Source organism: Denticeps clupeoides, chromosome 1, assembly GCF_900700375.1.
Source record: "Denticeps clupeoides chromosome 1, fDenClu1.1, whole genome shotgun sequence".
In the NCBI taxonomy this organism is placed as follows: Eukaryota; Metazoa; Chordata; class Actinopteri; order Clupeiformes; family Denticipitidae; genus Denticeps; species Denticeps clupeoides.
This window is the reverse complement of record NC_041707.1, coordinates 15,006,090-15,286,367: the sequence shown is the minus strand read 5'-3', so window position 1 is coordinate 15,286,367 and position 280,278 is coordinate 15,006,090. Positions and strand designations below refer to the sequence as shown.

At 41.7% G+C, this 280,278-nt stretch overlaps 16 protein-coding genes, 1 long non-coding RNA gene, 57 other non-coding genes and 1 pseudogene across 84 annotated transcripts; 6 read left to right on the top strand and 69 right to left on the bottom strand.

Annotated features, from left to right (window-relative positions):
* Nucleotides 1-3,588: 3,588 nt before the first annotated feature.
* Nucleotides 3,589-8,630, bottom strand: LOC114788388 (uncharacterized). The gene is made up of 4 exons (XR_003749539.1): nt 8,426-8,630; nt 7,964-8,067; nt 7,415-7,578; nt 3,589-3,647 (listed from the first exon to the last, which is right to left on the bottom strand). It is a non-coding gene; the product is annotated as an uncharacterized LOC114788388 (long non-coding RNA).
* LOC114788381 (sodium-dependent lysophosphatidylcholine symporter 1-B-like) lies at nt 8,607-25,082 on the top strand. The gene is made up of 14 exons (XM_028976916.1): nt 8,607-8,794; nt 10,958-11,083; nt 16,257-16,381; nt 18,353-18,476; nt 18,569-18,647; nt 18,722-18,879; nt 19,636-19,726; nt 20,033-20,154; nt 20,236-20,319; nt 21,562-21,645; nt 21,837-21,949; nt 22,251-22,394; nt 22,702-22,878; nt 23,312-25,082. Exons 1-14 carry the CDS (start codon nt 8,705-8,707, stop codon nt 23,364-23,366), a joined length of 1,572 nt encoding a protein of 523 aa, XP_028832749.1. The 5' UTR covers nt 8,607-8,704; the 3' UTR covers nt 23,367-25,082.
* A 4,735-nt stretch (nt 25,083-29,817) lies between these two features.
* LOC114795523 (CD276 antigen-like) lies at nt 29,818-34,498 on the bottom strand. The gene is made up of 4 exons (XM_028988912.1): nt 34,303-34,498; nt 31,746-32,093; nt 31,363-31,625; nt 29,818-30,897 (listed from the first exon to the last, which is right to left on the bottom strand). Exons 1-4 carry the CDS (start codon nt 34,370-34,372, stop codon nt 30,826-30,828), a joined length of 753 nt encoding a protein of 250 aa, XP_028844745.1. The 5' UTR covers nt 34,373-34,498; the 3' UTR covers nt 29,818-30,825.
* trnas-gcu (transfer RNA serine (anticodon GCU)) lies at nt 34,179-34,260 on the bottom strand. The gene has a single exon. It is a non-coding gene; the product is annotated as a tRNA-Ser (tRNA).
* Nucleotides 34,499-37,079: 2,581 nt separating the features above from the next.
* Nucleotides 37,080-51,471, bottom strand: LOC114794805 (CD276 antigen-like). 2 transcript variants are annotated; one of them, XM_028987617.1, is made up of 6 exons: nt 51,391-51,471; nt 51,011-51,266; nt 45,781-46,128; nt 45,368-45,658; nt 38,436-38,628; nt 37,080-37,971 (listed from the first exon to the last, which is right to left on the bottom strand). In XM_028987617.1, exons 2-6 carry the CDS (start codon nt 51,078-51,080, stop codon nt 37,950-37,952), a joined length of 924 nt encoding a protein of 307 aa, XP_028843450.1. In that variant the 5' UTR covers nt 51,081-51,266; nt 51,391-51,471; the 3' UTR covers nt 37,080-37,949. The 2 variants fall into 2 exon arrangements, with proteins under 2 accessions (XP_028843450.1, XP_028843441.1); XM_028987608.1 differs by having other exon boundaries at nt 37,080-37,688; nt 37,909-37,971; nt 51,011-51,456.
* An 8,392-nt stretch (nt 51,472-59,863) lies between these two features.
* trnas-gcu (transfer RNA serine (anticodon GCU)) lies at nt 59,864-59,945 on the bottom strand. The gene has a single exon. It is a non-coding gene; the product is annotated as a tRNA-Ser (tRNA).
* Nucleotides 59,946-61,507: 1,562 nt separating this feature from the next.
* LOC114785388 (NACHT, LRR and PYD domains-containing protein 3-like) lies at nt 61,508-73,882 on the bottom strand. Its single transcript, XM_028971605.1, is given in 17 exon segments — nt 61,508-62,588; nt 62,733-62,909; nt 64,365-64,535; nt 64,819-64,989; nt 66,929-67,099; nt 67,182-67,355; nt 67,450-67,626; nt 68,029-68,202; nt 68,270-68,289; nt 68,291-68,444; nt 68,637-70,461; nt 70,938-71,020; nt 71,409-71,507; nt 72,386-72,484; nt 73,231-73,377; nt 73,632-73,726; nt 73,865-73,882. Coding segments are annotated over 15 exon segments (3,669 nt in total). The 5' UTR covers nt 73,374-73,377; nt 73,632-73,726; nt 73,865-73,882; the 3' UTR covers nt 61,508-62,557.
* Nucleotides 73,883-79,196: 5,314 nt separating this feature from the next.
* Nucleotides 79,197-100,890, bottom strand: LOC114801869 (uncharacterized protein KIAA1522 homolog). Of its 2 annotated transcripts, none has more exons than XM_029000302.1 (8): nt 100,570-100,890; nt 91,614-91,890; nt 84,973-85,110; nt 84,355-84,398; nt 84,078-84,231; nt 83,761-83,871; nt 79,942-83,675; nt 79,197-79,799 (listed from the first exon to the last, which is right to left on the bottom strand). In XM_029000302.1, the coding sequence occupies exons 2-7, from the start codon at nt 91,864-91,866 to the stop codon at nt 79,945-79,947; spliced, it is 4,431 nt and encodes a 1,476-aa protein (XP_028856135.1). In that variant the 5' UTR covers nt 91,867-91,890; nt 100,570-100,890; the 3' UTR covers nt 79,197-79,799; nt 79,942-79,944. The 2 variants fall into 2 exon arrangements, with proteins under 2 accessions (XP_028856135.1, XP_028856146.1); XM_029000313.1 differs by having other exon boundaries at nt 100,845-100,859.
* A 3,411-nt stretch (nt 100,891-104,301) lies between these two features.
* LOC114788184 (histone-binding protein RBBP4-like) lies at nt 104,302-108,937 on the bottom strand. Its single transcript, XM_028976481.1, has 12 exons — nt 108,817-108,937; nt 108,002-108,149; nt 107,761-107,906; nt 106,890-107,063; nt 106,680-106,795; nt 106,385-106,545; nt 106,146-106,272; nt 105,807-105,884; nt 105,604-105,680; nt 105,452-105,509; nt 105,098-105,208; nt 104,302-104,834 (listed from the first exon to the last, which is right to left on the bottom strand). The coding sequence occupies exons 1-12, from the start codon at nt 108,830-108,832 to the stop codon at nt 104,772-104,774; spliced, it is 1,275 nt and encodes a 424-aa protein (XP_028832314.1). The 5' UTR covers nt 108,833-108,937; the 3' UTR covers nt 104,302-104,771.
* Nucleotides 108,938-109,822: 885 nt separating this feature from the next.
* On the top strand, nt 109,823-115,437 carry zbtb8os (zinc finger and BTB domain containing 8 opposite strand). Of its 2 annotated transcripts, XM_028991394.1 has the most exons (7): nt 109,823-110,111; nt 112,188-112,212; nt 112,345-112,466; nt 112,969-113,051; nt 113,443-113,495; nt 114,768-114,804; nt 115,067-115,437. In XM_028991394.1, exons 1-7 carry the CDS (start codon nt 110,030-110,032, stop codon nt 115,151-115,153), a joined length of 489 nt encoding a protein of 162 aa, XP_028847227.1. In that variant the 5' UTR covers nt 109,823-110,029; the 3' UTR covers nt 115,154-115,437. The 2 variants fall into 2 exon arrangements, with proteins under 2 accessions (XP_028847227.1, XP_028847234.1); XM_028991401.1 differs by lacking the exon at nt 112,188-112,212.
* Nucleotides 115,438-115,669: 232 nt separating this feature from the next.
* Nucleotides 115,670-119,801, bottom strand: LOC114796869 (CD276 antigen-like). Its single transcript, XM_028991383.1, has 5 exons — nt 119,690-119,801; nt 117,618-117,989; nt 116,586-116,733; nt 116,378-116,502; nt 115,670-115,941 (listed from the first exon to the last, which is right to left on the bottom strand). The coding sequence occupies exons 1-5, from the start codon at nt 119,730-119,732 to the stop codon at nt 115,865-115,867; spliced, it is 765 nt and encodes a 254-aa protein (XP_028847216.1). The 5' UTR covers nt 119,733-119,801; the 3' UTR covers nt 115,670-115,864.
* Nucleotides 119,802-122,657: 2,856 nt separating this feature from the next.
* Nucleotides 122,658-131,508, bottom strand: khdrbs1a (KH domain containing, RNA binding, signal transduction associated 1a). 2 transcript variants are annotated; one of them, XM_028998663.1, is made up of 10 exons: nt 131,176-131,508; nt 129,242-129,363; nt 129,051-129,167; nt 128,619-128,765; nt 128,365-128,507; nt 127,481-127,724; nt 127,241-127,314; nt 127,091-127,149; nt 126,203-126,334; nt 122,658-126,066 (listed from the first exon to the last, which is right to left on the bottom strand). In XM_028998663.1, the coding sequence occupies exons 1-9, from the start codon at nt 131,318-131,320 to the stop codon at nt 126,228-126,230; spliced, it is 1,158 nt and encodes a 385-aa protein (XP_028854496.1). In that variant the 5' UTR covers nt 131,321-131,508; the 3' UTR covers nt 122,658-126,066; nt 126,203-126,227. The 2 variants fall into 2 exon arrangements, 1 of the variants encoding a protein (XP_028854496.1); XR_003751443.1 differs by having other exon boundaries at nt 122,844-123,657; nt 126,178-126,334.
* A 1,188-nt stretch (nt 131,509-132,696) lies between these two features.
* Nucleotides 132,697-139,169, top strand: tmem39b (transmembrane protein 39B). Its single transcript, XM_028983855.1, has 9 exons — nt 132,697-132,904; nt 133,520-133,739; nt 134,628-134,847; nt 135,042-135,125; nt 135,474-135,628; nt 136,280-136,613; nt 136,808-136,995; nt 137,293-137,413; nt 138,793-139,169. The coding sequence occupies exons 2-9, from the start codon at nt 133,609-133,611 to the stop codon at nt 139,021-139,023; spliced, it is 1,464 nt and encodes a 487-aa protein (XP_028839688.1). The 5' UTR covers nt 132,697-132,904; nt 133,520-133,608; the 3' UTR covers nt 139,024-139,169.
* On the bottom strand, nt 137,775-137,938 carry LOC114802733 (U1 spliceosomal RNA). The gene has a single exon (XR_003751773.1). It is a non-coding gene; the product is annotated as a U1 spliceosomal RNA (small nuclear RNA).
* Nucleotides 139,170-140,385: 1,216 nt separating the features above from the next.
* Nucleotides 140,386-145,884, top strand: ccdc28b (coiled-coil domain containing 28B). 4 transcript variants are annotated; one of them, XM_028989398.1, is made up of 7 exons: nt 140,386-140,504; nt 141,390-141,675; nt 141,746-141,915; nt 142,025-142,188; nt 142,461-142,493; nt 143,165-143,187; nt 145,030-145,884. In XM_028989398.1, exons 2-7 carry the CDS (start codon nt 141,440-141,442, stop codon nt 145,076-145,078), a joined length of 675 nt encoding a protein of 224 aa, XP_028845231.1. In that variant the 5' UTR covers nt 140,386-140,504; nt 141,390-141,439; the 3' UTR covers nt 145,079-145,884. The 4 variants fall into 4 exon arrangements, with proteins under 4 accessions (XP_028845231.1, XP_028845214.1, XP_028845240.1 ...); XM_028989381.1 differs by having other exon boundaries at nt 143,165-143,245; XM_028989407.1 differs by lacking the exon at nt 142,461-142,493.
* An 11,802-nt stretch (nt 145,885-157,686) lies between these two features.
* trnas-gcu (transfer RNA serine (anticodon GCU)) lies at nt 157,687-157,768 on the bottom strand. The gene has a single exon. It is a non-coding gene; the product is annotated as a tRNA-Ser (tRNA).
* Nucleotides 157,769-157,886: 118 nt separating this feature from the next.
* Nucleotides 157,887-157,958, bottom strand: trnap-agg (transfer RNA proline (anticodon AGG)). The gene has a single exon. It is a non-coding gene; the product is annotated as a tRNA-Pro (tRNA).
* Nucleotides 157,959-158,567: 609 nt separating this feature from the next.
* On the bottom strand, nt 158,568-158,649 carry trnas-gcu (transfer RNA serine (anticodon GCU)). Its single transcript has one exon. It is a non-coding gene; the product is annotated as a tRNA-Ser (tRNA).
* A 118-nt stretch (nt 158,650-158,767) lies between these two features.
* trnap-agg (transfer RNA proline (anticodon AGG)) lies at nt 158,768-158,839 on the bottom strand. The gene has a single exon. It is a non-coding gene; the product is annotated as a tRNA-Pro (tRNA).
* A 607-nt stretch (nt 158,840-159,446) lies between these two features.
* Nucleotides 159,447-159,528, bottom strand: trnas-gcu (transfer RNA serine (anticodon GCU)). Its single transcript has one exon. It is a non-coding gene; the product is annotated as a tRNA-Ser (tRNA).
* Nucleotides 159,529-159,646: 118 nt separating this feature from the next.
* On the bottom strand, nt 159,647-159,718 carry trnap-agg (transfer RNA proline (anticodon AGG)). The gene has a single exon. It is a non-coding gene; the product is annotated as a tRNA-Pro (tRNA).
* A 608-nt stretch (nt 159,719-160,326) lies between these two features.
* Nucleotides 160,327-160,408, bottom strand: trnas-gcu (transfer RNA serine (anticodon GCU)). Its single transcript has one exon. It is a non-coding gene; the product is annotated as a tRNA-Ser (tRNA).
* A 118-nt stretch (nt 160,409-160,526) lies between these two features.
* On the bottom strand, nt 160,527-160,598 carry trnap-agg (transfer RNA proline (anticodon AGG)). The gene has a single exon. It is a non-coding gene; the product is annotated as a tRNA-Pro (tRNA).
* Nucleotides 160,599-161,205: 607 nt separating this feature from the next.
* trnas-gcu (transfer RNA serine (anticodon GCU)) lies at nt 161,206-161,287 on the bottom strand. The gene has a single exon. It is a non-coding gene; the product is annotated as a tRNA-Ser (tRNA).
* Nucleotides 161,288-161,405: 118 nt separating this feature from the next.
* Nucleotides 161,406-161,477, bottom strand: trnap-agg (transfer RNA proline (anticodon AGG)). The gene has a single exon. It is a non-coding gene; the product is annotated as a tRNA-Pro (tRNA).
* Nucleotides 161,478-162,084: 607 nt separating this feature from the next.
* On the bottom strand, nt 162,085-162,166 carry trnas-gcu (transfer RNA serine (anticodon GCU)). Its single transcript has one exon. It is a non-coding gene; the product is annotated as a tRNA-Ser (tRNA).
* A 118-nt stretch (nt 162,167-162,284) lies between these two features.
* Nucleotides 162,285-162,356, bottom strand: trnap-agg (transfer RNA proline (anticodon AGG)). The gene has a single exon. It is a non-coding gene; the product is annotated as a tRNA-Pro (tRNA).
* Nucleotides 162,357-162,963: 607 nt separating this feature from the next.
* trnas-gcu (transfer RNA serine (anticodon GCU)) lies at nt 162,964-163,045 on the bottom strand. The gene has a single exon. It is a non-coding gene; the product is annotated as a tRNA-Ser (tRNA).
* Nucleotides 163,046-163,163: 118 nt separating this feature from the next.
* On the bottom strand, nt 163,164-163,235 carry trnap-agg (transfer RNA proline (anticodon AGG)). The gene has a single exon. It is a non-coding gene; the product is annotated as a tRNA-Pro (tRNA).
* A 607-nt stretch (nt 163,236-163,842) lies between these two features.
* On the bottom strand, nt 163,843-163,924 carry trnas-gcu (transfer RNA serine (anticodon GCU)). The gene has a single exon. It is a non-coding gene; the product is annotated as a tRNA-Ser (tRNA).
* A 118-nt stretch (nt 163,925-164,042) lies between these two features.
* trnap-agg (transfer RNA proline (anticodon AGG)) lies at nt 164,043-164,114 on the bottom strand. Its single transcript has one exon. It is a non-coding gene; the product is annotated as a tRNA-Pro (tRNA).
* Nucleotides 164,115-164,721: 607 nt separating this feature from the next.
* On the bottom strand, nt 164,722-164,803 carry trnas-gcu (transfer RNA serine (anticodon GCU)). The gene has a single exon. It is a non-coding gene; the product is annotated as a tRNA-Ser (tRNA).
* A 118-nt stretch (nt 164,804-164,921) lies between these two features.
* Nucleotides 164,922-164,993, bottom strand: trnap-agg (transfer RNA proline (anticodon AGG)). The gene has a single exon. It is a non-coding gene; the product is annotated as a tRNA-Pro (tRNA).
* A 607-nt stretch (nt 164,994-165,600) lies between these two features.
* trnas-gcu (transfer RNA serine (anticodon GCU)) lies at nt 165,601-165,682 on the bottom strand. Its single transcript has one exon. It is a non-coding gene; the product is annotated as a tRNA-Ser (tRNA).
* Nucleotides 165,683-165,800: 118 nt separating this feature from the next.
* Nucleotides 165,801-165,872, bottom strand: trnap-agg (transfer RNA proline (anticodon AGG)). Its single transcript has one exon. It is a non-coding gene; the product is annotated as a tRNA-Pro (tRNA).
* Nucleotides 165,873-166,480: 608 nt separating this feature from the next.
* Nucleotides 166,481-166,562, bottom strand: trnas-gcu (transfer RNA serine (anticodon GCU)). Its single transcript has one exon. It is a non-coding gene; the product is annotated as a tRNA-Ser (tRNA).
* A 118-nt stretch (nt 166,563-166,680) lies between these two features.
* Nucleotides 166,681-166,752, bottom strand: trnap-agg (transfer RNA proline (anticodon AGG)). The gene has a single exon. It is a non-coding gene; the product is annotated as a tRNA-Pro (tRNA).
* Nucleotides 166,753-167,756: 1,004 nt separating this feature from the next.
* trnas-gcu (transfer RNA serine (anticodon GCU)) lies at nt 167,757-167,838 on the bottom strand. Its single transcript has one exon. It is a non-coding gene; the product is annotated as a tRNA-Ser (tRNA).
* A 118-nt stretch (nt 167,839-167,956) lies between these two features.
* On the bottom strand, nt 167,957-168,028 carry trnap-agg (transfer RNA proline (anticodon AGG)). Its single transcript has one exon. It is a non-coding gene; the product is annotated as a tRNA-Pro (tRNA).
* Nucleotides 168,029-168,635: 607 nt separating this feature from the next.
* On the bottom strand, nt 168,636-168,717 carry trnas-gcu (transfer RNA serine (anticodon GCU)). The gene has a single exon. It is a non-coding gene; the product is annotated as a tRNA-Ser (tRNA).
* A 118-nt stretch (nt 168,718-168,835) lies between these two features.
* On the bottom strand, nt 168,836-168,907 carry trnap-agg (transfer RNA proline (anticodon AGG)). The gene has a single exon. It is a non-coding gene; the product is annotated as a tRNA-Pro (tRNA).
* Nucleotides 168,908-169,515: 608 nt separating this feature from the next.
* Nucleotides 169,516-169,597, bottom strand: trnas-gcu (transfer RNA serine (anticodon GCU)). The gene has a single exon. It is a non-coding gene; the product is annotated as a tRNA-Ser (tRNA).
* A 118-nt stretch (nt 169,598-169,715) lies between these two features.
* On the bottom strand, nt 169,716-169,787 carry trnap-agg (transfer RNA proline (anticodon AGG)). The gene has a single exon. It is a non-coding gene; the product is annotated as a tRNA-Pro (tRNA).
* Nucleotides 169,788-170,395: 608 nt separating this feature from the next.
* trnas-gcu (transfer RNA serine (anticodon GCU)) lies at nt 170,396-170,477 on the bottom strand. Its single transcript has one exon. It is a non-coding gene; the product is annotated as a tRNA-Ser (tRNA).
* Nucleotides 170,478-170,595: 118 nt separating this feature from the next.
* trnap-agg (transfer RNA proline (anticodon AGG)) lies at nt 170,596-170,667 on the bottom strand. The gene has a single exon. It is a non-coding gene; the product is annotated as a tRNA-Pro (tRNA).
* A 608-nt stretch (nt 170,668-171,275) lies between these two features.
* Nucleotides 171,276-171,357, bottom strand: trnas-gcu (transfer RNA serine (anticodon GCU)). Its single transcript has one exon. It is a non-coding gene; the product is annotated as a tRNA-Ser (tRNA).
* Nucleotides 171,358-171,475: 118 nt separating this feature from the next.
* trnap-agg (transfer RNA proline (anticodon AGG)) lies at nt 171,476-171,547 on the bottom strand. The gene has a single exon. It is a non-coding gene; the product is annotated as a tRNA-Pro (tRNA).
* A 608-nt stretch (nt 171,548-172,155) lies between these two features.
* Nucleotides 172,156-172,237, bottom strand: trnas-gcu (transfer RNA serine (anticodon GCU)). Its single transcript has one exon. It is a non-coding gene; the product is annotated as a tRNA-Ser (tRNA).
* A 118-nt stretch (nt 172,238-172,355) lies between these two features.
* Nucleotides 172,356-172,427, bottom strand: trnap-agg (transfer RNA proline (anticodon AGG)). Its single transcript has one exon. It is a non-coding gene; the product is annotated as a tRNA-Pro (tRNA).
* A 607-nt stretch (nt 172,428-173,034) lies between these two features.
* On the bottom strand, nt 173,035-173,116 carry trnas-gcu (transfer RNA serine (anticodon GCU)). Its single transcript has one exon. It is a non-coding gene; the product is annotated as a tRNA-Ser (tRNA).
* Nucleotides 173,117-173,234: 118 nt separating this feature from the next.
* Nucleotides 173,235-173,306, bottom strand: trnap-agg (transfer RNA proline (anticodon AGG)). The gene has a single exon. It is a non-coding gene; the product is annotated as a tRNA-Pro (tRNA).
* A 609-nt stretch (nt 173,307-173,915) lies between these two features.
* On the bottom strand, nt 173,916-173,997 carry trnas-gcu (transfer RNA serine (anticodon GCU)). The gene has a single exon. It is a non-coding gene; the product is annotated as a tRNA-Ser (tRNA).
* A 118-nt stretch (nt 173,998-174,115) lies between these two features.
* Nucleotides 174,116-174,187, bottom strand: trnap-agg (transfer RNA proline (anticodon AGG)). The gene has a single exon. It is a non-coding gene; the product is annotated as a tRNA-Pro (tRNA).
* A 607-nt stretch (nt 174,188-174,794) lies between these two features.
* On the bottom strand, nt 174,795-174,876 carry trnas-gcu (transfer RNA serine (anticodon GCU)). The gene has a single exon. It is a non-coding gene; the product is annotated as a tRNA-Ser (tRNA).
* A 118-nt stretch (nt 174,877-174,994) lies between these two features.
* Nucleotides 174,995-175,066, bottom strand: trnap-agg (transfer RNA proline (anticodon AGG)). The gene has a single exon. It is a non-coding gene; the product is annotated as a tRNA-Pro (tRNA).
* A 607-nt stretch (nt 175,067-175,673) lies between these two features.
* Nucleotides 175,674-175,755, bottom strand: trnas-gcu (transfer RNA serine (anticodon GCU)). The gene has a single exon. It is a non-coding gene; the product is annotated as a tRNA-Ser (tRNA).
* A 118-nt stretch (nt 175,756-175,873) lies between these two features.
* Nucleotides 175,874-175,945, bottom strand: trnap-agg (transfer RNA proline (anticodon AGG)). Its single transcript has one exon. It is a non-coding gene; the product is annotated as a tRNA-Pro (tRNA).
* A 607-nt stretch (nt 175,946-176,552) lies between these two features.
* trnas-gcu (transfer RNA serine (anticodon GCU)) lies at nt 176,553-176,634 on the bottom strand. Its single transcript has one exon. It is a non-coding gene; the product is annotated as a tRNA-Ser (tRNA).
* Nucleotides 176,635-176,752: 118 nt separating this feature from the next.
* Nucleotides 176,753-176,824, bottom strand: trnap-agg (transfer RNA proline (anticodon AGG)). Its single transcript has one exon. It is a non-coding gene; the product is annotated as a tRNA-Pro (tRNA).
* Nucleotides 176,825-177,432: 608 nt separating this feature from the next.
* On the bottom strand, nt 177,433-177,514 carry trnas-gcu (transfer RNA serine (anticodon GCU)). The gene has a single exon. It is a non-coding gene; the product is annotated as a tRNA-Ser (tRNA).
* Nucleotides 177,515-177,632: 118 nt separating this feature from the next.
* On the bottom strand, nt 177,633-177,704 carry trnap-agg (transfer RNA proline (anticodon AGG)). The gene has a single exon. It is a non-coding gene; the product is annotated as a tRNA-Pro (tRNA).
* Nucleotides 177,705-178,311: 607 nt separating this feature from the next.
* Nucleotides 178,312-178,393, bottom strand: trnas-gcu (transfer RNA serine (anticodon GCU)). Its single transcript has one exon. It is a non-coding gene; the product is annotated as a tRNA-Ser (tRNA).
* Nucleotides 178,394-178,511: 118 nt separating this feature from the next.
* trnap-agg (transfer RNA proline (anticodon AGG)) lies at nt 178,512-178,583 on the bottom strand. Its single transcript has one exon. It is a non-coding gene; the product is annotated as a tRNA-Pro (tRNA).
* A 607-nt stretch (nt 178,584-179,190) lies between these two features.
* On the bottom strand, nt 179,191-179,272 carry trnas-gcu (transfer RNA serine (anticodon GCU)). Its single transcript has one exon. It is a non-coding gene; the product is annotated as a tRNA-Ser (tRNA).
* A 118-nt stretch (nt 179,273-179,390) lies between these two features.
* On the bottom strand, nt 179,391-179,462 carry trnap-agg (transfer RNA proline (anticodon AGG)). The gene has a single exon. It is a non-coding gene; the product is annotated as a tRNA-Pro (tRNA).
* A 607-nt stretch (nt 179,463-180,069) lies between these two features.
* Nucleotides 180,070-180,151, bottom strand: trnas-gcu (transfer RNA serine (anticodon GCU)). Its single transcript has one exon. It is a non-coding gene; the product is annotated as a tRNA-Ser (tRNA).
* A 118-nt stretch (nt 180,152-180,269) lies between these two features.
* Nucleotides 180,270-180,341, bottom strand: trnap-agg (transfer RNA proline (anticodon AGG)). The gene has a single exon. It is a non-coding gene; the product is annotated as a tRNA-Pro (tRNA).
* A 608-nt stretch (nt 180,342-180,949) lies between these two features.
* Nucleotides 180,950-181,031, bottom strand: trnas-gcu (transfer RNA serine (anticodon GCU)). The gene has a single exon. It is a non-coding gene; the product is annotated as a tRNA-Ser (tRNA).
* A 118-nt stretch (nt 181,032-181,149) lies between these two features.
* trnap-agg (transfer RNA proline (anticodon AGG)) lies at nt 181,150-181,221 on the bottom strand. The gene has a single exon. It is a non-coding gene; the product is annotated as a tRNA-Pro (tRNA).
* Nucleotides 181,222-185,120: 3,899 nt separating this feature from the next.
* hs1bp3 (HCLS1 binding protein 3) lies at nt 185,121-193,499 on the top strand. Its single transcript, XM_028982335.1, has 7 exons — nt 185,121-185,408; nt 185,637-185,802; nt 186,742-186,949; nt 187,040-187,241; nt 189,248-189,384; nt 189,810-189,948; nt 191,925-193,499. Exons 1-7 carry the CDS (start codon nt 185,383-185,385, stop codon nt 192,151-192,153), a joined length of 1,107 nt encoding a protein of 368 aa, XP_028838168.1. The 5' UTR covers nt 185,121-185,382; the 3' UTR covers nt 192,154-193,499.
* An 18,582-nt stretch (nt 193,500-212,081) lies between these two features.
* Nucleotides 212,082-214,127, bottom strand: LOC114797811 (rho-related GTP-binding protein RhoB). Its single transcript, XM_028993006.1, has one exon. The coding sequence runs from the start codon at nt 214,005-214,007 to the stop codon at nt 213,417-213,419; it is 591 nt and encodes a 196-aa protein (XP_028848839.1). The 5' UTR covers nt 214,008-214,127; the 3' UTR covers nt 212,082-213,416.
* Nucleotides 214,128-215,091: 964 nt separating this feature from the next.
* Nucleotides 215,092-241,827, bottom strand: LOC114797212 (b(0,+)-type amino acid transporter 1-like). Of its 4 annotated transcripts, none has more exons than XM_028992152.1 (6): nt 241,086-241,827; nt 218,217-218,350; nt 216,905-217,034; nt 216,682-216,806; nt 216,427-216,514; nt 215,092-216,107 (listed from the first exon to the last, which is right to left on the bottom strand). In XM_028992152.1, the coding sequence occupies exons 1-6, from the start codon at nt 241,782-241,784 to the stop codon at nt 215,877-215,879; spliced, it is 1,407 nt and encodes a 468-aa protein (XP_028847985.1). In that variant the 5' UTR covers nt 241,785-241,827; the 3' UTR covers nt 215,092-215,876. The 4 variants fall into 4 exon arrangements, with proteins under 4 accessions (XP_028847985.1, XP_028848074.1, XP_028847899.1 ...); XM_028992241.1 differs by lacking the exon at nt 241,086-241,827 and adding an exon at nt 232,017-232,454; XM_028992066.1 differs by lacking the exon at nt 241,086-241,827 and adding an exon at nt 227,311-228,085.
* LOC114797638 (b(0,+)-type amino acid transporter 1 pseudogene) lies at nt 218,340-221,457 on the bottom strand (annotated as a pseudogene).
* LOC114797699 (b(0,+)-type amino acid transporter 1-like) lies at nt 224,629-227,300 on the bottom strand. The gene is made up of 2 exons (XM_028992741.1): nt 225,339-227,300; nt 224,629-224,996 (listed from the first exon to the last, which is right to left on the bottom strand). The coding sequence occupies exons 1-2, from the start codon at nt 226,080-226,082 to the stop codon at nt 224,979-224,981; spliced, it is 762 nt and encodes a 253-aa protein (XP_028848574.1). The 5' UTR covers nt 226,083-227,300; the 3' UTR covers nt 224,629-224,978.
* A 3,605-nt stretch (nt 241,828-245,432) lies between the features above and the next one.
* LOC114797389 (syndecan-2-like) lies at nt 245,433-253,747 on the top strand. The gene is made up of 5 exons (XM_028992368.1): nt 245,433-245,649; nt 251,057-251,132; nt 251,237-251,847; nt 251,946-252,036; nt 252,176-253,747. Exons 1-5 carry the CDS (start codon nt 245,587-245,589, stop codon nt 252,340-252,342), a joined length of 1,008 nt encoding a protein of 335 aa, XP_028848201.1. The 5' UTR covers nt 245,433-245,586; the 3' UTR covers nt 252,343-253,747.
* The last annotated feature ends 26,531 nt before the right edge of the window (nt 253,748-280,278 follow it).

Here is a 280,278-nt window from a genome sequence, read left to right as displayed (position 1 = left end):
TTGTCTGCTGCTTCAGTACTCAGCACACACAATGTCCTCAAAGAAGCTCCTACACCCAGAGGGCAGCAGATCCAGAACAATGGAGCATCGTTCACAGTTTGTGCTTCCAGTGGGGGTGGGGCTAATTATCTTCAAAAAAAACTTTTAAATGGTGCAGACAAGAGAGGAATGCAATTAAAGTGATTGTATGAAACGTTTACTTCCACCAGCTGGGTGGTTCGTTTTTTTTTAATGGGAACTGGATCTATTCTAGGAAATGAACACCAGGGCAAGACAGTGTGGAAAATGAAGATGAAAATGAAGATGATGGGCTTTTCTGCGTTTCTGTGGAATGATAGTGTGCACGTTTTTCTTCTTTGTCTAAAAGGCTGTGAGGAGCCCAGAAACCCAATCTGCCTCTCGTCCTGCTTTTTGCCCCAAATGTCTCACCCCAAGCCCTTAACCCTTCACCCACCCCATCCCCCCACCATAAAGGGCAGCTCTTATGCTCTTACGGAGACTTAAACGCAGGGGACCCTGTGGACCTATGGAGACACAGTATGGGGGAGTCTGACAAAGAAACCCCTTCATCAAACAACTGCTCCTCCCATGGAGGGGAAGTAGCATGAAAATACCGTTACCCCAACCAGCCAGACTCTGAGGACATAACCCACTTGACCGTCAGCATCCAGGGATCAGAGGGCATTTAAATGTACACACGCACACAACCACTCAAACACGCTCACTCCTGGAGGCACAGTGCAGTATGTTTTTGGTTAAATGTTACTTTATGTAGCCCAGTTTGTCAGAATGTAACTTTGTTACATGTATCACCAGGTTCCCGGTGCTGTGCTGTCTAACATGTGTGTAGCTGAAATGTTCAACAATAAAGCTCAACTTCAACAGGAGATGATGAATTATGGGTTGACGGTGTTGCCAGAAGATGGCATTATAATACTCTGATATCGTGTGAATGTGAACACAAGTTAGTGGTAAAATGTCATGGTTTCAAGGTGTCAATGATGGATTTCAAAGCAATTATGTAAGTTGTTCTTAATAAGAGCATCTTCTGAAATACTGTAAATGTAAATGTCATGGACAGTTCAGTAACAGTAGCTAAGTGATTTGAATGTGAAGATTTTAATTGTCAGTTTTAGGCACGCACTCAGTAAGAATAAAAAAAGCAACTGGCCCTTCACTAATCTTTTAACTTTAAACATTGTAAAAAGAGCTTTTGTATTTACATTTGTTCCAGAGAGTCTCTAACAAATGTGAGTGCACTTTTTTGTACATATTTTATTGTATCTTTCCTTGGAACATAAACTTACAATGTAAATTTGTCAATGCACAGTTTTTATAACTGTACACTGTTTTTTGTAATTTGCTGTCTTCTCAAATAGCTAAACATACAACCATTAATGTCTAATCAAGTGAGTACACCACAAAGTGAAAATGTCAAAACATTTCATGCCCAACATTTCAATATTTTGTGTGGCCATAATTATTTTTCAGAACTGCTTCAACAGCGGTCATCTTGGGGTGGTTATCATGGTGGTACACTGCCTCGCAGCCCTGTTTCCAAGGGGAGGGGCTCATGTATGTTATGCTCAGCACTCATGAAGCCCTAAACCATGACATTCCCACCATCAGCCTTGACTGTAGGCAAGACACTCTTGTCTTTGTCCTCTTCAACTGGTTTCTGTCACACATGCTGGACATCTGAATAAGTTTATTTGGTCTCATCACACCACAGGACATGGTTCCAGTATCCATGTCCTTAGTCTTCTTGTCTTCAGTAAATTGGACTTTCTTGGGCATCATCTTTAGAAGAGGTTTCTTTTTGAGGTGACAGCCATGCAGCCCAGTTTCGTGCACAAAACGAAATGTGTCCTCTGCTTTTAACCCATCAGCCTTAGTGAGCAGTGGGCAGCCATGACAGGCGTACAGCAGTCTGACTACGCTGTATCAGAGTGTCATATCTGATGTGTTATCCAAAGGGAAGATTTAACAATGCATTTAGAAAATGTGAGATACTGCACTCCTCTCGCCCTTTACACCAATCGTGTAGACTGTTGGACTTTTTTTTTTTTTTTTTTACATTTTACAAATTTGAACCCTGATCACAATGTTGTTTGGTCTTAACCTCTGGAAAAGAGGTGTGAGCAACTTTATGGGCCGCAAGTAGCCTGCACTGCTAAATTAGCAAATGGAAAGCACTTTGGAGCACTTTTTTTTCCATTACCTCACATAGAATAGTCCCTGAAACATTTGCTCTGCTTATCTTCTATACTCCACATTAATGTACAGCTGTCTAGCCAATTGATTGCAAAGTTTTTGATCATTTACAGCAAGCAGCAATAATAAAACAAGTGAAGCCTAATAAACCATAAAAAACTATTTTATTCAGCCACCTAGTATACTCACTCCCAGTCACTTCAATTCTATTAAATTGCAGTTCTAGTATGACTGATCACATTATACTTTGCAAGACACAAAATAATGCATTAAAAAAGTGAAGTGAAAGTGCTACACAGCACAGTACCCGTCCTGTAATACACAGATCCTCCAGATGGTGGCGGCAGAAATACACTACAGTCTACAGGCTTAATGAAAAAGTCAATGCAAAAAAAAGAGACTGCTTTTCCACGTATTCCATGATATTCTCTCAAGACTTTTTGCTACCTTTTTGGAAAATCTCAGGAAATTCAGTACACATAAACTTTTCGTTGAAACATGTCAAATATCATGTATACTACTTATTTTTTATTATTTCACTATGTCGTTATTTTTTATTACATATATATATATATGTGTGTGTGTGTGTAAACTAATATATATATATTAGTTACCTAATATATATATTGTATTATTTTGTGCAGTGTGTACGCATGTAGCGTGTAAGTGTTAGATTTGTCTGAAATACATTTTGAATAAGTGGGTTTTCACCTGATTCTTAGAAGTGGTGATAGTCTCGGCTAGTCGTGTGGTTGTTCCACCAGCCAGGGACAACAACGGAGAACATAGTTGATTGGAATCGGAGACCCCGTGAAGAAGGAATGTTTAGTCTCCTTTCATTTGCCGATCTGAGAGAGTGTGCAGGAGTGTAGCTAGGTAGTATTGTATTGATGTAAGAGGTTGCACTTCCATTTACAGCCCTGTAGGCAGCATCAAGGGTTTAAACTCAATGCGAGCAGCTACCGGGAGCCAGTGGAGAGATGTGAGAAGAGGTGTAACATGGGTGTATTTTGGCTGATTGAAGATGAGGTGGGCTGCCATATTTTAGATAATCTGGAGTGGTTTTATGGTGACTGCAGAGGCTCCAGCCAGGAGAGAGTTACAATAGTCGAGTTTTGCCTGGACGAGGAGCTGTGTAGCCTGTTGTGAAAGAAAAGACCAAATCTTGCGAATGTTGTAGAGAGTGAACCTGCAGGATCTGGAGATCGCAGCAACGTGATGGTTCAGACTCAGTTTGTCATCTATCCAAACTCCAAGGCTTTTTGCAGACGCCGTGAGTGTTAACAGTAGCGAGCCAATTTGAATTGAGAGGTTTTGCTGAGGGGAGTTGTTGCCCGGAAAGATCAGAATCTCGGTTTTGGATAGGTTGAGTTGGAGGTGTCGCTCAGACATCCATGCCGATATGTCCGAGAGACAGGCCGAAGTGGCATCTTCTGGTGGGAAAGACAAATAGAGCTGGGTGTCATCAGCGTAAGAGTGATAGCCATGTGATTGGAGCACATCACACATCAAAATACACCAAAAGACTTAAATGATTTATGATATAAATCTAGATTGTGCCTGGTTATTCTGTCAATGTGCACTTACTGTACAATTAGCATTTCAGACATATTTATTATGAAATGACTGTAAATGTCGAATTATTTGAGGTGTATTTTCTGTTCTGTACATGGTACATGCATTTGTAATGTCAAGAATAGACTACTGTAACGCTCTACTTATTGGAAGTCCGGCATCAACTCTCAGTGAACTGGAAAGAGCTGCTAGAATAAAACAGAGTCGTAATCAGAAGGTTTCCGGGCTGCCGAGGTGCCACTGAGCAAAGCAATGTCCCCATACACTGCTCCCCGGGTGCCTGTTATGGCTACCCACTGCTCACCCAGCATAAAATGCACCAGAGGGACACCACAGTCACCAACACTGTAATGGCTACAGCTTCAAGGATCTTCACATGGACCACTAGCATTATAATGCACATCACCAGTTGCAGGCTTACTCTACTCTGCAAGGGAGTCTCTCTCTCTCTGTGATTTCGGGCTGTATAAGAAATAAATGTTGTTATTTCTGTTTAACACCCTGTTGTGATTTGCATGGCACTGAAAGGAACCAGAGTTCGTACAGCATCCTGGTTTGAACCCCATACATACCCGCTCACAGGTGTAGTTATCATTTAACTTTTACAGCATTTAGCAAACGCCCCTTATCCAGACCTCCCCTTTCACTAATTATAGCGAACCCATAGTAGGAAGTAATATGTTACCCACTAGGCTACCATTAATGGTGATAAAAATGGGAGTGCCATGTTTATTTGTGGTGTGCAGAGACATAATCCACTTAGTCCACATAGTCTGCTTGAAATAATGTTTCTCTGGGAGTTAACCTCTCTTAACACACAGACAATATGGATTATTTGGGCTCCCAATTCTAAGCAATTTGGCAGTGAGAGTTGAGTGACCATGTGGATTATCCATTACTTAACACACACTTTGAAGTGATTTATCCCCTACATACTGCTAGCACAGAAGCTGAAAAGAGAAAACCCTGGAGAGTATCTCCCTGTGCTTCAGACCACCCTTGGGACCAGTATATAACCAGTATTTAACCAGTATTTGACTTTGCCCATCTAAATGTTCTATTGTGTGTCATGTCTTTTATTTTGCCACTATGTGATCAGTGCTGCACATAGAATTTCACTCATAAGTGATGTCACTGAAAGTCATTTGATTTGCTGTGTAGGAGATGTGTGTACTTAGACATGGAATAATGATTTGATGTTCAATGTCGCATATGATTTTCTCTGTAGGATTCCTCAGTTCAGGGGAAAGGGAGAATGAAAATTTAAAATAATCATTAGGGTTAGGTTCAGCTCCAGGAATGGACATTGCTGTGCTCTGCTTCTAACAAGAAAATGTTCCTTAAACTACAGGATGGTTATCATGCTTCATTCCATACGCAACAAAAATATATTTCTCAATATATTATGTGACAATATACTGTATTTTGTGTGTATTATAATATTGTGAATTGTACATAGTAATATGTTTTGATATTGTCACATGACCCCTGGTGGAAATTTACCTGCCTCTGCGCTCATCCGCAACGTGGTTCTCGTTCCCACCAACACACATTCTTTTTCATAGTTATACTATTTAATATATTATTATATATACAGAAAAATGTCCTACATTAAATGAGATTATATATTGAAAAAGGCAGTGCATATATATGGGGATGTTTCTCATAAATTGAAATATATTTACCAATGTATTCTAGTATATAGCAATATACATTTGTTTTGTAAGGGATGGTATCACGCACTTTTGGCACATTTTTCCAGCGATATAACAAACATGGCACATCTACTACCTCTTATGGATTCACATTAACAGATACAAACAGAAAATGACTATTTGTATCTTACAGAGAAGGAATCCAGCCCTTTTTTTTCTGACACCCAGAAGATAGAGCTGATCATCATACTTTCTCATTCTGGACGATTGAAACTCTCTTCCCCTGCTTCCCTCTACACCTGTAATACGAATTGTACACAGATATGTCAAATATGCTCTGTGCTGCATTTACCTTTGGCTCATGGCTAAAATTTGAATTTGAATTCGAGATGTAGCATTTGCAGAGTCTCCAGCAAGATGTAAAATGTCTTCAAGTTATAAAATAAACAAAATAGAATAAAAAGGGAACACGGCCAGTAAACCAAAGTAAGCAAAGTAAAAATGTTCAAAGAGAACGTAATACATAATACAATAACTGGGTAGCAGCTATACTGCACTGACACAGTTTGTAAAATAATGAGGTACAGTGTAGATATTCCTGCAAAAGTGCAAAAGGTTAGTGATGAGATGAATGTGGCAGTGGTGGCCTAGTGGTTAAGAAAGCGGCCCCGTAATCAGAAGGTTGCCGGTTCGAATCCCAATCCGCCAAGGTACCACTGAGGTGCCAATGAGCAAAGCACCGTCCCCACACACTGCTCCAGGGCACTTGTCATGGCTGCCCACTGCTCACTAAGGGTGATGGGTTAAACACAGAGGACAAATTTCTCTGTGTGCACCGTTTGCTGTGCTTTGCTGACAATCAATTCACTTTATTTACAGATGGTTTGGGTGTGAGGTGTGGTGGCATGACTTATGGCCTGAGAACACTCAAACCAAACAGGTCCTGAAAGTGGCTCTGGACATGACTGTCATTGCATCGCCAATAGGAAGCTGCTTTACTATTCTGACCTCACCCCAAGTCACATCATTGGTCAGGGTTGGCGTTTTGGCAGACGAGTGGACTTTCTCATTCTCTCGGTTCATCTAGGCAGCTGTCCTAATTTATTTTAGGCCCGAAAGGATCTGGTTACAAGAGGAAAATAAAAGGCACACAAGTAGATGTGCCTGTTGAAAGGTGAACTTAAAGGGGAAATTGAACTATTTGTCTGTCAATAAAGCTGTTGGTAATATATTTGTTGGTAATAAATACTATAAAAAGTATTTTTAAAGCTTTTGATGTGAAAAATTTGGTGTATATTAGGGGCAGTGGTGGCCTAGCGGTTAAGGAAGCCGCCTCAGCCACAGCACAGCACAAGGTGACACCACGAAATGTGTCCTCTGCTTTTATAACCATCACCCTTGGTGAGCAGTGGGCTGCCACGAAAGAACTGGCAACCCTCTGATTACAAGGCCGCTTACTACCCCATAATTTTTGCAGCCTTCTGCTTACATGTCCATCGTGTGAACCGTTTGGCTACAACACAAGAAGGTTGCCGGTACGAATCCATGACAGGCACCCGGAAAATAGTGTGTGGGGACAGTGCTTTGCTCAGTGGCACCTCAACTGGCAATCCTTCTGATTACAGGGCCATTTCTTTAACAAATATGTACACTATAGGCCACTGACAACACTGTCCTTCGGCCTGCTGCTACATTTCTGCATTTTATATTTGAGGCTACATCGTTTCAATTGTTTGAGAGATTGAGAAGAGAAAAAAAATTCAGGTTGAACATCCTTCAAATCTGCCCCCTGATCCTGCAATGATCGCCCATGTTAGGCTGTGACAGGAGCATGGAAATATTGTGCGGCAGAGCTGTGTGCTCCTCCCTTTGCAAACTTTGTTCATTAAAAGCCAACGGAAGGTGCCAGTCAATACAGACAAGCAGCGAGAAGTTCTTACTTGTTTTACTTTTTAAAAGCTTAAACCTACTAGAATAGCCGCCATCAGATATCTGCATCAGAGACACCACGTTTCATCTGCCACGTGCGTAAACCAGCAGGAAGTAACGAGTCGGATGTCGCCGAAGGGGGTTGCAACGCCTTGGAACCTGGAGACATCGACCTATTCCGGCCAAAAATGTGACATTTCATGGCCTGGGAATGATAACAGCAGTGTTAGGAAGGTTACTTTTAAAATGTATTCTGTTGCAGATTACAGAATACATGCCCCAAAATTTAGTTTGTAACGTATTCCGTTAAGTTACTCAAAGTGAGTAACGTATTCTGAATACTTTGGATTGCTTAATATATTGTCATGCTTTTTACAACTACATGAATGTAGCAATCACAGATAATTAAAAAAAACCCTATTTTTCCTTAACCATTTCTTTATTTATAAAGCTGAAAAGTGGAAGAAAACAGAAAATATGCCATTGAAAAGTATTTACTGTTATGGTCACCAACATATTCCATCACTTAGTTAAAATAAAAAGTAGCCTTGCACAAGGAAAAATGACCCTCTTTTTGATTAGGACCGCACCTTCCTCGCTGCGGGAAGCGGCCCATTCCAGCCGTCTCCGTTCCGCGCGACGAGGTTAAACCGGGTGATGGCGTGTCCCCTTGCACACACCCAGTCCATGTGTACTGTAAGATTATAAAGATCATGGTGTAATGGTGTATTAAATCATATTTATTTACAATTTCAGGGGTAGCGTGGATTTATGGAAACAGAACGCAAACTAGAGGGACTGCGCATGCGCAGATCCGCTAGGTAGCACAACTCGATAGGCAGCATGTTTCGACAGAACACCTGTGTTATGCGTAGTCCGCGCAGCGTGGAATTACCAAAATTAGAGAGGGGTTAGCCTAACATATGAAACAGGAAAAGACCGCCGTGTAATCCATTTATTTAAAAAATAGTAACTGTATTCTGATTATCACTCATTTAAACGGCAACTGTAACGAAATACACTCAGTCATATTTTGTAATCTAAATACGTACATGTATTCCGTTCCTCCCCAACACTGGACAGCAGTGTATCTGACGATAACTGAGCGAAAGGAACCTTGGAGAGAGAGAGAGCGAGAGACAGAGGGAGTTTGTGTGTGTGTGTAAGAGAGAGAGAGAGAGAGAGAGAGAGAGGGGGGCGGGTCCTGCTTCTTTCCACATGATAATGAATGAGTGAACAGCGGCTCTCCGGCGAGATCATCAGACACGACTTCGTATCATACACGTGCGCGTAATACATGAGCGGAAATACAAGGCGACCCAGAAGACAGCATGGCCAGAGGGGAGGGTGCCGAGCCGTATTCCGCGGCGACCTTATTACCAGTCAAACCGATCAGTCCAGATGGGATCAAGGTGGAAAAGGTAAGACCGGTCTCCTCCCTTCCAACGTTTGGTTGGCGGCGAAACCGGCGCACGTTAGAACCGGAGAGGATGTGACCGTCGCCGGAATTTACACTACAAATACGCTCAAGTCGCGTTCCATCATGGCGCACAATTCAAGCGCCGCGCCGCTGGCCGAACGCTAATTCCGTCAGCGGTTCGTGTCGAGGCTTCGTCTGGACCGTCCCTGCGCCCTCGGACGGCGCGTTGGGCATCTCCACGTCCACCGAACGCGCGCGCCGCACGCCGGCCTCCGGTTCGAATCGTCACCCGCGGCTTTGAGGACGCCGGTGGACACGGAGCCACGTGGACCTGAAGAGACGTGGACGCGAACCTGGCGCTGTCTGTGGGTTAGGCGATGCCGATGCCTGCTGCTGATTGGTCCGAGGGTCTCGCACCATGAGTTTGAGGGGGGTGGGGATGAATTATCGGTCCTAAAAGACACTTACGATGTACTTGATGGTTTTGACTGAAATCAAGCCTGCAGAGGGGACAGACAGAGAATGTGGCTTTCTTGGAAAAAGAGAGCATTGTAACAGATATTGTGAGGTGGGTCACAACTTAGAAGTGAAACAAGCACCTTTTTTTTTATATTTGTCATGATTTCACCTGACTGAATGTGCACGGTTTGCTGTCTCCGCTTCTTGTAGGAGGGAAGTTGTCTAATGTGTAGACTTTGTGAGCCCTTGTCTAAAGATGCGTGAAGCTACGGAACTGGCGGAATAAAATGAGCATGTTCATTCAGCGATTGTTCGCTTCAAAGGTGGCTGGCCTGCTAAGTTCCTCCTGGGTTTTCATTTCAGCCCAGTTCCTTCGAGCAGGTCTGAAACCAGGAACTGCACTGTCCTACATCTGTTTCTTCACAGCCAGTAGAAAGCTCTGAATGCTGCCTGGATTTAACAACCAATTACTGGAGGTACAACGGACCTCCAGTTAGGCCGGACCTGAGCATTATGAGCATTAGACTTCGAAGAAAAGGAAATGTGCCGGTTTAAAACATGAGTCTAGTCTCTTTCACCTTCTCATAGTCATACTTTCACATCTCTTTGGTGGAAAGAAAAAAGAATCACCTGACAACGGTGGACGAAAATTTGCAAATCAAATGAACATTTCATTAAAGAAATATAACATTCAATAAAACACGCTTAACACTTTTACAAATCACCAAGCGATTAACAAAGCGATTAAACAAAGGATAGGTACTTCAGACCGTAGGTTTGTCTTTGCTGAATGCTTTGTACACTCTTGGCATTCTCTCAATGAGCTTCAAGAGGTCATCACCTGAAATGGTTCTCCAACAGTCTTGAAGGAGTTCCCAGAGGTGTTTAGGACTTGTTGGCCCCTTTGCCTTCACTCTGCGGTCCAGCTCACCCCAAACCATCTCGATTGGGTTCAGGTCCGGTGACTGTGGATGCCAGGTCTCCATTTTTTGTCAAGTACATAACTCCACATGTGTTCATTCATAGTTTTGATGCCTTCAGTGAGAATGTAAATGGTCATGAAAATAAAGAAACATTGAATGGGGAGGTGTGTCCAAACATTTGGCCTGTACAGTATATTAATTTTTAACAATATTTGATTTGGTTTAATTTAGAACCTCAGGTTCAAAGAACCTAACTTAAAACTTACCTCACCTGACCCCAACTCATACCACCTTAAAGCTGTTTGATCTGGGCAACGTTCCACAATTCCTTTTGGCTAGTGAGGAGATCTGGTAACAGCAGACCCTTAGTGTCACAGCTGAACAAAGGCTGTAGAATTTAAAACTTCTTCCCACCGGACTCAGGAATTTCATTTGTTTTTTTTTTTCTTTCCCATTTTGGTTGAATAGCTGACCTTTCTGAAAACACATTCCTGGCAAATGCTGCAGCATTGGTCACATAGAAAGAGGTGTTGAACTTTTTTTATTATTATTATTTTTAAATTAAAGATGGGGAAAGATTTGCCAGAGGATCGCAAGCATTTTCCTGATGATCAGTCATATTCCCCACTTCTTTTCAGGCCAAGTTTAGGTGTAGTTTAGTGAGCCTGTTTGGGTTGTCCATTTTCCCTCTCTGAAAAAAGGTCAGATTGCAATGGTAGTACTTCATCTTGGAAAGACCAGGGTTCAAAAATCATTTGGTTTCACTTTTTTTTCTGTTTCAGAATGTCAAGAGAGATCGCTTGTCCGTATTGAGTAAAATCTGTTTCGCCGTGGGAGGGGCACCATACCAGATCACGGGCAGTGCCCTCGGCTTCTTCCTGCAGATTTACCTGCTGGATGTTGTGCAGGTGAGTTCTGACCAACGCTGCAGCAAAGACTCCAGAAGGTGTCCCACCTACAGTTAACGCCTGGCTCCCAGTCATTTCTCAAAAGAGCCAGAGCTGGACCATAATATTCTGAGATGCTTCTGCAAAGCAGTATTTCAAGGTCACTGTATTCTCAAATGAACCTAAAGCAAACACTCATGGTCGAGGTGAGCAGTTATGCATCAGAGACTTGCGTCCATGGAACTGGGCCACAAATATAACAAGTACTGTGGGGCAAACAAATATTTGGCAGCCACTGGCCTGGTGGTGCCGATTACACATTTACATTTACAGCATTTATCAGACGCCTGTATCCAGAGCAACTTACAATCAGTAGTTACAGGGACAGTCCCCCTGGAGCAACTCAGGGTTAAGTGTCTTGCTCAGGGACACAATGGTAGTAAGTGAGATTTGAACCTGGGTCTTCTGGTTCATAGGCGACTGTGTTACCCACTAGGCTCCTACCACCCTACACATCATTACCACAACTCCATTGTTCATCTCTAGTTTCCACACAAATACGCATTTACGTTTTCACCTTGGTATGTGTATAGATTTGCATATTGAGCTCTAGGTTCACCCTGATCGACCACCTGCATTTCCCCCTTCCGTATTGAGCTCACCCAATTATGAGATGATGGTGGGGTGTATTTAGGGGGACAGAGTAGTAAGGAGAGGGGCTTTGTGTCTCAGGGTTGACTCTGTGTATACCATGGTTGAAGCAGCTTGGTGATGAGGCTGTGTGAATTATTTAGAAATATGTATATTCCATTTTTTTAGCACCTTCCTGCACTGTAAATAAACCTGCACTTTTTTCATCACTACATCGGGTATTTGTTTGGCCTCTTTGGTGTAAGCACAAGTAAAGACAGGATGTGTACCCCCTGCTTCACATTTGGTGGCAGCGGTAAGTTCCTCGCAAGCTCTGGAAGGCTGAGCAGAAGGGCTCAGGGACGCAAACCACTGAAGGAGGCCATGGCGTCTCGACCCCTACTCAGAGGCGCTACCATGGACCCAGCAGTAGACCAGGCTGAGGGGGGATTCACATGGAGCCAGTGGTGAGAGAGTGTAAAGGCATTGCCACCAGACCTGCATGCCCTCTATCATCTCATCCAGAAGTCTCTGCAGACCCAGGAGCGGGAGGCATATAAGCAGAAGCAGAGGTGGCGCAGTGTGCAGATCCAGATGAACCAGTTTTGTGAGGAACTGAAATACTGGGTGGTTAGAACGGAGGTCAGCGTCCGGCTGAAAGTCATTAGTCTGTGCCGTGGGAGCAGCAGCAGCTGGCCGCCTCACTCACCCCAGCAACGGATCCACCAAGCCCATGCCCAGCAGCCTGGACATGGACTGTGGTGCCCAAGTAGGGGCAGCGGTGGCCTAGTGGTTAAGGAAGTGGCCCCGTAATCAGGAGTCATGGCTGCCCACTAGCTCACTCAGGGTGATGGGTTAAATGCAGAGGACAAATTTCACCCTGTGCACCATCTGCTGTGCTGCCGCCGAATTTGCGTGTGTGGGAACAGAACCTGGCTTCAGGTCAGCAAGCTGCTGAGTGGGTGGAAGCATTCCTGTCAGCCTGGCAGGTTCCAGAAGATCAGAAACGGGAAGCTGGGGTAAAGGCAAAACCCATAGTTACGCCTCCTTACAAAGTTTGTAATTTTGGCTGCCAGACCGGACTTATAGCTTGCAATTGTCCTGTTAGACCACACATGCCTTTGCTTCCCCTATCTACCTGTGGTCAACATCAACCCCTGTGATAGTAAATGGCCAACCAACAATAGCACTCCTTGACACGGGTAGCACACAGACTTTGGTACAGCCTCATCTAGTGGAACCCCATTAGAAATTGGGCAGACGGCAGCTAAGGGTTTGCTGTGTGAATGGGGATGAACATGTTTATCCTGTAGCGGAGATGTTGGGCCGGTGGTGTTATGCCAGGATGTGTTTATACTTCCAGAGTTGGTGCAGGTCTCTTTGCCCATTAACATGGTGGTGACCCGAGCCCAAGCAACCAAAAGTGTTGCAGGCAGAGGGAGAAGTTGTTGGGCACAATGCTGAAAATGTCAGAACCTGAGGCCTAGAGTAACTGGAGGCTGGATTGTGGGAGCTTCCCAGTAATTTTAGCAGCTTGAAAAGGGCGGACAACACCTTGAGAGGGGCATTTAATAAGGTGGTAGAGCTTGAGGGGCAGGCAATGTGAGCAGCTATTTTATTAGGGAAGGTCTACTTTATAATCAACCAGAAGGGGGAGTGCAGAGCAGCTGGTGGTCCTGAAAGGAGGAAGAAGCGTGAGTTGCAGTTTCTAGGCCAGCCAGGCCACACAGCACTTGTGGAGCATGGTGTCCTCTTTAAAGACACTTGCCCAGTGGACCTAGGATGTATCGTAGTCCTGAGTGCTTGTTGCTTACACTCCAGGAGGATGCAGCACCTTGGGGTCATCAAGCAATCCAACAGCATTGGAGCAGCCCGGTGGTCCAGGTTCCCAAAGGAGCGAGACCATATACTTCTATACTGCAGTTTATAGTGATGCAGTTTGGCCTGCAAGTGGCACCCGCCTCCTTTCAGGGGCTATGGACCAGGTATTGGATGGTACTGGTGCCTTGGCAGCAGCCTACCTGGACGACATAGTTATATAGAGCACAACATGGGAGCAGCACAGGGCACACTGGGGTGAGGTGCTGCAGCATCTCACAGTCTCACAGTCCAGCCTAAAAAGTGTGCCCTGGCTCAGTGGGATATAGGTTACTTGGGGCATGTTTTGGGGAGTGTCTTCCTGGGAGAACGGTGTCTTTTATAGGCCAGCTTGGGACTGGGGAAAAGGGGTTTTGTTTTGTTATTTGTAAGTGTTCTTTGTATAATTTGAGTTATGTCTTGTGGGATATGGAAGAGTGAACTGTGAAATATGTTTATGTGTATTTATTTATATATTGGTTGCTAGAGTCCCCCTGATTCCCCCCAATTATGGGACGATGGTAGGGTGTATTTAGGGGGACAGAGTAGTAAAGAGAGGGGCTTCACATGTGAATGTCAGGTTGGTGTTTGGTGGACACGATTTACAGCATAGTTTCAGCAGCTTGCTGTGTATATTATCTTATGGAAATATTTTTTAATTTATTGATTCCTCTGATGGCTGGTTTTGTTTTTGTGAGTTTTTATTGGTTACATTTCATTTTTTGAGTGTACTGTGGTCAGAAGAGACCAAACCTCTTTGGTATAATGTTTTGGAGGGAGATGAATACTGAGTTGCATCCCAGGAACACCATGCCCACTGTTTTCTACAAAGGGGACGGGACAACCGATCCATACTAAGGAAAGGGGATGAACAGGGCAAAAAGCTCCCTCCATCAGTGAGCACACTGTAGCATGACTATGATCCCAAACACACCGCCTAGGCAACAAAGGAGTGGCTATGCAAAAAGCATTACACGATTCTGGAGTGGCCTAGCCAACAGAGAATCTGTGCCCAGTTACAGCCCCAAAACACCACAGCTCTTGAGAAGACCTGTATGGAACAATGAACCAAAATACCAGCCACAGTGTGTGCATAACCTACAGGAAATGTTTGGCCCCGGTCATTGTCAACCAAGGTTACTTTACAAAGTATTGAAATGAACTTTTGCCATTGACCAAATACATATTTTATGCACCATTATATAATGTGATTTCAATGTGAGTGTTTAACAGTTAACAGTTGAGTATCTATGATGAAGATTAGACATCTCTCCTATTTTTAAGTGGGACAACTTGCACAATCAGTTTTGCCCAACTGTACATGAAATATAGACAAAAAGAAAGCAGGGCTTTTATAATACACTACTCACAATAAGTTAGAAACATTGTGAGAAACTTTGTGTCATACATATGTTGTTTGTTTCACTTTGGTATTTTTGGGATAGGGAGGCAACTGTATTGGCACACCTCAATACACCTCATTTTGTGTTTTTATTTATTTATGTTTTTTATATGTAATTGTCTCATTGTGTATATTGGGGCCAATACCAAGAGACAACCTTTCTCAATGTGGCATCAATTTCAACATTCTGTGGCTATAAACAGCTGGTATGGTCAGTAAGTCATTCCAAATTCACCATTCAAACAGCCGTGAACACACAACGTCACTTAACAGACGAGCAGCTTCACCTGGCCATTCTGCCAGCACACCCCCAAATTTCTGTTCATGGATGAAAATGCTCCACCACATCGTGGCAGAATTGTCGCAGCTCGACTTCATGAAGTTGGAGTGCCTCATATGGTCTGGCCATCAATGTTCCATGACCTGAACCCCATAGAGCACGTCTGGGACCAGTTGAAGCAGAGACTGAATGATTGTACACCATCCCCACTTGCTCAGGGACACAATGGTAGTAAATAGGATTTGAACCTGGGTCTTCTGGTTCATAAGCGAGTGTGTTACCCACTAGGCTACTACCACCCCCACTCGCTACTTACGTTATCAATTTTTTTATTTGGGGATATCCCTGTTGTTGTCTGTTACGGTTTTCTTCTCATACATTATTAGTAATATCAAAGGGAACTTTTACTTATTTCATTAAAATTCAGAGCAAATAGGAAAAGGTCTCACATAAATAACAATATCCCTAACTTATTGTTAGTAGTGTATAAGGAATTATGTATTATTCCTAAAGCATTTTTCTGTGTGTTTTCAGCTGCACAGCTCAAGTACAGACTTTGTGACGTATCACCAGGCCCAGTGCCTCAGTCCTCGGTCCTGCTGTGGGTTCCATTGTGCTGTATTGTTTCTAAATTAGTGCGAGAGCCTAAAGAGCAGCATGACTTCCACATGGGGTGTAACTGCCAGAGGGGAGAATAAAGCTACAGTGCAGCGCAGTAATTGGTCTGATTAAAGCAGTCCAGCTTAAGTGTTGCATTTAATACATTTTTTTCCCTCTGAAGTATATTATACATTTCCCAGCCATCCCACCACCTCCTCCCACATGTGTCTGGTGTGTTGAAAATGGGCCTGGAGTAGATCATTACGCAAAAATCTCAATGGTTGAATGTTGTAATGGGGTTCAGCCTTAACTGCAGTTTTGGAATAACTGCAGTTTTGGGTGTGACAAACAATATTTATTCCTAGTGTAGCATTTGTGTTAATGCAAAGCGCATCAGGTCTCACTCACTTCCTTTCCTTCCACAGATGAACCCATTCTATGCCTCCATCATCCTGTTTGTGGGGCGGGCATGGGACGCAGTAACAGACCCAACCGTCGGCTTCCTGGTGAGCCGCAGCAGATGGACCTGGATGGGTCGCATGATGCCCTGGTATGTGCTAGCTTTAGCTCCATGGATCTGAATGATCTCTTTCATGTGCAACAGGAAATTAGGCGTAAAGTAGAAACTAGCCAAAGGGCAAAAAAAATAAAGAAAAATGTTAACACAGTGATTTCTATCACCAAAATGGAAAGGAGAGCATATGGACTTTTCCACAGACATGGCCCTTTGAAAATGGTACTGGTACACCGATATCCATGGTAACAGACTGAGCTACATGACCGATTTATTAATAAATTTGTTCAGCTGAAGCCCATGTGGGTGTGGTCATGCCTCGCTGTGCATTTTCTCTGAGTTGCTGGAGGCCAGGTCGTTTCTCCAGGGTTTCACTTGGTTAGTGTGACATTTTTGTGTTTCTTACTGGGTGTTGGCTGCTCACCCACCCTCTGCCAGCCTGCTTTCATTCCCTGGTGTGTGGTCTCCCTCATTCACTATGGCAACTGCTGCTTTTCAGAATGCTCGAAACTAGTGATTTACAGAGATTTAGTACCTTCTTCCAGTATCCTGCAGGAAGCATTCATGCTTTTTTTTGGGCTGGATGAGAATGGAACAGGGCTTTGGCAAGCAAATTGCCACCAACAGTAGAACAGGCAGTGATGCACATAAAATTCCATATTAAACCGAAAAAAAGTCATTTTATGAATGATGAACACAAGCATGAGTTTTTGTGTTGAGTTTTATGGCATGCCACACGGTGCCTTAATACACATGGCCAAGTTTCTGAAAGTGAAAGTGAAGTGATTGTCATTGTGAAACACTGCAGCACAACGAAATGTGTCCTCTGCTTTTAACCATCACCCTTGGTGAGGCAGCCCGGGGAGCAGTGTGTGGGGACGGTGCTTTGCTCAGTGGCTTCTTGGCGGATCGGGATTCGGCAACCTTCTGATTACGGGGCCGCTTCCTTATCTGCTAGGCCACCACTGATCCTTAGTGTCTGTACCTGATCTGTACTGAGTCAGTTGTGCTCAGGCCTGCGCCCTCGAAAAATGTCTGAAACAGATCAGTCTTTGAGGCAAAATAAAAATCTATTTTGAGCATGCACCGATATTTGGACATTTTTCTAACAGATGCATCATCCAAAGTCAGTTTATTAAAATATTTCAGCATGGACTGAAACAAACAGCAGCCTATTTATATAAGTTCATTTTCATTTATGTGAACTGAACCTTGATTTCTAAAGTGTGAGAATATGAAGTGTTTGTGTTGACCCCTGAAAGTCATTTGAGTACCTTTTTATAAAGCCTTTGACTTTGAAACCGATCTGAGCAGATTTATACGAAACGAGAACGACAACACTCCAAGGAGGGAAGAACAAAAGTCCCGTCATGTGGTCTCATAGAGGGGTCTACACTGAGCACGTGCAGAGGCAGCTGGGGAGGGGGAGGTTTCCGCTTCCTCGCGATTGGTCCAGCCCACACCACACCACCAGAAAGAGCCAATCAGCTGTGGGAGGGAGCTTTTTGAATCGCATGTTTACTCTTGTGATAAAGATCAGTTCCAGACTATGCGTAAGTGACTTCCTTGTCACCATCTAATAGCTTTTGTCTAAACGCTAAACACTTCCTGACATTGTGCAGCCATAAATAGGCCATACATTCATAAAATATAATATTTTATTTTCAATGAAAACCGAGTGTTTCCAGTTGCTATGGCAACGAACGTTCTCCTCTGCATCACTCAGAGCTCTTTGATATGGGTTGCTGTGGTTGATGAGTGTTTTTCTCATCTCCTATATAACCCAATGCTTGAATGCTGTGTGTTTAATGTGCCTTTATGGATTTGTGTTGTGGTTGACTCATGGCGTCGGAAGTTATCACCAGTGTTTTGACTTCTAAATTTGATATTTGTGGGGATAGACTGGCGTGACCACCTCACTCAGCACCCCTTTATAACACGTCTTCTGACCATGGAGGCTGAAAGTTGATTAACAATTCACTGAAAGAGTCATTCTCCTTTTTCCAGGGTTTTGTTCTCCACTCCCTTTGCAGTCATGAGCTATTTCTTGATATGGTGTGTTCCACCTCTGGAGGATGGGAGGTTTCTTTGGTACCTGCTGTTCTACTGTCTGTTCCAGTCGATGCAGACGGTAAGCTCCAGCTCCATGACAGGGTGAGGGGATGCTGTCTGTGAAAATGTGGGTTTGTGATTCTTGTAATGCGTGTTTGGTTCCCTGTGCAGTGTTTTCACGTGCCGTATTCCGCACTTACCATGTTCATCAGCTCTGATCAGAAAGAACGCGACTCTGCTACAGCATATCGTAAGTCTAGAGCTCAGACATACAGACTGTTGTGAAATGAAAAGGATTCACCGTAAACTAACTTTCTGTCTCAGGAATGACAGTTGAGGTGCTGGGCACAGTCATTGGGACAGCCATCCAGGGGCAGATTGTGGGGGGCGCTGTTCCTGACTGCATCTCGTCCACACCGGATCTGAACATGACTAACCTGACATCTAATGTCAGCATTTCTGAAGATTCTCTGGATGAAACAGTAAGTAACAAGTTGATCTTTAACAGGTCAACCAGCTTAAGATGCTTCACGATGATGTGTTTCAGAAGAAACAAATCTCCAGTGTAGCCACTGGTGTTTTGAACCTAATGAATCCATTCTGTTTGGAATGCTATATACTGTAACTAATTTAATAAAAGTGAAGTGATTGTCATTGTGATACACTGCAGTTCAGCACACAGTGACTCAACGAAATGTGTCCTCTGCTTTTAACCATCACCCTTGGTGAGCAGTGGGCAGCCATGACAGGCGCCCTGGGAGCAGTGTGTGGGGACGGTGCTTTGCTCAGTGGCACCTTGGCGGCTCGGGATTTGAACCGGCAACCTTCCTTAAGCGCTAGGCCACCGCTGCCCCTCTACGATAGCAGCAGTCAGGAGGCCAAACATAATAAATGTTTGCATAAAGGAATGTATTTGAGAATGAATATAACATTTCATAAACATTGAAATGTTTTTATGTTCTGAATTTTCATGCAATTCTGTCCTGAGGATGAGAAGGAGCCTCATCCTTGAACGAAAGCTCAGCTGAAGGCCTAGTAGTGTCCACAAAATCAAAATACATTTTAAATATTCTCAGCGTTCTGGCTTGCACATTTATTATTCTTTGAAATCTTATAACCAGCTGTGCTGGATCTGTGGGGACGGAGGAATATTTCCTGTTGGGTGGAAGATAAGCCTAGTGGGGGAGTGTTTTATTGCTCCTTTCATTCTTTTGCCCTTTTTTCTTGACCTTGTGCAGAAACGAGCATACATGGTAGCATCAGGAGTTATCAGTGGCATCTATGTTACCTGTGCTGCCGTGCTATTTCTGGGGGTGAAAGAGAAGAAGGGTGAGTTCAGTTGCTTTGTGTGTCCCTTTAAATAAAAGTACTTCATATATAATATTTAGACAGATATGTACAGTGCACCCAGAAAGTATTCACAGCTAATCACTTTTTTCCTCATTTTGTTATGTTACAGCCGTATTCCAAAATGGATTATACCATTCTTAACTATTCTTCTGTAAGATTCTTAACCGTTAGTAATTTGGTGTAATGTTTTGGAATGGCTTGGCATTTTAATACCCGTCAGAATGGGTGTCTGAACTGTCCAGCTCAGGGCCGCATGGCTTCACAGGTTGTTAATCACTGTTCCAGAGATCAGCTGTACAAAGTCGGAGAGGCCAATTTCGTTTGTGGAGGGCCTGCGATTGGTTACAAGGCACGGCCCGTACGTGCGACTGGTCATGGGTGTGCTTTTCACGTCGCTTGCTTTCATGGTAGGACATCCAATGAGGCACGTAAGACACAAACTACACACATGTAGACACCAATGATGAACACCTCGATGCTCCTTACAGCTTCTGGAAGGGAACTTTGCCATGTTCTGCACATACACGCTGGGCTTCAGAGAAGACTTCCACAATGTTCTGCTGGCCATCATGGTGAGAGCTCTGCTGATGAAATCTTAAAATGCATTACTGTAAGGAATCAAGTGTAATATACCTGGCTCTTTAGATTGGCAATTAAACAATCCTGATCAATGATCATGAAAAAGATCCAGCTCGATCTCAGTGATCAGCCATGGGCATTTTAATGGAATATTTTTTTGTGCGTGTCTTTACGTTTCTTTTAAACAGGGACACGTGGCTGCCAGATATCCCAAGTCTCTCAGAAGTTCCCGGGAATCTCACAAAATTTCTCAAAATATCCAGAAAACAAGAGCAACCAAACAAGAGCATATATGCAAAACATTAATGTTTGCATCACATGCTCACATGGTGGAATGAGGGCAGGAGACTGTGTGTATGTGTGGGTCCATATGCGATTCCATATACAAACAGTATCTCGATTGGCTTATTTTGTGAAGTAAACCAATCAGATTTCAGTGTGGGTGGTCTTTCATTTAACTTCTCAAAGAGGTTATGATTACTCATATTGGTACAATGGAGCATCATCAGTCTGAGCCTGAATTGAAGCTGAGTTGTAATTGAGCAAGCAAATTTTTTTTTTTTTACTGTGAATTAATTGGCATTTGAAATTATCCACTGAAATTATTTACCGCAGAGTTTTTTTAAACTGTTTTAATACAAAAAAAAATAAAAAATCTAAATCTGATTGAAACAGGGGCTTGGGGGAGTGTGACAATGTTCCTATCTGGAAATCGGCGGCCCTGCAGAAAAAAGTTTGGGAACCGCTGGCATAAAAGCTAGCAAAGAACAAAATGGCTGAGAATTGAGCCTAGGAGGGCAGTGAAAGTCATGGTTTCATATCATAATAAACTGTTTATTATCTCTGGTGTCTTCGGTTTCAGTCTGCCAATATAAGGAAAAGATTAATCAAAAAAATCAAACTATTTCATATGGGAAATTGCCCACCCTGGGTGAGTCCCGTGTCCCAGATGGCTCCGTATTCATATTTCTTATTTTCTTATTTACTTGATCTTTACACATGCACTCTTATATTTCACATGACCTCCTGTTACGGTAGATTGGACTTAAAAATATAAACAAATAAATCCAAGTTGTTTTGCTTTTAGTCAGTCATATGGGTCAGTTGCATAAAGAGAGATTATGTGATAAACCAGCTTTACCAGAAACACAGGTCTTTAGTCCCAACATGAGATGTGACCTGTGAAAGAGTGTAGTAATGATGTCTTTTTTTTTTTTTTTTCCTTCCATCTGTAGATTTCTGCAACTCTGTCCATTCCACTATGGCAGTGGTTCCTCACACGGTTTGGAAAAAAGACTGCAGTCTATGTGGGAATCTCGGTAAATGTGTGCCTGGTTGATCACCATGCCTCGCCCCAATTTTTCTAAATCTGTGATTCACAGTTCATACAGAAAACAAAACACACTACCAAACCAAATATATGCTATGGCTCATAGTAATGCCACAACATACAAAATTGGTTTGTGTCTGTTAAGGTACCAATACCAGCATTCCTTCTCTGATGTTCTAGCTTGCTGTTCCATTCATGATAATCACTGTGACCGTGCCGTCCAATCTCCCCATGCTGTACATTGTTGCCCTGACGTCAGGGTCCAGTGTGGCTGTTGCCTTCCTCCTGCCCTGGTGAGTAGAAGACCCTCAAGATGTGTTTCTATAGCAAAACGCGCTCATGCTCAAACACATGTGACTGGATGTGCACCATGGCTGCCCACCCCCACACAGGATTATGCATTTTCCTTTCTCCACGCACAATGGTAGAATATTTCTTTTCAGTACACTAGAGTTGTTGAGACTCCTGCGGCACAGTGGAAAAGAGGCTATGGTCTTTTGTGCCACTTTTAATCACCGTGCAGATACCTCTGCTGCCTGTCTCAAGCACCTTTACTTAACATGTTATGCCACTTTCGCCGCCTCTCCTCTCCAGGTCCATGCTCCCAGATGCAGTGGATGACTTTAAACTGAAGAACCCTGACTGTCATGGTCACGAGGCTATTTTTTACTCTTTTTATGTTTTCTTCATCAAGTTTGCATCTGGGGTATCTCTGGGAATCTCTACTCTCAGCCTTGAGTAAGTGTCTGTCACACACACACACACGCACACCTAATAGTCATGAGGACTATTAATAAGTCTATTAATAAAAGCGCTGGCAACAAATTTCATAATAGATTTGATTATTATTAGGGTGGTAGTAGCTTAGCGGGTAACAAACTCACCTGTGAACCAGAAGACCCAGGTTCAAATCCCACTTACTACCATTGTGTCCCTGAGCAAGACACTTAACCCCAAGTTGCTCCAGGGGGACTGTCCCTGTAATTCTGATTGTATGAAATGTGTGAATTCTCATGTCTGTGTCTCTCTTGCTTTTTCTCTCTAGCATTGCTGGCTACGTGACTAGAGTGTGCACCCAGACAGAATCTGTGAACTGGACCCTTAAGGTGCTGGTTGGTTGGGCTCCAGTGGTGCTTATAGTCTTGGGCCTCCTCATCTTCAGGACGTACCCCATTAATGAGAAGACCCGTGAGGCCAACCGCAAGCTAATGCAGGAGCTGTGGTAAGACTCCGGTGCATGCACTTCTACCATCAGCTCCTCAAACACTAAAAGCCACCTACTCTGTGGCAGTTATCAGGAGAAAGAGAAGTATATTTAAATCAATTTCGCCTCTTTTTTACCTTTTTTGACTGTTTTGTTCACTATTGTCATCATTAAAAGCCGCTCATTAACTTGAGTGAATGAAATGAAAGTGTTCAGCATAAATCCTCAGGACAGTTTGGAAACAATCCCTGTGGTCGAGAGAAGCCTTGTTTCCACACAGCACACACCAGCTAACAAAGTTTAGCAAAGATTTTTTTAATATGTTTTCTGAGGAGGCTTTATTCTTTTCTAGTTGGTACTTGTCTCACATGAACTATTTGTGTGTGTGTGTGTGTGTGTGAAATATTATATAATTTTTTTTTTATTATTTTATTTTATTAAATGCCTACAGGGACTCAAACACCGAGTGTGAAACCCCCAACCTGGAGAGGACGACAGACGTTTAACACACAAGTGCGAATGGGCGAACAAACACACTAGCTCACACTCAGAGCATGCTGCAAGGTGGCACCATTGTGAGCACTGAGTGTTCTTCAGGAGGGGACTTGGAGCGAGAGGACTCCATCTCTGGTTTAAAACCTTCAGTCATGCAGATGGAGTATAATTCTGTTGTGTGTGTTTACATCTGCATCTCTGTGTGTGTGTGTCCCTCTACTTGACCATTGTCAGTCAAACTGTTTTTTTTTTTTTTTATGATCAATCCTTTAATTGACACCTGTGTCATTAAATTATTCAAGTTAATTCCTTTTTTGCCCTTAAATTTAAATGCACTTAAATTTTCGAAGTGGGATTTGTTACAATTTGTAGTTTTCATACTCATGTTGTGTATGAGTATCCACCCTTATCCAGAGTGACCTACAATCAGTAGTGACACGGACAGTCCCCCTGGAGACACTCGGGTTTAAGTGTCTTGCTCAAGGACACAATTGTAGTAATTGGGATTTGAACCTGCAACTCTGTGGTCTTCTGCTTTATGGGTAAGTGTGTTACACACTAGGCTACTACCACCCTGTAATGAGAGAGAAATCCTGTGTGTCTGTCCATAAAGTTCAGACCTTTCACCTACTTCATCTACGTCAAGGTTAGGTGTGTGCATCAGCACAGAGTTGGTGCATAAATATTGTCCCGGCACTTTGTATTACTAAATAAGCACAGTGCCACATCAGGGCAGCTTCATTCAGATACCAGCTGGTAAAGAGAATCACATTTTGTGTGTGTGTGTGTCCTGAATGGCCGCATTGTGCTGAAAATATACCGAGTGGCATATTTCATACACCAATGACTCTAGTTGTCTACACTCATATTTAGTCATGCACTCAGTGTGTGAAAAGTGCTACTGTTTGGGGTTTGACTTGAAGTAACTACAGCACAATGACAAGTGACTAATGTAGTCAGAACAGCCAACGGAACGTTATTTAATTATTTATTTAAGTTGCTCAAGTAACATTATTTGTATGATATTTATGGAGATTTCTACCATTTTTGTACATCAAATCATCATAACGGCACAATGCCCTCTGAATGTGTGTATTTATGGATAGTACACATATCTGCACTCTGGCCTGCTTATTGCCAGTTTAAGGCCTAATGGCAAACGAGTATTTAAACGGGAGCACTGGAATAGCCAGGCTTTGACTGGGGTCAAATAACAGAAGTTTGCTGGCGTCCTTTTATTTCACACAACTAAGCAGTTTGTCTGTTTACAAAAGAAAATGTTTTTCAAAAGTTCCTCTTGGTGTGGTGTCTTATTTTAAGATGTAGCCAGTCATTTTCATTTACTCACTTTGTTCAGTTTGGGGTTTCTTGCCACTATTTCCAAACCTCTGTCTTCTGAAATGACCGTTACATTTTCTGTTACAGCTTTTCCCACCAATTTCAGTTCATTCTTGTACTACCAAAGATGCTAAATGAGACTGACGTGATCACATCGATGAACTGACCACCGATGTCTGTGGGTTTTCCTGTGTGGTGTGGGAATGAGCTTTCATTTCTGTCATGAACATGATTGTAGTCTACTGTGAGTAACAAGAAGCCTTTTAAATTTTGTGGTTGGTAAACGTATCACGGGACTTTTTATATGAAGGAAGAATTACCCATGTACAGTGTAACTGTCATGTCATCCAGCAGGCTCTTTGTGTTAAAAAAAAAAAAAAAAAAAAAAAGTGTATGTGATGTGAATGCAATTTGTCAGTAAAAAAAAAAATGTCACTAGTTAATGAGACTAATAATGTGCTTTGCAAACTAGAATAATTAAAAACGTCGCATAACACAGAACTCCCAAGATGGTCCAGCACAATTACTAATCCAACACATCTTATTCAAATATCAAGAACTGCTGAGAATTTTATAAATTTGCAATAGGAATTTTTAACTATACAAATTATGCAAAATCAATAGCTCACATGCAGATGTAGTGAAGTTTTGTCCTTGATGGGCTTGTCAGGCTTTATGTCAGTATTAACAAGCCTGGGTTGGCCACAGAATGCAATGGAAATTGGGACTGGTCCTACACACCAGGATATTTTTCAGGTGGAGTTCACAGGAAACAAGCGGTCGTGACCTCCGCATAAAACGTGACCTGCAGCTAACGAGAAAGTAAGACAGCCTTGTAAGAGATTTTGTACGCCCTCTGCTGGTCAGGAGACAAGATAACGATACATTACAAAGTGAAAGCCATTGTCATTGTGAAACACTGCAGCACAGCTCACGGTGCCACAACTAAATGTGTCCGCTTTTAACCATCACCCTTGGTGAGCAGTGGGCAGCCATGACAGGCCCCCGGCGAGCAGTGTGTGGGGACTGTGCTTTGTCAGCATCTCGTTGGCTCGGGATTCAAACTGGAAACCTTCTGATTATGGGTCCACCTCCTTAACCGCTAGGCCACCACTGCCCCAGACAGGGATTAAGTTCATACTCATGTTTGCTGCTTCAGTGTTTTAGATCTTTTCGTCAGTTGTTTCTGTGCTGTATTTAGTTATAATTACAAGCATTTTATACGTTTCAAAGGCTTTTATGTGCAGTGGTGGCTTAGCGGTTAAGGAAACGGCCCCGTCCCCACGAATGCAGAGGACTGTGTGGAAATGTGTTTTTGGGGATTAAGTTAATTTTCATGGCAAAGAGGAACTTTGCAATTCATCTGATCACACATCATAACATTCGGTAATATATGCGAAAAAAGTATTTGTGTCATTCTCAAAACTTTTGGCCACGACTGTACATACCTTGCAACATGATAACCTGAAAATACAGTGCCTTGAAAAATAATAATTTCATACGTGTTCACCTTACAATGACAAACAAACATAAATGTTTTTTGTTTTATGTGATAGACCAACACATATTAGCACATAATTGTGAATTGGAATAAAAATTATACATATTTTCAAATTTCTAAGCAAATAAAAATACGAAAGGTGTGCCCTGCTTTTGTATGCATCAATACTTTGTGCAGCCATCTTCAAACGTTTCTGACTAGCCTGATCCTGCAGGTCTAGACACTGAGTGAGTATAATGATAGGTTTCAGAAGTAAATAAGACTTTGATTTAGAAAGAAAAAATGCCCCCAAACTATTATCATGAAATTGCAGTCAACAATAACATGTAAATACAATTTTTTATCACTTTCGGTCAGTTTCTCATTTAAGGATTAAGCCTATGCCTACATTATAAATGGACCAGCCTTCATCAACTGATCCATTAAGTTTATGTTGTATTGTTTTTACTCATTTTATTGGGAGTAAAGTGCACGGGGTGGGTCTGGTTTCAGCCCTATATTTGCAGGTGTACACAGTTCAGTTAGATATAGGTGGAAAGTGGACATTAATTTGGACATTAATTTTGAGCAACGCCTTGAGTGTGCTATCCACCCAGGAGCTCATAGGATCATCTTCACAATTATATATAATGTTATCATTAGAATGTACTGCAAGATTTTTTCGCAGTCATTTTCACACCAACTCCTTCTACTCTGTTATGTCTTCTAGGCCCAGCACTGCATGTTACATTTACATTTACATTTATGGCATTTGGCAGACGCCCTTATCCAGAGCGACTTACAACGTTCTTTCAAGTTACCATCGATGAAGAGATCAATTCCGGTTCACTAGGACCCCAACTATGAATACATCTATTTAATTCACTCTGTTGTAGATTCTGTACACAAAGTTCGACAACAAAGTTCGACAACACAATTTAATCTAAATATTCTTTAAAGAGGAAGGTCTTGAGCTGTCGTTTGAAGGTGCTCAGTGACTGAGCTGTTCTGACCTCGAGGGGAAGTTCATTCCACCACCGAGGGGCCAAGACGGAGAAGAGTCTAGATGAATGTTTTCCTTTTACCTTCAGAGATGGAGGGACCAGGCGAGCAGTACTGGAGGCTCGGAGTATACGAGGTGCAGTGCGAGGTGTAATAAGGGCTGTGAGGTAGGATGGTGCTGCTCCATGTTTGGCTTTGTAGGCCAGCATCAGTATTATGAAACTGATGCGTGCAGCTACTGGGAGCCAGTGGAGGGAACGTAGCAGAGGGGTGGTGTGGGAGAATTTGGGAAGGTTGAAGATCAGTCGTGCTGCTGCATTTTGTATTAGTTGTAGAGGTCGGATGGTACATAGTGGTAGACCAGCTAGAAGGGAGTTGCAGTAATCCAGTCGTGAGATTACTAAGGACTGAACCAGTAGTTGGGTGGCCTGGGTTGACAGATAAGGGCGGATTCGTCTGATATTGTAGAGAAGGAATCTACATGAGCAGGAAAGATTGCTGATGTGAGTTGAGAAAGAGAGTTGGTTGTCTATTGTTACACCAAGGTTGTGGGCTGTTGTAGAAGGAGAGAGCTGTGAGTTGTCTAGGTAAATAGCAAGATCCTGATGTGGTGAAGAATCTGCTGGAATGAATATTAGTTCAGTTTTGGTGGGATTGAGTTGGAGGTGCCATCCAAGACGAGATGTCTGTTAGACATGCAGAGATTTTGGAAGCAGCATGAAGATCAGAGGGAGGAAAGGAGAAGAGGAGTTGTGTGTCGTCATCATAGCAGTGGTAGGATAAACCATGTGAGGAAATTACCTCACCAAGTGGTGGGTGGCTGTCTGGAACTTTAAGTACTGTTGTTGACTGGGTGCTGTTTACTCCTGTGTCCTTGATATTGTAGGCAAGGAAAATGCTACATAGAAAAAGTAGACAGATCAAAATAATAAAAACATTAATATGATTCCCAGAAAACCCAGTAAGAGCAATCCTCCCCTTGTCTGTTTTTGTTCCTTTAAAATCCTAAGAGTTATGGTTTCATATGCTAACTGGGCTCCTGACTAGTTACATTACACTCATTTTGTCTGATGCTGACTAATTTTCACTGTTTGATCCAGTCAGCCTGTCTCATGAGATCTGATGTGATTCAGGGTTTTCTCATGACCCATTCATTATGTTTATATCCTGGGGATACTTTATTTATCCCAAAGGGAATTTAGGAGTTAATCTGTAGCTGCTGTCTTGAACTGTGCCATCTTTTCAATTCCTCAGTCTGTTTTCTATTGCCAGGATAACCTATAATGATCTAGCACAGGGATTAAAGGTAATTTTCAGATCCAAGGGATTAGCTAGATTAGGTTAAATCTTGGTGCACATCTTCATGTTAAAAGCATAGTGTGAGAAAAAATAGGTTTCACGTTGGTTGGTTCCTGCGGCTCTGAAGTTTGCTTAGAGATGTTCAGATTACCCACTTTATAAAGACTTGATTATTCACGTGAAACATAATAGTGATGGAAAGCACATCCTGTTATGTCCAGTCATCTCCCGTGAGATGTTGGATGTCTCAGGTTTCCCAGCCTCAAGTCATTCACTTTTATTTTTGTAATTATAGACACTTGCCGTCTGAAAATCGAAATACTTTTTGGTGTTTTCCACACTCAAGAAAATATGTATATTCACTTTGGATTTGTACTACAAAGTAAATCCAGTGCACACAAAAAAAGTAAAAAAGTTCAACATATAATTTGTATAATTTGAATTTAATCCTTTGTGTCCATCATTTGGTCAAGTGCGTGGAAACTGACTGCCTGAATTTAAACTACCCTTGGAGACCCTTGAACATTTTTAAAACTTTCGAACAGATTTTTTTAACAAAGTGAAAATAAAAGATATTAAATAATTATATTTGTTGTTATTATTGCTAGCTGTGATATATTTCATTACAATACATCTTTAATAATGAATAACATACCCATATATTGGATTTGTAGGCTGTGACGCTCAATCTTGGCTGCTTGTTACTATTTGGTTGTCACGTCCAGGTGTTTCGGTTTGGTGTTGCTTGGGAATATCTGGGGTATACCATCACTGGGGGTATTTGGAGGCTTTGGTTGTAGGTGTTTTTGGTACTTTTTTGTGATCAACATATGCTTGTAACTGTTTTGGCATGTGTGTTTTTGTTTTCTCTGTTTTTTTTTATATTTAAAGTGTAATTTATATATTGTTTTTGTGGAGTGTTGGTTTGATCCAGGAGGAAAGGCTACAGGTCGGGTATAAGGTTGTTTTCTGTGATTTTCATTCTATTAGTTTTTGACAAATATTTGTATCACACCTGTACATATTTGCATTTTGGGGGGTGGGGGTGGCACATAGGCATATTGTCCATGAACCTCAAGTTAATGGAAGTGTTGCATGTCAGAACAGGCTTGTGTTAAAATGTCAGACTAGTTAAACGGGCTTCTTCAGGGTCAGACAAGCTTATCAAATTCATGACTGATTGAATATCTGCAGTATGACTACATGAAAAACCATCTATTTCCTGCAACAGTTTCCCAATCATTCTTCCTTTTCATAAGCATGATTTCCTGGTGAGACATTCACATGCAACCAATGGAAAATGTGATCTCAGGTATATATACTGGAATGTTTGGTGAATTAAGGTGAATAAAACGTGTTCAGAGAGGTGAAAAAAGGAAAATTCAGTAATGTTCAGCCTATGGTGTAGTTTGAAAGATGTGGATTTTAAAACACTGGCAAAGTTCTTACATTCACCAAACATAAACTTAACTTATGACCATTCTGTCAAATGTACTTCTGCCACAAATGTACTTGTGTGTCCTGTTTTGAAAATATTCTCAAATTTAGTTTTGAGTTTTTATGACACATACCATTGGAAAAAGATGAACTTGGAAAATGAAAGGATGTCTATACCAGCAAACAGGAAATTTATAAATAAAATTCTACACATTCATATAGTTCTCACAAATTCACACACTCACAGAGTCTCATATATCTTCCCTCATGGAACAATTGCGCCCAGATAAGGGCGTTAGCCTGGAGGTAGATTGTCCTGACTGATGCTGAACCCCATGCTCAGTTCATCATAACTGGGCAAAAAAATGACACCAGCAATGGTCAGTTCAAATGTACCATTCACAGTCAAAAATGTTCTCAACCAGGACACAGAAACCTGGCAACTGCCAATTGTGACTATGAAACTTAAACTATTGCAAAAATTACTGGATTAATAAAATACTGAGATGTTGAGGTCTACAAGAGTAAGTACAAGTAAAAAGTAGTTTCAAGTAAAAATGAGTGGAAAGCTGAGGCCCGAACTACAGATTGCTCAGGGCTGGTGTATAAATGCCTTGCCATTTAATACAGTAGAATTTTGAGGGTGGGAAAGAGGACACTGTGGCATGATATGGGCTGGGTTAACATTCAGATTACGTGTCTGTTATCTGTGCAGTCAAACGTGATTGTACAAGTGCATTTATTTCACAATGTAAAAAGTGTTTGTACAAAACCATGTAAAAAATAAATATAATTTAAAAAAACTACAAGTCATGATGTGCTGATTAATTCTAGACAATTTTGTCTGTGAAGCTCACAGTTTAAAGTTTTCTGTCTTCTGTGAAATAACAGCCATAATCCCAGTGTTAACAATGTCACAGACACACACAGAATGGGCCACAGAACGAAATTTCTGTTTCTTGAGCTACAAACCTCGTCTCCAAAATCTGTAGGGGAAAAAAAATGAATTATGCATTTGTTTTTTTATATAATAAATCATAATATTACACACACACACACACACACACACACACACCATTTCAGTTACAAGTTGATCATAATCAGTCTTGTGTGGTTTTATAAAGTTTTTTTTCACTGAAACAGGTTGAAAGAAACACTTTGTTCCAATTGTTTGACTAAAGAAAAAAATGTTACTGGGGCACCGTTGTCCCATATTTGACATGAGCACAAAGCTGCATTGTGAGCTAAATGCACCTTTCATGCCCTGCAATGAATGCTTTAAAGAACTAACCTACACAACCAACGTCTGTCTTTTTTGTTTTGCAGGGTGTTGGACCATAAATTGCACCACAAAGATTACCACAAATCACATTTTTCAGAAGCTAAATCATATTGGGTATTCCTTGTTTACCATTCTGCCTACCTGAGAGCAAGCGGATGCTTCTTCTGACCTCCTGCTGAAGCTCCTGGTTCCTTAGTATGAAGATCAATGTTGAGTTGCTCGGCCAATGCAGCTGCAGACTGCTGGTCACCTGGTAAAGTCCAGAGTCTTTGTCCTGTGTGATGTTGGTGACAGTCTTGTTGGTAACATCCTCGACACTGCTGCTATTGAACCACTGGAGGGTTGGAGAGGGGAACCCGCCTTCTGTGGTCAGGAGCACAACTGCACTTCCAGCTGATGTGGAGATCTGGAGTTCTGGCTCAGGGTACCATGCTGGGGGAAAAACAGATTAAATTCATATTATACATTAATACCAAGAAACCCTATAAAGTGTTTTTGTGTTATGGTGGTAGTATGGTACTGACAATTTGAGTTAAATGAAAACCACAATACCTGCAACCTTCAGGGGGAAACTCTTCTTTTGGCTGCCCACGTTTGTGCTGACAGAACAGGCGTACTGTCCTATGTCCCCTAACGTGGCATTGTCCAGTCTAAGCGATGCGTTCCCCTTTGCTATTTCAGAGAGGTAGAGGCTGGTTCGGTTTGTATAATGTGAACTCTGCTGGCTGAGCTGGTTCCTCATGTGGTAGAAGCTGTGCACGACCTCCTGACCCCTCTGCCAAGTGATCACCGTGCTGTCCAGAGTCCAGGTGGGTCCAACAGGAAAAGTGCATGGCAAGACTACTGGCTGCCCAAAGAATGCCGTCTGGGTCGTACTGGGCACGATGATCTCAAAATTACCTTCAACGGAACAGCAGAGACAATCAAACTGTTACTTTAGGAGTCAAACAGGCTGGGTCACCCAAATCAGAGAATAATACACTAGTAAATTTCATAACATATTTGTGATTGGTGTTGTGTAATGACCATCAAAAAACATTCCTGGTCGGATGCTACAGGAGTGTGCTGACCACCTTGTAGACATCTTGACAGATATCTTCAACACATCGCTGAGTTCAGCCGTACCTGCCTCAAAACTACCAAGATCATCCCAGTGCCAAAGAAGTCAACTGTGTCCTGCCTCAATGACTACCGGCCCATAGCACTCACACCCATCATTATGAAGTGCTTTGAGAGGCTGGTTCTAAGGCACATGAAGACCCAGCTTACTGGCCAAACTGCTCCACAGATGATGCAAAACCCTCTCCCACTTCGATGGATATGCTGTTGATATAGTCAGTGTGAAGTTCCTAGGTGTGCACATGATGGAAGACCTCTCCTGGAACCTCAACAGCACCTGCACCAACAAGGCCAACGTCCCTCCTCCCATTGAGAGTGTTCTCTGCTGCTACATCACTGTCTGGTACGGGAACTGCACTGTCGCTGAGCAGAAGGCCCTGCAGCGGATAGTGAAGACTGCAGAGTGCATCATCAGGGTTCGACTTCCACCCATCTCCAAGCTCTACGAGGAACACCTCATCCGATGAGCTCGGAAGAGAATAAAGGACTCTCACCACCCCTCACATACCCTGTTCTCCCTCCTACCATCTGGCAGACAGCTCTGCAGCATCAGAACTGTAACTGCCAGACACTGCAAGAGCTTCTTCCCACGAGCAGTCAGAGCTCTCAATGCACCGCCATCACCAGAACACTGTTAAACTCAACAACAATACACTTCCAGCATTATGCACCTGATTTTTGCAAATCTCAACTCATTTAGCACATGTTTGTCTGGTCTTGTGTGTCCTGTTTTGAAATACCCAACATATCCAGTTACAAGCGTCCTACACAACGTTGTCCAGCCCTGACATGTCCTGTTTGACCTGTTCATTGTACAGAAAAGTTCTACTTTTCTCTCGTAGAGAAACTTGTACAGTATTTAAGCTTTAGTTAGTATAGTTTAGTGTGTATTTTTTTGTGAATGCACTATGGGGGGGTTTGTGTGAAACATTATTTCAGTACAAGGTATTCTGTGTATACTGTTGTACTGACAATAAACCAATCTTGAATCTTGAATAAATCATCATGCAGCCCAGTTTGTCTGTGTTGCACACATGCACTTTGTCAGTATGTAACTTTGTTCAATATGTTACATGTAGCTCCAGGTAATTATTATAAGGTTACCAGGTAATTATTATAAACTTTATTTCATTTCACTATGTACTGTCTAACATGTATATGTTAGGGACAGTGGAAGCGACCCTGCCAAGGTGCCACTGAGCAAAGCACCGTCCCCACACACTGCTCCCCGGGCGCCTGTCATGGCTGCCCACTGCTCACCAAGGGTGATGGTTAAATGCAGAGGACGCATTTTGTTGTGGCACCATGTGCTGTGTTTCACAATGACTATCACTTCACTTTTATATGGATAAAATGACAATAAAGTAAACTCCAAACTGACAGCGGGGTTAAAGGTGAAAGTTTATTTCTTAATGCCGGTCCCAAGACCGAGTAAATAGGAAGAGTATCAGCTGTTCGAACAGCAAAGATGTTCAAACGCAGGCTAAAAACCTGCTTTTAAATGAAATACTAATTGTTTACATTTACAGCATTTATCAGACACGCTTATCCAGAGCGACTTATCAGAAGTTACAGGGACAGTCCCCCCCTGGAGCGACTTAGGGTTAAGTGTCTTGCTCAGGGACACAATGGTAGTAAGCGGGGTTTGAACCTGGGTCTTCTGGTTCATAGGTGAGTGTGTTGCCTTCTTGGCTACTACCAGCCTAATAAGGACAGAAAATTTAACCTTAAAGCATTTTTTACAACCTAAGTCATCAGTTCTTCAAATACAATTGACGCACAAAGAGGACAGGATTCAAACCCACTCGGCCACGTCATCACAGTTTAGAAATATTGGTACAAAAGTATCTGCGTTCAACATTTACACGACGAGGATGGGATTCGAACCCACGCGTGCAGAGCACAATGGATTAGCAGTCCATCGCCTTAACCACTCGGCCACCTCGTCACAGCTTCGTGAAATAAGAGACAAAAGGATCAAAAGACTCACTGTAGCTGAGCACTCCGAGCAGAGAAGAACACAGCAGGAACACGCGGCTGGTGAAGGACGACAGAATCATGTCACTGTGGATGGATCCGCCGAAACACGAAGAAAACACTAATGTGGCTAAACGATCTGAAAGCCACAGGTTCGATCCTGACGGTGCTGACTGTAACTCGCTCTGGGTCGGAAATCGCTGCCTGTGGTGTGGCGTCCTGTGTAGAGGGAGTAGCCTCGGATTTCATTATTCAAATCGACTAGGACACGCCCCTGTCCTCTCTGTCTCTCTCTCTCTCTGTATCGGTGTGAAGGTAATTATTTATTTGGGAGATTTTTCTTTTTTGGGGGGTAAAAACCTTAAAAAGTTAAGAGACCTCCCGCTGCACCCCTGCTTGCCTTCACTTTCACTAAGTAATGAAGTTGCTGCTGGAGTCGCCCCAAAATCACCACAGACGCCAACATCAGCTAATCAGAGTTAAATACTGTAAATACTGTAAATACTGTCAATGTCACACAGACGTGTAGACAGATCAATAAAACAACCTGGAATGACCATTTATGTGTTAAAGCAGGGAAACAACGTTGCCTTATTTTAGCAAGGATAGTGTAATATTAGAGAATATTTCATTGTTAACATCGCGCACAACTATAATATTATATAAATATTAGTATATATTAGTGTGTTGTAAAGTGGAGCCTAAAAGGCTTTTTTGTCATAGCAGGGGAATCTACTTTCTGTGTTTTTAAAAAGGCATGTTTCTCTGTGTGCCCTGTTAATAGTGTATTGCTGGATGTGGCACTGTAAAAATAACCCAGATGCAGACAAATCAGTGCAGCCAATCAACACCTTTTTCTGATCGAATTTTTATTAAGTATCAGCATATGAAAACACTGGAATACGGCACACCCCCATGCCACACCCCAACTCTCTTCAAACAAAAAAATATAAATACAAATGGTATAAATGTAAAATCACTTGAACCAAAACTCGCTGACATAACTAGCATTCAATAAGAATGACCTGCTATCTACTGTTCACGCCGAAACGCGGTGACGCCTGGTGACGCATGACGCATGACGCATGACGTCACGACGCTCTGACTGTTTCCAAAATAGATACCACGTTCTTTGTGGCTATTGCTGAGCGCCGAACCAATTGATAATTCCACGTCGTATTTTTAAATCTGAGTTTAGTAACGTGTAGGCCAGGTTATGATCACCTTTCTTCGCCAGGATGGTAATGTTTGCGTCCTAAATTGCCCGTTGCAACCTTTTCTCTGAACGCATGTATCAAATTCTAACTTTTTTATACAAAGGGGCTTCCCACGGATGTATTTAGTATGTGTAAGGATACCTTCCTAATTAAGTGATTAGTGTGCATCAATATTGATTTTGGATTGATGGTGTGTCCAACGTCTTCTCTGTTAGAAGTCCTCGCCCTGCCTGGTAAACTAGTCAGGATGAGGAGCGAGAACCAAAACTAAACTGGATTGTTGTGTCTGACTCAGGGCGCTTGTTTATGCAGATGCAGTGCAGTCAATGTTGTAAATGTGATCAGTAGCGTGTGTGTCATTTTGTATATGGCAATACAATACAGCACACAGGAAGATCTGGACATGGTCGTGAATACTGAATGTGAGGATGGCCCCTCATCCAAGGACTCTGAGACTGATACAGACAATTAAATGCATCGTTTGACTGGGGTCAAATAACAGAAGTTTGCTGGTGTCCTTTTATTTCACACAACTAAGCAGTTTGTCTGTTTTCACAAAAATGTTTTTCAAAGGTTCCTCTTGCAGTTATAATTACAAGCATTTATATTATAATTACATCAAGTTTATGCAAAGAGTCAATATTTACAATATTGTATATTGTACAATATACAATATTTACACTATTGACCACAAGTTCTCAATTGGATTTAAAACCTGGCCATGGACCCAATATTTCTGTGTTTTGTTTTCTGAGCCACTTGGCTATCACTTTGGTTTTATGGCACGGTGCTCCATCATGCTGGAAGAGGAAACTGTCATGATGCTTGCTGGACTTTCTTGGGCACCTGAAAACTTGAACCTCTCTCTCCTTGAAGTTTTTGATGATCCTATAATGTTTGATTTAGGTGCAATCTTAGTAGCAGCAATATCCTTGCCTGTGAAGCCCTTTTTATGCAAAACAATGATGATTGCATGTGTTTCTGTACATTCTGTACCGACTGTACATACCTGATAACCTGAAAATGCAGTGCCTTGAAAAATAATGATTTCACACTTGGTCACCTTACAATGACAAACATAAATGTTTTTATCTTATGTGATAGACCAACACACATTAGGACATAATTGTGAATTGGAATAAAAATGATACATATTTTCACATTTCTAAGCTATTAAGTGTGCCCTGCATTTGTATGCATCAATACTTTGTGCAGTCATCTTCAAACGTTTCTGACTAGCCTGGTCCTGCAGGTTTAGTCTAGACACTGAGTGAGTGTATTACATTACATCCTGCTAAATTCCAGTGTTATGAAGTTATCTTGACTCATGAGCTTTGATTTGGCCCAAACCACTGAGCTCACTTGGAGTATGATGATAGGTTTCAGAAGTAAATAAGACTTTGATTTAGAAAGAAAAAATGCCCCCAAACTATTATCATAAAATAACAGTCAACAATAACATGTAAATACACATTTTCGGTCAGTTTCTCATTTAAGGATTAAGCCTATGACTACATTATAAATGGACCAATTTCAAATTTTATTTTGTCACGTACACAGTCAAACACGGTATGATATGCAGTGAAATGCTTTTGTGACTGCAATAGACATATATATTACAAATATTGCAAGTATTCAAGTGAACCAATATCCAAATATTGCAAACATAACCAAATATTACAATTTTATGTTTTTTAACTGACCCATTGAGTTTCTGTTGGATTGTTTTTACTTGTTGTATTGGGAGTAAAGTACACTGGGTGGGTCAGGTTTCAGCCCTATATTTACAAGTGTTCACAGTTCAGTTAGACAGAAAGTGCACGAAACATTACAATGGCATTACAATTACAAGAAGTCTGACATAAACGCAACAGTCAACCAAAAGTAATTATTTTATTTAAGCCACGCCTTGAGTGTGCTTTACTATCCACCCTGGAGCTCATAGAATCATTTCCACAATTATATATAATGTTATCATTACAATGTACACTTTTTGTGTGTGTTTTTTCCCTGGCATTTTCTCACCAACTCCTTCTACTCTGTTATGTATTCTAGGCCCAGCACTGCATGTTCATGTCCTGTTAAAATAGTGGGTGGCTGTCTGGAACTTTAAGTATTGTTGACTGGGTGCTGTTTACTCCTGTGTCCTCAATATTGTAGGCAAGGAAAATGCTTGTAAATGCTACAAAGAAAAAGTAGACATATCAGAATAATAAAAAAAAACATAAATATGATTCCCCTTATGTCAAGGGCTACATAGATCGTGTATAGAGATGTGACATCACAACAACCGGCCATGTGAAACTAAATGGTGTCTGTGTGGTATGTGTGGCCTGAATTTGCAGTCCCGCAACCAGCCTTGAGTCAGCTCACCCAGAAAACCTATTAAGAGCGATCCTCACCTTGTCGTCTCATCCTGTCCAGCCCTGTTCTTTCCTCTTGTCTATTTTTGTGAACGCCAACATCTGTGGATGTTTCAAAAATGACTGACTTGCGTTCACAGATCCAACCATTTATTTATTTATTTTTGCTTGGTTACAATTTTAATTTTACAAATTACACTATGGTCATGATGTACAGGTTTCAGAATGACAAATACTGGTTTTCACAAAGGTTTGCTGCTTTTGTGTTTTTAGATCTTTTTGTCAGTTGTTTCTGTGGTGTATTGAAGTATAATTACAAGCATTTACAAGCTTGGAGTTTAACAGAATTTGTAGGTTTTTGTTTGTCCACACACCTCTTGAGGTTTGCCCACAAGCAAAATTGAGCCAACTCAGCCCCACACATGAATGGTCTCAGGATGCTTTACTGTTGGCACGAGACAAGACTGATGGTAGCTCTCACCTTTTCTTCTCCGTACATTCATTTTTCAAGATGCCCCAAAAAATCAGAAAGGGCCTTCATCGAATGACTTTACCCTGGTCCTCACCTGTAGTTTTTGCAGTGGCTTCTTTGCTGCGTGAATTTTAAAAAGCTACAAGTCATCATGTGCTGATTAAAAGTTTTCTGTCTTCTGTGAAATAACAGCCATAATACCAGCGTTAACAATGCCACAGACACACACAGAATGGGCCAGAGTACAAAATATCTATTTCTTGAGCAGTAAACCTCGTCTCCAAAATCTGTAGGGAAAAAAAAAGAATTACTAATTTGTTTTATATATAATAAATCATAATATTACACACACACACACACATAATCAGTCTTGTTGTGAAAAAAAAGAAACACTTTGTTCCATTTTTTTTTTTACTTTTAGTGACTACAGTCAATGTAAATACAAACAATAACCACAGTCCTGAGCTCTCAAATAAAGATATATATGGTTACAATAAGAATATGAGGAAGGAGAAATAAATAAAAATAAATAGACAAACTTCAAGCAAAATATAAACATAAGTGGCCTATCCCACAAGGCTTTGCACTGGTCTCCATCTTCTTTCAAGTTGTGCTGTCAACTGTTCCATTAACTATAACTGTCTGATTTTTTGTATCCACTGTGAGACCGTGGGTGGTTCAGGTTTCAATCAATAAGTTTTCATTTTTCTTGCAGCCATTAGTAGGAGCAAAGTTTTCTGATCATAGGACAGATAGTACGGGAATTTGTCCAGTAAACACGTTAAAGGGGAAAAATTCACTTTAAGGAGCTTTCCTATCTTGACTCAGTCCAAAAGTGTTGAACAATGGGACAGTCCCAAAATATTTCCATTTGATCATCCACAGTTTCTCCAGCACTTATTGCTACCCCAACCCCCAGAGCGGAGAGACTTTAGTGGTGTCCTGAAAAATTTTAGACTTCAAGTCAAACTAATTTGACTCCCCACCCCCTTATGACAACCACAACAACACAGAAGTATCATCATCCAATGTCACATTGAGTTCCATTTCCCATTGTTGTTTTATATGTTGGGTATTATCTGACATATCCGTCATCAGTTTGCAGTTAATTAAAGACACTTGTTTTTCAATCAGATTAATCAAATATTTTTCTATGTTTGTTGGTTCTCTTCTGAGCTGATTCCAGTCCTTATGTTTTGTTAAATAATCACTCATTTGTAAATAATGGTCCCCTAAGGCTAGCCAAAAGTTGTTTCTTACTTGGGCGAAGGTTTTTATTACATTTCCCTCGAAGAGTTCGTTTACAGTGATAAGCTTTTTCTCTGCCCACTCATTAAAGTAATTAACAATTACAGACCAGTTTCCCTCCTCTCATTTCTATCCAAAATCCTTGAGCGCTGTGTCTACAACCAGCTATCACTCCATTTATTACAGAACAACCTCCTGGATCCTAACCAGTCTGGCTTCAGAACAGCTCATTCCACCGAGACTGCCCTTTTGGCGGTTACCGAGCAGCTACATGCAGCCAGATTGGCAAAACTGTCACCAGTTCTTATTCTCCTCGACCTATCTGCTGCATTTGACACCGTTAACCACAAGACTCTCTTGTCAATCCTGAAGAGGCTTGGAATTCGGGGCTCAGCATGGCAGTGGTTTGCTTCCTACCTTGATGAGCGATCTTACCAAGTGACTTGGAAAGGATCCACCTCTACCTCACGTAGACTCTCCACTGGTGTACCTCAAGGCACTTTCTCCCTCTACACGAGATCACTTGGTGAGGTCATTTCCTCACATGGATTATCCAGCCACTGCTATGCTGACGACACACAACTCCTCTTCTCCTTTCCTCCCTCTGATCTACATGCTGCTTCCAAAATCTCTGCATGTCTAACCGACATCTCGTCTTGGATGGCAGCCCATCACCTCCAACTCAATCCCACCAAAACGGAACTAATATTCATTCCAGCAGACTCTTCACCACATCAGGATCTTGCTGTTTACCTAGACAACTTGCAGCTCTCTCCTTCTGCAACAGCCCACAACCTTGGCGTAACAATAGACAACCAACTCTCCTTCTCAACTCACATCAGCAATCTCTACCGCTCATGTAGATTCTTTCTCTACAATATCAGATTCCGCCCTTATCTGTCAACCCAGGCCACCCAACTACTGGTTCAGTCCTTAGTAATCTCACGACTGGATTACTGCAACTCCCTTCTAGCTGGTCTACCACTATGTACCATCCGACCTCTACAACTCATACAAAATGCAGCAGCACGACTAATCTTCAACCTTCCCAAATTCTCCCACACCACCCCTCTGCTACGCTCCCTCCACTGGCTCCCAGTAGCTGCACGCATCAGATTCAAAATACTGATGCTGCCCTACAAAGCCAAACATGGAGTAGCACCATCCTACATCACAGCCCTTATTACACCTCGCACTGCACCTCGTTTACTCCGAGCCTCCAGTACTGCTCGCCTGGTCCCTCCATCTCTGAAGGTAAAAGGAGACATTCATCTAGACTCTTCTCCGTCTTGGCCCCTCGGTGGTGGAATAAACTTACCCTCGAGGTCAGAACAGCTCAGTCACTGAGCACCTTCAAACGACAGCTCAAGACCTTCCTCTTTAAAGAATATTTAGATTAAATTGTAATTTTCTTGTTGTCGAACTTTGCGTACAGAATCTACAACAGAGTGAATAAAATAGATGTATTCATAGTTGGGGTCCTAGTGAACCGGAATTGATCTCTTCATCGATGGTAACTTGAAAGCACGTTGTAAGTCGCTCTGGATAAGGGCGTCTGCCAAATGCCGTAAATGTAAATGTAAATTAAAGCCCCTGTCCGTTAGAGATGGAAGAAATTCAATATTCCTACTTATGGACATGGCTCGCGCGAAAGGCCCACTGATCCTCATAATTGTTTTTGTACCTGTTTCCAGATTTTTAGAGTATTTTTAACCCAAACATTTTCAATCTTCTTTTCTTCTGTGTCTCTAGACCAATAAATGGGAGCCATGATAGAGATATTCCAGGCATTGACTCCTCCTCCATGGAGACCCATATTGCATCTGGATCATGAATGATACAGGCCATGATTGCTCTTACTTGGGCAGTGTAGCTGGCGCTATAATGGACCATAGTAGGAAGTCGGTAAGCTATACGATTTCTTTTGTTAATTTGGATTAATTATTGCTCAATGATTTACTGCAATGAGTAACATGGCATCGTAATTAAAAGTGTTTGTTTGTAAAATTACCTGTGCTTTAGATAATGTTATACCTGTATGAGTTACGTGATAGCGCGACACGGAAGTGTATGGGAGTAGCGGGAGAGAAAAGTTACGAGAGAAAATACGAAAGAAGAACGATAAAGAAACAAACGTTCAATTGCACATCATTCTACTACTGGTCAAACAGGCGCATGCGGTAAATATTATTTTGTGCAGCTATTATTGCCTTGTTACATCTGGAATGTGCAATTTGTGTTTATTATTGTGATGAATGTGAATTTGAAATATTGAATTTGTTTTAGTTTTCACAGTGTTCCATCAGCGTTTCATGACCTGTATGAAAGAAATAAACGTCAGTGGATATCAGTACGAAGCGTGAAGACCGGAGTAGTTACAGGCAGCCCAATAATACATTTTTATGTTAGGCAACATCATGCCTGGTTTAATCTCTTATTCCGTCTATGAGAGGACTGGATCCAATCAGTTCAGCCAGCAGATCTTTGCTAAGTGCAAATAAAGAGGGGTAAAGGACTTCACCCTGTCTAGTGCCGCATCCCAGTGCGAAAAAATCAGAGCAGTGGCCATTAACCCTTACTCGTGACCTGGGGTCTTTATAAAATATTTGGATCCATTTAATAAAGGTGTCATTAAAACCCATATGTCTGAGAGTCTGCTGTAGAAAGGCCCAATCCACTCTGTCGAACAGATGATAAGAAGCATTGATGGGGTGTTCCTTCTTTGTGCTATTATTTGGAGATATAAGGCTCTTCTGACATTATCTGTTCCTTGTCTCTGTACAATGAAACCAGTCCGTTCAGGTTTTACAAGTATTCTTATGTGGTTTTGAATTCTGTTTGCAATGGTGGCCGTAAGTATTTGCAGATCAACACATAGAAGGCTGATGGGACGATAAGAGGTGCAGAGTGTTGGATCTTTGTCCTCTTTATGGATGACACTAATAATGGCTTCAGACCATGACTCTCACCTTCTGAGAGTGGGAAATTGTAGACCTTATGCAGAATTGGAGTCAGCTTTTTTTCAAACACATAATATGTAATATTGTGCAGGGAGTCCATAATGCTTTTTAAAATGTCTTCTTTTGTAATTGGGCTTGTTATTTGGTCAGCTTCCTCCTCAGTTTACGAAGATTAATTTATTTGAGCAGATCTTCAATCTTTTCCATCTTATTTGGGCAGTCCTCTTCCCTCCTGATAACTCCTGATTTTGGGCAGCATTTTATTTTATGCACCACTCTGCTTGATTGCAGTTTGCGCAGCTGAAATGCGAACAGGCGACTAGCCCTATTACCAAATTCAAAATATTTTTAGTTTGTAAATCTCAGCTGCTCCTCTGCTTTGTAGGTTAACAAGTTGTTCAGTTGTTGTCTATTCTCTTTGAGTTTGTCCAGAAAGTTTTGTTTCAGACTTGTCTGAAATTCTCTTTCCAATGCTCTGATTTTGTTTTCTAATTCTAATTGTTCTGCAATTGTCTGTTTTTAATCTAGAACAAATTGCAATAATATTGCCCCTTAGGATACATTTGGCTCCCTCCCATAACACTGTTGGAGACACCCCATCCTTATCATTAAGTTCAAAATAGTCAATAATGCTTTTTTGTAACTCTTGTTGAAGTATTTCTTTATTTAATATAGATATATTGGCTCTACAATATTTAAAATTGTTATATGGAGCTCTTTAATTTCAAACATACTGGAGCATGGTCTAAGATAGGGCTGCAACAACGAATCGATTGAATTGATAAAAATCGATTACTAAAAGAGTTAGCAACGAATTTCCTCCAACTCAATCCCACCAAAACTGAACTAATATTCATTCCATACATGGTACATGGTATTCCATACATGATACATGGCGGAGGCAGAGAAATCTGTGCAAAAATATGCAAAAGCGACATGGCACGGCACAGGAGCACCACGGCAATGATCCAGCACCTGAAACGCGTGTTTGATGAGGAGGAAGGGAGTTCAGCAGCAGGGTAAGTCGCTACAGAATCCTACTTTGTTCCGTTTTGAAGTGAGGAACGTAATGTCCCTGGTGCTGGTGTTTAACTCGCTGCGGAGGAGAACTAGACGGGGACTTACAGCGCCCCCTACAGGTGTGGAGGGGGGATGAAACAGCGTTCGGACTGTTCTCTGCGTCTCCGCGTGGACGACTCGCCTATTGTGTCCCTGAGTAAGACACTTAACCCTAAGTTGCTCCAGGGGGACTGTCCCTGTAACTACTGATTGTCGCTCTGGATAAAGGCGTCTGATAAATGCTGTAAATGTAAATGTTTACCCGTCATCCAGCTTGACAGGAATGACAAGTTAGCGTTAGCGCGTTAATAACAGTAGTAAAGCAGGGGTGCTATAGTTACTTTGCATTAAAAGACTAAAGACATTTTTTTTCACTAATCTTTTTTGGACCATTAATTTTTCAATCTGTTGTCATGTATAGCTACACTGCAAAAAAAGCTTTTCTTACCTAGTAATTTTGTCTCGTTTCCAGTTCAAATATCTAAAAAATCTTAAATCAAGATTACTAGACAAGAAAAATGGCATGAGAAAATTAAGTGATGCTTAAAACTTCTGTTTGAGATTACATCTCATTAAGATTAGTTTTCTTACCCCATTGGCAGATAATTTTGCTTGTTTTAAACAAACAATCACTTAATTTTGAGATGTTTTATCAGAAAACAAGACATTATTTCTTATGCTATTTCATGTGTCTAGTAAATGTATCTTGCTTTAAGATTTTTTAGAGATTTGGACTGAAATCAGGACAAAACTACTAAGTTAGAAAAGTGTGTGTGTGTGTGTCAGTGTGAGAGTTTGTGAGTGTGTGCATCTGCAGTGTAGTGTAGAGAACAAGTTCTGACATTCAAACAAATCCTGTAAAATTTTCTGATTTGTATTGTTCTTTATTTTTTTTATAAATTATTTATCGTTCTTGCAGCTCAGGTGGCACTTTATTTTAAAAAAAGTCTATATTTGGCAGATGTAAAGCATACATGTGTATGTTTTTTGTGTTAGTCAATTTTTATTTTATTTTATTATTATTATTATAACAGCTCAAGGAGCAACATGTTTGTGCACTTTCTAAAGATTTTGTTCTGTTTTTGAATAAAGGGATGGAAATGAATGCTTTTCTTGTTTTTTTTTATCCAATTCTACGATTAATCAAAAAAATAATAGACAGATTGATCGATTATTAAAATAATCATTAGTTGCAGCCCTAGTCTGAGATGGTGATGATGCCATCTTCTTGAAAATTGTATTGTCCTCATTTGGAACATATAAATTAAGCAAATTTATTTTAATGCCTCCCATACTTCCAATTACCATCACATACCTCCCCTATTTATCACAGAGGTTTTCTGATGAGAAAAATAAATAGATTCATTGAAAAGAATTGTGAACCCCTTTTCCTCCCATTGTGATATGAGGAGCTATATTGTAATAATATATATAATAATATTTATTATAATTCTCCTAAGTGGTAACAATCTCAAACATCAGATGAACTCGGCGAAAAAACAAAGAAGAAAAAGAAACAGCTTACTCCTTTGTGGTGAAGATGTCCCATAGTTGACATGAGCAAAAAATCTGCATTGTGGGTTAAATGCAACTTTCATGCACCTGTAGTGCATTTTTTTACCTAAACAACCAACTTCTGTCTTTTTCGTTGTGCAGGGAGTTGGACCATAAATTGCAAAGATACCACAAAGATTACCACAAATCACATTTTTCAGAGGCTAAATCATATTGGGTATTCATTGTTTACCATTCTGCCTACCTGAGAGCAAGCGGATGCTTCTTCTGACCTCCTGGTGAAGCTCCTGGTTCCTTAGTATGAAGATCAATGTTGAGTTGCTCGGCCAGTGCAGCTGCAGACTGCTGGTCACCTGGTAAAGTCCAGAGTCTTTGTCCTGTGTGATGTTGGTGACAGTCTTGTTGGTAACATCCTCGACACTGCTGCTATTGAACCACTGGAGGGTTGGAGAGGGGAACCCGCCTTCTGTGGTCAGGAGCACAACTGCACTTCCAGCTGATGTGGAGATCTGGAGATCTGGCTCAGGGTACCATGCTGGGGGAAAAAAACAGATTAAATTCATATTATACATTAATACCAAGAAACCCTATAAAGTGTTTTTTTGTGTTATGGTGGTAGTTATACTGACAATTTGAGTTAAATGAAAACCACAATACCTGCAACCTTCAGGGGGAAACTTTTCTTTTGGCTGCCCACGTTTGTGCTGACAGAACAGGCGTACTGTCCTATGTCCCCTAACGTGGCATTGTCCAGTCTAAGCGATGCGTTCCCCTTTGCTATTTCAGAGAGGTAGAGGCTGGTTCGGTTTGTATAATGTGAACTCTGCTGGCTGAGCTGGTTCCTCATGTGGTAGAAGATGTGCACGACCTCCTGGTCCCTCTGCCAGGTGATCACCGTGCTGTCCGGAGTCCAGGTGGGTCCAACAGGAAAAGTGCATGGCAAGACTACTGGCTGCCCAAAGAATGCCGTCTGGGTCGCACTGGGCACGATGATCTCAAAATTACCTTCAACGGAACAGCAGAGACAATCAAACTGTTACTTTAGGAGTCAAACAGGCTGGGTCACCCATATTAGAGCATAATACACTAGTAGATTTCATAACATTGGTGTGATTGGTGTTGTGTTTTGACCAACAGAACCACGGACAAACTCCTCTACAAAGTCCTAAAGGGGCAGTGGTGGCCTAGCCGTTAAGGAAGTGGCCCCAAAATCAGAAGGATGCCAGTTCGAATCCCGATCAGCCAAGGTGCCGCTGAGCAGAGCACTGTCCCCACACACTGTTCCCCTGGCACCTGCCACTGCTCACTAAAGGTGATGGTTAAAAGCAGAGAACATTTCGTTGTGAGCACCATGTACTGTATCACAATGACAATCACTTCACTTTCACTTTTCAATAGTCTACAACTTCTCAACCTTGGAAATCACCATCTAACCAAGCCTGATGAAGACATGTTGGAGAGACGTGCATCCTCCAGGCTCCAAGCAATGGACCGCAGCAACACCAAGTCCCCGCGGCTGCCAGGAAGTTTGCCGAAAGTGGTGCATGAGGAGGTCAAAAGCACAGCAAGCGAGTCGGGATCCATGCTAGGCTAAAGCCACGGGTCTGTCGCTGCTCCTCTCCAATGTGCGCTCTTTGGACAATAAACGTGACTAACTGAGGAATGCTGCGATCATCTCTGTGCACTGTTCGGAGCTCGTAGAGCTGAGTCAGATGGAGACTGTTCTACATCCCGAGAGAGTTCACTTCTGTGATCAGCATTGCAGTATACAGCACTAACAATAATGCTAAAGCTAGTGGTGCACTTGGTGAACTCTACAACATCATCAGCAACCTGCAGACAGTCAACTCGGATGCTTCTGCAATGCAATGCACACATCAAATCTGTACTGGCAAAATTCCATCATTAATTCCAACATTATCTTTGCAACAGGATGTTAGACCTTGTTTATGCAAACATCCAGTGTGCATACAAGGCTACACCCATCCCCCACCTCAGACAATCAGACCACATCTCCATACTCCAACTCCAAAGAGGCAGTTCAGACCAGCCACCAGAGAGGTGAGGACTTGGCCCCAGGGGACCATCTCTGCCCTCCACAGACTTGGAGATTTAGAGGTGTGACCACTCTGAGGAGTTTTGATCCAGCAGGTCCACTACATTCAATCCAAGGTCCTTTACTTACTTTTAGTCAGCATTGGATCAACCTCTCACAATCCTTTTGCACTTCAAAACTTCAGAAAGGTGTTCAACAATTAAAATTAAATAACACAATAACACAATTTGTATACCAGCATAAGAAAGAATCACACTTTCTACACGACCTGTTATTTCAAATGTTTAATTAGTAATACAATACTACAGGGTATACTTATTCACAATATATTATTTACGTACATTTAACCTCTCTGCCTATGGATTACACTTAATATTGTGGTGCTGGTTTCCCTAAAGTTGAATACCATAAAATCATTTTTTAAATAATTGCTGATGGAACAACTAGTACTCTTGCTGGAAAACTTCAGCTGAGAAGTAGAATACGAGAGGAGAGGGGATTGCTTTTAAACAGTCAGTAATTGGAGAGTGCTCTGGTGCTGTGTGTTATGGTGGGCATGGCTAGTGATGAGCGCTAAATCAGTATTTAGGTACAAGAGGATGGGTTGCATGTGAGGGGTGAGCAGCTACGGGTTTTTACCAATATGTAAGAACAACTTCTGATAGAACTTAATGACCCATTGTGAAAAGGTCATTATAGCTGCCAGATATTTGACTACACATTTAAGATAAATTAACTTAAATTTAAAAGTAAATTAAGTCTTAATTTAATTAATGCTTCAGGGTTGGGTCATATCTTATTTTGACTTTGTGTTAGTTTGGACTAGGGCTGCAACTAACGATTATTATAATAATGATTAATCGCTGAATCTGATAAAAAAAAGAAAATAATTCATTTCCAACCCTTTATTCAAAAACAGAACCAAAATCTTTAGAAAGTGCACAAACATGTTGCTCCTTGAGCTGTTATAATAATAATAAAATATCATAAAAATTGACTAACACAAAAAAATACACATGTATGCTTTACATCTGCCAAATATAGACTTTTTTTAAAAAAATAAAGTGCCACCTGAGCTGCCAGAACGATAAATAATTTATAAAAAAATAAAGAACAATACAAATCAGAAAATTTAACAGGATTTGTTTGAATGTCAGAACTTGTTCTCTACACTACACTGCAGATGCACACACTCGCAGACGCACACACTCACAAACTCTCACACTGACGCACACACACTGCAAAAAATGCTTTTCTAACTTAGTAGTTTTGTACTGATTTCAGTCCAAATCTCTAAAAAATCTTAAATCAAGATACATTTACTAGACACATGAAATAGCATAAGAAATTATGTCTTGTTTTCTGATAAAACATCTCAAAAAAAGTGATTGTTTGTTTAAAACAAGCAAAATTATCTGCCAATGGGGTAAGAAAACTAATCTTAATGAGATGTAATCTCAAACAGAAGTTTTAAGCATCACTTAATTTTCTCATGCCGTTTTTCTTGTCTAGTAATCTTGATTTAAGATTTTTTAGATATTTGGACTGGAAACGAGACAAAATTACTAGGTAAGAAAAGCTTTTTTTTGCAGTGTAGCTATACATGACAACATATTGAAAAATGAATGGTCCAAAAAAGACTAGTGAATAAAAACATGTCTTTAGTCTTTTAATGCAAAGTAACTATTCCACCCCTGCTGTACTTCTGTTATTAACGCGCTAACGCTAACTTGTCATTCCTGTCAAGCTGGATGACGGGTAAACATTTACATTTACAGCATTTATCAGACGCCCTTATCCAGAGCGACTTACAATCAGTAGTTACAGGGACAGTCTCCCTGGAGCAACTTAGGGTTAAGTGTCTTACTCAGGGACACAATAGGCGAGTCGTCCACGCAGAGAACAGTCCGAACGCTGTTTCATCCCCCCTCCACACCTGTAGGTGGCGCTGTAAGTCCCCGTCTAGTTCTCCTCCGCGGCGAGTTAAACACCAGCACCAGGGACATTACGTTCCTCACTTCAAAACGAAACAAAAGTAGGATTCTGTAGCGACTTACCCTGCTGCTGAACTCCCTTCCTCCACATCAAACACGCGTTTCAGGTGCTGGATCATTGCCGTGGTGCTCCCGTGCCGTGCCATGTCGCTTTTGCATATTTTCGTGCAGATTTCTCTGCCTCCGCCACGTATCTGTCCTCTACCTCTGCTCGTTTTTTTTTATTTTTGCTCCGCGCTGTCTATGAGGCGCCAAACTCTGCTAGTATCTGTGTGCGAGAGAGACCGAGTGTGTTCACTCCGCTCCGCGCTCAAATAAAGTTTTTTTTTAATAATCAAACGTCTCCGCGTCGCGCGACATAACGAATCGATTAGGAAATTTGTTGCCAACTCTTTTAGTAATCGATTTTAATCAATTTGAATCGATTCAATCGATTCGTTGTTGAAGCCCTAGTTTGGACTTTTACAGCCAGTTTCATGACTGCAATAGTCGGCCTCATCAGTGATGGGGACAACAGGGAGTACACAGAACTGACACGGGACTTTGTGGACTAGTGCCAGCAGAACTACCTCCAGATCAACAGCGGAAAAACCAAGGAGCTGGTGGTAGACATCCGCAGGCACAAACATCCTCCACTGCAACCACTGAACATCCAGGGTATGGACAATGAGGCTGTGGAGAGCTACCAGTGGAGGTGATGAGTGACTGGAGAATGGTGGCTGTCATCCCTGTTGAACAACATCTCCCACCCCATGCAGGAAATTCTGACAGTACTGAGCAGCTCTTTCAGTGGCAGGCTACAGCACCCACGATGTGGGAAGGAGAGGTTCAGAAGGTCTTTTCTTCCAACCGCTGTCAGACTATATATGCATTAATGCAGATAATTGACTGTGCAGTTATTTTGGGGCAGTGGTGGCCTAGCGGTTAAGGAAGTGGCCCCGTAATCAGAAGGCTTCTGGTTCAAATCCCAATCCGCCAAGGTGCCACTGAGCAAAGCACCGTCCCCACACACTGCTCCCCGGGCACCTGTCATGGCTGCTCACTCAGGGTGATGGGTTAAATGCAGAGGACAAATTTCACTGTGTGCACCGTGTGCTGTGCTGCTGGGCATCACAAGTGACAATCACTTTTTAAACCCATTTGTCCAAATCTGGATAAGATGCCAGCTGTATCTACACGATGCACTGAGGCTCGGACTTTGAAATACTGGACGTGGTGTCCCTGCGAAAGCAAAGTTGCCTTTACCAAGTGATATCCAGCATGTGGCATGACTTCTTTTATACTGGAAAAAAGAGTGTCTAAGTCTTCATCAGAAAGTTGACAGTACAGCATTTTTACAGTTTCCATGCGTCTGTTACAGGCGCCACCTGCTGGTGAAGCGAGTAAATTTACCCACGTGGGGATTTCTTTCTGTCGTGTTACGAAATGGACAAAAATGCACAGGAAATGATGCACAAATGTTTAAAGCGCTTTTCACGTGTACAAAACGCTGTGCATATGATTTTTGTGGTTATGATTTTACGAAACGCAATTCTAAAAATACATATTTGTGGATACATTTTCATTACATTTACGGCATTTATCAGACGCCCTTATCCAGAGCGAGTTACAATCAGTAGTTACAGGGACAGTCTCCCTGGAGCAATTTAGGGTTAAGTGTCTTGCTCAGGGACTCAATGGTAGTAAATGGGATTTGAACCTGGGTCTTCTGGTTCATAGACGAGTGTGTTAACCACTAGGCTACTACATGATTGATATAAGTTGCACTGGATAAGCGCGTCTGGCAAAGGCTGCAAACGTATATCGTAAAAAGAGACAAAAGTATCAAAAGACTCACTGTAGCCGCGCACTCCGAGCAGAGAAGAACACAGCAGGAACACGCGGCTGGCGAAGGACGACAGAATCATGTCACTGTCGATGGATCCGCCGAAACACGAAGAAAACACTAATGTGGCTAAACGATCTGAAAGCCACAGGTTCGATCCTGACGGTGCTGACTGTAACTCGCTCTGGGTCGGAAATCGCTGCCTGTGGTGTGGCGTCCTGTGTAGGGAGTAGCCTCGGATTTCGACCAGGACACGCCCCTGTCCTCTCTTTAGCAAGGAGAGTGGAATATTAGAGAATATTTCATTGTTAATATCGCGCACAACTATAATATATATATATATATTAGTGTGTACGGCACACCCCAAATCTCTTCAAACAAAAAAAACTCACTTAAACCAAAACTCGCTTACTGGCATTCAAAAAGAATGACCTGCTATCTACTGTTCACGCCGAAACGCGGTGACGCCCGGTGCGTGGCGCATGACCCAATGACGTCACGACGTCACGACGCTGTGACTGTTTCCAAAATAGATACCACGTTCTTTGTGGCTATATAATTCCACGTCGTATTTTTTATCTGAGTTTAGTAACGTGTAGCCCAGGTAAGCGTCACCTTTCTTCGCCAGGACGGTAATGTTTGCGTCCTAACTTGCCTGTTGCGTCTTCCACAAATGCACGAAGCTTGCAGTCGCAGTTAACTTGTAGGAACGCATGACTTCTGTCTTAAATTAACTCGGCTGTAACGTGGAACATGTATTTGTTGGTTTACGCAGGATGAAAAGGCATGTTGGGGCGAGGTCCGAACGTGATTTCGTGGCTTAACCCTTTTGTGTTTCTAGGGACATTTTCTGCTTTTTTTTTTCATCTTTACGCCATTTTGGCGGTGTTGAATGAACATTGATCAAATTTCGCAGAGGATATTCATTTTTTAAAAATTATTATTGTGGCATAAAGCTACAAGAGACCATCCTAATGTGTTGCTAGACGCAGGAAATATCCCATGGGTAAACACACTTTTTTGATCCTATATTACTAATGAACAGTGTTGGGGCTAGTTACTCCAAAAAGTAATATATTACATATTACTCTCAAAAACAGTAATGCCTTACTTTACTTTATTACTCCCTGGAGAAAGTATCTAGTTATATTACTAGTTAAATTTTTTTTCTTAATTACTCTATAATTGCCTGAGATGCATCAGATGGAGGGAGAACATACAAAGGAGGAGTGTCCTTTAGGGTCTTTATTACACCAACAAAAGACTGGCACTGTCTAGCACAAATAACTACAAACAACTGTACTTGTGCAATCGGTCCCTGCTATCGGTATTTTGCAGATTATCTTTCGAAAAGACAGCGATTCGACGGTAGAAAGAGGTAACATTTCTTCTAGTTAGTACGAGGCAACATGCTTAATGATGACTGAATCTCCTCCCGTCGAAACTAGCTTTCTGTTGCTGGGAACCTTCCTCTGAAAAAGAGCTTGCCGTTGTTGACGCTTCCATTTTTCCCATCTGTCTTTGCAGGTGCCGCGCTGCTGCCGGGTGTCGACCAATCGGTGATGGTAAATGATCCCTCGTGCCAAACCCAGACCAATCACTGTTCCGTTCACGCCCCCTCCCCTTCCCTTCTGTTCTCTGTGTTGTGTGCCTTGTGTGTGATGAAGGTGCTACTGGCAAATGTAACGCAAGTAACTAGCTTGGGAAAACTGTAATAATATTACAATTTTCAGATGAGTAATGCCTTACACTACTAGTTACTGAAATCAGTAAAAAAGTAATAATATTACCCAACACTGCTAATGAACGCAATCCTTATTTTTAAGACTTAATTTCATCCCTAAGGCTCCTAACTTAATTTCACATTGGTGTCCACCACGTGGCGCAACCCTTTCTTTCTCAACGCATGCAGCAAATTCTTAACTTTTTTATACAAAATGTATTTAGTATGTGTAAGGATACCTTCCTAATGAAATGATTAATGTGCATCAGTATTGATTTTGGATTGATGGTGTGTCCAACGTCTTCTCTGTTAGAAGTCCTCGCCCTGCCTGGTAAACTAGTCAGGATGAGGAGCGAGAACCAAAACTAAACTGGATTGTTGTGTCTGACTCAGGGCGCTTGTTTATGCAGATGCAGTGCAGTCAATGTTATAAATGTGATCAGTAGCGTGTGTGTCATTTTGTATATGGCAATACAATACAGCACACAGGAAGATCTGGACATGGTCGTGAATTCTGAATGTGAGGATGGCCCCTCATCCAAGGACTCTGAGGGTGTAATCACACTAGGCACGGTTGCCGTGAACCGGGCCCGAGTACAATTGTCCCCCCTCCCCACTCCCCCTCTGGCCTGCACTCACATATGCTTTCACCATTCGTGCCGGAGCACACTTACATCATTATGGTGGGCGGGGTTTCAGGATAAACAGAAAGAGCGGCGCTCTCGCTGATCGCAATGGAATCCCGGATTTTGCGAAATATATCAGAGTTTTTATGAGTTTTGTCCAGCTGTTGTTGTATGCTCTCATCTGCCCAAATTTCCAACAAACATTGCACCTCTGCAGCCAAAAGCGACCCTTTCCCCCCCATGTTGGTTTTGGAACGTTGCAAAAAACGTGACATCAGGCGTACTGTTCTGTGCTTCAGCACGGTTAGTGTCCGAGTCCTAGTGAACCGCGCCCGGGCGCACCTCTTCCAACCGGGCCAGGGCCGGCTAAACGAACCACGCCCGGGCACGGCTCGGCGCACTCGGGCGCACGGTTCAAATTGCCTAGTGTGAGTACACCCTTAGACTGATACAGACAATAGAGAAGGACTCAGCGGTGGAAACAGACCAGTTGACCGACTTTACTGAAGACTCGTCTGATTATGAGAGCGCAGAGGAGATGGATGAAGCATCTGAGCGGGCATGGACTTCCAAAAATGGAAAAATAGTTCCACAAGTTCTGAGACACTCCGCTATGTCCCAGCTGCTACAGGTTTGATCCCAGGACCTACACACTATGTCCACTGCCCGACTCTTTGACACAATGTCCAGTTTTAAACTGCGGTTGACAGATGAAATCCTGCAGCATATTGTGACCATGACAAACCTGTAAGGGTAACGCTCAACATCAGACTCTTTTTATGTTTTTTCATGTGTCAGGGGTATCTCTGGGAATCTCTACCTTCAGCCTTGAGTATTGTCTGTCTCTCCTCTCTCGAGCTCGTGCGCTTCTCTCTAAGAGATCGAGCTCTAGTCTAGATGACTCTAGATCTATACTAGCTTCTCCGACTCTCTCTACTATCTCTTCTCTATCGCTCTTCGTCTCCTCTCTCTCTCTCTCTCTCTCTCTCTCTCTCTCTCTCTCTCTCTCTCTCTCTCTCTCTCTCTCTCTCTCTCTCTCTCTCTCTCTCTCTCTCTCTCTCTCTCTCTCTCTCACACACACACACACACACACCTAATAGTCATGACTACTAATGAAGGATGCCAGTTCGAATCCCGATCAGCCAAGGCGCCGCTGAGCAGAGCACCGTCCCCACACACTGTTCCCCTGGCACCTGCCACTGCTCACTAAGGGTGATGCTTAAAAGCAGAGAACATTTCGTTGTGAGCACCATGTACTGTGCTGTGTATCACAATGACAATCACTTCACTTTCACTTTTCAATAGTCTACAACTTCTCAACCTTGGAAATCACCATCTAACCAAGCCTGATGAAGACATGTTGGAGAGACGTGCATCCTCCAGGCTCCAAGCAATGGACCACGCAACACCAAGACCCCGCGGCTGCCAGGAAGTTTTCCGAAAGTGGTGCATGAGGAGGTCAAAAGCACAGCAAGCGAGTCGGGATCCATGCCGACCCGCGGGTCTGTCGCTGCTCCTCTCCAATGTGCGCTCTTTGGACAATAAACGTGACTAACTGAGGAATGCTGTGATCATCTCTGTGCACTGTTCGGAGCTCGTAGAGCTGAGTCAGATGGAGACTGTTCTACATCCCGAGAGAGTTCACTTCTGTGATCAGCATTGCAGTATGCAGTATAATTCCAACATTATCTTTGCAACAGGATGTTAGAGCTTGTTTATGCAAACATCCAGCGTGCATACAAGGCTACACCCATCCCCCACCTCGGACAATCAGACCACATCTCCATACTCCGACTCCATACAGGCAGTTCAGACCAGCCATCAGAGAGGTGAGAACTTGGCCCCAGGGGACCATCTCTGCCCTCCACAGACTGGGAGATGTTTAGAGGTGTGACCACTCTGAGGAGTACACAACCTCAGTCACCAGCTACATCAGAAAGTGTGTTGAGGATGTCACCATCTCCAAGGCCGTCATCACCCGTCCAAACCACAGACCCTGGTTCTCTGCTAAGCTGCGCAACCTGGTAAAAATCAGCGACTCTGCCTTCCAGTCCAAAGACAAAGAGGCTTATTCTACAGCCAGAGCCAACCTGTCATGGGCATTAAGAAGGCACAGCGAGCTTATGCAGAAAAAATCAACAGCCACTTCACATCTTGAAAGGACACACGGCGCATGTGGCAGGGAATCCAAACCATCTCGGACTACAAGCCAACAGATCAGGCCTGCAGCAGTGACCTCTCCCTGCCATATGAGCTGAACGACTTCTTTGCACGGTTTGAGGCAGAGATCAGGGAGCCACGAGGAAAACGACTCCCTCTCCCAATGATGAGGGCCTTTCTTTCCACGGGAGATGTCAGGATGACCCACCAGAGTCAACCTGCAGAAAGCAGCAGGACAAGATAACATTCCTGGTTGGATGCTACATTAGTGTGCTGACCAGATTGCAGACATCTTCACAGATATCTTCAACACATCGCTGAGTTCAGCCGTGGTACCTAAGTGCCTCAAAACCACCAAGATCATCCCAGTGCCAAAGACGTCAACTGTGTCCTGCCTCAATGACTACTGGCCCATAGCACTCACACCCATCATTATGAAGTGCTTTGAGAGGCTGGTTCTGAGGCACATGAAGACCCAGCTTCAGTTAGCCTACCGGTCAATCTGCTCCACATCTTGGACTTCCTAACAGACAGGCCTCAGTCGGTGGTTCCCCACAGGGATGCTGCTCAGCCCACTGCTGCTCACTCTGCTGACACACGACTGTGCTGCAAAGTACAGCTCGAACCACATGATCAAGTACGCAGATGAAACAACAGTAGTGGAGCTCATCACCAACAACAATGAGTCTGCTTACAGAGAGGAGATAAAACATCTGGTAGATTGGTGCCAGAGCAACAACCTGACTCTCAAGGTCACCAAGACCAAAGAGGTGATTGTCAACTTCAGGAAGAAACCAACTGTCATGGGTGTGCACATGACAGACAACCTCTCCTGGAACCTCAACACCACCTCCACCACAGAGAAAGCCCAGCAACGTCTGTACTTTCTCAGGAATCTGAAGAAGGCCACCATCCCTCCTCCCATCGTACAGAAACTGCACTGCTGCTGAGCAGAAGGCCCTGCAGCGGATAGTGAAGACTGCAGAGCGCATCATCAGGGTTCGACTTCCACCCATCTCCAAGCTCTACGAGGAACACCTCATCCGATGAGCTCGGAAGAGAATAAAGGACTCTCACCACCCCTCACATACCCTGTTCTCCCTCCTACCATCTGGCAGACAGTTCGCAGCATCAGAACTGTAACTGCCAGACACTGCAAGAGCTTCTTCCCACGAGCAGTCAGAGCTCTCAATGCACCGCCATCACCAGAACACTGTTAAACTCAACAACAATACACTTCCAGCATTATGCACCTGATTTTTGCACATCTAAACTCATTTAGCACATGTTTGTCTGGTCTTGTGTGTCCTGTTTTGAAATACCCAACATATCCAGTCACAAACGTCCTACACAACGTTGTCATCCCTGACATGTCCTGTTTGACCTGTTCATTGTACAGAAAAGTTCTACTTTTCTCTCGTAGACAAACTTTTACAGTATTTAAGCTTTAGTTAGTATAGTTTAGTGTGTATTTTTTTATGAATGCACTATGGGGGGGTTTGTGTGAAACATTATTTCAGTACAAGGTATTCTGTGTATACTGTTGTACTGACAGTGTCTTGAAAATTTAATAAAATCATCATGCAGGCCAGTTTGTCTGTGTTGCACACATGCACTTTGTCAGTATGTAACTTAGTACATTGTTACAAATGCTATTTAGTTTCACTGTCTAACATTAGGGGCAGTGGAAGCAACCCTGCCACTGAGCAAAAGCACCGTCCCCACACACTGCTCCCCGGGCACCTGTCATGGCTGCCCACTGCTCACCAAGGGTGGTGGTTTGATGGTTAATTGCAGAGAACTCATTTCATTTCAGTTTCACAATGACAATAACTTCACTTTCATATATCTGAAATGATAATAAGGTGAAAAGGGAAAGTTTATTTCTTAATGCCAGTCCTAAGACTGAATAAATACGTCAGGAAGAGTATCAGCTGTTTGAACAGCAAGGATGTTCAAACACAGGCTGAAAACCTGCCTTTAAATGAAATACTAATTGTTTACATTTACAGTATTTATTAGACACCCTTATCCAGACTGACTTACAATCAGTAGTTACAGGGACAGTGTCCCCCTGGAGCAACAGGGTTAGGCATCTTGCTCAGGGACACAATGGTAGTAAGCAGGGTTTGAACCTGGGTCTTCTGGTTCATAGGCGAGTGTGTTACCCACTAGGCTACTACCATCCTATTAAGGACAGAATATTGAACCTGAAAGTTCTTCAAATACAATTGATGCACAAGAAGGATGGGATTCAAACCCAAACGGCCACCTCGTCACAGTTTAGAAAAATTGGTGCAAGGAAGCTTTATGGAAGCTTTTATTGGACTTAATTATTTGCAACTCACAGAAAACAATTCATAAATAAATGTTGATATTTACAAATATTTCAGTATCCACATATGTTTTTTTAGATTTGCGTTTCGTAAAAACATATCCACAAATATGCACAGCGTGTTGTACACGTGAAAAGCGCTTTAAACATTTGTACACCTTTTCCTGTGCATTTGTGGATCGCGTCATATTTGTGTCTTCGCCTCTGTGCATTTGTGGATTTTTATCCATGTTGTTCCGTGCGTGATCTGTAGGGAAAAAAATCCATAAATGCATCAGTGTGCATGTTATTTAAAAAAAAAAAGTGAAGTGATTGTCACATGTGATACACAGCAGCAGAGCACACAGTGCACACAGTGAAATTTGTCCTCTGCATTTATCCCATCACTCTGAGTGAGCAGTGGGCAGCCATGACAGGTGCCCGGGGAGCAGTGTGTGGGGACAGTACTTTGATCAGTGGCACCTTGGCGGATTTGAACCGGCAACCTTCTGATTACGGAGCCACTTCCTTAACCGAAAGGCCACCACTGCCCCGTGCCGCGTAAAATCATATACAGAAAAAAAAAATCCACACGTGGGTGAATTTACTCGCTTCACCAGCAGGTGGCGCCTGGTGCAGGCGCATGGAAACGAAGACTCGGTAACGTTAATATTCTCAACCCAACAAAAGTGTGCAATAATGGAAAAAAGGGCACACAAACAAGACGGTTCTAAGACTTTGTAAATGTCCACAATCTGGATGGCCCTGAGTCCACTGAAAGTGAAATATAGCTTGAATTGGCAAATATTGTGTATCTGTTCAGCACATTTGTGAATATAAAACAAGGTTCAAAATAAACATGTTTTAGATGTTAAAGATGAAATCCTTTCCATCATAGAAAAAATGGTCACCATGCAGATATTTCAAATAAATGTTCAAATTCATCCGAGTTACAAAAATGCGTTCACAAAATAAATTTCTACAGCACACACACACTCACAATTTGTTTATTTTAAAACAGTGTTTTAACAAGTACAACAACTGATCATAAAAGATATTCAGTCCAGTGGATACCCAATCAGACGATGCATAAAATATGGTTTTAGTACTTCAAAGTCCTATATGAATCATAAGCCTAACATAAAAAGGTCAAATGTAACTGTTCACGTCCCCCTTAAAGGCGGTGTGAGTTGCAAAGACAAAAGGACGTGGCAGAACATCCCATGTAACAATTCCAGCACAAGTAGACTCAAAAGTTTTGATCCAGCAGGTCCACTACATTCAATCCAAGGCTTGGGATCGAATCCCGATCCGCCAAGGTGCCACTGAGCAAAGCACCGTCCCCACACACTGCTCCCCAGGCGCCTGCAATGGCTGCTCACTCAGGGTGATGGGTTAAATGCAGAGGACAAATTTCACTGTGTGCACCGTGTGCTGTGCTGCAGGATATCACAAGTGACAATCACTTTTTAAACCCATTTGTCCAAGTCTGGATAAGCTGCCAGCTGTATCTACTCGATGCATTGAGGCTCGTACTTTGAAATACTGGAAATACTGAAATACTGAAGTTGCTTTACCAAGCGATATCCAGCATGTGGCATGGCTTCCTTTATACTGGAAAAAAGAATGTCTAAGTCTTCATCAGAAAGTTGACTGTACAGAATTCTTACAGTTTCAATGCGTCTGTTTCAGGCGCCACCTTCTGGTGAAGCGAATAAATTCACCCACGTGGGGATTTTTTTCTGTCGCGGTACGAATTGGACAAAAATCCACAAATGCACAGAGGCGGAATCACAAATGTGACGAGATACACAAAAGCACAGGAAATTAAAGCGCTTTTCACGTGTACAAAACGCTGTGCATATGATTTTTGTGGATATGATTTTATGAAATGCAATTCTAAAAATACATATTTGTGGATACTGAAATATTTCTGGATATCAAAATTTATTTGTGAGTTGCAAATAATTAAGTCCAATAAAAGCTTCCATACAAGGTCCAAAAGTAACTGCACAGTCTATTATCTGCCTTCAATAGACTCACGACGAGGATGGGATTCGAATCCACGCGTGCAGAGCACAATGGATTAGCAGTCCATCACCTTAACCACTCGGCCACCTTGTCACAGTTTACCGGTTGGGTGATCTGGAGAGATGGGTCATTCATCGAATGTTATTTACAGACTGATTCCTAGTGAACTCTATGAAATATTGATGATAATTGATTGATACATGATTGATATTAGTTGCTCTGGATAAGCGCGTCTGGCAAAGGAGGAAAATGGCCCTGGTTGGGACAATTAGAAGCAGCAGACCTAAGCTTCCCCCCCATTTGCTCCAGTCAAGAGCGAGAACGGTCTTCTCTTCACTTTTGCATTTACAAAGACCACCACACTGGTCTCTTACATCCCTCAACGGGGCAAGAATGTGCTGCTCCTAAGCACCAAACACAGCAGTCCAGGGACAAGTGATGAGAGGTAGGTGCCATTATGCATTGGTTATGCATTTTTAAAATATTTTTATCTAAAAGAAGTGTAGAATTTTTTTAGCATAATAAGACTATATCATGTGCATATTTATATCATGAGAATAAATAATTGGATAATTTATGTATGTTCTCATGTTTTTTTTTTAGGTTGTTGCCACCTACTCCTACAGGAGGAAAACCAATCGGTGGCCACTGGCCTTCTTCCACAGTGTAGTTGACATTTCTCTCTACAATGCATATGTCCTGTGAACTTCCATCAAGCTATCTTGGCAGCAGAAGAAAGCATGTAGGAGGAGGCTCTTCATTGCAGATGTGGGAGAAAAGCTGGTTACTCCACAAATTCAAAAAAGAGAGCGCCTTCTCCGCTCATCTGCCGCTGCAGGAATGGTTGTTAATCTGCAGAGTGCTGCTGCAGGCCCCTCTTACACCAGTAAGCACAGGTTGCAGTGTGACTTTGTAGTGAGAGAAAACACAAAGCAGGAAGAACGTGCATCAAATGCAGGAAATTCATGTGCAAGGTGCACAGTCTGTCCATTTGCAGCCTCTGCTCTCCATGACGTGTGTACCCTACTGCTGGACTCTAACTACCAGACACATATGCTCTTGCTGTCTCTTTCAGTTTTCAATATTCATATTCATTGATGTTCATCTTTATAATTTTTTTCTTGTTTTTCTTATCAAATCTTGTGTTTTTAATGTATTTAGTGGTATATAAAACATATTGTTCTAGTAGCAATCACCATATATAACTATAAGATATTAAACTTTAATCTGACACAGCAAAAAAATAAACAATGTGTCAAAAGGGGGCAGTGGTGGCCTAGTGGTTAAGGAAGCGTCCCCGTAATCAGAAGGTTGCTGGTTCGAATCCCGATCTGCTAAGGTACCACTGAGGTGCACTGAGCAAAGCACCGTCCCCACGCACTGCTCCCCGGGTGCCTGTCATGGCTGCCCACTGCTCACTCGGGGTGATGGGTTAAATGCAGAGGACAAATTTCACTGTGTGCACTGTGTGCTGTGCTGCTATGTATCACGTGTGACAATCACTTCACTTTAATCATTGATCCTGCACATTTTTGACCCCTATCAGGGTCTAAGAACAGTTAGAAAAAGTTAAAAAAACACAAAAATGATTCATATATGATATCTATGTTTCAGGCTGAAGTAGTCCTAGAAGACTGAAAAAAGTGGAAAAAATATTAATGTATACATTTTATTTGACAGACACTTTTTGATGATTTCTAAAGAAACATATGAGGTTTAAATATTGTAACAGAAAATTCTGATTCCAGGCGGCCACTGCCACCACCTGAAAAACAGTCATTACACGCCACAAGTAGCACCATAATTCACTATGGCAAGCGGTTTAACATATAAAGAATCCACACTCCTATCTGTAATTAATTGTAGATAGTTATAATAGTTTGTATAGTGGTCAACTACATTCTCAGTCAAAATGCTAATTAAAGATAAAGATTCTGTTTATACAGAAACAGAAAATAAGAAAAAAACGAGAACCATTCATCATTATTACCACTACAAATTGTATTTCCAGATATCTGGAAAATCTATTCTTCCTAGTCGGAAATAATTTTTAGATATCTTTAAACACTTTAAGATAACAAGTGGCTGTTGTAACGTTTAAATGCTGAAAGGGATAGGTATATGCAGATATTCCTATCCACAATTTCCCTTTCAGACATCCACTACATTATTTGTCCTAGGACAAATAACATCACATTTCCCATTCATGTCTTTTGGGCTGTCTATTTCAGATATCCATAAGTATTTTACCTATCTGCAGCAACATTCTTACTAGAAGAAATGCACACGTGAGATATTTACAATCAAGATCTTACTATTCACAATATTCATACAAAATTCAGATGTATATAGTTACCTGTGAAATGAAATGCCAAATTATACAGATGAATATGGACATTTCAAAATCGGGAAGACTTCCCCGTGGGGGGAATCTACCAATACATCAGTCTTCTGCTCAGGTGAAACCTTGACCAGCCTCCAACCCCTCACACCACATTCCACTACAATATTACAAGATATGAAATTTCCAACATGATGCTCTTTAAAATTCTTAACTAAACACACAATTTACTGAGGAGTTGTGGAGTAGGTTGTGAGTGAAAATGAAAGTGAACATTCAGAATCATGTTTGTGTGGTTAAGGTGAAGATGGTCCTCAACGTCTGTGCTTGCTTCAGTACAGAGAAGACACCATCCAGCTCAGGCTTAGAATTTGACTAAATCCCCATAGCTGGTTCTGTAGGACAGGAGAATAAAGATCACTTCCCTGCCCATACGTACTACTTTTAACTGTCAATTTTTTTTTACACCTACCATACAGTCCTGGCATGAATTTTACATGTTCAGAGTATTACCAATTATAACTGGTTCCAGTACTTACAGAAGTTTTTCCAGTTTACACTGTGGATCCTCCAATGCGGTCAGGAGAAGTTTCACTGCTGAAAGCTGAAGATCCTTATTGTAACTCAGGTCCAGTTCTCTCAAACTAAAGGTGTTTGATCTGAGAGCAGAGGACAGAACTTCACAGTTCCTAACTGTGAGGACACAACTCTGCAGTCTGGAAGAAACATAGTAATACATCAGATTATTTCAAGGATTTGAGGATCTCTAAAGTTGCAGCATGCACTGATCAGCCTGACAACATGACTCTAATCACGGACAGCGCCTGCTGATTAGGTGTCCGTGATTAGAGCCATGTAAAAGAGAACAGACTGATTAATGTAGCATTACCTTACTTTGTGAATTCTCAGTCTTGGGTCATTTTTGACACACATGCCTTAGGGTCTGTTTAAGTTCGGTGGTAGTAGCCTAGTGGGTAACACACTCGCCTATGAACCAGAAGACCTGGGTTCGAATCCCACTTACTGCCATTGTGTCCCTGAGCAAGACACTTAACCCTAAGTTGCTCCAGGGGGACTGTCCCTGTAACTACTAATTGTAAGTCGCTCTGGATAAGGGCGTCTGATAAATGCTGTAAATGTAAATGTAAGTTCCTCTTATGTTTCCTTTTGTCGGCCATCATGCCAGGTTTTAGTTTTGGTACTTTTCTAACTGTTCTCCATGAATTCCCTTTTGTTCCTGAAAATTACTAGCACCTGCACTTCCTTCCCCGAGTCGTGACACCTCCTAAGGTCCAATTCAAAAAGTTGTATAATAAACCTTTTACAGATGCTTCAACATATAGCATAATTGTATACTAGATAAAACAATATCTGGGCAATTCAACTGAAAGTGGACTTTGTCACACCGTAAGGCCAGTGAAATACCAGGTATTTCATACAGGGCACCACACAGGCTCTGACCCCTGGGGTCTCATTCATAACTGATGTTCAATAGGGAGTAGTTCTCTTTGCAAGTCAACAATCCAGTAGCCTTTCAATGAGTCATTTGAGTCGGCCATGGTTAAACACAGCACCTGAGCACTGGGAGGAGGACTGGATTTCCTTGCAGTCTTGTTGTTCTGTGTGTCGAATTGTGCATAGATGTCATTCAGCGCATCTGGTAGGGAGGTGTCACTGTCACAGGGAGATGTTTTAGTATTGTAGTTTGTGACTGCCTGGATGCCTGGATGTGTCATGTGTCTTTGCTGTCCTGGAAGTGGCTGTGGATTTTTGGCACGTGTGCACGCATTGCTGCTCTAATGTGATAAAGATGGCCTGGAATCACTTTATATTTGACATCATGTGGTCAGCTGGACGTGTAAAATGATGGAGGGGCAGTATGATGGTCTGGACCTCCTGTATTCATATATCCCATTCCCATACAGCCCTTAATGGCAGTGGACCCACGATAATGGATCACTGCAAACTGGAAATGAATGGATTGTAGACAATCACGTTGACTTTCTTGCGACTTCTCCAGATCTCAATATTATGTGTGGTGTGTGCTAAAAGAACGAGACTGATACTATGAAGGCTCCATCTCACAAGTATTTGATACCTATTCCTTTCTGTAACTAACACCACACAAACATTTACAGAAATGATAGTTCTTCAGTTCAGATTGCACTCACTGCAGTTTCCTCAGTTTACATTGCGGGTCTTCCAGTGCTCCACAGAGAACTGCCAATCCTGTATCCTTTAGCTCATTGTTACTCACATCCAGCTCTTGCAGACTTGAATTTGATCTGAAAGCTGAGGACAGAGCTGAGCAGCCCTTATCAGTGATCTTACAGTGCTGGAGCCTGGGAGAAACATAACAATCCATGTTAATGTAAAATCTGCATTCCTGAAGATGTACAAAGCGTTGGGAATGCTTGAATGATGCTCATGTTTTGTTTGTGTCATGGTTGTATCTAGTCTGCGTTAGGTTATTTTATGTTGCACCACACCACGTAATGACAGTTTGTCTACTCTCACTCATTGTCGTGTAGTACCAGTGTAACTAATGTAACTTCTCTGAACTGCTACATCTCAATCCCTCTAAAATACACACAGATATGATTAAGGCCTGATATCAACACTCACCATAGTTTCTTCAGTTGACACCGCCGCTCATTCATTGCTGTAGCGAGGAAATTCACACCTGAATCCTTTAGATTGTTGTAACTCAGGTCCAGCTCCTTCAGAACCAGGATTGATGTAAGTGCTGAAGCTAGGTGTTCACAGCTCTTATCAGTGAGGTTACAGCACTGAAGCCTGAGAGAAGAATGAATATGTCTGAGGATTCCATAAGCACAGAGAAAACAGCCTCCGCCTTTGTTATGAATTACAGTTAGGTCCATAAATATTGGGACATTGACACAATGTCAACATTTTTGGCTCTATACACCACTACAATGGATATCAAATGAAATGAACAAGATGTGCTTTAACTGCAGACTGTCAGCTTTTATTTGAGGGTATTTACATCCAAATCAGGTGAACGGTGTAGGAATTACAACAGTTTGCATATATGCCTCCCACTTGTTAAGGGACCAAAAAAGTAATGGGACAGCATAAGAACCATACATCAAACTTATACATTTCAATACTTGGTTGCAAATCCTTTGCAGTCAATTACAGCCTGAAACACATAGACTTCACCAGATGTTGGGTCATCTGCCAGGCCACTACTGCAACAGTCTTCAGTTCCTGCTTGTTCCTGGGGCATTTTCCCTTCAGTTTTGTCTTCAGCAAGTGACATGCATGCTCAATCGGATTCAGGTCAGGTGATTGACTTGGCCGTTGCAAAACAGTCCACTTCTTTCCCTTCAAAAACTCTTTGGTTGCTTTTGCAGTATGCTTTGGGTCATTGTCCATCTGCGCCGTCCAATGAGTTCTGAGGCATTTGGCTGAATGTGAGCAGATAATATTGCCCGAAACACTTCAGAATTCATCGTGCTGCTGTTGTCAGCAGTCACATCATCAATAAATACAAGAGAACCAGTTCCACTGGCAGCCATACATGCCCACACCATGACATTTCCAGCACTGTGCTTCAGTGATGAGGTGGTATGCTTAGGATCATGAGCAGTTCCTTTCCGTCTCCATACTCTTCCCATCACTCTGGTACAAGTTGATCTCGGTCTCATCTGTCCATAGGATGTTGTTCCAGAACTGTGAAGGCTTTTTTAGATGTTGTTGGGCAAACTCTAACCTGGCCTTCCTGTTTTTGGGGCTCACCAATGGTTTACATCTTTTGGTGAACCCTCTGTATTCACACTGGTGGAGTCTTCTCTTGATTGTTGACTTTGACACAGATACACCTACCTCCTGGAGAGTGTTCTTGATTTGGCCAACTATTGTGACGGGTGTTTTCTTCACCAGGGAAAGGATTCTTTGGTCATCCACGACAGTTGTTTTCCGTGGTCTTCCGGGTCTTTTAGTGTTGCTGAGCTCACCGGTACGTTCCTTCTTTATGAGAATGTTCCAAACTGTTGTTTTGGCCACGCCTAATATTTTTGCAATCTCTCTGATACGTTTCTTTTGTTTTTTCAGCCTAATGATGGCTTGCTTCACTGATAGTGACAGCTCTTTGGATCTCATCTTGACAGTTGACAGCAACAGATTCCAAATGCAAATAGCACACTTGAAATGAACTCTGGACCTTTTATCTGCTCATTGTAATTGGGATAATGAGGGAATAACACACACCTGGCCATGGAACAGCTGAGAAGCCAGTTGTCCCATTACTTTTGGTCCCTTAACAAGTGGGAGGCACATATGCAAACTGTTGTAATTCCTACACCGTTCACCTGATTTGGATGTAAATACCCTCAAATAAAAGCTGATAGTCTGCAGTTAAAGCACACCTTGTTCATTTCATTTGATATCCATTGTGGTGGTGTGTAAAGCCAAAAATGTTAACATTGTGTTGATATCCCAATATTTATGGACCTGTCTGTATGTTACAGTCAGCAACAGTAAGGGCCTTGCCATCACAGACAGCAAAGGGGAAATGATCTTAAACTCTCTTAAAGAGCTGATGAACAACCTGTCCAAGACTGTAATGGCCAGTAAAATCATGTGGCTGTAATTTTGCTCATGTTCCTCCAGTTTCTCAGGTTGCTTTAGCCACCATCTTGCCAAGCTGTCAGCCCCAAAAAAACTGACACACCATATTACACAAACATAAGAATTTGAATCCTGCACCCACTTTAGTTTCTCCAGTTTAAAGGGTGGCTCCTGTGGTGCAGTAAAGAGATGTTTCACTCCAGAATCCTGCAGATCATTGTCACTCAAGTTCAGGTCCTTCAGACATGTGTTTGATCCGAGGGCTGAGCACAGAACTGCGCAGCTTTTATTTGAGAGGTTACAGTCCTGCAGTCTGGGAGAAGCCAAAGTATGCATAAAACACATAGACAGCCATACACACACAACAGTGATTCAGTCCTCATATCAGCACTCACGATAGTTTCTCCAGTTTACAGCGTGGATCCTCCAGTGCTTTACAGAGAAATATCACTCCTGAATCCTGCAGCTTATTCTTACCCAGGTTCAGCTCTCTCAGACTTGAGGAATTTGATTTGAGAGCTGAGCACAGGGCTGAACAGGTTACATCGGTCAGGTTACAGTTCTGTAACCTTAAAGAAACAACATCATGAAAGATTTTACAATAAAATATGAGGAGGTGTATAACTCCAGAGACGCATTATACCAATGCATATAAACACTCACTCTAGTTTCAGCAGCTGACAGTGTGCATCTTCCAGTGCTGTACACAGAACTGTCACCCCTGAATCCTGTAGCTGCTCATTGTAGCTCAGGTCCAGCTCTTTAAGCTTTGAGGAGTTAGATTTGAGGGCTGAGGACAGATGTTCACAGCTCACCTCTGTGAGGTCACAGTCCTGTAACCTAGGATACACAACACATTAAAATCATTAAAAATATTAGAAAACAACCTTACACCAAAGAGTTATCATGTGTCTTAGAGGTGCGGTATACTGGTTTGATGTCATTAAAGCAATTATGAAAACTACTGCAATACAAATATCCAATGTATATGTGTTTTTCAGTCCTGTCATTGAAGTGTTTGGATAACAATTAAAGAAGTAAGATCTGTCCAGGAACAAGATGCACCAGAGCAAATTTATGAAAAATGTGTAATATTACCAGAAATTATAAAAGGCTTCACAACACAAACCCGTCTGATTATTCCATCCAGATAGTTGTTATAAATGTTTTCTGAAAAAATATATATTATACACAGAAACAGACAAAAACCACCAAATCCTCGGTCTTGATATTACCACTCACAGCAGTGTCTCCAGTTTACAGTGTGGATCCTGCAGTGTATTAGAGAGAAGTTTCACTCCTGAGTCCTTCAGAAAATTGGTACTTAGGTCCAGCACTCTCAAACTTGAGAACGCTGACCTTACAGCTGAAGATAGAGCTGAACAGCTCACATCTGAGAGCTGGCAGCCATGCAACCTGGGAGACAGATCATAATAATCATAATAATGCATGAACACAGAGTTCCAGCTCCTCCAGTACAAACCTGAGACTCTCCAGTTTGTTTGCATGCAGACTCCAGCCCCAGAGAGAGGTGTTTGACTCCTGAATCCAGCAGGTTGTTGTTACTCATGTTCAGCTCCGTCAAGTGTGAGTCTGGTGACTGGAGAGCTGATGCAACAGTCTTACACGACACCTCAGTGAGGTCACAGTCAACCAGTCTGCAAACAGATCACAGAAGGGGGCATGATCTTTTTTAGATGAATGTGTGCTCAGCTCACTGCTCTTCACCCTTGACTGGCGATCATTTTTTCTCTGAATTGTTCCTTTTCCTAGTCGGAACGGTTGTATGAGATTTGGTCATCACCAATGTATCCCTAAGATGTTTTGAAATTGCCTTGCAAGTTACTTACCGAGCCTTTCTACAGTTCCTCACTGCTACAATCAGCCTCTCGCAACCTGCAGTCTCTGTGTTGTATTTCTTCAGGTTGAAGTCATCCAGGATATCCTCAGATACCATGATCATGTAGGCCAGTGCCGAGCAGTGGGTAGCAGACAGTTTTTTACCTGATCTCATAAACCCTTCAATATCCACAAGTAGTGAAGTGTCCTTCATTTCCAGCAGGCAGAGCAACAGATTTGTGGCCCTTTCAGTGGAGATATTTTCACTTATCTTCTCTTTGATGTACTGACTTGTTCTCTGGAGGCTCTCTGAGCTGCTCTCTGTTTGGGGCAGCAGGCCTTGTAGGAGGTTCTGGTTGGACGGCAGTGAGATTCCTAGAAGGAAACGGAGGAAAAGATCCAATTGTCCATTATCACTGTGTAAGGTTTTATCCACAGCAGCCTTGAGAAAGCCATCCCAAGAGCATCTCTCTTGTCTTCTGAGAAGAGACTGCAGAAAAGACAAAAGAGAAAAGTCTCTTCTGAGAAAAGACTCCAGTACCTCCATGTTGCTGCTCAGAAAGGAGTACAGCAGAAAGAAGGCAGCAAGAAATTCCTGCATGCTCAGATGCACAAAGCAGAAGATCTTCTTATTCTGAAACAGAGGTTCTTCTTTAAAGAGCTCAGTGCACATCCCAGAATACACTGTGGCATCGGTGACATCTATGTCACACTCGGTCAGGTCTTCTTCATAAAACAAGACATTTCCATTCTCCAGTTGGTTAAAAGCTAGTCTAGACAGTTTCAAAATAACATCTTTATTTGACTGCAGCAGTGTCTGTCTGTCTGTCACACTCTTCTCATCATACTTCTGGTTCTTCATGTTGGTCTGGATGATCAGGAGGTGGATGAACATCTCAGTAAGCGTTCTGGGGATTTCTTTACTGCCATCCTGGTGCAACATTTCCTGAAGTACAGTGGCAGAGATCCAGCAGAAGACAGGTATATGACACATAATGTAGAGACTCCTTGATGTCTTTATGTGGGAGATGATTTTTTCAGCTTGAGCCTGATCTCTGATCCTCTTCCTGAAGTACTCATCCTTCTGGGGGTCATTAAACCCTCGCAATTCTGTTACCTGACCGATGTGCACAGCCGGAATCTGATTGGCTGCTGCTGGTCTTGATGTAATCCATATGAGGGCAGAGGGGAGGAGATTCCCTTGCAGCAGATTTGTTAGGACCACACCCACAGATGATGTATGTGTGACATCACACAACTCCTGTTCTTGATTGTGAAAATGCAGCTGCATTCTACTTTCATCCAGACCATCAAAGATAAATAAAATCTTGCATCTCTCATATAGCAGTGTGGCATCCAGCTCTTTAAGCTCAGGGTAAAAATCCAGCAGGAGCTGATGAAGGCTGTATTCTTCGTCTTTAACCAAATTCATTTCACGGAAGGGAAACACAAATATGAAGTCTACATCTTGGTTTGTTGCTCCCTCTGCCCAGTCCAGAATGAACTTGTGCACCGACACAGTCTTTCCTATTCCAGCAATACCCTTGGTCATCACGGTCCTAATGTTTTTCTCTTCTCCATTAAAGGAAGAAAAGATGTCATTGCATTTGATGGGCGTTTCTTGTCTTCCTCTTTGTCTCCTGTGTGCTGCTTCAATTTGATGAACCTCGTGTTCTTCATTCACCCCTTCACTCTCTCCCTTTGTGATGTAGAGCTCTGTGTAGATGCTGTTCAGAAGAGTTTCACTCCCTGGTGTTACAACGTCTTCACATAAGTGCTCCACCCTCCTCTTCAAACTAGATTTGTGAGATACTAGGACTTGATACAGGGCATCTGCTATTGAAAAAGAATGTTCAACAAATAAATCAGTAAAAAAATTCTTTGAATAATTTGGAAACTTTTGTATTCACATCAGTGTTTAGGACACCAATAAGACTTCCACATGATTCTTAAGAACTGCGATTAGTAGGCAGATATAGGATAGGATTTTTTGACAATGGGTCAGTTTCAATTCATGAATTAAGCCCAGTCATTAGTCTAAAGGAAAACATTACAGTTTTCGATTCCTTTAGTCTAAGACTAGTCAACAATGGCTTTGAAGGACAAAAAATACAGGATCATTGTAAAGCCCCAACTTGAATCTAGCTAACATGTTAATCCACACATGGATGGTGTCTATGTGGTACATTACTCAATTTGATATATTCAAGAACAGCCGATGAAACAATTTGAAATCTGCTATTAAGGTACAATACTACATGTCTTAAAATGGCACTTGGCACAATCAGGTGGAAAACTAACAAAATACTTACTTGTATTTGTGCTCCTTCTGACACTACAGTTGTTGGTTATTAAGCCCTGGTGTACTGAGGTGTGTGTTTCAGTCTTTGACCCACTGCAGAGACACAGGAGGACAGAGGGGACATTCAACAGCTATTTAACTATCAAACTATAGAGGAGTCTGTTTTTCAGCAGGATGTGTCACATGAACCGGTTATGTGACATCAATTGGAATGCGGAAGCAGATGAAAACCAAAACATTAAATGACCTCTGCACTCTGCTCTGCACTCTTAAGGCTTTAAAAGGCAAAAACATGCATGAAGTTATTAACATTTATTAAAATGTGGTTTAGTAAACGAATCATAATTGATTGTGTATAAACATTGTTTAGATATCTACTTTACAAGAAGGAGTCTGGATGCTGAGTTTTCCCTGCATTTGTTTCATTAATTTCTCCACAAGGTCTGACTTAAGTCACCAAACTACATGATCTGTTTCTCACCTCTTGTCAAAGGGCACACACTCTCCACTGAAGTAAGGGGGTTGAGTCAAGGATTTCGCACTCTTCATTGAAATACAGCTGGACACAGGAGACGTCGCCCTAAAAATGACAGTTAAATGTCATGGTATCACTGGCGTCTCATGATCCCAGTGACAAATTTTTTCCTGCAGTTCCATGGCTTGTTTGGAGCCAGTGAATGATCATGCAATATCTTGCATGAACACGTTGCATTTTGACAGCCAGAAAAATGTATCAGATTATGTGCCATGGATTTATTTTTTATCACTGATATCTAGGGTCTGATGGTATGTTTGCTTTAAGTTGGTCATCATATCAAGATTTAAAGAGGTGTGGATGAGTCTAGCACTTCTTATTATTTGTGGGGTATGGGGAGTAAAATCATTTTACTCTGAACAATAATTATCTACAATAACAGGACTAGCACATGAGACTGCATCATTCTAAAAATGACACTTAAATGACACTTAAATGTCATTGTATTACTGTTTTCCTGTAAAACTCCAAACCATCTCCGAATAAACAGAATATTTCCTGGTACACCAGTTCAGCCAGTCTGCCACTTGTAAGATTAAATTTAGCTTTTGCCTTGTCTGACTCAACTGTGTGTATTATGTTCAAGTACGTCTCCTCTTGATTTTGGTTTTGATTCAGACCATATAGTCAGTATAATTCGTTTTTAGCAAATAACCTGGTTAATGGATGTAAAATAACCTATAGGGCTAAAACTCTAATTTGTCTCTCCTGCATCTATTTTACCTCTCATGTCGCAGTGTTTTAAAATGTGCTTCACAACACTCATTCACGTTCCCACCTCTGGTCATCAGGGAAGCCACTGAAGTTGCGAAGGTCAGACTCCACAGTGAGCAAACTGGATGCTGAGGTTTGCATGCATTTGTTTCATTAATTTCTCCACAAGGTCTGACTTAAGTCACCAAACTACATGATCTGTTTCTCACCTCTTGTCAAAGGGCACACACTCTCCACTGAAGTAAGGGGGTTGAGTCAAGGATTTCTCACTCCTCATTGAAATACAGCTGGGCACAGGAGACGTCGCCCTAAAAATGACAGTTAAATGTCATGGTATCACTGGCATCTCATGATCCCAGTGACACATTTTTTCCTGCCAAGGCAGTTCCATGGCTTGTTTGGAGCAAGTGAATGATCATGCAATATCTTGCATGAACACGCTGCATTTTGACAGCCAGCAAAATTGATCAGATTATGTGCCCATGATTTATTTTTTATCACTGATATCTAGGGTCTGATGGTATATTTGCTTGAAGTTGGTCATCATATCAAGATTTAAAGAGGTGTGGATGTGGATGAGTCCAGCACCTCTTATTATTTGTGGGGTATGGGGAGTAAAATCATTTTACTCTGAGTAATAATTATCTACAATAACAGGACTAGCACAGGAGACTGTATCATCACCCTAAAAATGACACTTAAATGTCATTGTTTTATTGTTTTCCTGTAAAACTACACACCATTTCTGCATAAACAGAATATTTGCTGGTACACCAGTTCAGCCAGTCTGCCACTTGTAAGATTAAATTTAGCTTTTACCTTGTCTGACTCAACTCTGTGTGTGTATTATGTTTGAGTATGTCACTACATGCATTGATTTTGGTTTTGATTCAGACCATACAGTCAGTATAATTCGTTTTTAGCAAATAACCTGGTTAATGGATGTAAAATAACCTATAGGGCTAAAACTCTGATTTGTCTCTCCTGCATCTATTTCACCTCTCATGTCGCAGTGTTTTAAAATGCACTTCACAACACTCATTCACGTTCCCACCTCTGGTCATCAGGGAAGCCACTGAAGTTGCGAAGGTCAGACTCCACAGTGGGCAAGCTGGCCACTGGAGACTCTGGTCTGCATGTGGGACCGGTGTCCCCCTTCTCACTGTCCCCAGAGACACTCATTTCAGGTGCATGCATGCCTCTGGACACATGGGGCAAACTGTCAATCGGATAATGCTGGTGAAGCCCTGATAAACATTCATGCTGAGATACTGGGCCACCAATGACCTGTGACCAGATTCTAAAACCTGGTACCAGTGTCACAAAGTTAAGAAGCTCATTGTGTTGCTGGAGCTCCAGCAAAGTGAAATATTTCTCATTAATGGTAAATATGGTCAGTTTTATTAATGATGGACAATTAGACACATAAATAAATTCAAACCTTCTTTTACTTACCGTTTTTTGGTGCTGGCTCGTGAGTTTATTAGTTTCCGCCTTTCATTTCCTTCAAAGTTTTGTGCATTTTGTTGTGTCCAAGATAAACATGAAGTCTTCAAAGGATGCCGACAAACAGCCAAAAATAGTTATTCCTGTTCTGACACTGACAGTACAACACATTCGTTCGTTCTGTTTAACAGATCATTAATATACACGACTATCGGTAAAATCACACCTCCAGCCACACTCACCTGACCCACTGGGTTGTTATTTCACGTGTTCTCCCATCGCAGTGTTTCCTGGTTTCATTGTTACGAGAAATGCGTTGGAATGTCATTATGTAAGAGGAAGAATACATGTACATTTTTGGTATTTATTCTATGCCCTTAGCCAGAGCGACTTAGAATCAGTAGTTACAGGGACAGTCCACCTGGAGACACTCAGACTCAGGGACACAGTGGTAGCGAGTGGGGATGGAATCTGTGACTTTCTGGTCTTCTGGATAATTGGCTACTAACTACCCTGTATAGTACAGAAATATAACTACATGTTTTTCTAATGTCATGATTGCATGTATGTCACTGCTGAGCATCTTTAAATGCCATAACGATGTTGAGTTTAATGAAGCTGTGCTGTGTCTGAATGGCCAATAAAAGTGTTTTGTAAAGTTATTATAATTTTCTCCTTTCCAGATGTGATTTTGGAATCAGATCACAATATTTCAGAATCGGTTGCAGTTAGTAAAAAAAACATCAGTATACAGTATATGACTGAAAAAAAAATATTACTTTTGCAACCCTTTCCCATAGGAAACCCTTTCATGTGTATTATCACAGTTTATTAGTCAAAGTCAAGTCAAAGTCAAAGTCAGCTTTATTGTCAACTCTGCCACATGTACAGGACATACAGAGAATTGAAATTGCGTTACTCTCAGACCCATGGTGCTTACAAGTAACATTAAATACAAACAGTAACATTAAATTCAAAGGTATAAATAAAAATTTAACACAATATACAAATAAAGGCACATGGTGGAGAGTGCAAACCATGTAAACAATGTGAACAGTACATAGTACAGTATATATAAAGTGTACAAATGTTGTGATATATAAATCAGACTACAATAAATCATTTCAAAACTCTTGCCATGTTTAATGTGATCTATAAAAAAAAGTACAATTATATTTCATCACAGAATACAGTCTCCATGACTAGGACTCTACAGGGAGTGCAGAATTATTAGGCAAGTTGTATTTTTGAGGAATAATTTTATTATTGAACAACCATGTTCTCAATGAACCCAAAAAACTAATTAATTTTTGGAAGTAGTTTTTAGTTTGAGCTGTTTTAGAGGGATATCTGTGTGTGCAGGTGACTATTACTGTGCATAATTATTAGGCAACTTAACAAAAAACAAATATATACCCATTTCAGTTATTTATTTTTACCAGTGAAACCAATATAACATCTCCACATTCACAAATATACATTTCTGACATTCAAAAACAAATCAGCGACCAATATAGCCACCTTTCTTTGCAAGTACACTCAAAAGCCTGCCATCCATGGATTCTGTCAGTGTTTTGATCTGTTCACCATCAACATTGCGTGCAGCAGCAACCACAGCCTCCCAGACACTGTTCAGAGAGGTGTACTGTTTTCCCTCCTTGTAAATCTCACATTTGATGATGGACCACAGGTTCTCAATGGGGTTCAGATCAGGTGAACAAGGAGGCCATGTCATTAGTTTTTCTTCTTTTATACCCTTTCTTGCCAGCCACGCTGTGGAGTACTTGGACGCGTGTGATGGAGCATTGTCCTGCATGAAAATCATGTTTTTCTTGAAGGATGCAGACTTCCTGTACCACTGCTTGAAGAAGGTGTCTTCCAGAAACTGGCAGTAGGACTGGGAGTTGAGCTTGACTCCATCCTCAACCCGAAAAGGCCCCACAAGCTCATCTTTGATGATACCAGCCCAAACCAGTACTCCACCTCCACCTTGCTGGCGTCTGAGTCGGACTGGAGCTCTCTGCCCTTCACCAATCCAGCCACGGCCCATCCATCTGGCCCATCAAGACTCACTCTCATTTTATCAGTCCATAAAACCTTAGAAAAATCAGTCTTGAGATATTTCTTGGCCCAGTCTTGAAGTTTCAGCTTGTGTGTCTTGTTCAGTGGTGGTCGTCTTTCAGCCTTTCTTACCTTGGCCATGTCTCTGAGTATTGCACACCTTGTGCTTTTGGGCACTCCAGTGATGTTGCAGCTCTGAAATATGGCCAAACTGGTGGCAAGTGGCATCTTGGCAGCTGCACGCTTGACTTTTCTCAGTTCATGGGCAGTTATTTTGCGCCTTGGTTTTTCCACACGCTTCTTGCGACCCTGTTGACTATTTTGAATGAAACACTTGATTGTTCGATGATCACGCTTCAGAAGCTTTGCAATTTTAAGAGTGCTGCATCCCTCTGCAAGATATCTCACTATTTTTGACTTTTCTGAGCCTGTCAAGTCCTTCTTTTGACCCATTTTGCCAAAGGAAAGGAAGTTGCCTAATAATTATGCACACCTGATATAGGGTGTTGATGTCATTAGACCACACCCCTTCTCATTACAGAGATGCACATCACCTAATATGCTTAATTGGTAGTAGGCTTTCGAGCCTATACAGCTTGGAGTAAGACAACATGCATGAAGAGGATGATGTGGACAAAATACTCATTTGCCTAATAATTCTGCACTCCCTGTATAATCATGTCACATTTTGAACTTTTAAATGTTTGCCCACTCTTCCTTGCAAAAGCGTTCCAAATCTCTCAGAATTTAAGGGGATACGTTGGTTGTGGTTATTTGTGTCTGTATGAGACCAGAGTCTAAAAGTTTTGGTGATAATGGGCTGTGGGTCCATCCAGCACATGGCAGCTGTACATTCAGCCGAAGATCTTCTGACAATTCAAACACATTTGCAGTGAATCAGTACAAACCAAAAGTAATGTGCGTTCATGCTTCTGGAGACTTTTACAAAGCCTTGGAGGCTCCATGGTTGACCAGGGAAATATATTGTGGGAACTAATAATTTTAGTCTCATTCAGAATTTAGCAAAAAACAGCAGCCACCACAGACCCCATTCCCCCTAGAGGAATAATGTAATGAATTTCCCAACAAGCTCACATAACCAACTTAGCTAGATGTTTACTGTATTTATAGCTCAGAAGTTGGCCGACCAGGTGGTTCATAACTGTGTGAAACTACTTTTTGCTTTTCCTTTTGGTTTGTGGCCCACACTTTAACAAAGGACCTCATCCCATGCAACGCAAAAATCATTAACTATATAACTGGACAATAGTCATATTATTTATTTATTCATATGTGGAATTAAATGACCTTTGCACAAAATGACTCTGCGCTTTTTAGGTCCTTACTGCTCTTTCTTTTATGGCTCTTTCTCTCTTTCTTTAAACATTGTAAAAACTGTAACTCATTTGCACACCTTCACCCTACCAGTTACACATATTTTATGTTAAAGACGTAAAAGTGTAATACTTGGTTATGTTTGCAATATTTGCATATTGGTTCATTGTTTACTTGCAACATTTGCAATACTGTGGTCTGTAGCAGTTGCAGAAAGCATTTCACTGCACATCATACTGTGTATGACTGTGTATGTGACAAATAAAATTTGAATTTGAATTTGGAGTGAATGACCAGTGAAGCCTTATTAATAAACATATTTCTTGATATAAACCCAGTTCAGCTTGGTTTGACTAATTGTGATGGTTAGTCAAAAAAACTTTTTTTCCATGTTGGCCAAAAAAAAGGAAAAACGCTGAATGTTTTGATGAGAGTTAATTATTATTCAGAGGTATTGTACCAAATTAAATAATTCAGGCTGTCCAATGGCGACATCTACCGTCCACATTATAGCATCGCTTATAATTTGCCTCCTAAAGATAAAAAAATAAGTCACTCAAAATTTGTCACTTTTTCTAGGCTTTTGATAAAAAGTACTTTTCTAAAGGACAAAAAGTAAATGCATGTAAGCAGATTATCTCATTGGTATAAAACCAAAGTCTCCATTAGAAACTTGATCAAAACACATTGATCAAGACCGTGTTTGTGTTATGTGATCCCCACTCAGTAAAGCGACAGAAACTGGATGGTGAACAAGTAAATATCTTAGCAAATTTTTATTTTTTTATTTTATTTTATCGATTCCTGCAGACATCTACTGCATTGGGACTGGCGGCATGGAACATATCTTCAGTATTTTTATTATTCACTTTTAATCTGCATTTTATCCACATATTGTATGCCACGCCAAGTGTGTGTGTGTGTGTGTGTGTGTGTGTGTGTGGGGGGGGGGGGTTAATAATACTTCCACTATACAGATAATAAATGAGGAACATCCACCTGCCCCTAGGCTACCACCTGGGTTAAGGAAGCCGCCCCGTAATCAGAAGGTTCGAATTCTGACCGGCCAAGGTGCCACTGAGGTGCTACTGAGCAAAGCACCTTCCCCACACACTGCTCCCTGGGGCCTGTCATGGCTGCCCACTGCTCACTCAGGGTGATGGGTTAAATGCAGAGGACAAATTTCACTGTGTGCACCGAGTGCTGTGCTGCTGTGTATCACATGTGACAATCAGTTCACTTTTTTGATGCCACCTGAGCCTCCATGTTCTTCGCTGTCTTCTCTTCTTTGTGGGGCTAGTCAGAGTCCTGCAGCCTGAAGCGCAGCTGGAACTAACTCCTCCTTTAGATGATTTTCCACGCAAGACCTGTTCAGATCCAGACACTCTAGGCTCCATTTGATGGGATTCCGGAGAAGCCTCTGGATGCCGCTGGGAACCATGGACTCAGTCAGCAGGTTCACCTTAAAAGCTCCCAAATGAACCGTTTCCCGGTTGGCTCCCTTGTGGAACTCCCCCCAATACGCTGACGAGGGACACCGTGCTTCAAGGATTAGTGGTGGATTCCAGAGAACTCGGGCTCTGTAGACACACACAAAAACACAACCAATACACCCACCCAGAGCCTCCTGAAAAAAAAAATACAAGTAAAAATTATAAGTACCCATTGTTAAGATGTTTGTGGGGCTAGCACTGAGGCTAACCTCTCAAACTGGATGAATAAAAATAAACTGCAAATGTGATCGGTCAGTCCTCTTCTATTCTTCTAATTCAGTCCTTAAAGTCGTAGAGTTGAATAAGGTGATGAGAAAAGTTGAAAAGGGCTTTTGGTGTCTTGAGAGCAAGCAACTGATCTAGGTTTGAATAAATACTGCTCAGCCAATCAGGACACAGCATGTTGTTTGTAATTGTAATTGACTGCCAGAGAATATAATTGTGGCTGGTCCATGGCTGGTGGTGTATTCTACAGAAAATAATGTACACACTCATCTGCCTTTCTTTTTTTTTTTTTTGCATCTGACCATCTCAAAATGAAAATGTCAAAAAATAAAATATGTTGTAAAGGGTTTTCTAATAATGAATTAAGCTTTTAAAAGGACTCACTTGGGTTAAGGAACACAGCATTCCATTGTATCTCAAAACTAATGAGTTTTTCTAAATTAAATGAATAAGAAGAATATCAAGTCAGAAGGCATACATTTATTATTTCACCATGATCACCCAGAAGAACTGAGCGGTGCGAATAACATTAGTGAACCTGCTCATTGTTTTCGTAACCATCAGGAACAGTATATCAGAGAGTTAGTTCTAAGACTCATATAAACACTTGGCAAAAGTGAATTTGTGATGGTAGTCTCCAGAAGAAACAGAAACAAAAGCAGTAGACCATGGAACAATCATACCTCCAACAAAAATAACTTAGGTGAATACAACAAAAGATACCAACCTTTGGATCTCTAAATTAACAAACATTTACAGTGTAGTGCATGTACATAAAGGGACAGTTTATATATTATTTAAATGCATTAAATCAAACAGTACATTGCTTGATCCACTTAGTAGACTTTTTCTTTTTCATACAACAGTTCTACTGAAAGCAAGACACGTCATAATTATATGACTGGACAAAAAGCTAAATTATACATAATGACACAATAAGATGAGCAGCCTCTTTCACTCGCTGAACTTCCTTTGGAATGCAGATTCTGTTATGCAGGATGGAAAGCAGATAAGCGAAAAGCTGGTTGGTAACCGATGAAGTCTCTTTCAGATTGTACCTTTTCTGTGAAAAAAGAAAATCATGTCAGTCATAATGTCATAGGAAAGCACCCAGCATAAAAACATACAAATCCTGATATGAGACCAGAAAGTAAAAAAGAGATTCTACTAAGTAATCGTTTACAATAAAAAAAAAAGTGACTAACCCTTTATGCCTCTGGCTGTGACTTCTGTCCCGCAGTGAGCACAGGCTTTGAAAATACCTCGGACGGACTGGACGGCCCACTCTCACAAGCCTGGGTTTTAGCTTTGGGTTTCTTAGCAACAGGAGGCGGAATTCTGGTTTGCTTGATCTGCTCGTTTGTTGACTTCGAAGCAAGAGTCTTTGTAAGGTCAGTCTGGACCTCTGCTGACGGGGTCTCTGTGAAGACCCTCTTGGTGTTCTTTGAGAAGATGAAGCTAGCTGTGCTGGTGGGAGAGTTGAGAGTAATGCCCCCTGGTGTTGGCGGGGGAGAGAGTAGGCTGAGACGCTTAGAAGAGCCGTCTTTGGCAGTCATCGCAGCAGTCCTTTGACGAATAGCTTCTTGAAGTTTCATTGATGGACCATTTGCCGATCCTGCTGAGGGCTTGGGCATAGGGGAGAGTAAAGGTAAATCAGGGATGTGAAGCGTGGTGGGCTCTGTCTGGACTATGGGAAGAGTAGGTTGAGATTTTATGGGGGGTGATTGAGACAATGAACATGACACTGGTGTTTCGGGTTGTGAGGTTTCTACAGCAGTTTCTGGTTCATGTGGCACCACAGTTGATTTAGACTGAGGTGCTACAGTAGCAACTTCTTGCTTTGATGTAACATTGGTTATTTCTGGATGAGAGTTTGCCACATCCACTTGTGTTTCCCATCTTCCCATAGTTGAGTCTGTTTTAGTTTCTTCCACAGCTCCTTGAGGCTGATTTGTAAGCACAGTAGTGTCTGTTTTAGGATGTGAAAGATCTGGTTGAGAATTTACCTTGATTACTTCTAAAGGACTTTCAACAGTTGTTTCCAGCAGCAGTTTACACATAGTTGTTTCTGATTGATGGTTGGAAACTGTGGCCTCTGTTTGAGGTGCAATCACGTTTGATGCTACAGCTATTCTTGCTTGAGGCAACACACTAGTTTCTGGCTGAGATTGTATCTTGGTTTGGTTTAGTTCTGATGTTACCACATTCGTCTCAGGCTGCAATGAAACCAGTGATATTGGTGCTTTAGTCTCCAAAGCAGATGGTTCTGGTTGTGACGTTAGGGTTGTTGCGGAGTCAATCTCTTGCGCTGCTGGTTCAGACTTCAGATTTATCTCAGGCTTGGCCATGGATTGGGAATTCGTTTCAGTTTCAAGGAGAGAGGCCACATCTGCAGGTGGATCTGTCATAATGAGAGACCTCCTGATTGGTTTCTGTGGTGGAACTTGACCTGCGGTCTTTTTGTCTATGTGCATGGTTTGGGTGGCCCCAACTTCAGTCTGGTTGACTGCAGATCTGATGGACCTTAATCTGACTGTTTGCAAAATGGATGTGGTGACTACAGGTGAATATGAGTCTTCAATGGCTGTGGGGACATCTGTCTTGTTTACCAAATGTTCTTTATTTTCTCTCAACGAGGCCTCTGTTTTAATATCTTTAGGCAAAACTGGTACAGGGGGGATATTTTCAGCTGTGAGTGGAGATGGAGGGGAGATTTTCTTCATATCAGTGAGTAAAGGAGGTGGTGGAGGTGAGGCTTTTGGTGGAACATCCTTTTTATTTTCTACCTGGTCTTGATTTGAGTTATCTAATGCTGCAACAGTCATGGCCTTAAAATCTGCGGGTAAAACGGGTGGAGGGGGAATGTTAGCAGGTACAGTAGGCAGAGTTGAAATGTATTGTATTGTAGATGGTGCTTCTTTTGGCAGAACATCATTTTTGCTTTCTAACTCTTCTTGATTTGAGTTAACTTTAGAGACTGCAGTGGACTTTGTCTTAAGGCTTGTAGGTAAAACAGGTGGATGGGGAATAAGCTGAGCCGAAGTTGGAACCTTGGTTGGATCAGGTAAAACTGTAGGTGGTGCTTCATCTAATGGAACATCCTTTTTGTGTTCCAACTGCATGTGGTTTGAGCTTATAGAAATTGTTGTAGACTTCGTCTTTAACTCTGCAGGTAAACAAGGTGGAGGGGGAATATTAGTTGGCACAGTGGTGTGAGCAGGAGGTGAGACCCTCTTTGGATCAGGTAGCATTGTAGGTGGTGGAGGTGGAGCTTCCTTTGGTGGAGGTGGTATTCCTGGTGGTAAAATTATTGGTGACATCGGTGGCGGAGGCGGCAAGTCCAGTTCATTTTCTCCTTGGAGCATTTTTGCTGAAGAAGTGGTGGGAAGGGGAGGAGGGGGAGGAGGTGGAGAAATGGGTGGCATGAAGGCAAATGATGAAGTGGTTTCACCTGCTGGTGGAATAGTCTGTTTAACAAAAGGCACAAAAGGTGGTTGAGGGGGTGGGAATGGAGGTGGAGGGGGTGGATTGGGGCAGAGATGCACTTGGCTAGAAATACCTTCAGACAAGTTGTGGACCGTGACAGGCAAAACCACCTCACAAATACTGTTCTGTATGCCTCCTGCTGACATGGCCGACACTGACTTTTCACCACTCTCACCAAGGCATAGCTTCTTTGGCGGGGGTGCAAACCTGATGTTCACTGGTCCAGGACCACAAAGTAGTAGAAAAGTGCGCATGTTATGAGCCCAGGCCTCTGGAGGGGGAGGTGGGGGTGCTGTGACGGTTGGCGGAGCTGGAATTTCAAACAGTGCCAGGACAGAGTCTGCATGATGGATCCCCTTCAGATTTAGACTCGGCTTCATCCCAGTCTTTTTTCCTGTGGCAGGCAGAACAGGTGTTCCATTTTGACTCCAGTAATCACTGGATGGTGTCAGTGTTCTATTGAATCCGTTTTCCATTTTGGGAAACTGAGGTGAAGAAGCGACAGGTCCAGAACAATCCCTGGTATCTTGCTGCTGAAGATCTGGAGGGCTAAAAGAGCTGACCATATCAGAGTAGGGTGAACTTAGTTCTTCAGGCTTCTTCATCTGATCTTTATGTGTCATGGAAAAGTCAGGAGCATCCTGGTCTTTGAAACGTCGGTTCATCTTGTCTTTGTTCAACGAGTAGGACCTGTTGGGAGGAGCTGGAGGCTTCTTTGCCTTCTTGACCACAGACAGACTTCTTGTAAAGGGTCCACTGCCCCCATCCACTTTTACCTCACCATTTAGCTTGGTGTTTCCTGTGGCATCACAAGAATCTCTCTCAAACTGCACTCTGCTAGGTGCACGTGAGGAACTACCGTTTGAAATAGTGGAAGAATCAGAAACCAAGGTCTCAGAGGAGTCAGAGCGACTTCCAATGGAACTGTCAGAACAGGGTTTATATCTGCGGGATGAAAAACGTGAAGAGACGCGGGAAACACGAGATGTACGAGAGGGTGCTGGACTGGCTGATGCCAGGCTGCTCTTACTGACTGTGCGTACGCTGCTGCGACTGAAGTTGCGGTTTATCTCCACTACATCCACAGATGGTGGCATCACAGCATTTGGGATGATCTTGTTCATGTAAGTGGCCTGAGGTGAGACGTACATCACAGGGCTGGGTGGGTTTTGGGGCTGGGTCTCTGCTGTTGTTACACTAGGGACTGCCGAAGACTTGGGTCTGATGCATGGTGAGCGCTGAACAGAATGATGAAAAATTCCCAAGTCATCTTTGTGCCTGGGTGGCTCTGCTGGGACATATGATGGTGGTGCATCGGTCTCTTGGGTTGGTTCCAGGAGAGGATGATCAACCGCAGTAACAAAGACTGGGACTAAATTCAAATCTGCACGATTTCCATTGGGTGTCTGGTCTTCAGACCATGGATACGATGTCCATGCTGCTCGATCCAGTCCTTATAAGAAAAAACAAAACATGAGATTTTTGAGTGCAATTAATTGGAATTGTATATAAATATATATACACATGTAATTATATACCCAGTTCTTTCTGGATGTGCCTTGGGATTCCCACTAGTGTGGAGCTCTGACGTTTCCTCTTGCCCCTTGATCTTTCCTTTTTCCCCTGGTTCAGTGGTGTGAATGTGGAACCTGATGAGATAACATACATTGCGTGTTAAGACTTAGATTATCTACAGTACACACTGGTCTTTAACATCTGAAAAATATTCAGAATTTGTCAATGGCAGGGTTTATTATTTAATTGACTAGATAAAATGTTTATGTTATTGATATTTTATTCACATTCTTGTACACATGTAGCATGTGTAGGTCCTTGTGTAGTCTTCTTTGTCTACCTTGACGAGAGAGTGCTGAGCGAGTAGACTGCGAGGAGACTGTTGACTGCATGGAGATGGTGGATATGGTATCAGCAGTAGCAGTGCTCTCTGCACCAAATGATCCCCTCCTCTCACTTCGGACACTTTCCACTGTCTGAGAGGTCACACTGGACTGCAGAGAGAGAGAGAGAGAGAGAGACGAGAGTGCAGAGAACAGTTAGAACATAGTAGAACAGTTTCAATCAGAGATGGTTTCTACATAAATTGTATGTACAAAAATGCAACAGTTACTTACAATGACACTTTGATCGTCCTGGAAATCCACACCCATCCGGTTTTCTTTGAGAAGAGAATTACTTGTGTTATGATGTGATGTGTTCATAAAATATTCTAATTTTAAAGTTGGGTGTAGTTATTAAACTAGTTATTAAACTAATGGTGTTTGCAGATTGGGTCCAAGTGAACCACATTAGAGATGACAGTGACAGATATCTTAAAGCTCTGGATAGGTGTCAAAATGGTGCCAAATGGTGTAAATGTAATACATAAATGAAAAAAGTTCTGTTTGAATATATCATGAACTTTACAGGAAATCAGAGCCCAGGTGTTTGAAAGAAAGAAATTTGAAAGTGAAGTGATTGACATTGTGATACACAGCACAGCGAAATGTGTCCTCTGCTTTTAACCATCACCCTTGGTGAGCAGTGGGCAGCCATGACAGGCACCCAGGGAGCAGTGTGTGGGGACCTCAGTGGCACCTTGGCAGATCGGGATTAGAACCAGAAACCTTCTGATTACGGGGCCAGTTCCTTAACTGCTAGGCCACCACTGCCCCCACACCACCACTGGCCCCGTATGCTTTAATTAAAAATACTGTCCACCAGTGAATATACTTATTATGAAGATAATATACCTTCCTGTAGGAGCAATTTGAGTCCCTCCTGGGCCTGAGAATGAAGTTCTTCTAGGTACTTCGTTCGGTTCCCCTCAACAAACACATTCTCAGGGAAAAGGTGAGGCCCCTGCGATCCAACATTCTCTTCCTTAGCAGCTACAAAACACAAAAGGTAAAACAGGTTAAATTCCAAAGACAGAATTACAGATCATTGTGATCATATGGCTTTTATATGATTAATTCTGAAACAAAATTGTGTCAGAATGTCTAAATCCAAATGGAAATAAAAAGGTCTGCAGAAATGTGTCCACTAGAGGGAGGAAGGGAGTTAAAAGCAAAGTGTTTTGCAAAACTGCTGCTGATTCACAACATTGCTTATATTCAACAAAACTGCAGATGTTCCAAGAGAGAACCCAATGGTTAAATTCACTATTTATTATGACAATTAAATAATTATATTTGTTCATCTTAATTATGTTCTCTTCCATGGACTTTTTTTTTTTTACTGGGTTAAATGTCTTGCACACAACGTGGAACCTTCAGACCTTGGAATGATCTGATCAATGACTGGTCAATCAATAGTTTTGTCATCGATCAATTAAGTGTTTTTAGATGTGCAAACAGAGTGCATCCCACACCCTTCGTAGGTTTTGATCTGCTGTGTTTGTCCATTGGTGCTTTGCATTACATTTACATAAACTCCATTACTACTGTGCCTTTAATCTCAAAACAGTGTCAGCTGCCCAAACTCCAGCAAAGTTATATAATAACTGATAAGACAAGAAGAATATTCAACGCACACACCCAAAAGAACACCTAGCACAGCGATGCAGGATTCCTTGGAATACTGAAAAATGGACAGTGTTACAGTGGTTAGCTTTACACAGTTATCATATATTCTTCCAACACCAAGGAGACACACAGGACACTTTTTAATGCAATAACTCACTTGATCTGTTTGTGCAGTGATCGAGCACCATGGCTCATTCTGCAAACATTTGCTTTAAGAGGTGTATCCATTTAATACCAGGCAGGTAAAGCATATCAGGCTGTGCTGAGCTTTGGAACCATACTGAACCATACTGAGAGAACCATTACAGCCTTTTTCCAGTGGACATTACCCAGAATTGTCCCTGTAACAAATGAAAGTTGATGGAACGTACAGACTTGGATTTGGGCTGCCCTCCGCTGACATATTTTGGTCCCAACTAACGGTGCATATAAATGAACTCCTCTCAGTCTGTCTGTAGTAACATTTCAGCTTTATATATAAAAACTTTTTATATAAACAAATAAGAAACAAAGCATATATTTACAAGGTGGCTCTCAATATGGCGTAAAGAGGATTAAAAAAAAAAAAGAAGGATACTGACAGCAAGCATAACACTGATTACTTCCACACATATCTGCATGATCTGTGGTTCCTGCTTTAACATCACACAGTCACACAGCAGAGATAATCGTAAAATTAAAGCATGGAACCTCCTCAACTGCAGAATTTAAGTGAACACACTCAAACACACACACACTTTGTCTGGACTTGCTTCTGTTTTGGTGAGATGGAGAGACGCTGCCTCAGCACTCTGGGTGAGGCGCTTCAGCTTCAACTCGTGTGAAAGTCGGACATGAAACCTGTTTCTGAGCGAAAGAGGTCTTTGTGCTGCAGATCAAACCTGACAGGTTTTGAACTGAAGCTTCATTTAAGGATTTCGTTAAGGAGTTTGTTTGAAGATTTCATTCAGTTCAGAAAAACAGGATGCGAAATTACAGACGCTTAAATTACTGTAGGACTAAGGGCCTGCAGATAAAATCCTAATGAAGTTCTAGGATGGGAATGTGAGCAATTCCGACCTGCTAGAACATGCTGGCCCAGGATATTAACCAACTGGTTCTAAGAGAACTCTCTCTGTCTCTCTCTCTCTCTCTCTCTCACACACACACACACCCACACACACACACACAGAGAGAACATATTACATTATTAAATTCTCATTAGGCAATTGTTCGAACAAAATCCATGAAGGATCAATGGGATTTGTCAGGAAACATTGCTCAAGGAATTCCTAAATATGGGGAGCTGTTAAGACAATCTTAGCCACCAATGTGTAAGTATGCAGATGATAATGAATTACCAGCTGTTTTTGTAATAATTACAGTCAGGAAAGTCTGTGTTATAAATGTACATAAATTGTTATACATGTACATAAATTGAAATGCAGAAAAATAACCTTCAAAAGGCTACTGTATCGGTCTCTGAAGCAGATATGATTAAGAACACCAGCCAGCCCTGGTAGCCCTAATCATTGTTTGCTTAAGGGCTCTTCATTGGCCTCAGATATAGAGCTGAAAGAACATAGAGTTCAGAAATGGAAACACTGCCGTACATATTCTGTCATATTCTTGTTCATTCAGGAAAGGCAGATATGTCTTTTTAACAACCTCCTGTTAAAGGGGCTTACAGAAAGAGAGAAGGGTCTAGCCAGACCTAACCCTAGCTAGTACTTGTTAAAGCAATTTTGCTGTGAACATAACTGGAAAAATACATTTCTTGTGCACCTGCATTACAAACCATGTCAAAGCCAAAAATCTTATGGCATTCTACTATTGGAGTGGTGTCATTTTTTTCAGTAAGGTTATCTGCTCTTTTTCTGATAATACAGTAAAACCTTGGGTACACTGAGCAAGACATCACATGGGTACAAGAACCTAATTTCATGAAAATCTTTGTTTAATAACACGGAGGTCTACAGGTCACAGCCATCTGAAGTGTCTGAAAGTTGAGTCATGGCAACTGGACTTTCTTTCTTTAAATGTTGAGGCGTTTCAATGAAACAAGTTCACCTGGATGACTGAGAATCCTCACAGAGAGCCATCTGAAGTGCAATCTTATTCCCCTTAAATCCCGCACTGGACCTTAAATGGATGTGGTCTGACAGTTTTGGCCTGTAAATTTTCCTTCCAACCAAGTTTAAGTGCCTGAAATTGGGTTAATGGAGGTATCCCACCTTGATGCAACACTGCTAATTACAGAAGATTGCTGCAGATTAGCATGGACACTTGCAGAATATAATCAGAACATACTATAAAAGACTGTAAGAACACCAGTCAATAAACCACTACTCCAACCCCATCATTTACAGTCACATAAAACTCTCAGGACACTGGTAGTCCCAGCGAGTGCCCATTACAATTTTAAATCTAAATCTAGCCTTAAATTAAGATGAGGGAGCAAATGTCCCAATGCCTGTTCAATTTTTCTTATAGTTCTGTGTGAGAAAAGAAAAATAGAAACCGGTTATCCAACTTCCCTTAAGTCACCTGCAAGGCCTCAAGATCTTTAATATGTAATAACAGGGTACACACAGTGACACTTTGAAACCAGTCACAGCCTAAACAAGAGGGTATTAAACTTTTATTACAGCGCTGTTCACCAGTTCCAATGGCAACATAATGGTTTTCAAGAGGACGGGGGGGGGGTGGTTTAAATATATATTAATGCTCTCACTTCTCACCGTCCATACTTTTTCCTCCCGAGCTGGAAGCAAAGCAAAACTATAATAGTCACAAATGACAATCTACCATGACTATTCTTTTTTCTCTGTAAGCAGCAGCAGACAGTACTGACATCACCGGGGAGGAAGAGGGGTGGAAGCCAAACAGTAACGGGATACAAGTCTATTCTGTTTCAGTGTCAGCCCTTATTGTTGCTTCGAATGCTCTTCAAACACCCACCCATGCACACTTGCTCTCACAGCATGGAATCTCACTCAGGTTGGCAGTATGTCAGATCTGGAATGTCAGGAATTTTTCAGGGTGAGGCAGAGAAATGGAATGCAGGAGACCTTCCACAGGTGCCAGGTTGACCCTCTTTCTCTCACTTTTTTCCCAGTTTCCTTTGTGTAGCCACAGGAGCTGTGCAAGCACAGTCAGCAATGGTTTCATTAGCATCATGTATGTTTTCTTCCTTTGCCTGTGATTTTCCATTTACATGCTTTTCATTGCAGAAAGTCAAGAATTCTACTGCACCTTTACGCTAAAATAAACACATGTGGGTGTGTAAGTGAGTGCACTGACTTCTTTTGTCAGAGTCCAACAAAACACTCCATGAATCAACACACTGTCTCCATGTGGTAATACAGCAGAATGGAATACAGTTTACACAGCCGAGTAAGAATGCAAAAACAGGAGTGCCATCGTTGGTGGGCAATGTCAACTGGATTTCAATTATCTGGACATAAACCTGAATCCAATTGTGCTACTTAATGTCCCAGTTGTGTTTCTAAAATCCAATCCAGGTAGATCTACATGACTTACTGGCATTGGAGAACTGACAGTTCATTCATAATTATATGCACGTTGTCTTGGAAACTCAAATTGAATTAGGTGATTCGATTTTAAGGATGGATCATCAGTCAATCTCAATGTTAATTTAAACAAAGAGCTTAAGGCCAATCTAGTCATTACTCATCTCCAAAGCTACCATACTTGGTGAAGAAACTGTGAGGAATATATCTCATTTTGATGCCATTCTAGAAAAAAAAGAGGTATTGGAATGTCTCTGTGACACTCATCATTAATGGAGAGGAGCCAGGAGAAGAAATAGCTTTGCCCATCAGTTAACACTACAATAACCAAAGCTATTTGAAATGGTACCTACTGCCAAAAGGAATCCACAATAGGATCTACTGTTTGACTTGATTAAAACAACAATGGGACTTGGCTAATGCAAAACTGGGGAATGCTGTAACGGTTTGTCAGGAGCATTGGCAAGATGACCTACAAAAGGCAAGAAGGGGTCACCCTCCTACCTCAGATATCACATCACTCCTCGCTCTGCACCTCGATATGTCCAATCCCCCAGCACTGGTACCACCATCTCTGAAGGTACTAGGAAATCATCCATCTAGTGTCTCTTCTCTGTCTTGGCTCCTAGGTGGTGGAATTAACTTCCGCTAGATGTTCAAACAGCTGAACTAAGGATTTTCAGATGAAAGCTAAATCTTTTCATTTTAAAGAAATACTTGAATATATATATATATATTTATTTCCATATATAAAAAGGATGTCTATCCCAAAGGATAATGCTGTAAATGTATTTTAGACCTGCATGCCCCAAGTGAGAGTGTAGGCATGAAAGGGTTAGATCCAGTATTTAAGAAGTGCTTTAGAATACGTTCCCAAATATAGGGTAGTAGTAGCTTATTGGGCACACTCACCTATATACCAGAAGACCAATGTTCAAACACCACTTACTACCATTGTGTCCCTGAGCAAGACACTTAACCCTGAGTGTCTCCAGGAAGACTGTCCCTGTAACTACTGACTGTAAGTCACTCTAGATAAGGGAGTCTGATAAATGGCATGCATATATATATATTGTGCATTGTGATATACAATAAAATGATCACAAATAACCCATTGAGATGATTATTTGTAGACAATTTCACTACGACGATAACTGCATTACTGCATTGTCAACCATTTAGTGTATGTTACAGTATTCAGGAGGCTTTCTAGTACACAATATTTTGCCTATTACTGAGCACTTCATACCAATAATTATTCCTTCCTGTCCTTCTGCGGCCCAGGCAACACAAACTGTGCTGACCGTAATGCTAACTGAACATGCCACATTCGAAAAGTGACATTGGCACAGGCGCTACATTATGTTTTTTTCAGACTGGAAATTCCCTCTTGCCACCTCTCCACACACACACACACACACACACACACACACACACACACACACACACACTCCTTGTTATTTTGCCATGGTGACATGATGGATGTGTACAGCACACTAAGGAAAAAAATAGATCTGCATATGGTCACACAGCCTGGAAAAAGCTAACAAGTGTGAGAGCAGACATCCGCATAGGTGTAAATATACATATATTAAAAATTCTCATGCACCTGCAAGTTTTATTACTCCTTTTGTAAAAATGCATTCATTAAAAAAATGTAACATTATTCCTCTTCCTTTCATGCCAGTTCCCAGAATATCAGCTTTTTTGTGTACCTGTGGGCGTGTAAAGCGGACATGAGCCAGTCAGGGGAGCGTGAAGCCGCAGGACGCATGCTACCTCCAAAGCCGTGTGCCTGGGGCGTATTAGATGACCTTGGCTCTGAAAGCCACGGCCAGTCTCAGCCATTGTGGAAGGGTGAGACCGGTTACATTTACACTTTAGAGGGGGAAACTGGCAGAAATTCCTACGGGGATCTAAACGTCCTGTTTGTTTAAGCAGTGTAGAGTAAAGAGTGTAAATTTAGGTCATAGTACCCTGAGGCACAGAGGGAAACCCAGCGCCTAGGAGCTGTTTGTCTCCGAGCTACGTCTCCTCTACATCCCTAAATCCCTGAGCCACACCCCGTTTAAATATGGTCATGCAGGAACAGGATATACAGCATTAGTCGGAGAGGTGAAATGATTGGGGGCAACAGAAGAACAGCTCTGACTTGGCAGTGAACCTGGACAGAAGGGAGTGAAAGGCTGTTTTATAAAGTGCCGGTGCATCTCATTTACTTTCATCTCCTCTTAAAACGCTGTGAGCATAATAATTCCGCAATCATGCAAATGCAAAGAACAGCCCTACTCTGCATGGAAGTGAGGTTATAGAGTGGGATGGCAACTTTAAGAACAGTATCTTGCATTGTGGTACCTTTGCTGAGGCCGTGTTTAGGAAGAAGCAGAGGAGTGCCCGGTCCCAGCAGACATTCCTCGCTGCGGGTGATGGCATGCAGATCTTTGCCCTTCCTGCCCCGGCGGAGCCAGCCGAACGCCCGCCGGAAGGAAGCACCTCGTTTTTTCCTCCTGCGACCCCGCCCAACCTGCCGCTCCAGCGCCAGGACCTCCAGCACATCTTGTGGAATCAGCTCCCCCACTGACATACGCTCACGATCCCGTACAGACATCCTACCTCACTGCAAGGCCACTGTCTAAGAAAGAAGGGGAGGGCGGGAAGAGAGGGAAACATGTGAGTAACTTTCATTACAGAAAACATTTCCTTCCTACTGCAAAGTCAATGTTAATGTTCAAACCAACATGAGTCTAGTGAAGAAAGCAACAGAAGCAGACTCATGCACAACTCACCAAACTTGAAAAATACAGAGTAATACAACAGTCCCAAGAGCACACGATGAGATGAAACGTAACATTTTGTGCTACATTACACAACATTCCAGTGGTTTTCAGCTCATTCCCCTTACTTACATACGTGACCCTTCCTTAGGGGTTCAACTTGGCCCTTGCACTGCACTTTACGATTCAATTTCTTTATCTGAGCAACATAATGATAGAAAGGAAGTCTTCTATGCTTCTCAAGTTGCACATATTTCACAATACAGTGAAATTCTTATGGCAGGTGCAGGTGAGGTATTGAAAAAAGGTTTTTAAAAAAAAAAAAAAAAAAAAAAAAAAAAAAAAAAAAAAAGACATTGGGGATACGTTACAACATATAAAAATACTGTAAGGCAAGGACATAAGACTAAACAAAACAATAAAAGAATGTACCAAAACTTAATCACACTGGGTCAGCAATGGACATTGGGAGTTATTTGTAGTACTGCAATCTGTGCAAGTGTATCATGTACAATATATGAATACACAGAAATAACAAAGCAGATACTACAGGTGACGCTGCGGGTGTGCCGTGAAAGTGCAGTGATCGAGAGAACGGACAGAACCCCGTTCAGACCTGCACCTCGACTCTTCTGCTGCGCCACACCTTCATTCCTGAGAACGGAGTCACAGCAAGGAGCTGTTCACCTTTCCTCTGATGCGCGCGCGCACACACACACACACACACACACACACACACACACCTCTAGCGAAATCACAATGGAACAAAAACGGCCAGTAAACCAGACAAAAATCAGAAATACAATACATTTTAAAGCACATTAGACACCTCAAACTTTCAGAGACTTTCATAATCAACAAAATGTCACAGTGTACACACACCTAGCTACACTCTATTTCCTGTAAACATTCTGCTTCCTCCCTCTCTGTATGTGTTACGGGTAAATGATGAACTGTGAGCATGCCTGCACCTGAAGCAGGAAAGAGATGAAGAAACAAAAACAGAAGGACACCACTGAGGCAGTGTGTGTGTGTGTGTGTGTGTGTGTAAGACTGAAAGAGAGAGAACGACACAGACTCCCAGCCCTCAGGCAGTGGCTCAGGTTTATTTAAGAAGAGGGTGGAGATATCACAGGGCCAATGAGGATTAAAGGTTCTCAACTATCTAGAACACAGACACAGACACACACAGCATAACAATGCACATCGTTGCATTGAACAACACGTTCTGAAGGCCGAGTGTGAACAGCACAGTTTGTTTGATTAGGATGTCTGTACAGCTGAATGCGGACGTATGCGGTTTATGTAAATCTCTCTCACACACACACACACACACACACACACACACGTTCATCCCTTGTACAACAACTTTATTAAGTAGAACTTTAAAAATAAAATCTATTAGTCAATAAATTATCCATCATCTCAATTTATTCAATTCAATTCATACTCTCACTCACATGACTGGCTAAAGCCCACCAGCTGAAGGATGCTGTAAGGGTCACCTAATCCAGAATGCTGTCTAAGAATTAACCCACCACTGCAATCACCCAAACCCTCCTGTACTTCTCCCCCATAATGGGAACATTGCACAAAAGTGAGCATGGGACACTGACTCATGTTACCATGGAGACAAGGAATCTGAGGCAAACACGGCATTTTAAGACAACATAAGTTTATTTAAAAATCCCAGGTGAGTGGGTGAGTGAGTGAGTGACCACATCAACTGAACTGAACTTTGCTTGCAATCAGTAAGGAGTGAGTGACCACAGAGCATTCAAACCATGAACACCATTATATTTAGCTCCAGGAATACAACACAGCCCTGATATGACATTATATTATAAGGCTGTGCAAATATTTTGGGTGGTAGTGGGTAACACACTCGACTATGAACCAGAAGACCCAGGATCAAACCCCACTTATTACCATTGTGTCGCTGAGCAAGACACTTAACCCTGAGTGTCTCCAAGGTGTTGTGAGATGTTGTCTGTAAGGTGTTCAGATTTAAAATACATTAATTATACACTATATTAAATCCAAAATTTGTTTTAAAATTACATGCAATAAACAGTATTTCTTAACTAAATCATTTTGTCAGTCACAATGGCAATTTCCATTAATATGGGCACACACACAGCCCGCAATTATTTACTAAATGTAAAATTACCGTGTTGGTGTTCAGATAATTGCCACTTTCACAGCACCAATCTTTAAAAAACTGCAAACACACCATACCTTCCCTACACACACAGTACCTCAAGCTAAATACACACACACACACACACACACACACAATAAACACTGACATTTAATTCTGCTTTAAACAAATGACTGACTAGATGCTGAAAATAACTATTATTATCATCACTAGGGGAACATTAAATTTGAATCTTTTTCATGTTTAAAGAATAAATGAATAAATGTGTAATCACTCAATGCCTTTCAATATGATCTAATGATTATATACAATTATAGCACATTGATACTTTAAGATGCATAAGATGCTGTCCCATGATGTCTCTAAGCCAATCAGGTCCGTGTTAACTGATGAGTAATATGATTCAAGTGGTAATTTTACATATACACTGTTATTATCACTCAATCACCCATAAAAGGTTACCTGCCCTCAAATCCTCGGACCTGCTCACCACTTTTCAGAAAACAACCAAACATGGAGCTGTTCCCAACTTATCTGCCCCTTTTAATGTTTCAGGATAGCACATCTGTCAAACCGTGAAATCTTATCTAGAGTTGTTTCTTCTGTAAGACACCCGCATGTTTATATGCATATATTATATGCAGGCTGTACGAGCTCTCAACCACAACAACACTACATAGAAAAATTAATACACTCCAGCACTTTCAGTCACTTCTGGACTAAATCCCCCCAGAATCTTGCACAATTTTTTTTACTTTCACTTTACCCTACCTGTTACACATATTTTATGTTAAAAACATAACAGTGTAATATTTGGTTATGTTTGCAATATTTGCATATTGGTTCACTGTATACTTGCAATATTTGCAGTCGCTAAAGCATTTCACTGTATGTGACAAATAAATTTTGAATTTGTTACAGATTTCCTAGTCCAGACAACTGATGCTGGTAAGGAGCAGAAGCTCTAAGCAGGACACTCTAACAAAATAATAAGATAAATGCAAGTTGACAGTCTTAGCAGCGTTAAAGAGTCCTACATGTGGACATTCCTCAAAAATAAATGATATATCCTAATCCTCAAGCAAAGGACGCTCATGCTCAGCAGGGGTTGACGAATGACAAACAGCCACTATTTTAATAAATTAGAAAATGGGTCATTTCATCATTAGTTCATACAGCGCTCGTTAAAACAAACAAATAAATAAATAAATAGAATCACACTTTTGGACAACTAAACGCAAATATTCTCATATACAATACAACTTTCTGTACATTTTTCTGTACATATTTATACATTATTGGACCAGCCATTATGACATCAATGATAATGTAAAAGACACCCACAAATAGTGTTCCCTATTATGATTTTCATTTTGCTTTTGTCTGTCATATTGGTACCATAATACTGTATCTGAAGTCTCTAAAATTCAGCCTTGGGGCAGAATTTCAGCCACTTTGAACCAGTCCCACAATGAGATTTCCTCAGGATGCATCATTTCGGTGTCTGTAGCTTTAAATTATTATGAAGAGGAGAGAGGCGGGATGAGGAGGGAAGCAGCCTATAGAAGTTGATTGTGCCATTCATGGAAATGACGTCATCAACACCATTCACCAACTACAATGTTTGCCGCAAGCAGGAAATCATGTCTGCGCTTTTCCAGAAAAAAAATGTATTGACCCACTGGTTCTTAACAGTCTTTAAACGGAAAAAATAAAATAAAAATTCAAGCCATGATGGTTGGAAGAGTTTCTTTAGGGGAGGGGTGGGAAATTCTCTAAGCGGACAAAGCATGAGAAAGGGGAGGTAACCTTTCCGCTTTACACCTGTCGCCATTTCTAGCCACTGCAGGACCATAGACAGGCTGGGAGAACTCATATTAATATGTTAAATAATCTCACAAATTGAAATTTTCATGATAGGGGACCTTTAAGACTTCACAACTGTTAGCTCTCCCCATGTTGCAGTGGCTTTCCTCTGGGTTCTCCAGTTTCCTTCCGCTGTTCAAAAGCACGAATACTAGGTAGATTCTGAATTGACCGTGTCTGAATGAATATGTGTGTGTGGGGGGATGGCACCCCAGCCTGGGTGACACCTGTGTGTGTGTCCCTGGATGGGCTCTGGCAGTCACAACCCTGAGTAACAGGACAAAGTGGTTACAGACAGTGAACGGACAATTGCTTTGAACTTATTTCTAATGCTGTATTATATATTTGAAGAAACAGTTTATATTTGTTTGTAAAAATGCAAGGATGGACCCAAACCTCTGGCCTGTAGTGTTTACACATACAGAGTGTGGATCTCAGGCAACTATGCATAATGATTTCCTTTGTGATGACACAGCCACGTCCAAAATAGTGAAAGACCAAAAAAAAGCAGAAACTAAAGATAACAGATCACTACAGACATGTGAATACAGCCTCTCTAGGGTGTGTCTGTGGCTCAGGGCGTCCAGGAACAACGCAGTCAGAACAATGACCACATCATTTTCATAGAGGAAAAATGGGAAGTATAAGTCATCCACTCACTTCCCCTGGGAACACAATGTACCTGCACTTGATACGGACATTCCATTCAAGAACGGATTCAGACATTGGCTAAATTTTCCCACAATGTCTTTGTCTGAACATACTAGAGAAATCCTCCTTTTAATGACTTTGAATCACTGCAGAATACCTGGAGTAGAGGTTTTGCCATGAAGCATTCATTAGTCAGCTCTTCAACCCACTGATTATGCAGAATTTAGTAATGTGAGGGACAGATGGCCTGAACTTACATCCAGAAAACCTGGGAAGTCTGAAACTGCAGACCTCCAACTAAGAAAAGTCGAGGTCCTACTAATGAAGTTAAAAATTATCTATCCAAGCTGGCGGTGACCACAGAGGGGGACGGTGTGAATGGCAAAAATCAACTAATACAGTCTAAATGATATTTATCTGTTCTGGTTACTCAACTGGTTATTCAACGCAACTTGTTCTGCATAGAAATTGGCACGAGTCGCTATAAATCTCTCAGCATGAAGTTATTAAGAAGAAAATTAATGATGCGGACAAGAATATTAGGTTTGTTACACACAAACCAGTCAGCTTTCAGCATGTGGACACTGTACTTTTACTGTCATTTTAATAATATTCAGAGTAAATCTGCGTAAAGTGGGACAGGTCTGACGTCCCAATTTTCTGAAATGCTTACCTCTCTTAACCTCTCTCTCATGCCACACAAATGCTTTTTATCCCCTCATATTCAATACAGTGGTCTTTATTCACACGCTTAATTATTACAAGAGGTTATGGTTTAGGAGTGGAACAGATTTATACAGAGGTGGTAGTAGCCTAGGGGTAACACACTCGCCTATGAACCAGGTTCAAATCCCAAATCACTACCATTGTGTCCCTGAGCAAGACACTTAACCCTAAGTTGCTCCAGGGGGGGACTGTCCCTGTAACTACTGATTGTAAATCGCTCTGGATAAGGACATGTAGGTAAATGTATACATTCCCCTATACATTGGGGAAATTAGGGTCAATGAAGCCACCAAAAAACACACACACACAATATCTATTGTTCTGTGCAGTTCTATCAATGCATGCTTTATTGCACCAAATCAGACACACTGAAACATACGTACAGTCCAATGATATCAGCAAAAGGACATTCACACGCCTCTATTCAGCTTTACATCTCCCTCTCCATCTATTCTTACACTCTGATAACATTTCACACCCAGTGATAGCCAATGGATCATTAATCAACCTGATCAAATACGCTCAACACAATGGGTCTTTATAATTTACACCAGTCTGCAGCCAGCAACTCCTGCAGGCACCCGGAACAAGGCTCACGCTGAATCTAATATCGACATAGCCTTATAAACGAATGGCAGATTAATCAGGGTGTTCCACATGGTGCCTCAGGCAGGGCTGAATCCGCTGCGGTCCAGAGCCTAACATTATCCAGCCAACAGAAACCTGCAATCGTCTTCAGTATTCAGACAGAGGGTCATCTCATGAACCATAGGACCCAGGTTCAAATCCCACTTACTACCATTGTGTCCCGGAGCAAGACACTTAACCCTAAGTTGCTCCAGGGGGGGACTGTCCCTGTAACTACTGATTGTAAGTCGCTCTGGATAAGGCCGTCTGATAAATGCTGTAAATGTAAATATTCGGGGGAGTCAGGAGGCAAAGCAGATTCTCGAACGGACAAAACTCACACACAACTAGTCAGATTAGCCAGTCAGGTCTCACCATCCTCATTCCCATTCAGGGTGACAAAGGTGCACAGATGAAAGCCGCCATCTTCATCAACTAATGAACACCTTACGGCGCGGTCTTCGACTTGTCAGCTGTTATTGCTTCACAGACAGTATAATTATGGACATACTGCACTCCTCCACAAGACGAACGCTGAAATGATTCAGCAAATCCTGTAATGGTCCAGTCACTGGGCCTTTAGCGCACATTTCAACATCTTAAACCTCAAACCCTGACTACAGTCAAATACAGTTTTGGAGCTGCAATGGGCTCGTAGGCAATTTGTGTTTTACAGCTCGTGTATGTGAGTGCGTGTTCTTCACAGAAGGGTAGAATCTACATCCCATTGTCAGTGGGTGTGTGTCCAGTGTGGAGTGTGTGGGTGTGTGCGCCCTTGGTGCCAGTGTACAGGTTTGGTTTCGTAACATACCAAGAATCTCCACAAAGACAAGTCAGAGCATGGCAGTCAGACTGGTGCAGGGACACGCCCTTCACAAACAATACTCAGCCTCACACAGCCACTCGCACCATGCCTGCACCATTCTCTTCCCTCAACTGTTCTTTCAAAAACGTTCTGATCACATAATCACCCTGACACAACATCTTCTCACCTGATATGGTCGTTCAGTTCTCCATGTACTTTAAGAAGTATGCAGAGACTTAATTTGTAAGGACATGTCAAATGTGTCAGGAGATAAGACAAGACAGGAGTTATGGTTTTATATTAAAGATTGTGATAGTGTAAACTATTGATCAGTCTGCCTGCAAACTGGATGCTTAAGGACGGGAGCTGCAAAAACCTATGTGGATGTTTCACAGTCACAGAGCCTTTCACATACGGCTTCTGTATTCCAGAATGCGGCACTTTTCCCACCAACTGTAGATCATTAATAAAAAAATAATTCCCATCAAATAATTTATTTTTCTGTACATTATCCAGTAAGCAGGCATGTGCAGATTCTTCAGAGTTCCGGGAGCTTGTCAGAGGAATCAGGAAATAGATTTTTCAGACTGCACCATTCAAAACATCACAGAACATCAAATCGCTCCTTCATAGCCATCTGCTCATTAGCTGAAGCTGATAAAATTGGTGTGACCTCCTACATGCAGACTACTTGCTTTTTAGATACTGTAGATAGATGCTGTATAGATGATTAGATTTTTTTTATGGTGGCTTCCATGTAAGGTAATAGTACTATATATTCTACAATAGTATATATATATCTCATGTGTGTATTTTTTACCACCAGTTTGACCATGACCAATCAACACCCATGTCCTTCTGTCTCTTCATCCAGCAATTTTCAAAGGCAGCATAGTTTAACTTTTTTTTTTTTTTTTTTTTTTAAAACATGACATTTTTTGCAACTCTGATGTTTACTAAAGCATGATCAATTCCATCCCAACTCTCTGACGTTGGAGGTCAGAGTTCAGGGGAAAAGTACTGGGTACATCACCAGTAAGGAGTCAGGAAAAAAGGTCCAACAAGTTAATGTTCAACCTGCGCCCAGGTTGGACAAACAAAAAAAAAAAAAAAAAAAGGATATGGGGCAACTGCACTCTCCCTTCTTCTCCTAAACACTACCTGCTGGCCGCAAATTACAGAACAGAGTGCAGCTTTCTCATGAAACCCGGCGCTCTGGCTGTGGGCCATGCAGAGCTCATTACCTCGTCACCGCGCCAGCTTCACAAACAAGCAGTGTTGGGCGGGTCATCAACACCAATTAGGAGGTTCTTATTAGCATCGATCAGCAACAACAAATTAAACAATGAATCCACTTGAAATCTCCGGCCAAGTAAGGATGGGAGCGTGACCTGTCGGAAGCCTGGTTTTGGGAACTCCGGCCCGTGGAGAAGTGTGGGAATTTTCACCTGCATCTCCACATGCCATCACGCAGTGTCACCCCTCCCTTTACCCCCTGCAATTATGAAGGTCAAGAGCAACCTTCATGCCAAAGTTTCCTCAAATATTCCCACATGACTCAGGGATCATTATTTAAGCCAAAAAAAATGGACAAGTATGAAATATTACATTTTTGGGTCCGAATTTGTTTGATGTTGGGGGCTCTTTTAAATAAATAATATAAAAAAGAAGCAGGGAATCAAAACTGTAGGATAAATGTACCTTAAACACCTCGCTTGCGTGTTGCTCGGTCGTGTCGGCTGTCCTGCTTCTCATGGACGGTCCATCGGGAGTCACTTTTCCTGCTCGGGTGTCCCTTAAAATCCAGAGAGGCGCTCCAGGTAGAACATTTCCCCACCAGCTCCGCTATAATTCGTATTGCTCCTCTTTTTTTTAAATTACTAGTATTATTATTAATGTCGTGCAGGAAGCAGCATCGCGGTATTCCAGTGGCTGAAGGTGAAAGAGCCTGGAGTTGTGGAGAGGGAACTTCTTACCTCCGCGCAGGTGAGGGGGGGAGCTCCACGCTCCTTCCTTAAAGACATTCCGGCTTGAGCGAGGTTTTCAAGGTTTCCTTCCATTGGCTGCGGCAGCGACCGCCCTCGTCTGGCCCCAAAAGAGGGTACGCGACACCCCATTAGTGATAAGATTAGGGTGATGCGTGAACGTCAACAGGCGTTTCGCCAAAGCCACTTACTCGCTATTGTCTGTGGTGATTGCGCTGAAGATGGTTTGATCAACACTGATTATAGGCAGAAAACAGGCAAACAATGCTGTTGCTGCCACGGGACTTTCGAAATCCGCGAAACTATTAAGACGAAACTATTGATCCGACGGTGTCGGGTTTTTTTAACACACCGCGCTCTGGCGCCATCTGCTGGCCAGCCGGGAGAACTGCGTCGCTGTTTCTTCTGCGTCCACTATAGAACTGGGGAGTCTGGTCTACTTTCATTCACGCAAGGTTGGTTTGGTTGCAGTTTTCTACCCATCGTATATCGTTACAATTCAATTGAATTATTTCAATACGTACCATAAATGATTTCGGTGTTAGAATTAATACTCTGTTTTCAAGAGGGCTCTCTCTGGGCTCAACCTAAACAATTAATCATATTTGATCAGTGTATTTTTTATTTTTTTTTTGCTATCTTTGCTGTCAGTCCTGGGGGTTTGTATATCTGTGTAAAATCAGTTATATATTAATGTTTAATATGATATATGTAAACAGTGAAAGTGACTGTGGCCAGTTGCAAGTTAAGGATTAATTGTGTGTCTGGGCTCTAGAAGTAGGGCGTATCTATAACCTGCAGTGAGTGTGAGAAGTATATCCTCACATCACACTTCTAAATATGACACAGTCATGACCCAAAGAACACTCCCTCTCTTGTTGTGTTTGTATGTGAGAGATGTACAGAGATGTGAAATTGGAGGTGCATAATTGCAAAGGTTGACATAAAATCATAAAATGTGGAAATACACACTATAGTAAACGTAATATAATCTTGAAGGTGTAAAAGACTGACAGGCACTTAGACGTCACAACCCTGGTGGTGGGTTTTTCTTTCCATGTCATTTATTTATAAAGTTCTCTGTTTTTCTGGAGACAGGCAGCAAGCGAGCCTGTTACAGCAGCCAAGAGCCTGTAGATTCCAACACCATTATTAGAAGATCAGGAATTTGATTTAGTGTCCCAATCAACACTTGTAAAATCTGTTGGACTGACACTGGGTAAGTGTGTTTTGCGAGGCAGTGCTGGCCTTGCGGTTAAGGAAGCGGCCCCGTAATCAGAAAGTTGCCGGTTCCTGGAATCCCGTAGCCCACTGCTCACTAAGGGTGATTGGTTAAAAGCAGAAGACACATTTCGCTGTGTCACCGTGTGCTGTGCTGCAGTGTTTTACAATGACAATCACTTCACTTTCTGATATCGTTATGCATGTAATCAGGCATGCAATTTAGAGCTACCCAAACCATGTAGGTCTAAATGTACAATATGTGTTTTTGCCTTATATTAAATAATCAGAGCCTGTCACAACCATGTCCCTGCTAAGAGACATTCTGACAGACACCATGAAACATGCAAAATGTGAAAAAGCAACTTTGCTAATCAATAACATGAGTTATGTGCCCAACCCTGTTGTCGCTGCTCATTAATACTGGAGTATGTACTAATGATAAGGGTTAGTGGGTGTGGCTGGAGTCAGTTTTATGATGTGCAAGATAGGGTGCAAGTACTCCAAAAAGTGCTCCATTTGAAGGGACATGTCATGTGGATGAGTGTCATCTTAAGAGGAGCTACAGACAAGAGGCAGTGAAAGTTCGCCTATGAACCAGAAGACCCAGGTTCAAATCCCACTTACCATTGTGTCCCTGAGCAAGACACTTAACCCTGAGTGTCTCCAGGGGGACTGTCCCTGTAACTACTGATTTGTAAGTCGCTCTGGATAAGGGCGTCTGATAAATGCTGTAAATGTAAATGTAAAGTGTGTGAAGAGAATGCAACTATCCACCATGGGCAATTTGCTTGTGCATGTTCAACTCCCTGGTGCCACACCTCCTCTCCCAGACCACACATGTGTGTCTCTGCAGGGGGGACTGTCCCTGTAACTACTGATTGTAAGTCGCTCTGGATAAAAGCCATCATTTAAATGCAGTTTCCTTGATTTCAAGAAATACACAGAGACGAAGTGAAGTGAAACACAGCATAGCATGGTGCACACAACGAAATGTGTCCTTTTAACCCATCACCTTTGGTGAGCTGTGGGCAGCCATGACAGGCGCCTGGGGAGCAGTGTGTGGGGACGATTCTTTGCTCGGTAGCACCTTGGCGGTTCGGGATTCAAACCAACAACCTTCTGATTACGGGTCCGTTTCCTTGGACACACCTTCTCATTCAATGTGTTTTCTTTATTTTCATGACCATTTTCATTGGTAGATTCTCGATGAAGGCATCAAAACTATGAATGAACACGTGGAGTTATGTACTTAACAAAAAGTGGAGACCTGGCCTCTACAGTCACCGGACCTGAACCCAATCAAGATGGTTTGGGGTGAGCTGGACCGCAGAGTGAAGGCAAAGGGGCCAACAAGTGCTAAACACCTCTGGGAACTCCTTCAAGACTGTTGGGGAGCCATTTCAGGTGACGTACTCTTGAAGCTCATCGAGAGAATGCCAAGAGTGTGCAAAGCAGTAATCAGAGCAAAGGGCGGCTATTCTGAAGAAACTAGAATATAAAACATGTTTTCAGTTATTTCACCTTATTTTGTTAAATACATAACTCCATGTGTTCATTCATATTTTTGATGCCTTCAGTGAGAATCTACCAATGTAAATGGTCATGAAAATAAAGAAAACACATTGAATGAGAAGGTATGTCCAAACTTTTGGCCTGTACTGTACATTAACTTCTCCTGACAGAGGTAACATGAGTCTGGATAAGAGTTCAGATGGAGCAAATGAAGACAAAGAGACACAAAAATGAAGAATATGCAATGCAATACATTTTTAGGCATGAAGGATATTACTTATGTTTGTATTATTCTCTTATTAGACTGCCATTTGTCTCATTGCCCATAGAACTCATGCAAATGCTTGCTTTCTTCATGTTCATGCTGTCAATCTGTCAGTCATGAGCCTGCTGTTGAACTCAGATGTGCCACAGTGCATGATGTAAGGCCAGTACTGACCTATGAGCATGGTGATGGCTGCTTCCATTAGCAATGCATGTACTTTGAGATCCTATATGCAGTGCAGAGCAAACCCAGGCATAGAAGTAATCAGTTATTTCATGAGATTTATGTGAATGACCTGAATACACACAATTTTAGAACCAATTCTGAGTGTTGAATTCTTGCCCTTTACACTTGTTAATTTCTGATTCTGCACAGAACCATAATTAAAACTCCTGCCTCTAACCTTACGGCGAGAACTAATTTCATTAGCAAACAAGAACACATACCCATGGCAAAACATTTTATTGCTTATTCAGCCAATTTTCAGCTAAAAAATAGATAATACAAATTCTTCTTAAAAGTACTTGGTTGGGGCTGATGGGTTACCTTTTGAATTTAATTACGAAAACATAAAAACAGTACAACAAAAGCCACTGGACATAACAGTGAAAAGGAATTGGGTACATGATGTTTTAACAGATTTAATAAATACAGAAAGTTTAAAAATGCCAGTACTTACTTACACCAATCAGATACTTACAGACCAAATCTCACTATGTTCTAAGTTCCTGATTCAAAAATTCCCACTGGTTTAAGGCACCTATAAGTCCAGAGATTGGTCATAAAAAAAAAAAATCAATCTTGCATGTAAACCAGTACCCCTTTCCCCATGGTCCACTTTAAAAAGACCTGTCCATATGTGCTCCATATGTTGCCCTGATGTTGTGGTTATGAGGTGCTTAACAGTAAGCCTGTACTTATGCCCGCACCTCACCATCTCCGCCTCCCTCAGGATCCTCATCATTGTAGATGTTCTCTGCCTAAGGTTAAAAATAGACACAATCAGCTATGTTTTACATTAATGCTGTGTCAATGTATCACCGTTCTTGAATGCTTAAAATAGTGTGAGACAAAGCATGTTTTATCATTTGCAGAAGACTAAAATTTGTACCATTTACATGTATATAATAAAACCATTTTAAACATGTGAAAAATTCTAAATTATATCATTTTTCTATTACCACTTGTAAATCTCTTGGCATCTCGGCAATTTGACTGAAAGCACCGTACTTGAGAAACTCACCATCTGCCAAACCTGCATGATGTTATCCTCTGAGACAGAGCACACGACCCATGGCTCATTCGGGTTCCATGAGAAATCTGAGATCTTTGCAGTGTGGCCGCCATGGACAAACTGAGGACAACAAGAGAAAGCATCAATGGCCTGAACTACCAGGAAACGACTGTTCTCTCACACATCCAAATTCCAGTGAGGACAAGTTTCCTTAAGTAGACTTGAGGGATGTTTTTATTAGCCTACGTATTTTCATGCTCCACACAGCTCCAAAAAGTTTCTTTTCCATAAAAAGATAACATATAGCACTGACTCAGGAACTAAAAGGATAACAACTTCAAAATAATTCAGCCACTCAGTTACCAGCAGCTCCGGCGGCCCATCCTCAGCATCCTCGGGGGACTGCTCCTCCCCAATTTTACTGCAGGGGAGGACAAAAACATGACAATGCACACACACAAAACACACAATCATGACTACAATGCCCATACAGGATCCCATTTTCTCATGCATACCTGAGGTCCCACACATTGAGTCTGCGGTCAGTACCACTAGAGGCCAGGATGGTTTCATTATGAGGAGACCACTGAACCTGTGGAGTAGTGGTATTAATATCTTCAGAACATCACCACCAAAAATGACAATAACTGTATTGTATAACCCATTATAAAATATGCATATTGTAATATACAATGCTGACAATGTATTAATTTGTTACCTGGAAAATCTCATCTTTGTGAGATTCAAATGAGTGAAGCTTAAGTTTCAGGTTCCTGAGGTCCCAAAGAGCGACAGTCTAAAGGATAAATCAACAAAAACTTTATAAAGCCGCAATCACTTCTACATTATGCTAAAGTAGCAGACTTTGGTATAGCTCTGTATATATTTATATTTACACTGATTCCATGTGCATCCCCAATAGATGCTGGGATTTTTAATGTATGAATATGATGCCTTGAACTAAGCTTTGAAAAGTATAAATGCAGAATTACACCAGAAATACACATAATGGTTGTTGCAAGACTGTTAAAGAAACTTAAAGTTTGGACGAACAGACCTTGTCAGCTGAGCCTGTAGCCAGGATGAACTCGCTGTAGGGATTAAAGGACAAGCAGTTGACCTCTGCTGTGTGAGCATCAACAGCATGGCTGGGCTTTGAGGTGTTGTTCGACCGTGTGTCCCATCTGCCAGAAACACACAACTCAATTTTAAAACACATGGGGGCAAATTCTCCAATAACAGAATCATAGAAAATCTAGTCTATATAGTAGCAACTAGGAATGGGCATGTCCTCACATCATGAGCTTCTGGTCATCTGCAACAGAGCCAAACAGTGACTCGTGCAGCAGGTGCCAGGAAACGTCCTCTACCACAGCTGAGTGGCCTGTGAAGATGGTCTTAGCATCCACTATACGTCCCTCCTTTGAAACTGCGCTGATGTCCCACATGCATATGGTCTGAGGTAAGGAGAATTCAATTCACATTAAAAACTAAACTTCTTACACACATATTCAACAAACTACAAGTTATTTTGCATTCATGAGCTGGAGATGATTAAACAGAATACTGTTGCCATTATAACATAACTCACATGGTCATCTGAAGCACTGAGCAGGCAACCACTCAGGTTGGGGTTCCAGGAAAGACCATAACCCTCCTTCTGATGGCCCCTTAAACGTAGGTCAGGAAAGCACTCGCCAGATGGGTCTAAAACAGACATATGAATAAGGCAGAAATACATTAGTATGCAGGCTGTCATACATACTAATTTAGAGGAAAACCCATTCCAATGAATCATTACCTGGTTTAGATGGGTGTTTGGTGTAGTCGAACACCAGCACATCACTAGTAGGGGTCTTGGTAGCGATGATGCATGGATTCTGCGGCATGTAACGAGCCCGGTTCACCTCTCCTTCATGGTTTATCTTTATTTCAATCTCAATCTTACCACTGACTGAACCAAAGCCTCCAAACTCTACAAGCAGACAGGACAACAAATGGTTAAGACTTTTACAGAGAGAGAAAAGACATCAGAATGGTTTTAATAACTCCAAGAAGCTCTACCTCAAGTATAGAAAACTGACAACCCGGAATAACCTGTCTGTCCCACACAACACAATTGCTACACGATTAAACATGACATCCCTACAGAATAAACCGCCACAGAGTTACATGAATGAAAGGATGTCTGTGAATGTGATTAACTTACAGGTTCAAATCCCGAAGTGCCATGGTGCCACTGAGGTACACTCTAGCACAGTACCGTCCCCGGGTTTAATGGCTGTTCACTAAGAGTGATGGGTTAAATGAAGAAGACACAGAAGTGTCCTGTGCTGCTAGTCTTATTAACAATCTCTTCACTTTCTCTCTCTTTCTTTCTTTCTTTCTATGCAGGCCTAAGGTGCCCAAAAGTGCCTGTGATGGTCTGTCTGATATTCTCTAACTTAAAATATAAGACATATTTAAGCCAAATAGATTGTGAAGGAGGGTTGTGATTCTTCCAGCGAACTAAAAAATAATTGACTTAATTGTCTCCACATAGAACAGGACAGCATGAGGGGATGTAAAGGGTACTTTAACAATTTGCCAGGAGTCGCAGCCATGTTAGATCCCCAAAATTAATCCGGGCAACAGGTGTATTAGTTACATCTGACCTCAATCTCCAGTCTTACCTCCCCTCTCACTGTCATACTGCGACACATCAAACTGAGCATCATCGTTGGGCAGCTGCACGCTGGCTATCACCAAATGATTCTGCTCGTCCGATGTGTGTGTGCCGAGAACCAGCCTGTGAACGCTGAAGTCTTTGCCCTCTGGTCTGCAGGACACAAACACAAACCTCAGGATCTGCCAATCTCCCAGTACTAGCAGTCAGGTGACCTAAACCTGATAAGGATTTTGGGGATCATATACCTGCTGACGTCAGGCAGCCACTGTGTAGTAAGGCTGGGCCATTCCAGCGCATGGGTCATTACCAGATCATACAGGAAAGGAGTGTTCTTCTTCCAGATCTTATACTCTTCATTTATCACTCTCTCTTCCACAGCATCATCAAATGGACCTGAACAAAGAAAAATCAAATGATAATTGCAAATTGGGTTAAGTGTGACTGACCATAAATAGACTATGTGGTTAAATTAGAATTTTAAACCAAGTACATGCATTTACAAATAATTTATCATGACATGTTTGGTCTTGTCCAGTCATACACTTGTTTAACATACTGTACATACAATTAGCATACAGCAGAGATGGGTATAATGGTAAAAATGTCTGCCAAGCCTTGAGTGAATTCCAAAGCCTTGGAATGGCAATAATTGCTAGTTTGAAAACATTATAGAAGAACTTTCTTCCTTATGCTCTTTATGTGTGTCAAACTGAAGGTTTTTAACGTATCTACAGTAACCTGACATTACAACACAGGGGCTATGGCATCTTAGCTAATAACACAAATTAGCTTTAGCTAAAAGACAAACCCAGCCTCTGGGGTCGCATGTTATCGTGCGTTTCTTGGAACCAAAGCCGGGTAAAGGGGCAGCGTCGCAACGGGAAGGGCATTCGGTGTAAACATTTTGCCAAATCCGAGTGGTTGACCCGCCGTTGTGACCCGTGACGCGAGAAGCCGAGAGGGGACAACAACCGCTTTAGCTAAAACACGCCGAACGAATCTCGCGGTGACCGATATAAAATCTCTCCACGGTGCTTTCTATAAAACATAAAAGCTTTACCTTCTTTATCGGCCATTTTCGCTAGCCTTGCAATAACGCGTAACGCCGGCGTTTCAAAGACAAAAACAAAGCAAATCCAGTTCGCGCCAACTGCGGGACGTGACGTCACGTCTAGACCATGGCCTTAGCCAATGGGCGTATAGAAAACAGACAACCCGGAACAACCTGTGTTCACGGTGCTGCCACCTGCCGGTCCGAACGCTCAACTCACTGATCAGAATGTAAGAGGTATTTTTAGGGCGTTCACAATTAAAATAAATAAATAAATACCCGAATAAATAAATAACTATTAATTTTCTACATTTAATAGACAATACAGAAGAAACACACTATATGTATGAAAGGATGTCGGTGAATGTGTTTAACTTCATATTATTGGACTCATAATCGTAAGGTTGCCAGTTCAAATCCCGAACTGCCGAGGTGCCACTGAGGTACCCTTGAGCAAGTTACCGTCCCCGGGTGCCTTTCATCGCTGCTCAATAAGAGTGATAAGTTAAAGTGATACAGAAGTTACACACTTATTAACAATCACTTCACTTTCTCTCTCTTTCTTTCCTTGCAGGCCTAAAGTGCCCAATAGTGCCTGTGAGTGTCTGTCTGATATTCTCTAATTTAATAAAATATAAGGCATGTTTAAGCCAAATAGATTGTGAAGGAGGGTTGTGATTATTCCAGCAAAGTAAAAAATTTACTGAATTAATTGTCTCAATATAGAACAGAACATTTGGGCGCATGCGGCCATGTTAGATCCCCAAAATTAATCCTGGCAACAGGTGTGTTAGTTACATCTGACACGAGATCTAATCTGTTTCCATAGACTGAAATATTTCTAAATCTTATATATACACACAGTGGTCATTCTTGCCTACCTACTGTCTAAAACATATTTACTGTCTGAAGCACATTTCTGGCAATTGCAATGCTCAACGCGTACAGGGCAGGGACTTTTAATTTGAAGCGATATTGAAGCGTCGCTCCTTTCATCACTTCCTCAAACGAACTACTTACTGTCTAAAACATATTTACTGTCTAAAGCACATTTCTGGCAATTGCAATGCTCAACTTGTGTTTGATGTTAGAACGCGTACAGGGCATGGACTTTTAATTTGACGCGAAGATGAAGCGCCGCTCCTCCTCATCATTTCCTTAAACGCGCCGTTCGGCCGCTTCTGCTTCTAGTGTAAAGTTCTTTTTTCTCCGCTTTTCGACGATGAACGATCGTGAACTCGATCTCACCGAGGAACAGAAAAAGATCAAAAGCAAATACCCTGCCGTCAACAAGAAGTATGAATGTGAGTGGCGAGACGCGACGCTTTCTCCGGTTCTCACGTGTTTGTTGTGACAGTGTTGCCACGCCGCCGCGCCTTATAAATATAAATGGTGATTGAGGTGCATTTCTCTCCGTGCCGAATCTCCGAGGGTAAAAACAAAAGTGATAAGGGCAGTTTTACTCTGAAGAATAATTCTTCAACTGGCTGCATGGGCTATGAGCAAGCTGTTGGTTTGCGCTTTTGCTTTTATTAGCGCTTCCACAATTCCACGTATAGGTGCACCTTGAACTAGAACACGCCTTTGGTTAACCGAGGTGTGGCTTAGCACGGTTCAAGTTCAGCGTAATGGTTCATGCTCTAAACGTACACACCTTCTCATTCATTGTGTTTTCTTTGTTTTCATGACCATTTACATTGGTAGATTCTCACTGAAGGCATCAAAACTATGAATGAACACATGTGGAGTTATGTACTTAACAAAAAAAGGTGAAGTAACTGAAAATGTTTTATATTCTAGTTTCTTCAAAATATCCACCCTTTGCTCTGATTTCTGCTTTGCACACTCTTGGCATTATCTCGATGAGCTTCAAGAGGTCATCTCCGTAAATGGTTCTCCAACAGGCTTGAAGGAGTTCCCAGAGGTGTTTAGCACTTGTTGGCCCCTTTGCCTTCACTCTGCGGTCCAGCTCACCCCAAACCATCTCGATTGGGTTCAGGTCCGGTGACTCCACATGTCTTCATTCATAGTTTTGATGCCTTCAGTGAGAATCTACCAATATAAATGGTCATGGTCATTGAATGAGAAGATTTGGCCTGTACTGTATATGAGAGGTCTGAGGTAGAAGGGTGCTGACCCCTTCTTGCCTCTGTAGGCCAGAATCAGCATTTTGAATCTGAAGCCGGTGGAGGGAACGCAGCAGTGGAGGGGTGCGGGGGAATGTGAGATGGTTGAAAACGAGTCATGCTGCAGCGTTCAGCTGGAGAGGTCGAGTAGTTACAGAACTTCGTCGCAGTAGTCTAGTGTGGAGGTGGCCAGAGAGCAGGAGAGGTCACGTGCAGATGCAGATGGAGAGCTTGGGGACTTGTCTAGCGAGATTTTTTTGAGGTCAGCAGGGATTAACAGCAGTTCGGTTTTTGCCAGGGTGGAGTTTCAGATCAGATAAGACGTCATTAGCAGCTAACATCACTGGTTACTCGCCCTGGTAGGTCTAGGGTGTGTCTGCCAGCTATGTAACATCGATCTGGCAGATTATGGCGGTGTGCCACAGGGTGGGGTGCGTGATTGCATGCGATTGTGCGCAATGGCCTTAACACAAGAAGCCAAGCATGTAAACATGAAACTGGCACATAACTGGTATTTACCATGGTTCCATCACACATCCATAACTTATTTCTTGTTGTTAACTATTGTCCTTGCCCATTGTTTTATTCAGTGTATTATTACTACGTCCGTACAGCACTTTGGTGAACAGCTCTCTGTTTTTGAAACTGTGCTTCACAAACGTATTATTATTATTATTATTATTATTATTATTATATTTAGCATCCAATGCAAAACCCACTTCGACTTCCCACCACTCTGTATGCAACAGTTGAGTCAGCGGCCCTCCAGGTGCATAACGAATTCTGGTACATAAAATGTGCCGTTCTCGACTTTTACACCGCAAGTTTGATGAATCCCTCCACGTTTGGACTTGAGACCAACACCAAGAAATGCAGAATTATATGGCTGATGGTCTTTTAGCAAATTTGTGATATTTACTAAAATACCATAGCCTTTGTGTTAATGTCAAGTTAACCACCTTAAATCTTTCCAGTTTGACACATAAAGAGTATAAGGAAGAAGTTTCTTCTCTAACGTTGCAGAGAACTGTTCCGAACGCATTGGGACAGTAACTAGTCAGGTCAAGTAGGATTTATTGTCATTCCAACCATCTACCTAGTACACCGTGAAAAGAGACTCCGTTTGTTCGAGGCGATGGTGCAACAACAGAAAAAACCCCCACAAAAAGCAGTATTGTAAATTTCATTCTTAAAGCTAAAAGTAATGAAGTGAATGAAATAGAAATAACTTACAATAACCTATTTTATATTCAGATTTGGATCATACAGCAGATGTACAGTAAGTACATTCCTTGTTTTTTCTTAATGTTTTTAATTTGAGCAAGTCATACCATACTAAACGACGGAGATTATTTCAACATGTGCTGCCCGAATGCCCTGACTGGCAGCCACCGTTTCTTTGTGTTGAAAGGCTCCACGCCTGGGGCGACTCGCTGGAGGAGGCCTTTGAGCAGTGTGCCATGGCCATGTTTGGGTACATGACTGACATAGAGACTGTTGAGCCCATCGACTCTGTAGAGGTGGAGTCAGAAGGTGAGAAACATGACATCATCTGCTTCCAATTCTGAATGAGATTAACAAGTAGCAGAATTAGGAGATGCAGTAGTTAGGCGGCTATGAATGTCCTGTTTACAAACTATATAATACAATAGTGTTTTAGCTGTTAAAGTGACAAAAAAAGTGAATTTATGTATAAATATACATTCTTCACACACCACTTCCTGAAAGAACAGTAAAGAAGTTAATTAGCAGGGCTGTACAAGAACACTGTTGAATAGATTTACTTTTTATATTAATACTTGTACTTATATTAATATTTTGTCATAATCTTGCCCAATGAGGATTATACTAAAGCAATAGCTTGGATTTTAGATCCCTTTTGTAGTTTTATACTTGGTAAATTTCCTGTTGTAATGAAAGTAACACTTTTTGAGCAACTGTAAATTTGGACTGTTAATGATTCAGATTTATCTCAGGAGACTGTCATGTTTGTCATGTCCCAACCTCTAACATTGCCTTATTGTTGCATTTCCAGGAGACGACATGGAGTCACTTCTTTATCATTTCTTAGATGACTGGCTTTTTAAATTTAGTGCTGATATCTTTTTCATCCCACGGGTATGTTTCACCAATGTTACTACGTTATTACAGAGCAGAATAAGTCATTATTACCATTAACAGCCCTTTATACAAATATGAGGCAGCCCTTTGTTGACTTTGCCATGACTTACCATGGTGAAGTGCTAACACCGAGCTGAATCAGATAATATATATAATAACAATGTCATTCCTCTGATCTTTTTACTTGAAAAAAATGGCCCATTGTATGTGGTTCATTATTGTTCCTGCGCATCCGTCCGGGAAATGAACAACGAGAGCACGCTCTGTCAGCATTCCTCACACCCCTTCTATTTAATTTTTGAAAGGGCCACAGTGGTACTGCCATCTGTTTTATAAATGTTATAATTAAAAGTCAGAAGACTACTGATAAATCTCTCTTTACATCCAGGAAGTCAAGGTTTTGCACATCGACCGAATGCGCTTCAAAATCCGCTCTATTGGGTAAGAAAGTCCTTGCCAGTGCAAACACTTGCCTTTAAAATAATTATAATACAATTTCAACATTACCAGATATTTTTATTCAATAATTGTCAGCTGATACCAAATAATTAATTACTACACCAATAATGAAACCGAACCCGGACAATGTGACAAATGTGAAGTGACATCCTCTGGGTTTTTCCGTTTCTGTACAAAGGCATGCACACTAGGTGGATTTTCCACTCTAAAAAATTGATCATGGGTGTGAGTGAATGGTGCATCTATGCTATGTGGTGGGCTGGTGCCCTGCCCTGGGTAAGTTCCCACCCTGTACCCAGTGTCCTGGGATGGCGTCCGTCCTAATTGGTTAAGAGTAGTGAGTGATGTAAACAAAGGTTTTTCGATATCAATAGTGCTTCTGATCATGTTGTCTCAATACATATCCTGCTTGTTTGTCCTGATGGATGTGGTCGAGGCATGTGTAGTTGGTAACATGGCAACTGAAAGTGAAGTGACAGCACCCGGTGCACACAACGAAATGTGTCCTCTGCACATTTCCAAATTGTACATTGCCTATATTGAATAAAATTGTCAATACCGGTCCGCCAACGTGCCACTGAGGTCCCCACACCGTCCCCACGTACTGCTTCCTGGGCACCTGTCATGGCTGCCCACTGCTAACTAAAGGTGATGGTTAAAAGCAGAGGACAAATTTCGTTGTATCACCATGTGCTGTGCTGTGTATCACAATGACAATCACTTTCACTACCTACAACCTAATATAATTTGTACATTTAGAGAACAGAAATATGTGCGTTGGTAGTAACATCAAACTGATGATCAGTTGAGACTGGAGTACACATTGCAACACAGTTCTTTTAAGGCAGGATTTCACAGAATAGCACAATTAAGTTCTATTGGTGACATCAGCAGATCATTTTATTTTGTTGAATAAAGTACTGGACAATATAGGCTTTGTTAAATTCATGATTGATCGGTGAGAGCGAGGCTAAGGTGCCTTCCAGTCAAAAAAATGAAACAAATGAAAACATAAAGCCAGAAAATTAAGAATTTCTTGTAAGCACTAGTCTAGAACTTCTGAGAGCCCCGAAGGGGGCAGCTTTCCTTCCTCCCCATGAAAATAGGCAGTAAAGTGTCTTGCCCTCGAGGAAAAAGGCATAGCTGTACTGTTCAGCTCATTGACACGGAATTTAACACTAACAGATTTTAGACACTAGCAGACATGGCTGAAATAAATCCTGAATTTCTGAATGATCTTTTCTATCTTGACAGGTGGGGTGAGGAGTTCAGAATTTCCAAACATCCACAGGTGACTGATGGGGCTTCTGTTTTATGTTATTAAATTGAACTGTTACAGGTTTAGTAGTTATATCTAATATACTTAAGAGGAATACATAGACATTCTTATAAAGGTCACTTGATTTATTTATCCATAACTCTTGTTTCATTTTATTGATATATTAGAGATGAATTTGGTTTGCTGTGCTTTTGATTGGGAAGTTTTTGGGTTTATCTCTGACTGAATGAATGCCTTGTTCTGGCTCTAAACCACGGCTCTTCTCACTCCTCAGGGAACTGAGGTAAAAGCCATTACCTACTCAGCCATGCAGATATATGATGAAGGCAAGCCTGAAGTCTTTGTAATCATAGACATCTAAGGGGAGAAAACAACTTCTGATGCACCCTTCGGTCCATTTGTAGTAATTGCTGCCTGGTCCAACCTAAGTTGTTTTTGCTGTAAATGTGACTGTCATGGGATTTGCTACTAAAATGGCAGCATATTAATTAATTGTGGTGTAATTTATTTAGATTTTTTTTTTTAATCCCAAGAAAAGTCATTTTATGTTTCTTTACAGGAAATGCAGCTTCATTAAATTTGTTTGGATTAGTTAATGTTTCAATGATTAAATATGTTTTAAAAATAAATTAGCTGTCTTTAAAAGTATGTGGATTTCTCTGGATTGGTATGGGGGGTAGCAGTGGAATAGTGCTGCATACCGCGGATGTTTGCCTGCATTAGCTGAACCCAGCTTGTATGAAGGTATGCAGCTCATTTTGTGCATGGCTTTGGACATCACGGACACTCTGGTTATTTCAGCTTCCCCAGAACAATGCTGGAGGAAACAGCCAATCATGTTTCTCGATTGCAGACCAGAAATTTAAATCGCTTCTGGTACACAAGCCTCTATAAAACAATGTAGTGTAGTTACACTGGTCCTGCTGAGGTTTTTTTTTTTGTTCTGAAAGCAATAATAATTAAATTAATTATTTAAAAAAGTTTAGTTTAACATAGTTTAACTAGCTTAATCGTTCCATCTACACCAATTATTCTGTTATCCAGTCGTATTAATACAATTTACCCTCCCTTCTTACAGAAGACTCAGAAGTGTTGTTAATGCAGTCAGAACAACAATTCTATCCTTCACGGCATTTGGAGGGCTTCCACCTGAAAGACAAATTTGAATTTGAAATTACTGTTCTGCATTCTCTCTACAGCCCTGTTGTCAAGAAACATAAACAGGCAGTTCAAGACTTGTTTCACTCCAACGCACAACGCACTCCGTCCTTGTAATTATGATATTGTTACAGCTATTGAACCATATTTCAAACTGCGTTCATGATCTTTAGAGGAGATTCAACTGTAAAGATAAGAACCTTTACTTCTTTTTTTTTTTTTTTAAATGGAATGTTAAATCATCACAAATGACAACGGCTTTTTGTTACTCAGAGCCCAGATTGCTTCCAAATACCTGGAAGGTTGTCAGGAGTTGTTGTTGAAGCTAAATGCCGTTATTCATGAAAACAGCCCAACCGGGAACAGTGAGGCCTTTCTTTTGAGACCAGGATACATCAAAAAAATAAAAAAAAACTTAACAACATACCATTTCTGAAGCTGACCGACTTCTGCATTACTTGACTGGTGGGTTGGTTGGTTAGGGAGAAGGTGAGGCTGATGGAATTTGTTCTGCTTGTGACATAACGTGTCTTCACATGTATTAACTCCTCACTGTAAGATCCAGAAAAATTACACAACTCTAAAATACCTAAAACCAAAGTTTGACACCAGCAGCGTGTATTTTTCCTTCCTACCTTTTATTTATTTCTGTGTCATAAGTGAGCTTCTGTCCCTGTGGGCCCTGCCACAGCAGTTCAGGTTCTGGATACCCTTCCATCTCATACTCCACACTGACACTGGTGGCACTGACCTCAATGGTCAATCGGGGTTCGGAGTAGTAAGCTAAAGAAAGGATCCACATCACACACATGCTAACCCAGCGGTCTGCAACCTTTCATGCTGTGTATTAAAATGCTGTTGCTTGTGACATTTAGAAGTTGAGTTGAAGGTCTCTTAAATGAAATAAGAAGCCATAAATACATGGTGGTTTGGCAGGTATATACATAATAATCATCAAATTTCAAACTTCAATTGAAAAAAGGATAAAAATACACTTAAATTATTATTTATTTTTCAATGCCACAGAGAGCCGCACAAATGACTAACCTGAATGTACACAGTATAAGAAACATATAAGAGATAAAGCTCCATAGTTTGGGCCTGGGCAATAGTTAAATTTGAATTGTATTGTTAAAATATTTGTTTGTTATTCCTATTTATCATATTTCTATATTGTTTCTATTCCTTTTGTTACTAGCGATGTTCAATGAATGATCAACATTTAAAACGTGATATTTAAGGTATAAGTGTACTTTTGGAGTACATTCTCCATAATAGTAAAACATTATGGTCAAAAATTGTATGAATTTAGTGATAAATATTGGTGTAAGATTGGAAATTCCAGGTCCATGAAGACACCCCGATATCAAGAGGGTGTCAAAAGGCCAACAGATGGCCTGAGGTGCCATAATGACAAAGTCTTGTGGGGGGGTTAGATTACCTCTGTATTCATCCCCCCTCAGATACTGGGGTTCTCCCTCAACGTCTGCAGGGTCAGGCTCCCTTAGATAATTTCATCCTAGTTAGGGTCCACCTTTTTTGTCCTTGAGTCTAATCCTTAGAAAAGCATGTCTGGTATTCTCTCTTGCTAAACAACTGCTTATATAGTATATATTTGCCCTAGTTTGTTCATCCCTGATAACAGAATCATGATTCTCACAACTCACCTGCATATTGCACCTGAACCTCAGCTTTATCCATTCCTCTTGAGTCGCTGACGCTGCACAGGTATCTTCCTGCATCCTGCAGTCGAACATCCGTCAGCCTTAGGGAAGCGTTCCCAGAACTGATCTGGGAGTTGAAGAGTGTGGTCCGGTTCTGATAATCTTGGCTCTGATAATTCATCTGATCTTGTCCATAATAGAAACTGTGAACCACTTGGTTATTCTCTAGCCTCTGCCATGTGATAACAAGATTTCCTGGGAGGGCAGGTGGGCTGTTTGCTGGAGGAAATGTGCAGCCGATAACCAAGGGCCATCCTCTCACTGCCAACACAGTTCTTGCTGGGACTTGAACTCTGTAGCTGGGAGAGCTGGCAGCTGGGAGAGAAATGAGAAGAGAAATTCACCACGCTGATCAAAAAAAATGGATGATAGTTTGCACCTTAAATTTAGTCAAAACGGGACATTTGCACCATGTGTTTCACAATGACAATCACTTCACTTTCACTCACTCATAGCTGTGAATTGGAAGGGGACTCAGCTCAGTATCCACACAAAGAACAAGACGACTGGTATTCACACCAGCTGACACTGGATGTGACATTAATATTGATAGTACGCTTCTCAAACCTGATTCTGTTGTCAGGAATCTTGGGGTTCCGTTTGATTCGTCGCTTAACTTTGACTTATCAGACCACGAATCTCCAAGATTTAATTTAGTCATCTCTGCAACGTTTTCCACCTCTGTCTTTTTCTGCCATTTAATGATGCTAAAACTTTGCTTCATAGTTTCATGGAAAATCTATTCAGAACCTTTTGTATTTTGTGTGAATATATGTGGTTCAGATGTGGTTGAGGTGATGTGGATGTGGATCCTGGGGGCAACATATTGAGGAGCCTGGAACATATTAGACAGCCTGGGGGTAAAAACTGTTCCTTAAACTGCAGCATCTGAGCCAGATATGCCAGGTTAAGGTACAACCCTGACAATAAACTGGACTTTGACGTGTGTGTGTATGTGTATTTTTTACTGTTCTTTATCCTATATGCTAAGTGACCTTGGGTTTCGGCAAACTAGCTATATAATTTAAACATATTATTATTCTGGCCCATGTTAAAAATCTAGGGGTTATCCATGACTTATCCATGTTTGCCTTGATAAACAAATATCCTCAGTTGTTAAGAGCTGCTTACTCTCATTTGATGACCGTATGCTGTTTTTTTGTGTGACTGGAGTACTATAACTCTATCAATAAATGTCTACTCACTCAGCTGCAGCCAGTCCTAAATATTGCTGCCTGCTTCATTTCCAGTAAAAAGCAACTTGAGTCCATTAAGCCAGTATTGGCCTCACTCCACTCAAAAATGTAGTCTCCGTTTTTAAAACCTTAAATGGTGCTTCTCCATCTTACCTGGCTGAGCTGCTGGTCTCATACACACCTTGGACTGACCGCAACAGAACGTTGATTCTCTGATTAAAAAAAAATGTATTCCTATGTTGCACATACCGTGCTTGCAATTCCGTCAGCAATTTGGAGGGTTAACTTGTAGGTTTCATTATAGGGCAGCTCATTTTAAGAATTTTAAACACATGCACAACCAATAACCAACCTGCTTGAATATAGAGGTAAATATCCTTAAAAGTTCTCCCATTCAGTCCAGTGTTGCAGTTTATACCATGAATATTGTTGGGAAAACATTCTCTCAAAATTAGGAATCAGTTTAGATGCTTTGCCCATCTTGAATCTGGTCAAGCATTTCCTCCCTGGTCAAACTTTGGTATTCATACTTTTAAAGACTAGTAAATTATAGATAGTGTCTTTTTATCTTTACTCCAACAATAAATAAACAATATTCTCTTCCCAAGCATTCTTTTTCATATATCTGCAGGTGCGTTGTTTAGCCCAAAATACAAATTATATTCCCAGTTGCACGCAGTCCAAAGCGCCAGCACGTTTTATTAAACTTCTAAAATAAGACATAAACCTCTCAAAAACTTAAGCTGACTGTAAAAGGAAACTGTGTTAAAAAGTGACGTGCTATCTGGCTCCATACAAATGAACGTAAAAAAATCTTACCTTGGGACAGTAACACGCTGTTGATTAAAAGCAAAAATGACATTCCTGCAGCAAGAAGGGCCGGTCGCTTGCCGCGGTCAATCTAGCCGCGCTTCCCGTCATTACGGTGACTAGAGCGGCGCCTTAAAAAAAGCTGCGCTAGGAGGTTTACGGTATCCTTAGAACGCGCTAAGCTGCTTGAGCGTATTTCATTATCTTACCTGGAAAAAACAGACAATTCAGAACATTTTTAAACAAGTCTCCCACAACAGCCTTGCTTTTTTTTTTTTTTACTTTTCCATAAAAATAGAAAGAATAAAAAACTAAGGAGCTTTCAAGCTTTCAAGGTCTTCAGTGGACTAATGTCATTGTGTCATTTGTTCCAGAGACGTTTACTTCATCCAAACCTAGCAGAGGTGCCATAACGGTCTTATCAGGAGGTTTGGAGACTCACAATGGAGACGGAGAAAAGTAATGGCCTTTTCAATAATCCTCTTGATGAATTTTTTTTTTTATTATAACACAGATGAAGATGAATACAGCAATCCAATACAAGAAACAAACTTATTTTAAGTGTGTGTAACAAATAATGGAATTAAAAATATTGTAATACATGTAGATGTTACATCTATTTTACATTACTTTGCATTACTTTTGATATGCAAAAAAGTCACAAAGTTTTCTACAACTACACCTGTTGGACTTTCTTTTCTTGTGTGCCAAAAGGGTCAAGTGTGGGGGGTGTCAAAACCCATTGATATATACAGTATGCGATTTTGGGCTATATAAGAATTAAATGCTATTTAATGCAGATTGTCTGAAATGACAGTCATAGCGAGTGAATGAAGGCCTTCAAGCAGTTTAAAATAATTACCTAATACAACTTTCCTCTTCAACTGATCCATTGTCCCATTAGTTAACTTTAATTATAATTGCATATGAGCTGAACAGCAATAATCATTGATTGTAATTCAATTTCATGGTAAACATACTTTTTTGTACAATCACCGTAACCACAGCAAACACTCCATGATGTATCACAATGACACATTTTGCTTGCATAGGGCTCTAGCGGTGCAAACCAGTCAAAATATGCAGCCTTGAAACCACACAACTGGAAAACAAATGTCAATCATTCCAAAGTGCCACACTCAGTGTGAATAAGTGCACCATTGTGGTATAATAGCTTTCATGGCAGTGTTGTTTATTTTTCTACACAGACTGTGTCAAATTGGCCTTCTTGCAAAAAATGTCATACAGTCAGGAATCCTTTTATGCAAGATAGATTTATTCCATGACCATTTTTAGTGTATGGTTGGTAATGTTTTGAGACATAGTCCAAGTTGTACCTTTAAAAAGATCTGTTCATGTGTGGAGGCACTGTACAGTGCAGAGTAGTTTTTAGTCCAGAAATGAATGTGACGCTACTTGTCTATTTGAAGACCCTTGCTGTGTATGGTTGCTGTGGTGACTTGCTGGTAGGTTCCATCAGCAGCTCAATTCCAGGAACCAGGATCTAGAGTTGGATGGCTAGGATGTGGCAGATGCCTGTGTACATGTTGAGTGCAACATGGCCCTGGTGGTCAGTCAAGGACAGCACGGAGCATTAACATATTTGATTCTTGACATTTTACATGCATGGCCTTATCTCATATAAGGTAGAAATGCTGCATCAAAATTGACATTAAGAGAATAAAGTTGAAAGGGCTGATTTCAAACTACATTTATTCATAAGCGCCACAGTAAAAGTGTCCATAAGAGGTATGAACAAAGTATGAGAGATAGTGAGTGGACCTGTAGTGGTTTGGTTTGGCCATATGTCATTGTGAGGTTTGACAAAAACACTTTCTTTATTTGACTTAATTTCATTTGAAATGCTGTAGTCCCTCATTGCATTCAGCATTGTGCTTCACAGTTGTTTTTAAGGTAAGGTAACAAAATACAAGGCAGATCACAGAGCTGTTTTCCTCAAACTGTAAACCTCCTATAGCTTGTGCATGACATTTTTTTTTACGTGCAGTTAGTCACCATGTTCTCGGGAAGCGCATCACTCCCACACACACTTACAACAGCCTGGATGAGTAGTTTTTGGCTAGTCATATTTACAATCCTGGGTAAGGTGTGCCGGGTATGGGTGTGCAATTTTTGGTTCTTTGTTACATATTTCTTTTAAATCTATCCTGGATTGAAATGGAAGCCATTAATTGTCTGTGGTGCGCCTGGAATGTCACTGTCCGATGCTATATATATATATGTATGGGTGTGTATATATCTAAAAGAGTGACATTTAAGTGTTACCTTAAATCAAAGCCTCGTATCATAAACAAAGGTTGGAGAATGGTGTTTGATTAGATTCCAAAATGAACCTTTAGCCAGTTTAAACATTTGGATGTGTTCATTTACATTTTTCACAGCGTCCCACAGGAATTATATTCACTTCTCAGACAGGCTTCCAGTACTGCAAATTCCACCGGCTATGCACTAATCCACATGGGGCAGTGGTGCCCTAGCGGGTAAGGAAGCAGACTCTTAACTGAATTCCTGAACTGCCAAGGTGCCACTGAGGTGTCTCTGGGCAATATACCATTGGTCACACAATGCTCCCCGGACACCTTTCACAGCTGCGCACAAGGTGATGGGTTCAATTCAGAATGTGACAGAGTACACCGTTTGCTGTTCTTGGTGTCTAAAACAATCACATTTACTTCTCTTTCACTTAAGATTAATCAGTGTATCAGATCATTTCATTTAGGACCTGATTTCAATAATACATAATTCAATAAATTAAACCATGATTTAAATTAAATGACCATTTAGTCATGTTCACCGCCGCAAACATATTGCTAATCAGCTTAGTTCCATTTGAAGTAAATGAACAATATATTTCACAGTTATACTCAGCATAGGCTACCCTTTTGCATGTTCAAGCCATCAACTTTGGCAATCCTGGTCAATCAACATTTAAGATGGTTAAAAAAATTACACCAAACACGTTGATTGTTTTATTCAGAGTAGTTGAAAACGAAAGCAAAAATATTCCAACATGTGTGTGCACACACCTTCTGACTCAAATGGAAGAAAAAGAAGACATTTAGTTAATATATTTAAGTTTAATAGTTAAATTAAAACATTACTAGTAACAAAAAGTGCTCCAAATGTTCAGTCCTGAAGGTTCTGAGAGAACATTTTTTATTTAAGATCCATTTCTTGCTCCCAAAATGTAATATATTGCATACTAGTGATCACACAGATGTAGTTTAAAATATATTCTAGCAGTGCAGTGTTGTGATGCAACAAAACAAGTGCATAAGTCTTTGCAACACCAATAATTATAGGGTTTACACAGAGGGGTTTTTACGTCCTGGAGGAACGTCTGCCAAAAAGTCTGTACTCAAACCCTCAGGTGGTTCTTAATGGCTTGAAAATGAGTGTGATGGGTTGTGAAACTACGCAGATGTTCTTCCAGGAATGGGGTTATGAAAGATAATAGTTCTAATTAGTGATTAACAAGAAAATGTTTATTAGATCATTGTAAAGGGTCTACTAAATAATAAATGTGAAACATCCCCAAGAGATTTGCACGAATATTGGGTGTAGAATGGCTTTCTTGCTTACCTGAATCAGTCAGCAACTTCATCCTCCTGTTGCAAAATATTTCAATTCCAATATATCAAATCTGCCACAGAATTAACTTGGCACACCCATCTACTGGATTAATTCTTTCTATCACTATTATTATACACCTGATCTTAAGGATTTTCCCCATTTGCAATGCTGAGAGAAGAAATCCTCTTCTTCAAAAATACTCATTCAGGTCCAGGACCAAATGGCAGAAATTCTTCCCTTGCCATATAATAGAAGCACTGTTTGCAGCCCAACACACCAGAACCAAGCAGCAAGCTTCGGACAGAGGACTGGCTCGACCCAAATACCTACCTGTGCCCTGTGAGCCAGTGAACTACTAGTCCTTGCAAAAGCTGCATGGGTTCCTGTGGAAAGAGAATAACAAATGTCACTAAATTGTCCCCCAAAGCAGCACACACATTAATGAACACATTAAATCTAAACTTAATCATTTGTATTTTATAATATTTAATATTATAACTACTAAATAGTAATAGTTAAAATGTCACTTTTTGATTTTTTTTTTTTTTTTTTTGCAGGAGTTGCAAGTCAAACATTGTCACTATGCAGAGGTATTAGACATTAACATTTTTGGTTTTGTCAGCAACTTTTTTTTTTTTCAGCAACTTTGTTTTTAGATGGCGCAGAAACAGTGTTTCATGCAACGCTATTTTAATGTACCAAGTGTGTGTAAATGTGCATGTCTACTGAGAGGGTTGGGGTTTAGGTTACCTTCTTGCGTCGAGCTCTAGGCTTTTTGCCTTCTCTCCTTTGAACTGTATTTCTTTTATAAAGCAGCCATCGAGTCTTTGCATCATACTCAAGTTAGAGCCTGGCGGGTTTGGTTTACGCCAACGTGGTTGAGGTAAATGTCACAGGATGCAAATACATTTCTTAGGGGGTGAAACCATGCTAATAAACAAGATGGTTAAGTGTTTTGATAAGCTTTCTTTTTCAATCAGTAACATTTAGTAAACTGTTGAACAGGAAACCTGTTTGGATAAGATGCATTAGGGTGATTCTCATTAAAGTGGCAACAGATTGTGGTGCTGTTCCATGAAACATCAGCCCTGGCGCGCTATGGCCTCAGGTACGAGGCTGAAGGTGCATTCAGACCACCAGCAAAGCCCCACCATGACTGAACTACTGTGATTTTACTACAGTTTCTGTGTTAAGATTTTTTTAAGGCTATTAAATCATTACTTATTGTTCCTAAGCAACATAATTGAGGTAGTGGCTGGGAAAGGTGAAATTAAGTGCAACTGAGAATTCACTACAGTAATTCACTAAAGTGATATTGCACATGGTCACACATTCACAATATCCATGCCAAAGTGAAAATCACTGGTATAATTAGTGTAATGAAATCACATTTTTGGGAACAGCTAGCGGTTTTCTGAACACTGCATCCACTTGGATGAAAATCACCCATTACCAATTTGAGGAAAACTTGTTACAGTGGTTTTCATTAATAGATTTAATATTTTGACACTAAGATTAGCTGCCCAGCTATGCATAAACCCTTATTAATTTCCCCCCATATCAAAGATTTTGTTGTACTGTTCTTAAATTCTTAATATTCTAAAAATAATCTTATGACCATATAAAAATCTCCCTTGCAATAAAAGGTGATTTAATAAGGTTTTATGCACATAGCTTTAAAATACGTTATTTTTATGAACAACGCATAATCCATAAAACCTGACAGCAATGATGAAACTGCATTTTTTTTGCTCTTTGTATTTAAAGAATATTTTTTGGTGTTTGCTACCTTTAGCACAACCCAAAAAAAAATTGTACAAAAGTTTTGTTTGAAGAGAAGATGAACTACATTTTATTGACACACTGCAGCAAAACATTTGACATATTTAATCAACTATTTAGGCATGTGTGTACAAGTACTGTTCATGGTTAATAGAAGGTACAGTTTGAACAACAATGCACAGTTTACAGTCTATCTTTTAGCCGAAGCACTAAAGCTAGATACATGATATTCAGTCTGCTGCAGTTGATATTTAACAAAACACTGAGAGGGCCAAAAAATAAAAATCAGATCTCTCAGTAAACAAACAAAACTGGGAAAGAAGAAGAAAGAAAAAAAACTCAGTAAAGTGTTTTTTTTTTTTTTTGTCTTAAAGTGGTCTTAAACAAGAGTTTCTTTTTTGGCTGATTTGAAGATCTAATTTATGGTTCATTATTTCATTCTGCAATGTGTAATAACGTTTGTAGTTTTTTTACATTTTGATTTCCATTCGTCTCATCTTCATCCAAATTTAGAAAGTATTTAGTGGCTCAACATTTTTTGAAACGTAACTTTTGTTTGCAGTGCAAAAACTTTTTTTTTTTTTTCCAAAAATACCCAGGAATGCTGTCAACATGCCCAGTAGCAAATGGCAGGAATACAAAAAAAACAAAAAAAACTAAACAAAGTTAAGTGTAAGCATCATTCTGGATGCAAAGACTCCCCTTACTGTACAGATACGTTTCTAAAACAGACTAATTTCCAGGTACTGCTACATGTTTCCCATGGTATTAACTTGCCAATGTAAAACAAGCATCCAAAACATCTAAATGAGGCTGAGGAAAGTGTTAATGAATCTGGAGTTCATTAACCATCTCTGGGGAGGCCAAATCACCAAACAGCTTGTGAATTTGAGTACTGAATATTTCTGATTAGCCTCGATTGTTACAACAGGAACCAAAGTTCCACAACATTACAAAAAAAGCCAGGCAAAACTAAATTAAAAGCATGTCAATGTGCAGCTGATGCTTTCCTACAAATCCAAACATGAAGCATTAAAAAAAAAAAAAAAAAAAAAAAAAAAAAAAAGATCAATGTCAAAACCGAACACACACAAAAAACGAGAAAAATATCAAAAAATTACTTTTGCGTAGTTTAAAAGGAGTTACAATGTGTAGCTGGCCAGGTCAGTGCTCAGAATGGCCTAGTGTAAGGATGCTCCCGGTAGCTTCCTTTATTCACCCGAGTGCTGGAAGCCTTTCCGCCACCAGATGGCCACACCCCCTCCCAGTCATCCTCAGCTGTGGACACACACACACACACACACACACACACACACAAAAAGAGGATGCATTGGCCAAAAACGAATCATGCAGGCCCCTAGAACCTTCAATATAGCTGGTAGCTTCTCTGTGCCAGAATATATTACAATTATGTTTTCAAATACAAGAGTTAAGCTCTCATACACCTGTGTGGACACTTGAACTCTTTGATTTGAACTAACGCCAGAAACATGCCTGGTTCAGATGTCTGTGGTGTCAGGTGGGTGCGGTATGAACACAGACCGTTTTTTTTTTTGCTCATTGGGAGAAAATTTAAAGCTGCTTTCAGACAGAATGGGCTGCGGGACTCAACTCCAAAAATTTTATGCCACTTTTATATGATTAATTTAAACCCCCCTGAGCTAAATCTTAAAAAAAAAAAAAAAAAGATCTTCCAAGATCTTTATAACTTATTCCAAGAACTACACGTGAGTGCAGGTTATTAATAGGTGGTCAATTTGTTGAGGTCTGTAAGTAGTAGTAATCTGACTATTTTCATATATTAAAGAAATATGGAGTATAATCATTCATGGCTGTAAAGGAAGGTTCAAAGAATTCCCCGACAGGCTAAAATGACATACCCATCATAAAGAGCTGCATACTCTCGACTGTAACTACAGAGAGCCCAGGCATTTGTAGTTGGTTTTCTGGACTCATTTTGGTGGTTAACCAATGTCCAAATAAACATTTCACAATCAGAAAAGGGGTTTAAAGCATGCTGCCAGGGTCACTTACCATAAGACTCATATGTTTCCTGTGCTTCTCCATGGCCATAGTCATAATACTCTGTGTCTCTGTGAAAGACCAAAAAAAAAAAAAAAAACGTAATTCTTGACATGTCCTAATCAGTTAATAAAGCAGCACCTACTAGTTACATAAACTTACGCCTGAGGTGCCTGACTGTAGTGGCCATATTCATAACCCTCATATGCTGGCTCTGCATATGGCTCTTCATATGCCTGGAGGAGAAAGGTATGCAACACACCTCTTGTAATAATCGTTATACTGCCCACTCAGACTATTTCCCTAAAAAATATATACCACCAAGACCATTATTACAATAATAGTACATAAGAATCATGGTTTAAGGACTACTTTGCTGATTTTCAATCATACTGCACTCACATATTCATTGTAGGCTTCTGCTGCTGGTGGGTGCTGCTGGTGGGATAGTGCAGGTGATGGCACCATCCTTTGTGGGGCTGCTGTGGGCCTGGCACGTGTAACAGCACCACCTCTAGCAGGTGGGGTAGTAGGCAGGGGTCCTCCCCTCCCAGATGGAGCACCTCTCACCACAGCACCTCGTCCTAGACTGCCTCTCTGAGAACCACCACGAGGACCAGCTCCTCGAGGAGGCATTCCACGACCCCTGGAGAACATATGGGCCAGAAAGCAATGATTATTTTGAGCGGGGGTGCAGGGGGGGTGAAGCATATATGCAGACAATGCAGGAGAGAATCTGGTGTATGATAATTCTATGAAAAAACTTATTTCGTAGTAAGTGTACAATAGGTCCACCACTGCGCTCAGAAGGCGAACGTACTTCATGTCAGTGCGGAAGAAATCAAGTTGTGACAGAATAAATCACATCATAGCAAGTTTTAAATTATGTTAAGCTGCCAGGATTTCAGGTGATGTTTGTTATGGGTTAAATCTGATTAATAAGCTTTCTTTATCAACTTACTTCAGTGTGAGATTATAAATAGTGTAATTTGTATTACTACAGACATGCCTATGACTACCATTATTTTTATTGCATATTTTATGTCATTGTGTTTCACTTGTGTACAGCAGTCAGCCAGATGGAGATTTGGGGCGAGTCCATGTAAATTACGCTTGGTTTAAACCAGTGTATTTATCAAGATCCGCATTGATCGGCACAGGTACACCCGTTTCATGAATCGTGAAACTTGCCGCACCGATTTTTACACTCAAGTATATGCTTGTATTGATAAACAAGGTCCAATGTGCTGTACAAATAGTAAGAAATTACTAGTTAAACTCCTGACCTAGCCACAGGCATGGATAGTGGTGGTGCGCCACGGCCCCTAACTGGGGGACCTCCTCTGCCACGAACTGCTTGGTCTTGCGAGCCATTCAGATATCCCATATCTAGGTACTGCTCCTGGTGAATGTCCTCCACATTGTCCACCTATTTAGCAAACACACAGGGAAATGGGAAACAAGTAAATAATAAATAAAAATTCAGTCACAATCAGTGACATTCAGTTTCATCTCTCAGACATTCACGTTGGTGACTCACAGGCACTAGAAACTTCTTGACCTCCTCCATAGCATGGGCCATACGCAGATAGGCCTCCGGAACAGGGGCATAAACTTCAATGAACACATGCAGCTCCATCGAGAGGTGAGCATATTTGGCCTCACCCCCCTTCCTCAGCTCCTCCTCCTGAGGATGGAAAGGCCGGGAGAACATTAGCATAGAGCACCAGTACAGTTTTCACATTAGAAAAGAGGGTACATTCCTTTTACAGGTTAATTTCACTAGGAGAGCAAAGGTTCTTGAGCACCCTAATACCACAGTGCTTTAAAGCATTCGTGAATATATAGTTCTTTATGAAATATTAATATGCTCATTTTTTATGAAATTTAACCAACATTTTTTGAAGATGCTTTGATGCAACCTTCAACAAGAAGTCAATACAATAGATAGCCTGATCAATAACAAACACACCTTGTTCTTGTCCCTCATGGATCCTTTACCCAGAACGGAAATCTTGGCACCGGTGTCCTCCTGCAGCCGTTTGATTGTGTTCCCTTGTGGCCCCAGTATCTTCCCCACAAAGTTAAACTGAAAAAGTGACACTGCAAGAGTCAGCCACTGGGATACATCGCCACGGCTTCCAATCATGGAGGCCCACTCACCCGTGGGTATTGCTTCACTGGGATCAGCACTCTCTCTTTCAGTCTGACATTTTTGGTGGTGAATAGGTCCAAGTATACCTCCCCGTCTCTTTTTGGCTCTCCTTTCTGGATCCTCTCAATCTCTGCAGAAAGAGAGGAGAGCATTTTTAAACATTTCAGCAATATTGGATTTTTAGAAAATTTTAGTTCTCATTAAGGGGCAGTGATGGCCTAGTTGGTAAAGAAAAGGACCCGTAATTTTAATTCTATTTCCGAACCACCAAGGTGGCACTGAGGTGCCACTGAGCAAAGCACCGTCATGGCAATCACTAGTCAGGCGGTGGGTGTAGTTGGCATCATGGGCATTGCCCATCGCTGATTATAAAAATAAATAAATAAATAAATAAATCCTGAGTGAACTTTTTTTCCATGATCGGGAGGTGAGTGGCAATACACTTTTAACACACAACTTGTTGGCCCCTGGGTCAAGATATATATACACAGCCTGATATACAATAAGCCTGATCAATACCATTGTCAAGCAGGGTCCATGGGTATGCTGCCCTGAGAAATGTATTTATTTACAGTAGACCCTCCAATCATAGATCCTGGTGAATTTTGAGGAAATAAACGTACAACCTTCAGACAAGTACAGCTTTGGGGGGAAAAAAAGCCTGGCCTCCTCTGCGCACGCCAGAGGATAGCTTCAGTTTCACCTCACCAGCATCCATTTTCACATCTCTCTTCTAATTATTAATAATGCATCACCTGACAACGGTGGCCAAGATTTGCAAAACAAATTAACGTTTCATTTTTGGGGCAGTGGTGGCCTAGCAGCTAAAGAAGCGACCCCTGTAATCAGAAGGTTGCCAGTTCGAATCCCGATCCACCAAAGCACCGTCCCCACACACTGCTCTCTGGGCGCCTGTCTTGGCTGCCCACTGCTCACCAAGGGTGATGGTTAAAAGGAGAGAACGCATTTCATTGCATCACCATGTGCTGTGCTGCAGTGTTTCACATTCACCTCACTTTCACTTTTCACCTAGTGGTTGATTAAAGCCTGTAGCCAGAGCTAACAGTAAAGATTTCTCTCACTGTTCTGTAAATGATATTCTGGGCTGTTCAGTATAGGCAAAAGTTGCATACAAACTATAATATAGAGTCTATGATAATTTCCATAAGATTTTCTGATTAATGTGTGTACAAAAAAAAAATAAAAAAATATCCATGATCAAAATATGATCATTTTAAGCTACTGGTACAATTGAGGTTCTGGCAACACTGCTGACTTACATAACCCCACATGTGTTCATTCATAGGTTTGATGCCTTTAGTGAGAATCTACCAATGTAAATGGTGTTGAAAATAAAGAAAACACATTGAATGAGAATGTGTGTCCAAACTTTAGGTCTGTACTGTATATATATATATTCACATTCAGCAGGTAAACCAGACACCTGCAACTAAACTTTGTTCGCAAACCCAAATAGAAATGTCTTGTGCTTATGATCATTTAATGGGTGTCAGACAAATGAAAGGGATTCTGATAAAAATATCGTTGTGCCAAAAGTGAGTGTCGCACCTAAAAACAACTGATCCAGCAAAAGCTCTCTTACAACCGGAGTAACATTTTACCTCGTGTATCTCTACATTAACTCCGGTACAGGGCGAACAACCAAACACGCGTCTCTGAAAATCGGGCTTCAGATAACACTGAAAGCAAGTTGCACGTATTCCAATATATATTTATTTATACATATGCATACATATATGTCAAGCTGTATTCCATTTGAATAACCTTTTCGCTACGTTTTTTCACCACCCAGCCAAGTACGCGAACAACGGCACGAAACAAACAGCGCGCTAAGCTGACGTCACACGCTAAGCTAACCGCCGGCTAGCGAAGGGACGACGGAGCGTCCGTAACAAACAACAAGCACTTCCCGGACACTCGCCTGCGGTTAAAAGCTTCATTGCGTGGGTAAAAGACGCGTCCAGGCTGTCTTTCTCGGCCAGAAGCTCGGGGAGGTATTTGCTTTCGTTCTCCATTTTGGGCTTCTTCACTTTGCGATTGTCTTTGTTGTTGCCTTTGTTGTCCATGTTCTTCGAAATCAACGGCGCGCAGGCTGCCTGTGAGCTCGAATTTTTACTTTTAATCCTGACGATGCGGCAAAAAAAAGAATTAAAAAAACAATGGCGGGACGTGGGGTTAATTACACGCTTCGGAAGTCCACGCACCACGTTCAACACTCCGGACACAAAGGCTGTCGCGCAGCGTCTTCCTCGACGGGCCGTTCAGAAAAGTGTCCCTTTTCCCGACATGAACTGCCCCTACTGGCCCGGAGGAGGATGTGCGGAGAGTGCCACTCGTATCTCGTAATGTTCGTTTAGGAATTCTTGTTTTCGTCCATAACCTTAATTAACTGGGTGATTTTAATAACATGAAGCCTTTAGTATCATCATATGCGTGGCATTTAGAAAAATAATTTATTGTGATAGAATAATCTCATAAAAAAAACAACAATTCAGTATTTAAACACCATTAGGAAGATTTTAATTAATTCCATAGAAATAAGCCCTTATAATTCTCAAGATGCTGATACAAATAGAGACACTGGTACAATAATTATGTTGCACCAGGAGCAAACACAACTGAGCAAATAACTTGGAAACGTACACACTCTCAGCCTTTGTTTCAACGCCAACGTGAATTTTCTTGTCACCTCGGCCATATTAAAGTATACAAAGAGAAAAGCGAGGATTCTGATTCCTCAGTACACACGTACTGTGTGCAAATATAAACAACAGTGCAGCACAATGGCAGCATGAAATCCATGGTTAATCTAAGCAAGTGTGGTGTTTTTTAGTGTAAAATGCCATAAGCCAAGATGAAAGTCGGTGGAACGAAATTAGTACAATTGTTATTGTGTGATAACCAGTATCATTTTGTTCTTTCGCCAAAGAAAGCATGTCAACGGGGATGACAGCGATTAAGCAGCGTGTCTCTTTAGTTGAAAGGCCACGCCCTCTTTGCGTGCTTACGTCTCTGATTTCGTCCGTGCGTAGCGCCACAGCCTTTTTATCCCAAGCCTGACCACTGATTTGTGTTTTATATCAGTCGTTCTAACAGTATATTAATCGCCTTACAACCTGAGCCACTGATACAACTTTGGATAATAACTTGAATACATATAGCAAAACAAAAGTATGAAGCTAGTGTAAAATAACACATCTCCATTACTAAATTATTAAGTCTAACTGAAGTTCTTAAATCAGATATTGTAAACAAGCAAACTGATAAAACTAGTCAGTTTTAGAAAAAAAATCCGTAGAAAAAAAGCCAACCCGTTCTCCAGTGTATTCACGGAGACAATGCGCAATATTGTCTCCGTGAATACACTGGAGAACGGATTGGCGAGCTCTTATCGTCTTAGCCAATCCGATGCGCCGTCCAGACCGCGTGACCGTATCCGGAAGTGAATCGCGAGTCGCCGCTCTTACGCCGTCAAGATCTTCTTCGCCGTAACGTCTACTGCTACAACATCAACACAATGAACTCTGTGGTTCGACATCATGTAAACCACAGAACATGTAGCTGCGAGTGAAAGGCCCACAACGTTTCCGCGCCGACTGTAACTGTAGCTGCGACTGTATCTGGACGCACCTGAAATCCGCTCAGCGCTGGTAAGGCATGCTTGACACTGTCCCTGCAGCGTCTCAGATGGGTCATGAGGTGGAACTCTGTTAGGCCGCAGTCTTTTTTGTATTTGGAGAAGTGCATATACCCTTCTTGGCGGATAAAAAAAGAAACGATCCGAGCAGACGTCCCGTGTCATGCGTCGGATGCAATCGCGTTTTAGTCAGGCTTTAAACGAACGAACGTCTCCGCTCCGCCAGCTTCCGCAAATACTGCATTCGATGCCGTCCGTGCGTACACATTCTCTTCTTTTTTTCTTTTCTTTTGCGAATTGGAGATGCTGAATTGATGATTTAACTTATTGTGTGGGTGAAAACCGAGCGATTCCGTTCGGGCCTCTCAGCACCATATCAACTATGTGCAGTACGTATTCGTGTGCAGATTATCAGTATTGTGGTTCTGTTAAACTGAGACACAGTTTGCACACAACAAGAACATGCAAGTTCAATTGAACCCTCAAATCCTTTTCTTGGAAACAATGTTGCATGCTGCATCTTAGGAACCAATGATCCAAGCTGTAACATGAATTAATTAAATGAAAGTTTAAAAAAAATATATTTGAATGTAAAGACCACTATTCTGATGATGTCCCCATTGTGCAGGTTTTGACTGTCCTGGGGACGGCGAAAGAGCAAGTGGCCTTACCACGAAGAAAAAGTGAAAGCGTGCAGAAGGCAAGTGCACTTGTGGAATGGCAGGTGGTCGGCGAGGGTCGAACAGAACGACGTATTGCAGACCGCCCCTGAGCAGTGAACAAGGGTCCGTCAGCAATGGGAACCACTCCACCAGCTCGCCGGTAACAGGGGTACGATCTCGGACAAGGTAAGTGAAAGTGAAGTGATTGCCATTGTGATACACAGCAGAGCACACCCAACGAAATGTGTCCTCTGCTTCTAACCATCACCCTTGGTGAGCAGTGGCCAGCCAAGCCCAGGGAGGAGTTTGTGGGGATGGTGCGTTGCTCTGTGGCACCTTGTTGGCTCGCGATTCAAACCTGCAACCTTCTGATTACAGGGCCGCTTCCTTAACCACTAGGCCACCACTGCCCCAGGGCCGCAGAATGTGGAAAATGGGTGGACGTTCAGAGATTTCCGAGTGCAATGCTGCCTACAGACTTGTCAGAATATCAATGAGAAAAATAAGTCAAATGTCACATAAATATGAATTTGAGGTGTTGAAAAATCTGTGTATTCATATTTTCTTTTGTATGTGACATATTAGTCCAATAGTTATACCATATAAGAATATGAAGAGAGCTTTAGATTAGATGTTAAAACCAGATTTAGATGTGTCTGGTAGCTTTGTGAAACAGATCCTGAATGGTCATCACATTATCTCAGCTATACAATAGTTGCGTGTCATACAGCGAGACTAAAGACAAGCCACACTGCTCCATTTTGCCATAAGGCTTCAGGCTTTTGTCTCACTTAACAAGAGAATGAGTTAAGCAGTTTTTTTCTGCTTCTTCTTAATTGATTAAGTAAATATCTAGAAAATAAATATCTAAATATCTATTCATAGAAAGTGTGACTCCCAGCCCTGTTTTAAAATGTCCTAAATCGCTGGCTAAATAGTCAATAAGGCCTGTATTTGTGATATCTTGCTTCTTAATTGCTTCTTTATTGTAGGCTATATGCACAGATTATGATAACATTTTCTCCATATGGGAAAAGGAGCTATGGAAGTCTCTGTCTCTGTGTGTTCGTGCAGGAATGGCTCTGGAACTGGCATTTCTAGCCCTCCCCTGGCACCGCAGACAGTGGTGCCACTAAAGCACTGTAAAATTCCAGAGCTCTCCATGGACAAGAACATTCTTTTCGAGTTGCACCTCTTCTTCTGCCACCTTATCGCCCTGTTTGTCCACTACGTCAACATCTACAAAACTGTGTGGTGGTACCCCCCATCACACCCACCCTCACACACATCACTGGTGAGTGGCTGAGAAAGTGGGACAGTGTGGGGAAAAAGGAAAGTGAACGAGATATAAACTATATAAGCTTTTTGCCAGGATGTAAGCTTTTTGTCAGTAATGTTTTCACATGTTTGCGTGAAAAAACATCACAATGGCTTTTGCATTTGGATGCCATTGGTGTGTCGTGACCCTATGCCTCCTCTCTTCTCTAGAACTTTCACCTCATTGACTATAACATGCTGGTGTTCACAGTCATTGTCTTGGCACGCCGTCTCATAGCTGCAATCGTGAAAGAGGTAAAATTGATCTTTTCTGCTCTGTGCACTGCCAATAGGAAGTTGTGTGGATGAACCAAACATCTAACAAAATCAGTTCATCAGATAGGTCACTTTTTTTTATCAGTTATGTGAATATGCAGATTGCCATTATCTTTGTCATTATAGGTATGGGTCAGCTATTTTTAGGTTGTTCCTAGTAACTCCCCAGGACTCCAGTTAAACTGATCATTTACACCGGTTATAAAAGTAGTCGTCTCTCTGACTAGGCTGTCAAATATGTGGAATTGATGTGACCTAAGCAGAAAGCTGATCTGTTCCCTGACCTGCTCTAACTTGTCTCTTGCTTTCTCTCTCCATTCACTCCAGGCATCTCAGAGTGGAAAGCTCTCCTTTCCCCACTCTATCTTCCTGGTGATGGCTCGCTTCGCTGTGTTGACTTTGACAGGGTGGAGTCTGTGTCGGTCCCTCATTCACCTTTTCAGAACATATTCCCTGCTCAGCCTTCTGTTTCTCTGTTACCCGTAAGTGTTAAATCAGTGCAGAGATGAACACACTCACTTACCACTTTTTTTCTTTATTTTCATTAAAACATGAACGACCATAATGTGATGTTTGTGAAGATTCTCAGTCATCCAGGTGAGTCATGGCAAGTGGACTTTCTTTCTTTAAGCACAGAGATTGGCAAAGTTCTGTGGATGCAGAATGAAACGTCTCTACCTTAAAGAAATAAAGTTCAGTTGCCATGACTCAACTTTCAGACCATAATGTGAAGAATATATATATATATATTTTGCTTTATGATTGTAGTAAGTCTAAGAAGTCTGCACAAAATATGACTTCCTGCACCCATGAACACACATTTACATTTACAGTATTTATCAGACGCCCTTATCCAGAGTGACTTACAATCAGTAGTTACAGGGACAGTCAAGTGTCTTGCTCAGGGACACGATGGTAGTAAGTGGGATTTGAACCTGGGTCTTCTGTTTCAAAGGCGAGTGTGTCACCAACTAGACAACTACCACCCTACCACTACTACCAACACACGACTTGTCCCTCTGCAATTAATTAATTCAGTGTTTCAAACACCCTTCATCACATCACAGCACATCACTACCTGCTCTAGGCAGCTCTGTAACAGAAATGATACTGATTCTCCCATTTCCCTTTAGCTTTGGAATGTACATCCCTTTCTTCCGGCTCAGCTGTGATATCCGACGTGTGGGGTCCCTATCTCCCATTGCTAACATTGGTGCCAAGGAGGTGGGCAGTGTTGGGCGTGGACGGGACTACCTGTCTGTGCTTAAGGAGACATGGAAACAGCACACCAGCCAGCTTTACGGTGCTGTTACCATGCCAACACATGCCTGCTGTTTGTCCCCTGACCTGGTGCGTAAGGAAGTGGAGTACCTGAAGGTTGATTTCAACTGGAGAATGAAGGAGGTGCTGGTGAGCTCCATGCTCAGTGCCTACTATGTGGCCTTTGTTCCAGTCTGGTTTGTTAAGGTCAGTGCTCATTGTTTAATCAGGATTATGAACAATTACGCTGTATTTTTATATTTTACACACATTCCATCAAGGTATGAGTTTCGAAGTGTCTGTTGACAATAGCTTCAGGAAGTTTCGAGAAGCATCATGTGTTTAGTGCATTTTTTTTTTTCTTTTTCACATTTTGTGAAGTTTTGGGTTTCCGTCCACAGAGCACCCAGTATGTGGACAAGCGCTGGTCATGCGAGCTCTTCCTCCTAGTGTCCGTCAGCACCTCTGTCATCCTGATGCGGCACCTGCTGCCAGCTCGCTACTGTGACCTGCTGCACAAGGCTGCATCACACCTGGGCTGCTGGCACAAGGTGGACCCATCACTATGCAGCAATGTACTGCAGCACATGTAGGTTCCAATGTGTGTGTGTGTGTTGCTTCAGATTTATTAAATGTAAACAAGGTGATTTTGTTATAGGAACATAATCCCTTATACAAGCAACTTTCTTATTGCTCTCCTTTTCGTTAAAATGACACTGCTATACATTTTTTATCGAACTGCACATTACCTGTATTCATTTTAAATAAAGTAATTTTAGATACAGTTGAGATAGATATGTAGTTGTAAAATTCTCTAATGTCACTGGATGGTGTTCATGTGAGCATGCTGACACACTCTTTTTTTTGTGTGTCTTCTTTCTGACAGATGGACAGAAGACTGTACCTGGCCTCAGGGTGTTCTGGTCAAACACAATAAAAACGTGTACAAAGCCATGGGGTATTACAATGTTGCAGTGCCCTCTGATGTCTCGCATTACCGCTTCTATGTGAGTACATTTTAAACAGGAATTACACAGGAATTTAATTCATTTGCATTTCAAAAACCATTGGAACTCTGGATAAATTACATAAATGTTTTCCAACTGGTGAAAGTGAAAGTGAAGTGATTGTCATTATGATGCACAGCAAGCACAGCACACGGTGCACACAACGAAATGTCCTCTGTTTTTAACCATCACCCTTAATGAGCAGTAAGCAGCCATGACAGGCGCCTGGGGAGTAGTGTGTGGGGACGGTGCTTTGCTCAGTGGCACCTCTGTGGTGCCTTGGTGGTTCAGGATTCGAACTGGCAACGTTCTAATTTTGGGTTCGCTTCCTTACCTGCTAGGCCACCACTGCCCCAAAAATCAGGGGAGGGCGTGAGCACAGTCCCCCACTACCAGAAATGATGCATTTGAGATTCCCACTTTTGGGGAATTCGCAGGGGTCAGCACAGCCGGAGTGCAATGGCTGAGCCTCACCCAGGGTGAACCACCTTCTCGATCACGGTATCTCCCCTGCCAGGTGGAGAAATTGATTAGAATTTGTGAAATATTGTTTTTGTTTATAAGGTACAGGAGAATTAACATGAGCTATTATATTATTTTATGTTTCAAAAAATTAACCAAGTCAACAACATGATGAAATTAAACCAGTTTTTCAATTCAGTTAAATATTTTAAAAGTTACACATTAATTAAATCTATTCCATTCAATTCAATCTGTTCCATTTTATTTGTGTTCAGAACTGATGGTTCTCTTACGTAGTCATATTTGATACCAAATATAGTTTCCACATCAATACATTTAGATACAGAGCATGCCGTATACATGTACAATTTGCAAGCCCATTAGCCTAAAGCCTCAACAGCATGTGATTTAATATGACATTGTGCATGAATCTCATTAATCTTCTGTCTGCACTGCTGTCCTGAGGTGCCATAAAGCCATAAATTGTTAACTGTGTTGAAAAAACACAGGCTACCAAGAAACCATAAAATCCTTACTTGGCCAGAGAGATTTACAACACCGGGTTAAGTTCAGGGACACATAGTTTGATCCTGTGGCATTGTGGTGTTCTGGTTCTTTAGGGGCACTAGGTGGCCTAGTGGGTAATGAAACGGACCTGCAGTCAGAAGGTTGCCAGTTCGAAACCCAAACCACCAAGGTGCCACTGAGCAAAGTATCGTCCCCACACACTGCTCCCCAGGAGCCCACTGCTTACCGAGGGTGATGTGCTGTGCTGTGTTTCACAATGACAATCACTTCACTTTCACTTTTCATAATCAAGTGTGTTACCCACTATGCTACTACCACTCCACAGGTGTGATTCCATTATCTGTTGTTGTGCTAAAAAAATTCCCTTTCTCTTCTTTTTCCTTTTGCAGTTTTTCTTCAACAAACCACTCAGAATATTAAACATTCTCATCCTCTTGGAGGGAGCAATGATATTCTATCAGCTCTACTCACTGATCTGCTCAGAAAAGTGGCATCAGACCATTTCACTTGCGCTTATCCTCTTTAGCAACTACTTTGCCTTCTTTAGACTCCTGCGTGACAGAATTGTTCTAGGAAAAGCGTACTCATACACATCCAGCTCAGACCAGAAAATAAGTTAATGGCGTAAATTATTCACATAATTAGTCCATTAGAGGACTGCAAAAATCTTGCATGAGAGCTTTTTTTATTTTTTCTACAGTTGCATTTTGTCAAAATGTTTTGTTCTGATCTGTAAAATTAAAAATGAAACATATTTTTGTATTCATTAATGTGTGTGGTGGTTTCTTGAACATATTATTTGTGTGAAGTTTCTAAGTCCTTAGATTTTCTTAAAAACAGACATGCATGTATTGAGATCTATATTTTCTGACAAAACATCACTAAAATGTAATATTTTTTCATTGTAAACTGTTTCATTGCATCCAAAGGATATATATATATATATACACACACACACACACACACACACATACACACACACACACACACACACACACACACACACACACACACACACACACACACACACACACACACACACACACACACACACACACACACACACACACACATATATGTATGTGGTAGTAGCCTAGTGGGTAACACACTCGCCTATGAACCAGAAGACCCGGGTTCGAATCCCACTAACTACCATTGTGTCCCTGAGCAAGACACTTAACCCTAAAAAATTGCTCCAGGGATTCGACTGTCCCTGTAACAACTGATTGTAAGTCGCTCTGGATAAGGGCGTCTGATAAATGCTGTAAATGTAAAAAAAAAATGTAAATATGTAGATAAACCCACATGTTTAAAGTAAATATGCACGACACGTGCATATTTAGTTTAAACATGAACGATGAAATTCATCCTTGCCAGAGACACTGAAAAAGATGGAGATGGACAGTGAAGGAGGTCTTAGAGGCGTGACCACCCTTCAAAATGCTCCGTGTGTCCAATGAAAACTCTGGAGTTGCATTTCTGATTGGCCGGATTGAATTGGGGGCGTGTCCATCGGTGTCGCCTCCACAGCACCGTGGCGCTCACAGTTTATTTTGCAGCACGTTTTTAATTAAAACAGCGCACACGTCCCATTCTTCCTTTATTTTCTGGTTGGTGACTTGTATGGGTGGCGTATTAAACCTCTGTCGCTGCTACACACTTCGGGAACGGAAAGCCCACGAGATGTAGATAAACCCACAGGATCCTCTGCCTGCCTCTGATGTTTTAGTGCAAGCTGGTGTCAGTCCCGAACGTGGCTTGAATATGCCGCTGTCCGCCATGCCAGCTTTTGCTTTGCCTGCCGCAAATGTAGGGTTTCCCCAAACATGGCTGCACTAATAAAAAATAAAAAGGGATGGGCATCTACCCAGATAGACAGATCAGGGGGCAGCTCTGAATAAATAGGCGCCTGCGTGTTTAAATGCGGGCCGCCGCGACCGGTGGGGCTTCTCGTGGGCGGGGGGGGGGGGGTCAGGCGGAATAATCCTTTGTGGGACCGGAGAGCGGATGGAGGTTCGGACGGAGCCGCGCGGCTCGCTGGTCTGTTCGGAACGAAGTGCTGGTTCGACCGGGTCCGGTTGTTGCTGATTTATCCCGCACGGTAAGTCGGTCGCTGGCTGTGAGGTTGTAAGTGCGCCGGTGCGCGTTTGTTGTTGAGCCCTCATTGTCATTTCAATCATGTTATAATTTATATATGAGAACACACAGATACCTGCCTCTTCTTTTTAAATGAAGCATATTTTAATTTTTATTTTGGCTTTCCGCACTGCGCCCAGGTTTATAGAAATGTTACAGGTTCTGCGAGATATTAGGAAAACATGTCGCAAACGCTCGGAAAGGAAATTGTTCGGGTTTGTTAAGGATGAAAAGTAACGGTCCGGCTTTCAGAGCTTTTCAGGTGATTTCTCGTCGTGCTCTTCCACCCAATCCAATTGAACGTTCCAAATGTATCTAAAGACTGACAAAGACTCTAAAGACTGTCTTCATTTAAACAAAGGATAAAATTTACAGGATAAAAAAAATATAATTACTTAGCTGTCCCCAAACAATTAAATGACAAAACATGTTGTCGGTAAGGGCCATGTCTGACTAGTGTAAGGTCATTTTCAATGACCTAATGATTACCAGATAGTGTGTTTTTCAAAAGATCTAAAAGGCTTTTAATGGCCTCCTAGTGTGTCTGAGGGTATTGTGTTACCCCAGTAGTGAAATGTAATGCCGACCCATTATATTGATCTAAACTACTTTCTTGCAGATGGGTTGCCATCATGCAGTACAGGGTGTGTGTGTCTGTGTGGTGGCAAAATTACTCACACAGAACTATTAAAAATTGAATTATGGAAGGAATGCATTTGACTAGTACCAATCAAAATTCCAATCATCATCTATACATCATGTGGATAAATTTTGTATTATATTTATTAATGTTATCTGTTTTAAAGTCTTAAGGAATATGAAGAGATGACTTCTTATCCTGTATTTGCAGTTGCAGGAATCTTCAAGACACAGTGGCTTTTCATTTACTCACACAGACTGATGGAAGACAAACGGAAGAAGCGTAGCCCCAAAGTGTCCCTACCCCAACCACCTCCTCCTCCCATTAACCCCCGAAAGCTCTCAGTTCTCCCAGCCAGCAAGAGCGCAACATTCTCCCTCGGCCTTCCTCAGCCACCGTCCCCAAGAACCAGGGGCAAAGCCAAAAGGTCAGTTGGATCCATGGGCCAGCCAAAGGAGGTTCTTAGCGTACCAGTCCTTCCACCAAAAAGCGCCAGGTCAGTAGGTGAAAATGGGTACCCTGAAAAATGGATAATGTGGGCCTATCAGTGAATTTGTGTTTTATAGACCCCATAAGGAGAAACCAAGGGCCCCCCAGCCAGCTGGTCCCAGTAAGATTGTCCAGCAGTCACCACTGCAGCACTCCTTTCTCACAGATGTTTCAGATGTGAGGGAGATGGAGGGTGGTCTCCTGAACCTACTGAACGACTTCCACTCGGGGAAACTTCAGGCATTTGGTATGATGGTCATAATTACAGAAATAAATGCCGACATGCTTATAGAGCAGTACAGAACAGCAAGTGTTTATTATCATAGTTGTGTGTTTATGTGTGTGTGTGTGTGTAGGTAAGGTATGCTCCTTTGAACAGCTGGAACGCGTCCGGGAGATGCAGGAGAAACTGGCGCGACTTCACTTCAGTTTGCACACTCATGTGGAAGAGCTGGAGGAGCTGTCTGAGGACCAGAGGAAGTGTGCCTCTGACCGTAACCTCGAGCACCTTCTCTGCAATGTAAGCTGATCCTGTATCTCTGCACTTCCTCTCATTTGCTCTCACTGCTTAACTCATGAGAGATTATTCCAGGGGGCAGTGGTGGCTAAGAGGCTAAGGAATCGGACCTGTAATTGGAAAGTTGCCAGTTCGAATCCCACACTGCTTCCCGGACGCCTTTCATGGCTGCCCACTGCTCACCAAGGGTGATTGGTTAAATGCAGAGGACTCATTTTGTTGTGTCACCGTGTGCTGTGCTACCCAGTCACTGACCTCTTACTTTTGGTGTGCAGTCTTTTTCATATGCTTCACCAAGGACTGTTGCGGTACGCACACACCTACACACGTATAGCGGCTCTATAATTAAAACTGGATTAGGGTAACAAAAAAAACAGTTTCATGACCCAGAATTCAGCAGCACTAGTGGATTTCAACTTTCCCAAATTCTCCCACACCACCCCACTGCTTTGCTTACTCCACTGGCTCCCAGTAGCACTGCATTATGGGATTTGAAGCTTTTGTTATCAGTGCGTCATATCACCGGCCCATAATAATATATCTATAAAAAGTGATCCCACAGGATGTGGCCTTTGGGCCACAAGTTTGACACCCCTGTGCTAGGCCATCACCCTGTAATTGTGTGTACTGTGGTACAACAGTGTATCCATGGGGAATGTGCCCTTGAATTGCCCTTGGGATCAGTGGTTCCCATAGCAATAGGGAGACAGCACAAGTGCTGAACTCTGAAGGGTGTTAATCTCCTAGTGTTTCTGGTGAGAAAGGATGCACTGCAGACAGTTTGTCTGATAAATTATTAATCTGATCAGTCAGACTGATCAGTGAGATGTGTCAGGCCTTCAGGCGGACCCAGTTTTAGACTGCATCCAGTGGGGGATGGGGGAGTGCAGAATCTGCTGTTAGAAACAAATAGGTTATCTATATATATATTTAAAAAAGGCAAAAGGGACTTCAACTACTTTTTTTTTCTCTGTTACAGCTGGAAGAACTCAGCACCTCCATGTATCCTTATGTTAAGGTTTCCTGCCCCATTCTGCACAAACAGGCATGGACATTCAAGGTGACTATAAAAGACATTCAAGATATTTAGTTGTAGCAGTCACCCCACTCAAGCCCAAACTCACTATTACAGCGATCAGAGCATAGTTATATCCGTCCCTTTGTTTTACTCTATATTTGCCCCAATACAATATTGTAATTTATTCATATTTTACATTTAAGTATGTATTGCACAAGGAAAATCACAAGGAAACATAACACACAATTCTGTCCAGCCCCATTCAATCTCACATCTGCGGCAATGTTATCAGAGTCAATGTACTGCATGCATCATAATGAATATACATTAATTAAACAGTTAATTAAATAAGAATCTAAATGAATGAAATATTCCTATTAAATACTTTGTTCTATACAAAGTCGAATGTGCTGATGATAAAATCACACAAACATTATCAATGGAAATCAAATTTATTTGGAGTCACACTTAAAATTTAAGTGGAAAAAACACAGGCTGATCCATCTTTGATGTCCTTAAAACAAGTCAAAATGAGGCTCAGTAATGTGTGTGGAGGCCTGTATGACCTCCCAACATTTACAGCATTTATCAGACGGCCTTATCCAGAGCGACTTGCAAGCAGTAGTTACAGGGACAGTCCCCCTGGAGCAACTTAGGGTTAAGTGTCTTGCTCAGGGACACAATGGTAGTAAGTGGGATTTGAACCTGGGTCCCTACAATGCCTGGGAATGTTCCTGATGAGGTGGCAGATGATCTCCTGAGGGATGTCCTCCCAGACCTGTAATAAAGCATCCGCCAACTCATGGACCATCTATGGAGCAAAGAGGCGTTGTGGATGCAGTGAGACATGATGTACCAGATCTGCTCGATTGTAATCAGGTCTTGAGAACAGGCGGGCCAGTCCATGGCGTCAATGCCTTTGTCTTGCAGGAACTGCTGACACACTCCAGCCACATGAGGTCGCAGCCGCATTGTCTTGCATTAGGAGGAACCCAGGGCCAACCGCACCAGCATATGGTCTCACAAGGAGTCTGAGAATCTCATCTCTGAACCTAATGGCAGTCAGGCTACCTCTGGCGAGCACATGGAGGGCTGTGTGGCCCCTCCCAAAAGAAACGCAACCCCACACCATTACTGACCACTGCCAGGCTGTTTCAGGCCGCAGATCGTTCTCCACTGTCACATGTGCTCAGTGTGAACCTGCTCTGCCAAACATGCTGCATGGTGTTTGGCTATAAGGACAACCCCCACCTGTGGATGTCGGGCCCTCATACCACCCTCATGGAGTCTGTTTCTGACACATTTGCATGTTAACCTGTTGGATGTCATTTTGTAGGGCTCTGGGAGTGCTCCAAAGGGTGTTAGTAGCCTAGTGGGTAACACACCCGACTATGAACCAGAAGACCCAGGTTCAAATCCCACTTACTACCATTATGTCCCTGAGCAAGACACTTAACCATAAGTTGCTCCAGGGGGGGGACTGTCCCTGTAACTACTGATTCGCACTGAAGGGGCGTCTGATAAATCCTGTAAATGTAAATGCTCCTCCTTCGCAGAGGTGGAGGTAGGTCCTGCTGCTGAGTTGTTGCCCTCCTACAGCCTCCTACGTCTCCTGATGTACTGGCTTGTCTCCTGGTAGCACCTCCATGCTCTGGACATTACACTGACAGACACAGCAAATTGTCAATCGGTGTTACATTGTGTGGTTTAAGTGTTCACTTTATTTTTATGAGCAGTTTAAATAACACAATACATGCTACCACTGTATCAATACCAATACCAGTGCTTTTCTTTTATGTTTGGATCCTTTAACTCTGTTTGTCCAGACAAAAGCTACACCTGGCAGAAAACCAAGACCATCCCAAATCATCTTGACCTTGAAAGGAATATCAGATTGTCAGTCCTTCTTCTTTACTAAAAATTAAAAGGAGAAACTATGACTTTTATGAAGCACATGTAATGGGTACACAGCCATCAGGGAGTCAGGGTGTTCATATAGAGGGTGGGTATGATTGTAGGGTTCTGCAGGGTTTACTAGACATTGGTTTAGCTGTGGCATTGTTGACTTTGTTTTTGCTATAAAAATTGTGCAAAAAATCACAGAATCAGTACTGATCGCTTTATTGTGTGCATTGTTCCTCTCTGTCCGATCTTTGATGTCCTCTCCCAATTCTCAGTCAAAAACATAAGTGGTGTCAGTAAACAAATATGCAACCAGGTCTATTCGCATCTCTGAAGTGCTTTTCAAATTGCTCGTAAACGAAGAAGATTTGATGCTTAAATCTAACACTATGTGGAGTATGAATTTAACACCTGTCACCTTCTATATTGAGAGTGACAGGACAAGTGAGAATGAGAGGATTTGATTTGTCTTATAATTGATCAGGGAGAATTGAATGTCACAAAGTTATTAATGTGTGTAAATTGTATTTTATTCCCAACCTGTCAAGTGGAACCCTTCTGAGTTTTAATTTCTGGATGCTTCACATAAAGTATGGTTTAATTTAAAGGCTATAGGCCATCACTTGGACTGGACTGTTTGGATCTGAGTGACTAATTTCACACAATTTCAGACATGACAACTCAAAGCATGTCCTTGTAATACATAAATAAATATTAGAGGTGGGCATAGATTAATTTTCTTAATCTAGATTAATCTCACTGCAATCTTGGAATTAATCTAGAGTAAACAAAATTAATCTACATTAATCTTGATGAATCTAGATTAAAATGGCTAATTTGAAATCTGCCGAAGGCATTCAGAATATGTGTGCTACCCAAATAATGACTAAAAGTAAGTCTTTGAGAACGGGTTTCTCAAGCCAGGTGGCGCATTAGACCAGGGGCTCATCTCCTGTTTCCAAAATGCATCACAAACCGCTTGAGAAAGCTGTTCTAGTATGATAATTGGTGATGAAAATAAATTATGTTCAATAAGATGTACTTGTGTTTACCAACTGTTTATTCAGTTAAATAACTGCATCCATGTGGTAATTTCACAGTTCGTAGACTTGTTCTTGCCCCCTACAGTGCAATTCAGCTAAAATATCAAGGTGAAAGTCGTCATAGTGTAGTGGTTCTTCTTCTGCGTTGTGTAACTTTTTGATTTCGTTTCTTGAACCACAAATGATGAGCTGACACCCAAGAGATTTTCTGTGCAAAGTGTATTCTGTACAAAAAGCAAGGTCGCGTCAGAACATTGCGTCACACATCGCGTCTTTCTGCACCTCTCTCTCTCACAACTCACGCCATGTGTCCAAGAGAACTGAACATTAACATAAAGCATTCACAATTTACAATACTGCATTCCTGTACAAAAAGCAAGGTCGCGTCAGAACATTGCGTCTTTCTGCACCTCTCTCTACAATATACAGTATTAAAAGAACATAAAAACGGGTGCAAAATAACACAAATGCAAAATATTCCTAATATGTACAGAAATTAAAATGAGGCACACAAACCCCACGCACCTCTCACAGCTCACGCCATGTGAGAGGGGTCTCAAAAACAAAATAAAAGTCTTTAGGAAATAAGAAACTAAAAGACACAAGAAAGAAGAAATATACGTATAAATCTAGTGTAACCATTTAAGTCCGGCACAATAGCTTGCGTAGTCTAGACCCAGCTCCCAACCCAACTTTGTGAATAGAGTAACGGCGATATTTTTTTTATTGCCCGATAAGAGTCTTGCGTTAATGCAGCACGTTTTAATCGCCCGATAAGAGTCTCGCGTTAACGCAGCACATTAACGCCGATAACGGCCCACCACTAATTAATATGTAACAAAATTGAATATATAACACGCCTGGAGAGGCTGTTTACTTTGGTTACCAAGTTAAAAGTGTGAGGGTGGTCCCTTCCAGGTGGTGAAGGGGTGTGTTGTGTGATTTCTTTCCAAAGGGTTCCCACTCCAACGCCAATTGCTCCATGGGCGCCTGTCATGACTGCCCACTGCTCACTAAGGGTGATGGTTAAAAGCAGAGGACACGTTTAGTTTTGTCACCGTGTGCTGTGGTGCAGTGTTTCACAATGACAATAACTTCCCTTTCACATGGGTACGGGTTACCAACACCATGAATACAGGGCCTCCTTTGACCTCTGCTGCCAGCATATACAGTTTTAAGAATGACACAAATACTGGTTTTCACAAAGTTTGCTGCTTTATGGCAATGAGGTTCAAGTTTTGTAAATAAGGCCTCAGGGTGCCCAAGAAAGTCCAGCAAGCGTCAGGACTGTCTCCTAAAGATGATTCCGCTGTGGGATCGGGGTACCACCAGTGCAGAGCTTACTAAGGAATGGCAGCTGGCAGATGTGAGTGCATCAGTGAGGCGAAGTCTTTAGGAGGATGGCCTGGTGTCAAGAAGCAAAGCAGTTTTTTCTGTCCAAGAAAAACCTCAAGGATGTGCTGATATTTTCCAAAATGTACAGGGATTGGACTGCTGAGGACTGGGGTAAAGTTTTTTTCTCTGATGAAGCCCCTTTCCGATTGTTTGGGGAATCTGGAAACAGTATTGTCCGGAGAACAAAACGTGAGAGCTACCATCAGTTCTGTCTCAAGCCAACAGTAAAGCATCTTAAGACCATTCATGTGTGGGGCTCCTTCTCATCTAAGGGAGTGGGCTCACTCACAATTAATCCATCTGAGAAATTGTGGTCAATCCAAACAAAAACCCATATATTCCAACAAACTCCAAGCACAGATTATGAAAGAATGGGTTGCCATCAGTCAGAACTTGCCCCAGAAGTTGATGGACAGCATGCCAGGGTGAATTGCAGAGGTCTTGAAAAAAAAGGGCCGACGCTGGAAATATCGACTCTTTGCATAAACTTGATGTAATTGTCAAACTGTAATTTGAAACTTGCTTGTATGCTTGTAATTATACTTTAATACACCACAGAAACAACTGACAAAAAGATCTACATTGAAGCAGCAAACTTTGTAAAAATCAGTATTTGTGTCATTCTCAAAACTGTATAGGCCTTATATATGTGTCCAAATGAAGTCCCTTCTATATAAGACTACCTTAAAATTTTGGTTAAATGTGTTGCCACCTTAAGAAGTGTTGACAGTTCAGTTCGCAGGGACAAGTTCTGGCGCATGTTTGGAGTGTAGGACGGTGGAGTCCTTCTAGCGGTTTTGATATTATCGCCTTGTGATGTTACCTGTTTCAGTGAGTTGCTTCAAGTTGTGGGTACAGCTGGAGAGGATTTATCGTCTCAGGCGAGCGTTGCATGGAGTTAAGTCTGGTCACCATGCAACAGACCTACCAGGCTATGAGCTTGGCTGACCTGGGCAGCTCATCAATGAGGTCAGAATCACCTCGGATTATACTTTCCATATGTCCCACTGTGCAGCAGAAAAATTGCGGCTGAGGTCTAATTTTGGTGTTGCGAGTGTGATCAAGGTCAGAAAGTTGCCCCTCGCTTGTCCTGAAATCCTTTGAATGCAGAGATCATAAGCCTCTCAGTTTCTGGTCCCGGCTAATAAGCGGATGCCACCAATCAACTCCAACAAACCCACACACAGACATAATAACCCACAAAATAACTTGTTGTGTGTACATGTATCACTATTCATGTGGCCACACATTTTGGTGTCAGAAGTGGGATCTGTGGGTTGAAATTGGGAATAGGAACTGAATTTTTTTAGTGAGTGTCTAGAACCGGCCAGTCCGGGAGCCGGCTGTTGTGACTACCGCCGTGTGGTGTTCCTGGATGTTAGCAACCAGTTACTGGTGATTCAGGACCTGAGGGGTCTGCATAATCGCAGTGAATGGCCTGAGGAGAGGACTGCTGCGCATTGTATTGGCTGAGATTGTGGCAAAGAGGGGTCCTGCTTTTGGAGGTAACTGATTTTAATCTCACAATTCTTCCTTTATGTTTTCTCACAATTATGACTTTTTTCTCACAATTATGACTTTAATCTCACAAGTACGGGTGCCTGTAAACCAGGGACATCCATAAGATGGTGTAGTGTTCAGATGTGCAAGAGGAGAAGAAGGAAGCTCGAGGGGTTCTGGGAGATGCATTTGGATTAATGGAAAGAGTAAGTTGTGTATTAATTTGAAAGGCTACTGGCATCGGTTAGCTATTAGCAAAAGTGTAGCAGAATTTGTCACATTTTACTTCAGTTTGAACTGTAGTAAAGAGCACCTGTACTGTGTTATGGGCTCATGAGACAAGCGTTGTTTCAGAATGTGCACCACAGATCTTCGGTTCATTATTACATATTGTGAAGTCATATTAGCGAATGTTCTGCATGTAGCTGTGTTGTGGTCCGGAGGGCTAGGGTGAGAAAGGGGGAGAGACAGAGACAGAGAGATGTCGGCTGGACCAGGCCCACACCTATGTTACTGGCATTGTTTATGCAATTCGATCTTTAAGAAAACAATTGAGTTGTCTTTCCTCCTCTCTAAAGATTGACATGATGTCATCGCACTGATGGATGATGCAACTCTGGCAAATTACATCCCTTTCTATGGAGACAGAATTCCCCTTGTAAATTTCTGCAAAAGTAAAAATCCTGTCTCATAAAGAAAACAAGGACTTTTAGAAAGACTTTGTGAGAAAATGAAAGTCATACAGGAAATCTCCAAGGAGAATGTCTCATCTCTAACAACAAGAACGCGTCAGACAAAGAAGCAAAAACCATCACGAAATGTTGAGGTAGGATGGATTCTTAATGATGGAAAAGTAACCAAGCAGGTGAGAATAAAGCAGGGTGTTGGCAGTGGAATAATTCAAGTGGCCAATGAAGTTGAATTTAAAGAGATTCTTCTGGAAGGAAAGAAACTCTTCTTCCCTGATGGTGTATCTCCAAAAGGACTCCAAAAGGAATGTGATTTTATGTTTCGGGTTTGTGACTTCAAACAGAACCTTCTACATCCGACTACTACGTTCATCCCAAAGGAACGTAAAGGACTGTTGTGTTTTTGTGTTCACGGAAACATGGCTCAGCGACAGTGTCCCGGACCGCGCCATTCAGCTCGACCAGCTGACATGCTATCGTGCCGACAGGGTCGTTGTCACGGGGGGTAAGACCCGCGGTGGCGGACTTTGTGTTTATACCAGTGACGCTTGGTGCCGCGATGCTGTTGTAGTCTGTAAATACTGCTCACCAGTGCTGGAAGTTATGGTTATTAAGTGCCGACCGTTCTACCTACCGAGGGAATATACAGCTGTACTGCTGTGTGCGGTGTACATCCCTCCCACCTCCAACAACAACAGGAGCGAGGCACTACATGAACTATACCAGCACATCAGTGAGCAGCAAACAGCCCACCCTGATGCTTTTCTCATTGTGGCGGGGGATTTCAATCATGCAGACTTAAAGAGCGTGTTTCCAAAAATACAGCAACACATTGACTTTCCAACACGGGGAAATAACACACTGGACCTTGTTTACACCACCCAGAGAGGAGCCTACAAAGCTTTTCCCCTCCCCCACCTCGGCGCCTCTGATCACATCTCTGTCATGCTAATGCCCTCTTACAGACCGCTGGTAAAAGTCAACAAACCGGTTCGTAAGCAGATAAAAGTGTGGCCAGAAGGGTCTTCAGAGGTGTTACAGGACTGCTTTAACACCACAGACTGGAATATGTTCAAACAGGCTGCCACTTACAACAACACCATTGACCTCCAGGAGTACACAGAGACTGTTACAGCCTACATTAACAAATGCACTGAGGATGTAACAGTCACCAAAACCATCACTGTCCGTGCCAACCAAAAGCCATGGATGACAGGGGAGGTCTACAGACTGCTGAAAGCTCGGAACGCTGCCTTCAGAGTTGGAGACGAGGCGAGCCTGAAGACAGCCAGGACCAACCTTTCCCGTGGCATCAGAGAGGCAAAGAGACAGTACTCCAGAGAAATATCTAGTCGCTTCAAAGACAGCAGAGACACACGGAGCCTGTGGCGGGGCATACAAACCATCACGGATTACAAGCCCCCTCCACAGACCTGTGATAGCACCATCTCCCTGCTGAACGAGCTGAACACCTTTTTCGCTCGCTTTGAAGGGAAAAACAGCACCACAGCACAGAAGACCACACCCCCTCCTGGTGACCAGGTGTTGACTCTGTCCCCGGACAGTGTGAGGAGATCCCTCAGCGGGATCAACGCTCGCAAAGCTCCGGGCCCTGACAACATTCCTGGTCGTGTACTGAGGGACTGTGCAGTGGAACTCACTGATGTCTTCACAGACATCTTTAACATCTCACTCTCCCAGGCTGTCGTCCCCACCTGCTTCAAAGACACAACAATCATTCCGGTGCCAAAAAAGTCATCTCCTTCCTGCTTTAATGACTACCGTCCAATTGCACTTACCCCCATCCTCATGAAGTGCTTTGAACGGCTAGTCATGAAGCACATCAAGTCTGCCCTCCCCCCCTCACTGGACCCCTTCCAGTTTGCATATCGGCCCAACCGCTCAACCGATGATGCCATCTCAACTGCACTCCACTCAGCACTCACACATCTGGACAAAAAAGACTCATATGTTCGAATGCTGTTCATAGACTTCAGTTCAGCATTTAACACAATAATCCCACAACAGCTCACACAAAAACTGATCCAGCTGGGGCTCAACAACTCACTGTGTAACTGGCTGTTGGACTTCCTCACAGGAAGACCACAAGCAGTACGGGTTGGCAGTAGCACATCCAGCACCATCGTCCTTAACACGGGGGCTCCTCAGGGATGTGTGCTGAGCCCCCTTCTCTTCACTCTGCTGACCCACGACTGCACTCCGTCACACTGCTCCAACCTCTTCATCAAGTTTGCGGATGACACGACTGTGGTGGGACTCATCAATAACAGGGATGAGTCTAACTACAGAAGCGAGGTGAGCCGCCTGGCCAAGTGGTGTGGAGAAGACGAAAGAGATTGTTGTTGACTTCAGGAGAGGAAACACTCAGCATGCTCCTCTGACCATCAACGGTGCATCTGTGGAGAGAGTGAGCAGCACCAAGTTCCTGGGTGTGCACATTACCGAGGATCTCTCCTGGACAAAAAACACCACTGCATTGGCCAAGAAAGCACAGCAGCGTCTTTACTTCCTCCGCAAACTTAGAAGAGCAAGAGCACCAGCCCCCATCATGCACACATTCTACCGAGGAACCATCGAGAGCATCCTGTCTAGCTGCATCACTGTGTGGTTTGGAGCCTGCAGTGCGTCCTGCCAAAAAACTCTCCAACGCACAGTAAGAGCAGCTGAGAGAATCATCGGTGTCCCTCTCCCCTCCCTCCAAGACATCTACAGTACACGCCTCACCAAGAAAGCCCTCGGCATAGCAGCTGATCCCACCCACCCAATGCAAACCTTCTTCAGCCTGCTGCCATCAGGGAGGAGACTGCGGAGTCTCCAGGCCAGGACCAGCAGACTGAAGGACAGCTTCACCCATCAGGCGGTCAGGAAACTCAACTCCCTCCCGGCTCTGCCCCCACTCCCCTCACTCCCCTCTTCTGCTCCACAAACTTTCTGAACTCTAAATCACACAAACTGACCATGCACCAGTCACTCTGTGCAGCTCTGGTCTGCCATCTACCTCACTTTCACTTCGTCACTTTAAACTTAAAACTCTGTTGCACTATTGGTTTTTGCACTCTCCTGATGTTGCACTCTCCACCATGTGCCCTTATTTGTATATGGTGTTTTTAAAATTGTATATTGTGCCTTTCTTTTTAAATTGTATTTATACTCTGTATTCGTTACTGTTACTGTTTTTGTATTTAATGTTATTTTTATGGGTCAGAGAGTAACGTAATTTCAATTCTCTGCATGTCCTGTACATGTGGCAGAATTGACAATAAAGTTGACTTGACTTGACTTGACTTCTAACAGCTGACAACTGTCAGTCCATTTGAAGTATGTATGAGACAGAAAAGCTGACAATGTGTGCACTGTGTGCTGTGCTGATGTGTATCACATGTGACAATCACTTCACTTTCATATACAACACTGAAGAGGATGCAGAGGACACATTGATCTATAAGGGTTTTCTAATTCCCATCTCTCTACATCTAGAGGATGAAATGACAATCACCATACATCACACTGACACATTTCATGACATGTTTCCTGCTGCACAGATTATGAAAAATATCCCTGAATGTGAAGCGTATACTTCCAGACAACACAGAAGAAGCAGGTACTGGATCTGGGCTGCTGAGAGATTTTCTCAGTTGTTTCTGGCATGAATTCTATGAGCGATGCACCCTTGGTACAACACTTAAAGTGCCATTCATTCGCCATGGTTTTCCTGCTGGACTCACACTCTAACACAAATGCTATCTCTGTCTCTTTCATATTGTTCAATATTCATCTTTATAAAATAAAGGTTTTCTTGTCAAATTTATCTTGTGTTTTTAATTTATTTAGTGGGATAAAAAAACATAATAATTATAGCAACAATCACCATATATAACTACCGGCTAAGATATTTAACTTTAATCTTACACAAAAAAAACAATGCATCAAAATCATTGATGCTGCTAATCTTTGACATATATTAAGGCCATTATACATTACTGTTGAACGACAAACCCTGGTAAGGCTACACAACTGTTTTGATTATATTTGGCCATTATAAAATCCTGTGTTATAGTTCTTACATTTAACCAAAATGTTGTTTGGAGGCTGACTTGAACACAGGAATGCAAAGCTTTGCTAGCTTAGCCTAGATTAGCTAAGGTTAAGACTTATAAAATGGGATTTTATAATGGCCAAATATATTCAAAACAATTGTCCAGCCTTATCTATGAAATGTAATCCCCGGGATCTGGTTTGGAATGTACAGCAGTTTGTACAGCTCCAAGCAACACAAGAGTGAGGCGTTTTTAGGCACTTCTCTCAATAGACATGTATATGCTTCACTCCACAGCAGAGCCTATCGCAATATGGCGGCGACGTTGACATACGATGCAGCTCGTCATGCGGCGTCTACCCATATGTCTATGCGAGTCACGAATCTGAGGTCTCCATTGAACCGAATCGAAAATCATGTGACCAAACACATCACATTCGACTGAAGTGAGATTTCAGTCAGCTCGCAAACTTTGAGAGAATGAGTGATATGTTGCCGATTCAATCCATGTACTAATCATGTAAATCGCAGCTTTTCGCGTTCATGTAATCGCACAGACTGACATCGTGATTACGACTACCATTAATTGTTTAATTGATTAATTGTGCAGCACTACTCTATACTGCACTTTGGACTTTCCTACCACTGCACCCGTTGGTGTGTGCATGTATTCTCTCTTGGACAAATCATTGCACTGACACCTATTGCATGCTCACTTTTTCTTGGAATTTTTTATTGTGTGCAGACAGGGTCAAAGTGTGAAGGTGTCAACTGTAGAGCCTGTCAAAGCCCATTAAGACAAACTATATGTGATTTTGGGCTTTGTAAGAAATAAATGTTCTTGTTATTTACATTTAAATTTGGAGCATTTATCAGACGCCCTTATCCAGAGAGACTTACAATCAGTAGTTACAGGGACAGTCCCCCCTGGAGCAACTTAGGGTTAAGTGTCTTGCTCAGGGACACAATGGTAGTAAGTGGGATTTGAATGCAGGTCTTCTGGTTCAAAGGCAAGCATGTTACCCACTAGGCTACTACCACCCTTTGTTATCAAAGACAATGAAAAGGAAAACCAGGAAAACTGGTATTAGTGGAATAAACATTTACAAACATTGCAGACAGTTGGTGCCAGAGGTGGAAAGAGTACTGAAAAAAGGTAATTAAGTAAAAGTATCTTTACTTTACTAATTCTACTCAAGTAAAAGTAAAAATACCCATCTAAAAATCTACTTGAGTAAAAGTAAAAACAATAATTAATTTAAAATTTACAAACAGTGTTTTTTGTTCTTTCTATAGCAAACGTGAAAGGGAAGTGATTCTACACAGCACATCATAGCACATGGTGAACACAACAAAACGTGCCCTCTGCTTTTAACCCATCACCCTTAGTAAGCAGTGGGCAGACCATGACGGGTGCCTGGGGAGCGGTGTGTGGGGACAGTGCTTTCCTCAGTGGCACCTTGGCAGATCAGGATTTGAACCGGCAACCTTCGGATTACGGGGCTGCTTCATTAACTATATTGGCTGTTTTTACTGATAAATGAGCACACTGACTACTGATATAAGAAATTAATAAAGCACCCTGCTCCATATAACACTAAAAATAAAAAACTGAGAAAGCTATTCACAGCCTTTACCATGAAACTCAGAATTGAGCTCAGGTGCCTCCTGTGTCCCCTGATCTTAGTTGGAGTCCACCTGTGGAAAAAAACACTTTACATGATTTGGAAAGGCACATGCCAGACAATATAAGGTCCCACAGTTGCCAGTTCACGTCGGAGCACAAACCGATCATGAAGTCAAAGAAATTATCTGTAGACCTCCGAGACTGGGTTATCTTGAGGCACAAATCTGGAGAAGGTTACAGAAAAATTTCTGCTGATTTGAAGGTCCCAATGAGCACAGTGGCCCATATCATCCCTAACTGGAAGAAGTTCAAAACCACCAAGACTCTACCTAGAGCTGGCCAGCCACCTAAATTGGGCCTCAGTTAGAGAGGTGGGTCTAGTCGATAGTTGAATCTCAAATTGAGGAGGAGCAATGTGTTTTTTGTCCTGGCCGTGGACCTGTGGACCAGCTCTTTACCCTTGCTGGGGTAATGGAGGGGTCATAGGAGTTTGCCCAACCAATCCACATGTTTTGTGGATTTGGAGAAGGCTTATGACCGTGTCCCCAGGGGCATCCTATCGGGGGTGCTCCTGTAGTATGGGGTGGAGCGTGAGCTTGGTCCGCATAGACGGCAGTAAGTCGGACCTGTTCCCAGTAAGGGTTGGACTCTGCCAGGGCTGCCCTTTTTTCACCGGTTCTGTTAATAACCTATATGGATAGAATTTCTAGATGCAGCCGTGATGTGTAGGGTGGATGTTTTGATGCTGCTGCTGAAAGAGGTGCAGAATGTTGTGGATGTTTTGATGCTGATTAGGCTGGCAGAGGTGCAGAATGTGGTAGATGTTGTGATGATGTAGATGGCAGAGATGTAGAACACTGACCTTCCTCGTAATGCTGAACCAGCCCAGCTACACCCAAAACAAATTTACCACACTGCTTACAAGATTCCTCTGCATGAACGTTAGATAAATGTTCAGAGAACATCAACTTCCAAAGAGCAAAGGGCACAAGTTATCTTCTCTGCTTTAGCTGCTCTGAGTGGTGGAGTCTATTTGCATCCTCCCTGCACTGGAACTGCTTTCTGAGCTTTCTTGAACTGAATGCTGACTTCCTGACGAGCTTGCCTGCTAACCTTGCTGTGAAAATGAAAAGTGAGGTTTTATATGTCAAAATTAAATATAATCACCTTATGATAGCCACATATGCATTTGATTTTTTTTCCCCAAAGATGTCATATTCTCTGACTTGGTTGAGTCAATGGACAAGTATTGATTTTCTGTATCTCAGCCTTTCATTTCTTGCTCCCGGGCTTCATACCATCAGACAAATGTGCGTAAAAACGTGAACACTGACTGGCCGAAGTCAGGCCATAAGTGATTGGCTGTTAAGTCCCTACCGTTCAAACTTTTCGGATTTGTGTTAAAATCCCTTTCGGAAATGTTAGGAATCGTTAGCATTTGGTTAGGACTTCTTTGGACTTCTTAGGATTTGGGTTAGGACTTGTTAGGACTTGTTAGGTTGTGCATTGTTAGGAAACAGTTGGATTCATTTAGCTGAGAGATGGCAGATGACTCTAGCCACCTAGTCACAATTTAGAAAGGTTTGTTCAGCACCAACTGGTCCATTTTGTAGTGTTAAAAGCAGGATGGTTAGGTTAAGAAAAGAAGAAAAACAATATAAAAGAAAATAAAAGCATTGGACTCCACTCTTCGTAGGGACTTTACCGGGTATTGAAGAGAGCCAATGAGCAAAAAACTTTGTTTTAAGAAGTCCGAAGAAGTAGTGTAGCAGAACTAACCCAGTTCAGACACTGAGAAAAAGTTTGGAAATGAAAACAAGGATTGCTGCTCTTGCTGCAAGGTCTCAATGTTAAAGCCAAGCCCACTTAAAATCATTAGAGGAAAGCCGCTCTCAACTTGTTTTATTAGATTTTGATAATGACAGAATATTGCACCTGAAAGCCTTTTTCACAACCTAAGTCATCAGTTTTTCAAATAGTTTGAAAAGTAAATTAGAATTTGCTGTGCTTGTTGCAAGTTTTCAATGTTAAAGCCAAGCCCATTTAAATTCAACAGAAGAAAACCTGGTCTAAAATCATTGAATTGGAATTTGATGAGAACAGAATATTGAACCTGAAAGCATTTTTTACAAACAAAGTCATCAGTTCTCCAAATACAAAAGACACACATTTGCAGAATGGAATTTAAACCCACTCATCACAGTTTAGAAATATTGGTGCAAGGTCCAAAAACAAAGTGCACAGTCTATTATCTGCGTTCAATAGACACACGACGAGGATGGGATTCGAACCCACGCGTGCAGAGCACAATGGATTAGCAGTCCATCGCCTTAACCACTCGGCCACCTCGTCACGTTTAAGGAAAGTTTGTTCAGGATCAACTGGTTTAGCACACTCTGTAGTGTTGAAAATAAAACGGTCAAGTCTAACCTCAAGCACAGTAAAAGCACAACGGTGCCCTTTTCGTAAGGGGCTCGTCCGGGATTTGAACCCGGGACCTCTCGCACCCTAAGCGAGAATCATACCCCTAGACCAACGAGCCAAGAGTGTGCACAACTTTGTTTTAAGGCTAAATGACATAAAAAAGCACAGTGCCTAATAAGCAGAGCATTAGCAGACGACGTCTGTGCGTCCGAATAGGCCGTGTTGCAGAATTAACCCAGTTCAGACGGTAGAACAAAGTTTGGAAAGGAAAACAAGGATTGCTGCTCTTGCTGCAAGGTCTCAATGTTAAAGCCAAGCCCACTTAAACTCATTAGAGGAAAGCCGCTCTCAACTTGTTTTATTAGAGTTTGATAATGACAGAATATTGCACCTGAAAGCCTTTTTCACAACCTAAGTCATCAGCTTTTCAAATAGTTTGAAAAAGTAAATTAGAATTTGCTGCGCTTGTTGCAAGTTTTCAATATTAAAGCCAAGCCCATTTAAATTCAAAAGAAGAAAACCTGGTCTAAAATCATTGTATTGGAATTTGATGAGAACGGAATATTGAACCTGAAAGCATTTTTTACAAACAAAGTCATCAGTTCTCCAAATACAAAAGACACACATTTGCAAAATGGAATTCAAACCCACTCATCACAGTTTAGAAATATTGGTGCAAGGTCCAAAAACAAAGTACACAGTCTATTATCTGCGTTCAATAGACACACGACGAGGATGGGATTCGAACCCACGCGTGCAGAGCACAATGGATTAGCAGTCCATCGCCTTAACCACTCGGCCACCTCGTCACGTTTAAGGAAAGTTTGTTCAGGATCAACTGGTTTAGCACACTCTGTAGTGTTGAAAATAAAACGGTCAAGTCTAACCTCAAGCACAGTAAAAGCACAACGGTGCCCTTTTCGTAAGGGGCTCGTCCGGGATTTGAACCCGGGACCTCTCGCACCCTAAGCGAGAATCATACCCCTAGACCAACGAGCCAAGGTGTGCACAACTTTGTTTTAAGGCTAAATGACATAAAAAAGCACAGTGCCTAATAAGCAGAGCATTAGCAGACGACGTCTGTGCGTCCGAATAGGCCGTGTTGCAGAATTAACCCAGTTCAGACGGTAGAACAAAGTTTGGAAAGGAAAACAAGGATTGCTGCTCTTGCTGCAAGGTCTCAATGTTAAAGCCAAGCCCACTTAAACTCATTAGAGGAAAGCCGCTCTCAACTTGTTTTATTAGAGTTTGATAATGACAGAATATTGCACCTGAAAGCCTTTTTCACAACCTAAGTCATCAGCTTTTCAAATAGTTTGAAAAATAAATTAGAATTTGCTGCGCTTGTTGCAAGTTTTCAATGTTAAAGCCAAGCCCATTTAAATTCAAAAGAAGAAAACCTGGTCTAAAATCATTGTATTGGAATTTGATGAGAACGGAATATTGAACCTGAAAGCATTTTTTACAAACAAAGTCATCAGTTCTCCAAATACAAAAGACACACATTCGCAGAATGGAATTCAAACCCACTCATCACAGTTTAGAAATATTGGTGCAAGGTCCAAAAACAAAGTACACAGTCTATTATCTGCGTTCAATAGACACACGACGAGGATGGGATTCGAACCCACGCGTGCAGAGCACAATGGATTAGCAGTCCATCGCCTTAACCACTCGGCCACCTCGTCACGTTTAAGGAAAGTTTGTTCAGGATCAACTGGTTTAGCACACTCTGTAGTGTTGAAAATAAAACGGTCAAGTCTAACCTCAAGCACAGTAAAAGCACAACGGTGCCCTTTTCGTAAGGGGCTCGTCTGGGATTTGAACTCGGGACCTCTCGCACCCTAAGCGAGAATCATACCCCTAGACCAACGAGCCAAGACTGTGCACAACTTTGTTTTAAGGCTAAATGACATAAAAAAGCACAGTGCCTAATAAGCAGAGCATTAGCAGACGACGTCTGTGCGTCCGAATAGGCCGTGTTGCAGAATTAACCCAGTTCAGACGGTAGAACAAAGTTTGGAAAGGAAAACAAGGATTGCTGCTCTTGCTGCAAGGTCTCAATGTTAAAGCCAAGCCCACTTAAACTCATTAGAGGAAAGCCGCTCTCAACTTGTTTTATTAGAGTTTGATAATGACAGAATATTGCACCTGAAAGCCTTTTTCACAACCTAAGTCATCAGCTTTTCAAATAGTTTGAAAAATAAATTAGAATTTGCTGCGCTTGTTGCAAGTTTTCAATGTTAAAGCCAAGCCCATTTAAATTCAAAAGAAGAAAACCTGGTCTAAAATCATTGTATTGGAATTTGATGAGAACGGAATATTGAACCTGAAAGCATTTTTTACAAACAAAGTCATCAGTTCTCCAAATACAAAAGACACACATTTGCAAAATGGAATTCAAACCCACTCATCACAGTTTAGAAATATTGGTGCAAGGTCCAAAAACAAAGTACACAGTCTATTATCTGCGTTCAATAGACACACGACGAGGATGGGATTCGAACCCACGCGTGCAGAGCACAATGGATTAGCAGTCCATCGCCTTAACCACTCGGCCACCTCGTCACGTTTAAGGAAAGTTTGTTCAGGATCAACTGGTTTAGCACACTCTGTAGTGTTGAAAATAAAACGGTCAAGTCTAACCTCAAGCACAGTAAAAGCACAACGGTGCCCTTTTCGTAAGGGGCTCGTCCGGGATTTGAACCCGGGACCTCTCGCACCCTAAGCGAGAATCATAGCCCTAGACCAACGAGCCAAAATGTGCAAACCTTTGTTTTAAGGCTAAATGACATAAAAAAGCACAGTGCCTAATAAGCAGAGCATTAGCAGACGACGTCTGTGCGTCCGAATAGGCCGTGTTGCAGAATTAACCCAGTTCAGACGGTAGAACAAAGTTTGGAAAGGAAAACAAGGATTGCTGCTCTTGCTGCAAGGTCTCCATGTTAAAGCCAAGCCCCCTTAAACTCATTAGAGGAAAGCCGCTCTCAACTTGTTTTATTAGAGTTTGATAATGACAGAATATTGCACCTGAAAGCCTTTTTCACAACCTAAGTCATCAGCTTTTCAAATAGTTTGAAAAATAAATTAGAATTTGCTGCGCTTGTTGCAAGTTTTCAATGTTAAAGCCAAGCCCATTTAAATTCAAAAGAAGAAAACCTGGTCTAAAATCATTGTATTGGAATTTGATGAGAACGGAATATTGAACCTGAAAGCATTTTTTACAAACAAAGTCATCAGTTCTCCAAATACAAAAGACACACATTTGCAAAATGGAATTCAAACCCACTCATCACAGTTTAGAAATATTGGTGCAAGGTCCAAAAACAAAGTACACAGTCTATTATCTGCGTTCAATAGACACACGACGAGGATGGGATTCGAACCCACGCGTGCAGAGCACAATGGATTAGCAGTCCATCGCCTTAACCACTCGGCCACCTCGTCACGTTTAAGGAAAGTTTGTTCAGGATCAACTGGTTTAGCACACTCTGTAGTGTTGAAAATAAAACGGTCAAGTCTAACCTCAAGCACAGTAAAAGCACAACGGTGCCCTTTTCGTAAGGGGCTCGTCCGGGATTTGAACCCGGGACCTCTCGCACCCTAAGCGAGAATCATACCCCTAGACCAACGAGCCAAGGTGTGCACAACTTTGTTTTAAGGCTAAATGACATAAAAAAGCACAGTGCCTAATAAGCAGAGCATTAGCAGACGACGTCTGTGCGTCCGAATAGGCCGTGTTGCAGAATTAACCCAGTTCAGACGGTAGAACAAAGTTTGGAAAAGAAAACAAGGATTGCTGCTCTTGCTGCAAGGTCTCAATGTTAAAGCCAAGCCCACTTAAACTCATTAGAGGAAAGCCGCTCTCAACTTGTTTTATTAGAGTTTGATAATGACAGAATATTGCACCTGAAAGCCTTTTTCACAACCTAAGTCATCAGCTTTTCAAATAGTTTGAAAAATAAATTAGAATTTGCTGCGCTTGTTGCAAGTTTTCAATGTTAAAGCCAAGCCCATTTAAATTCAAAAGAAGAAAACCTGGTCTAAAATCATTGTATTGGAATTTGATGAGAACGGAATATTGAACCTGAAAGCATTTTTTACAAACAAAGTCATCAGTTCTCCAAATACAAAAGACACACATTCGCAGAATGGAATTCAAACCCACTCATCACAGTTTAGAAATATTGGTGCAAGGTCCAAAAACAAAGTGCACAGTCTATTATCTGCGTTCAATAGACACACGACGAGGATGGGATTCGAACCCACGCGTGCAGAGCACAATGGATTAGCAGTCCATCGCCTTAACCACTCGGCCACCTCGTCACATTTAAGAAGAGTTTGTTCAGGATCAACTGGTTTAGCACACTCTGTAGTGTTGAAAATAAAACGGTCAAGTCTAACCTCAAGCACAGTAAAAGCACAACGGTGCCCTTTTCGTAAGGGGCTCGTCCGGGATTTGAACCCGGGACCTCTCGCACCCTAAGCGAGAATCATACCCCTAGACCAACGAGCCAAGGTGTGCACAACTTTGTTTTAAGGCTAAATGACATAAAAAAGCACAGTGCCTAATAAGCAGAGCATTAGCAGACGACGTCTGTGCGTCCGAATAGGCCGTGTTGCAGAATTAACCCAGTTCAGACGGTAGAACAAAGTTTGGAAAGGAAAACAAGGATTGCTGCTCTTGCTGCAAGGTCTCAATGTTAAAGCCAAGCCCACTTAAACTCATTAGAGGAAAGCCGCTCTCAACTTGTTTTATTAGAGTTTAATAATGACAGAATATTGCACCTGAAAGCCTTTTTCACAACCTAAGTCATCAGCTTTTCAAATAGTTTGAAAAATAAATTAGAATTTGCTGCGCTTGTTGCAAGTTTTCAATGTTAAAGCCAAGCCCATTTAAATTCAAAAGAAGAAAACCTGGTCTAAAATCATTGTATTGGAATTTGATGAGAACGGAATATTGAACCTGAAAGCATTTTTTACAAACAAAGTCATCAGTTCTCCAAATACAAAAGACACACATTCGCAGAATGGAATTCAAACCCACTCATCACAGTTTAGAAATATTGGTGCAAGGTCCAAAAACAAAGTGCACAGTCTATTATCTGCGTTCAATAGACACACGACGAGGATGGGATTCGAACCCACGCGTGCAGAGCACAATGGATTAGCAGTCCATCGCCTTAACCACTCGGCCACCTCGTCACATTTAAGGAAAGTTTGTTCAGGATCAACTGGTTTAGCACACTCTGTAGTGTTGAAAATAAAACGGTCAAGTCTAACCTCAAGCACAGTAAAAGCACAACGGTGCCCTTTTCGTAAGGGGCTCGTCCGGGATTTGAACCCGGGACCTCTCGCACCCTAAGCGAGAATCAAACCCCTAGACCAACGAGCCAAGGTGTGCACAACTTTGTTTTAAGGCTAAATGACATAAAAAAGCACAGTGTCTAATAAGCAGAGCATTAGCAGACGACGTCTGTGCGTCCGAATAGGCCGTGTTGCAGAATTAACCCAGTTCAGACGGTAGAACAAAGTTTGGAAAGGAAAACAAGGATTGCTGCTCTTGCTGCAAGGTCTCAATGTTAAAGCCAAGCCCACTTAAACTCATTAGAGGAAAGCCGCTCTCAACTTGTTTTATTAGAGTTTGATAATGACAGAATATTGCACCTGAAAGCCTTTTTCACAACCTAAGTCATCAGCTTTTCAAATAGTTTGAAAAATAAATTAGAATTTGCTGCGCTTGTTGCAAGTTTTCAATGTTAAAGCCAAGCCCATTTAAATTCAAAAGAAGAAAACCTGGTCTAAAATCATTGTATTGGAATTTGATGAGAACGGAATATTGAACCTGAAAGCATTTTTTACAAACAAAGTCATCAGTTCTCCAAATACAAAAGACACACATTTGCAAAATGGAATTCAAACCCACTCATCACAGTTTATAAATATTGGTGCAAGGTCCAAAAACAAAATACACAGTCTATTATCTGCGTTCAATAGACACACGACGAGGATGGGATTCGAACCCACGCGTGCAGAGCACAATGGATTAGCAGTCCATCGCCTTAACCACTCGGCCACCTCGTCACGTTTAAGGAAAGTTTGTTCAGGATCAACTGGTTTAGCACACTCTGTAGTGTTGAAAATAAAACGGTCAAGTCTAACCTCAAGCACAGTAAAAGCACAACGGTGCCCTTTTCGTAAGGGGCTCGTCCGGGATTTGAACCCGGGACCTCTCGCACCCTAAGCGAGAATCAAACCCCTAGACCAACGAGCCAAGGTGTGCACAACTTTGTTTTAAGGCTAAATGACATAAAAAAGCACAGTGCCTAATAAGCAGAGCATTAGCAGACGACGTCTGTGCGTCCGAATAGGCCGTGTTGCAGAATTAACCCAGTTCAGACGGTAAAAAAAAGTTTGGAAAAGAAAACAAGGATTGCTGCTCTTGCTGCAAGGTCTCAATGTTAAAGCCAAGCCCACTTAAACTCATTAGAGGAAAGCCGCTCTCAACTTGTTTTATTAGAGTTTGATAATGACAGAATATTGCACCTGAAAGCCTTTTTCACAACCTAAGTCATCAGCTTTTAAAATAGTTTGAAAAATAAATTAGAATTTGCTGCGCTTGTTGCAAGTTTTCAATGTTAAAGCCAAGCCCATTTAAATTCAAAAGAAGAAAACCTGGTCTAAAATCATTGTATTGGAATTTGATGAGAACGGAATATTGAACCTGAAAGCATTTTTTACAAACAAAGTCATCAGTTCTCCAAATACAAAAGACACACATTTGCAAAATGGAATTCAAACCCACTCATCACAGTTTATAAATATTGGTGCAAGGTCCAAAAACAAAATACACAGTCTATTATCTGCGTTCAATAGACACACGACGAGGATGGGATTCGAACCCACGCGTGCAGAGCACAATGGATTAGCAGTCCATCGCCTTAACCACTCGGCCACCTCGTCACGTTTAAGGAAAGTTTGTTCAGGATCAACTGGTTTAGCACACTCTGTAGTGTTGAAAATAAAACGGTCAAGTCTAACCTCAAGCACAGTAAAAGCACAACGGTGCCCTTTTCGTAAGGGGCTCGTCCGGGATTTGAACCCGGGACCTCTCGCACCCTAAGCGAGAATCATACCCCTAGACCAACGAGCCAAGGTGTGCACAACTTTGTTTTAAGGCTAAATGACATAAAAAAGCACAGTGCCTAATAAGCAGAGCATTAGCAGACGACGTCTGTGCGTCCGAATAGGCCGTGTTGCAGAATTAACCCAGTTCAGACGGTAGAACAAAGTTTGGAAAGGAAAACAAGGATTGCTGCTCTTGCTGCAAGGTCTCAATGTTAAAGCCAAGCCCACTTAAACTCATTAGAGGAAAGCCGCTCTCAACTTGTTTTATTAGAGTTTGATAATGACAGAATATTGCACCTGAAAGCCTTTTTCACAACCTAAGTCATCAGCTTTTAAAATAGTTTGAAAAATAAATTAGAATTTGCTGCGCTTGTTGCAAGTTTTCAATGTTAAAGCCAAGCCCATTTAAATTCAAAAGAAGAAAACCTGGTCTAAAATCATTGTATTGGAATTTGATGAGAACGGAATATTGAACCTGAAAGCATTTTTTACAAACAAAGTCATCAGTTCTCCAAATACAAAAGACACACATTTGCAAAATGGAATTCAAACCCACTCATCACAGTTTAGAAATATTGGTGCAAGGTCCAAAAACAAAGTACACAGTCTATTATCTGCGTTCAATAGACACACGACGAGGATGGGATTCGAACCCACGCGTGCAGAGCACAATGGATTAGCAGTCCATCGCCTTAACCACTCGGCCACCTCGTCACGTTTAAGGAAAGTTTGTTCAGGATCAACTGGTTTAGCACACTCTGTAGTGTTGAAAATAAAACGGTCAAGTCTAACCTCAAGCACAGTAAAAGCACAACAGTGCCCTTTTCGTAAGGGGCTCGTCCGGGATTTGAACCCGGGACCTCTCGCACCCTAAGCGAGAATCATACCCCTAGACCAACGAGCCAAGATGTGCACACCTTTGTTTTAAGGCTAAATGACATAAAAAAGCACAGTGCCTAATAAGCAGAGCATTAGCAGACGACGTCTGTGCGTCCGAATAGGCCGTGTTGCAGAATTAACCCAGTTCAGACGGTAAAACAAAGTTTGGAAAAGAAAACAAGGATTGCTGCTCTTGCTGCAAGGTCTCAATGTTAAAGCCAAGCCCCCTTAAACTCATTAGAGGAAAGCCGCTCTCAACTTGTTTTATTAGAGTTTGATAATGACAGAATATTGCACCTGAAAGCCTTTTTCACAACCTAAGTCATCAGCTTTTCAAATAGTTTGAAAAAGTAAATTAGAATTTGCTGCGCTTGTTGCAAGTTTTCAATGTTAAAGCCAAGCCCATTTAAATTCAAAAGAAGAAAACCTGGTCTAAAATCATTGTATTGGAATTTGATGAGAACGGAATATTGAACCTGAAAGCATTTTTTACAAACAAAGTCATCAGTTCTCCAAATACAAAAGACACACATTTGCAAAATGGAATTCAAACCCACTCATCACAGTTTATAAATATTGGTGCAAGGTCCAAAAACAAAATACACAGTCTATTATCTGCGTTCAATAGACACACGACGAGGATGGGATTCGAACCCACGCGTGCAGAGCACAATGGATTAGCAGTCCATCGCCTTAACCACTCGGCCACCTCGTCACGTTTAAGGAAAGTTTGTTCAGGATCAACTGGTTTAGCACACTCTGTAGTGTTGAAAATAAAACGGTCAAGTCTAACCTCAAGCACAGTAAAAGCACAACGGTGCCCTTTTCGTAAGGGGCTCGTCCGGGATTTGAACCCGGGACCTCTCGCACCCTAAGCGAGAATCAAACCCCTAGACCAACGAGCCAAGGTGTGCACAACTTTGTTTTAAGGCTAAATGACATAAAAAAGCACAGTGCCAAATAAGCAGAGCATTAGCAGACGACGTCTGTGCGTCCGAATAGGCCGTGTTGCAGAATTAACCCAGTTCAGACGGTAGAACAAAGTTTGGAAAGGAAAACAAGGATTGCTGCTCTTGCTGCAAGGTCTCAATGTTAAAGCCAAGCCCACTTAAACTCATTAGAGGAAAGCCGCTCTCAACTTGTTTTATTAGAGTTTGATAATGACAGAATATTGCACCTGAAAGCCTTTTTCACAACCTAAGTCATCAGCTTTTCAAATAGTTTGAAAAGTAAATTAGAATTTGCTGCGCTTGTTGCAAGTTTTCAATGTTAAAGCCAAGCCTATTTAAATTCAAAAGAAGAAAACCTGGTCTAAAATCATTGTATTGGAATTTGATGAGAACGGAATATTGAACCTGAAAGCATTTTTTACAAACAAAGTCATCAGTTCTCCAAATACAAAAGACACACATTTGCAAAATGTTTGGAAAAGAAAACAAAGTTTGGAAAAGAAAACAAGGATTGCTGCTCTTGCTGCAAGGTCTCAATGTTAAAGCCAAGCCCCCTTAAACTCATTAGAGGAAAGCCGCTCTCAACTTGTTTTATTAGAGTTTGATAATGACAGAATATTGCACCTAAAAGCCTTTTTCACAACCTAAGTCATCAGCTTTTCAAATAGTTTAAAAAGTAAATTAGAATTTGCTGCGCTTGTTGCAAGTTTTCAATGTTAAAGCCAAGCCCATTTAAATTCAAAAGAAGAAAACCTGGTCTAAAATCATTGTATTGGAATTTGATGAGAACGGAATATTGAACCTGAAAGCATTTTTTACAAACAAAGTCATCAGTTCTCCAAATACAAAAGACACACATTTGCAAAATGGAATTCAAACCCACTCATCACAGTTTATAAATATTGGTGCAAGGTCCAAAAACAAAATACACAGTCTATTATCTGCGTTCAATAGACACACGACGAGGATGGGATTCGAACCCACGCGTGCAGAGCACAATGGATTAGCAGTCCATCGCCTTAACCACTCGGCCACCTCGTCACGTTTAAGGAAAGTTTGTTCAGGATCAACTGGTTTAGCACACTCTGTAGTGTTGAAAATAAAACGGTCAAGTCTAACCTCAAGCACAGTAAAAGCACAACGGTGCCCTTTTCGTAAGGGGCTCGTCCGGGATTTGAACCCGGGACCTCTCGCACCCTAAGCGAGAATCAAACCCCTAGACCAACGAGCCAAGGTGTGCACAACTTTGTTTTAAGGCTAAATGACATAAAAAAGCACAGTGCCTAATAAGCAGAGCATTAGCAGACGACGTCTGTGCGTCCGAATAGGCCGTGTTGCAGAATTAACCCAGTTCAGACGGTAAAACAAAGTTTGGAAAAGAAAACAAGGATTGCTGCTCTTGCTGCAAGGTCTCAATGTTAAAGCCAAGCCCCCTTAAACTCATTAGAGGAAAGCCGCTCTCAACTTGTTTTATTAGAGTTTGATAATGACAGAATATTGCACCTGAAAGCCTTTTTCACAACCTAAGTCATCAGCTTTTCAAATAGTTTAAAAAGTAAATTAGAATTTGCTGCGCTTGTTGCAAGTTTTCAATGTTAAAGCCAAGCCCATTTAAATTCAAAAGAAGAAAACCTGGTCTAAAATCATTGTATTGGAATTTGATGAGAACGGAATATTGAACCTGAAAGCATTTTTTACAAACAAAGTCATCAGTTCTCCAAATACAAAAGACACACATTTGCAAAATGGAATTCAAACCCACTCATCACAGTTTAGAAATATTGGTGCAAGGTCCAAAAACAAAGTACACAGTCTATTATCTGCGTTCAATAGACACACGACGAGGATGGGATTCGAACCCACGCGTGCAGAGCACAATGGATTAGCAGTCCATCGCCTTAACCACTCGGCCACCTCGTCACGTTTAAGGAAAGTTTGTTCAGGATCAACTGGTTTAGCACACTCTGTAGTGTTGAAAATAAAACGGTCAAGTCTAACCTCAAGCACAGTAAAAGCACAACGGTGCCCTTTTCGTAAGGGGCTCGTCCGGGATTTGAACCCGGGACCTCTCGCACCCTAAGCGAGAATCATACCCCTAGACCAACGAGCCAAGATGTGCACAACTTTGTTTTAAGGCTAAATGACATAAAAAAGCACAGTGCCTAATAAGCAGAGCATTAGCAGACGACGTCTGTGCGTCCGAATAGGCCGTGTTGCAGAATTAACCCAGTTCAGACGGTAGAACAAAGTTTGGAAAGGAAAACAAGGATTGCTGCTCTTGCTGCAAGGTCTCAATGTTAAAGCCAAGCCCACTTAAACTCATTAGAGGAAAGCCGCTCTCAACTTGTTTTATTAGAGTTTGATAATGACAGAATATTGCACCTGAAAGCCTTTTTCACAACCTAAGTCATCAGCTTTTCAAATAGTTTGAAAAAATAAATTAGAATTTGCTGCGCTTGTTGCAAGTTTTCAATGTTAAAGCCAAGCCCATTTAAATTCAAAAGAAGAAAACCTGGTCTAAAATCATTGTATTGGAATTTGATGAGAACGGAATATTGAACCTGAAAGCATTTTTTACAAACAAAGTCATCAGTTCTCCAAATACAAAAGACACACATTCGCAGAATGGAATTCAAACCCACTCATCACAGTTTAGAAATATTGGTGCAAGGTCCAAAAACAAAGTGCACAGTCTATTATCTGCGTTCAATAGACACACGACGAGGATGGGATTCGAACCCACGCGTGCAGAGCACAATGGATTAGCAGTCCATCGCCTTAACCACTCGGCCACCTCGTCACGTTTAAGGAAAGTTTGTTCAGGATCAACTGGTTTAGCACACTCTGTAGTGTTGAAAATAAAACGGTCAAGTCTAACCTCAAGCACAGTAAAAGCACAACGGTGCCCTTTTCGTAAGGGGCTCGTCCGGGATTTGAACCCGGGACCTCTCGCACCCTAAGCGAGAATCAAACCCCTAGACCAACGAGCCAAGGTGTGCACAACTTTGTTTTAAGGCTAAATGACATAAAAAAGCACAGTGCCTAATAAGCAGAGCATTAGCAGACGACGTCTGTGCGTCCGAATAGGCCGTGTTGCAGAATTAACCCAGTTCAGACGGTAGAACAAAGTTTGGAAAGGAAAACAAGGATTGCTGCTCTTGCTGCAAGGTCTCAATGTTAAAGCCAAGCCCACTTAAACTCATTAGAGGAAAGCCGCTCTCAACTTGTTTTATTAGAGTTTGATAATGACAGAATATTGCACCTGAAAGCCTTTTTCACAACCTAAGTCATCAGCTTTTCAAATAGTTTAAAAAAGTAAATTAGAATTTGCTGCGCTTCTTGCAAGTTTTCAATGTTAAAGCCAAGCCTATTTAAATTCAAAAGAAGAAAACCTGGTCTAAAATCATTGTATTGGAATTTGATGAGAACGGAATATTGAACCTGAAAGCATTTTTTACAAACAAAGTCATCAGTTCTCCAAATACAAAAGACACACATTTGCAAAATGGAATTCAAACCCACTCATCACAGTTTAGAAATATTGGTGCAAGGTCCAAAAACAAAGTACACAGTCTATTATCTGCGTTCAATAGACACACGACGAGGATGGGATTCGAACCCACGCGTGCAGAGCACAATGGATTAGCAGTCCATCGCCTTAACCACTCGGCCACCTCGTCACGTTTAAGGAAAGTTTGTTCAGGATCAACTGGTTTAGCACACTCTGTAGTGTTGAAAATAAAACGGTCAAGTCTAACCTCAAGCACAGTAAAAGCACAACGGTGCCCTTTTCGTAAGGGGCTCGTCCGGGATTTGAACCCGGGACCTCTCGCACCCTAAGCGAGAATCATACCCCTAGACCAACGAGCCAAGACTGTGCACAACTTTGTTTTAAGGCTAAATGACATAAAAAAGCACAGTGCCTAATAAGCAGAGCATTAGCAGACGACGTCTGTGCGTCCGAATAGGCCGTGTTGCAGAATTAACCCAGTTCAGACGGTAGAACAAAGTTTGGAAAAGAAAACAAGGATTGCTGCTCTTGCTGCAAGGTCTCAATGTTAAAGCCAAGCCCACTTAAACTCATTAGAGGAAAGCCGCTCTCAACTTGTTTTATTAGAGTTTGATAATGACAGAATATTGCACCTGAAAGCCTTTTTCACAACCTAAGTCATCAGCTTTTCAAATAGTTTGAAAAATAAATTAGAATTTGCTGCGCTTGTTGCAAGTTTTCAATGTTAAAGCCAAGCCCATTTAAATTGAAAAGAAGAAAACCTGGTCTAAAATCATTGTATTGGAATTTGATGAGAACGGAATATTGAACCTGAAAGCATTTTTTACAAACAAAGTCATCAGTTCTCCAAATACAAAAGACACACATTTGCAAAATGGAATTCAAACCCACTCATCACAGTTTAGAAATATTGGTGCAAGGTCCAAAAACAAAGTACACAGTCTATTATCTGCGTTCAATAGACACACGACGAGGATGGGATTCGAACCCACGCGTGCAGAGCACAATGGATTAGCAGTCCATCGCCTTAACCACTCGGCCACCTCGTCACATTTAAGGAAAGTTTGTTCAGGATCAACTGGTTTAGCACACTCTGTAGTGTTGAAAATAAAACGGTCAAGTCTAACCTCAAGCACAGTAAAAGCACAACGGTGCCCTTTTCGTAAGGGGCTCGTCCGGGATTTGAACCCGGGACCTCTCGCACCCTAAGCGAGAATCAAACCCCTAGACCAACGAGCCAAGGTGTGCACAACTTTGTTTTAAGGCTAAATGACATAAAAAAGCACAGTGCCTAATAAGCAGAGCATTAGCAGACGACGTCTGTGCGTCCGAATAGGCCGTGTTGCAGAATTAACCCAGTTCAGACGGTAGAACAAAGTTTGGAAAGGAAAACAAGGATTGCTGCTCTTGCTGCAAGGTCTCAATGTTAAAGCCAAGCCCACTTAAACTCATTAGAGGAAAGCCGCTCTCAACTTGTTTTATTAGAGTTTGAATAATGACAGAATATTGCACCTGAAAGCCTTTTTCACAACCTAAGTCATCAGCTTTTCAAATAGTTTGAAAAATAAATTAGAATTTGCTGCGCTTGTTGCAAGTTTTCAATGTTAAAGCCAAGCCTATTTAAATTCAAAAGAAGAAAACCTGGTCTAAAATCATTGTATTGGAATTTGATGAGAACGGAATATTGAACCTGAAAGCATTTTTTACAAACAAAGTCATCAGTTCTCCAAATACAAAAGACACACATTTGCAAAATGGAATTCAAACCCACTCATCACAGTTTAGAAATATTGGTGCAAGGTCCAAAAACAAAGTACACAGTCTATTATCTGCGTTCAATAGACACACGACGAGGATGGGATTCGAACCCACGCGTGCAGAGCACAATGGATTAGCAGTCCATCGCCTTAACCACTCGGCCACCTCGTCACATTTAAGGAAAGTTTGTTCAGGATCAACTGGTTTAGCACACTCTGTAGTGTTGAAAATAAAACGGTCAAGTCTAACCTCAAGCACAGTAAAAGCACAACGGTGCCCTTTTCGTAAGGGGCTCGTCCGGGATTTGAACCCGGGACCTCTCGCACCCTAAGCGAGAATCATACCCCTAGACCAACGAGCCAAGACGTGCACAACTTTGTTTTAAGGCTAAATGACATAAAAAAGCACAGTGCCTAATAAGCAGAGCATTAGCAGACGACGTCTGTGCGTCCGAATAGGCCGTGTTGCAGAATTAACCCAGTTCAGACGGTAGAACAAAGTTTGGAAAGGAAAACAAGGATTGCTGCTCTTGCTGCAAGGTCTCAATGTTAAAGCCAAGCCCCCTTAAACTCATTAGAGGAAAGCCGCTCTCAACTTGTTTTATTAGAGTTTGATAATGACAGAATATTGCACCTGAAAGCCTTTTTCACAACCTAAGTCATCAGCTTTTCAAATAGTTTGAAAAGTAAATTAGAATTTGCTGCGCTTGTTGCAAGTTTTCAATGTTAAAGCCAAGCCCATTTAAATTCAAAAGAAGAAAACCTGGTCTAAAATCATTGTATTGGAATTTGATGAGAACGGAATATTGAACCTGAAAGCATTTTTTACAAACAAAGTCATCAGTTCTCCAAATACAAAAGACACACATTTGCAAAATGGAATTCAAACCCACTCATCACAGTTTAGAAATATTGGTGCAAGGTCCAAAAACAAAGTACACAGTCTATTATCTGCGTTCAATAGACACACGACGAGGATGGGATTCGAACCCACGCGTGCAGAGCACAATGGATTAGCAGTCCATCGCCTTAACCACTCGGCCACCTCGTCACGTTTAAGGAAAGTTTGTTCAGGATCAACTGGTTTAGCACACTCTGTAGTGTTGAAAATAAAACGGTCAAGTCTAACCTCAAGCACAGTAAAAGCACAACGGTGCCCTTTTCGTAAGGGGCTCGTCCGGGATTTGAACCCGGGACCTCTCGCACCCTAAGCGAGAATCATACCCCTAGACCAACGAGCCAAGACTGTGCACAACTTTGTTTTAAGGCTAAATGACATAAAAAAGCACAGTGCCTAATAAGCAGAGCATTAGCAGACGACGTCTGTGCGTCCGAATAGGCCGTGTTGCAGAATTAACCCAGTTCAGACGGTAGAACAAAGTTTGGAAAGGAAAACAAGGATTGCTGCTCTTGCTGCAAGGTCTCAATGTTAAAGCCAAGCCCACTTAAACTCATTAGAGGAAAGCCGCTCTCAACTTGTTTTATTAGAGTTTGAATAATGACAGAATATTGCACCTGAAAGCCTTTTTCACAACCTAAGTCATCAGCTTTTAAAATAGTTTGAAAAATAAATTAGAATTTGCTGCGCTTGTTGCAAGTTTTCAATGTTAAAGCCAAGCCCATTTAAATTCAAAAGAAGAAAACCTGGTCTAAAATCATTGTATTGGAATTTGATGAGAACGGAATATTGAACCTGAAAGCATTTTTTACAAACAAAGTCATCAGTTCTCCAAATACAAAAGACACACATTCGCAGAATGGAATTCAAACCCACTCATCACAGTTTAGAAATATTGGTGCAAGGTCCAAAAACAAAGTACACAGTCTATTATCTGCGTTCAATAGACACACGACGAGGATGGGATTCGAACCCACGCGTGCAGAGCACAATGGATTAGCAGTCCATCGCCTTAACCACTCGGCCACCTCGTCACGTTTAAGGAAAGTTTGTTCAGGATCAACTGGTTTAGCACACTCTGTAGTGTTGAAAATAAAACGGTCAAGTCTAACCTCAAGCACAGTAAAAGCACAACGGTGCCCTTTTCGTAAGGGGCTCGTCCGGGATTTGAACCCGGGACCTCTCGCACCCTAAGCGAGAATCATACCCCTAGACCAACGAGCCAAGGTGTGCACAACTTTGTTTTAAGGCTAAATGACATAAAAAAGCACAGTGTCTAATAAGCAGAGCATTAGCAGACGACGTCTGTGCGTCCGAATAGGCCGTGTTGCAGAATTAACCCAGTTCAGACGGTAGAACAAAGTTTGGAAAGGAAAACAAGGATTGCTGCTCTTGCTGCAAGGTCTCAATGTTAAAGCCAAGCCCACTTAAACTCATTAGAGGAAAGCCGCTCTCAACTTGTTTTATTAGAGTTTGATAATGACAGAATATTGCACCTGAAAGCCTTTTTCACAACCTAAGTCATCAGCTTTTCAAATAGTTTGAAAAATAAATTAGAATTTGCTGCGCTTGTTGCAAGTTTTCAATGTTAAAGCCAAGCCCATTTAAATTCAAAAGAAGAAAACCTGGTCTAAAATCATTGTATTGGAATTTGATGAGAACGGAATATTGAACCTGAAAGCATTTTTTACAAACAAAGTCATCAGTTCTCCAAATACAAAAGACACACATTTGCAAAATGGAATTCAAACCCACTCATCACAGTTTAGAAATATTGGTGCAAGGTCCAAAAACAAAGTACACAGTCTATTATCTGCGTTCAATAGACACACGACGAGGATGGGATTCGAACCCACGCGTGCAGAGCACAATGGATTAGCAGTCCATCGCCTTAACCACTCGGCCACCTCGTCACGTTTAAGGAAAGTTTGTTCAGGATCAACTGGTTTAGCACACTCTGTAGTGTTGAAAATAAAACGGTCAAGTCTAACCTCAAGCACAGTAAAAGCACAACGGTGCCCTTTTCGTAAGGGGCTCGTCCGGGATTTGAACCCGGGACCTCTCGCACCCTAAGCGAGAATCATACCCCTAGACCAACGAGCCAAGACGTGCACAACTTTGTTTTAAGGCTAAATGACATAAAAAAGCACAGTGCCTAATAAGCAGAGCATTAGCAGACGACGTCTGTGCGTCCGAATAGGCCGTGTTGCAGAATTAACCCAGTTCAGACGGTAGAACAAAGTTTGGAAAGGAAAACAAGGATTGCTGCTCTTGCTGCAAGGTCTCAATGTTAAAGCCAAGCCCACTTAAACTCATTAGAGGAAAGCCGCTCTCAACTTGTTTTATTAGAGTTTAATAATGACAGAATATTGCACCTGAAAGCCTTTTTCACAACCTAAGTCATCAGCTTTTAAAATAGTTTGAAAAATAAATTAGAATTTGCTGCGCTTGTTGCAAGTTTTCAATGTTAAAGCCAAGCCCATTTAAATTCAAAAGAAGAAAACCTGGTCTAAAATCATTGTATTGGAATTTGATGAGAACGGAATATTGAACCTGAAAGCATTTTTTACAAACAAAGTCATCAGTTCTCCAAATACAAAAGACACACATTTGCAAAATGGAATTCAAACCCACTCATCACAGTTTAGAAATATTGGTGCAAGGTCCAAAAACAAAGTACACAGTCTATTATCTGCGTTCAATAGACACACGACGAGGATGGGATTCGAACCCACGCGTGCAGAGCACAATGGATTAGCAGTCCATCGCCTTAACCACTCGGCCACCTCGTCACGTTTAAGGAAAGTTTGTTCAGGATCAACTGGTTTAGCACACTCTGTAGTGTTGAAAATAAAACGGTCAAGTCTAACCTCAAGCACAGTAAAAGCACAACGGTGCCCTTTTCGTAAGGGGCTCGTCCGGGATTTGAACCCGGGACCTCTCGCACCCTAAGCGAGAATCATACCCCTAGACCAACGAGCCAAGACGTGCACAACTTTGTTTTAAGGCTAAATGACATAAAAAAGCACAGTGCCTAATAAGCAGAGCATTAGCAGACGACGTCTGTGCGTCCGAATAGGCCGTGTTGCAGAATTAACCCAGTTCAGACGGTAGAACAAAGTTTGGAAAGGAAAACAAGGATTGCTGCTCTTGCTGCAAGGTCTCAATGTTAAAGCCAAGCCCACTTAAACTCATTAGAGGAAAGCCGCTCTCAACTTGTTTTATTAGAGTTTGAAAATGACAGAATATTGCACCTGAAAGCCTTTTTCACAACCTAAGTCATCAGCTTTTAAAATAGTTTGAAAAATAAATTAGAATTTGCTGCGCTTGTTGCAAGTTTTCAATGTTAAAGCCAAGCCCATTTAAATTGAAAAGAAGAAAACCTGGTCTAAAATCATTGTATTGGAATTTGATGAGAACGGAATATTGAACCTGAAAGCATTTTTTACAAACAAAGTCATCAGTTCTCCAAATACAAAAGACACACATTCGCAGAATGGAATTCAAACCCACTCATCACAGTTTAGAAATATTGGTGCAAGGTCCAAAAACAAAGTGCACAGTCTATTATCTGCGTTCAATAGACACACGACGAGGATGGGATTCGAACCCACGCGTGCAGAGCACAATGGATTAGCAGTCCATCGCCTTAACCACTCGGCCACCTCGTCACGTTTAAGGAAAGTTTGTTCAGGATCAACTGGTTTAGCACACTCTGTAGTGTTGAAAATAAAACGGTCAAGTCTAACCTCAAGCACAGTAAAAGCACAACGGTGCCCTTTTCGTAAGGGGCTCGTCCGGGATTTGAACCCGGGACCTCTCGCACCCTAAGCGAGAATCAAACCCCTAGACCAACGAGCCAAGGTGTGCACAACTTTGTTTTAAGGCTAAATGACATAAAAAAGCACAGTGCCTAATAAGCAGAGCATTAGCAGACGACGTCTGTGCGTCCGAATAGGCCGTGTTGCAGAATTAACCCAGTTCAGACGGTAGAACAAAGTTTGGAAAGGAAAACAAGGATTGCTGCTCTTGCTGCAAGGTCTCAATGTTAAAGCCAAGCCCACTTAAACTCATTAGAGGAAAGCCGCTCTCAACTTGTTTTATTAGAGTTTGAATAATGACAGAATATTGCACCCGAAAGCCTTTTTCACAACCTAAGTCATCAGCTTTTCAAATAGTTTGAAAAATAAATTAGAATTTGCTGCGCTTGTTGCAAGTTTTCAATGTTAAAGCCAAGCCCTTTTAAATTCAAAAGAAGAAAACCTGGTCTAAAATCATTGTATTGGAATTTGATGAGAACGGAATATTGAACCTGAAAGCATTTTTTACAAACAAAGTCATCAGTTCTCCAAATACAAAAGACACACATTCGCAGAATGGAATTCAAACCCACTCATCACAGTTTAGAAATATTGGTGCAAGGTCCAAAAACAAAGTGCACAGTCTATTATCTGCGTTCAATAGACACACGACGAGGATGGGATTCGAACCCACGCGTGCAGAGCACAATGGATTAGCAGTCCATCGCCTTAACCACTCGGCCACCTCGTCACGTTTAAGGAAAGTTTGTTCAGGATCAACTGGTTTAGCACACTCTGTAGTGTTGAAAATAAAACGGTCAAGTCTAACCTCAAGCACAGTAAAAGCACAACGGTGCCCTTTTCGTAAGGGGCTCGTCCGGGATTTGAACCCGGGACCTCTCGCACCCTAAGCGAGAATCATACCCCTAGACCAACGAGCCAAGACGTGCACAACTTTGTTTTAAGGCTAAATGACATAAAAAAGCACAGTGCCTAATAAGCAGAGCATTAGCAGACGACGTCTGTGCGTCCGAATAGGCCGTGTTGCAGAATTAACCCAGTTCAGACGGTAGAACAAAGTTTGGAAAGGAAAACAAGGATTGCTGCTCTTGCTGCAAGGTCTCAATGTTAAAGCCAAGCCCACTTAAACTCATTAGAGGAAAGCCGCTCTCAACTTGTTTTATTAGAGTTTGAAAATGACAGAATATTGCACCTGAAAGCCTTTTTCACAACCTAAGTCATCAGCTTTTCAAATAGTTTGAAAAATAAATTAGAATTTGCTGCGCTTGTTGCAAGTTTTCAATGTTAAAGCCAAGCCCATTTAAATTCAAAAGAAGAAAACCTGGTCTAAAATCATTGTATTGGAATTTGATGAGAACGGAATATTGAACCTGAAAGCATTTTTTACAAACAAAGTCATCAGTTCTCCAAATACAAAAGACACACATTTGCAAAATGGAATTCAAACCCACTCATCACAGTTTAGAAATATTGGTGCAAGGTCCAAAAACAAAGTACACAGTCTATTATCTGCGTTCAATAGACACACGACGAGGATGGGATTCGAACCCACGCGTGCAGAGCACAATGGATTAGCAGTCCATCGCCTTAACCACTCGGCCACCTCGTCACGTTTAAGGAAAGTTTGTTCAGGATCAACTGGTTTAGCACACTCTGTAGTGTTGAAAATAAAACGGTCAAGTCTAACCTCAAGCACAGTAAAAGCACAACGGTGCCCTTTTCATTAGGGGCTCGTCCGGGATTTGAACTCGGGACCTCTCGCACCCTAAGCGAGAATCATACCCCTAGACCAACGAGCCAAGACGTGCACAACTTTGTTTTAAGGCTAAATGACATAAAAAAGCACAGTGCCTAATAAGCAGAGCATTAGCAGACGACGTCTGTGCGTCCGAATAGGCCGTGTTGCAGAATTAACCCAGTTCAGACGGTAGAACAAAGTTTGGAAAAGAAAACAAGGATTGCTGCTCTTGCTGCAAGGTCTCAATGTTAAAGCCAAGCCCACTTAAACTCATTAGAGGAAAGCCGCTCTCAACTTGTTTTATTAGAGTTTGATAATGACAGAATATTGCACCTGAAAGCCTTTTTCACAACCTAAGTCATCAGCTTTTCAAATAGTTTGAAAAATAAATTAGAATTTGCTGCGCTTGTTGCAAGTTTTCAATGTTAAAGCCAAGCCCATTTAAATTCAAAAGAAGAAAACCTGGTCTAAAATCATTGTATTGGAATTTGATGAGAACGGAATATTGAACCTGAAAGCATTTTTTACAAACAAAGTCATCAGTTCTCCAAATACAAAAGACACACATTTGCAAAATGGAATTCAAACCCACTCATCACAGTTTAGAAATATTGGTGCAAGGTCCAAAAACAAAGTACACAGTCTATTATCTGCGTTCAATAGACACACGACGAGGATGGGATTCGAACCCACGCGTGCAGAGCACAATGGATTAGCAGTCCATCGCCTTAACCACTCGGCCACCTCGTCACGTTTAAGGAAAGTTTGTTCAGGATCAACTGGTTTAGCACACTCTGTAGTGTTGAAAATAAAACGGTCAAGTCTAACCTCAAGCACAGTAAAAGCACAACGGTGCCCTTTTCGTAAGGGGCTCGTCCGGGATTTGAACCCGGGACCTCTCGCACCCTAAGCGAGAATCATACCCCTAGACCAACGAGCCAAGACGTGCACAAATTTGTTTTAAGGCTAAATGACATAAAAAAGCACAGTGCCTAATAAGCAGAGCATTAGCAGACGACGTCTGTGCGTCCGAATAGGCCGTGTTGCAGAATTAACCCAGTTCAGACGGTAAAACAAAGTTTGGAAAAGAAAACAAGGATTGCTGCTCTTGCTGCAAGGTCTCAATGTTAAAGCCAAGCCCCCTTAAACTCATTAGAGGAAAGCCGCTCTCAACTTGTTTTATTAGAGTTTGATAATGACAGAATATTGCACCTGAAAGCCTTTTTCACAACCTAAGTCATCAGCTTTTCAAATAGTTTGAAAAGTAAATTAGAATTTGCTGCGCTTGTTGCAAGTTTTCAATGTTAAAGCCAAGCCCATTTAAATTCAAAAGAAGAAAACCTGGTCTAAAATCATTGTATTGGAATTTGATGAGAACGGAATATTGAACCTGAAAGCATTTTTTACAAACAAAGTCATCAGTTCTCCAAATACAAAAGACACACATTTGCAAAATGGAATTCAAACCCACTCATCACAGTTTAGAAATATTGGTGCAAGGTCCAAAAACAAAGTACACAGTCTATTATCTGCGTTCAATAGACACACGACGAGGATGGGATTCGAACCCACGCGTGCAGAGCACAATGGATTAGCAGTCCATCGCCTTAACCACTCGGCCACCTCGTCACGTTTAAGGAAAGTTTGTTCAGGATCAACTGGTTTAGCACACTCTGTAGTGTTGAAAATAAAACGGTCAAGTCTAACCTCAAGCACAGTAAAAGCACAACGGTGCCCTTTTCGTAAGGGGCTCGTCCGGGATTTGAACCCGGGACCTCTCGCACCCTAAGCGAGAATCATACCCCTAGACCAACGAGCCAAGGTGTGCACAACTTTGTTTTAAGGCTAAATGACATAAAAAAGCACAGTGCCTAATAAGCAGAGCATTAGCAGACGACGTCTGTGCGTCCGAATAGGCCGTGTTGCAGAATTAACCCAGTTCAGACGGTAGAACAAAGTTTGGAAAGGAAAACAAGGATTGCTGCTCTTGCTGCAAGGTCTCAATGTTAAAGCCAAGCCCACTTAAACTCATTAGAGGAAAGCCGCTCTCAACTTGTTTTATTAGAGTTTGAAAAATGACAGAATATTGCACCCGAAAGCCTTTTTCACAACCTAAGTCATCAGCTTTTCAAATAGTTTGAAAAATAAATTAGAATTTGCTGCGCTTGTTGCAAGTTTTCAATGTTAAAGCCAAGCCCATTTAAATTCAAAAGAAGAAAACCTGGTCTAAAATCATTGTATTGGAATTTGATGAGAACGGAATATTGAACCTGAAAGCATTTTTTACAAACAAAGTCATCAGTTCTCCAAATACAAAAGACACACATTCGCAGAATGGAATTCAAACCCACTCATCACAGTTTAGAAATATTGGTGCAAGGTCCAAAAACAAAGTACACAGTCTATTATCTGCGTTCAATAGACACACGACGAGGATGGGATTCGAACCCACGCGTGCAGAGCACAATGGATTAGCAGTCCATCGCCTTAACCACTCGGCCACCTCGTCACATTTAAGGAAAGTTTGTTCAGGATCAACTGGTTTAGCACACTCTGTAGTGTTGAAAATAAAACGGTCAAGTCTAACCTCAAGCACAGTAAAAGCACAACGGTGCCCTTTTCGTAAGGGGCTCGTCCGGGATTTGAACCCGGGACCTCTCGCACCCTAAGCGAGAATCATACCCCTAGACCAACGAGCCAAGGTGTGCACAACTTTGTTTTAAGGCTAAATGACATAAAAAAGCACAGTGCCTAATAAGCAGAGCATTAGCAGACGACGTCTGTGCGTCCGAATAGGCCGTGTTGCAGAATTAACCCAGTTCAGACGGTAGAACAAAGTTTGGAAAGGAAAACAAGGATTGCTGCTCTTGCTGCAAGGTCTCAATGTTAAAGCCAAGCCCACTTAAACTCATTAGAGGAAAGCCGCTCTCAACTTGTTTTATTAGAGTTTGATAATGACAGAATATTGCACCTGAAAGCCTTTTTCACAACCTAAGTCATCAGCTTTTAAAATAGTTTGAAAAATAAATTAGAATTTGCTGCGCTTGTTGCAAGTTTTCAATGTTAAAGCCAAGCCCATTTAAATTCAAAAGAAGAAAGCCTGGTCTAAAATCATTGTATTGGAATTTGATGAGAACGGAAAATTGAACCTGAAAGCATTTTTTACAAACAAAGTCATCAGCTTTTTAAATAGTCCCTGTTGAAGAAGTTGGTAAAAATTACTAACATTGCACAGAGAGAAATACCATGCAAGTACAACAAAACATACCGCTATAGACAGAACAAGCCAATCCTCCATAACTATGGACAGTGTTCTTATGCCTAGAAAAAGAAAAACAGAAAAGCAAAAATGAACTGGACTGATCACATCACTTCCTGTAACCAAACATCCATACACTTAGTTAGTCATATTTCAGCTTCATTAGAATTAAATGAATAATTTTTTACCATGACCAGCTTCATTCTTACCAGTAGCTACTGAAGCACTTTATTATGTTGGGATGGTCGATGGAGTTCAGCAGACTGACCTCCTCCCTCATAAAGGCCAGGATAGTCTTCGCTGTAATGAGGAAAACAGCAATTAGCCCCAAACCCACAAGAATAAGCACCTTTAGCAGCGTTAGAACCACTTTTGTCAAAGAAGCTTTGGGTTAAAATGAACTACACAGCAACACTTTCTGGTACCTTGCATTCATGTGTAATAACACAGAGGTGACTGATGTGATGTTCAGTTCTTTAACAGCCTCCCAGTTTCCCTCCCACACAAACACGTCCTCTCTTTCTCACCTGAATCCGCCCCGATGGTCTTGAGCGTGACGCGATCTCCTGTCCTTCGCTGAACAGCCTGTTAAACAGATCAGCTCAGTTTCACATCTTGCTAACACTCTAAAATGATTTACTTTAACACAATAATTTTACCATATACACTCTCCCTTGACCGCCACAACCAAGTTCAATCAAGAGAAAGTAGTCCTTCGGGAGTTCCTGGTCTGCAGCTGCTCCACACCAGTACAGCTCCTGCAAAGAGAAGCACATTTGATTAGAAACGTTGTGCAACAGTGTAATATAATGTAACATAAGTTCTCGCTGTGACAGAAACTTGAGATTATTGATGAGATTATTGAGGTGATCAATGTGTGCATTAATCCTGGTCCTTTCAGTCTAAAAAACTGAAAGGACAAAAAATGTAAATAATGAATGTAAATTAAAAATAAATTAATGTATGACTCTGGGAAAAAAAAGTCTCTCTCTCTCAAGATGGCTGCCTTCGTTTCCACAGCGACAGTAGACAAAAGGCTGATGACTCATCACGTGACTCAGTACAGGGCGTGGCTTTTACTAATTGAAGACCCTATAATAGGACTTTTACTTGTCTCATATCTCCTCCATTGTAGCCACTTTTCACCAGAGAAACAAGCCCAAAATAAGCGACCTGGTCACAAAAAAGGGATGGTAGTAGCCTAGTGGGTAACACACTTGCCTATGAACCAGAAGACTACAGAGTCACAGGTTCAAATCCCACTTACTACCATTGTGTCCCTGAGCAAGACACTTAACCCTAAGTTGCTCCAGGGGGACTGTCCCTGTAACTACTGATTGTAAGTTGCTCTGGATAAGAGCGTCTGATAAATGCCATAAAAATGTAAAAAAGCCCAAAACACTCAGCCTCATCTGTTTTTTCAGGTGAGAAAAAAAACTTGTAATGTGCATAAAAGCTGCAAAATGTGGCTAGCCAGCAAAATATGAGCAATTTAAACAAATACTTTGTATTTTTGTGTCAAAAGAAGTAATTGAGCATTGGGAAAGACCGACTTCAGGGGCAGCCTTTCCTGTAGCACTGTCCGTGTAGTCGCTTTCCTAACTTTGACAAAAATGCGAACGCCGAATTTTACAGAAATTTTACATCTGTGATGAACAGGACAAGCGAGACATAAGTAACAGTGAACCGCGGGTGGGATAGGCCCTCTTCCCGACGGCCCAGGGCTGTAATCATCAATAGAGTAATATTATGAACTTTTATAGAAAAAATACGTTTTCCATGTGCTTACCTCTGACAAAATACTGAAGTCAGATATGTTAGGACCTCTTTGTAAGTTAGGTTAATTTTGCAACCTATACACTTTTCAAGGAAACTTTTTTAGGTACCAATGTTACCGAAATGTATCAACTTTCACTGCGCTGTACATCGCGCACCAGACTACTTCACATCAGAAAACGTGCAAGAGAACATGCATAAATCGCTGAGTGTAACCCAGTGCTTATACTGTTTTGTTCATATATGTGTGCAATTTAATATATTTAAAATATGCATAATCGGAAAACAAGGGAAGAAGCGTTTGAAATATTTTAACAAGAGGAACCATATATTCAGGTTACCAATAAATGTGAGATAAAAAAATGTGAAATCACTCAGGTACATAATTTCATGCTGCTGATGTAGTAATATTTCCCAAATTCTCCCACACCACCCCTCTGCTACGTTCCCTCAACTGGCTCCCAGTAGCTGCACGCATCAGGTCCAAATACTGATGCTGGCCTACAAAGCCAAACATGGAGTAGCACCATCCTACCTCACAGCCCTTATTACACCTCGCACTGCACCTCGTATTCTCAGAACCTCCAGTACTGCTCGCCTGGTCCCTCCATCTCCGAAGGTACGAGGAAGACATTCATTTAGACTCTTCTCCGTCTTGGCCCCTCGGTTGTGGAATGAACTTCCCCTCGAGGTCAGAACAGCTCAGTCACTGAGTATTTTCAAATGGCAGCTCAAGACCTTCCTCTTTAGAGAATATTTAGATTAACTTGTGTACAGAATCTACAACAGAGTGAATGAAAAGATTGTATTCATGGTTGAGGGTCCTAATGAACCAGAATTGATCACTTCATCGATGGTAACTTGAAAGCATGTTGTAAGTCGCTCTGGATAAGGGCGTCTGCCAAATGCCTTAAATGTAAATGTAATATTAATACCGATGTCCAGAGATCCAGTATACCAGTTTTAACAGGGGGAACTATATATTCTGGTTACCAGGAAATATTGTTGTCATTATTTAGGCTAAGAAGAATGACAGAGGTTTGATGTAGTATTGGTGGAGGGGCGGTTATATCCTGGTACCAGGCAAAACTGTTCCCCCTAATTTTTAAGTAGGGTGACCAGACATCAGATAAGATAAGATTATCCTTTATTACTCCCACAAGTTGGAAATTTACATTGTCATGCAGAAAATGATAGCAGAAAAACATAAATAACATAAAGAATATGCTAACTGTGTAATCTAAGAAGTTCACTATACAATAAACAGTGGATGAGAGTATTGTATATACATACAATATATTGGTGTGTGTGTGTGTGTGTGTGTGTTCTATTCTCCATCCACTAAACTAGCTATGTGACATGTCTGGAAATCACTCGGGTACATAATTACACGTGGATACAGGAAACATTCACTCATAATATACTTTTACAACTAGACTACCTGCGACTTCATTTCAAATAGTATCTGTAAAAAAACAAAGACGTTTCTAATAAAGACATTAAAAAGGCAGAGAAAACGTCTAAATAAAGAGAAACCGCGTAACGTTGCAGTAGCGTGTGACGTCATGATTTGAGATCAGCGCGCGCCATGGAGGAACACGGGGGGCGGCTGAATTTCCCGTAACACCTGATTTGAAATCAGCGCGCGCCAGTGGGAACACGGGGGGAACAGCCACGTACAGCTGCCACGTTTCTGAGTTCCTCGCGAAAAGCCACGAAGACGCGTAGGCGCTTTACAACTTCCGTATTTCGAAACCAGGAACTCCCCACTCTGCTGCGTGACCGCGTACCCCGTGACTTCGAGTGGCGGTCTGGTAAACAAACTATGCCCGTGGGACTTATTACGAGCAGGTAGGAAGTTGGAGAATTATGCGCACACGGCAGCCCATTTCGCCGGTAATCTTAATAAAGTGCCGACACGCGGTAGCCGGACGTTTCCAAATGGAACGAACAATTTAAATCTGAACGGGCGCTTTTTATTCGCCCCATCTTCCCCATTCCTCACGAGCAGTTTATCGATTCGTAACGACCGTGGCTTTGCAGATGCGTGCATTGATGCGTGTGATTCACGAATCCCAGGTCTCTACAGAATGAGTCCACTGGCATTGATCTGCAGGTGCCTCAGCACCAGGAGATCCACGGGGCCATGATGACTGGACACGTGGAGTATCTGATCATTGTGGTCACGCGAATCGCGTCCTTCAAGTCTGCCAAGCACAAGCCTGGAGATGTTGTACAGTTTGTGGTAGGGAGCAAATTACAATTGCGTTCCCTCAACCCTGGCCCTGGAGCAACGTCTGCTAGTAAGTTTTCCCACTTGGCTTCGCAGCCTGCCACACTCATTGTGAGGTAATTAAGTAATGCCTGAGTCCGATTAAGGTGGGGCGAAGACTTGTTGTTCCTCCATGGCCAGGGCAGGGAAAACTGAATTTCTACTCAGATTTACTGCTGTGCAGTTTTATGTACCACCACAAGGTGTCAGTATATAACTGTGGTTTGTTTCACTTGCTTGTTCAGCTACGCTGTGTTGCTAGATATTTGCTAAATGAGCCTTATAATGCGTGATTATCCAGTACAGGCCAAAAGTCTGGACACACCTTCTTATTCGATGTGTTTTCTTTATTTTCATGACCATTTACATTGGTAGATTCTCACTGAAGGCGTCAAAACTATGAATGAACACATGTGGAGTTATGTACTTAACAAAAAAGGTGAACTAACTGAAAACATGTTTTATATTCTAGCTTGATGAGCTTCAAGAGGTCGTCACCTGAAATGGTTTTCCAACAGTCTTGAAGGAGTTCCCAGAGGTGTTTAGCACTTGTTGGCCCCATTGCCTTCACTCTGCTGTCCAGCTCGCCCCAAACCATCTCAATTGGGTTCAGGTCCGGTAACTGTGGAGGCCAGGTCTCCACTTTTTGTTAAGTACTTAACTCCACATTCATAGTTTTGATGCCTTCAGTGAGAATCTTCGAACGTAAATGTTCATGAAAATAAAGAAAACACATTTAATCAGAAGGTGCATCCAAACCTTTGGCCTGTACCGTATGTGATCTTAATAAGTGGCCCTGAGCAGGCTGCAATTCGATGCTTCTCTGTCTGTATATGCAAAATGCAATGCGTTTGGTTAACCAGTAAAATGTGCCTGTTTACCCAGTAGTGTTTGCACTGGTTCGTTCTGCAGGTCTCAAAGAAATTCAGTGAAATTGATGGGTTTTATCAAAAACTCATTGCACAGTACCCGAGCGTCTGCTTGCCACCTATGCCCCGCAAGGCCCTGTTTGTGGGGGAGACGGACATTCTTGAGCGCAGAGCTGCTTTCGACAAACTCGTCAAGTTCATCGCCAAACATTCCACGCTGGCTACCTCTCCTGAGCTGCTGGAGTTTTTGGGTAACAATGCACACATCAGCTGGAGTAACCACGTGTAACGTTATGATTCTGCACACAAATAATTTACTATTAAATCTGTCACAATGACAGGTGCGGATAACACACTTCCTGACCTCAAACCGAGGAACGTTTTTGACTGTGAGAAGTGGGATGACGACGAGGAGGAGGGGTCTGATTTCTTCAGCAAAGATGAAGATGCTGCTGTAGGGACTAGGCAGTCAAAGGCAGTTCAGCCAATAAAGTTGTCAGACCAACCTGATGATGAATTTCTAGACCCCTTGGGGGGTGAAAGGTAAGCGTATTGGCATAAATAATGTAGCCAAAGAGTATGACAGGGATAATACAATCGATTTATTGAATATTGGGGGAAAGTGTTGCAGCGCTGACAAGACGATTGCAGAACATTTGGACCCAATTCAATTCCACCCGATGCTCCTATTAGAAGCATCATTCATGCACGCTTGTGGTATTTAGTGTCTTCCTGAGGGACATTTTCAGTTTGTGGAACGCTTGGTCCCTGCCACCCGATTGGCAGATTAACGTGAAAGTGAAGTGATGGGGCAGTGGTGGCCTAGCGGTTAAGGAAGCAGCCCCGTAATCAGAAGGTTGCCGGTTCGAATCCCGATCCGCCAAAATGCCACTGAGGTGCTACTGAGCAAAGCACCGTCCCCACACACTGCTACCCGGGCGCCTGTCATGGCTGCCCACTGCTCACTCAGGGTGATGGGTTAAATGCAGAGGACAAATTTCACTGTGTGCATCGTGTGCTGTGCTGTGTATCACATGTGACAATCACTTCACTTTGATACACAGCACAGCACACGGTGCACACAACGTCCTCTGCTTTTAACCCATCACCCTTGGTGAGCAGTGGGCAGCCATGACAGGAACAAGTGACTGGCTACTGCCTGGTGTTAACTGCTTTTGTACATGACCTTGGTCTCGTCTGCTTGGAGACAATATCTGCTATTGGCTGGGTAAGCTTACAAATATTTTGTTAAGAAACAAAGAGGATTTTCAGCTTTAAACACATGAACATACAAAATACACCATTTCCATCTCTGTCGCATGGCCAGAATTTTTTTCGTCTGTTTTAGGTGAATTATACTAGCGGCACAATGGAAACATTAGACTGACATCTGCACTCAATTAAAAAACCCTTTTTGTGGGCAGTGTACTGCTTCAGAGATAATGTTTGATATATTGGGGTAATGGATGGCACATTTTCCCTTTCCCCAGACAGTTTGTGCTGGCTGTGATTGTTAGAAGAGGAACTACCGTTCAGAATGTCAAGGCTAATATATTGCAAACATTAGGCTAATGCGACAAAAAGGAATTTTTTTTAGACCAAAGTAGCAAAGAGTTCAGTGCAGCACGTTGACAGTGTAGTGGTATAGTTCTGAATATGTGTGGTGGAAGCACATTGAGTACATTGAGTATGCTGTGTTTATAGTTTTATATTTCATTCGGGGCAATGCTTTATCATTTGACAATAGGACAAGTTCACAGGAATAAAGAGGAGGCAGGCATGCTAGTTATCTGTAGCTGGAGCAGATGTACCGATAAACTAGTGAATGTGCTGTATTCGCACATACCCCCCCTCCCCTCCCGAATTGGATACTGAACCAGATTTAAATTCTAAATTTTAAGAGATTCTTTCGTTGTCTTTCTTAGAATAATAAAGTTGTTAAGGGGGATTATAAATGACATCGTATTTCTTTTCATGAGAACATACTTTAAAAGGTCACTCTGCAATTAAATTTTCCGCAAACTTGTGCAGTTCTGGAACAGGCATGTCTGTTTAATTTTACTCTGCCAACAGCTGCCAGGGAAGAATTCCACTTCAATTGGTGATGCACGCTCTAAAATTATATTCCACAAAGCTTGGCACTTAATAAAAAGCCCCCAAAAAAGTGATGCTTTGCACTCTGATTTAACCAAAGTGACCCGTTTCTGTGTTTAGTACGTTGCTTCTGCTTCTTATGAAAAAAAACATTCAGAATGCAGTTTGGACCTTTATTTGGTAAAACGCTTCATATACCAATAGATATATTCTCAGATTTGAAAACTGTTCAGTGGCAGTCTATTCTGACGAAGTTTCACTGGTTATTATTGAAGATAGTCTGGCTTTATAATTAGCTTGTTATAATGTTTAATCAAGCTATACACAATCAGCCTTTTACTGATTAAAATGTCCTGTACACCAATACATGTATTCTCGTTTTTGTCATTCTGTTCCTCGCGGTTCTGGAGAATAAAAGGCTAACACCACAATGTGTGTCTTACTGCTGCCATTAGAGCTAAAAAGCTGAAGAAGGCTAATCCTGAGCCAGCACCGAAACCTGAACCAAAGCCAAGCAAGCCGATGCTCTCTCTTTTTGAAGATGAGGAGGGGACCCCAGAAGAGGAGCTCTTTACGCCAGTCAAAAAGCATGGTCTGTACACAGTGCTTAACATTAACTAAAGGTTAACAGTTTCTTTAACACCAAGAAATCACTCGTGTGTATGCTGGGTGATATTAAGGGGCCCGAATTGTTGGCAGGACAGGTATATTGTTTGAAGTAGTGCAAATCTAAAATTTGATTTGTGAAGGTTTATCACAATCCTCTTGTTAATTTAAGGTTCTACACCCTTCTGCATGTCTTGTTGAGTGGTCATTTGGGTTTTCGTGGCCTTGAGCTACACTGATTCTTGTCATTTCTGCTAATATCCAGGAATAGTGAGATGTTTTTAAATTAATTTAGGGATGATCCTTTGAGAGTTTTTTTTTATGAATTAATATAATTTGTTTATTTAATATCTGTATTCTACATTTATCTGTTGAGATTAAACAAAGCATCTATCAATCTCATGGTAACAGGTGATTTGAAGCTGTTTGAGGATCCCGATCTGGGCGGAGCCGTGACAGCATGCGACTCATTGCTGATTCCAGAAGCCTGCAGATCCAATGTGTTTTCTGTTGACTGTGGCCTGGAGGAGAACGTAGACGAGCTTTTCAGGTACTGGTTTATGACTAACTGATAGCTTCCAGCATTGCCTACGGAAGCGAAGACTTGTTTGTTATCCCAAGTCCCCATATGTTCCAAGTATTGAAGAAAACATTTAAAATGAGGCTGAAATAATACAGATATGATAGTCTGTGCAGCCACAATATAAGATATTGGTGCGCTCAGTGTGAATGTGTTTGCTTGTGTGGGTGTGTGTTTGGGGTGGAGCTTCTCCTGCCTTAGGCTTCAGGCATGTATCTCCTGACTGCTGTTATGTAATTCTAGGGTGCAGATAACGCACCCGCTGAAGGTTATGGATATATTTAGTGAAATGTATTTTATTCTTTTTGTAGAATGGGAGAGCCTTTTAAAGGGTTCAAATAGACGAAGTGTTCTTGTTGCCATCTGAAACAAGGCCTTTGGGGTTCTACCACACAATGTTCCCTTTTACTATTATATTAGACTTTTTTTCTATTGTCAGCTGAAGAAAAGAGGGATTGGATGTTTTTGTATTAGCACTGCAGCATTTATTATATATGTTTGAGAAACAATTAATTTTTTTCTATTTAAACATTTCATGTGGTGGCCTAGCGTTTAAGGAAGTGGTCCCTTAATCCCAGGTCCCTTAAGTGGTCTTAGTGGTCCCCTAATACTGCACTGCTCAAAAAAGTAAAGGGTACACAAAAATAAGACATCCTAGATCTGAATTAATGAAATATTCTTATTAATTATTTTGTTCTTTACATAGCTTAATGTGCTGACAACAATCACATACATTTTTGATGGAAATCAAATGTATCAATCCATTGAGGTCTGGATTTAGAGTCACACTCAAAATTAAAGTGGAAAAACACACTTTAGGCTGATCCAACTTTGATTAAAATGAGGCTCAGTTGTGTATGTGGCCTCCACGTGCCTGTATGACCTCCCTACAACACCTGGCATGATCCTGATGAGGTGGCGGATGGTCTACTGAGATATCTCCTCCCAGACCTGGACTAAAGCATCCGTCAACTCCTGGACAGTCTGTGGTGCATTGGGGTGTTGGTGGACGGAGTGAAACATGATGTCCCAGATGTGCTGGATTCAGGTCTTGAGAACAGGCGGGCCAGTCCATAGCATCGATGCCTTTGTCTTGTAGGAACTGCTGCCACACCAGGGGTCTGAGGATCTCATCTTGGTACCTAATGGCAGTCAGGCTACCTCTGGCAAGCACATGGAGGGCTGTGCAGCCCCCAAAAGAAATGCCACTCCACACCATTACTCACCCACTGTGATAACCAGTCGTGCTTGAGGATGTTGCAGGCAGCAGAACGTTTTCCACGGTGTCTCAGAACTCGTCTGTCACATGTGCTCAGTGTGAATCTGTGAAAAGCACAGGATGCCAGTGGCGAATTTGCCGATTTGCAAATGCCAAACCTCCTGCACATTCAGATCTGCACAGTGTTGGGCTGTAAGCACAACGAAAGGAGTCCTCTGCTTTTAACAATCACCCTTGGTGAGCAGTGGGCAGCCATGACAGGCACCCGGGGAGCAGTATGTGGGGATGGTGCTTTGCTCAGTGGCACCTTGGCGGATCAGTATTTGAACCAGCAACCTTCTGATTTAAGGGGCCGCTTTTTTAACCACTAGGCCACCACTGCCAAGTACTGGCAGTGTTCCTCCTTTCACAAAGATGGAGGTAGCGGCCCTGCTGCTGGGTTGTTGCCCTCCTACGGCCTCCACATCTCCTGATGTACTGGCCTGTCTCCTGGTAGCACCTCCATGCTCTGGACACTACACTGTCTGACACAGCAAACCTTCTTGCCACAGCTCACGTTAATGTGTCATCCTGGATGTGCTGAGATAATTGAGATAAACTATGTAAAGAATAAAATGATTTATTTTTTTGTTACCTTTATTTTTTGACCACCACTAATAACTATATAGAAGCAAAAATCATTGATAGTATTGATAGTACATGACTGACTACCCTTTCATTTCACCAGATTGGAAGAGGATTTGGGCAAACTTCTTTCTGTCAGTAAAGCCAAACCCAAGGTTGCACTCAAGCCCAAACCTGGAATACCCCCAAAACCTTTATCTTTGTCCCAGAGTGGCAGGGGTGCTGTGGTCACTGTCCCAGACAGCAAAGTCCAGGCTATGGATCAGATGGATATCCTCAGGTACATCCAACAGAACGAGGCTGCAGCTAGTGATGACCTGGACCTGTTTTAGCTTGAAGACCTGCTTGTGAACAGTGCCTCCAACCAGTTACTCATCTTATGTCTATATATGCCAACTGGCTTAATGAAAGATGTTCATTTGTTAAGATATTAGATCATTTGTTAAGATATTATTAAGATATCCTTGACTGAATCATCTGTTTATAATTTCATTGCGCTTATCTAGGAAAAACACTGGTTGCTGTTGGACGGATAGTTTCATTCTCATCTTATATATAACAGAAGGAACAAATGGGCTCATAGCTGAAAATAAACTTTAAAATTTTATATAAAGGAGCTAGAATTGTGTATGGAAAAAAACAGTATTTTTCCCTGTGTTTTTGTTCTTCTTTGTTAAGAAGTGTCTTGTGCTAGTTATATCATCAAAAATGTGAAATTCTGAAAAGATTCTCGGTGCCACAGAGCCATTCATTTTGTTCTGGTTTCAGATCTTGTTGAAAGTCATGAGCTGTTTTATTAATGATTAATTATGGAGCCAATGACAGACACAATCATTGTTCACAACATGGAAACATTATTGTCCGGTGTTCGTTTAAAAAAAATGTTATGGACAATTCTGAATACTAACACTAGGGGGAAATATGTGGCCTGAAGTAAAAAAAATAGTCTTACGGAGGCAATAGAAAAATCACAGAGGGAATGTGTTCACTGGAAAGTTCTACAATTAATGTAGTACTGTTTAAGAGCACCATCTGGGTTTATAACATAGTCAGACAGTTTGAAATACATCAGAATCAGTTCTAATAGATTTGCATTCCGTTCAAACTACATCCCATAAGCATTTTAATCTTGTATTGTAAACGTTTTTGGCAGTGAGAAAGCCAATGTTAAGTTAAATATCGCTTCATGGTACTGACTCATATGGCACACTAATGACCGGTCTTAGTTTTAAACAGTGATGAGCGTCCCACAGCTTTGCACAGATGCCCCAGTGATTGTGGCAGATGATGCAATGTTCTGTGATGCTCAGGCGTGTTTTGTGTCATAGGCTACATGTCAGTCATATTATATTTCCTTTATTTTCTTTCTGTGAAGCCGCTGCCACATGCTGGTGGGATTTTCTGTCTGTGACTGTTGCTGGGTTAGTGATGTGTCTGCTTTTGAAGTTTTGCAGGACCGTGAAACCCAACAGTTGCACGGAGGAGCTGCATGAAGAATTTATGGAATATGCTTAGTATGCAGCACTGAAACAAACACATTGCAATGCACTATGAAAATTCTGTACAAACGGATGACTTTATTTAACTTTTAACTCTACTTCGCATATGATTGTAAAAGACATTCATACATTAAGAAATAAATCAACCAATTAAATTATTTATTTTGTATAACGTGCAATATGTCTTGAGTCAAGTCAAGCTATGAGTATTTATTTATTCTAGTATTTACGACAATCGGATACATTCCAAAGGCTTTCGTTTCACACATCACACCAAGACAACAACCACATGTTAGAACTGGAGAAGTGACCCCAACCTCCTCCTGATTGCTGATGAGAGAGTGTATGTTCTCCCTGTGATTTATTGTTGCTGTGTGAACACATGGTTGATTTTTACTTCTCTGTGTTCCCATGTGGTCCTTCTGCCTAGAATTTGTATCATATTTTGTATAATAATAATAGGCATTATTGTTATTATTACCAACAAATACATAAGGCCAAAGCACCTAGTGCTATGCATTCCGACAGTATAATAGTCCTTAATGGACTTTATTCATCAGATTTTATTGATGGATCTTTTAATTGACAGGCGATCACTACACATAATACTACATGTGTACCCCAATCATTGTAAGTACTTAATTTATGATTCATGCTGCAGCATTCCATAGTAGTCTCCTATATCTAACCACATCTGTGCAGGAAATGCGGTCACATTTGGGGAGCTTTTCCTTTGCTATGAAGTTTTAATTATAAAAGAATATTGTTATGCTTTTTGCAATGAACAAAGAAATTAATAAACTTTCTTTTACATAATTGTACTTTAAAACAACATATGGTTCATTATTGAGGAAATCTGGTCTATTTTCATGGTCAAAACATGAAATAAACAAGTTTGCTTTTCTGTTTTTTCTGTTTGGAGACCAAGGCAACCTAATCAAATAAGGGTACATTTAATGTCATTACAGTAATATGAAATGGACCAAAACAGAACAGTCCTGGTACATCAAGATTAATCGTTCTTTCTATCAATTTGTTATACCTAACTAGGGAAACAATCCAACTGGTTTAAGAAGGACCTGTAGATTATTGATGCGATATGTTGTATTATAAATATAAAATGGTGTTTGGAAAGATATCTGAAAAGATTGTCAGCGTGAAGCACAGCACATGGTGCACACAACGAAATGTGTCCTCTGCTTTTAACCATCTCCCTTAGTGAGCAGTGGGCAGCCATGACAGGCGCCTGGGGAGCAGTGTGTGGGGACTGCATCTTGGCGGTTCGGGATTTGAATTACGGGTCCGCTTCCTTACCCACTGGGCCACCACTGCCTCAAAATACAAACACACGCCCAACATGGATAAGAAGCGCTGATCAGTGTACCAGAAAGGCTTTTCTCCTTGGCTGTGGAGGCCTGTCATTTGTTTACAGCCCGAGTTGGACGTCTCCTCGATCTTTGACTCACCGCTCCTCTGCAGTGAGTGTGACTAAGTATCTGGCAGGATACTTTAGTCACAAGGCCGGGAAGCGCCTCAGTCCCGAACAGAGACAAAACATGTCTGTGACGCTTCACAGCTGACAGCAGAGCCCTGCCCAGGGCTCTATGGATTTAGAATCTATCGTCCGTGATCATCTGCCATTATTTTTGTAGAAACAAGTAGCAGCAGTTGAAAAAAAGAAGCGTTAATCTTCTCCTAGACAATCTGACAATATCCTGTCCTCGGCCTTCCAGACATAATTAGTTAATTCACTATAGACTCACCAAAGACACACTGTTCCATACTCATGTGACTGATAATACCAGACACCCACCCTGCACTGAGCTAAGCCATTCCCACGATTTCGTCCTGGAAGCCCTGTGTTCGCTTTGCTCAGCTGCTACTTGGAAATTCCACTGCTTGGCTGCAGCTACTACAGGAAGAAGCAGAGAGAGGGGTATTTGCAAGAGTTGAGTTGTGATGAATTCTGTATCAGTGTGGCTTTTGTCAGACAGAAAGCCATGCTGTTCCTGGCTCTGGCAACATGCCTGAGCTTTCCCTGGACATCCGGGAGAGTAACATTTTCTCAGGCAACATGGAATACATGGTTTGCCTATAATGTTTGCCCTGCTCTGCTTTTGAACACACACATGCAAATTTTAAAGCCAAGGTCCTAAAAAGCTTTCACACAGTTGCATATTTACATTATATTAATAATCAAAATCTAAAATATACACTGCTTGTCCAAAAAGAAGTCAGCACCTGGATTTAACAAAGGAACAAAGGAAATATGTAATTGGATTACATTAACAAAGGAAATATGTAATTGGATTACATTTTGGACAATTCCTGCATGGGTCATGAGCCTGAGAAAATCTCTAAAATTTACAGTAACTGGACGGAAAAAATATTGTTACATTGCAGAAGCACAATGAATGCAGCTTTTTTCTTTTTAGAGACTAGCAGTGAAAACCTTAAAATATGTTTATCTGCCCCTTTTAGGTCCACTCATCCATGCATCATATATTTCTTTCAGTTCTAAATCTACAGTGGCTCTAGTCCAGCCCAGCTTATTTCTGCAATTTGCTTGTTTTCCTGTGTGTCCAGTTCTTCTTTTCTCATCACGTTGGTCCAGTAGCACCTGCAGCTGTGCTCTCGGCCTTGTTGGTCAGTTGGTTGGAATCCTGGCCCAATTTACTGCTCCACAAATGTAGCTTCTTCCTTTGTTCCTCTTGTCACTCTTTATTATGTGCTTCTCTTCCCCGCTGGCTTTTTCCTGTGCTTTTCTTTTGGCCCCTACGTCTCCTGCTCAGCTGCCCTGGTTCCCATTTCCATTTTTCCCCTTACTGTATGCCACAGTTTACCCAGAACTTCCTCACAAGATTGGTCTTGGATAAAGCAATTCATGGGTTACAAGAGGACAACAATTTCTAATCTAAAAGTTAATAAATAACTGGCAATCATTGAACACAGAATACGACAGAGGTGAGTGTCAGTCACAGGACATGATGTCACAGTATGCTTTGGTTTATCATTGTATTTCATTATTCTATTCCTGCAGGCCCCTGTGTAGCTTGTATTATTCTAGCCTGACGCATGCTTCATTTGGTTGTTAATATCACCTGATTCAAATGAAGCGAAAACACTCTAGGCAGCTCGAGCAAGACTGAGAATCTCTGTTATAACACTCATCCTGTCAGATGCTAAAATTCACACATCAGATAACTGGTACTTCACCTCTCCAGCAACACTGCTTCTATTCAGTCTGTTAACAAAGAGTGTTCACAACGTTGTTGCGATCCTGTTTTCCTGTCATTGCTGAAATTGGATTACTTCCCATAACCAGTTCAGCACAACCACCACCATCCACTCCGTCTTAACGTGGGTTCACAAAGAACGTTCCTGCTGCTGCTTTTGCATGCACACTCATTTCAACCCAGGCAGTTTGGAAGTGACTGAGTTTTTTTTTTTTTTTGCATGGAGGCTCTCAAACACACCTCTTAACCATTAAACCAATAAAAAAACACTATGTAAGTCTATTAAGTTCACCTTTCTCCTTCTGGCAGTCCTTGCCACCTCCAAATGGGCTATCGGCTCACACTAAGCATCCCATATATCATTTGGGGCCACCCACGCATTAAATAAGATTTGACTGAACCTCAAATTTAAAAAACACAAGCAACATTATGTCATTATTTTCAATTAGCCAGTATGGCAAGCATTCACTGTTGTGAACTGTAGTGAAAACAAGTCTTTAGCACTTGCCAGGACCAAGTGACCCCTGGTGTAATTGTTTTGTTCTTGCATTATTGCATCATAATAGCCTCCTTGTTGCATGGATTCATCTTAACTGGCTGATTAACTGTTTTGGTTTTTGGTCTCATTTCCTGGATGCATTTGTCCATCCAGCTGTTGGTGGCCATTACTTAGTGACAGGAAAAGGCTCCAACAGACCTGGAACCAGCTGTCTCCATCGAGTCTCTGGAATCTTCTGTCCAGTGAGTTTCCCTTTTTTCTTTTTTTTTTGACCTGATTAGTTTAGACAGGCAATGGAATTCATTTTAAACTAAATATTGTGATTGTTATTGAATATGGTTTAGGAATATGAGAAGATTTTTTTTTTAGTGTTGAAATATAGACATATATATAGTTTTAAGTTTTGATTAACAATTATGCTTTTCTATTCCTTACAATATTATTCATCATTATTCTTGGTGTTAGCAAACAATTTCTGGAAAAGGTTCCTCAGGATATATAATTTTGCCCGTTTTTGTGACTGATCAAATTATTTCTAAATCATAGAACACAAAAAGGTAAGTGTTGTGACAGAAGTTAATAACAGTAATACACATATATGACAACAAAAAAATCTCTTGAATGTAAACCACGTCAGAGAAGTTATAAATTATTGGAGACAAGACACCATGTATCTGTCTGCCTAGTTTTAAAGCAATAAAGCAAAGACATGCTAGATTTTCTAAAAAGCAACAAAGGGTTGATGATTAAAATTGTGTTGCTGATGCACTGTGACCTTGTGACCACTATGACGCAAACGTGTTGATAATGTGCAAAATGTTGGAAAACCCTGAACATGCAAAATGCTCAGGGACATTACCGGTCTGCATAAACACAGTCCAAAACACACTTCCTGTGTGCATTCCTCTGTCTGACACTAATCTCTCTGCTGAACCGGAGCAGACACCGGGAACAAGGAACAGGCCTTATTCGGAGGAGAAAGCGGGAGAGATTCTGTTCCCTTGGCAACAGCACTGGCTCACTGCCCAGACTGAGCTCAGCAGTGGAGGCTCTGCCATTCTCTTGGGTGGCGACCCTGAAGGGCAATGTCCCCATGGGGGACACAAGTAGCCTCAGAACGATTTCCGGCTGATTCCCAAAGTGGAAAAGTCATTACATCTTTAGGTTTGGGGGTGGATGCAAATAATATTTGTTTGTAAAACTTCTACATTAACAATTAAGTGCCTATTTTTATTCCTTGATGCTAGATATACTGATTATTAAGCAATGTCAAATAAATATTATTTAACATGCCATTCTCTGAAGTTCTTAGTTTGCTTTTTAGCTGAATGTTTGCTGCGTGTGGTAGTCTACATAAGTCACCCACCCCCCACAAAAGGAATGTCCAAACAAGCCTCCATGCTGTGCAAAGATCATTTTTAGTCCTGACAGTCCAGAAAATTCCTGGAGGAACAGTTGACTACCAGTCTGTGTAACTATTGTGTGACTTTTCTTATGGAGGTGTACTTCAAAGCAGAGACGGTCCAGAAACAGGATACCCTAAAAAACAGGAAGATGGAAAAAATGCATGCCATTTGCTCATCCTGTTTTTGACCCAGAGATATTTGGACATTGGTCGTCTTAAGGCTCATGTTTCCATGTATGTCTCCAATTTCCTCACACACACAGGATATAGCCTGGCAGGGAATTTCCAACATATGGAAAGAACATAGATGAGGCCAAGCAGGATTTGTAGCGAAATGAAGGATGTACCAAAGCTTCTGAATATTGATATGAGATGTATATTCTATATTCAGAATACTGGACCATCTACATTGATTAGCCTTAACATAATCACAGGCCAAGTGAAAAACACTGGTTATCTTGCACAACAGATCCTGGCAGTAGATCGGATGTATTACGCAACAATGAAATATTTTGACAGCTAGGTCTTGAAAGCAGAAAAAAAAATTAACCAGAGTAATTTGAACAGCCTAGACATGGGCCATATTGTGATGTCCAGACAACTGTGTCATTGACATCTCATCTACGTATTTCTACGTCTGACATCTATGTGTCTCTGGTCTGCAATGGTCATGACCAAAGGGGGTCCAAAGAAGGAGAGCCCGTAGGATGCTTTGAGACACGTAGCACACAGTGACACAACAAAACGTGTCCTCTGCTTTTAACCATCACCCTTGGTGAGCAGTGGGCAGCCATGAAAGGCGCCCGGGAGCAGTGTGTGGGGACGGTACTATGCTCAATGGCACCTTGGCGGTTCAGGATTTGAACCGACAACCAAGAATTACAGAGTGAGACATTGCACATATGTTGCACATAATAAATTTTCCCTTTTTTTTTTTATTATGTTCACTTAACTTTTTTTCCTCAATGGTATACATACAGAGAAAATTTGTTTTTCTTATTACCAGAACATACCTGTTTCTGTGTACCAGAATGTACCTGTCTGCCCAAAACAGAAGTGTTCCATTTATTAATATTTTATTTGTCTTCTTTCAATGTTGTTTTTAATAAAAATAACAAAAATGATAAAAAAAATGGTGGAAAGTTTTTCAATTTCCAGCGAGTGAAAGGGTTCAGCTTTTTCCATAAATTTCATTGCACTGGCACTGCTGACATTACTAGTTTTTGCAGACATCAGCTTAACTGGTGCCTAATGCAGGCAATCAAATATCCTGGCATTCCACCCCAACCCATTTATGGCTGAAGGTCTCTTTCAGTCACAGCAGAGGGAGAACAAAAGCAGCTCTCAATCATTATATCTGCTCTTGCTGTGCCCGCTTGCAGTTCACTGCTGTGTCATGGGGATAGTTGTGGGTCCTCCATTCTGCCAGCTATGAGGAAAACACATAAATAATACATCAGCACTTTACCTTTGACCCTACTGATGGCATTTTATCCCAAGTAATAAAAAAAATCAGGAAATGAAAGAGATGTGGGAGATGAGGAAATGACTGATGACAAATGGAAAGCTAAAACTAAATGGATTTAATTGGTTTTACTGTCCAATGTTAACAATTAGACCCTCCCAAATTCTAACAACAGTTCTTGGGTGAAGGAAGTAGACCCCTTGGATTCTATAGTGTCCCTTAAAAAAAGCAATTAGTTGTAATTACTAGTTACTTCTTTCAAAAATAAACTGAGTTAGTAAATGAGTTATAGCATTCTAAAAGTAACTATTTACCAGAGTACCTAACTTAAAAATGTTCTAATGTCAAAAATGTGGATGCATGGCCCTGTCTCCTCCTCCAGTTTTGATGACGCATGAGACAATGAGAGGAGCTTCATCAGATTTGAATTACTTGTTACCAAAGTGAAAGTGAAGTGATTGTCATTGTGAAACACTGCAGCACACGGTGACACAACGAAATGTATCCTCTGCTTTTAACCATCCCCCTTGGTAAGCAGTGGGCAGCCATGACAGGCACCCGGGGAGAAGTGTGTGAAGACGGTGCTTTGCTCAGTGGCACCTCAGTGGAGCAGGATTTGAACCAGCAACCTTCAGATTATGGGCATAATTTACAGTATGCCCTGGTTCCAGGGCATAATGTAGATTTAACATATACATTCTTACCTTTAATTTCAACAAGTGATAACGTCTGTTTCCACAATAAAACATGCTACTTTTAACATGGCATTGCTGTGTCTCTCCTGCATGTGCATGTTTGAGGAAACGCCCGCCCACCTCTGGTTTGTTTTAATTTTAGCCAATCACCACCACTTCTCGTCCCTCACCAAAGAAAAGAAAAAAGCTTTGCTGCTCCTGTGGCTGATTGGATGAAAACAGGTTATTTACAGTAACGCGTCACATATTATTGTCAGTATTGGAAATTGCTATATAACAATGCCAAAAGTACTTGGTTAGGTTAGGACTGAAAAGGTTAACTGGAAAAAAAACATTATTCCTATTACAGCCTTTGACTGATCTGCAAGTGTAGAAAACTGAATGTACAATGAGTTCACCAATAGAACCTGGCAAATACCACTCAACCATGCTTTCATCATGCTTGCAATCAGATGTTTTCAGTTCAGATGCTGTAACAGGATATGATTTACCATGAAGTCACAGTCTTTTAAACCTTTCTTAATCCGAGGGCTTCAGCAGAACATCAGAGTGCCATTCTGTTCCATCCCTTATGTTTCTAGTCTATCCCAAATCTAAAGGGGATATTGTCATCCTAAAACTACAAAGCTGGGAACTGGCTGACCCGAGCTGTTTTACAAGGCTCTGCAGCTGTCATCGGCACAAATGCGGAGCACTTCCGCCAAAGCCTGGCTTTGAAATTTGCTTTCCGGAAGACTGTGTCTTTAGCATGGCAGGAAACAAAAGAGACGATCTAAATAGGCATCACTGTTCTTTTTTAAATATTATAATGGAGAGTCATAGAGAGGCCATTGAAAAGACTGAAATGCCATATACATTAAGAGAGAGATGCTTCTGTTCAGTTCTATTAACATATTAAGGGTAGATTCATGCTAGATTCTTCATATGCAGAAAAGCACAACTAACACATTAATTGAATATTTATTCTGCCAGTTGGTCGCTTGTGCTCACTGTGTGTCCAGTGGCATGCAATGCTCACGTCAGCAAAACTCCAAGTACAGATTGAGTACAGATTGATTACTGTTGAGGTCATTCTTAAAAACCAGGAGAGTATGCTCCTGTCTGTGATGAACAGTATATGACAATAAACTGGGCACTAAATCTAAACCACCTATGATGCTCCTTTTATGAACAAAATATTAATAAGAATACTTACGGTATGTCCTGTATGTGAATGACAGTGGCATATTAGCATACCCAACCAGTCAGACACAAAATACTCCACCCAATACATCAGTGTCTGTGAGACAGAAATGCTGGGTGAATGAGGTCTGTCTCTCATACTTGAACGTGTGCAAGGACAGCGCCACTACGTCTCTCCACAGGCATCCTGGTGTCATCAGCACTTGTGTGTCACACTGAGGGCCGTGCCTTGCTCGTGTGTCCCAGCCCTGGCTTAGTTGGATCCAGAGACCCACAAGAGGTGTCTGCTGGACTGACTCATGGCCAGAAAAACAATGACTGGTTTTACAGCAGGTTGCAAATGTGAAAGATGACACGATGCCCGGCACGTTAAAGTACCAGCACAGTAAGTAAGCAGAAAATGCATTTGCTATGTTATGGGGTGATATCAATCATTTCTAAATATTGTATACAATGTCTGAACTGTTAGGAGTCCATCTGCTGAGTCAGCTACATGCAGGAAGCCAGTGTGGGGTTGAAAACATACTGATAAGGTCCCTGATGGACCATGTTTAAAGAGTGCAATAAATATTTCAACGAATCTATGATTTGGTACTTGGCTGTACCCTGCTATCCACTCATCGCCACTTCCCACTTCTCCATCTCTCACCCACACTCACACATATGAATGTTTTTCTTACTGTATTTGTTCAAGCACCTGTAGCATTTGGAGGCTTTCCTACAAGGCCTGAGCAGTGTCAGCACTCCCTGGCCTGCTTGGTTGTGTGCCAGTCACTGGTCATGATATTACTGGCATGGTATGCGGTACACTGTGTTCCTGAGCCCCTAGGGAGTTATTATTGGACTGTTTTATGGCAGGAGCCAGCACACCGGTGCATGTAGGCTAGACAATGGCACACTCCATGGGCCATTCCTGCCTAGAGAATGGACGGATGTGTGGAATAGAGTCTACAGACAAGGGCTGGGGGCTTTTTTTGGTTTTAGGAAACTACACATCATAATGGCAAAATACTTAAATAACCAATGTGGCCAAAGATTCATTTCCAAAGTAGAGGGTATATAGCTTTGATACATTTATTCTCTTATGTAACCTCTAGGAGTCCTTGTTAGTACCAATCCCCATCAGTTTAGAGTGACCAAAAGGAGAAAAAAATTAACTTCAGGGGGTGGGGTGAAACACCACCGTTATTTAGTTATTATAGTCATTCTCTTCATTTGTGCCTTTTTTTACTGTTCTGTCCTATATGACAGCATTTCATTTTAAGGCAGTCATGGGGGTCCAATTCTAAGTGTTAATGGGCATTGGGTGTATTTTTCAGGTAGCACCGGAGGCAGGATGTAATTTACATAAATTACATTGTATTGACCAACATAACATCAGTAGCATCATGTTACATTTGTGTATAGAAATATCATTTCAAAATATTCCTCAACAGATTAATTACAAGACAGAGTAACACAAGACAGACTTATGTAACAGCTTGCCGCTGGCTGGTGCTCAAAAGACCAAGTCGACCGTGAAAACATGCAGGAAAGAGTTCACTGGCAATTTGTCAAGTAATTAGCATGTTTGTCATGATACACTGACTGCAGGCACAGTGACAGGTCATCTGGCCAGAGTTCAAACTTCCGTCATTGTACAGCAGACGCTGCACGGAGCTGAATTACGTGGCCCTCATTCAAACGCAACCACAAACACTAACCACAGACTAGGTGAATTAAAACTGACAGCAGTATTTGCCTTTAGGTGTGTGATTTGATGAACACGCTAATATATCTACATTGTCCAATGTTATGAATAGAAGTCTGCACAACTTATATGTAGTTTGAATTGTAAAGCAAATACTTTCCTGCTTTATCATATTCTGTTAAAAGTGCATTGCTTCAGTTTTAGCTCAATCGTATCAGAGGTCATGAACTGTGTGAAAAACATTTTCTTTGAAATATGACTTTTATCATCTAAAGTACAACACTGGACAACTATACCTGTCCTTTTAAATAAATTCATTTGGAATGTTTGAGAGAAAAAGTGATCTGCCAGTAAAATTCATTATGCTGGCCAATGTAGAACTAGTTTTTGTAGAAATTCTCTTGTTTTCTTCATTGAAGCATTTTGTTGTAGAGAATTTATTTATTTTATTTATTTATTTTTGTGTTATCTTGACATAAGTCTAGTGTCCATACCTTTAGTTATCTGTAATGCATTGCTCTTTGTAAGTACTTTAGGGTAACAGTTTTTCTGTTCTAATACAGAATTGCTTCTACAGATAGCTCTTGGACCATGTCAACGTTCTCACAATCAAAACCTCCCTGTCTGTATTAGATCACATGCAACTGACAGATAACTATGCATACAGATGGTGAGAGCATGCACGCACGCACACGCACGCACACACACACACACACAAACATACACAGACGCACACATGCTGCCTTGTTTTCCATCTGAATGGCACCTATTTCCTACTCAGGGGGGATAGGCTTAGTTCACCCCCACCCCCTCTTCAAAGCACACATACAGAGGCACATGCAAGCCACCCTCTGTTGCTGGGGCACATTGAAAACCCTGGGGTGTGTTACTGGCACAGCTAATTAATAGCAGACGTATTTGGGTCAGTGCTGTCAGAACGATCAGAATACTTCTGATGCTCTGAGGTGAAAATGATTTTCTCTCCGGCCTGAGTAGCTGGCACTCAGGTGCTAACAGCCCTTTCTAGTATTTGCAATGTTTCAGAATTTTCCCTGAAACAGAAAAATGCCGTAAAAAAAATTGTGCTGTCTCTGTTGACACCGGTCCAGGACATAAGATCAGTACAAATTGTGTGAAATACAAAACAAGAAACGTTTTGGGAATGCGTTGCATACGAGACAGACCTGAGCAAATCTCTGAATGGATGCAGAGAAAAATGTGCCGTGAACCATGGGAGAAGCTCATCCATGACTAATAGGCAAATGTAGGGCAGGCAAACCTACACCAGCTGAGTAGAACAATCCCACTGAGCTGAGGGAACGTCTTGCTGACATTTCTGTGTATTTCTCTGTAAGTATATGTTCACTGGGAAGAGAACATGTATGCAATGCAACAAATAATTGTTATAACGCAATATAATATGATTTAATAGGCATTTGACACATTAACCTCCTTGTAAATAGCAAAGGTTTTATCTTAGCACTGCTTTGCTATGCCCTTCAGCCCATTGACTGAATATAGACTGCTTTCAACTTCTAAATAACTATACCCGAAAGCATCTATTATAACTGAACATGAGAAATTTTTATTTAAACATGGTGGTGTAGTCCATGTCGTTGGTGAATGATGAATTAGCCGAAATCTTCAGTGCCACTCAGTCACACTCATATAATGGCAGGAAGTTACAGCCACTGGTAGCGTGAAGAGATGGTTTTAGGTCTTCTGACTAATGGCGCACATATACTGACGATATATATGTGTAGACCATATAGCTGATAATTTTCAGTTATCAACCATTCAGGGATGGTTATGTCCAAATATGTCTCTTGGCAAACACCCCCAGGAGTTTTGAAATGTTTAATGCATCACAGTGTAAAGGTCACTTCCACAAATGTTCAATGTTTTCCAGAGGAAAGGTAGCCCCCTCCTGCTAAGCATGGTGGGTGAGGGAAAAGAATGAACATGAAGGTTACAGTGGATCACTGCTAGTTCTTCATTGTGTCTTTTTCCTCACATGCTATTAAGTCCACGGCCAGGTGGTTCCTTCTCCACAGCACTGACACACAAGTGTCTGAAGTATGCCTGGGCAGCCATTCTTTGTCTCCTTCCAAATAAGGCAGTGGATAAGGCAGTGGGGGAGGGGACTGAAAACAGACCACCAGCTACGTAAGTATTTGTCCTGGTCTTCCATTGTTACTCAGTTACATAAATTTAAATAGGGTCTGAGGACTGTACTGTATTCTGGGAGATGGATCCGTGGAATGTTAAGATCAATGTAGGCCAGTGCTATAAAGCTGTCCTCCTCACAAGAGAGGGAAAAGAAAGGCAGGACTCCTTCATTACTTTAATTGGCCCCCTTTAAACCCCGTTTTTCCTCTCATTGTACGCTCGTAAGTTTTCCTTGACATTTTCAGTATCAGAGACAGAGAGAAAATGCTAGTGCCTCACTGTGCAGGCTCACCGAGATGAGGCAATGTTGAGGCAAAAGTACACACTGTTCTTTTCGCTCAGGAAGAGTCCAGCCAGAGCCAGGATGCTGTTCATTTTTCACCTCTGTGAGGTACTGCTCAGCTTGTGCAAGGATCTTATTTTAATAATCAATCTGATAATAATTACTATTCTGTTTGGCACAAATAAAGCTCAGGTTCACACAGGTACTTTGGAAAACATGCATTTGTTCATGACGCTTTTTAAAGACTGTGAGAGTGCATAGTCCTTTACTGAATGCAGACTCTTTACATTCTCGGAAAACAAACAGAAACCATGCCCCCACCGCCCCCCTTGTGAGTCATTCATTAGCTGAGTGACCTCAGCGTGAAAACGTGGCCTCCGCTCAGCAAAGCAGAGACTGCTTAGACCAGGGCTGAGACCACAGCCCTGGCCTGGGTGAGACTGAACGGAGGGGTTGGGAAGAGGGCAGAGGAAAGATCAGGCCATTAATCACCTTCTAAGCAAGGGTCGTGGTGTGCCTTGCCTGTTTCTGCTCCAGCAGTAGGAGGGATGTTTGAGTACAGGTACAGAAGCAGATCTACTCGCGTGTGCAAATACACTTGCAAAAGTCAAATTTGAGTCTAAACTAATCCAAGATCCAAACGTACCAATTCACTCTGGATTCACATGGACATGAGCGCATGCTGTCACAATTTTCCATGATTTGGCATTTATCAGACGCCCTTATCCAGAGCGATTTACAATCAGTAGTTACAGGGACAGTCCCCCTCGAGCAACTTAGGGTTAAGTGTCTTGCTCAGGGACACAATGGCAGTAAGCGAGATTTGAATCTGGGTCTTCTGGTTCATAGGCGAGTGTGTTACCCACAAGGTACTACCACCCTTGATCATTTTTACCTTTCTGAGCATTTCAGATCCCTTTCTTTGGAGCTGGAAAATAACAGTAAACAACAAAGGTTCACACAAGGTAGCCACATGTACCACTGTTACAAGTTCTAAAGAGTCACATGAAAGCTCTCTGGAGGTTCCTCTCTTTAAAACTTAAACAACCTTGTTGATATTGAACATGGCCCAGCGCCTTGTTAAGACCAAATCTTTTTAATTGACACGAACGTTGAGGATGTAGCAGTGAAGAGCAATTTCCTATCATTCATTGGGCTATTGATTATGTGCCTTGACCTCCATCATGTCTTGGAGAGTGAATGTTTTGATACTCAAACCGGTGTCCTACCCTTTTAAGTTTACATTTATGGCATTTTTTAGACGTCCTTATTCAGATTGCCTTACAATCAGTAGTTACAGGGACGGTTCCTCTGCAGCAACTCAGGGTAAAGTGTCTTAAAGTGGGGTTTGAAACTGTGACTTGTGGTTGTGGTAGAACAAATTCATATTTGAGTGCTGATTCTATTCATAGATTTTATTCTATTCATAGATATTACTCTCTTACCATTAATTTAAGTAATTCATTAGACACCAGAAAGCTGCTGAGTGGGAAGACATGCCTATAAGTACTTTGGCTCTATACAAAACCCACCACCTGCAGATAACCACTAGCATAACAAAAGGCCCTTCGCACCCTTTGCACTCCTGCTATCCAAAAGGTGCTACAGGATTGTTTATTCTTGTACGTCTAGACAGCTGCTTTCCCAGGGCCATCATCCTCACCATGCATCGCTGTGTGAACTGCGGTTCTGTCATTAACATCAAAGTTACCTTCTGTCATCACTGAGCCCACCCATTAGCATGAGTCCTGGCCTATTTGATCATATGTGGACATCTCTCAAGTACACCAATTCAGACTTGCCATTAGAATGCATCTCCAGTGAGCACTTGGTGATCAGTTCTTACCCTCCCCCTCATACATCATTTTCATCTGCCAAATTTGTTTCTAACAGATGGAAGGCAGCAAAGCTCTACCCATGTTTAGTCTGCCAGAAATTAGAATCAGAATCAGAAAATTGTATTAATCCCGGAGGAAAAAATAAAGAATTTAGCCTTTTGTTGTCACTACAATTTAATTGGATGCAATGTGGGGTGACTTGAGTTCTTACTTACACAAAGGAGGCTAGTCATTATTTTTGACTGGATCACTGTGCACTTGAGATTGGACACTAATGCCAGGACTGAAAAGCGTTATCACAGGTTATTTATGTGGAATAATGTGAAAGGAAAATGTTCTGTTCTGTAGAGAAGGGGTTGTGACATCTGCCTGGGTGAGGTAGATATGGATTAGTGGGCCTGCTAAGCAATAGTGTGTCAGTTTTAACCAAACTGGCTCTCTGTGGAATATAACATCAAACTGATGGTTCATCAACAATGACATCATGGCCACATTGTCACATTTTGTCCCTCACAGTTTGACTGTCTGCATGAGGCCACCTAGCTGTGATTATGAAATGTCAAGGGACAACTCACCAGCCTGATACATTGTGTGGTACAAGTATGTTGTGCGAAATTTGATCTCATATCCCTGTATGTCTCTTGAAGCACAGTATTTGCACAGATTTATTTTAGCCACTTCTGGTGTTCTTCCAGCTTTTTGTGATTTAGGGTGGAAAGAGACTAAAGGAAGCTTTTCTTTGTTGCTAGACTTCCATCCCAGGGGGCGGCAGCCAGTATCCTGTCTTTGTTCAGGCTGAGATATGTTTTTTAACATGGTGGGGTTTATTTGGCTACTAAAGTGGATGATGAAACTGCTCAGTAAACAAACTGACCTGTCTGACCTGTATGAGTAACTCATGGTCATGCAGAGTTCTAGCTGTGCATTGCTTTGGGGAATTCCTGTTTTTGGGGGGCATCTGTATGCATTGCAGAATTAGCATACATTCATTTATTCTAATGATGTCTCAGGTGTTGGGCTCCATGAGCCTTTATGCTCCTTATCCCAGATTCCTTGTTGATAACTGAGGACACCGTACACCAAAATGTGGTCTTGAGATGATGATGGTACATATTTTTTTTGCTTTTAGTATAATTTGAATGTGAATTTTTAAGACTCAAGTCAACATACATTTGTTCTTGGAGGTTAATTTTCTTTTATGTGTCCTCAGTCAGAAGCTCAACTGCATGAATTAACATAGCACTGTAGCTCCAGAGGTAACGGGTCATTAGTGCTTATAACATACCGCCACGAACGGAATGTACTCAATGTCTGGAGGAGTTCTTGCCTCTTTAATGCTGCCTGCTTGCTTGGACGCTTATGTAATCTGCGTCTTATGTTGTTGAATCACTCAGTCGAAGCCAAATGGAACATATATGGCATATGAATCAATGGAAGACCTGGAATTTTGATTGACAGTATGTTGCAATAATAATATTCCCCCTTAGTACTTTGTTTAGTCACAGTTGTCACACCAAAATTTGAACACCAATATTTTGGTCACATCTGAATTCATTACATTTGGTGTGCTGGTGGCTTTTAAGAAAAATCAGTTTAGTTTACCTTAAACAGACAGTTGCTACAATTCAGTTGCCTTTGAGATGGCACTTGTTCTAAACCATGTTCTATCTATACTGATTGCACGGATAGCAAAATTCATTGATGATAAAATATTCTATTACGTTATTAACTCATTCAACAGAGCAGCCATCTTTGATGTGAGGCTAGGGTTGATGAGACTCTTCCTGATTTGGAAATCTGACTTATGGGGCAATTACGTTTTCAATTTCTAATTTGGAAGCTAAAATGTTAGGTATGGCTGATGATCAAAAGGTGATTCTGCTTAAAAAATCTGTTTATCCACAATTTCTTTTGAATTCTCACACAAACAGCAAAATTTCCTGTTTTTATTCTCATATTTTACATTGTTATAGATATCTAATTGTATCATTTTTCTTGACAGCTTTTGAGGTCTGCTGTAAATGTACAGTATAGGCGACATACTTCCTAAAATATAGGTCAGCAGCACAGATGGACACAACAGGGATTCAGCATGGCACAGTACCCTACATCATTGTGCCACATCTATCTGTTAATACGAATCTACACAGTGCTCTGTTCTAGTAAAATGAAAATCCTTTACCCCATCATCTCACACGCCACATTTGGATGTCCTCAATTATCATCCGGGAATCTGGGATAAGGAGCTAATGCTCCTAATGACCTATGAAGCGTGTGTATTCTGTTGCTGGATTGTACTGAATTAGCACAAAGAAAACGGGCTATGATTTTTAGGGGTGATTCTAATGTCTGACTGTAGGGAAAGCCCTCAGTACTAAACCACATAGTCACTAAAGCATGAAAACCCATCACCATTTTCCCTTCCTCCACAGAGACCCAGCAGGCCAGCCATTCTTTCATCCCCCGCAGGTCATCCCTTCTGCCATCACAGATTCCTTTTCTCTCTTCCATGCTTTTCTTCTCCTTTATCCCTGGCCTATTTTCCTTCTTCTCAATGTATGGCCGGTGAGGGAAACAGAAGTGTGCTGGCTAGAAGCAGTGGGGTAAGAATAGTCCATCTGCCCCATCTGTACAGGTGAAAGGCCCCCACAAGCACATGGAAGATCCGGAAGGATGCCGCATGCTTTTTGGGGACTGGATGAATGGAACGCATGGATGGTGAGATACATAATAGATCAGTCAACTGGCACTCAGCAACACTAAGTAGGTCAACTATTATTATTTCATTTTTCTCCCTCAACCAATGACAGCTTGCCCAGCAACAAGACATTTACTATGTTTCTCCAGATACAGTTAATGTAAGAGCCATTCTCAGCCATCCACAAATCACCTTTAGCTTTTGCTGTTTAGAAAGAAATAAAGGTTTACAGTCACAAATCTGATTTGGAATAATGGTGCTACAATGTTAACTGCAGGGTATAGGAAGAACAATGATTTAATCTCCAAGAACGAAGTGATTATTTAAATGCTGAGCACAGGCATTAGAAGACTCGATACCTTTTGCTGAGATTGCAGGAATATGGAAGTTAATTTCACTTTGTCTGACATTTATTTCAAGATGAAAGCATTTTTTATGGGGGACACTAATCTTGTGTTTGGGAACTGTTAGTCGTAACACGACTATACTCTGCACTTCAAACAATTCAAAATTCAGATTTTTTAATTAAATGCTATGTTCCATTAGTTTGTCCATATTTACTTATACAAACACTTTTTCAAACAGATTTTTCAAAAGTGGACCATTTTTTTTGTTCCGTTTTGTGAAATGCATTTAAGGAGTCTGGAGTAATCCTACATTTATAAGTCTACTTGTTTCTAAAAGCTCCCCAGCATTTAAACCTTAAGTGCTATATTTGCTAGTTGTGACTGTTATGGTAATAATATTCAGTGTGTGTGCGAGAGATCGCCCAGATGTTTGACCTCAGGCAGATTTCACACAGTGGACTGATTTGCAAGCAGAGTCGCACCAGAGACGTCGTGACATCGCCGAGCTGACATCACAGAATCTGAATTTGCTAATGAGGCCCTGTTAATCTGCCCAGCATGGTGCACGGCCCTCGGATGTAGTGTCTTTCTGACCTCAGATCAGTAGGACTAATTTTTGGACCGTGGCAAGTGAGCTCAACTATCTAAAGTTAAATCCTGGTTTGATATTGGTATGTTTTTAGTCGTTCAAGTAAAGATGTTGTTGTCAGTGAACCTGAATCAGCATCTCTTCCACCAGCAGCATCATGGGAACTTCTCTTAAACGAATATAGTTTTGAGAACAATGGCCATGCAAGGCTGCAGCCCCCTAGCACAATCGGCAAGCGATATGGTGCAAAAAAAAAAATGTTACGTGTGCAGGTCAAGAAAGGATACAGTCGGCAAAGTGGTTGGACAGAAGAATTTTTCTCCACAGTCAACGCGTACGAGTATTTGTAGCGGTTGGATCTGAAAACGATTCTCGGATTAATGGGATAACACACAACCGTGGTCGTTCAAGGTCCACATTATTCACGCGACATTTAATTCAGTGGGAGCGGTCATTTTATACGGCGCTGAAACAGAAAGCGCCCCCCACCCGGCGTTAGGACCCGGCAGACCGCTGCCTTCATCCGAAGACCCCACCCAGGCGAACAAAGCCTGAACCGATAGACGGGTTTTAATGAATAAGTACTGAATGATGAATGCGCTTAATAGAAAAGCTTACTCGATTGGTTTTATTTATTTGAAAAAAAAAAAAAAAAAAAGCAAATGTTAATACAGTCCATACAGTCACCGGGCTTGTGTAAACTTGCACGTCAAACCTGTAACAGACCAGTCAGTTTTCAGATGAATAAAACCTCGGCAGCACAGACTTTAAGACGCATAAAAATAACTCTCAAATAATACACAGCAACTTCAACTCCCTCTTAAACAGCGAAGGTAATCAAATGACACACACAGACAAGCTTTTGGGAGACATTCCGCCGATTTAAGCGCAACCACACATATCTTACAGTGCAATCGTGGCGTTGGTTTTAAAAATATTTATCATATCCATATATTTTTAATTAAATAAGGAAACCGCAGTCCTTAAGGCCGAGCAAAGGGAAACCACGCAGCGATATAATTGAAACGCGAGTGTTGCCAGGTCCACCCCATAAAAATCGCTTTCTTTCTTCGTTAATTGTCCCATTTCTGTTGCCCGATTAACTTTAAAAAGTAGTTTTATTTTTTGGGGTCTATGGTCAAACTCACCATAAACTCATATGCATATACAGGTACGTGTGTGTAGAAGGAGGGTGGGGTGTCGTTTCACAGATCTGGCAACTTAAAGCGACCCTCGAGAAAGAAAGGACGCGTGTAAGCATCTGACAGCTTCCGGGTCACCGACGAATGGCCGAAACAGAAGTCGGCGACCACCTTACAGAAGCCCGCGCCCTCGTCACGCGTGGCGGGGATTCTTTCACAGAGTAAATGTTCGTCGTCGGTCACAATAAATAGCGGACACGTCGAAACGTGACCCGCCGCACGCAACGAACTTCACATGCGGGGGTTGCAAACGACACGGACTGTAGCGAAATAAATACGGACACGTCATTGGAATGCGCGTAGCATTCTCTCTCGTCCACAGATCCCACTTAAAAATGGTGAAAAAGCAGGATCTGAAATGTCGGGGTTGGTTGTGGGTGGGGTGGGGGGGGCTGCGACTGCCCCCCCCCCCCCCTCCCCCTTCTCTCTCTCTCTCTCTCCAGCAGTCCGAGAGCATGCACGGCGTTTCTCGTCCAACAAAAGAACAGTCCTGCCTTCACTTCGGCTGCTGTCAACCGAGGTCACTTGTTCTTTGTTCGAGGTCACCAGGACCCCACTGTCTCCACTCTGCAGCTTGAATGTATTTTGTGGCGGCGGCGGTGGGGATCGGTGTCCACCCCCACACAGTGGTCACTCGGTCACCCCTTTTTTAGGGGGTGCGCGTCCTCTCCCCTCCCAAAACCCCAACAATTCACAAAGGAGACGGCCTCTCGCCGAGCCGTGGACATTTTCTTGGCACGTCGCGTCCGGAGGAGAAGGGGGTCTCGCCCTCAGCGTTTTTTTAAGGGGGGGAAAAGCTCACAGCAGTTTGCAGCAGTTCACGCAGCCACCGGCCGGCCTGGACCTCTTCTGCAGCGCGGCGCGGGTGGCCGTCTCGAACACCTCCCGCACCCCGTCTTTGGTCCTGGCGGAGCACTCCAGGTAGTCGTACGCGCCTATGCGCACGGCCATGGCCCGCCCGTCCTCGGTCTTCACCGGCTCCTGCTTCATCCGGGCCAGCTCGTTGCGCACGTTCTCGTCGTTGCGCAAGTCCTTTTTGTTGGCGACCAGGATGATGGGCACGTTCGGGCAGAAGTGCTTGACCTCGGGCACCCACTTCTCGGGGATGTTCTCCAGCGAGTCCGGGCTGTCCACGGAGAAGCACATGAGGATCACGTCGGTGTCCGGGTAGGACAGGGGCCGCAGGCGGTCGTAGTCTTCCTGCCCTGCCGTGTCCCACAGGGCCAGCTCCACTTGCTTGCTGTCCACCTCGATGTCCGCCACGTAGTTCTCGAAGACCGTGGGCACGTAAACCTCGGGGAACTCGTCCTTGCTGAACACGATGAGCAGACAGGTCTTCCCGCACGCCCCGTCTCCGACCACCACCAGTTTTTTCCGAATAGCGGCCATTTATAATGAAAAGAGGGCTCCAAAGTAGTCGTGAAAACTTGTTCTGCGTGAACAGGTTACAAAGACGCTGCGTGGGAGAACACGCCTCGCATCGAAATCTCGGCGAAATGTGAGCGCAGCTCCTTTTAAAGCGCATCGCTGCGTTCTTAATATAGCCACCCAATGGGATGCGGTGTGGTGAGGTCACATCTGTGCAGCGCTCTTCTGATTGGCCGGAGAATTCCCCCTCCCACTTGGAATAGGAGAGGCTAGGCTGGGCCACGAGGACTCGCACAATCCGCCCCGGGAAAGGGACGGACACTTGGAATCATGGGACTTGTAGGGTTTAGAGGGGTGTCAAAACATATTATTTAAATGGTCATCTTATTATTGTTAAACACTTAAATGTATCCTTATAATGCATATCATTCCTCTAGTACAAACAGTTTTTATCATTACCATTATTACAAAGTCCTTTGTAGTACTGTCTAGAGCTTGCCGATCTTGTGTCTCGGTTTTCACAGTGATTTGTGTAGAACTTTTATAAACTCTGTGCATAACATGCTGATTCAACATCAGAAATTACCCTTTTTTACCAATCAAATGCACATTCAATATAACATATGTTGCCTTTGCATTTAATTGGAGCAATGTAAATTTGAGGGATTTTGTTTTGGATCAGATATGGAAAGCCAAATATTGCATTGCTGTGCACAGAGAAATGCACACATTTGGGAGGGGAGTCAAAGGGAGTTATGTTTGGAACAGAGCATGTTGAGTTAGGGAGCCTGCTGTTCCATAGCAATAGTCAGATGCAGCTGCAGGCCTTTCCTGAAGCAATATTTCTCCCTTGACATATGCCCCCAATGCTTTGTTTTGCTGTGGGTTATCTGGGAAAAAACTTGATGTGGTTTTAGTCTCTACATGGGGTTCTCCCCAATGTTAATGAGCTTTGCATACTAAAGATACAGCATCTACAATACATGATGTGAAGTCATGTTGATTCCACACCCTTTGCCTATTCAGACGGACTTGTGAAGTAATTGTTCAATGAACCTACTTACAATCTGCTTTTAGTGTGCAGTCAATTACTAGAGTCATATTGTCAAAATTATAAAAGTAAAGAAGTTTATTGTAGCACAATACACAAACTCAACAGTGACATTACCTCACAGAGTTCTCTATGCTCTAGGTTATATGATTTAAGTCTGAAAAAAATTAATTTACTTAAATTTGCCCTGTTCAGTGAAATGTGTTTTACAAATGCGTCTGGATTTAGGTTAAAACAACCAAATGTAACATTTAGCTCTGGAAATGAACCAGTGAACTTGTCCTTTTCTGCTTTAATTCAAACACAATGTAACACAAAAAACATAAAGTTACAATGGAATCACACAGACAATGCAGGTTTGTCAAGAAATCCATCATGTGAGAGATTAACATTAATTTTGTGCACAAGGAAATTGTTATTTTCACTGCAGATTTAATTCTAATCTGTTTTTGCGCTGCCAGTAACTTCATGTATTTAGACAAGACAATTGTTCTGGAGCCTATAACTTTTGTTGTGTTCCCCCTACTGGTCAATATATTCCATATCTCATAAAATTATAGAAGGTAAACAGAAAAACATTTCTGAAAGATCAGGCAGATCTCAGCAAATAACAACCATTTATGTCAATGTTTTTCAGTACTTTTTTTCAATTCACTCATTTCATATTTTGTTCAATTTACTCATTTCCCATTAGTACAAAATAATCAAATACATAAAAAACCTATTGGTTATACCTCATGTGGATAGCATTTTTTTAGTTTAATGTGTAATTAAAAAAAATGATAGTGCCACCACAATATATGTCACAAACTGTCGTGTGAACATTCAGTTTCATTTTATCATAGATTTTTTTCTGCTGGAGCCACCTCAAGGAAAAGCTGGAGGAAGACAGTCAGTTTATTCAGAATGCCAGGGAAGATTTTGAAGTGGATGAAGGGCACATAAATGATGATGCCACTGAAGATGAAGAGGGTCACGTACAGGTACTCAATCTGGGGGTCATCGATGATGGGGGCTAAAACAAGAAACACAGCAACCAGCAGAACCACAATGGGAAGGATAATGGGAACCTGAAAGAGGAGCACATGCATGTAATTAATTAATTTGGTTATTATCAAAATATCTAATGAGGAAGAAACCACATTTTGGTACTTATTAATTTAAGAAAACACAATTTGATACAGAATACGTGGCCTGCATGACAGTGCTGCTACCTAGTGGTTGAACAGAAATCATTTCTTCATGCAAACTTTAATCTGTATTTTTCATGAGCGTGTCACAATTTGCACAATACTTACAAATATGATATATATTTTTAATCAGATAGATAAGACGCAAGTGAGCTCTAAGCTGCAAAGAAGTGGACCAAACTTTGCAAGTGCTACTTACTTTGTATGGCCGGGGGAGATCAGGTTTCTTTATCTTGAGATACAGCAGTCCAGATAAGGTGATGCCATAAAAGAACCAGGCTGTGAAGCTACATATAAATATATAATTATTGTATTGACTTGTGGTAACAAGGTCAAGGTAATTCAGCTAATAAATACAGTGTTTTGCTCTATTAGTCATAAAAATTAGTAGCATCTACATGCACATTTGTTACATACAAATTCTGTTCGTGTATGCTGCATGTAGGACTGATACCTGAAGTAGTTAATGATGCTCTGAAAGTCACCAGGAATCAAAACGATAAGGGAGACTGCTGTGGTAAATATAAGGGCTGGGGAAGGAGTGAGGCGATGCACATGGGCCATAGACAGTATATCTGGCTGGAATAAAAGGGAGATAATAACAGACAAAAGAGTGAAAGTTGTTTTAACTAAAATGCTGATTGAGTTGTGTCATTTTTTGAAGATGATTTTTTTACCATGTGTCCCTCTCTGGCTGCCACAAAGCACACCCTCCCCCCACTGAAGAATGAGCCATTCAATGAGCCAAAGGCTGACAGTGCAGCTGCCACTGACATCAGCCACCCCCATCTGCCAAGCACTTTATTCCTGTAAACATATTGCATGTAATTTGTGGTACCCCACCAGTTCAAGGGTATACCTTTCTTCTGTAATCTGTTAAACACGATTAATTATGTATTTAGCACATTTTGTTACATAATTTAGTTCTTCAGTGACATACAGTACTGTGCCAGATTTAGTTAGGTGTGGAAAAATGCTATAAAATAAGAATGCTTTGAAAAATGAAAGCGTTAATTGTTTGACCTCCTCAATTAACGAAATGCATTGAATGAACAGAAGAGAAATCTAAATCAAATGAAGAGTTTGTGCGGCCACCCTTTGCCTTCAAAACAGCATTAATAATTCTAGGTACGCTTGCACACAGTTTTTGAAGGAGCACTGCTTGTAGGTTGAAACATCTTGGAGAACTAACTAGAGATCTTCCTGATGGTATTGCACAATGTATAAGTATTAACCCGTATTTCTTAGAATTAAGGACACCATTAATCGTGATCAAATCTCCAATTCCATTTGTAGAAATGCAGTCCCAAACCTCCACTATGCTTAACTGTTGCCTGCAGACCCTCATTATTGTGCCACTCTTCAGGCCTTAGGCAGTCAAACTGATAGCTAGAGCAAACTATTTAAAAATTTGAATCCTCAGTCCAGTGCACATGCTGCCACTTTTTGCACCCCAATTCAGCGCCAATGATCAGGCAACATGTGCAGCGTACAAGCTATATGATTTAGATTGGGCTTACTAGACATGAAGTGAGTCAGGCTTGAGACCCAATAACTGAAGGAGGATGCCAGGTTGGCGCTGATTAAATAGGACATGAATCACCTGTCACAGTTTTCCCATTCCCATCACATGATGCTGACAAGGAGCATCATGTGACACTGCTAGACATCTTCTGATTTGAAGGGAAATTACTGCTGTCTGTATTCCTGGCTGAGTACTGCTCGTCAACATTGCCCATTTCTTTGTGCTTCCTCAAAAGAGTTTATACAGCACATCTTGAAACCCTGCTTTGTCCAAAAAAGACCTTACCTTCACAGCTAAATGACTATTTTTCAATTTAAATGTTTTTAGCACCTTTTTGGTATACCTGATTGATCATACACCTTAATATAGCATTTTTCACACCTTCCTGAATCTCCCCTGGGCAGGCAAAGTACTTTATATGTAAACAAAATGAAAATATACATTTAAACCAGACAGTACTTTACCCCCATGTAACAGCAACTGCAGTGGACGACATAATCTCACGTGGGGTCAATACAGCCAGGTAGCTCACATTGACCAGGAGGTAGAGGGCCGTTACCATAGGCATGGCAATCATTACTGCTCTGGGCAGATTCACCTGTTAGCAAAAATGGGACTGTAATGAAAACAGTGAAATCATTGCATCTGTGCATGCCTTTTTTGCACATTGAGTTGTTGCATTGAGTTTAGCGAAACATCATGTACATATTATTATTTTGGAAAAATCTAATTTTGGAGCTTATTTATGAATATTGGACCAACGTGCCTTATATGTGGGGTAGGAATGTATGGAACCTTAATGTTCACTGTAAGGCAGTGGTTCCCAAATCCAGTCCTTAGTGTTCAGTTGGGTGGTAGTGGGTAACACACTCACCTATGAACCAGAAGACCCTGGTTCAAATCCCACTTATTACCATTGTGTCCCTGAGCAAGACATTTAACCCTGAGTGTCTCCAGGAGGACTGTATGTAAGTCACTCTGGATAAGGGCGTCTGATTAATGCTGTAAATGTAATGTTCCAGTTCCAGGACTTGGTAGAACACAATGACCTTTGCTGTGAACGACCTTTAGCATTTAAATGTGGCTGAAGTAACGTCAAATGTTGTATCAACGTCAAAAAAATTAAACAAAGTCTTTATAAAGAACTTTATGTTAAATAGTCTCCAATTAAACATGTTTTCTTTAAATTGTCATGATTCTTTAGTTTTGTATTTTTACTGCCTATTCAACAATCAATCCGAATGGCTTTTTATCTTTATAGTCATCGGCAACTCCAGAAAGTTATGCATATATGCTGGAAGAGCAGTTTGTATGATAATTATTTCTAGGCAGTTTTCATGGGGCACTGGTTGGCCTAGCGGGTAAGGAAGCGGACCCGTAATAAAGAAGGTTGCCAAACCGCCAAGGTAACACTGAGGTGCCACTGAGCAAAGCACCGTCCCCACACACTGCTCCCCATTCATGGCTGCACACTGCTCACTTAGGCAATGGGTTAGATGCAGAGCTTTGTATGCTGCAGTGTTTCTCAATCACTTCACTTACTCAAAGAGCTGAACAAATCTGGTGCATTTGATGAAGATTTTTGAGTAAATGTGAGCCAGTGGTATGCAGTTATGGTCAACTTTTACATTGCCAATAAAACAGGTTGGATTGCGAATAAAATTTAATCGCAAATGGATTAGTAACTTTTACTCGCATGTTCTTTTTGTGCATATTATGCAAAAGATTGTCCCTGGACGTGATATTTCAGGAAAACTGATCATCTTGGAACACATTTCACAGGACAGGGGGTCCCAGAAGCAACAACAGAAAATAGGCTGATCTTACCTCAGGTTTTTTTAATTCTTCTGTTATATTATTCAAGTTGTTCCAGCCAGCAAATGACCAGAGGCCCTGGTATAAAGCCATTCCTATAGGGCTCACTGCCAACTGCGTGTTCTGAAAGGCAGTCTCTGTATTCTGCAGGGATCCGAAGTTCCCCTGAGCCAGGGTCACCACCCCTCCAATGGCTATGATCAGTAGACCAACCACCTTGGCTACCATGAACACCACTTGAATAGCCATAGTGAAGCGCACATTCAAAATGTTGGCAATGGATACCACCAGGATGCTGGTCACAGCTAAACTCTTCACCACCAGCTCAGGAGGCGTACATCCTGGGTAAAATGGTGCCACAGCGTATTCTGAGAAACTGAGTGCTATTGCTGTGACGCCCATTGGACTCAGCACTAGCACAAACGTGAAAGCCACAAAAAATGCAGGAATTGCTCCATAAATTCTAAGGATGTAGATAAAGTCACCTCCCGACTCCTTGATAATGGTGCCCAACTCGGCGTAAGACAGAGCTGCAAGGGTAGACACTGTTCCACACACTGTCCAGATCACCAGGCTTGCACCAGGGCTTCCAACGTTAGCCAGAACATACTGGGGTGACATGAAAATCCCAGATCCTATGACGATTCCCCCAATCAGTGAAATGGCACTAACCAAACCCACTTCCCGTTTCAGGTTTAGTTTTTCAGTTTCTGAGCCTTTCATGCTGGCGACTAATGAGAGATTGTGCGCTTCTGAGAGGTATTCTGCTAATACTCCAAGACCCACAGGTGTAGAAATATGAGGTGCAAAGTCCCTGGTAAATATTAACTTACTGATATGATGATGTCCAGTCTTACAAATATGTATTTAATTATTGTTTACGAGTAAATGTACATTTCAGGCAAAGCACTTGTATTGATTAATATAGGCATGACAATATTCTTTTGTAATTTTGCTCATTATGTCATCTAGTTAATTAGAGACTGATGCCTTTTTAATTTGCGCATTAATGCTGACATGATTTGCATTTATTGTTTTCATTAAATTGCCTGTAGATTATTTAAAAAAAGCCAGAGATAATTATGAGATGAGGAAATTTTGATCAGTTCTTCACATTTTCATTTTGGTTTAGTTTAAACAACAGAAGGTAAAGTAGGTATATAAGCATCATATTATCTTGGATAGTCACTGATGTCTAAAGTTGAACTGTGTCGGCCACTCCAGAAAGTTATGCATATATGCTGGAAGAGCAGTTTGTATGATAATTATTTCTAGGCAGTTCTCATGGGGCACTGGTTGGCCTAGCGGGTAAGGAAGTGGACCCGAAATCAGAAGGTTGCTGAACCGCCAAGGTAATACTGAGGTGCCACTGAGCAAAGCACCGTCCCCACACACTGCTCACTTAGGCAATGGGTTAAATGCAGAGCTTTGTATGCTGCAGTGTTTCTCAATCACTTCACTCACTCAAAACAGCTGAACAAATCTGGTGCATTTGATGAAGTTTTTTGAGTAAATGTGAGCCAGTGGTATGCAGTAATGGTCAACTTTTACATTTCCAATAAAACAGGTTGGATTGTGAATAAAATTTAATCGCAAACGGATTAGTATCCTATTCTCACATGTTCTTATTGTGCATATTATGCAAAAGATCATGTCTGGGCATGTGATATTTCAGGTAAATTGATCATCTTAAAACACATTTCACAGGACAGGGGGTCCCAGAAGCAACAACAGAAAATAGGCTGATCTTACCTCAGGTTTTTTTAACTCTTCTGTTACATTATTCAAGTTGTACCAGCCAGCAAATGACCAGAGGCCCTGGTATAAAGCCATTCCTATAGGGCTCACTGCCAACTGAGTGTTCTGAAAGGCAGTCTCTGTATTCTGCAGGGATCCGAAGTTCCCCTGAGCCAGGGTCACCACCCCTCCAATGGCTATGATCAGTAGACCAACCACCTTGGCCACCATGAAGACCACTTGAATAGCCATAGTGAAGCGCACATTCAAAATGTTGGAAATGGATACCACCAGGATGCCGGTCACAGCTAAACTCTTCACCACCAGCTCAGGAGGCGTACATCCTGGGTAAAATGGTGCCACAGCGTATTCCGAGAAGCTGAGTGCTATTGCTGTGATGCCCATTGGCCTCACCACCAGCACAAACGTGAAAGCCACAAAAAATGCAGGAATTGCTCCATAAATTCTAAGAACGTAGATAAAGTCACCTCCCGACTCCTTGATGATGGTGCCCAACTCGGCGTAAGACAGAGCTGCAAGGGTAGACACTATTCCACACACTGCCCAGATCACCAGGCTTGCACCAGGGCTTCCAACGTTAGCCAGAACATACTGGGGTGACATGAAAATCCCAGATCCTATGATGATTCCCCCAATCAGTGAAACGGCACTAACTAAACCCACTTCCCGTTTCAGGTTTAGTTTTTCAGTTTCTGAGCCTTTCATGCTGGCGACTAATGTGAGATTGTGCGCTTCTGAGAGGTATTCTGCTAATACTCCAAGACCCACAGGTGTAGAAATATGAGGTGCAAAGTCCCTGGTAAATATTAACTTACTGATATGATGGTGTCAAGTCAAATCTGTTTTTAATGATTGTTTTCAAGTAAATGTACATGTACAAAATTCTTTTGAAATTCTGCTCATTATTTCATATACTTAATTAGAGACTGATGCCTTTTTAATCATGCTGACATGATTTGCATTTATTGTTTTCATTATATTGCCTGTATCTTATCAAAAAAATAAGAAATAATCATGAGATGAGGAAATACTAATCAGTTCTTCACATTTCTATTTTGAATTGGTTTAAACAACAGAAGGTAAAGTAGGTATATAAGCATATTATTATCTAGGATAGTCACTGATGTCTAAATTTGAACCGTGTCTGTGCAATATGAAGTCTTTCAAGACTTGACTCAGGATGCACGCTCTACATTAAAAAACAAGTAGTAGCTGGATTTTGTAGCAACTTAAGCTTGTTAACAGTTCAACTACTTCTGGGTAAACTGGGTTGGCACCCTTTTTTGCAGATGTGACTTGTTTTTGTGATTGTACGTTGCACTGTATAATGGGGTCGACTCTATGCTGGGGCAAGAGGGGTAAGTGCCTCTTTAAATCAAACTTTCAGACGTTCAGAAAGAGAATTAAAGATTACACACAAACTGAATATGGACAATATTTACTACAGTAACTGAAAATCTACTGGAAAAGGCACAAATTAGATGACAGGTTTTTGTGCAGATTCTCTCTCACTTTCCTCCCAGATAAACATTCAATCGCTGTTAGAATGCAAATGTGTGAAGTTTCACAGGTGGGAAGACAAGTGTGATTTTAGATTAATGTGATAATTCCTCGAGTCTGGCCGTATCGCAGCTTGGTTGTGAAGTGAAAGTGAAGTGATTGTCATTGTGAAACACTGCAGCACAGCACCGGCGCACACAACAAAATGTGTCCTCTACTTTTAACCATCACCCTTGGTGAGCAGTGGGCAGCCATGACAGGCGCTCAGGGAACAGTGTGTGGGGACGGTGTTTTGCTCAGTGGCACCTTGGTGACTCGTGATTCAAACTGGCAACCTTCTGATTATGGGGGCTGCTTCCTTAACATTTACATTTACATTTACAGCATTTATCAGACGCCCTTGTCCAGAGCGACTTACAATCAGTATTACAGGGACAGTCTCCCTGGAGCAATTTAGGGTTAAGTGTCTTGCTCAGGGACACAATGGTAGTAAGTGGGATTCGAACCCGGGTCGGTTCATAGGCGAGTGTGTTAACCACTAGGCCACCACTGCCCCTGGAAAATTTGAAACTTTCACAACACTCCCCTCACCAGGAATTGAACCGGGGTTGCAGCGGTGGAAGCGTCGAAACAAACCACTACACCACTAGGGATGCTCAATGCTATTCATTTAGAAATAAATGCTATTTCATTTACATTTAAGGCATTTGGCAGACGCCCTTATCCAGAGCAACTTACAATGTGCTTTCAAGTTACCATCGATGAAGGGATCAGTTCCGGTTCATTAGGACCCCCAACTATGAATACAATCTTTTTATTCACTCTGTTGTAGATTCTGTATATAAGTTAGACAATAAGAAAGTTACAAGTTAATCTAAATATTCTTTAAAGAAGTTAATTCCACCACCGAGGGGCCAAGACGGAGAAGAGTCTAGATGAATGTCTTCCTTTTACCTTCAGAGATGGAGGGACCAGGCGAGCAGTACTGGAGGCTCGGAGTAAACGAGGTGCAGTGCGAGGTGTAATAAGGGCTGTGAGGTAGGATGGTGCTACTCCATGTTTGGCTTTGTAGGCCAGCATCAGTATTTTGAACCTGATGCGTGCAGCTACTGGGAGCCAGTGGATGGAACGTAGCAGAGGGGTGGTGTGGGAGAATTTCGGAAGGTCGAAGATTAGTCGTGCTGCTGCATTTTGTATGACTTGTAGAGGTCGGATGGTACATAGAGGTAGACCATCTAGAAGGGAGTTACAGTAATCCAGTCGTGAGATTACTAAGGACTGAACCAGTAGTTGGGTGGCCTGGGTTGACAGATAAGGGCGGATTCGTCTGATATTGTAGAGAAGGAATGTACATGAGCAGGAAAGACTGCTGATGTGAGTCGAGAAAGAGAGTTGGTTATCTATTGTTACTCCAAGGTTGTGGGCTGTTGTAGAAGGAGAGAGGTGTGAGTTGTCCAGGTAAATAGCAAGATCCTGATGTGGTGAAAAATCTGCTGGAATGAATATTAGTTCAGTTTTGGTGGGATTGAATTTGAGGTGATGGGCTGCCATCCAAGACGAGATGTCGGTTAGACATGCAGAGATTTTGGAAGCAGCATGTAGATCAGAGGGAGGAAAAGAGAAGATGAGTTGTGTGTCGTCGGCACAGCAGTGGTAGGATAATCAATTTTATAAATTGTAATTTTATACATTTTATAATTTTATACATTATACAATTATAAATCGTAAATTTATACAAATTTATACTTTAATTATGGAACACCAGAGATAAATTTGGGGTTTAGCATCGTGTAATATTTTGCGTTTTTTTTTTTTAATTGAAAGAACAGAACAGAAAGAACTATCGTCTGTAGTTATCATTGTTATCTGCAGCACACTGGTTAGACAATGCCTTATCACTCTAGAGTTGTAGTATAAGTGTGTTTGTCACCTGATATGGCCCTTCACATCTGATTAGATAAAGTTCATCAAATATGTAATGTGTAACAAACTGTAAACTTTGCATGCAATTGTTCCAGTCTAGTATATTCATGTTGAGCAAAGAAACTCCACAGCGCCTCTACAGTTTCCTGATTGTAAAGCTGTGGCCGGGTATGGAACTGCAGGAATCACTTCCTAGTATGAAGCCATTGAAGATGAAATGTCTCTTCCACTCATATGGAATTTTTTTTCTTGGGGTAAGAATACAAAACATAAGGCATGTTAAACTTTTCACCAGAACACTGCGTTTTGTCATGTCACACAGTACACAATATCTAACTTGTATTTGATTAAACTTGATTCTGAATCGTTTTTTTTTTCTACACCACAAATGCTTGATTAAATAGGGTGAAGAGATGTCATAAACAGTTTGTGGTTATAATATTTGTTACAAGCTTGAATAACAATACACAATACATATTTTCAAAACAATGTCAAATATATTTACATATAGATGTACAGTTCAAGCATATTTCTGGCGAACATTAAATCTACATCTTGAAAGACAACTTCTGAAAATGAGATCTTCTTACCTCTGGTTTTTTTACTTCCTCTGTCACATAATTCAAGGTGGCCCAGCCAGAATAGGACCAAAAGCCCTGGTATAAAGCCATTCCAATGGGTTTCACTGCCAGCTGTGTATTCTCAAAGGAAGTTTCTATGTTCTCCAGATGTCCAAAGTTCCCTTGTGCCAAGCCCACTAGCCCACCAATTGCTATAATAAGCAGACCCACTAGCTTGGCCACTGTGAACAACACCTGAATTCTCATTGTTAAACGCACATTCAGAGTGTTAGCTGTAGCCAAGGTCAGAATGCTGGCCACAGCCAAGGTCTTCACCCCCAGCTTAGGTGGTGGGCATCCTTCGTAAAATGGAGCCATGGCATATTCTGAGAAGCTGAGTGCCTTGGCAACGATGCTCATGGGTCTTGTCACAAACAGAAATGAGAAAGCCACAAAGTAAGCAGGAAACGATCCAAAGATGCGAAAAATATATATGTATTCACCTCCAGATTCTTTGATGATAGTGCCAAGCTCGGCAAAAGCCAGTGCCCCCAGCATGGACACTATACCACATACTGACCAAATCACAAGACTGGCACCCGGACTCCCAGAATAAGCCAGCACATACTGTGGGGACATAAAAATCCCAGAACCTATAATTACTCCTCCAGTCAAACAGACTGCATTGACTAAACCCAGTTCCTTTTTCAGCTTGAGCTTTTTTGTGCCAATGCCTTGCATGTTGAGCCTTGCATCTAATACCTCAGCAGTCATTTCTTCTACTAATTTATAAAGACATGGTTTATGAAAACTGGAGTTTAGGGGCAAAGTCTTCAGTAAATATTAACTTTTTATGATGCTTACTGATTGCCAAAATGTCTTTTCAGCAGAGCTTATTTGACAACCCTGTTTGTGTTTTACAAATCCAGTGGTCTTAAAAAGTGACCTATTTGTAAAGCTTTTGGCCATGATTTTTCAGCATTCAACAGTATCGATTTTCATTCGATTATTTATCAGTTTTTGTCTTTTTCTCATTAATGTAGATACTTTAGTTTACATTTACAGTCACAGGGTGATGTTCAGTCATGGAGTAAGGTATAGATTGCATTATTTAAGCATTTCCAATATAATGAGAATAATATTTTAATGACCCCATTCCTTTGTATTTTCAGAATTTAAGGTGACAGCTATATTTTAAGTCGAATGCAAACACTACTGTTGAATACGGTATACGGCAGAATGCGGCACAAAACAAAGGTTCACAATGAATATCAAAGGTCAATCACAGATGTTAACAAATTATTAGGATTAATTGTGTATAATCACAAGCTGTATTTTAGGACTTGAATTACTAAAAATGTTCCTAGGGCACTTGCTGTGCAAAATATCCCAACCACTACCCGGTGTCAAAATGTAATTATTGCTCTGAGTACATTATCAGTACAAGCTACCTGAAATCATGCTTTGGGCTTGTATTGAAGCCAGTGGCACAGAGATTATCTTAGTCAAATGCAATACAAGCTTATTATTATTAACAGGAAACACAGCACAAACCTTTCTAAGCACAATGGTTAATAATGGTTAACAATGAAGTTAAAAGATCAATCATCAGTGTTAAGAATGAAATATCCAGATTAATTCCTACATTTCACGAACAGCAGCTAGGCGTGAAAGTGGATTGATCGCCATTGTGAAACACAGCACACAGTGACACAAAAAAACATTTCCTCTGCTTTTAACCATCACCCTGGGTGAGCAGTGGGCAGCCATGAAAGGTGCCCGGGGAGCAGTGTGTGCGGAAGGTGCTTTGCTCAGTTCTGGATTTGAAACGACAACCCTCTGATTACGCGTCCATTTCCTTACCTGCTAGGCTACCACTGCCCCAAATTATTTGAGTGACAAGAAAAGAAAGTAGCATCAGAATGTGCGGAGACTTGTAGTCTTGTGTCAGTGCAATGCAAATTCAATCAACCGATTAAAAGATAAATAAAATATTCCCAACCTCTGGATGACTCAGCTCTTCTGTTACGCAATTTAAATGGTTCCAGCCACTGAAAGACCATAGGCACTGGAAGAAGGATATTCCAATAGAGTTTATATGTAAATTTGTTCCCTCAAAGGAGTGCTGTAGGTTAAATGTACATGTTTGAACTAAAAAAGGCAAACCTCCAACAGCGATTACAAGCAGGAAAAAAATGTTTGCTGCTAAAATCAACACATTGAGTTTGATAGCAAAGCGGGTGCTCAAGCAGTTCATAGTAGCCACAGTTAATATCGCAGCAGCTGCTAAACATTTCACAGCCACTTCAGGTGCAGGGTCGTCCTCGTATAATGGTGCCACAATGTTGATGGCAAAGCTTAGTGCTATCCCAGACAGGGTGGTAGAGGTCTGAACCAAAACATTTGAGTAAATGAACAGAAAAGCTGCAGGCTGGCCTGTCGTGCGCAGAATGTAGATATAATCTCCTCCAGACTCACAGATGACAGTGCCCATTTCTGCATAGCAAAGAGACGCTATAGTGATCAAAAGACCAGAGCAAGCCCAGATCACCAGGCTTGCCCCTGGACTGCCAATATTTTCCATCACTGAATGAGGCGACATAAAAATCCCAGAGCCAATCATACTGCTGGCGATGATGGAGGTCCCACTGATGAGCCCAATTTCACATTTCAGCTTCAGCTTCTCCATCTTTCCAGACATGACTAAACCAGTGTAAAGAGCTGTCTTGCCATCAGTTTGTAACTGAAGAGAAGCTAGAGGTTTGTTTTATTTTATGGTGAAGTCACACCTGAGGTGGACTGGCACCCCTGTACTGCGCCCGGCTGCTCCAGAAGCCACTACCGTGAATAGGATTAAGCAGTTATGGAAAATGAGTGAGTGTCAGAGTGAATCACACCCACTACAGTTAATTCAGTTACCAATTTCAATAAATTTTGATACATTTTTCATTCAATGAATGAGCATTTGGCTATTCAACCACCCATCCACATAAATTAAAAAAATGATTCATCAGACAAGACAACCTTTCATTGTTCCATGGTCCAGTTCTTATAGTAATATGATGGCTGTAGACATTTTTGGATGAGGACACGGGTCATAATGAGCACAAAGTCTGGGTTCTGGCTAAACAGTCCCATACTGAACAAACTCATGTACTGTGTGTTCTAACACCTATCCTAAAAGATATTAACTTTTTTTCAAATGTTAGCTTTAGAAGGCATTCGTTCGAAGTTGTCAACACAGACCAGGCTTCAAAAAAGTTCAATCAAGTTTTTATTCATCCATAATTTCCAATAACCCGGGTACCTCCAGAACACCTTTTTCTACCATTACTCATCTCATCTAGCCACAACCGCTGCAATGAATTCAGCTCCTTTTAAAATAAGATCTGAACAATCTGATCATCTCTTACTACTCCTCCTATATCTACACTCTACTACATTCACCACTGGTTCCAATGTTCTGTTAGAGGTCTGTGTGAAGGAGGTTCAGGCCATTGTTAGGACCATGAAACCCTCTATGTGTGTGTGCTCTTGACCCTTTCCAAACAACCTTGGTCAAGGTAAATTGATTTACCTCGAAATTATTACCCAATCATTCTAGTCTCAAACTCTTTATTAAAAAAACAAATCTGGACCCCCAAACTACAGGACTATTTCTAACATTGCCTTCCTTGCAAAAGTTTTCAGTTGATCTTCAAGGACACCTGCATGACAATAACATTTTGGACAAATTTTAATCTGGTTTCGATTCTGCACACAGCATGGAAACAGCCTTGATCCGGGTCACAAATGACATGTTGACTACTGCTGATCATGGTTTCATCCTTTTTGATCTGGCAGCAGCGTTTGATACATCTCACCCCTTAAAAAAAATTGCAGGTTTTAATGGCACCAGTGGTTTCAATCATACCTCACAGATCTGATTTAGTCTCCATTGGACATTCTAAATCACTGAGTCATCCTGTCACCCGTGGTGTCCCTCAGGGATCAGTTTTGGGCCCCCTTCTTTTTAATCTATACATGGAACCACTTGGACACATCATCAGCATCTACGGGATATCGTTCCAATGCTACACGGATGATACTCAACTTTATATGAAGCTAGATGATAGTCTGTCTGGCGCAACATTCACTCCATCGGCTTTAGGTATCTGCCGGGATCACCTACAAGTTCTCCATTCTTACATACCAATGTCTGCATGGTAATGCTCCACCATATTTAAAAGAAATATTGATCCTCCAATGTCACTAACACTCTCCATTCTACCAACACCCACCTTCTCAACCCTCCTTAATAGGGCCTTTTCCAGTGCAGCCCTGTTATTTACAAAAAATAATTTATCTCAAAAATTGCTCAAATTCTTACACTTACATTTTTTTGTGCTTCAAAAGTAGCAACAAGGACAAAAAACTTGCTATATAATATATCCCAGTGGTTGCCTAGCTGGGGCAATGGTGGCTTAGTGGGTAAGGAATAATCACGAACCGCCAAGGTGCCACTGGGCAAAGGAGCCTCCTGCTCATTTCATGGCTGCCCTTTCATGGGTGCCCACTGTATACCAAAGGTGATGGGTAAAATGCAGAAGACAAGATCGATGAACATCTCAGCTCATCTGCCTTGGCCCATTAACCCCTGCAATACCCTGCACCACTACAGTTTATATAAGGACTTGGTTTTGTTCTCGTATGTGCTGGTTATTGTACTTGCTATATGTATACATGCTGATTCATGTGCCATATCCAGTGAATCTCTGATTCCTGTTATTTGTTCATCCCCTTGATCCCCTTGTTTTGTTTTAGATGTTAATAAATTCTCTTTTGGTTGAAAACTTGTGCTTGGGAACTCCAACCCCTGTCTTGTGACAGCTACAGTAGGCTAATAATTTAAAACATATATCAACAGGAACAACACTGGAAGTCTGTAGAACGATCTTAGAAGAGCAGTGTGTGCAAGATGACTCAATAAATTTGCAGTTTACTTGAAACTTCTCCAAGAAAGATTTAGAAAACCTTTATCTGACTGATAATAAAAATGTACACAGTTTTACAAATAATCCAGCTTCTGGGCTTGCAGGTGACAGTGTATTTCTTGGTGTCGGTCCCAAGCATGGGTAAACGGGAAAAGTGGTGTCAGGAAGGGCATGTAGCATAAAACGTGTCTAGCATGTCATTTGTGCAGACAACCAGAGTGGTTGATCTGCTGTGGTGAAGGGGGAACAAGAAAGATATTTAAAAATGTAATATTTTAACAGTGTGGACACATAACTTAAAAAAAATATTAGTTATAGTTACTTCTTTCAAAAAGTAACTGATTTAGTAACTGAGTTACAGCATTATAAAAGTAACTAATTACCAGGGAAAGTAACTTAAAACGTTGGTTGGCATGTCTCCGTCGCCTCCTTTTTTTAAGCAAGACTCAAGTTAGCTGGGTTTGTGCTGCTATAAACTCCATGGCCACTAATTTTGATGAAGCATGTGATGATGAGAGGAGCTTCATCAGATTTGAATTGCTCGTTAGCAACGTGGATAAAGACAGTTCCAGGGCATAATGTAAATGGTGATAATGGTGTTTGTATCTCCTCTGTAAAACATGCTAATTTTGAACATGCCATAGCTGGGCCTTTCCTGCATGTGTGTGTTTGTGTAAAGACTCGCCCACCTCTGCCTCTGGTTGGTTTACTGTGAAGTTTAACTCAATCTTAGCTAATCATCATCACTTATGCGGTTGTCTTGCCCCTCCCCTCACTTCACATCAAAGAAAAGAAAAAAGAAAACATTTTATTTTAGTCAAACCCATTTCATAATTAAGACAAGGTTATCTTATTATCACTCAGCGCTGGCCCTAACAAATTTGGAGGCCTAGGCAAGATTTTGCACCACAGTAAATTCCACTACTAGTGTAGTTATACTCACCAGAAACTGAATAGCGTTGTATTGGAAATTGTTTTATTTAAATAAACAAATTGCAAGTGTAAAATACTTGAAATACAAAAAATGTTAACTTGACGTTAACACTTAAAAAAATGACCATCCCCACGAGTAGCAGGTACAGGTTAATTAGACAGGGGGCTCTCATTTTTTGAACAACAAAACAACAGAAGGTAAAGTAGGTATATAAGCATCATATTATCTTGGATAGTCACTGATGTCTAAAGTTGAACTGTGTCGGCCACTCCAGAAAGTTATGCATATATGCTGGAAGAGCAGTTTGTATGATGATTATTTCTAGGCAGTTCTCATGGGGCACTATTTGGCCTAGCGGGTAAGAAAGTGGACCCGTAATCAGAAGGTTGCCGAACCGCCAAGGTAATACTGAGGTGCCACTGAGAAAAGCACCGTCCCCACACACTGCTCACTTAGGCAATGGGTTAAATGCAGAGCTTTGTATGCTGCAGTGTTTCTCAATCACTTCACTCACTGAAACAGCTGAACAAATCTGGTGCATTTGATGAAGTTTTTTGAGTAAATGTGAGCCAGTGGTATGCAGTTATGGTCAACTTTTACATTGCCAATAAAACAGGTTGGATTGTGAATAAAATTTAATCGCAAACGGATTAGTATCCTATACTCGCATGTTCTTTTTGTGCATATTATGCAAAAGATCATGTCTGGGCATGTGATATTTCAGGTAAATTGATCATCTTAAAACACATTTCACAGGACAGGGGGTCCCAGAAGCAACAACAGAAAATAGGCTGATCTTACCTCAGGATTTTTTAACTCTTCTGTTACATTATTCAAGTTGTACCAGCCAGCAAATGACCAGAGGCCCTGGTATAAAGCCATTACTATAGGGCTCACTGCCAACTGAGTGTTCTGAAAGGCAGTCTCTGTATTCTGCAGGGATCCGAAGTTCCCCTGAGCCAGGGTCACCACCCCTCCAATGGCTATGATCAGTAGACCAACCACCTTGGCCACCATGAAGACCACTTGAATTGCCATAGTGAAGCACACATTCAAAATGTTGAAAATGGATACCACCAGGATGCCGATCACAGCTAAACCCTTCACCACCAGCTCAGGAGGCGTACATCCTGGGTAAAATGGTGCCACAGCGTATTCTGAGAAACAGAGTGCTGTTGCTGTGTTGCTCATTGGCCTCACCACCAGCACAAACGTGAAAGCCACAAAAAATGCAGGAATTGCTCCATAAATTCTAAGGACGTAGATAAAGTCACCTCCCGACTCCTGGATGATGGTGCCCAACTCGACGTAAGACAGAGCTGCAAGGGTAGACACTATTCCACACACTGCCCAGATCACCAGGCTTGCACCAGGGCTTCCAACGTTAGCCAGAACATACTGGGGTGACATGAAAATCCCAGATCCTATGATGATTCCCCCAATCAGTGAAACGGCACTAACCAAACCCACTTCCCGTTTCAGGTTTAGTTTTTCAGTTTCTGAGCCTTTCATGCTGGCGACTAATGTGAGATTGTGCGCTTCTGAGAGGTATTCTGCTAATACTCCAAGACCCACAGGTGTAGAAATATGAGGTGCAAAGTCCCTGGTAAATATTAACTTACTTATATGATGGTGTCAAGTCAAATCTGTTTTGTAATTATTGTTTTCAAAATTCTTTTGAAATTCTGCTCATTATTTCATATAGTTAATTAGAGACTGATGCCTTTTTAATTTGCGCATTAATGCTGACATGATTTGCATTTATTTGTTTTCATTATATTGCCTGTAGCTTATCAAAAAAAAGGCAGAAATAATCATGAGATGAGGAAATACTAATCAGTTCTTCACATTTCTATTTTGATTTGGTTTAAACAACAGAAGGTACAGTAGGTATATAAGCATATTATTATCTTGGATAGTCACTGAGGTCTAAATTTGAACCATGTCTGTGCAATATGAAGTCTTTCAAGACTTGACTCAGGATGCACGCTCTACATTAAAAACAAGTAGTAGTTGGATTTTTGTTTGCTGGAGCTCTTCGCAACTTAAGATTGTTAACAGTTCAACTACTTCTGGGTAAACTGGGTTGGCGCCATTTTTTTTCTGATGTGACTTGTTTTTGTGATTTGTACGTTCCAAAAAAAAACTATTTACTATTCATCTCCACTACAAGTGCTACACTGTATAATGGGGCCTCTATGCTGGGACAAGAGGGGTCAGTGTCCAAAGTTCCCTTGTGCCAAGCCCACCAGCCAACCAATTGCTATAAAAAGCAGACCCACTTTTTTAACTAAAAAAGGCAAACCTTCAACAGCGATTACATGCAAGAATTTTTTTTGCTGCTAAAATCAACACATTGAGTTTGATAGCAAAGCGGGTGCTCAAGCAGTTCATAGTAGCCACAGTTAATATCGCAGCGGCTGCTTAACATTTCACAGCCACTTCAGGTGCAGGGTCGTCCTCGTATAATGGTGCCACAATGTTGATGGCAAAGCTTAGTGCTATCCCAGACAGGGTGGTAGAGGTCTCAACCAAAACATTTGAGTAAATGAACAGAAAAGCTGCAGGCTGGCCTCACAGATGACGTTGCCCATTTCTGCGTAGAAAAGAGATGCTATAGTGATCAAAAGACCAGAGCAAGCCCAGATCACCAGGTTTGCCCCTGGACTGCCAATATTTTCCATCACTGAATGAGGCGACATAAAAATCCCAGAGCCAATCATACTGCTGGCGATGATGGAGGTCCCACTGATGAGCCCCATTTCACATTTCAGCTTCAGCTTCTCCATCTTTCCAGACATGACTAAACCAGTGTAAAGAGCTGTCTTGCCATCAGTTTGTAACTGAAGAGAAGCTAGAGGTTTGTTTTATTATATGGTGAAGTCACACCTGAGGTGGACTGGCGCCCCTGTCCTGCGCCCGGCTGCTCCAGAAGCCAATACCGTGAATAGGATTAAGCAGTTATGGAAAATGAGTGAGTGTCAGAGTGAATCACACCCACTACAGTTAATTCAGTTACCAATTTCAATAAATTTTGATACATTTTTCATTCAATGAATGAGCATTTGGCTATTCAACCACCCATCCACATAAATAAAAAAATGATTCATCAGACAAGACAACCTTTCATTGTTCCATGGTCCAGTTCTTATAGTAACATGATTGCTGTAGACATTTTTGGATGAGGACACGGGTCATAATGAGCACAAAGTCTGGGTTCTGGCTAAACAGTCCCATACTGAACAAACTGTCATGCAGAGTGTGTTACCCGCTTGGCTACTACCACCCACATCACCCCCATGCTCCGCTCACAACACTGGCTTCTGGTATCGGCTAGGATCACCTACAAGATCTCCATTCTTACATTGCAATGTCTGCATGAGAATGCTCCACCATACTTAAAAGAGCTATTGACCCCCCAATGACCCTCACACACTCTTCATTCTACCAACACTCATCTTCTCCACCCTCCTAAATAGGGCCTTTTCCAGTGCAGCCCTGTTATTTTACAAAAAAGAATTTAGCTCAAGAATTGCTCAAATACATAAACAAGAACAATGATATATCACAGTGGTGGCCTAGCTGGGGCAGTGGTGGGTAAGGAATAATCTGAAGGAATCATGAACCGCCAAGGTGCCACTGGGCAAAGGAGCCTCCTGCTCCTTTCATGGCTGCCCTTTCATGGGTGCCCACTGTATACCAAAGGTGATGGGTAAAATGCAGAGGACAAGATCGATGAACATCTCAGCTTATCTGCCTTGGCCCATTAACCCCTGCAATACCCTGCACCACTACAGTTTATATAAGGACTTGGTTTTGTTCTCGTATGTGCTGGTTATTGTACTTGCTATATGTATACATGCTGATTCATGTGCCATATCCAGTGAATCTCTGATTCCTGTTATTTGTTCATCCCCTTGATCCCCTTGTTTTGGTTTAGTTGTTAATAAATTCTCTTTTGGTTGAAAACTTGTGCTTGGGAACTCCATCCCCTGTCTTGTGACAGCTACAGTAGGCTAATAATTTAAAACATATATCAACAGGAACAACACTGGAAGTCTGTAGAACGATCTTAGAAGAGCAGTGTGTGCAAGATGACTCAATAAATTTGCAGTTTACTTGAAACTTCTCCAAGAAAGATTTAGAAAACCTCTATCTGACTGATAATAAAAATGTACACAGTTTTACAAATAATCCAGCTTCTGGGCATGCAGGTGACAGTGTGTTTCTTGGTGTCGGTCCCAAGCATGGGTAAACGGGAAAAGTGGTGTCAGGAAGGGCATGTAGCATAAAACGTGTCTAGCATGTCATTTGTGCAGACAACCAGAGTGGTTGATCCGCAGTGGTGAAGGGGGAACAAGAAAGACATTTAAAAATGTAATATTTTAACAGTGTGGACACATAACTTAAAAAAAATATTTGTTATAGTTAATTCTTTCAAAAAGTAACTGAGTTAGTAACTGAGTTACAGCATTATAAAAGTAACTAATTACCAGGGAAAGTAACTTAAAACGTTGGTTGGCATGTCTCCATCGCCTCCTTTTTTTAAGCAAGGCTCAAGTTAGCTGTGTTTGTGCTGCTATAAACTCCATGGTCACTAGTTTTGATGAAGCATGTGATGATGAGAGGAGCTTCATCAGATTTGAATTGCTCGTCAGCAACGTGGATAAAGACAGTTCCAGGGCATAATGTAAATGGTGATAATGGTGTTTTTGAACATGCCATAGCTGGGCCTTTCCTGCATGTGTGTGTTTGTGTAAAGACTCGCCCACCTCTGCCTCTGGTTGGTTTACCGTGAAGTTTAACTCAATCTTAGCTAATCATCATCACTTATGCGGTTGTCTTGCCCCTCCCCTCACTTCTCATCAAAGAAAAGAAAAAAGAAAACATTGTCTTTAAGTCAAACCCATTTCATAATTAAAACAAGGCAAGATTTTGCACCACAGTAAATTCCACTACTAGTGTAGTTATACTCACCAGAAACTGACTAGCGTTGTATTGGAAATTGTTTTATTTAAATAAACAAATTGCAAGTGTAAAATACTTGAAATACAAAAAATATGAACTTGACCTTAACACATAAAAAAATGACCATCCCCACGAGCAGCAGGGCTTAGACAGAGGGCTCTCATTTTTTGAAGACAGGTAAGAGTGACATTCCACTAAACCCCACCACTATCACTGTCTCAGGATTGAGGGTGTTTCATTAGTAATTTCATTATTAGAGTTGTTGTTATTAATTGCTCAGACTTGTGAAAAAAAAGATTTGATACATCACACAGACAAATTCATAAAATGATTTAGACTTTTTGGAGAGAGAAATGATTATAATGTGAGAATATGTCAGTTACCCTGTGGTAATGTGTTAAACATGTGTTGTCAGTGAACAGGCTCATTCAGTATTTAAAAACTCCTGCTAATTATCTGGGCAACATTCTCTAACTGTAGTCAAGTTTGTATTAAACAAGTTGTGAATTTGTTTTAACATTAGAACAGAATATAACTGAAGTGATAATTGGAGCTCCTATGGATTGGGTCACTGACATTTTCAGATGATTTTTGTTTGTAGCAGAATAATGCAAAGAATTCCAGGATGCGTTTTCAATTGATGAAGAAGAAGAAGTGAAGTGATTGTCACTTGTGATACACAGCAGCACAGCACACGGTGCACACAGTGAAATTTGTGTTTTTAACCTATCACCTTGAGTGAGCAGTGGGCAGCCATGACAGGCGCCCGGCGAGCAGTGTGGGGACGGTGCTCAGTGGCACCTCAGTGGCACCTTGGCGGATCGGGATTCGAACCGGCAACCTTCTGATTACGGGGCCACTTCCTTAATCGCTAGGCCACCACTGCCCCAATTGTGGTTGTGCTACATTTTACCCACATACAGTACTGCTACTTTTTGATTGATTATGGTGTAGAACCTTTTTTTTTTATTGGTTGGTAGGAGACAGGCTTTAGGTCTCCATCCAGCAGTGCTTGTTTCCTAGTGAGACGCGGCTGTGCCTCCGGATGGGAGATACAGGACACAGAACCGGGGTATAATAATGAAATGAAACAAGAGGAAATAATGTCTCGTTCCGCCAAATCACCTCCTCCTTTATCACTCTTCTTTTAATCACTCCATCCTCCCATTCACTCCATGTATTTTAGAGAGTAACAGTTGTCACATTTTTTGCCTTCTAACCACCACATATTTCAACTATTCAACAAATATAACTAATTCAACCTCCTTCCGCTCATCCCCCTATGCTCCACTTCTTGTTTTCATCCCTCCATCTGTCCATTTTTAGCCTTTCAACCATCACGTTTCAAATATTCAACCAATGTAACTAATTCAACCAAATTTAGCCTCCTTCAACTCACCCTCCTATCCTCCACTCTTCCATTGCATCCCTCCACCCTCTCATTTATTTTTTTTTCAGAGCAACAATGGTCACACTTTCAACCAACGATCAGCCATTGGGGGGGCTGTGGAGGAAGGGACAGTGCCAGCGTCAGGGGGAGGACAGGGACTACTGCATCAGGGACACATGGAAGACTGCGCTAATACACATGGACCAAGGAAGGGAAGGGGGTTATGCCATTGGTTTGATGTGACGTACCATCATGAATGGAGCGACAAAGTGGGGTCCCATCAACACCTGATCCTCCCCTTGCCAATGTCCTTGGAAAACAACCAAGTGGGCCGGTGACCGGTGATCAGAGTTCTGGGAGGAGAAAATGTTCTAATTGCGGGCCAGTTCTGTGTGGAGGACATGGCATACGCATGTCTCAGGCATTGACAAACAGCAATATCTGAGGTATTTCTGGACTTCCTGGTTAAATTGACCAGTCTAGCTGTTGGCCTGTGGGTGTTGACTGTGACCCCTAGCTGATGCCAGAACTGTATCCAGAACAGTCACCAGAACTGGGTGATTAATTGGGGCCCACGATCTGAGAGGAGGCCTACCGGGGGTCCATGGGTGCAGACAACCTTCCTCAGCGTGATTCCCGCTTACTGGTTGGCCATGGGAACCGTTGTGAATCTGGTTAGCTTGGAGAAAAGAACCATCATGGTCAAAATCACAGTTTTACCTTCCCATGGAGGTAGACTGGTGATGAAGTTTAGCAAGACATGGGACTAGTACCAAAAAGGGAGGTACAAGGGAAGAGCAGTCCTTTGAGGCCATTGGGTCTTGGCCTTATGAGCTGCGCAGAATGGCACAGTTGTCTACAAATTGGTGGACAACGGCGGTAAGAGGGGCCACCAGAAGATCCAGAGAATGACTTCCTGGGTACAAGTGCAGCCGGGGTGACCAACAGGGAGGTGACAGACTGTAGTGAGACTGTGGGAGCTCTCCGATAGCAGGGAATAAGAAGGCGCAAGGATAAAGTTTCTGGTCCGTCAGGCATCGCTTTGACAGATCCACCTCCACCCCCAAGTTGGAAGTGTCCAGCACCACAATAAATGGTATCTGGAGGTTTGGCTGCATCATGATGGGTATGGTTGTGAATCACCCCTTGAGGCATGTGAAGGCCTGGTAGGTTTTTTTCTTCTGAAGGAACATAAGCAGGGCAGCGTGCTGGCTGTAATTGTGGATAAACTGCCTGTTGAAATTGGTAAACCTCAGGAAATGCAGAAACAATGGGGATCCAACTTTTGTTGGATACATGGCAATGTTTCCTGGACTGAGGAGGAAGCCCAGGAAGGAGGTGTGGGGGTATGAAATGAGAAGTTCTCCAGCTTTACATACAGGGAATCTCCAGTAGACATTGGATGATCTGGAGGACATGCTGCATATGAATGGAGAGATCCAGAGAGAAGATTAAGATATCATTGAGGTAGACAAACAAAATCCAGTTAAGGTATTCATGAAGGACGTTGTTCACCGAGACTCCGAAGGCTGCAGGGCTGTTAGAATGGCCAAATGGCATTATCAGATACACATAATGGGTGTAATGAGTGGTGGATGAGGTCATGGACAGCCGAAAAATACCATTGGCCAGAGAAGTGTGGATGCAGTCAACCATGGTTGCGTGTTTGATGGGGGACATAGAGTAAAGCCTGCTCCTTGATCATTGCATGGCCAAGGAGGAGGACAAGTCCTGGGCTAGGTCTTGATATTCGCTGGGAATCTGGTGCAGGGCAGGGTCAGAGTCTGTTGGGGCCATGGCCGAGACCACCAACTACCTGGCCATCCAGGGATGAGACAGACTGTCTGCCCGGGGAGGGGCAGTGATGATGGTTGTGATACTCTGGGCGAGGGTCCCATTCGTGTAATTGAGGACAGGCTGATGCACTCAAAGCCAAGGGTAGCCAATGTGGTCCTGGGGGGCATGAATGAGAAAAAATGATGACTTTATCATCATGTAGGTTGAGAGTTCTGAGGGCCCGTGTGGTTCCTGAGCCAAGGGGATAAACATCCAGGGCATCTATCTAATACAATGAATGTATTTCCCTGTATGGCCAATGTGGGGAAGTTGGGTGGGGCACTCTATACAGTAATGGCCACCCTTGCAGATATCCTGTGGTGTGGGCAGTGGGAGCAAGCACTGTGCACTGTGATGAAGCTATGCTGGGAAGGTGGTGTGCACAGCGCCGCTCCATGGGAGAATAAATAGTGATAGAACAGGCAAAGTTCGTACTAGGGTAATCAGTCCATATAAGGGCTCGTGCAGAGAAGAGGGGTCAAAACAGGCAAGGGTAGTTGTCCTTAAGTCCATCACTATGCCACAACTCCATTACCATGTAATTCGTTCATCCGAATGAGCACGCTGGAGCCTTGGTCAGGGGGCTTGAACAGGGTCGGGAAGTGGGAAATCGAAACAGACACAAGGGTAATCCACATGTTGAGGTCCGGGGGCAAACAGGGTCAAAACCAGGGTAACAGTTAAAAAAACATGATTAGCACATCACAACATGAAGAATATGAATGAGTGGCATCTCTGTGCGACACTACTGCTTCTAGTCATCCCTTTTTGTAGGTGGTCCTGCGTGCCCCCTGTTGACACAGCAAACATGTGACACTTTTCCAAACTCCCCAAAACTCTCCAAAACAACTCCCCAGCTGATTCAAAATACAATTGCCAGTGTTCTCACTAGCATAGATGTTGTGGCACTATTACTGATCTTTACGGTGTGAATTTAGGTCTTCATTTTCATATTTAATTTGTTTTTATCTATTGTAGCAATTAAACTAGTGGAGTGTTTAATACTTTCAAATATGTATTTTAATTTGCCTTTCCTCATTTGAAAAGCAGTATGTATTCCCTTATGGCATTCAGAACCTCATTATAAGTAAATAAACATTCATGTCATCACCAAGAGCAAAATGTAAAGTGTAGCAATAAAGCATGTGAACTCATAAACACCTGTACATAGCAAATTCTGTTTCATAATTTAGACCTGTCCATTAAAAAATTTGTTTCAAGTCACCACAAAGTGTCATACACACAGGAAGTGACAACAAACGATGTGGCAGCTATAGTGACTTCTGTGCATCAATGAAATTCAGCACTTTGTAGCAACAACAGGCTAAATAACCAGTTTCAGTGGGTTAAACCGTAAACATATCGGTATTAATTACTCCCTGAGAGACTTCAAAGAATCTGTCTAAATTGCTATAGAAAAGGGCATCTTTTCTATACAATACATGAAGCAATGGGAGATGTGTGAACTTAACTTAGCCACAATCAAAATAGTTAAACACAGGATGAGGAAGCTCTAGGTCATGCAATGTGTTATTGCACAAACCAACTGCTACATACATACCAAACAGAATTTTTTTTTTTACATAACAAAATTTGTAAAATATTTACAAAATTTTCACAGTCAACTCAAACAATTAAGCAATTGCCAGAAATATGAGGATAATAATGTTCAGTACCTCTGGATGCTTCAGTTCTTCTGTAACATAGTTCAGATTGTTCCATCCATCATATGACCAAAGACACTGGTAGAAGGCCACCCCTAAGGTACTTATACCAGCCGATGTTCCTGCAAAGGAATTCTGAAGACTGACTGTGCTTCCTTTGTTTAAGTAAACCATGCCTCCAATTGAAATCACAACCAAGGAGAAGATTTTTGCCACCAAGAACAAGACATTGACTTTCATGGCAAAACGAACATTCAGGCAGTTCACTATAGCAACAAGGAGGATGACAATGGCTGCTATACATTTCACAACCAAATCAGGTGCGTGGCAGTTTTGGTAGAATGGTGCAGCAGCGTTAGCAGCAAAGCTCAGCGCAACCCCTGTCATGCTGGCCGGTCTCACCACCACCACAGATGTGAAAATAAACAGAAAAGCCGCGGGCTGGCCTGCCGTGCGCAGGATGTAGACGTATTCTCCTCCAGAGTCGCGGATGACAGTGCCCAGTTCCGCATAGCAGAGGGATGCTAACGTGGTCAAGAGACCACAGCAAGCCCAGATCACCAGGCTGGCCCCGGGACTGCCAATATTTTCCATCACTGACTGAGGCGACATAAAAATCCCGGAGCCAATCATTGTGCTGGCAATGAGGGAGACCCCGCTGATCAGCCCCACATCAGCTCTCAGCTTCAGTTTCTCCGTCTTTCCAGACATGACTAAAGCTGCAGCACAGGCTAACAACTGTTACTTCAGCCACTAACTACCTGGAGAGACGCTGTAATTTACAACAGGACAAAAATCACTCCCACTAGTGAGTTAATAATTACAGGTTGAAACGCTGTGACGCGATCCTTAAAAATATAGCTGCGGCAGAGTGAAAACTCAGCGTTGCAGGGCATTCATGGAGCCCTCCCTACCCCCAAACTCTCCATCTGCCTCAAACAATTCTCTGACCTTTCCCCCAGTATTCCGATCTTTTATCCTGTGTGCTGCTTGGCGGTGCTTATACGAACCAAACTGAAAGTTTATTTCAGTTTATTTGTTCAAAAGGCCTTTATCTTTATTGCCACCTTTCCAAGAGCCACAGTCACTAAACAAGACTATTATTGTGCATTATTCAGATTAACAGGATATATTCAATAAACACCCTACCCCCACCTTGTGTTCTCTTCTGTACTGGGATAATTCCCCTGTCTACCTGTCTGTCTGTCTGTCTACTTATCTATCAGAATCAACAAATCAATGGCTGTTGCAGTGGAGTTTTTGACACATTTCTTGTCCACCAGATGTCACTCAAGTACCCTCTTCATGTGCTTTTCACTGTGGAACATTGTCATCAACTGATGGTGAATTTGAGCAAACTGTAATGAAAAGTGGAAATGCTACATTCAAATGTAAGCCTGGATATATACCAGTTCAGAGGCATTCTGGATCTTTTCTTATACGAACGTATGTGAAGCTGCACCGTGGTTTTTCTACGTATATTTGTGAACCTTTAAGGTTAACAGATTGATTTTAATTGTCCTGATTTAAATATTCTACTAAATCTTAGTATTAAATACAAAATCACATTGTGAGTCTTTCTTGATATTTTCATCGTACTGTTTTCATTTAGTATAAACATGGTGTATCCTTCCTAACAGTATTTTATATTGGTTTGCTTCTGTACTGTACATGGACGAATGATGTCACTGCAGGCAGAGCACTTCTTCAGTGGTTTGTGTGGCAGAAAATTACAGCTTTTGGTACAGTCACATCTATTTATGTATATTCACTGTGTTTAGCATTCACCTTCTGGGATCAGCTCCAGTGGAGGGGGTTATTACTAGATTTAGGTGGAACACTGTTTCTGCTTAGCCTTTCAGGAAAAGGGGCTTCACAAACAGCTACCATTTCTGTATGGCTGCAATGGCAATTGTTGCGTTTTCCCTTTTTCCTCATTTAAAAAGATACGTACCTTTGCTGGCCTGCACCGCTTGGCTGATGTGTGCTTGGCAATACTTAAGCTATGAACCATGCTTATTGTGCTTCCTGGCTAAAGAACCATGTCTTGTTTTTCCCAAACTATGTGGTCACAGAAAAGAAAAGACTGATGGATCTGATGACAGATTTTGCAATAAGTGCAAAGAATCTGCAAACACTGAATGTGGGTGCAAGAACATGCCGGAGTGATTTATTAACCAACTGTTAACATAAAACATGTGAAATAATAAGAAAGCTATTCTATATTTTACTTGTGAGATGGAGAGCAGTGTCTAGTGCCATGCCACCTTGAAATCAGGCCAGGGAATGAGTTGGTCTACAGGAGTGGTTCCAAGCACAGACGAAAAATAACCTTGTTGCAACACAGATGTGCACAATGGCAAAAGGTGCCAACTGCACACCACAATGTTTCACCCCTACACAGCAGAAACGATTTTATCAGCCATCGCAAGTTTGAACAGACAGAACAAGGAGACAGAAAGATACAGAGGGAGATAATTGGGAAACCAAACAGTCACCATGGCTCTGGGTTGATACAGTCCACACTGCACACATTGCATGCCATAAATGGAGCATATGCATTCCTGGAAATGCAAAGTACTAGTGCAGGCCAAAATAAATCCCCTTGCTCATGCAGAGGTGGCAGAAACATTCATTTAAGATGTAATTATTCTGCTCAGAAGGCCAGAAGATGTCTGAATTTTTTTTTTTTATGCAGTCCACATATTTTAAGTGACGTCATGGTGATGCTCCTTCAGATAAAAAAATGGGGAAGAAGGAGCTTTAGTTTTTACTCCAATTCCTTCCCTCTCAGCAAATCTCAAAACTGATTTTCCTTTTCTATCTTAGCCAAACATTTTGTGTGTGGCAGCAAAGAAGACCAAACATCTGATAAACAGGCGGCTGGTCCCAATTACACTGGAGAAAAGCCCGCGTGGGATCGCTCATTAAGAGTGAAAACCCTAAAGCCACATGGCAGGAACCAACAAGAGAGTTTCTACCCACATTTTCTTAGTCATCATGACACATGTACAGTACAGGCCAAAAGTTTGGACACACCTTCTCATTCAATGTTTTTCTTTATTTTCCTGACCATTTACATTGGTAGATTCTCACTGAAGGCATCAAAACTATGAATGAACACATGTGGAGTTATGTACTTAACAAAAAGTAGAGACCTGGCCTCCACAGTCACTGGACCTGAACCCAATTGAGGTGGTTTGGGGTGAGCTGGACCGCAGAATGAAGGCAAAGGGGCCAACAAGTGCTAAACACCTCTGGGAACTCCTTCAAGACTGTTGGAAAACCATTTCAGGTGACGACCTCTTGAAGCTCATCGAGAGAATGCCAAGAGTGTTCAAAGCAGTAATCAGAGCAAAGGGTGGCTATTTGAAGAAACTAGAATATAAAACATGTTTTCAGTTATTTTTTTGTGAAGTACATAACTCCACATGTGTTCGTTCATAGTTTTGATGCCTTCAGTGAGAATCTACCAATGTAAATGGTCATGAAAATAAAGAAAACACATTGAATTAGAAGGTGTGTCCAAACTTTTGGCCTGCACTGTATGCACCCATATTTTGCAAGTGTTCTTCTTAGAAAAAAAAAAGAATATTTCAACCCAACTGGAAATATATTACATAATTCTGATGCTTATGATTTGTTAAGTTTTTTTTTTATCTGTATGGAAAAAAGATGAATATGTTTTACAGGTCTCATAATGTCATAGAGCGTTTCTATCGCACTGCTCACGTCTTGTCTTATCACAGCCACCCGACCTGCCACATATGCCTTCAAGTAACCCCTCCCAAGGCAGACTGGGATGCCAGGAGCACTGATGTGTAATCATGGTTGCCACAGAAAGGAAAGCCACCAGTTCTGTCTGGGAAGTGCCACTGCCAAGACTCCAGAATCATTATTCCTGCTGAAAGAAAAGTCTACTTAGAAATATATATCTAATTCATCATGTGATTATTTTGTCACATGTAATACAACATTTTAAATTTGAATTTAATGATACCAAAGGTGACAAATGTTCCATATTTGAATCTCCTTAAGTGCTATACCGCATGTAAACCGTACTTCTCCTGGAAAGGCCTTTGCACTCTCAGCTTTCACATTTACTGTGTTTAACTGTGCATGTTGCCACACCTAACCTTAAGTAATCGTTTGTGAATTATATGACGCGTATTTCTAGCAGGGTTCGTCATGTTTGGATTTAGAAAGTGTGCACGGCGTCTTTAACTCCAGGCCGGAGAAACACCGGCATTTTGATCCGTCCTGGCGGACGTGGCCATATTTGGTGTGGGGCGGGGCCTCCCGGCTCACCTTGGGATAAAGGGCGGAGCCCGGAGGGAATAAGAGTTTTGTCCGCGCCGCGTCGGGTTCGCTTCATAAAACAACAACAACAACAACAACAACAAAAGAGCAGAAGAATTGTACGCAGCAGCGTTGCGCGTTCGATCCCGATCGCACCTTTCACGGCGCTGCCTTGAGCGGAGACGAGTCCACGCGTGGGTTTATTGCGGCGAACATGAGGATTCCGTCCGTGAACGCGGTGGTCTGCATCTGCCTGTGGATACATTGTGCCCTGTCGGTGAGTCCACGTATTAAAACCGAGCCGCTTTTACATCTTTACACGTTCTTTTCTTTTTTTTTTAATACTGTCATACAGTAATGCCCGGGTGATTTCGGGAATACACCCTCCGCGCCTCAAACTTGGTTGTTGGGGGTTATTATTCATTTATCTTTGATTTTTGTGAGATATTACGGATCGTTTCCTCGGTTGTCACACGGCCGAATGCCAACGTGCCAGTCCATGCCCGGATCGCTTCCTTCTGGACGTGTCCAGAGGTCTCTCGCGTCTTGGAGACTTGGCTCTCGCCTCCTCTCCTCTCCGTGGCAGTGTAGCCTGATCTGCAACGGGCCTGAAAACCACCGCCTGGCTTCCCAGTGCGTTGATCTGGCTCTCTGCATGACTGGGATGCTGATGTGTGATCTCACATTCCACACTGCAACACCTGGCCGTGGCACAGACACGGTCACCTTTCTCTCCTTTTCCACTGCGGGGTGTTCAGAATGGATGGCACATGACCTCACACTCCAGAGTGTTTTAAATGGAAAGTCTTAAGTGGCTGAAGGGCATGCCGGCATCATTATACTCTTACAATGAGCTGCCTCTCCCACAGACTGCAATTTGCTTGAAGCCTGCAGATTATAAGGATTGTGTGGCTCTGCCATGGTACTGGATCTAAATCATTTAAGTGTAAAAATACTTCCTCTTAAAAGTACAGTTAGCTAACGGGACGTTTCTCATATTGCAGTTCTGCTTTGTTTTCAGGATATTCACACTCCGTCATCTTTGCATTAAGTGCACGATGTCCGTGTAGGCTGCTGTTCTCGGAAACGGCATTTGATATGCTTATCCGGGAGGAAAAAACAGGAACTGGCTTCCATCTCCTGTTTTACAAACCATTTCCTGTGACCTGGACTCTGCTTGCTTCCGTACTGCAAACATGAACGAATTCATTTCCTGACACTGATTGCAATATTCAGAATATCTAGATTTTTTTTTTTTTTTTTTACAGCCATCTTGCCTGCTTAGGGACTTTTTCAGATGTGCAGAGATTATCAGAAGGTTCGACCTGTTCTTTCTGTCCTGCTAAAACATTCCTAATCGCTCGCTACTCTTTGGAAGGACTGAATTGCTGTACCATGTAAGATTTTTCACTAAATCTTCAGTCGTACAGATTTGACAGCCTGTATGTAATACGATATCTGCAGTTATTTACCAGACTGTAATTAGATTGCCGTATGGGACGGTGGTCATCTTGGGTTTGTCTGCATATGGCTTGTTCATGAAATGTTTGCCTACGTGTGTCAGGGAGTTCAGTCATAATAACTACAGGCTAAGTGCCGTCTGCAAGCTTCTTCGCGTCCCCGTGTCATCATCGTTGACTCACTGGTGCGGAGCAGCTTGTAAATTGTGGTGATGGAAAAGCCCCTCTGTACAGCTGGCGGAAGGGACAAGCTCAGATGAATGAAACCCAAGTCAACAATCATGTCTGTTTGCCTGACCATTTGGAAAAATAATGAAAAAATAATGTAGGACTAAATCATTGGTGACTTCTTTAGCGCATCAGAAAATACTGACACTCATGAATACATATCCATACGGTACTTTTTGCTCTTGGGGTTGGGGGGTGTATGTTTTCAACTATTTTGCCATACAAGTGGAATATATTGCAATTACTCTTCACACAGAAATATGTTGTCTGGTCAAAATGATACATGCAGCTTTATGTGACCTTGCCAAGCCATTTCCCCATTCTTATTTGTTTGGCATACAAGAATTGGTTGGTTCCGTTTTTTTTCTATTCTACTACTTTTGATTCTGTTTAGGTTTGCATTTGGCCTATCAGCATTACCAATATAATTAAATTACTGATTCCTTAGGCTTATTTTACCACGGGTAGTTATACATTAATTTATAGATTAGTATTCAACTTTGTTAATTTAATCCCCTGGTCTTCCAGTGCTCAAACTTTATGGAGGAAGCATTAAAATTCCACTGGAGTAACGCTGCTGACATGTTTGGGCCCGTTGTCACATGATCACACACATTTATTCAATGCATTGTTGCATCACGTTATTGTTGAACGTCTGGGCTGTTTTTAAGTGGATCTTTTGTTAAAATATATCTTGAAGTAATCACATACCATACCACCGCCTGTTCGGTTTAATGAAAACATTCAGACTTCAAACCCATAATGCCTGAATTTTTTTATTCTTTCCTATTTAACTTAAATGGGGGGTGTGGGGGGTATTGCAGATACAGGTGTGATTGCTCTTAAAGTACAGTTTAGTGGTACTCTGAATGGCTTTTGGAGGGTTACTCTCCAATTTACAACACAATCTGTCTGAATCCATTCATATGCAGAGCCTGATCCCAGATCTCCTCCAAGAGTGCTCGTTAGCAACACACTTAAGGTTGTCCTCCACTTATCGCCCCTTCAGCACGTTCATGATGTTGACCGGCTCCCAGACCATGCAGAGCTGAAAGGCGTCTCCGTCTGCTTGTGGGGGAGGATGCAAGGGGCGGGGCTGTGGTGGGACTGTACTGTAAACACAGGGTCCAAGGATTTGGTTCAGGAAGGGGGCAGTTATGAGGATCGGAAGTCAGACATGAGCGATGGCATCTAGCTTTTCACGAGGTACACGTTGGGCTGTAAGTTGGTTTTATTGTCTAATTACAGGATTTGGCACATTTCTGGACCGTTTTTTGTTGCTACTTTTTAAAATGATTTCTCTCGCCTCCTCTCCATGGCTGTGTAGCCTGATCTGCAGTGGGCCTAAAAACCACCAGACGCTGGTTCCCACACATATGCCTCACTTAACTGGTTAACCTGTCCAGGTGATGACAGCCGTTGTCAGCAAGTCCAATATCGCTCCAGTCCGGCCCATGGATAATACTACATTCCAGAGGTGCCAGTGTGGGGGTCACTCAGTGCCCCCTTTGAAAGGATAGGAATGGCCTGTCATCCTGGCTAAGTGTGCAGGGGAGAGCTGGAACCCAATATGGCTGACACCTGGAATAAACACTGGACTGTGAATTTCCGCTAGGTCGTCACTGCCATTTCAGTCCCACGTGGAGCTACTACATTCTATAGACGCCACATACCATAATTTACGGCAAATGTCCACTTGGATTGCTTTCGATTCGTTTTACGTGTACAGTGTTTTTTTTTAAGCTCCTACTGCCTTTTATTTTCATGAGGAATCTTAGAAGGGTGCAGATTGGATCAGCCCAGAAAGGTTCCACTCTTGTTTTTTTATGCAGTGCCCGCTCTGTTGTCTCTAATGAACAAAGAGAATGAGGCTCAGGACGAATGGAAGGCTAGACGTCTGAAGGGGGAGGAAACAGGAACAGGGTGTTCACACATGCACTGTAGGGGCCATTGTAAGGCATGACCCTGGGGAAAGACTTTTTGTTTATAGAATAGCTGTCATGACTGCAGCGTAGGGATTAAGGTGAAGCTTGGCGCACCATGCAAAGCACGTGAAATCTTCCTCTTGTACATATGAAAGAAGAGTTCCATATGCACTGGGAGACTCCCACTGGATGGCAGTCCAAACAAACTGGGCTCAGGCTATAAAGTGATTTGCGGTTGTTTCACCAATTGCTGTAATTCGGTCAAATTGCATCAAGGACAAAACATTGCACGTCTTTTACATTCTACCTTGTTCATACTATAGCCTTCTTTCTACTGGCAAATTGATATATATATAGTACACTGAAAGTATATATTAACATATGCATGTTAATTTAATTAATTTTGTCTTATGTATGACTTTTTGAAACCATGTTGCCTTTAGTATAAGCAACATGAAGGAATTTAAATTCCCCACCCCTTTCCCAGTCAGAAGAGCCCCAAGGACATCCACTCAAGGAGTGTAGGTGTGATATCTCACAGACATGCGAGACTTGACTTCGGTATAGTCTGGGGGTGGAGTGAAGCTGAGCATTCGGTTTCTTGAATAGATCTTTTATTTGACATGGATTAGTACATCTAAAAAGCTGCTGAGGCCTGGATAGACCAAGTACAAAAATCTGTGAAGTGCTGTTCCATGAAACTACAGAGGTGTGTACCAGTGGTGGATCATCACCTTTTACGTCTGTGGGATTTCAGCCAAGCAGCATTTCTCCTTTGGAGGGATACCAACATTTTTTGAAAGGCGCTCTTGTTTTTTTTTTTTTTTTTTTTTATATAGAACTTTTCCCACATCCCACAGTAATGCCACTGATTAGATCTCTAAATTTGATGACCCAACACCATCTGAATGAAAGATTTCTTCAATATGTGCAGGATCACAACAAGAGGGGTGTTTTTGTTCCCCTAATGAAAGGTGTCTCTCTCTCTTCCTTGGGCCCATGAACACTTTTTTTTTTTTTTTTTTTTTTTTTTTTTCTTTTTCTCTTCTATATTCTATTCCCAGCCGTAATTGGACACTGCTTCAACTGTTCTCAATTGAGATTGGCTGTCGAGCTGAAACGTTGTGAAAAGTGATATCCTGCTGTGATAATGGGGCCGGTGGCAGTTACCAAGACTGCCAAGGAGGCTCCTCTAGGGTTTCAGTCGTTGAAGCTCAAGAACAAGTTTAAAAAAAAAAAAAAAAAAAAAAAAAAAAAAAAAACTACTGGAGTCACCAAATGTCGCAGAGTCTCCAACCTATAACCCTTGTGCACATATATTATGCAGAAAAAGAAATTGAGTCCAGTTCAGTTGCTTATTGCTATGACAACCTGTACAATGGGAGTCGTTTACTTATCAGGTGTTTTGCATAAGCCTTATTTGTAAGGGATTTTTGGCTTCAATTGGAATGCAAGTGTGGTTCGGCTTGGCACAAAGCATGGAAGCAAGCAGTGTTGACTCAGGTTTATCAGCTTGCAGCAGGAATGGTCTGATTTTTCTAATCGGAGGAATGTGAGTCACAGCCTCACCCTAGAACCGCACCTGTCGGAGACAATCACATGAACAACTTTTACTGACACGCTGGCGGAGAACAATGCGATCACCTGAGAGAACTCTAGCATTGGGATCAGCGTGTCACAATTAAATGATTAAGTCTTTTTTAGTGATATTTCGGACCATAGCACTTGTAATATGCACATTGTGCTTTAATAGTATCCGTAATTAATTACACTATTTGTCAAAAAATGTATCAGCTGTATGCTCATTTTAGTACATTGCTTTTTTTTTTTTCTCACAATCTGATATCATTCTAAATCATTGTGTGAATCAATTGTTGCTTTTACTGATTGTCCTTTCAGCTTTTTACTGACCAGATGTATGTTTAATAATCATTAATGCTGGTCTCTGTACTTTTTTGAGTTTAGCATTTTTATAATTAATATGCATTTTTGCATAGTAATTATTCTGCTGTAAAATAAACAAATGACCCCACATTTTGTGTCAATTATATCTCTTTCTGTAATATTGCAGCTTCCTGAGAGTTTACTAGAGGATCAGGACTCATCTGGAGATCTGGAGGTGTCTGGTTCTGGGATAGGTGAAGAAGGTAATCATGCTCTTACTTGATTCTTGGTTCTTCTTATTCTTACTTATACAAAAACCTTTGCAAGGTTCTCACAGCAATGCTCATCGATTGTGCATCTATCACAGGGCCTTTTTCTGAAACGACTGTCATCCCCTCCAGTGTCACAGAAACAACCGGGGTTTCAGTCACTGATGCTCCTGTCAGGATTCCAGAACAAACCACAACTCTGCTCTCGCTGATTCTGTCCAATCAGTCCACACCTACAACAGCAGAGCCCATCGTCACAACAGTACTTCCTCAGTCAACATCATCAATAACCAGCGCTCAACCTTCACAGACTACAGGGATTGGTGAAGCCCACCAGGATGATACTACTACGACCAGCCAGACCACCAATGAGGCCACAGAGTCTGTTGGAATCAATACAGATGATGACTTTGTTATTCCAGAGGACTCCACAAATTTGTTTGAAGAGATGTTGCAGACCACAACTCCAACCCTTATGAATGGGGAGGATGACGACCTAGAAAAATACTTGGGATGGACCACTGAGCTTTCCACTGAAGCAACCACTACAACAGCTTCCTCAGAGCCATCTGCTGAGGAAGAGGAAGCATCAGGGGTCACCACTGTCTTGCCCACTGAAGAGTTTGTTACAGAGGCAGTTGAATTTTTGGATAATGAAATCATTCCAGTAATTCAGGGCAAGGCCAAGTCCAACTTTAACGAAATGCCTGTAAGCACTGAACCTTTTATTTTCTATGTGTTTAATCTATGTGCCTATAGATTATAATTTGTTTTACCACTTCTCTGTTCATGCTGTATGTTCATTAGGACCTCAGTGAGAATGAAATTTTGGACGGTGCTTCCCTGCCAAACTCGGCCGAGAACAAGAATCTGCTGGAGAAGAAGGAGGTTTTGGCAGGCAAGTTCTTGCTGCAGTCTGTAACTATAGGGCCGCTGTCGGTTTGGTGTCATAACTATGCATCGTATGCATGACTTGGCTCATTCCAAACAATACTGTGGTACTGGTGTAATTAAATGCATGCTTTCCTTCCATGCAGGTGTCATTGCTGGAGGTGTTGTTGGCTTGGCATTTGCTGTGATGCTGGTGGCACTTATGGTTTATCGGATGAAAAAGAAAGATGAGGGGAGCTACGCCCTGGATGAGCAGAAGCAGCCCAATGGAGGCTACCAAAAACCACAGAGACAGGAGGAGTTCCTTGCGTAACATATCCCTCAATATTCAAGATAAAAATCAACCATGCTTTGTTGCCACACTTTTTTTATTTTTTTATTTTTTTTTTTTTTTTTATTTTCACATTTTTCGTTTTCTCTCTTTCCCCTCCATGCTTACATTGAGAGGTGTTGGTTGGATGACCATTCTTTTTTTTTTTTTTTTTTTTTTTCTTTCCAATTGTTGACTATCATGAATTGGATCAGTCCCAAAGGGATGAAAAGGTCAAGATATCTTCTGTCGACTGACTGACTGGCCTTTTGCATTGTGTCATTGGAATGGTTCAGTGAATGTTGACTGCTGTAAAATATGTTGCTCTTGAAGCTGCTCTGAGGATTTCTACTTAAAAGGAGCGACGTTTTAAGCTTTGTAAAGGTGACCTGGCATCACGACTTAAAAGAACTTAAGGCACGGGAAGGATGCTGAACACATTGTCACAGTTAAGAAATGGAGAGGATGTCTGTGGTTGTTGTAAATAAAACAGAGCACTGTTGGAGGTGTCTAAATGATGATGGGTTTGGAAAGGGATTTTTTGCAACTTGTTTCTCAAATTTATTCAGGCTTATTGAGGTCCCTTCCACAGTGGAGAGAGATGACAGAAGGAGCTTTTATGTAATACTAGATGCATATACATTAAAGTGCCTTGATTTTTATTTTTTTTTGCCTTGGTGTAATTTTCCCACGTATTTTTCTGCAACGTTTGTGTTTCAGATTCTGTTGCTCAAACTGCTTTGAGAATAAGATCGCTCTCTGTAATCCATGTGCGAGCGAAATTCAGTCCATCCATACAGCCTCATCTCGCCAAAACAGATTTTTTTTTTAGTGCTTACATCAGCAGGGTAAAGGATAGTATTTTACAGATTGCATTGTCATTGAACAATTCATGTTCTTGGATATTTGGTACTTTAGTATAATCCAGTATTTGGACCAATCCAACATCCTGAAATCATTACTGACTTGTCTTTATTGTCACAAGAACATCTGCCAATGTAAAGCAATTCTTTGTCTTTTATTTTTTTGCTTACTTTTTACCATTTCCATCCATGTTATTGTCCAAGACAAGGAGGTGTTTTTATGATATTGGGTTGTGAGATTTTTGTTCAGTGACATTATTTCATAACAATTTACAACTTTGGTTATTCAGATGACTGGTCCTGCTGTGTAGAACATAGAACTGTGGGCAGAGAAGGTACAGGAGAAAATGGGTATGAACTGCATTTCCGAGCAGCAGTGCGGTTCTTGTATTGTATTTGTGCCTTTTTTGGATTTTTTTTTTTTTTTTTTGCTCTGTTGTGCTGCTGTACAAAAGAGTATCTCACTATTTGTATTTTTTTTTTTTTTTGTACAAATCTATTTATTACCTGTGGTTTTTCTACATTCAATAAAACAATTTCCACCACTTTTGACTATTTGACATATTTTACATTACAGTAAAAGTTTTTACATTACAGAAATCTAAAGTCAGAACTAAAAACTGGACGAAGGGCCAGGTCTGACATTCATCTTCGTTTACCGCTACATTTTACCTGTGAGAAAGGAGAACACTGATGTCAGACCATCATTTATTTTGCATAAATGTAGTCTTAAATACAAAGTGATTTTTCAAGCATTCATTGCCCAATCTCACCTTATTTAATTAAGGTGTGGTCAGTTCATGGGTAACGTACAAATAATAAGAAACCTTAATAGTAATAATAAAAAAGATTTTAAACATTTTTTAAACATAAATTTTAATAAGTGCTAATAATTTCAGAAATTCAACTCTAACTGAACTCTCTTGGCAACTGCATTTTGAAACTGGTGTGGACTCAGACAATGTGGACTTTAATGCAGCAAATTTCTACGCACATCATGATGTGAAGGCTGTTGCTCCTACATGAGTCATAATGGCTGCACGGGCCAGGTTTGATGATTAATGCTGTCCTTTGGCGGCTTGTTACGTGTTCTAGCCCACTTGTAATAGCTACCTGTGAGTGAGATAGACAAACTCACATGGTCTGATTTATTTGCCCTCAAAGCACATGTACATTAGCATGCATGCGCTTTATTTTTTTCTTTAGGTTTTTTTGGGTTAATAACCTCTGCCAAGAGCCCAAGTCATCTAAAAACCTTTTTTTATCTCTGCTTTCTGGTTTTATGGGAATGGTCTAATGTTCTAATCTACATTACAAAATTATATTTGTAATTTATTCTAAATTGTATTACTCATTCCATGACCTAATAAATGTAGAATACTGGTGAAACTATTATTCTAAACTTTTCACTAAAGTGCGATTCACCTTGCCACTTTCTGTATTGCATGACTTTCCTAGGAAGTTCAATTGTGGGAATAAAAAGGACTGAGAGCTGCTGTCAGAATGAACAAAACCCGCAACATGTTCAAACCGGCCCGGCAGCTGAAGAGACACTTTCTTCCTTATTGGACTGTATCCAGTTTAGGGCTGACTAATTCAAGCCCAATTGAGAGGCAGCCATCGCACCACAGAGGATGAGAAGAAGAAGAGAGAGACAGCCTGTCGGAGACCCCACACAATGCTGCAGCCCTTCGAACACTTGGAGGAAGGAGCCGAGTGACAGCATCAAGACACGGAAGTGTTTATTATTCAAAGCTGTAGGACGCTTTCAAGCTCTCCCCTTGACAGTCGTCATAACCATCTATCAGATGACAGCTGGGCTGCAGTGTGCACAAACACACAGCGAACTTCCATTATCTAGCGAGGGTGAACATTCCCCTCCTCTCACTGACATTCGTGATAGAACCCATATGGCCGAGGAATGGCACAGAAGATAAGAGAGGCAGTAGACAAACCTCTTCGTTCCTCACCCAGCCTGTGGGTATCTTTCAACAGATCTGCACTGCTCTGCTTTAGTATCAGGGTACAACGTCAAGCCTCTGAAGTCAAAAAGTTAGTAAATTGATATATTGGTTTATGGTATACAAATCAATATACAGTAAAGATGATCCTCATCCCATGATTTTGTATTGATGGCAACATAGAGAAAGTTGAATTTCGTTCTATATAATTTGGAACCAAGAAGAATAAGTGGCAGAGATGTCTGCTAGGCTAAAAACATTTAAAACGTGAGTTACAAAACCACCCAGATCAAAGATGAAGCAGCTCTCCTACTAACAGCAGAGGCCATGATGATGGTGCAGCAACACAGGAAGAGGAAGAAGCAGTTCAGATGAGTATTCAGATCAACTCGATGACATTAAAATGGAGATTACAAAAACAAATACTAGATTGGAAGAGTCGGAAGGTAGGATTGTTAAACCAGAGGAGAGGATTTAGAAAACAAAGGACATTTTAAGTAAAATGTTAAAGCTCTAATCTCAGATGAAAGCAAAAAATAACTGACTTAGAAGGTTGCTCCAGATGGGATAATGAAAGAAAATATGGAATCCTGGAGGGGTTGGAGAAGGACTAGTGGAAAAAGCAAATTTCATCACTCCTGATACAGAGCCTCTACGCTTCGAGAAAGTCTATCGTGTGCTGGTTTCGCAATCGTGAGCGGATGCACACCCGAGAGCTATCCTGGAAAAATTTAAACTTTAACACCAAAGACAAGATACTTTGCACATCTTGGAAACAGAAAGTTAACCTGAGAACAATTACACCACACAGGTTTTTGCAAAAATGGAAGAATCCACTTCAATAGATTCTGAGGAGTCGAGACATTCAGTTCCAGATGCTTTATCCAGCCTGGCTAAAGTGTGCCGAAGGGAATAAGATATACGAGACTGTGGAGGATATGACACAAGATATAGCTTGGAGGGGACTACCTGTTAAATGATGAAAAGATGCCTGGCCCATTTTAGATTCATGGAGAAGCTGCAGGGCTTAGGAGGGAGCCACATTGTGCAAGCCCGAAAAAAAACCTAAAAAAAAAAAAAAAAAAAAAGATGACCAAAGTGGAAAAGAAAATGTGAATAACCTAGCAGACATATTAAAACCCAAATTAAACAGAACTAAACATTTTGTTTTTTTTATATTTTTAAACAGAGTCAAAATTTGATTACTTCTGGCTTAGTTGGGGGAACCAGTCAAGGTTGCATCGCTTTCCCTCTTCTCTTTGTGTCACATAAACTTCACAGCACACACGGCGAACAGAAACGAACAGGGCAGCTTTATACATTTGACACAGGTGAAAATGATTAGGGAACATTACACAGGACAACATTGAAACTCACGTCCGGATCCCGGAGTAACTCCTTTTGAACTGGATCATGAGAGCACCCCCCCTCTTAGGGCATGACCCCTGGGGGGCCAGACAAAGCAGTCCATAAACGAGGGAGGGAAGTCCATACACAGAGACTTTATGATTCAAGTGAACAATGAGAGAAATCGAGCGGAATCGATTCGAGATGAAAAGAGGAGAGAAAAGATGAGATGAACATTGGAGGGGAATGATAAATGAAGAATGACTGGTCCAGGTGTACTAGCCCCTCATTTCAAGGCACAATATACAGTCCCTGACAAAAGGCTTGTCGCTTGTGCAAAAAACTGACCTCAAGTGCCGCTGAAATATATTTCTAATCAAGATTGTTTACAAGAAATGGCTCATTTTATTCCCAACAGCGTTTGTAATAATGTTTCAGTGCAAAGCAAAACTGTCAAAATATTCACCTGTCTAATATTCAAAGCTTGGTAAAGCCCATTGAGTCAATTTTTGCAAAGACATAAGTGTTGTCGCCGTGTCATATGAGCTTCACCTGTGACTAATAATGGATAAATTAGGTGTCCGGTGCATATAAAAAGAACCCCAGTACACAAGACCTTCACATCAACTGCCACTAGACCTCTGAAAACATGTCTAAGATTCACCCTGAGACTAAACTGTTGATTATCAAGAGGCTGAAGACCAGATCCACTGCTGATGTGGCAGAGACCTTCAGTGTGTATCAGTGTCAAGTACAGAGGATAAAAAAAGATTTGAAGAGACTGGACAAGTTTTTGACAAGCCCGGGTCAGGCAGACCCCACAAGACAACTGCTCGAGAGGACCGTTTGTTGGCTTGAAAATCCAAGGCCAGCCAATTTTCCACTGCAGCAGAGCTCCACGAGACCTGGTCACCTGTGTCAACCAGAACAGTCTCAAAATGGCGTCGATTCAGTGCCCAGAAGCCAGCACTAAACAAAAGACAATAGAAAAACCATGTGGAATTTGCTAAGGCCCACAGCTTACTAAAAGGATAGATGCTGGAAAAGTGGCAGAACCATCTCCACAAGGTTCCTCAAGGCGGGGAAAGATCACAATGCTCCAGGATTGGCCAGCCCAGTCACCAGACATGAACATCATTGTGTGGGGTAGGTTGAAAGAGGAAGCATGGAAGACGAAACCAAAGAATATTGATGAACTCTAGGAGGCATGCAAGACTGCTTTATTTGCTATTCCTGATGACTTCGTCAATAAATTGTATGAATCCTTGCCAAACCGCATGGATGCAGTCCTTCAAGCTCATGGAAGTCATACAAGCTATTAAATTTGGATCGCACAGCACCACTGCTTAATTTGCTGACATATTTTTGTATTTGCAGTAAATTTGTTCAATTTCTGTATAGGCGACAACTTTTTTCTTGCCAAAATGTGACCTTTCTATCTTGATTAAATGTTAAATCTTTTTTCAGTAAAACTAATTCATTTCAATGCATTAAACATCATTGGGTAGGGTTTTAGCTTTTCATATGAGATATTTCTAACACCAATTGCTTATTTAAAAGTCATGTTAATAGCAGGTGTTTCTACAAAATAGATAAGCGACAAGACTTTTGTCAGGGACTGTAATTTAAAATGGGATGCTGAGTCCATATGACACTTAGGAGTTAATTTGTTCTTAAAATCAACTTAGATAAGCAAAGTATACAAAACAACATATCTCTAGACTATATACAATGGAAGAATGAAAAAGATTATGTAAACTACAATGGACCACAACATGTTCAATCACATCCTGTGAATTGGGTTGGAAAAAATTTAGTCTCATATTTTGAGATTGCCTGGTTTTAACTCCATTTTAGCGGGAGAATCATAAAAACTTGGAAGATATTTATGAGACCAGTTTTCCACTCAGATGTGACTCGCTATACTTGGGAAACATATCGTTTGAAAAGAAATGAAACCTATGTTGTGATCAAACAGGAAAAGAAAAAAGAGGAAGAAAGAACCTAAAATAAAATAGGAAATGAAACTTCATGGTTACTAATAGGCCTAAGTGACTGCTGTTCTATACTGTTCTATACTGCTTTTTCACACCAAGATTACAAACAATTGTCTGCTGAGTGACTTGATTTCCTCTTGTGATTTCCTTACAGAAAATATTTCCCGTAAATCAACTTGCGTTGCTCAGCAGGCAACTAAAGGTCAGCTTGTTCAGAAATGTGACAGACCATTTAACATTTATCAAGAACTCCGCATTCAGCTAAAACATGAATTGTTTAGCTCCCTCAGACTTCCTCAGAAAGGGGTTGCTCAGCAGTGGACTTCCAGCTTGCACACGTGTCACTTGAATAGGTTCAAGAGGACCAGCTCAGCAGGAACCACCTTCTAATGAGGAGCTGCACTATCCTGGTTGTCACATTAAACCGTAAAGCACATTTCTAGACCTTCTTAATGACTTCCTCTGTTCCCGAGTCATGAGGTGGTAAAGAGGCTTTCCCATTGCCTCAAGATCTCAGCTGATTTTTACTGTTAAAATTCTTTTGTGGATGGTTTGGGTGTTGATTGCAAATCAAATAAAATCAGATAAAATCCACTTGGCCTTAATCTAGTCTGGATATATAGGCTTTAGGAACCACAAGGAGGTGATATATAATCTTTGGCTACCTGTTTGGCTACTTTGACCTGACTTCGTTCGAGCAGTTCATTGTGTAGGTCCTTCCCTTTGCAAATCTTAATTCGAATGCAATTCTGCACGATGTTTTCTCAAGAAAACAACATAATATGGTTGTGATTTTTCTTGAGATTTTTTGGATTATCTCAAAATCACAACTGACAATTAACAGACGCTGTATCTCACACTCTCACTTTCAAGAACCACTGATTCTTAATCAGGGTCACCCTGGGACATTAAAAATTTACACATGTAGTTTAACCTTACTGAGGGACTGTCAGAATCAGAAAGCCTGGAATGACTCTCAGTGATAAGCAGTCTTCATTTTAGTTGAGAAGGGCTCAGGAAGTGCTTCTGCAGTGGTGTGTCCTGCAATGTCACTGACATTGGGTATGCATGAAATCACAATGCCAAAGGTCTTTGATAACTTTTATGGTTTTGTTATTATATTGCGATAATGATAATGATAATGCGATAATTAATAAATCACAATAGCAACATAACAAGACAGAAATTTTTTTTTAAATTCAGGTCTCCTTTAATGATTGCCATGCAGACTTGTCAAATGAGGCAATAAAAATACTCAATAGACTATTCAAAGTGTCTCCCAGATGCCAAATTGCTGATCCAGAATTCTGTCACACAAATTTAGCCCCAACTCTGGAAATGTTTCACAAAATCATGTCAAAATGTGGCTGAATTCCTGCTGAAGTACAACACTAAGCAGAGTGGCCACATTTTACAGCAATGGAATGGCTGTTTGTGATTCTCTTTCACTTTTTTGTTCAGCTGAGCTCCACAGAAACCATGTTGAACAGTGGGGCCTATTGTTTTCTTTGAGCATTATAAATTCTTTATTGAGTTTATTGAGTTAACCTGGAACATGTTCAGTCAGCACAGGTTCCAGGCATTGCTGTCACATGCTGGAAGCAGAACTATTACGCTCTTGTCCTGGAGCGATATCAAGCCAATAAAATCTGAGTTCCTAACATATTTTTATAATTGTCCACAGAGGTGTTGTGTAATTGTGGATTTTTGCATTCTTAATCTCATTTTTCTTCATCAAGAGACCGGGTATCTTCAGAAGTTTTGCTGAAATTCATCTATGGGAGCATGGCTTGAATTCGCTTGTTTCATAAGAGCATAGAGTATCAACCCAGATCATTACTTTTGTTGTGCTGGTGTGAGTTATCGCCTTTAATGAATCATTTTCACCCTGATGCCTTGCCGGATAGCTACACCCCAAGCCGCAGGGCACCAGCGTCACTGAGTAGTTGAAATTATGTAATTTATGTGAAGCAAGTTCAGTCAGCAGATCTTAACCCAATCGAAAAACCAATGGGAGGTTTTTACACATTAAATTTGTACAACACCTTAATAAAATAATGCTGTATTTCAGTCTTTTATTTTGTCTCCTATCTCTGTATTGGTGTCAGTGTATGATTAGCCATGTCAATAAGAAATGTGAATAAAGCACTAGTGATTTTGTTTGCTGTAACTGGGCCCTTTTAATCCATTGATTTGAAACTGCTTGATTTGACAGTTTATCCACATACAGTCTTTATATCACTGTGCTTTGTTTGCTTTACGTCACAGCCCACAATGCAAGCTTTCAGTTTGTAAAGTACATTTGTACCTGCCAGCACAATGCCAACAATTTCTCTCAAAGTACTGTATCTTTTCTATGTGTTATAAATATTGACATTTCCATTCATTAAGAAAGTAGGATCTTCAAGCATCCAGAAACATAAGTGGCCAATGCCATGCTTGTAATCATGTCAAATTCCTCTTTCTCAAAACGTGGGAGAAAAACGTGGATGGGCTTGCCTGGACCACACCTTTAGGCAGTAGATACAGGAAGCAGAGTGCCACAGGCAATCTAAAACGTCAGTTAACCCACAAGGTTTCAGTGCTGAATTCACTTGAGCTTCTCCCTTGAAGAACTCCAGGATAAACCAAGTCACTGGCAGAAAAGTTGCTCTGAAATGACATCACTCTTCAGAGGGAAAATGTAAGCATCAGTTCAGATCCTCTGGGGTGTTTGTGTGTCATAAAGGTCCATTCTGATGAAATTCCTCAGAGCCACATCCCACTGAATCATGATAACTCAGCACCATGACCTCTGGAGGGGTTTTGTATATACCTAAGCAGTTTGGCTCAACACTTTGTACCATTACAGTATTGTCTGGCACAACATACTGCCTACTTACGCTCCTTAACGCAAAATGTGTTCCAAGACTTCAATTACTTATGATTCAATTACAGATAATTCACCTTGGACAGCATTGGAGGTCTGCTGGAAAGTAAAATACAAACTGTGTATATCACTATGGCCTTGAACATGATACCAATGATATTGTCCATTTTTGTATAAATGTATTGGTGTGTTACTGCCTTAATGATGAGAAACTTCTGAAATGGTCGAGTGGAACTTTTGGGTTGCCTTTGTCTTAAATGTCTGAAAAGCACTTTTTTTTATTGAAACTGGGAGTACATGTGGGACGTGGGTGTTTGTCCAGCCCATTTTTGTGCCTGGTTGCCTTGTGGGTCTGTTGTGTTTCTCAGAAGGAAGGAGTTCTCATAAACAGTACAAAATATCGTCCTGTTTATGTTTGCACACACACAGCTTTCTTCCATTCCAAATGTTAGTTTACTACTCCCCTTTTCTCTTTCAAGATGAAATCTGAAAAAGCTCAGTGTTAAAAAATAAAGCACATTATTCTAATTTTTAGGTCTTTACAAGTATTGCTCATTGTCTAAAAGTTGTATTTCTACTTTGCGGCCTATATCTCTGAAATGATGATATAAGCCTGGTAGGAATGTTATTTATAGATATATTATATATTATTGATAGCATTCTGACCAGCTGCATCACTGACTGGTTTAGGAACTGCACCATATCGGAACGCAAGACCGTACAGCGGATAGTGAGGACAGCTGAGAAGATCAAAAAGAACAAAAAGAAGTGACTTTGAAAAAGCTCATTGATCAAACATACTTCGCTTTGTCCTACTACAAAAATAGTTGCATTGGATTCTTCAAATTTGTCTCCCATCTTAGTCTCTCTAACTGGCCCAGAGTAGGTGTGTCCAAACGTTTGTTAGTGTATATTTTTAGTCCAATCCTTCCTAGACCAAGTGCTTAGAAGGCTGTGGTCTCCAGCTATTGTTAACTGAGACTGTCAAGCCCAGAGGTCAACAATGCTGGCCCTGGAGGGCACTCATTCACCACATTTTTGTGGTTTAACACACCTCTCTCCCTGCTACCACCCAGTTCTTGAGCTTATTCAGGTCTGGTGGAACTAATATTGGTGCCATCCAGGAGGCTGGCGAATTGTCTACTACCGATGCAAAAAACGTATTGCTATAAGTTTCTTAGATCTGCACAATTTGTTCAACTAGTGGAGAAGAACTCAGCCTTGACTGTAGCTGAATACTGAAACTGACTAAATTGTAAACGCGTTATCACTATTTGAGTTGCACTGTTAAGATAAAAATTAAATAAATAAATAATTATAACATTTGATATTTGAATATGGGTGTTTCATGGATGGAACACCATTTGCACCCTCTGTGTATGATATCAAATTCCCTTTTTACCCTTTCCCACCCAGCAGTTAAGATGCAGTAAGGGTCATGACGGGGTGGTTTTTTTGTTTTTTGTTGTCTGATTATAAATTTGTCAATGCACTCTTCTTGTTGGATAGTATATGGGATTATATATTTGGGCTTTCTATTTGCTGCTTTGTGTCTTCATTTTAAACTTTTAGTGGGCAGAACACTACTTGGCCTTTATATTGGTCCCTGGTGAAAAGGCAAACTGTACCTCCCAGGCAACCACAGGAGATACATACCACGCATTTTTCTGTCAGACTTCTCTCCATGGCCTCTCCCATGCACAACAGGGACATAACAAAGCAGAGGACAAAACCCATGCTGGCTCACTGTTGTTCACAGTGCAGATGGGATTGGAAGGGCAGTATAAAAAAAAAGTTAAAAAAGGAACTGGAATAACCCCAAAAATCCTCATGGTGTGCAGTGAGGGCATGCTCTGAAGTTTTGTTGGAGAATCTTAATATCAGTTTTAATGTTATTTTGGATATGCATGTGGACATTAATTAACATGTTTATATTGACCAATATCAAAAGTATCATAATGCAATGTAATCATCAAGAAATTAAAATGAGAATTTCAAATGATATATTACATAGAGGGCACCTTGGTGAGGAATGTATTTTTGTGTGTAAATATATACACCAGTCTACGTACAATATATGAAGCATTTTACAACAACTGCATAGATTATTCTCTTGACTAACAATCTATTGAAATGCGGTCCAGTGGGCTGGAGAGGTAGCGCTGCTTAGAGACCATTCCTAAATGAAGGCATGTGGCTGTGCAGTGCCCAAGGCCTGTGATTACAGAGTTTGTAGGCAAGCAGAACTGAATATGCGCATGTTTTCATTTCAGCGGTAACCCAATAAGCAAAAAACCACTCTGTTCTGCACTGGAAGAAATTCCTCCAGATGTTTTGCCGCTGAATGAGTGTGCATTCAGCACAGATATAAATATAGGCAATAAAGTGACCTATAAACAAAAACATATATTCTCAAATATCTTGACTTCCTGCAAGAAGAAGATCTTTTGTGAACATGCCTTGAACGGAAGCAGCCTCCATAACAGGCTCACACCTCTTACACTCATGCTCTCCTTCCTGTTCCAGTGTAGCGTTGGCATGTGAATCAGACATGACGGACGTGTCGGGACATCAGCAAAGTCTGGCGCACCACCTGCACACAGCAAACACCTTTGTTTAGCCATAACCTGTGTTTAATAGCCACGTCTGCAATGGTGTACATGAATATATATATATATATATATATATATATATATATATACACACACACACACACACACACACACACACACACACAAGTGTTTTATTTGCTGCTGAAATAAATTATGGACTGAGATCATAAGCTGGAAAAATACAGGCCATTCATATTCACACTGGTTCTAATTTCCAGTCCTTGGTAATATTTTCTTATATGATTTTTTTTTTTTTTATGAAATCAACTACTCCACAGGGCAGGCTCCATCTAAAGAAAAAGGGCCTCTGAAGCCCTGATTATAATGGTCTTTAAATGGGGTCTGGATTTATTTGCCACTTTACAGAATGGAAGCCAGGCATCAGCAGTCCTTTCCAGGATTTTAAGCGACATGAAAAACTGCACCTTATGTCTGCACTTAAGCATAGAGAATTTAACAGGGTATCACGTTCCGAAAAAAAAAAAGGCCAGAGAGGCAATAATCACGTTGACCCGTTTCCCCCTTTTGTGTAGTTTTACAAGAATCTACCACAGCTTCCACTTTAAACCTGATAGACGTCATAAACAAGCAGGGTTTTAAGAGACTGGACTGCAATCTCAAGTGACTAGTCTTCTAATGATGGCTCTCCATCCGGATTACGTCTTTCTCCCTCACTCGCTTGCTCCCTCCTGTGCTCCCTGTCTTCCTTTCTCTTCTGTTCTCTTAATGTGGGTTTTCTTGTGAGGCTTGTTACTGATTTACAATCGACTTCTCTTGATAGATAAACTGCTTTTCTTAACACAAAATTAATGCAGCGCTACTTTAATGCCTCCGCACATGAAAGCAGGTTGCTCTGGGCTCCAGATGGCCCTGACTGCTCAAAACAAGAATTATCAAAGCCGACCCCTGGAGAAAATTTATTGTTGAGGATGAGATCTGCTACATGCTCTCCTGAATTTCTCTGGGGTTTGGCAGTTCTTTTACTCCATGTACCATATGGCTGATCATGATTCCTCTTCTGAACTTATAGGGAGCAACGTCTGTGGGCCAGGTCAACATGGGAACTGAGGCTATGTTTTGGTGCATTTGTTGCATGTGTGTGCAGTGTGTGCCTCACTCTGATGGTGTCAGCAAAATTGTGATTTTCTTTTCCTCGTATTCATGACGGAATCAGATTTTTCATATAAAAATGTGTGTGGAGTTGGCCTGAGATCTGGTGAATCAAAGAACATTAATGGGGGTATTATGTTCTCGGATGATATTTCCAAAGGGATAAAATATCAGGGAATAAAATTGATCGCTCAACATCAATTAAATCTTTTTTTAAAGTCAACATTTATTAAAATGGTCAAAAACATTGTCAACTAAATGTCCTTTCATATATTCAGGAATTTCTGAAGTTTTGCTAAAACAGTTCCATTTATGGCATTTGGCAGACTTCTTTATCCAGAGCGACTGCAACGTTACCATCAATGAAGTCATCAGTTCTGGTTCACTAGGACCCCCAACTATGAATACAAATTATTTTATTCGCTTGGCTGTAGTTTTTCTTTTCATAAGTCATACTAGTTTTCAAGTTACATGTTAGTCAAAGTATTAAAAGTTACAAGGTAGTTACAGGCATTCTCTGGAAGGTCTTAAGTTGGTGTTTGAAAATACTCAGTGACTGTGCTGTTCTAACCTCAAGTGGAAGTAAATTCAACCACATGGTGAAGTGAAAGTGAAGCACACTTGACACAACAAAATGTGTCCTCCGCTTTTAACCCGTGGTTACGGGGCCGATTCCTAGGCCACCACTGTCCCTATAGGGGCCAAGACACAGAAGAGTCTAGAAGAGTGTCTTTCTCGTACCTTCAGCAGTGGAGGAATAATAAGGGCTGTGAGGTAGGATGGTGCTACCCCATGTCTGGCTTTGTAGGCCAGCATCAGTATTTTGAATCTGGGCAGCTACCTAGACAACTCGCAGCTCTCTCCTTCTGCAACAGCCCGCAACCTTGGGGTAACAATAGACAACCAACTCTCTTTCTCAACTCACATCAGCAATCTTTCCCGCTCATGTAGATTCCTTCTCTACAATATCAGACGAATCCGCCCTTATCTGTCAACCCAGGCCACCCAACTACTGGTTCAGTCCTTAGTAATCTCACGACTGGACTACTGTAACCATCCGACCTCTACAACTAATACAAAATGCAGCAGCACGACTAATCTTCAACCGTCCCAAATTCTCCCACACCACCCCTCTGCTACGCTCCCTCCACTGGCTCCCAGTAGCTGCACGCATCAGGTTCAAAATACTGATGCTGGTCTACAAAGCCAAACATGGAGTAGCACCATCCTACCTCACAGCCCTTATTACACCTCGCACTGCACCTCGTTTACTCCGAGCCTCCAGTACTGCTCGCCTGGTCCCTCCATCTCTGAAGGTAAAAGGAAAACATTCATCTAGACTCTTCTCCGTCTTGGCCCCTCGGTGGTGGAATGAACTTCCCCTCGAGGTCAGAACAGCTCAGTCACTGAGCACCTTCAAACGACAGCTCAAGACCTTCCTCTTTAAAGAATATTTAGATTAAATTGTAATTTTCTTGTTGTCGAACTTTGTGTTCAGAATCTACAACAGAGTGAATAAAATAGATGTATTCATAGTTGGGGTCCTAGTGAACCGGAATTGATCTCTTCATCGATGGTAACTTGAAAGCACGTTGTAAGTCGCTCTGGATAAGGGCGTCTGCCAAATGCCGTAAATGTAAATGTAAATGTACTGGGAGCCAGTGGAGGGAACGTAGCAGAGGGGTGGTGTGAGAGAAATTGGGAAGGTTGAAAACCAGTCATGCTGCTGCATTCTGTATTAGTTGTAAAGACCAGATGGCATTCAGAGGTAGACCTGCTAGAAGGAGTTACAGTAACCCAATAGTAAAATTACTAGGGAATGAACAGGTATCTGGGTGGCTTGTGTTGACAGATAAGGGTGGATACACCTGATATTGTAAAGAAAGAATCCCGAAAAGATTGGTGATGTGAGTTGAGAAGGCAAATTGGTTGTCTATAGTTACTACAAGGTTGCGTGCAGTTGCAGAAAGAGAGATCTGTGATTTGTTTAGGTAGATACCAAGATCTTGATGTGGTGAAGAATCTGCTGTAATGAATATTAGTTCAGTTTTAGTGGGATCAGTGGTGGAGGAAGTACTGAAGCTTAGTACTTAAGTAAAAGTACAAGTAACCTACAAAATATGTACTCAAGTAAAAGTAGAAGTGCTACATTAACAATCTTACTTAAGTAAAAGTACTAAGTACTTACTTTTAAATTTACTTTAAAGTATTTTTTTAAGTAAAAGTACTCACACAATGGTTTGTCTCAACATCTGGGGTGTGCCATTTTGTAAAAGCATAGTACATATACTGACTTATGCCTGTAGCTCATAATAAATACAAGCAATTATACAGTATTTGTGTATTGGAAAGTTTGGTGTGCTTATTGTGCGTGCACTCTGCAATACTGTGTGTACCTTATAATTATGTGGATGACAAGTTATCTACTAGGTATTCATTTTTTGAGCTGTGTACTTGGTTCAAAATGTAAAAAAATTAACTACGAATGTGAACTAGTTCTTTTTCAGTGTGAACTGGCACAACACTGAGCTGGACATTATGCTAGCAAAGACATTAAGCTATCTTCTCTGAGCTAATAAACCAGTTTTATCCTACCACCGTGTTAAAAAAATAATGAAGCTACATTGGTGTGATTTTTATACTATTTCTGTATGTCAGCATACATTTCGCTAGATAATAGTATCATAACATGTCATAACATACCCAGAAGCATAGCATACCATAGCATAGCTTACTTCTATATGTTTTTTAAAATTTTAAAGGGAGTTTTTAAATGCCAACAATTCTTTATGTTGAGGCAGGCATGGGATGCAAAGAAATCGCAAGGACTCATTCTTTGCTCCTTTGTACTCAAAAATATTTCCGTCATAATCTGGACTGGCAGGGGTGACTCCGGATCCGGAGTTCGGATGTTCGTCTGGAGTAATGTTCCCTGATTGTGTTCACCTGTTGTCTAATTATATAATTGTATAAAGCTATTGTCAGGATTGCCTGCAGCTGGGCTCCACACCTGACTCCAATCCTGACGCCCCATAAATGCCGGAAGTTTCCTCCCCTTCTAGGTCTCCGGCATTTTCGTGAACTTCATTTGGCAACCGTGTGTATGTTTGTGATTTGAGTTCTGGCAATCGCCACATGCCTACGGGTTAGTTTCAGTTCTTTATTTACGTTAAACTGTTTTCGGCCACCGCGCCATTGTTTCTTTGAGTTTATTGTTTGTTTATGAATAAAACCCCTTTCCAACATGTCAGACCTCTGCGCTTCCTTCCCCCGTAAGTCCGTAGTCGTGACAGCTATCCTGTTTGTGTCTGTTCGCCATCAGGTCACTGTGTGTTAATGTTCCCTTGTCGTGTGCAGTTTGTATTAAACCCCTGTCGTGTGAAGTCGTGCATAGGCGTCCTCCTTCATCGCCATGTCCAGCCCCCACGTGACAATTTCTTAAATCCGGCCAAGGATTTCTTTGTGATTCAGAGCTGCAGGGCTCGTGTTCACGCTCAGTTGATGCAGGCTCTGGGTCCATGTTGAATGTCTCGTCTTCTTGAAATCAAGCCGGTCTACCAGCTCGTGCTGCGAACTGACGCGGCCAAGGATTTCTTTGTGATTCAGAGCTGCAGGGCTCGTGTTCACGCTCAGTTGATGCAGGCTCTGGGTCCATGTTGAATGTCTCGTCTTCTTGAAATCAAGCCGGTCTACCAGCTCGTGCTGCGAACTGATTGGTAGGAAATGGCAAACAACGGCAGAATGCAATAGGCTAACTATTTTTAATGCAAGATTTTGAGGAAATTGTGTTCATAAAATGTAACGAGTAACTGCATAAATTGTAGAAATGTAGTGGAGTAGAAAGTACAGATAATTGCCGCAAAATGTAATGGAGTAAAATAAAAAGTATGCATTATTATTTTTACTTAAGTACAGATATGTAAAAATGTACTTAAGTACAGTAACGAAGTACAAATACTTTGTTACAATCCACCAGTGGGTGGGATTGAGTTTTAGGTGTGAGGTTGCCATCCAGTTAAGACATGCAGAGATTTTGGAAACGCCATTTACATCTGAGGGAAGAAAAGAGAATAGAGAGTTGTGTTGCCTGCATAGCAGTGGTAGGATAACCCATGTGAGGAAATGACCTCACCAAGTTATCTTGGTGAGAGAGAAAAGGAGAGGATTGAGTATTGAGCCCTGAGAGACACCAGTGCAGAGTGTGTGAAGTAGATGTGGATCCTTTACAAGTCACTTGGTAAGACTGCTCATCAAGTTAGGAAGCAATCCTTTGCCATGCTGAGCCCCGAATTCTGAGTCTCTTCAGGATAGATAGGAGGGTCTTGTGGTTAACTATATCAAATGCTGCAAAGAGGTTAAGGAGAATAAGAACAGAGAAGAGGTTTGCTGATCTGGCTGCATGCAGAAACAGCCATTAGGGCCGTCTCAGTAGAATGACCTGCTCTAAAGCAAGACTGGATGGATCTAGGAGGTTGTTTAGAGACAGATGAAATGATCAAGAACTTTAGAAAGACAATTGATTGACGTCTGCAAGATCAGCAGTGGGTTTCACTAGGATTGGAAGAACCCTGGCTGTTTTAAAGACAAAATTCAACAACAACAACATTTATTTCTTATATAGCCCAAAATCACATACAGTATGTCTCAATGGGTTTTGACAAGCCCTACAGTTGACAACCCCCACACTTGACCCTTCTGCACACAAGGAAAAACTCCAAGGAGTGATAAGAGTGGGAAGGAGTGATACAGAGAGTTTTTCCTACCTTCTCCACCTCCTTTTCTGGCTTTGCCCAGTGCCCTGGGACTGCTGGTTTGAATCCTTTTTGACTTATCTCATGGCCATCGGCCTGCGGATTCTCCAGACCAGCCTCTGGTCACGTCCATGCGGGCATGACGAGGCAGGTGAATGGAGAGCAGGACGAAGAGTGACGAGAAGGACGCTATCACCTGACATCACGAAACAGGGGTTTAATAGTGAATCACAAGACAGGGGAGACATCCGAGACGTTGACATGGGTGAACACAGAACATAACGTCAAAGACCTGACGGCGAACAGAAACGAACAGGGCAGCTTTATACATTTAACACAGGTGAAAACGATTAGGGAACATTTCACTTGACAACAATGAAACTCCGGTCCGGATCCCGAACTGGAGTAACCCCTTTTCGGACCGGATCGTGACAGAATCCCCCCTCCTATGGCACGACCCCTGACAGGCCAGACGAAGCAGTCCATGAAGGAGGGAGGAAAGTCCAAACACAGAGTCTGAATGGTTCGAGTGGAAAAGAGGAATCGAGTGGAATCGATTCGCATGAACAAGGATAGAAAGGATGAGATGAACAGAGAGGAATGATAAATGACTGAATGAATGAGTGGTCCGGTATTCCAGATGGATGAGCGGCGGTTCTCCAGCGCAGACGGCTTCGGGCCAGTGTGGTACCGGCACCTCGTCCGCCGTCCGCATGCGTCCGCCACTCACGGTCAGTCTCCGGCTCGCCCCGCTGAATGGCCGCTCTTCACCTTCAACGCCACCAGACACGGGACAGAGAGGCAGGGGTCGGGACCCTGCTGAACAAGAAGCCATGGAAGGCCAGGGACAAGGAAGCTGGCGGCGTCCTCCCGGCGAGTCGCGGCTCCTCCGATCTCAGCGGAGCTGCATCAGGTGGCGTCCAAATGCGGGTCAGGTCTTTCTGTCATGTCCAAGCGGGCATGACGAGGCAGGTGAACGGAGAGCAGGACGAAGAGTGACGGGGAATGAAGGACGCTTTCACCTGACATCACGAAACTGGGGTTTAATGGTGGATCACAGGACAGGGGAGACAATCGAGACGTTGACATGGGTGAACACGGAACATAACATTAAAGACCCAACAGCGAACAGAAACGAACAGGGCAGCTTTATACAATTAACACAGGTGAAAACGATTAGGGAACATTTCACATGACAACAATGAAACTCCGGTCCGGATCCTGGACCGGAGTAACCCCATTTCGGACCGGATCGTGACACGTCCCCCATTTCCCCCCGCATCTCCCCCATTTAAAACGTGTGTGGTACAACTGGATGGTGTTCCACTGCCACTGCTGCTGGATACAAGGGTATGGGAATTCCAAAATAGACATGGTGGGCACTGTTTCCCTACCACTTCAGTATCAGAGTGTAACTTTACCGCCTTTTACTTTTCATGTCTCATGTCACAGGGCTAACCTAATGGGTTTGAACTTGTCCAGCAGTCTGGGCTTTTCACTGATGGATGTGGATGGTGCCACCATTCTCATGGTGGGCTCAGCAGCACTGGCCCTCTCTGTTCACTGGCCTGGGCTGTCTCACCGCATTCAACCACCAGCCCCTGCTCAAACCAGGCGTGCGACCGGTCATTCAGCCATTGCGCCGCCTTCCTCTGGCTCTTTGTGATGAAGTCACTGCGGAACTCAACAACCTGCTCGAGCTGGGCATAATTGAGCAGATCAATGCTTCACCCTGGGTCTCCAATCTGGTGCTGGCACGGAAGAAGTCCGGGACGCTCCAGCCGTGCATGGATCTAAGGTCAGTCAATACAGCTGTTGTCCCTGACAAGTACCCGCTGCTTACTGTGGAGGAACTGGCTGCTAAATTCCATGGCTCTACTGTCTTTTCCAAACTAGACCTTCGACAGGGTTAACTCCAAGTTCCGCTGTATCCCGAGAGCCACAACCTGACCACTTTTGTCACACACATGGGCCTCTTCCGCTATACTAGGATGCCTTTCGGCCTCAGCTCTGCCCCTAGCTGCTTCCAGAAAATCATGTCCACCGTCTTTACTGTAGTTCGGGGGTAGTGATTTATCTGGATGACATTGTGGTGCATGGTCCAACCCTCACATCACATGATGAGCGCCTGGACCGCGTGATCAAGATCCTGGCAGGTCACATGGGGACAAATGTGTCTTCACTGTGCCAGCGGTCAATTTTTTGGGCTTTCGCCTGTCTGGAGAGGGCATCACACCTTTAAATTGTAACATGGAGGCTGTTCTACATCTCCCTGAGCCCTCCAGCACAGCCAAGCTTGCATCCTTTCTGGGAATGACTGCATACTACTTGCGTTTTCTCCCTCAATACTCTGCCACTACAGCCCCTCTGCATGCGCTTCTGAAAACCGGAGCCCCATGGGCCTGGTCCTCAGCCTGCTCCTCAGCCATCCGTCAGCTAAAGGCCCAGCTTACCTCACCACTAGTGCTTGCTCACTTTGACCTGTCTCGCCCCACTTTTCTTACCTGTGATGCTTCTGGTGTAGCGCTAGGTGCTGTCCTTTCTCAGTGCCAACATGGTTCGGAGTGCCCCATTGCTTTTGCCTCCCGTCTCTGACTCTGGCTGAGCAGAAGTATTCAGTTGGGGAGCGGGAGGCACTGGCCTGCGTCTGGGCATGTGAGCGGTGGCATATATACTTGTATGGTCGACATTTCAGCCTCCGCACAGACCATCAGGCCCTAACGACCCTACTCGCATCTTCAGGCACGGGGCACAGGGCGCTCCAGCTCCACCGCTGGTCGGAGAGGCTCCTCCAATATAATTTCACTCCACTGTTTACCCCCGGCCGGGACAATGTTGTGGCAGACCTCCTTTCCAGGCCTACTCTAGATACTCCTCCAGGCCCAGCCATGGATACACTGGAGCCAGATGCTTCATGGGCCACTCCGGGAGGTCGTGTCTCTACAGGACCTCCAACTGGGTTCAGCGCAAGACTCAGTGCTGTCACAGCTTTGCACTTGCATTTGAGAGGAGTGGCCACGCATGGTGCCCAGGGATCTGGTGCCATTTCATCGAGTTAAAGATGAGCTGTCCTGTTGGAATGAGGTCTCTGTGGCACGGGGACTGCGGCAGTCATCCCCGGCAGCCTACCTCGCATCCTGGCCATGGCTTACGAGGGACACCTAGGCATCATAAAAGTCAAGCAGCCCTGCCGTGACAGGGTCTGGTTGCCTGGGATCGACAGGGATATTGAATTTGTGGTGAAGGACTGCCTCATCAGTGGAAAGACGGGCCATCCCACACCTCCGCCACTGCAACCTTGTGTTACACATTCACCTGTTGCCGGATGTCTCCCCTGTCCTGTTCTTCAATCATTAAAGCCCGGTTTCATTATGTAATGCAAATGCTTTCTTCTTCCTTGTCATCTATTCTCATCGTCTCCATTCACCTGCCTCATCATGCCATCAAGGTTGTGATTAAGCAGTTGTCAAGAACCAGGAACCAGGAGTCTGCCAGTGGTCTGTGTGCTTGATTCCGTGTCTCAGAGAAAACAAACAGAAGCAGCGCCAGACGGTGGCATTGTACCACCGATACTGAAATATGTGGTAATAGTAGTATATTGGTGCTACAGTGGCCCAGTACCCTAACTAGGACAGCCTAACTAGGGTGAGTTTAACACTGTCTGTGTCCAACAGGGGGACTGTGTGATAAACTGGACTTTAAAATTGACATTGTGTCAAAGTGAAGTGAAATGAGTGTCTGGGACTTTAACAAAAGGCCAGATAAAACAGATAGGTTTTCAGATTGGATCAATCCTAAATTTGATGGGTAACAAGTTCAGAGATTGTAAGACTGGGGTGATGTGGTCGAATTTCCTAGTTCTAGTTAGAACTCTGGCTGCAGCATTCTGAACTAGCTGATTCAGACAGTAATGCGTTGCAGTAATCTAACCTTGATGTAATAAATGCATGGACCAACATTTCTGCATCATGAATTGAAATGATATTTCTTATTTTTGCAATATTTCTAAGGTGAAAGAATGCTATCCTAGTGACATTATCTACATGCGAATTGAATGAGAGACCTGCATCAATGATGACACCTAGATCCTTTACTTCAATGCTTGGTGAAGTAGAACTCTTGGGGTTCCCTATAGAATAGGCTATCCAGGGTTATGATGTAGTCAGCCAGATTATGCCTGGCTGCTTGAGACCCAAGTACGAGAGCCTCTGTCTTGTCAGCGTTTAACAGAAGAAAGTTGGTGAGCATCCACTGTCTAATGTCCTTCAGACAATTCTCTTTTCTCTTCAGCTGCTGCCTCTGATCTGGCATTTCTGACAGATACAGCTGTGTGTCATCAGCGTAGCAATTAAATCTAATACCGTGTTTGCAGATGACGTCACCTAAAGGTAACATGTATAGGGAAAATAGTAACGGACCTAGGACAGAACCTTGTGGAACACCAAACTCTACTTTACTATGTGAAGACAAATCACCATTGATGTCCACAAACTGATATCGGTTGGTCAGATATGATCTGAACCATTCAAGGGCTGTTCCCTTAATCCCAATAACATTCTCAGCGAGATGCGTCCCTGATCAGAGGTCAACAGCAGGTCATTAACCACTTTAACCAGCGCTCTCTCAGTGCTGACTGAGACTGAGTGATGACGTCTAAATCCCAATTGATATACTTCATGGATATCAGTACAGTACATTGATTTGACGACAAGATTAGTTTAATTAGTTCATGCGTTCTAATCGGTGGTCAGCTATTTGAAGATTATTTTCCATAGAAACATCGACAGAGCTGTTTGTTGTGCTTTTAATCTTATATCTATTCGTAGCTATTTTAGTATTAAAGAAATTCATAAAATCGATGATATTGATACTTTGATGATATTGAGTGGTAGTTTCTATTTCTTATTCCTGGTTATCTTGGCTATAGTGTTAAACAGGAATCTGGGATTATTTTTGTTTCTGTTTATTAACGAGGAGAGATACATTGATCAAGCTGCACTAAGAGCACTCTTATAGATTGCGGAAGAATAACTATATCTTCTATTTATAAACCAAAGCTCAGTATGAGATCGAGCGTGTGACCACCTTCATGAGTAGGTCCTATTGTTTGTTAGTTAACTCCAACTGAGTCTAGTATAGACTCACTAATTCACTAAGAAACTCGGAGTAAGGTCCAGGGAGTCTATAAATGATAATCAATGGAATTAACTTATGATTTAAAATTTTTGAGACTACATGAGTTATGTTGGTATGTAGAATCTCCTAAGAGTTAAATCCATGTCCAGGTTTATGAGTAATACCAAGGTTATCGTTATAAATTACTGCGATGCCACTTCCTCTTCCAGTTAAGTGAGGTTGGTGTACATAGCTGTATCCAGGAGGACTAGATTCGTTTAGTGCTACAAATTTGTTTTTTTTTAACCAAGTTTCATTCAGGCACAGTACATCAAACCCCTGATCTGTAATAATTTAATTAACAATGAGCGTTTTAGTAGTGAGAGATCTAACATTTAATAATCCTATTCTTATATCGGAGGTGCTGGTGGTACGTTCAGAGGGAATGATAGTAACGTGTAGTAAGTTGCTGAAACAGACACCCCGTCCAACCCGGGGAACAGACACAGTGTCAGCATTTTTATGTCAGCATACATAGTCATACATGGTATGATATGCAGTGAAATGCTTTATATGCAAAGAAATGCTTTAAAGTTTAAAAGATAAAAACAAACTAAACAGGGTCGGAGCAGTCGCGATGGCTCCCGACCTCACCAGCGCCACCTTGAGAGTATCGATGGTACAGATGGTACATGACCAGATGTAATTGAACCATTTATGACATGAGAAATGAAGGGGATAAGGACAGGAGAGATTGTTTAGAGTATTGTGGAAGGGAATTGATCCAGTGGACAGGTGGTTGGATTGCCTGTAGATTTGACCTGGATGATTTCATCTGATGTAAGATTTGAAAATTGTTCTAGGGCTGTCAGCAAGTCTTCAGAGGGTAGAGTAAAAGTTGCTCAATCTTCCCTGTGAAGAAGTAGGCAAAATTGGTATTGGGAGTTGGAGGGTTCAATAGAGATGAAAATATGCTGTGGACTTTTTGAAGGTTGTGGACAAAGGTTTATTGTTTTGCTTTGTAGAAAGTATATTTAGCAGAGATGAGGTTAGTTTCGTAGGAGATTCTGATAATTAAGCAGGTCCAAGTCAGGCTGTGATTTCCTATATTTCCTGAATTCCCTTTGCCTGCTGCACAACATCTCAGGGAAAGGGAAACATACAGGAAAAATAATTAGCATTCATTGTAAACACAGGCACATCTTTCAAGACAAAATTACATTTTTTATGCTGGAGGTAAAAGAGCACAAGAACAGGTCAAAAACAACCTGGCAACTAAGTGATCTTTATGTATTGCAGCACTGTTGCTGCTGTCACAATCTGCAGTTGCCAAGGCAACCTGCCAGCTCACTATCGAATCACCAGGTACAGAAAAGACTTACTGACGTAGGTTCTTTGTGTTTCCCATGATTTAACAGATGGGAGTTTGATACAGGAAAAAATGGTTAATGTGAAAGCAGGGGTGTATAATGAAGCGTTTGGATTAGTCTACACACCCAGAACTCCACTCCCAAAGACGAGAGCAGTGTTTTCTATGTAACATCATTTCAGCTTCCCCAGCCACACTCTCCATCTCACTCTTGGGGTTCCCTATGTATATTTGTGGAATTACAAGCAAATAAAACAAAGGGAACAATAACCTGGTAAGGCTTCTTGCTGACAGGAGTGTGTTTAAATCATATACAATGAGGAAGTAGGGTGAAAGCTGCCAATTATCACAATAATGTGTCATGCTGCATCGGATACGAGGAAAGACACAGGCGCTTGACATGTTTAACACAAAAGGGTTTTAATAAGAAAAACAGAAATATGGCACGATGGCCAGAAAAACACATATAAGTAAAAGAGAATGAACATCGCATATAAAGATCAACTCTTTAAGGGTCCTGATCACTCAAGCGGCAGTTGTGAGTGATCAGGATCCAATTATCAGGTGAACCGGTGCCAGTCTGCCAATCCCACTGGCACCTGGGGTGACAATGAGAGCTGTCAATCATCCCATTATATATATATATATGTTTTTAATTAAAAAAAAAACATTAAAGATGGTCTTCCAGTTCACAAAAATCAATGACACTCAAACAAAAAGGGCTGTGTGGGTATCTCTAAATATCTATAAATCCTGAAAACATGAATTGCTTTGACATTAACCAACAAACATGCCCAAAGCATTATTTCTGTTTTAGCACTTTGTAAATAGGCCGCTAAGTGGTTCCCTGGTGACCTTGTTTGTCCTTGTATCAAAACTCAGGAGAACTTGCCTGGAACAAGTTCTCCAATATCACCCAAACCCTCGCTGGCTCCCCTTGTGGATGCTCTACTTCAAGGCTCCTCTAATCCCGACTGGTCCTTTCAGATTCTTATTCTTTCAATCATAGGTGAAATAGTGTTGTAGATTGAAACTTTAGTTTTAGTGAAGCTAGCAGCAGCAGCAGCTCCCTGAAACAATATACCTTATGAAACGCTGCTTCATTACTGGTCCAGTGGTGGAAATGCGGTTCTACTACTAATAAAATGGGCCACCTGTACACTGTTTATGTCTGAGGGTCACCCAGCACTTTATTTACAGCGTGAGCGTCAGCTGGTTACGCAGCCTGTGTCGCACATCCTGTTTACTCTTGCAGGATAACACTCAACATTCCTTGTGGAATGAAGGCGATCATAGAAATGTCCATTTGTCTTTTTTTTTTTTATTGTATTAAACATTCTTTATGCCTGTATAGTATGTATGGAGCCTAATAATAAAACACACTAATCTGAAATAAGTTTTAAAATTGCGTGATTGAGCTGTGCACATTGGCAGTGTTGTGGTTGGGTATGAAATCGAGTTACAGACAAGCAATTCCACATGTTCACAGCATGAAAATTATTGTGAAAGATGAATGTTGTGCAAGATGCATGAGGAACAGATAGGACACGTACATGCTTGAATAAAGAGAAGGTGGGGAAAGTGATTATATTAAATCACTAGGCCACAAGTAATCTTGGTTCACAAAATTGATGTAGAGGATTTTACGCAATTAACTACTCTACGTGGCAAAACAAGCAGAGGCTTGAGCATTCTGTGTAAATCTACACCAATCATAGAATTGTGACCACTGACAGGTGATCATCTTGTTACAATGGTACACGGTGAGGTGATATATATGAACAAGTGAACATTTTGTCCTTGAGGTGATACTTGCCCATATGTTGAAATCAGAAACAATTGGACAAGTGTACCAATCTGAGCATCTTGTAACGGCTTGATAGCTGATCTGAAAAAAGGTGTCCTGATCTGAAGAATGATATAGATGGCTCTGAGTGTGCATCATTTATCTAGGTAAGACATGGCATGAAGGTGCACTATGGAAAGAAAGCATGCTGGCAGACATATCCCCTTCATTGAAGCAGTATTCCCTGATGAAAGGGGCCTCTTTCAGCAGGATAATGAGCCATGCAACACATCAAAAGTGTTCCAAGATTAGTTTGAAGGACAGAACCAAGCTCAAGGTGCTGACTTGGCCTCCAAACTCTCCAGATATCAATCCAATTTGTGCAATGTGCTGGAAAAACAAATCCAAACCATGGAGGCACCACCTTGCAAAGTAAAAGAACTGCTACTGACGGCTTGGTGCCAGATACCACAGCATACCTTCAGACGTCTATGTAGTTAGGGCGGTTTTGGTGGCAAAATAGGGACCTATTTGATAGGGAAGGGGGTGTAATTTCTTTTTCTTTTTTTTTGTCCTTATGGGTTTACCTGGTTCTCTGTGAGAGTGCCATTTTATTAACTGAAGAATTAACAGGCTTTTAATGTCTGGTAAAGTTGTAAGGTTTTGACACTACATGTTATATAATTTCCAGCATATTCATATAATTGAGTATTTTATTTGTGGCTTTTGCAGCAGGCATTCTGATCTTTCACACACACACACACACCTCAATGGGAGAACACCAGAGAGTAAACACATAGAGAACAGGTGTCATACCCAGTTTTTCTGGTTGCACCATCCATAGTGCCACATTAAATTCTGCACTGGCCACAAACTGACATTTTGATAAACTTTTAAATTAAATGTCCTCTTATATCAGGACAAAATATATTTTGTTCAGTACATGAAGCGTTCATTTCCATGTATTTGAGTTTGCTGTGATTTGACAGTATTTGGTGCTGTTTAAGTAACACAGCCTCTTCTGTGCTGCCAGTTCTGAGGAGGGGATGGAAGCGGAATGTGGATACACAGCATAGGACCCTGGGTTTCCCCAGGATGCCTCGCAGGCAGGGCCTTGTGAGGGCTTGATCAAAGCGAACCACAGAGGGGCTTAGCGGACTGATGAATGTTTGCACTCGCGACAGAGCAGACACGCTTGCACCGTGTGCATCCGTAACCACATCCTTTTTACGTTCATCTTCTTTTCATTTCCATTGTTTAAGAGCCCCCACAATGTAACCCCGGAACCCTAGCTGCTTTGTATACTGAGTGTTTGAATGATATATATATATATATCCTTCTTCTCTGTCCAACCTCAATTCCTCCTTCCCCTTTTGTTTAAAATATTTTATATATTTATATGGAACAATATATATTTATATTGTTCCATTTATATATAAATTGGAATATCTATACAGACATTGTTTTTGGTTGGACACCTACAACCTATTCATTTTTCAGTTTCAGGTAGACTGGCTCCTAAAACTGCCTATCAGGGAACACTAGAATGTATTAATGTGTATGTAACACAGTGAAAAAAATATATATTTTTGATTATACTCTTTATTATTATACAGATCTTGTAATGCAGGCATCTCTAACAGCTTCTGGTTTTGGCTGCATAAAAAACAACATTCTAAATGTGTCTGTTCTAACACACTATGGTGTGATTTTTCCCATACTGTTGATATGTTTCAAACTTGCAGGGTGTCACACCAAACACCTTGGCACTCGGAGCTGCAGGTCTGACAACTCACTTTGGCTGTCATCTGTTGAATTTCACAGATTTAAGGGTCTTGGACAGACTGAACCTCCAGACAACCACTGAAAGCCAGAGGAAGCCTCAGAAAGAGCACCAAAGCTCCACTAGTCTCTGGCTTTAGGTAGAAGTAAAATTGTCTGTGGCTTTATTTCCGCTGAAAAGCTTTACATGGTGGACTGTACTTTTTCCAACGTAACCTAAATTGAAGGTAAAACAGTTGCTTTTATTGTCACAATGACCATGATGAGTCTATGACCCTAAACACAAATGCAGATTCTCTACCAGGGTATCATAATCATGCCAGTCAGTCATCAAAGAAACACTGCCATACCTTACATTATTGGGATTTATAACAACA

Coding starts and splice junctions, on each gene's coding strand:
- LOC114796869 (XM_028991383.1), bottom strand. CDS start 119,732: ATGTCATTTTTGCTTTTAATCAACAGCGTGTTACTGTCCCAAG. Junction 117,990..119,689: donor CAGCGTGTTACTGTCCCAAG/GTAAGATTTTTT, acceptor TTTCTCTCCCAG/CTGCCAGCTCTCCCAGCTAC. Junction 116,503..116,585: donor GACACAGAAATAAATAAAAG/GTAGGAAGGAAA, acceptor TGGATCTTACAG/TGAGGAGTTAATACATGTGA.
- LOC114794805 (XM_028987617.1), bottom strand. CDS start 51,080: ATGATTCTGTCGTCCTTCGCCAGCCGCGTGTTCCTGCTGTGTTCTTCT. Junction 46,129..51,010: donor GCTCGGAGTGCGCGGCTACA/GTGAGTCTTTTG, acceptor GTTCCGTTGAAG/GTAATTTTGAGATCATCGTG. Junction 38,629..45,367: donor AAGCATCCGCTTGCTCTCAG/GTAGGCAGAATG, acceptor TTTTCCCTACAG/ATTTTGGAGACGAGGTTTAC.
- khdrbs1a (XM_028998663.1), bottom strand. CDS start 131,320: ATGGACAACAAAGGCAACAACAAAGACAATCGCAAAGTGAAGAAGCCC. Junction 129,168..129,241: donor CAGTGAAGCAATACCCACGG/GTGAGTGGGCCT, acceptor TCACTTTTTCAG/TTTAACTTTGTGGGGAAGAT. Junction 128,766..129,050: donor CCATGAGGGACAAGAACAAG/GTGTGTTTGTTA, acceptor TTCCATCCTCAG/GAGGAGGAGCTGAGGAAGGG.
- tmem39b (XM_028983855.1), top strand. CDS start 133,609: ATGGCAGGTGGTCGGCGAGGGTCGAACAGAACGACGTATTGCAGACCG. Junction 136,614..136,807: donor TTCCAGTCTGGTTTGTTAAG/GTCAGTGCTCAT, acceptor TTCCGTCCACAG/AGCACCCAGTATGTGGACAA. Junction 136,996..137,292: donor AGCAATGTACTGCAGCACAT/GTAGGTTCCAAT, acceptor TCTTTCTGACAG/ATGGACAGAAGACTGTACCT.
- LOC114797389 (XM_028992368.1), top strand. CDS start 245,587: ATGAGGATTCCGTCCGTGAACGCGGTGGTCTGCATCTGCCTGTGGATA. Junction 251,133..251,236: donor TTCTGGGATAGGTGAAGAAG/GTAATCATGCTC, acceptor CATCTATCACAG/GGCCTTTTTCTGAAACGACT. Junction 251,848..251,945: donor CCAACTTTAACGAAATGCCT/GTAAGCACTGAA, acceptor TATGTTCATTAG/GACCTCAGTGAGAATGAAAT.
- LOC114797811 (XM_028993006.1), bottom strand. CDS start 214,007: ATGGCCGCTATTCGGAAAAAACTGGTGGTGGTCGGAGACGGGGCGTGC.
- ccdc28b (XM_028989381.1), top strand. CDS start 141,440: ATGGAAGACAAACGGAAGAAGCGTAGCCCCAAAGTGTCCCTACCCCAA. Junction 141,676..141,745: donor CTTCCACCAAAAAGCGCCAG/GTCAGTAGGTGA, acceptor TGTGTTTTATAG/ACCCCATAAGGAGAAACCAA. Junction 141,916..142,024: donor GGGGAAACTTCAGGCATTTG/GTATGATGGTCA, acceptor GTGTGTGTGTAG/GTAAGGTATGCTCCTTTGAA.
- zbtb8os (XM_028991394.1), top strand. CDS start 110,030: ATGAACGATCGTGAACTCGATCTCACCGAGGAACAGAAAAAGATCAAA. Junction 112,213..112,344: donor GATCATACAGCAGATGTACA/GTAAGTACATTC, acceptor TTGTGTTGAAAG/GCTCCACGCCTGGGGCGACT. Junction 112,467..112,968: donor TGTAGAGGTGGAGTCAGAAG/GTGAGAAACATG, acceptor TTGCATTTCCAG/GAGACGACATGGAGTCACTT.
- LOC114788381 (XM_028976916.1), top strand. CDS start 8,705: ATGGCCAGAGGGGAGGGTGCCGAGCCGTATTCCGCGGCGACCTTATTA. Junction 20,320..21,561: donor ATGTTCTGCTGGCCATCATG/GTGAGAGCTCTG, acceptor TTCCATCTGTAG/ATTTCTGCAACTCTGTCCAT. Junction 22,879..23,311: donor AAGCTAATGCAGGAGCTGTG/GTAAGACTCCGG, acceptor AAATGCCTACAG/GGACTCAAACACCGAGTGTG.
- LOC114801869 (XM_029000302.1), bottom strand. CDS start 91,866: ATGTCTGTACGGGATCGTGAGCGTATGTCAGTGGGGGAGCTGATTCCA. Junction 83,872..84,077: donor CTCAGCACTCTCTCGTCAAG/GTAGACAAAGAA, acceptor TTATCTCATCAG/GTTCCACATTCACACCACTG. Junction 83,676..83,760: donor GCACATCCAGAAAGAACTGG/GTATATAATTAC, acceptor TTTTCTTATAAG/GACTGGATCGAGCAGCATGG.
- hs1bp3 (XM_028982335.1), top strand. CDS start 185,383: ATGCCCGTGGGACTTATTACGAGCAG. Junction 187,242..189,247: donor GACCCCTTGGGGGGTGAAAG/GTAAGCGTATTG, acceptor TGCTGCCATTAG/AGCTAAAAAGCTGAAGAAGG. Junction 189,949..191,924: donor AACGTAGACGAGCTTTTCAG/GTACTGGTTTAT, acceptor TCATTTCACCAG/ATTGGAAGAGGATTTGGGCA.
- LOC114788184 (XM_028976481.1), bottom strand. Junction 107,907..108,001: donor TGGCTGCCTGACGTCAGCAG/GTATATGATCCC, acceptor TGTGTCCTGCAG/ACCAGAGGGCAAAGACTTCA. Junction 105,681..105,806: donor ACAAAGATGAGATTTTCCAG/GTAACAAATTAA, acceptor ACTACTCCACAG/GTTCAGTGGTCTCCTCATAA.
- LOC114797212 (XM_028991981.1), bottom strand. CDS start 222,030: ATGAAAGGCTCAGAAACTGAAAAACTAAACCTGAAACGGGAAGTGGGT. Junction 216,807..216,904: donor CAGCCAGAGAGGGACACATG/GTAAAAAAATCA, acceptor CTTTTATTCCAG/CCAGATATACTGTCTATGGC. Junction 216,515..216,681: donor AGCATCATTAACTACTTCAG/GTATCAGTCCTA, acceptor ATTTATATGTAG/CTTCACAGCCTGGTTCTTTT.
- LOC114797699 (XM_028992741.1), bottom strand. CDS start 226,082: ATGACTGCTGAGGTATTAGATGCAAGGCTCAACATGCAAGGCATTGGC.
- LOC114795523 (XM_028988912.1), bottom strand. CDS start 34,372: ATGATTCTGTCGTCCTTCACCAGCCGCGTGTTCCTGCTGTGTTCTTCT. Junction 32,094..34,302: donor GCTCGGAGTGCTCAGCTACA/GTGAGTCTTTTG, acceptor GTTCCGTTGAAG/GTAATTTTGAGATCATCGTG. Junction 30,898..31,362: donor ACCAGGAGCTTCAGCAGGAG/GTCAGAAGAAGC, acceptor TTTCCCCTACAG/ATTTTGGAGACGAGGTTTGT.